Source organism: Heteronotia binoei, chromosome 12 (genome assembly GCF_032191835.1).
Source record: "Heteronotia binoei isolate CCM8104 ecotype False Entrance Well chromosome 12, APGP_CSIRO_Hbin_v1, whole genome shotgun sequence".
NCBI classification, from domain to species: domain Eukaryota; kingdom Metazoa; phylum Chordata; class Lepidosauria; order Squamata; family Gekkonidae; genus Heteronotia; species Heteronotia binoei.
In genome coordinates, this window is record NC_083234.1 from 62,990,039 (window position 1) to 63,278,396 (window position 288,358).

Consider the following 288,358-nt stretch of genomic DNA (forward strand, 5'->3'; position numbering starts at 1 on the left):
TTGTCAGTGAAAATGCTTCTGCAGCACAATGGGACTCAACCTTTCAAACAGAACCTTATCCCACAGCCACACAGACTGCTTCAAAATAAGTGGAACTGCACACAGGGCCTTTTTTAAAAAAAGAGAGAGAAAGAGAGAGAGAAAGCCCAGCAGGAACTCATTTGCATATTAGGCCACACCCCCTGATGACACCATTGTTTCACGCAAGGCTTTTTGTGAGAAAAACCCAGCAGGAACTCACTTGCATAGTAGGCCACACCCCTGACACCAAGCCAGCTGGAACTGCATTCCTGCTAAAAAAAAAGCCAAGCATGTGCCTAATTCTGGGTGCAGAAGCTTGTACTGTTTTGGAGCAGGGCTCCTTAGTGCTCAAGTGCTGACGAATATTTCTCCCATGCTTGAACCTGCGGCAAATTAGAAGCAACTGTGGGAGATCCACAATCAAATCTTCCCAAGGGAGTTTAAAAGGAAAGAGCAGCCGCACAGCCCCTGATTCAGACTGGGGTGTGGAAGAGAGAGCATTAACCCTTTCTCACTCTCATGGTGTTGGCTATTAAAATGGACACTACATTATTAGCCCTAGGGCCAGGAAAAAGAGGATGCTGGTCTCCCACCCCGCTCTACAGCTAGTAACAGAACACAGAAGTCACTTTTGATTGGCATAACTGAGGGAGAGGCTAAGCCCGTTCTCCCCCTTGCATTAGGGTCCTTATTCAAATTGTGCGCCACATGGCTGCTACTTTCTTTTTTTAAAGTCTGGTGTTTTCAGCAGGAATTCATTTGCATATTAGGGCACCCCTCCCCTTCCCCATGCCAAGCCAGCCGGAACTGTGTTCCTGTGCGTTCCTGCTCCAAAAAAAAAAAAAAAAAGCCCTGGGTGTTTCAAGGTTCTTGTTTTATTTCAAGCTGAGGTAAAACAGGGAATTGGGAAACAACGAAGGCAGCACATAGGCTTTTTCAACAGCCAAGGTCCAGGGGGCTCCTCCCCTCCTCCTCTACATCCCTTTCAAGCCCTTCCCTTCCCCCTTCCCCTCTCCACACAGCTGGAGACACACAGAAAGTCCCTGTTTCAGGCCGTACCATTACCGCAGGCACACTACGTATGACTACCGAGGCTGAAAGTAAACCTTTCTCTCCCTTCTCGCCATCTCTTGCGCCATTAGAAAAGACTCCATTTATTCCCAGCAAAGACGACATTCATTCCACAGCTTGCCAGAGAGGCTCCGAGGCTTAAAGCACCCATCTCTTGCAGTCCATTTGGAAAAACTTCCAATCTTCTTTTAAAATATGCACAAACAACGCTCGAGTCAGCCCGGGCATTGGCTCCCATCCATGGCTGGCATCAAGGCTGGGCATTTTACTGGGGGCCCAGAGACTGTCGTGGGGGCTAAGTCACTACCGATCCTTGCCACCAGCTTCCCAGCTAGTGCTCACACATGGGCTATGCTTTTCCATTCACATTTGCCAACAAAAATCTTGGGTGCCAGTTACCGGGATAGATGGCATGAACCTAGGAAAGGAGAACTACTGCACAGAAGTAACAGCTTTTGCCCTTTCTCCTAACCTCAGATGATTTGAGGCAGGTTCTGGTTTTCCAGGGTTAGAGGCAAGCACTTTGCACATGCTCAGAGGCATGCTGTTCCCTGTTTTGTACAATTTGAAGGACAAAAAGGCCCTGACCTGAATGGGCCAGGCTAGCCTGATCTCATCAGATCTCCGAAGCTAAGCAGGGTCAGTCCAGTCTAAACACTTGGATGGGAGATCACCAAGAAAGTCCAGGGTTGCTATGCAGAGGCAGGCAAGAACAAAATCACTTCTGTTCGTCTCTTGCCTTGGAAACCCTACAGGTTGTCGTAAGTCAGCTGTGACTTGAGGATGCTTTCTGTCACCGCCAGGGGCAAAAAAACTAAGAGGGCCCCATAGTGCCTGGATCAAGGGCTTGCAAAAGCCTGCAAACTGTTCTTGCTAGGGAGGATTTCAAGTTTGAAAACCACCACTGCAATTTGTTTTTCTCTTGCGCAAATCAAACCATAGCCTTTCGGATGCTTTCACACATGCTAAATAATGCACTTTCAACCTACTTTCAGTGCGCTTTGCCGCTGGATTTTACTGTGTGAAACAGTTAAACCCATTTGCAAGTGGTCACTGAAGTGGACTGAAAATGATTTGAAGGTGCGCTATTCAACCTTATTTTAACCCCACTTCATCTCCTTGTGCTCATTTCCTTGTGCTTCATAGACAACAAAATGTACGACTCACAATCACAACATGACAAACCAAACAAGAAATAGGGAGCTTTGGCATATCCTCAGTTTATGTGGGCACACATTCATTGCCCTTTTCAGCTGCCTTACCAAACCGTGGTTTGTTTCAAACAATTCTTAGCCCAAGAAGCCAGGCAAGATCTACTACACTCTACCCCTCATTATTACTGCCTAGGTGATGCTATTTGGGTGGGCAGGCAGCATATAAAAATGTTTGAATAAATAAATAAAATCTTGGGTATTAAAAGCAACCTGCTATTGCCAGTCTCCACTGCATCTCGTTTCATCTGACCACTCCCAGAGTTAATTCTGGGAATACAAGCTTCTCAACTAATTCTTCCTACCTTTCCTGCTTTTATGATGCTCAGCCTAAGGAACGTGCATGGCCTTCTTGGTCCTAGGAGGGCGTCTCACTAAGAACTTTGTACCAAGATAAATTCACAGCATCCAGAATATGGACTACTGCTTTAAGGAATAGATGAATGATGGACTTTAGAAGCATTGTAAAATTGCATCTTATGAATGTAATGAATACAAAATAAGCAAGTGAGAAGAAAAATATGTGTAGTATGATTATTTGAAGTGCATATCACACAGCAGTTTCTTATACTGCAGCAATCTGCAAACTGTGGTTTCCTGTTGTGTTTAACCTCCAGAGGGGGATGGAGATCCTCTGGAACTACAACTGATCTCCAGACAAGCCCTGGAGAAAATGGCTGCTTTGGAGAATGGGCCTTATGGCATTGTACCTTCCCCTCCCTAACCTCGGCTCTCCCCAGACTCCACCCCCAAATCTCTAGGAATTCCCCTATCCAGAAGTGGCAACCCTAGTCTCACTGGGCCCATCAGAGTTTGCAACTAAACCTGATATCTGCATCCAGATTTTCATCCACTTGGCTGAAAAGGATCCATTAACAGCCAGCCTCTTTTGTTTGCCCGTTTTCCATGCATGGAACAGCCACTCAGCTTCCCAATCGCCCAAAGGGGCTTTTAAGAAAGGGGAAGCTTGGCTGTTTATTCTTCACCATAATGCCTCTTCTACCCTTTATATAACTCTGCTTCCACTCACCCACCTCTCCACCAGTGCCTGTAACCACACACAGGCTGAGATCACACACACTAAATAATGCACTTTCTGTCTACTCTCCAACTGGATTTTCCAGTTGGAAAGTGCATTGAGAATGGATTGAAATTGCTTTATTTCGTGTGTGTGATTGCAGCCACAATCTCTCCTGTTTCACACTAAAAATGAATGCCAAGACTAAACCATACTTCCATAGCATTTTCAGTACTTCAAATGTTTCACGTATATTACTTTGCTGCAATCAGCAGCCCTGTAAGGTAGGCCAGTACCCTGAGAAAAGAGACCCCCCCATATTTAGGGGGTCCCTCCATCTATCTTACAGTATCCATGGGGAGGCATTTTTGATCAGGGAAATGAGGAATGGCACAAGGTAAGCTTACATTCTGAATAAAACTTAGTTGGTCTTAAAGGTAAAACTTGTCTACTGCTTTGTTCTGCTGCTTCAGACCAACATGGCTGCCCATTTGGATCCATCCTGCAGAATGGACAACCACAATGTTTCCAAGTCTGGGAGGGCAAGTGCAAACTCGAGCTGGTCCACCCACGTATGACAACAAACTATAGAGAAAGTCCAGAAAAGGGCAACTAGAATGATTAAAGGGCTTGAACGCTTTCCCTATGAAGAAAGGTTGAAACGCTTGGGACTCTTTAGCTTGGAGAAATGTTGACTGCGGGGTAACATGATAGAGGTTTACAAGATAATGCATGGGATGGAGAAAGTAGAGAAAGAAGTACTTTTCTCCCTTTCTCACAATACAAGAACTCGTGGGCATTCGATGAAATTGCTGAGCAGACAGGTTAAAACGGATAAAAGGAAATACTTCTTCACCCAAAGGGTGATTAACTTGTGGAATTCACTGCCACAGGAGGTGGTGGCGGCCACAAGCATAGCCACCTTCAAGAGGGGTTTAGATAAAAATATGGAGCAGAGGTCCATCAGTGGCTATTAGCCACAGTGTGTGTGTGTGTGTGTGTGTGTGTGTGTGTGTGTATATATATATATAAATATAAATTTTTTGCCACTGTCTGACACAGAGTGTTGGACTGGATGGGCCATTGGTCTGATTTAACATGGCTTCTCTTATGTTCTTATGCTCAAAAAAGGAAGTGGGGTATGCGAAAAAGAGAAGAAGGGGAGATGCAGGTTCTTGGCCCGAGCAGAACAAAACGCCAGCCTCATGGTCACTCTTCAGCTTTTCACTCAATGATGTGGGTTCTGTCTCACAAAAGCTTCCACCGCAATAAACTGGTTAGCCTTTCTGGAGCCAGAAGGCAGCCAGTTATTTCAGCTGCAACAAACTAAATGTGGGACTCCCCCCCATGAAAAATGGCATATGAGCTCATTATGAATAATGTTTAAAATAACACTCATTTAAATTTTTGGTGGTTTGTAGCAGTTCATGACACCCCTTTTCAGGGTTATCGTCACCTCTGAAAAATGTTGAGGATCCTCTGACCACCTATCATTTGTAACTTATGCAGGACACCCCCCACCCATGTCCCAGCGAGCTTGGGGGGTAGGGTTGCGATTCCCCAGGTGAGGGCAGGGGATCCCCTGGTTTGGAGGCCCTTCCCCCGCTTCAGGGTCATCAGAAAGCGGTGGGGAGGGGGGACTGTCTGCTGGGCACTCTATGGAAACCGATTTCCATAGCGTATAATGGAAAATTGATCAGCGGGTATCTGGGACTCTGGGGGGTGGGCTGTATTTTGAGGTAGAGCACTAAATTTGCAGCATAGCATCCAATACCATTCCTCAAAAGACCCTCCAAGATTTAAAAAGTTTGGACCAGAAGGTCCAATTCTATGAGTTCCCAAAGATGGTGCTCCTATCTTTCATTATTTCCAATGGAAGGAAGCCATTTAAAAGGTTGCGGTCCCTTTAAATGTGATGGCCAGAACTCCCTTTGGAGTTCAGCTGTGCTTGCCATACCCTTGCTCCTGGCTCCACCCCCAATGTCTCCTGGCTCCACCCCCAAAGTCACCAGATAGTTCTTGAATTAGACTTGGCAACCGGGGGGGGGGGAGGGATTAAGCACTTCAAAAGCCTTCATTTTCTTCTCTCTGTGTTAGTAAGACTGCAGGGTGGGGGGAAAGGAAATCACTGGTATTGCCAACACTCCAGAAAGCCTAAAGAGTATGATATGAACATCTCTGTGCAGGAAAAGTCAGGACTAATAATGCCAGACAGAGAAAAGATGCACCGTACAGGGACACTCTGTCTCTCACACACTCCCATTTCCTACCTTCCTAATCCCTTCGTGTGAATTTCAAAATGGTACCTGGGCCAGGCCTGATCCAGCAACACAACCCCTTTGCATCCTTTGCGAAGGCTTCAGCAGCATCTGCCATGATCCTCCCATTGCCATGGCAACCTCAAACTCAAATCAAACCCAGGCCAGCTTCTCCAAACTGGAGCCAGGCCTTTACAGGCTGCAAACAGAATCTCGCTGGGCATTTTAGGAGTAGCCAATCCGAGATACAGAGCTGAAAAGGCATTGGCAGAGGGAGAACAAAGGTGGGAGCGTCTGTAGCTTAGTTGCAATGAATAGGCAACTAAGGCAAAATGAATAGGCAAAGGTTTGATTGCTGACAAAAAAAAAACCCTCTATGACTTAATTGATGAGACTCCCAAGGAAAGTCTCAGAGAGAGCAGAGAGATGCTCAAATCACCTGTTACCACACAGGAAAAACTGAGGTGAGATTTTCCCTTCTCCTCTTTCCTGTTTGCTTAAATCTGATCATTTTTGTTTATTAAACTGGAAAATAGTCACCATAAGAAGCCATATTTTTCCTTCAAGTTCCTCAATAACATATCTCAAGGCTTAATAATATATAAATTTATTTACATTTAAGTAACTAGTGGCTTAATGTGTAATGGATCACTGATTAAACTAGTCTGGGTGAACTGGGCTTGACTGCCCACTCCTCCACATGCAGCCAGCTGTGTAATCTTGGGTCAGTCAAGAGCAGTTCTCTTATGAGTTCTCTTAGCCCGCTTACCTCATGGAGTGTCTGTTGTGGGCAGAGAGGAAGGGAAGGAGATTGTAAGTTGCTCTGAGACTCTGAGTGAAGGACAGGGGCTTCAGTGGGGTTTAAAGCCACCTGTCAAAGCAGCCATTTTCTCCGGGGAAACTGATCTCTGTTATCTGGAGATAGTTGTGATACTGGAAGATCTCCAAGCTCCACCGGGAGGTTGACAAATCTAGATCCAAGCAAGCAAAACATCTATGTGAGGTAAGTGAGGCTGAGAGAGCTCTCCGAGATCTGCCCTTGAGAGAAAAGTTCTGAGAGAACTGTGGCTGGCCCAAGGTTACCCAGCTGACTGCATGTGGAGAAGTGGGGACTCAAACCCAGCACTCCAGGTTAGGGTCCACCACTCTTAACCACTACACCAAACTGACTCTCTTTGGTCTTGGGGCCCTGAAGCATGAACTCAAAGGCTGTTTGACAAAATCTTTATTTATTTCGATTTATATCCCACCCTCCCTGCCAAAAGCAGACTCAGGGCAGCTCTGAGCAACTCCTCCTCATGGCAACAGGAGAAAACTCAACACTACAGAACAAATGGCCTGTGCCCCAAGACGGCCATTCTTCAGCCAACCACTCTATATGCAGGATTTTTTTTAAGGATGTCTAATCAATCAAGGGAGCATCCATATGCCTGCAGTTTGAAGCAGAACAGGCCAGATTAAACTTGGTCAGAGTTGCTCTCAAATAAACATGCAGAGAATCCATCCACAAGACGCTCTCCATGTTTTACACAACTTTCCACCTGGGAGTAATGAACCACCCAAATGAAAACAACAAGGCAAGCCTGAAAGCCAGAGACAGTAATTTGCACACTTGGGAAATCAGGCACAGCGTGGATTAAAGCTGAACGGAGCTATTGTCAGCAAAAAGCTCCTCTAAAACACAGGCCATTGTGGTGGCAGGGTTTCCAACCAAGGATGCCAGCTGGGGATTCCCCGGAATTATAGCTAATCTCTAGACTGCAAAGATCAGTTCCCGTGACAAAAAGGAATGCTTTGGAGCAGGGGTGTCGAACTCATTTGTTATGAGGGCCAGACCTGACATAAATGAGACCTTGTTGGGTCGGGCCATGTATGTGCCTATTTAAGATTAGATAGCAGAGACATACGTTTTATACAGAAAACAGACAAACACATAAAAACTTAAAACATGCTTAAAACCTTAGCACTCATTGGTCTTAAAGATGCTTTATTTGTATTTCTCCCATGAGATCCAGAGAATTGGGCAAAGGAAGCTCTGGCACTTTTCTTCCTTCCCCTGGAGACTGGGAGGAGCAGCCTCAGCCAATAGAAGGAAGAGAAGCTTGGTTCAGTAGCTCTGCTGTGCGATTGAGAGAGCCTGGGAAAACCAGCTGTGCCTCTCCCCCTTCCTCCCCAGGGGAAGAGCCTCAGCCAATGGAGAAAACAGAAGTTTTGCTCTGTAGCTCCTGTGCAATTGAGCAAGCCTTGCAAAGCAAGCTGTGATGCAGAAGGAAGCAAGAGAGAGGGAAAAGGAAGCAGATGACAGGCGGTTGCACAGGGGCCTGATAGGAGCCCTCCGGGGGCCTGATTTGGCCCCCAAACTGCATGTTTGACACCCCTGCTTTGGAGGCTGGACTCTATGGCATTGTAGCCCACTTAGGTACTCCTCAGACTAAGTCCACAAATCTCCAGGACTTCCCCAGCCTGGATCTGGCAGCACTATCCCACATCCCTTACTGATGGGCAGCGGAGACTTGGCAACCCTATCACCAACTGATCAGTAACCCCTCCTCACCCAAGCCAGGACTACTCTTGTGTGTTTAGCAGGTGAACCTGTGCACGGCACGAAGGTAATTCCTATTTCCTGCTATCAAGGCCAGTGCATCCCAGTAGGGCAGGGAGGTGGCTGCCTACGGCACTTCCTGGCCTCAAGGGCTGCCAGCGGGCGCCTCCTCCCCACCACCGCTGTGCTTGCCCTTGCTGCCCACCTCTCTGCCATCCTGCTCTGGCTCACCACCTACCTAAGCGCATGACCCACCCCGCAGACCCCGCTAAGCCTTCCCAGAAACACAGACCCAGGAAGGCTGAGCAGGGGAGGCATGGTGGTGGGTGTGCTTGGAGGCACTTAGTGCCGTGCCACCTGCTGCCGCCATGCTTGCCCTTGCTGCCGCAGGTGCGGGGGCCTCAGGTGCCAGAAACCCTGGCGCTGGCCTTGCCGCTAGTTGCTGAAGCTTAAACCCAAAGTGCTGGTACTCTTACAGCACAGTCTCCTGGAAGTGAGTACCACTGAACAGGATCCCGAGCAGATCTGCTTCGAATCGCTCTGTTACTTGGGAAACAGAACGCTGCAGCCCCCAAGAGCCTTTAAACCGGTGGGCTGCAACTCCTCCTTCATGCAAAGCAAAGGAGCCATCAATCAAGCAGTTTCACCCTCTCACCTTCCCAAAGTCACAGTGGGATTCTGGGGTGCATCTCTCATTGTTCAAGGACCCTAGAAACTCAGTCAGCAAGTGGGGAATAGATACCTCCAGTATAGCATAGTTGGAGCAGGATTGGGGAGCCCTGATTCCATCCCCACTCAGCCACAATACTTGCTGAGGGACCACAGGCTATTCACACCCAGTCAGCCTAACCTAACCCAGCCCACAGAGGGTTGTGCTGGAAGAGGGGAGCACCAAGTGCATCAAAACAAGCTCCGTGGAGATGAAATCAAACGTTGTGCACGAGTGCTAAGATACCATGCAGCACACATCTTGCATACTGCAGGGAAAGAGACGCAGTTCAGGCTCCCAAGAAAAGACTGTAGAACACACCAAGCTACCTTATATAGAATCAGGCCACCACTACAGTGAGGTCAATGTTGTCTACTCAGACTGGCAGCCACTCACCAGGGTCTCAGGTAGAGGTACTGCACACCTGATCCTTTCAACTGGAGATGCCAAGGAGTGAACCTCAGACCTTCTGCATGCTGAGAAGATGCTCTACTACTTCTGTGCCTGTGTCCCCACCACTTAAAACAATCATGGTTCCCCCCCCCCCTCAAGTAGATTACTAACCACAAGAACTGAATACAGAGACCACATTATTGCAAAGGAAACAGGTGTATTGGCAGCTGCTGAGGTGTGCATAGCAAGTGCAATAGGAAGGAGAACAGGCACTTTCAGCCTAGATTTGTAGACAAGGGCGTGTTCAAAACTCCATCCCCCTCATGAAAAAGGAACTAAACCCCATTGCAGGGTCAGAACTTTTGCAGTGACATTTTGCTTGGGGGAGCCTGTTACAAGATCATTGCACCATTTCCCCGGGTGTCACTTCCTTTTTCCGTTCTGCCGAATAGGCTCCAGCAAAACCACAGCTCTGCCTTTCGACTCTTGAGATTGCAAGGGCTTCTGACATCCGAGCATCCCCCTCCCTCTGAACCACACAGGCCACGAAGGCAGCTACGTTGGCTTCCTTGCTGGCTGGTTTTCAGAATGTTTCTCCTTTCTGGGGCCCATCCCAGCACATGCACTCTGCCTGCTTCACTCTCTCCCCCCTCCCTGGGCCACCACTGGGACACAGAGGCAAACCCCAGAAAGCTGCTTTCTGACTATTTATCACTTTACTCCAAAAAGCCAGGCTCTAGCCAAGCATTTCCGCCTTTGGCAGCTTTCCTGGCTGTGCTGTCAGAAAAAGAGGGGGCAGGCAGACCTCTCCTGCCGCTGCCCTCACGCTTCCTGTGTGCCTTCTGAAAAGCAGAGACTGGAAGCACCAAAAGCATTCAAGACGTCAACAGGATCTCTTATATGTGTTTTGCTCACTCATGCGTCCATCTACCTTTTCTGAGCTACAGCTGCTGTCAAGGTCTTTGCATTGCAAAGATCTGAAGGAAGAGAAATCACTGTTTCTGGTGAATGGCCATCATCTCCAAACAGATCCTCTCTGTCAACATACTGTTCAATCAGCCTCGGAGGAGGAGGCTCGGCTACAGGAAGTGCCAAGTGCTGCCTGGAGATCGGCTGTTACATCTGATCTCTGGGCGACTTGAGATGAGTTCAGTTGGAAAAAAATGGCTTTGTAGCAGGAACTCCTTTGCATATTAGGCCACACCCTCCTGATGTAGCCAATCCTCCAAGAGCTTACAGTAGGCCCTGGAACACGAGCCCTGTAAGCTCTTGCAGGATTGGCTACGTCAAGGGTATGTGGCCTAATAGGCAAAGGAGTTCCTGCTCCAAAAAAAAACCTCGGGAAGGTGTCAATGGCACTATTCCCCTCCCTGCCCTGATTCTGCAGAGTGTATTTCACTGCATGTACTATTTTGTCAGGCTGCAGGATTAAAGTGGTTAGGATGATTGTAAACGTGTCAAGCTGTTCAAAGTGTTCAGAATCTGGGGTGCTGGCTTTACAATGAAGCGTTTTTGACCACAGGCTAGCTTCAGGCATCATTAAGAAACATAGATCTGCCAAGCCAGGATGTCCTTGGGCTTGCATACTCACAGTGGCTAGGGTTGCCAACTACAGATTGAGAAATTCCTGGAGATTTAGCGGTGGAGCCGGGGGAGAACAGGAGGTGAGGAAGGAAAGGACCTCAGTGGGGTGTGAGGCCATGGATTCCTCCCTCCATAGCAGCCATTTATTATTATTTAAATGATGAAAAAACAAGATCGAAAAGGACATTAGGGGATGAACCTGAAACTACTCCCCCTCCAATCCCTAAGAGATCAACAAAGCGACAACTTTGCCTTTTTTTTTTTTTTTTGCCTGTGTTACACAACTGTTAAAAACAGAGAAGCCCTGCCAGAAAACCCCAGTTAGTGCCAATGAAAAGGCTGATGTCTTTATGTCCAGGGGAAACATTCCCACCCAGGGCTGTTTTGCTGCAAGAAGCAGCTGATCTCTCTGTTTACAACTTCACTGACAGGGCAACATGTGACAGAATTAATGTCAGAAATCAGACATGCATGAAAACAAAATGATGGGGGAAGCCTGTATTCAACTCTGTCTCCTAGGACTCTAGGTTTTTAAACAAGAGCCATGCATGTGGAAGGGGAGGGAGATTCGGAGCAGGAAACTCACAGGCAAGGAAAGGGTTAAGACTCCCCTCCAGCACTTCCTGCTTCAATAAGCCCCTGCAGATGTCCCATTCATATAAACTGGGAGGTGGGAACATGTGGGTCCCATGATGCATGGTTGCGATCTCCTGTGAAGTGGGTAATGTGTGGGCTTTCCATGTGCATACAGGCTCCACAAATGTTCTAGTTTGCCTATAAGGAAACTGCGGTTAGATGGGGAATCTATGCACTGTTCAGTTCCCATGAGATGACGACCAACATGCTGGTGAGCCCCTGGCTTATGGGAATGGGACATATACTTTTTATTTTTTTTTAACATTTTAAGGGGATATAGAATTTTTTAAAAAAGGAATAGAGGAAAAGAAAAATAAAATTATAAAAACACAATACAGAGGGCAGTTTTTGTGGATATTAAGGACGATTAAAATACGTGTATATATAGAAAAATATATGACATGGTAGCTTAGGAAGCAACTATAACAACCTAGTCAACTGTTCCCCAGAGAGCACTGCGATCGGGATCTCAAAATCTTTTGGTTGTCCCCGGGCCAAAGGAAGCCCGCTTGAAGACCACAAGGGACCGGGCCTTCTCTGTAATGGCTCCATTTTGGTGGAACCAGCTGCCGGAGGAGGTAAGGGCCCTGCGGGATCTTACTCAATTCCGCAGGGCCTGTAAGACAACCCTCTTCCGGCTGGCCCACAACTAACTGGCCCTGTATCCCTGTATACTGACTACTGAATATTGAATATGGAACACCGGAATGCTGAAGACGGTATACCGAATCAGTATTTGAAGTTGAATAGAGTGTAGCTTCACGACCGCTGTCTGATTTTTAACGATATGTATATTTATAACAAATGTTGGATTTTAATTATTTAATATGAAATGTTAATTTTAAAGTGTAATTTATTTTTATGTTAGTTTTACATATGTTGTAAGCCGCCCTGAGCCACTCGGTGGGAAGGGCGGGATATAAATCCCAGATAAATAAATAAACTTATTCTACTATTTTATCACAATAAATTTTCATTTGTATCTTATTCTTATCAGTTTTATCAATTATATAATAAAACATGAATAACTTCTCATTTTATTTTATAAATTTAAAACATAAGTTTGTTGTAATAAAAATAATAAAAGATAATATTCTTAATATTTTACACAAAAATGTCATATAATATTAAACCATTCATATATATATATATATATATATATATATATATATATATATATATATATATATATATATATATAACCACAAAGATTAATTATAGTAAGCATAGAAAACTTGCCAGCTGCTTTCAAATTCAAATTTTGGTCTTCGATTAATGTAGTTTGTCAATTTTGCAATAGCTGCACAATCTTGCGTTTTGTCTACCCAATTCTCAAGAATCGGGCAACCCTCAGTTTTCTACTTTGCTGCAAATACTAGTCTTGCTGCAGTCAGTGAGTATCTAAGCAGTTAATGCATTGTTCTATCTGCATTCACTGGTAGAATTCCTAGTAGCATTGTCTCTGGGGAATGGGACGTAATGTCTGTCAAGCTCTATAGTCTTTTCCTGAACCTGTTTTTTCTTCTGTAAGACAAAACAGCCATCATGCATGTGCACATAGTTCAGACCCAAGTCCAAAACCAGAGGTACAATGTGAGGCTCTGGAAGTTTGAAGACTGAAAGTCCACTTTCCCAGTTAGATGGTCAGCCAGGGGCATGTTATCACCTGTTTCTCATAAATGTGCCTGAGGAGCTAAAAGGCACCCCATGAGTGGGAATGTGTTATAATTTTGGATGTTGTACAAACATACCAAAGCAGCTTTGTATACAGCAGGAGTGGCCAAACTTGCTTAATGTAAGAGCCACATAAAATAAATGCCAGCTGTTTGAGAGATGCAAGACATGAACATCAGATGTTCAAGAGCCGCAAGACAGGCAGGAAGGCAGGAAAATAGATGGGTGGAGGGAGGAGGGAGGAAGAGGTGGAAAGAAAGCAACTTTACCTTTAAATACATTCTTCAAGCTGCCAGCTGGCTTGTCTCAGCAAAGCGATTTAAAGAGAGAAATGCCTTCTCCAAGCTGGGGGCAATGGGGCAGTGGGGGCTTCGAGAGCCACACAATATGTGTGAAAGAGCCTCATGTGGCTCCCAAGCCACAGTTTGGCCACCCTCAGTATACGGTATGTCAGTTAGTACATCCAGCCCAAGTGGTTAGTCTGTTCGGACTGCCAGCTGCTCTCCAATGCTAGTAGGAGAGGCGAGAGACTGGACTTGGGATCCTCTGCAGGAAAAGACGGTGGCTGACTGCTAAGCTCTGGAAAATTTCAAACCCCACTCAGGCCAGGAATTAACCCACTAGGACAGCTACCCCTGTAACATGGACTCAAAAGCACACCACAATTTCTTTGCTTCACATTTGCAAGGTGAGAATAATAATAATGATCTACCCTGCAGGCTTGTTATTAATGATGGAGACCATGTAAGAACATAAGAGAAGCCATGTTAGATCAGGCCAATGGCCCATCCAGTCCAACACTCTGTGTCACACAGTGGCAATTTTTTGTTTATATATATACACACACACACACACACACACTGTGGCTAATAGCCACTGATGGACCTCTGCTCCATATTTTTATCTAAACCCCACTTGAAGGTGGCTATGCTTGTGGCCGCCACCACCTCCTGTGGCAGTGAATTCCACATGTTAATCACCCTTTGGGTGAAGAAGTACTTCCTTTAATCCGTTTTAACCTGTCTGCTCAGCAATTTCATCGAACGCCCACGAGTTCTTGTATTGTGAGAAAGGGAGAAAAGGACTTCTTTCTCTACTTTCTCCATCCCATACATTATCTTGTAAACCTCTATCATGTCACCCCGCAGTCGACGTTTCTCCAAGCTTAAGAGTCCCAAGCGTTTCAACCTTTCTTCATAGGGAAAGTGTTCCAGCCCTTTAATCATTCTAGTTGCCCTTTTCTGGACTTTCTCCAGTCAGCCACCATCTTTTCCTGCAGAGGATCCCAAGTCCAGTACGTAAGCATGTTACTGGTGAACTCCAGTAACTAGCAGAGAAAGGTTATGAAGTTATGCATGAGGTGCAGGGAGAATTTCCTCTCTCCCCATTAACCTTTAAGCACCAATGAAGTCAAGGCAGGCTTCTTTACATAATAGGCAATTTAACTTATGGAAGTCACTGTCACATGATGGGAGCTGGCTCCTACGGCTTTAAAAGTAGATTAGTCAGAGTTAGGAAGGAGAGCCTAGGGTTGCCAGCCTCCCGGTAGGGGCCTGAAGATCTCCCACTTTGACAACTGATCTCCAGCTGGCAGAGATCGGGTCCCCTGGAGAAAATGGCTGCTTGGAAGGGTGGACTGTGGCATTGTACCGTGCTGAGGCTCCTCCCCTTCCCAAACCCTGCCCTCTCCTGCATCCACCCCAAAAATATCCAGGCACTTGGCAACCCTAGGAGAGACCCATTGACTGCTATTGGCCACAACAAATGTTCTGAAGCAGCAGGCAGTAACCCTCTATGGTACCAAAGCGTTTTACGACAATTCCTAGAGCATCATACTGGACACACTCTAGATGTTGCAGTAAAACTCTATGGTACATAGAGTTTTTAGCATTAGTCCTAGAGTGTCCCCGCACGACGGTGTCACTTCGGGGTGATGTCATTGCACAGGGGACAGCGTGTGCCAACGGTGCTTTCTGGAGGCAGGGAGCCCCCCAGAGGCCTGCTCCCTGCTGGTGGGTTGGGGCCCTCCCAGGTGGGGGACTCCCCGCCCCTGGCGGGAGCTTGGCAACCTTATCCCCAGATGCCAGTCACCTGGCTGACAGGGGTGTGTGTGGGAGTGCAGGGCTGCGTCCCTGACGTAATGACTCTACTCTGACACGATGTCATTGCACTGGGAACACCCCACAAATCCCTCTGCTGGGGCGTAGATTGAAGCAACCCAACTCCCACCTTATGGAATGGCCTGCCAGAGGGGGAGATGAAGGCTTCTACTCACCCAGCTTTCTGCAAACAATGAAAAATTGCACTGTACGAAACAATTCACTAAGTTACTAAGTTAAGTTATTAGGGACTGTAGACTCTGCTACTGTGTCTAACTTACTGAAACCAGGATCCTGCTATGCAATTTTTGTATCATTTAATGTGTCATGTTGAACGATGCTTTTCTTCAGCTCTTTTTATAGACTTACAGTCAGTTCTACAATCCTACTCTTGTCCTATTGTTTTGTTTACTGAACACTACATCCTATCGACTGTGTGGACACACCCTTTGTCATCCGCCTTGAGTCCAAGTGAGAAAGGTGGAATATAAATAAGGTAAATTTAAAAACTTCCTTATAAAAGTTGGGAACGTATTTAGTATTTGCTGACTTTTGTGGGGAGACCAAATGGTTTCTGTCTTTGAATCTGAATTTTGTGTAGTTCACTGCAGCACAACCGGCACTCAGTATCACCCAGCAGGTACACCCAATATCCATCCTTACCCCCAGCCCCAGCCAGGGATCAATCACCTTCAGGGAACTCAATTGCACACCCCAAACAGGATACTCCTACCAAGAAGAAGATGATGATATTGGATTTATATCCTGCCCTATACTCTGAATTTCAGAGTGGTGACAATCTCCTTTACCTTCCCGCCCCCCCAGACACCCTGTGAGGTAGGTGAGGCTGCCAGCGCTTTTACAGCAGCTGCCCTTTCAAGGACAACTATGAAAGCTATGGCTGACCTAAGGCCATTTCAGCAGGTGCAAGTGGAGGAGTGGAGAATCAAACCCGGTTCTCCCAGATAAGAGTCCGCGCACTTAACCACTGCACCAAACTGGCTCTACATGACACCAAACATGGAAAGTGAAATTTGAATTGATGGGGAGGGAAGCGCTGAGGGTTCAACAGAGCTGCCTTATTTCCTCTGCAACAGATAGCTGATGACAAAAACATTATTTACCCTGCTGATCTCTGCAAATCAAACCTCTATGCAAGGGCCAGAAGAGGACAGACGAGATTTCTCCTCCTGCTCCTTTCTGATTTAACAATGAATCTACAGTCCAAAGGTGCAGATAGGAAAATGGAATATTGGGCATATTTATCCAAGGTTATACAATTTATTAATATAACTTGTGATTGATCTATCGCTAATGTATGATGTGCTGCAGGACAGATTACGTAACTGGCTTGAGTGGTACACGTGCATTAACTATTCTTCAGCTTCAAAGTCTTCTTTGTCCATCTTTCTCATTTATAGTCAAATGTATTACTGTCAGCTCTTTCTCTCTTGGCTTTCTTTGGTCCATCTAAAACAAGAGGTGGTCAGTAGAAGCTGTTGGGCCTTACTCAATTTATCAGTGCAGTGCTTTATGGCACAATCTGTTAAAGCCCATATCACCAACACCAAACAGCTTTGCAGCAGTTTTGCGGTACTGCAAATCATCAAGAGGATGGATGCAGACAAGGGCTGCTGGGAGAAACGTTTAACTGATGAAAATCTGCTTATCTGCAAACAAATAGCTAAATTCTGTTGCCATTTGGTAAAATTCCACAATATGAAACATGATTCTGTATCTTTGGTATGACCTGTCCAAATTGTACGATTTATATGATTTTATAGACATTTGATATTTCACATGTTAAACTTATTTTAGACTTTCTGGGTTCTTATAAGATTTTTATAGATCCAGGTGGGCAGCCGTGTTGGTCTGAAGCAACAGAATGAAGCAGAAGTCCAGTCGCACCTTTAAGACCAACCAAATTTTATTCAGAATGTAAGCTTTCGTATGCATGCATACTTCTTCATACAAGGGGATGTGGGTACAGTAAAGGTTTTTATGATCAATATAATTCTTGGAAGATTTTTGGTGGTTTTAATAAGTATATATGGCCTGGGGCTTGTAAATAATGGCCTTTGACTGTAAATAAATATCCATCCATCCATCCTGATGCTGCTTGCATCATAAGGGGCATGGGAGGAGTAGGGCCCAATGGACTAGGTGAAATAAAGTGTTTTGTTGTTCAATTGAACTAGTTTCCCCCTGGATCTTCCAGATACTTGTTCTGAATAAATAAGCATAGAATTGGAGAGGCTGTGGCTCAGCAACAGAGCACCTGCTTGGCCAGCAGAAGGTCTCCAGTTCAATCCTCAGGATCTCCATTAAAAACAGGGGTGGCCAATGGTAGCTCTCCAGATGTTTTTTGCTTACAACTCCTACCAGCCCCAGTCATTGGCCATGCTGGCTGGGGCTGATGGGAGTTGTAGGCAAAAAAACATCTGAAGAGCTATCGTTGATCACCCCTGAACTAGTAGAAGGTAATGGGAAAGACCTCCCCCTCAGACCCTGGAGAGCTGCTGCCAGTCTGAGTAGACAATTTGGACTGTGATGGATGAGTGCTCTGATTCAATATAAGGCAGCTTCATGCGTTCAGTTTTCTCAGCTTGCATCTGCTGTTGCCACCACAAAATTGCCTTTAGTCACGGCTGCTCCTTGTGATCCATTGCCAACAGCTATCTTTAAGGCTTGGTTGACATTGCGATTCTGCAAAAATGTTAAATAATTAAAGTGCAAAACATTTCAAAAAATGGTATACTGTCAGGTTTGTCAGGTTAGACTCAGAAAATACTTGGGGACTTTGGGAATGGAGCCAGGAGCAAGACTGTGACAAGCACAATTGAACTCCAAAGGGAGTTCTGGTCATTATGCTTAAAGGAACCACATTCCTTTTTAAAAACGCCTTCCCTTTATTGGAAATAATGGAGGGAGGGGTACCTTCTTCTAGGGCGCATAGAATTGGACCCCCTGATCCAATATTTTTGAAGCTTGGGGGGGGGGGTTTGAGGGGAGGCACCAGATGCTATGCTGAAAATTTGGCGCCTACTTCAACCCCCGCTCCTCCACCCACAGAACCTCAGATACTCATGGATCAATTCTCCATTATACCCTACAGGGACCAATCTCCATGGGGTATAATGGAATGCCCAACAGACATTCAACCCCCATCCCTGCTTTCTGATGATCCTGAAGCAGGGATAGGGCCTCCAAACTAGGGGATCTCTGGCCCCCAGCTGGGAATTTGCAACCCTATTACAGTGTAGAATTAAGCCAGAGTGTGCAGTAATTTGAACGCAGAACCAAGAGGGGGAAGACTCCGTTTCAGATCCCTGTTCTGCCATAGTGCTCACTGAGTGACCATGGGCCAATGACACATGCCCTCTCCCCGCCCTATCCACTTCACAGGGTTACTGCAAGAGCCAGCTATGCCACCTGGAGCTCCTTAGAGCAAGAGTGGGGCAGAACCTTGAGGCACAGAAACCATCCCTTCCCTCTCCCAGGTTTCCTACAAACTGCAGAGCAATCAGAAGAAAGGGAAGAGAATCTTTTCAGGCTTCTTGCTGAGATTTTGCTGAGGGCAGAGCAGCCCATAGAGAATCTGCACTTGGATGTCTGCCACAGGGACAGTTTTGAGCAGACAGACCCCGCCCCCCCCCCAAACAGTAAAAATCCCTGATCCTGTCTAGACATGTTTGCAGCTAGTGATGCCTGAGAGTGATGAATGCTTGCATCCGTCAGACTAAGGGCAGCCCAAATAAACAATGCCAAATGGACATGCAGCTCCGGGTAGTCAATGGTAGCTCTCCAGATGTTTTTTGCCTACAACTCGCATCAGCCCCAGCCAGCATGGCCAATGACTGGGGCTGGTAGGAGTTGTAAGCAAAAAACATCTGGAGAGCTACCATTGGCCACCCCTGTTTTTAATGGAGATCCTGAGGATTGAACTGGAGACCTTCTGCTGGCCAAGCAGGTGCTCTGTTGCTGAGCCACAGCCTCTCCAATTCTATGCTTATTTATTCAGAACAAGTATCTGGAAGATCCAGGGGGAAACTAGTTCAATTGAACAACAAAACACTTTATTTCACCTAGTCCATTGGCTGGGGCTGATGGGAGTTGTAGGCAAAAAAAAACATCTGAGAGCTACCGTTGGGCACCCCTGCATGATGCTGTTTGCTATCCCCCTCCATCTCCTTTGATCTCCTCTGGAGCAGGGGTGGAATTCTGGCAGGAGCTCCTTTGCATATCAGGCCACACACCCCTGATGTAGCCAATCCTCCAAGAGCTTACAAAAAAGAGCCTTGTAAGCTCTTGGAGGATTGGCTACATCAGGGGTGTGTGGCCTGATATGCAAAGGAGCTCCTGCTAGAATTCCACTCCTGCTCTGGAGGCATCAGGCACACAGGGCAGCCCTGCCACTAGGCAACTAGGCAACTGCTTAGGGCGCTGGCCTTCTGGGGCTCCAAGCTGGGTGCCCCCCATGTGACTCAGTGACATTATCAGTGGACAGGGGGCGGGCACCAGACGTTAGCTTTGTGTAGGGTGTCAGACTTCTCTCTGAATCATAAGAGAATGCTACCCTCTATCCCAGGCATTCCCAGCATGGCGCCTGTGGGTGCCAGGGGGTCTGCTGAAACCTTTCTTGGTGCCCCCACCAAGTATTTGCATAAAGTGGGCGGGGCCAGTTGGGGATGTTGCCCAGCAGCCTTCTGATCTGCCACTGAAAATCTGATGTGACGGGCTATCCGGACCACAGAGGAACTCTCACCAGCACAGCAGAAGACCTCTCTCCGTGCAAAAATTACAAAGCAACTGGACTGGTATATGTCACCACTCTGTATCAGATTCAAAATTCAATATAAATAATATGTCCATACAAATCATGAGAAACCGTACCAAAAAAAATCACCATCCACCACAAATCACTCTTATTCCTACTGACTCTTTTTGGTGAACAATTTCCATAACAATTGATAGTCTTAGTTGAAAATCTGACTGCAGAAATTAAAACAGCATCGTTTCAATGGCAGCCACCACCACAGTGTTTGTTTCTTTCTCTCTCACCTTCCCCAATATATTTTAATGACCCCTCTTCTCCCCTGTACTTGGGTTTCCTCTCTCTGTGTGTGTAGCGGCCATTTTGTGGTGGTCATCACACCCACCACGCTGTGTCACATTTCCAAATGTGCCCACAAGCTCAGAAAGGTTGATGACTAAATTTATTAGGCACACTTTCGATGCCCACTATGTAAAACAGGAAAAATTTGTTGCATTGTGGCATCCAGCAGTAAAATACCTAACTTTGAATGATGTAATTCCAAATAATAAGTTGCATAGTGAGCTTTTATTCTTTTAATCTGATACCTTGAATGGTTGACAAACAACTGTGCTAATATGAATTCTTTCCTGCTTTTTTTTTAAAAAAAGAATGGTTGGTGACCCCTGCTGTACCTCTACTTGCATCAAGCTGGTTCACTAGGCACTGCCCTTTCTCAGGGCCTTTTTTGTAGTAGGAACTCCTTCGCATATTAGATCACACACCCCTGATGCAGCCAGTCCTCCCAAGAGCTTACAGCAGGCCCTGTAAGAAGAGCCCTTTAAACTCTTGGAGGATTGACTACATCAGGGGGTGTAGCCTAATATGCAAAGGAGTTCCTGCTACAAAGAAAGCCTCTCCCACTCTCATGAGATCCAAGCGTCAAGAGACCCAGCAACCCTACTGGAAACCAAGACTGGGGAGCTGGTGTTACAATAGCAATCCTTTTGAGGAATAATTGGCCTGAAGATGCTGATTGTCTGGCAAGAGAGTTCTGGGTAAAGTGGATACTTAAAAAAAAAAAACACCCCTCCAAATAAATAAAACAGGAAGTGGAACAGCCAAGTATTGCAACAGAGAAAGCTGGCTGGGAAAGAGGAAGGAAGTCAATAGTTCAAGAAAAGGGAGGGGGGAAGATGCAGGGGGAAGATAATATCATAATGGTCATTTAGGGAAACCCTTGAGAATAATTATAGCAAACAGAGGTGATACATAACCCCCAAAGGCTTTGTTTCAGCCCCAGAACCTAGTTCCAGAATCAGCATTGTTCTGGGTACTATTGCAAAGAGCATCTCCTAATCTAAAAAGAGAATGTGTTATTTGCATTATGTAAGGAAAGTTCAGAACTGCATGGGTAAAATCTCGGTAACTTAAGTAAGCGATAGTTCCCAAAATTCTTTTGTAAAAGGTATGGTCTTGTACAGGGCTTATTTTGTAGCAGGAACTCTTTTGCATATTAGGCCACACACCCCTGATGTAGCCAATCCTGCTGGAGTTAACAATAGGCCCTGTAAGAAGAGCACTGTAAGCTCTTGGAGGATTGGATACATCAGGGGGTGTAGCCTAATATGCAAAGGAGTTCCTGCTACAAAAAAAAGAAGCCCTGGTCTTGTACCAGACTACAGAGATTATCATGCCAGCGAGCCCAGCTGTGTCTTGCAGCTAAGAGCACAAAACAGTCACTAGCCAATCTGACTTGACAAAACAGATCAATGTTTTCCCAGTTCTGAGACTGATCAAATCTTGCGCATGAGCAAAAACACCCTACTGGAAATAGTTCACGCCCAGCAGAGAAATTACCACCCCTCCTTGTCCACCATTTTCAGCATCATTGCCAGTTTCTCTGAAGAGCACTAGGAAGAGTGACAATGATGGAAACTGACAGGCAGTAGCAGCAATTTACTGTAAATGGTGGAAGAAGCTGGCCTTGACGAGAGTGGCATTTCTTCTGCAGAGTACAGACCACAGAAGTCAAGAAGAGATGGTGACAACGATTTAAATTGCACTCTGCGGAGAGGAGAAAATGATACATGAAGGGTTTAAAATGCGCTTCAGAGAGAAACTTTGTTCAGAGGTGACATGCACACAAAAACCCGCAGAAAGGCTAAAGCGTGAGCTTTGCATGGTTATTGGTTAACAAAAACCGGGTGCAAAACACATTTCAAATTGCTTCACCGTCTTTCACGCAAGTTCATCACCTGCAAGGAGTCGTTCAGAAATGCTTTTAATAGCAAATGTGAAATCTGTCCTGGCAAACGGGGAAGGGGCCAAAGCTGAGTGGGTGAGCCCCTGTTTCCTGGGCAGGAGGCCCCGGGGTCAGTCTCCAAACAAAATATTTTAAGTAGTAGATGCTGAAAGCGACCCTGAAAAGTCACCGCCAGCCAGTGAAGACTTTAATTCATTACCATCACCCTACCACCACCCGCCAAATATACATTAACATTGACTGCCCTGTCATGCACAAATGAAACGTTAGCATGCCACACAAAGTAACTTTTTATTCAGTTATATTGATGATATTTGCATAGGATTGCCCATATTTCAGGCCCACCTTCAATGAAAACCCTTGCACTTGACGGCTAGCAGACAACTTCCTAATGTTAGGTTTGGTTCTTATTTACTGGTTGCTGATTTTTTAAAAAGGTATTGGGGAAGAAATCGACACGCCGAGAGATTTTCTGTAGAGTGGGGTAAGTAGAGAGGCAAACCACATGGAGGTGTCTTATACAAGCTCAAAAGAAGAAAATAACAAAACAGTGCAAGGGAAAAAGAATCTTTAATGATACAACCCCCCAACCATACTAAAAAAAACAAACCTAAAAGATTCCCCCAATGAAGCTGCACGCAAAACGTATAGGTCTGCAGTTGTATCATTATTAAAGATTTTCCCTTGCACCATTTTGTCATATTTTTTTTGGTTTGCTTTAGAGTGGCCCCCTTTCTTTGGACTTATACAGGATCAGACCGTTGGTTCATCAGGGTCAGGACGGACAGCAGATCTCTGGCAGATGTCTTCCATGTCACTTACAAACTGAACTGTTTAACTGGAGCTGCTGAGGGCTGTCCCTGAGCCGTCCTGCATACAAGCAGCTACTCCACCACCGAGACATCCTGCCCTTCCCTATAGCCTGACTACATAAAACAGCTTCCTATGTTGCATAGGCCATGTTGACTCTCGTTAGCGCATCGCACGCAATCTGAAAGTCACACTTCTAAAAGAGCCGTGCAGGAGATTTTTCTAGAATTCTGCACTTTTAAAAATCTTACTTTAAAAAAAAATCTTACTTTTTTCTTAAAAGTCCACCCCTCCTTGTGGCCAGTGTACCCTCTAAAATGAGTTAGTGTGTACCAGCTCAGCAGTTTTTTAGCCTCCAACTCAGATTTTTGTCTTAGCTCAGGAAAGATGGCTCTAGAGCAAACTAATTGATGCAGTAGCTCACAACTTTAATGCCAGTCGCTCACCAGGTGGAATTTTTGCTCACGAGACTCCACAGCTTAGAGGGAGTATTGCTTGTGGCATTAGCATCCCAAGTGTGGCGGTTTTAAAAATCAACTGCTAGCAAACTAGCATTTTATCCAGAAACTCTGGCCAGCATTTCTCTCCTTGCTAACCCCCCCCCCACACACACACTATTAAAAAGGGCAAGTAAGAGGAAGCAGAAACCTCTCCCCTCCTCCTGCCTTTGCAAGATGAGAAGCCAACCCAGCTCTGTTAATCTGATTATCTGTCTTCTCCCAGCCACAGCCTCTTCTCCCGACTCCTACTTCCCAGACAAATGCTTAGATACAGCTGTGCCCCCCCTCCCAAGAGGCACCAAACAGGAAAAGCGGTCACCTTGCCTGGGAAGGAATCTAGCAGGAGCCTGCAATAAATCTCAGCACCTCCCACCCAGCCCCATTTCTGTGCCCCTCTGCTCCAGATGTTTTCTTTGCTTGGCTATAAGGAAAAAAATATTTTGGGAGAATGCAAGTTTCATTGAACCAGACAAAGCCAGGAGGCTTTCAGCCCAGACAGGCATGAACTAGTACAATGATGGTCCACGACCCGCCTGAACATGTCTTTGTCCACCCAGACCATTTTGTGCAAGCAAAGTGACTCTCGTCCTCTGTCAATGCCTCCCCATCTCTGAATCTACCAGTAAGGGGTAAATTAAATAAAGGACATAGACTGGGGTGGCCAAACTGGGGCTCAGGAGCCACATGTGGCTCTTTCAAACATATCGTGTGGCTCTTGAAGCTCCTCCCACCAGGCCAGCTCACTTGGAGAAGGCATTTCTCTGTTTAAATCACTTCTCTAAGCCAAGCCAGCTGGCGGCTTAGAGAATGCATTTAAAGTTAAAGTTGCTTTCTTTCCACCTCTCCCCCTTCTATTTGCCTACCTTCTGGCTCTCAAACATCTAACATTTGATGTGGCTCTTACATTAAGTAAGTTTGGCCACCCCTGACATGGACATTGTTGCAATAGGAGGAATACATCTTTTGCTATCGGTGGGTTTCAACCAAGGAGGCTTGGGCTCACACTCCCCCTAAGGCTTCCAGCCTCCACATAGGGCCTAGATATCTCCTGGAGAGCCAGCTTGGTGTAGTGGTTAAGAGCAGTGGACTCTAATTTGGAGAACTGGGTTTAATTCCCCACTCCTCTACATGCAGCCAGCTGGGTGACCTTGGGTCAGTCACAGTTCTTACAGAGCTGTCCTCTCAAGAGCTCCCTCAGCCCCACCTACCTCACAGGGTGTCTGATGTGGGGAGAGGAAGGGAAGGAGATTGTAAGCCTCTCTGAGACTCTGACTGAAGAGTGGGGTATGAATCCGATCTCTCCTCCTCCTCTTAGAGTCGCCAACCTCCAAGTAGGTCCTAAAGATCTCTAGCTATTACAATCGATTTCCAGGTAATCGAGATCAGTACTCCTGGAGAAAATGGCTGCTTTGGAGGGTGGACTCTATGGCATTGCACTCCAGTGAGGTCCTTGTCCTCCCCAAACCTCCCTCTCCACAAGCTCCACCCCCAAACAGCCAGGTATTTCCTTACCCAGAGCTGGCAACCCTATCTGATCTCCACATGACAGAGATTTACCTTTGGAGGGTGGGTTCTGGGGCATTATACCCTGCAGAGATATCTCCAGGAATTTCCCAACCCTAAACCCAGTCATGTACACAGCTTGAGCTAATTACTCTCTCTCTCAAGGTACCTGAAGAGGTGTGTCTGCACATGAAAGGCTATATCTTGAATAAAATTTTGTTGATCTTAAAGGTGCCACTGGACTCGAATTTTGTTCAACCAAACCTCTCACTTGTAGGGTTGTTGAAGGGATAAAATCAGGGTCAACACACACTGTCCGCAGTGCCTGACTGAAGGAGGGATTTTAAGAAATGCGGAGAATGAGAACAAATGAATATGCAGGGGTGAGGGGAGTTCTGGAAGCAATTTGCACACATCCATACAAGGCATACTTCAGGCTCTCTCCCTCCACCCTGAACCAGCTTTCTTCAGGTTCAGATAGAGGAAAAGGAAAGGTCCCCTGTGCAAGCACCAGTCGTTTCTGACTCTGGGGTGACATTGCTTTTACAACGTTTTCACGGCAGACTTTTTATGGGATGGCTTGCCATTGCCTTCCCCAGTCATCTACACTTTCCCCCCAGCAAGCTGGCTACTCATTTTACTGACCTCAGAAGGATGGAAGACTGAGTCAACCTCGAGCCGGCTACCTGAAAACCCAGCTTCCACCGGGGATCGAACTTAAGTCTTGAGCAGAGCTTAGGACTGCAGTACAGCAGCTTTAACACTCTACGCCACAGGGCTCTTCTAGATAGAGAGGTGTGCATAAACCCACCAGGCCTATGCTCCCAGGTTCTGAAGAGATTCATTTGTTTCCTGTTATTGATGTCTTTCACCAGAGAGGAAAGACTTTTTTGCTATTTTAAGCATACCCCTCACCCCCCCCCAAAAAAAAGTGTTATTGGCCCTCCTTTCTGGTTCCAGCACTGCAGGTTTATGTGCTCTCATTTTATCATTTTAAATGCTCTTTTTAATGCTTTAAATGTTTTAATGTTCCCCTGTGTGCTGCCTTGGGGTCCCAGATCGGGCACAAAAATGTTTTAAATAAATAAGCGAGACAAGTCATTGGTCCATCTAGCTTCATATTATTTGCTCTGTGGCACGGTCTTTACAGAGATTAGGGTTGCCAAGTCCCCACCAGGTGGTGATGGGGGGCTTTTTTTCCACATGCGCTGTGCATGCGATGATGTCTCCTGGAAGTGATGTGTCACACCAGGCATGTCGCGCGGGGATGCTCTAGGAAATTGCAGAAAACTCTATTGTTTTGCACGGGGATAAGAACATAAGAGGAGCCATGTTGGATCAGTCCAGTGGCCCACCCAGTCCAACACTCTGTGTCACAGTGGCCAAAACCCCCAAGTGCCATCAGGAGGTCCACCAGTGGGGCTAGAAACCCTCTAGAAATTTAGAGGGAAACTCTATGGTACCTCTTTCGGGTGACATCATCACACCATGCAAGCCATGTGACAGCAGGACTCTTTAGGGAGCGGGGATCCCCCGGTGTCCTCCTCTCTGCTGGTGGGTTGGGGCCAAACCACCAAACCAAGGGATCCCTCGCCCCCAGCAGGAACTTGGCAGGCACTTAAGCGGTGCGGGGAGAGAAGGACCTTCCCCCAAATGGTCCTTTAACAGGAGATACCAGGGGCTGAACTTGGAACCTCATTCCCTGGATGCTTTGGGAATTCAGAATCTTCTGTCTTGCAGCTCTTGCCCCCTTGCTAGCATTTCTGCAGCCAATCTGTGCACTCCTCAGGATCTAGCGCTACTTGGTCCTAACAGAGCAGACAGGCATGTCACTTGGCTTGAAATACAAACACACACAATGCTGTCAAATCTGGGCTATGTCAAGAGTTCAGAGCCCTTTACCCTGACAGCCCAGGCAAGCCCAATCTGGTCAGATCTCAGAAGCTAAAGCAGGGCCGATCCTGACAAGTATTTGGATGGGAGATCACCAAAGGAATACCACGGCCGAGGCACAGAGGCAGGCAATATCGAGCCACCTCTCTGAAAAATGTCCAGTAGGGGTCGCCAGAAGTCACCATGACTTCCAGGTATCCAACCAAACACACAGGGTGCTTTCACAAAGTGACTGTTTGCAAGTGGATTTTGCTATTCTCACACAGTAAAAATCCAGTAGCGAAGCGGGTAATTTAGTGGGTGTGAATGTAGAAGAAGATGATGATATTGGATTTATATTCCACCCTCCACTCCAAAGAGTCTCAGAGCGACTCACAATCTCCTTTACCTTCCTCCCCCACAACAGACACCCTTTGAGGTGGCTGGGGCTGGAGAGCGCTCTCACAGCAGCTGCCCTTTCAAGGACAGAGTCTCAGAGCAGCCTACAATCTCCTTTACCCTCCTCCCACACAACAGACACCCTGTGAGGTGGGTGGGGCTGAGAGGGCTCTCACAGCAGCTGCCCTTTCAAGGACAACCTCTGCCAGAGCTATGGCTGACCCAAGGCCATGCTAGCAGGTGCAAGTGGAGGAGTGGGGAATCAAACCCGGTTCTCCCAGATAAGAGACTGCACTCGTAACCGCTACACCAAACTGGCTCTCAGAGACCTTTAAATAAAAGAGTTCAAAGCCCTTGAGTCACAGAAGAGAAGGCAAGGCAGGATACAAATATTGCAAGTTAAAAAAAAATATCTCAGCAACAACAACCCTATCAGGTAGGTACATTCTATCGCAGAGTGAGTCAAGGATGAGAAACAGAAGATTAACCCAATGAGATTGTGGTTGACAACCTGTGGTTCTCTTGAAGCCAGTTCGGTGTAGTGGTTAAGCGTGCAGACTCTTATCTCCAGTGAGAACCGGGTTTGATTCCCCACTCCTCCGCTTATAGCTACTGGAATGGCCTTGGGTTAGCCATAGCTATCACATGAGTTGTCCTTGAAAGAGCAGCTGCTGTAAGAGCCCTCTCAGCCTCACCCGCCTCACAGGGTGTCTGTTGTGGAGAAGATATAGGAATTGTAAGCTGCTCTGAGTCTCTGATTTAGAGAGAAGGGCGGGGTATAAATCTGCAGTCTTCTTCTTCTTGAGTCTCAAGGAGAGAGAAGCCTTTCCCAGGACTTGCTACCTGAGATTCTTTCACTGTAGCTGTCAAAAATCGAACCCAAGACCTCCTTCCTGGAAAGGATGTGCTCAACTGCTGAGGCAAGGTCTCTCTGCTTTCTGCAATGCTGATACTTGCTACTGTGATTCTCCTCCCTCCATAGACAGAGGCAGCAAACTGCTGAATACCATTGCTGAGAGGCAATGTGAAGGGAAGGCCTTGGCCTCTATGACCTGTTTGTTGGTCCTCCAAGGCAACAGGTTGGCCAGGATACCGGACTAGGCAGACCACTGGTCTGATCCAGCAGGGCTCCTTTGTGTTCCAGTTAAATGCATTTGTTTTCCCCATAAAGCCATGAGGGAAAAAAAATATAAGACGTTCTCTGTACGATGCTCACACTTTGTAAGGCTGAAAAAATGGCTCCGTCAGCAGTGATCCCAAAGAAAAGAACTGCTCAGGCCACAATTTTCATCTCCCCGAGCCATAAATCACCTCACCACAGGAAGGATTATAGGCTTCCAGCTTACGATAAATAAATAATAAATACCCCACCACAGCCTGGAGGATCGCTTAACCCCATGTCAGCATTTCTATCCCAAACATATATTTTGTGAGCATGCCTTGAGGTGGGAAGAGATTTTAAGTCACCCACAAGACCGCGTCAATCATCAGCCCAGCCATTATAGTGCTTACTCCCAACAATTCAGACAAACACATTTCAAGAGAGGAGGGAGGGAGATTTGAGGGAAAGGGATTGCATATAGGGGCAGTCAGAGAGCATAATGTGTGCAGGCAACTGAGCTATATAAAAATTTATTGACAAGGCTGCTCTGAAAATCAGTCTATGAAAGTGACCTTTATGACTGAAAGTGTGGGGAATGTGATGCCATTCCCCAATTGAGGGCGAGGGATCCCTTGGTTTTCGGGCTCCTGCCTGGGGGGAAATCCCGCCTCCCCAAATGTTAAACGCTGACATCACGTGGAAGTGACATCATCATGTTGGTGAAGCTGTTTGTTTGGGCAAAACTCTATGGTTTGAGGGTGATTTTACCATAGAGTTTCCCTCTCCCAAAGCAGAGCACCACTGTGTAATGTCACAAACAGAATGATGTAACTTCTGCATGATTTCAGCATGTTAGAGTGTTCTGCCCTCACTCCTAGAATGTCCCTCCCCCCCCCAGGGCGATATTGGACCTGGCAACTTTAGAATGTCCTTCTAGGTGCAACGGGTGAGGCAAGCCCACGTGGTGTCACAGCTGACTTATGGGGATAGGGTTGCCAATCCCCAGGTGAGGCAGGGAACAAGGTATACACCTCCACAAAAAAACAGCCTCAGAAAAATATAACAAATGATACAAGTGTTTATATATATAGCAACCAAACATATAAAGTGAAATTAATCATGAAATAGACAGACCACGTTCACACTCAAGTCCCCTTATGGGCAAATTAACGCCAAGAAGATGAGAAGAGTAGTCCAAGCCGTGGCAAAGGTAGGTTCTTCTAGGGAGTCCAACGCTCCGGGACGTCTTCACGAATTTTAAAGATGAAATAATCCATTGCAGCAGGGCACAAGAAACGCAACAGGGCCGTACTTGATCCCCCGTTTCACTAACAAGCTTCTATGAGCTTTGGAAATGTTGTTGTTAAGATCTTTGAAGCTCCGCTCTATTGCAAAATGTATGCTGGTTTGGCAAAGCTCGTAGAAGCTTGTTAGTGAAACGGGATCAAGTACGGCCCTGTTGCGTTTCTTGTGCCCTGCTGCACTGGATTATTTCATCTTTATAATTCGTGAAGACGTCCCGGAGCATTGGACTCCCTAGAAGAACCTACCTTTGCCACGACTTGGGACTGCTCTTCTCATCTTCATGGCATTAATTCGCCTATAAGGGGACTTGGGTGTGAACGCGGTCTTTGTCTATTTCATGATTAATTTCACTTTATACGTTTGGTTGCTATATTTATATACATTTGTATCATTTGTTATATTTTTTTTGAGGCAGGATTTTCGCGGAGGTGTATACCTTGTTCCCTGCTCCATTTTCCGACGAGTCTGTTGGTTGCCTAACCCCCAGGTGGGGGCAGGGGATCCCCCAGTTTGGAAATCCTCCCCCCCGCTTCAGGCTCATTAGAAAGCAGGAGGCAGGAGGGGGGAGAGAATATGTCTGCTGGGCACTCCATCATTCTCCAGTATAAAGGAGAACTGATCTGAGGGTATCTGGAGCTCGGGGGGGGCTGTTTTTTTATGTAGGGGCACCACATTTGCAGCATAGCATCTGCTGCCTCTTCTAAAAATACCCTCCGAGTTACCAAAAGATTGGACCGGGGGGTCCAGTTTTATGAGCCCCCAAAGAAGGTGCCCCTGTCCATGATTTCCAGTGGAGGGAAGGTATTTAAAAGGTGTGCAGTCCCTTTAAATGCGATGGCCAGAACTCCCTTTGGCGTTCAGCTGTGCTTTTTACAACCTTGCTCCTGGCTCCACCCCCAAGGTCCCCAGTTATTTCTTAAACTGGACCTGGCAACCAATATGGCAACTCCATAGGATTTTCAAGGCAAGAGACATTCAGAGCTGGTTTGCCATTGCCTGCCTCTGTGTCACAACCCAGGTATTCCTTGGTGGTCCCATCGAAGTACTAGGCTGGGCTGACCCTGCTTAGATTCCAAGTTCTGACAAGATCAGGTTAGCCTGGGCTATCCGGCTCAGGGCACAGGCCACTGTGCAAGATTATAATGGTTCTGTGCTATGAGATGTTATTAACTTCCAAGCCACTGTTTCCGTTTTAATTGGCTCATTTTTCAAGGTTTTTTCCCTTCAATCCCCCCCTCCCTGCACTCTAAATTTAGAACTAAAATATCAAACCGCCTCCTTTGCAAAAGTCTACAGAAAACGTAAGAGTTTCAGATCTCACACAGAACGGTACACCTCCCTATTAGTCACACTTATGGAGATAGACCCCCCCTATTAGTCACACATTCTGTCATTCTAACAATATACTTTTAAAAAAATAATAAAATTGAATGCTTGCAGCAGATTTCCAAGTGGGAGGATCATTTAACTTCTAAAACAATCTACCATAAACCAATATGATAATTAAAGCAATCAGTAGAATGCAGAGTTCAAACAGAGAAGCTAAGAAGATCTCTGTTGGAGAAAACCAACAAGGTCTAGGCTAGGGTTGCCAGTCTCCAGGTGTGGGCTGGAGATCTCCTAGAAATACAACTGATCTCCAGACTACAGAAATCAGTTCCACTGCAGGACCCGGCAGTTTTGGAGGGCAGACTCTATGGCACCACATCTCTGCTGAGGCCCCTCCCCTCCCCAACCCTGCCTCCCCAGGGTCTTCTTCCAAACCTCCAGGAATATCCCAACTTGGAGATGCCCTGGAAATACCTACAAGCAAAGCACAGAAGCCAAAGCTTTCCTTTTCCCTGCAACTCGTATTCAGATATACTGTTTTTGTCCATGGAAGCTCCATTTAACCACCGTGACTTAATGGAACTATCCTCCAATTTATCTAATCCATTCAAGTCAGCAACCACAGCAGCAGAGACTATTATAAGCTAAGCATTTTGTGTGTCTGTGTGCACGTGCGTATAACTATTGGTTCCTCAGACAAGCGTAGCATTATGTACTGCAGGGCCTGATCACTGAATTCTGTTCTCAAGGCCTGAGGTGCAGCGGCTGAGTGCTTGCGCGTTCGGCATTGTTCTGATGAATGGCCCGCCTCACAGTCTACCCTGTGGGTAGATATACACAGATGCGTTCAAGAGATACTCATGAGACATGATTTAGGACCGGGGACCCTGTAAAATTTTTGCCCTGCAGCATTTGAACAAGGTTTATAAAAAGACAGATATATAAAAGAGCTACAAAGAACAGAGCGTTCATGGGAGCAGCTGGCTGGAGAAGAAACAAAAACCCAGGCTTTTAATATCTGGGTTTGGTGATAAGTAAAAAAAAATAATCATTATTTGGTACATTTAAAAAGCTTTGTACAAGGGGCTAAACTCGCCTCTCCCTGGATTATACTTTATTTGTAATTTTTGTGAATACAAAATGTGCACTAGGATCAAACGTTAAACATTAAGCATAGCAGGCTCTTCTCCAGCTCTTAAAATTCTCAACTTATTGCATGTGAAGCAGCTTCTAAACCTGTCCCACTCCATCAAGTTGGAAAATATAAATTGCAGGGGGTCAAATTTTGGGATTCAAAAAGTATACAGAAGAGCAAACATCAAACAGGCTTTCGACTGCCACTCACTAGCTGCAAGGCAGCCAAACTCTCCCTGCCTCCAAGGCATTGGTTGTGCTGCTCTGATGTCACAGCATGTGACCTTTCATCTGCTGAGGAGAGAAAACAGAGTCAGGAAGTGTTGAAAATAAAAATCAGGACAGCCGCTAGGAGGGGAACTGTGAGATCAGTTTGAATGAAGAGCCCAAAAGGGCAAAGTTGCAGCCTACAAGGAATCAATCGTTTTAATTTGCTCATTTGTCAAGGTTTTTCTTTGGAAATTTAGAACTCCCCCCCCCCCCAACATTTAATAGGTATTATGAGCTAATTCCCCCAGTCTGTTTGCTGTAAGTGACTAAGCTGTTGTCACACCCCTGGGGGGTGTCTTAGGGTTGCTAGCCTCTAGGTGGGGCATCTCCTGTTTTAACAACTGACTTCCACCTGGCAGAGATCAGCTCCCCTGGAGAACATGGCTGCTTTGAAGGGTGGACTCTGTGGCATTGTACCATGCTGAGGCCCCTCCCCTCTCCCGGATCCACCCCTAAAGTCTCCAGGTATTTTCCAACACAGACCTGCAACCCCAGGGCATCCAGACCTTGCTCATTTCTCATTGGGTCATTTGAGAAGTTCACATAGCTTCCTGGCTAATTTTTCTGCCTCAGTGGGGTGTCCCTGGAGTAGGTTAAAAGAAAAACAGCATCTTGTCTTTGGAAGGCCCTGTTGTTTGTCTTTCATCCTCTCCACAGGGGCCAGCTACTTTGCTAATAGACAGACTAATTTGTTTCTAGATGGCTGAGACTGTGAGTGTAGTTTTTGTTCTTCTCCCATATACAGGAAAGGCCAGCCTATGAAAGATGGCAACTGAGGGACTCTATCAGGTTTTCTTGGGAAAGCAGATGGGAGAGTGCCACTACTAAGAAAGCCCTGCTTCTTATAGCCCTCTTAACCTTGGAAGAGGCCTCCTCTGTAGATTCAGAGCTGTTGACATGCATAAGCTGGACCTAGGGATAGGTACTATTGGAAAAACAAAATATTACATTTTTGCCCCACCCCTCCTGTAAAGAGATGAGGGCATGGCTCTTCTTTCCTCCGTTTTATCCTCACAACAAACCTGTGATGTAGGTTAGAAAGAGAAACAGTGGCTAGGTCAAGATCACCCAATGAGCTTCAATGCAGCATCAGAATTCAAACTCAGGTCCTCTCCAGGCATAGTTCATCTATTTCACCACACTTGCTCTCTATAGTCACTTTGGTGCTGGACCCCTGTGACTCTACTGATATACAACACTGTCTCAATTTTTCATGGTTCAAACACGCTTAGCTACAATCTCATCACACAAGAGTTCTCGAAACCCATCTGACAGCTTCAGAGTTTTGATTTTTAAAGTGAGAAGTGTGCGCACTTCGAGCATTCCTTAGTGCTCCTCAGAAAGTCAGCGAATCTGCAGAGATACCACACAGAGGGAACAGCAGTTGCCCGGTAGCGATGGAAGTCTACTCTGCCAGGGTCTTGACTTCACACAACTTCTAGGCCAAAACTCTGTTTACCAAAGACAGATCCCAAATGAGCACTGCTCAGCTTTGGTTGCCCATCTGCAAAACAAATCCCTTCCCTGGATCGTTTTACAATCTTTGCCCTCAGAACATTCTCCTGGTGCTGGGCTTGTGCTTCTTGAACACCAGGGCTTCTTTTTCTTTTTAGCAGGAATGCACAGAAACGCAGTTCCGGCTGGCTTGGCACCAGGGGGTGTGGCCTAGCATGCAAATGAGTTCCTGCTGGGCTTTTTCTGCCACAAAAGCCCTGTTGAACACCAACTTTCCCACCCCTCCCCCAACTGCTTTTGATATGAGAAGAGTTGCTGAAGTGGCTTTTGATATGATGTGGGGCTGGGGGGTGGGGCTGTGCCACTGAAAAGAAAATGTAAAAAAATTATATATTCACAGTGGGAAGATGCCGGCCCTAAAGTAGCTCTTCAGTTCCCTGCTCCTCAAAATTCTGTAACAGTTGCCACCATTACACTTGTCTTAAACTGGTGGGAAGGGAAATGGGAAGAAGAACCGGGGGTGCCCACAGCAGGGGTGGCCAGACTTGCTTAACGTAAGAGCCACAAAGAATAAATGTCAGATGCTTGAGAACCGCAAGGCAGGAAGGAAGGAAAGCAACTTTAAATGCATTCTCCAAGCTGCCAGCTGGCTTGGCGTGGCAAAGTGATTTAGAGAGACAAACAGCTTTTCCAAGCTGGCCAATATGAACATATATGAACATACGAAGCTGCCTTCTACTGAATCAGACCCTCGGTCCATCAAAGTCAGTATTGTGTACTCAGACTGGCAGCGGCTCTCCAGGGTTTCAAGCTGAGGTTTTTCACACCTACTTGCCTGGACCCTTTTTAGTTGGAGATGCCGGGGATTGAACCTGGGACCTTCTGCTTACCAAGCAGATGCTCTACCACTGAGCGGGAGCTTTGAGAGCCACACAATTTGCGTGAAGGAGCCACTTGAGGCTCCTGAGCTTCAGTCTGACCACCCCTGGCCTAGACGTACTTATGAGATCCTTTCTCTCAGCATCCATACATCATGTCTGGCTCCAAAAGAGAGCTCTGAACTGTCACAGGAGTCTACCTGAAACAGAAGCAGCCGCAGTGGGATGCCCCTCTGCCATGGCTGATAGCACCCTCCTGGTGCACTTTTTAAAATGAGATTTTGATGACCGTGTTGGTTTTTCATTGCAGCGACCAGTTTGGAGAGTCAAGAAAACAATGCGCAACAAAGGAAAAACACCCTGCCCATGTTCAGAGGCAATTCATCACCTTATCACATGCTTCAGGCTCCACACCGAATGTGAATCTCAGACCCAAAACTTGGCTAGACAATTAAACAGAACATAAGAGAAGCCATGTTGGATCAGGCCAACGGCCCATCCAGTCCAACACTCTGTGTCACACAGTGGCAAAAAATTTTATATATACACACACACTGTGGCTAATAGCCACTGATGGACCTGTGCTCCATATTTTTATCTAAACCCCTCTTGAAGGTGGCTGTACTTGTGGCCGCCACCACCTCCTGTGGCAGTGAATTCCACATGTTAATCACCCTTTGGGTGAAGAAGTACTTCCTTTTATCCGTTTTAACCTGTCTGCTCAGCAATTTCATCGAATGCCCACGAGTTCTCGTATTGTGAGAAAGGGAGAAAAGTACTTCTTTCTCTACTTTCTCCATCCCATGCATTATCTCGTAAACCTCTATCATGTCACCCCGCAGTCGACGTTTCTCCAAGCTAAAGAGCCCCAAGTGTTGTAACCTTTCTTCATAGGGAAAGTGTTCCAAACCTTTAATCATTCTAGTTGCCCTTTTCTGGACTTTCTCCAATGCTATAATATCCTTTTTGAGGTGTGGCGACCAGAACTGCACACAGTACTCCAAATGAGACCACACCATCGATTTATACAGGGGCATTATGATACTGGCTGATTTGTTTTCAATTCCCTTCCTAATAATTCCCAGCATGGCGTTGGCCTTTTTTATTGCAAACGCACACTGTCTTGACATTTTCAGTGAGTTATCTACCACGACCCCAAGATCTCTCTCTTGGTCAGTCTCTGCCAGTTCACACCCCATCAACTTGTATTTGTAGCTGGGATTCTTGGCCCCAGAAATTCTACTTCTCCAGTAAAAAAAAAGAAGTAACATTTTGTTAGATCTTCTAACTTGATGAAGAGTTCTGGGGAAGTTGGAAACTTTCACCCTGTTGCATCACTGGACCGAGATCTTGGTTTTCCAGGAAATTAAGCCCAGATTCAGATAGACAAGTCTACCGTGGCATTAAGGCTGCTTGGAAAGCAGGTGAGTTTATTTTTGCCTCTCAAAGAAGGGCAATCCGGTTAGCTCCTGGGCTTGGAGCCCTGTTCCCTTCGGTTGCTTAGCGAACTTGCAACTAACAAAACTTCGCAGCGGGCGATGCCTCTTTCCCCAGGATGTATCCACAGCAACGAAGGTTCGATTCCAGCCGGGGGAAACACACGCACCAGCCCGACAGCGGAATCTCCTAAAACTGCTACATTCTTTACATTTTTTTTAAAGGTTCCTTTCTTCAAAAGGAATGAAGGATCTGGCTCGCTGAAATCATTTGCCTTTTGAGAAATCCATCGCAAGCAGACTCAGGATTAAGAAAGCGAAAGGCGTCCGAGTTTTACCCTTGCGCACGTGGGTAGATTTAAAATCAGGGGGGACGGAAATCTTCAGAGATAGAAAAGGAGGATCAGAGAGGAACAGAATAGGATCCCCCCCCCCACCTTGCTGGATCGCCAGCCCCTCCTTCCCTCCCCTGTGGCGCCAGTCACTCCCGATCTCCCGCCAGAGTGTAAACACAGAAAAGTAGCAAAGGCAGAAAACCAAAGGAGAAGGCGACACAACAGGGTCGAGATGAACCCGATCTGCGCAAGCCTACCTGCTCATTCGGAGTAGCGTCTCGCCCCGCATCAGAGTGGCTTCTTGTCTTCCTCCAGCCTCAACTTCAACCGAGATGCAGCAAAGCAAAGCAAAACTAAAGAAAAAAAGACAAGCCCTCCTTCTCGCCCTTCTTAGTCAGTTTCCTGGAGTTGCAACTTAGGCGCTCACAAGAGTCCCCGTTGCGAAGCGAGGCAGATGGCCGGGGCTGCAGGAGGAGGAGCGAGCGGGTCATCAGCATAATGGGAGCCCCTGGGCCAATCGCAGGCCGCGGAGGAAAGGCGCCTTCCAGCCCTCGTTAGCAGAAAGCAGGACTCCTCGGAAGGCGCAGCTGCCGCCGCGGCAGGACTTTCCACGCTATTTGCATCAGCCTTGAGCAAGGGGCCAGGCAGAGTCGCTCGGAACGGTGGGGATGCCGGCCTGGCTCTGCAAAGCACGTGGGTTGCATATCATTAGAGAGCTCCAGCCCCGATCCGGCTTCATGATTACTGAGAAGTCCCATGGGGTGGCCAGACTTGCTTCACGTAAGAGCAGCACAGAATGAACATCAGATGTTTGAGAGCAGGGAGGAGAGAGGGATTGAAAGAAAGCAACTTTAACTTTAAATGCATTATTCAAGCTGCTGGCTGGTTTGGAGAAGTGATTTCAAGAGAGAAATGATTTCTCCAAGCCAGCCAATGGGGTGGTAGGGGCTTTGGAAGCCATACAATATGTTTGGTGTAGTGGTTAAGTGTGCGGATTCTTATCTGGGAGAACCGGGTTGGATTCCCCATTCCTCCTCTTGCAGCTGCTGGAATGGCCTTGGGTCAGCCATAGCTCTCGTAGGAGTTGTCCTTGAAAGGGCAGCTGCTGTGAGAGCTCTCTTAGTCCCAGGTACCCCACAAGGTGTCTTGTGGTGGTGGTGGTGGGGGGCAGTAAAGGAGATAGTGAGCCGCTCTGAGATTCAGAATATAGGGCGGGAATATAAATCCAATATCACCAATATCATGTGTAAAAGAGCCGCACATGGCTCCTGAGCCACAGTTTGGCCACCCCTGTGCTAGAGTGTTGAACTAGGATCTTGGCGATCAGGGTTTGAATCCCACTCTTTGTGCTTCCTCCAAAGCAAATCCCATGGATGTCTCTGAAACTTATTCCTAAGTAAGACGTAAAGACTTTTGAGCAAAAGAGCTTGGAAGGAAAAAAAATAGGGTCCAAGACATGGGATGTCCTCATTTAAATTTTCTGCCATGGGAACCCACATATTTTGTGCCCTTTTGCGACTGCTTGAAAAAAAAAAAAGAAACCTGGCTGCTATATTTCTCCTGTCAGGTTACTGTTGAAAATGTAGATGCAGTTCCCAGTGAAAAAATGCTGCCAAACTGAGTTACATTGCTCTTGCGTTCTTTATGAGAGAGTGAGCATTGAAGTCCGTTGAAACGCTGCTAAAGCTGCAGTACTGCAAAGCTCTCTGCTCATGACCTGAGTTCGATCCTGGCGGAAGCTGGGTTCAGGTAGCCACAAAATAACAGAGTGGCTGCACAGCGATAGACCAAAACAAAAACAATTGTGCCAAAAACAATTACAAACAGCCTCTATTTCATTAGAAAAATTTATCCACAGATGCCCTATGAACAATATATTCAACAAGGGGTAGGTTCTGTGACAACAAAGTCCATCAATTCATGTGGCAACAAAATTGCTCCTGAGTAGTTGAGGAACCAGATCCCCTCAAATATCCTTAACTTGCCTGTCAACTTCTTGGTACACCTTTCACATCAAGATGCTCATAGAGCCAGTCCTGTTCTTAAAAAATGTAACACTACAGGTTACACACAAATTGCCACACTGAACACAGACCAGAGTGTATGTGGTGTAACGTGAGCAACGTGAACTGAAAGACGTAAGCTGAATCTTAGTGTTGGTCAAAGAATCATAATATTCTGAGAGATTTAATGAGAACTGGCATGCCTTACAACAGGGGTCCCCAACCCCTGGTCCGCGGACCGGTCCCGTTCTGTGGCCTGTCTGGAACTCATCTGTGAAGCCTCGCCGCCCCCGTCTCTCCTCACACACCTCTACCACCACTCTCTTTTTGAAGGCAGAAGAAAGGGTGGTGAAGCATCGCCTTCCCTGGCTCCTTAAGGGCTGACCCCCCCCCCTCCCCGCACCGATCTTGGCTGGAAAAACTTTTGTAGCAGCGGTCAGCAACCCGCTGAAGAAGCAGCCCTGCCCTTGCCTCCTCTCCACTTCCTTCCTGGGTGTGGGAAGGAGGTGGGGTGGAGACAAGGCGGCACCGCTTCTTCTTCTGCTACAAAGGTCCCCCCCCCCCCGGCGAGATCAGCGGGGGGGGGGGGCAGTCAGCCCTTAAGGGGCTGGGGAAGGTGAGGCTTCACCGCCCTTTCTTCTGCCTTAAAACAGCAGAAATGGAGGGTGGTGGAGGAGGCGCTGGGCCGAGAGATGGAGCAGGAAGGCTGCACGGCCGCAGAGGGGGTGGCGGGGAGGCTGCACGATGCTGCAGGGGGTGGGGATGAATTTGGTGCCCCCACCCTGCCAGCCCTGGGGCTGTGTTGGGTGGGCTGGCCCTGGTACCGGTCTCCAGCACCACAAAGGTTGGGGCAGCCCCATAGCCAGTATTTGAAGAATTGGGAGGCCCTGATTTTTTTCAGGGGGCACATAGTGGCCCCAGGCTCCATGACATTCTCTCCTACCACTGCTGAGGAGGAAAGCTGCCAGCTCGCTGCCATACAGACTCCCCCCTCCCCACAGCTGTCCCAAGGTGATCCCTTTCCACTCCTCTTCCAGCAGCTCTGGTGGGGAGCCACTCAGAAGTTTAGATATGTGCCGCATGGTCTCTTGACCTTATCTGTAGCATGATTCAGCTAGGCAACCCCAGCGGGACAAGGGGCGGGTGGAAGGTGCCACCAAGTCGCAACTGACTTCTGGGGCTACAAGACCTCCAATTCAGATTTCTTTCTATCGGAGGGCGAGCCGAGGCTGCCCAAGCGCAGCTCCCACCCTCGCTCAGGTGGCCAGCAAGACCAGGCCAGAAAACCCCTGCAGGAGAACATCACCTCTCCATTGATCCCCAGCCCCAGACTGCAGCCGGGACCTCCACTTGTGTGCGCCAGCCTACCTTACCCTGCCCTGTCTGCAATGGAGCCATCCGCCCCCTACCCCCGCCGCTCCACTTGAGGGCCAGAATGGCCTCTTCTTGCAGGCGCCCTCTAGCCCAACGTCAGTCCAATGTGGAGCTTAACTTTTAGTCCTGGGCGCTGAAAGTGCCCCGTTGTTTCTGCTTGCTGAGGGGTCAGAGATTTCTTCCAGCCCCGAAGCAAGCAGAAGGAGCTTATCTTTCAGTCCTGGGCTCCAAAGGTGCCCTGTTGTTTCTGCTTACTGAGGGATCAGAGAATTCTTCCAGCCCCTAAGCAAGCAGAAATAAGGTGGAGCTTAACTTTCAATCCTGGGCTGAAAGTGCCCTGTTGTTACTGCTTGCTGAGGGATCAGAGATTTCTTCCAGCCCCTAAGCGAGCAGAAGCAACAAGAAGCTTAACTTTCAGTTCTGGGCTCAGAAAATGCCCCGTTATTTCTTCTTGCTGAGGGGTCAGAGAATTCTTCTGGCCCCTAAGCAAGCAGAAGCAACTGTGTATGATCAGGTCCCCTAAGCAAGCAGAAGCAATGGCATATGGTGACGGCAGAATGGAGAAGGATGCAGCCGAGGCACTGGAGGCTGGTTAGGGGCCCCAAGGAAGGGGGCCCTGCCTAGCAGTCAGGGGGTTGTGCCCCCATAGGCCTCCTTGTAGCTACGGGCCTGGGTTGGGGACCACTGCCTTACAATGACCACAGGAAAAATGCCCTATAGGTCCACTAGATGGCGCCAATTGATCAGGTAAATCTGTTTTTACTAACATATCTCTTAAGTTTCTGGTCCGTCAATAGCAGGGGTCTCCAACCCCCGGGCCGCGGATCAGTACCAGTCTGTGGCCTGTTAGCAACCGGGCTGTGAGCTTGAATAATTATTTCATTATATATTACAATGTAGTAATAATAATAAGAAGAAATTGGATTTATATCCTGACCTCCACTCAGAGCAGCTCACAATCTCCTTTACCTTCCTCCCCCAAAACAGACACCCTGTGAGGTGGGTGGGGATGAGAGAGCTCTCCCCAGAAGCTGCCCTTTCAAGGACAACTCTGTGAGAAGCTTTGGCTGACCCACAGCCATTCCAGCAGCTGCAAGTGGAGGACTGGGGAATCAAACCCCGTTATCCCAGGTAAGAGTCCACACACTTAACCACCACACCAAACACTTTAGAAATAAAGTGCAAAATTGTATTATCCTGAAACCATCGACCCCCACCCTCCAGTCCATGGAAAAGTTGTCTTCCACAAATCCGGTCCCTGATGCCAAAAAAGGTTGGTCTGTAGCCGGTTGGTCTATAGCCAATTACCGGAAGTGCCTCACACCCTGGAATATCAGATCCAATGGTGCCTGATTATATTCTTTACAGATAGCGCATGATAGGAGTACTGTGTAGACCATATCACATGAATATTAAATATCTCAGAATATGAAGATTCTTTATGGCAAAACTATAAAGAGTGAATGGGTTGCCCTAACTTGCCTTTCTTTGGCAAGATCCTAAAGAATACACACAGTGTTTCGTTCTTTATTTTTCTCTTCATTTGTAAAGTTTTGTAAACAATTGTCATTTGGTTGAAGAAAAAGCAACTTCTGGAAAAAATATCAAAATATAGTTTTGAATTGTTTTTAAAAGCTATTGAATTTGCTATACTCCTCTGTAGCATAACTATTTTTCTCATGGTGCATTAAGGTTCCAAGTTATATTTAGGCCAATTTACCTAATCTGCATCCAGCAGCACATAAGAAGGCCCAGGGGACTTCATTTCCAGCCTTTTTTATGAAATTCTCATTTTATGCATTTAAAGCCAGCTAAAAATAAACACCTTTGTACTCCAGGTGCTTTGAATTTTCCATGCCGACAACTGTCAGGCCTTCCCTATGCAGAAGGCAAGGGACAAGAAATGAGACAGGAAGCCATCTTTGAGGAAGGGCTGGAGCTCTGTGGTAGCCCACCTGCTTTACATCCAGAAGGTCCCAGGTTCAATCTCTGGCACCTCTCGTTAGAGGTTATCAGATAGCAAGGGTGAGAATTAGGAAAGATCCTTTTCTGACTAGAGCCTAGAATCCATGCTGAACGACAGGGACCGTTAGTATCTGGCAGCTTCAGGTGATGGGAAGATAGGGTTGCCAACTCTGAGGTGGGAAACGCCTGGAGATCAGCAGGGAAGAACTTGTCAAGGGGAGACTACTCACTGAGGTATAAATTAGGGTTGCCAAATGCCAACCTCCTGGTGATGGTTAGAGATCTCCTGGGGTTACAATTGATTTCCAGGTGGTGGAGATCAGTTCACCTGGGGAAAATGGCAGTTTTGGAAGGGAACTCTACGGTGTTATACCCCATTGAAATCCCTCCCCTTCCCCAAACCATGCCTTCCTCAGGCTCCACCCCAAAAGTCTCCAAGTATATACCAACCCAGAGCTGGCAACCCTAGGTTGAAGTCCATGCAGCCCACCCTCCAAAGCAAACATAAGAACATAAGAGAAGCCATGTTGGATCAGGCCAATGGCTCTTCATGAATATAGAAAGATCATCAAAGCCATCCAGTAATACATGGCTGATGCAGTTCTATCCAGATTAAGATTCCAATACCCAGCAATAAGAGCTGCACAAATCCTGCAATCACAGAATTCCAATCTAGGGAATGAATGGTTGTGAACATGGATGAACATATGGACATATGAAGCTGCCTTATACTGAATTGACCCTGGGTCCATCAAAGTCAGTATTGTCTACTCAGACTGGCAGCGGCTCTCCAGGGTCTCAAGCTGAGGTTTTCACACCTACTTGCCTGGACCCTTTTTAGTTGGAGATGCCGGGGATTGAACCTGGGACCTTCTGTTTACCAAGCGGATGCTCTACCACTGAGCCACCGTCCGTCTCCAATGTAAGCAGTTCCACCCAAAATCCATAACCTGATAAACACCAACAAGAGGCATGCAGGATTTGACTAAACCTAACGTAAACCTTCCCAATTCCTCTTGTAGACTGATGAAGTTTGGAGCTGTCCGTGCTTTCTCTGTGTTGGCACTCTACCCCCTTCTGAAATCGGAAAGGAAGGCTCTCACCCTTCACAAAAATGTGTCAAGAAGACTTATTCTGAAGGGCTTCTAGGTAGCTATCTAGTTGCAGAATATGGTGACTTGATTTGCAAATTAAGGACAATAATATGGATTTGAAAAAACAAGGCACTGTATTCCTTAACTAGCTACCCACAATAAGTGAACATGGCTTGCCAACCTGTGGACCCTTCTCTGGGAGAAAGCCCCAGTGAATTCAGTGTAAGGTTGTTCAACATGTGTGCATTGAGGGCTGGCATTGTGGGGTATCTCCTGAGGCCCACAGCCTGGCAGAGGGCCCCCCACCAGCCGAGAGGCATGTGGCTTACCAGGTAGGGAGATCATCCCAAAAGTCTCTGCAGGCTTTTAGAGGCCGCCCAGGCAATCTCTCATTTTGTGCCAAGAGAGATGTCTGAAAACCCCTGACCTGGATAGCCCAGGCCATCCTGCTCTTGACTGATCTCAGAAGCTAAGCAGGGTTGGCCTTGTTTAGAACTTGGCTGGGCCACAACCAAGGAAATGCTGGGTCACTACACAGAGGCAGGGAATGGCAAATCACCTGTGAACGTCTCTTGCCTTGGAAACCCTACAGGCTCACCCTGTCAGCTGTGACTTGATGGCACTTCCCACCACCACCAGTACCGAGAGGGCTTTTGGAATCCTCTGCACAACAGATAAGCCAGGATAGTATGATTATAGTGATGTTCAGGGGTGGAATTCTAGCAGGAGCTCCTTTGCATATTAGGCCACCCTTCCCTTGATGTAGATAATCCTTCTGGAGCTTACAAGGCTCCTTTTTTGTAAGCTCTTGGAGGATTGGCTACGTCAGGGTGTGTGTAGCCTAATATGCAAAGGAGCTCCTGCTGGAATTCCACCCCTGGTGATGTTGCGGATGGGAGGCAGAGGACACGAGTGAGAAGTCTGGGGCAGTTCTAATAATGAGCTGGTGATTACAGGCAAGGTTTGAACCTGGCCCGTAGTGCCCTGTGGGGCCCAGCCTCCTTGAGGATATTAAGGGCCCCCTCCCCAAGCCTTGGCTTCCTCCTCCCCCTCTGGACCCCTCACCCCCATTGCCTCAGCACGTGAAGCAGGTGGCAGCACCGGCAAGCTCTCCCCTGAAGCGCTCTGAGCAGAGTTGGGTGGGCAGCCAGCCCCACCCCTGCTCCCAGCAACCCTTCGTCCGGCCATGAAGAGCTGGGGGCTCCGTGTGCTTCTTTGTTTTCCACTGCCATGAGCCTGAATGGTAAGTTCTTGGATGAGTGGCAGGAGAGGCCCCTTGATTGCACAGGCTGCAAGGGCGGTTAAGAGTACTTTCGGGGTGCGTGGAGAGAGGAGGGTGGCTGGGACATGTCTCCCTCAGCCAGCGTGTACAAGCCGCTCCCTTCGGGGAAGGGCACAGGAAAGCAGGGAAATGGGGAGGGAGGGCAGAAATACAAATCAGCCTTCTTTTGAACTTCGGAATTGGAAGTTGATCACTGCAGGCTGAGCTTCAGGAGAGGTAGAAGGCGAATCAGAGCTTACGTGCAATTTAAATCACACATGGCCCCCTCCACCTGTGACTTCTAGCTACGGGGATGGTTTGAACCGCAGTGTCCTGATTCAAAGCACAGCTGCTTAAGCCGGGATGCTGCAGAAAGGTCCCTCAGAGGGGAGTCCCATCTGCCCCTCCCCCCGTCTCTCTAGGCTTTGAATCCCTGTTCCTACAAAAACAAACCAAAGAAAACCCACTACTTGCCTTTTGTAATATGTTTGGTTTATTGAAAAATTAAAAGCTCAAGCTCTCTCATGTATAAATACAATAACATTGCTGGCCGTTGACAAGGCATTCTCCATGGCTGGATGGATGAATGGGAAGGCAGAGGGTAAGAACCTCAGGCCAGGTGGGCCAGGCAGATTAAGTCCCCTCCCCCCCAAAAAAGGGCTCAGAGCACCAGCCTTGCAGGTGCTTCCCCCTGGTGGCTACTCGCTCCTCTAGCAGCACTTTGGAAGCAAGGGCGGGGCAATGCATGACTCCTCCCCCTCCCCCAATTCATTGGTTCTCTGTAGCGGCCACAAAGTGCTTCTGTATGGGCTAGCGGCGGGGAAGGGGACATCTAAATGGGCTGGCAGGGTTCTCGCACAGCTCCCTGGCCCAGTCACTCTAGCACAGGGACAAAAGGGCAGAGGACATTGGACCATGGTTTGCCAACCAGGCAAAGGTGATCTATGGAGGGAATTGTGATCAGAATGTCACACTCTCGTTTCTTCTCCTCTTTACTCCCCCAAACTTTCCTACCAGGCTTTTGAGTCTGAGGGTGGCGGCGGCGGCGGCGATGATGGGGTATCTTAGCAGGAACAGTGCCTCCAGCACAACCCCAACCCCAAACCTGTCTCACTGGAAATCCACGCATGGCTTGTGCTGGCGGCGTCCATTCGTGTGCTGTTGGACTTGGTGTGGGAGTCATCCAGGTGTCGTGACTGTGCGCGTGTGCTTGCGCAGTGTGTCAGAGCCCTCTCAAAACCCCATTTCTCACGCTCTCTCGGCTTCAGAGCCTCTCGCTGTCCTGTTCCTAAAGAGCGACGTTGAATTCGGTGACCAGGAAATCAACATAGTCCTTCTCCTTCGACTTAAAGGCCTCGGCGATGATGCGGGCCGCCTCGCGGTGCTCTTTCCCCCGTAGGGGCACGCTGTTCACCTCCAGGATCACGTGGCCCACCTTCAGCTTCCCGCAGTTGTGGGCGGAACCTCCTCGCTGGAGTGCGTCAGAGAAAGAGAGAAGAGATAGAAGGAGGTGACACCGGGAATCAGTTTCAGCTTGTTTGGATGAAGCAACTGCGATGGCAGTTTACCGGGCAGACTAATGCAGGGATCTCCAGTCTTTTTTGAGTATGTGGAAACCTTTGGAATTCTGACACAGTGTTGTAGGTGCAGCAGCCCTAGTGTCGGGCATACTCAGTAATCCCTTTTCCTCACCATGTGGGATGTTCCGCCTTCCCCCTTCCACCGAGCTGCTCAAAAATTGTGTTCCTGTGGGTCAACGGGCAGCATAGGGACACAGGGAGAGCCTGCAGCGGGAAGGGAATTGCCGCTCCCTCTTCTGAAGACTTAAAAGACTTTAAGTTAGGGTGTCAAACTCATGAGGGCCAGATCTGATATAAATGAGACTTTGTTGGGCTGGGCCATGTTAGGTTGGGCCAGGCCATGTGTGTACCTATTTAAGATTAGGTAGCAGAGATATAAATGTTGCAAAGGACACAAACACAATGAAATGTTTTTTGTTTTGTTTTTGTTTTTTTAAAAAAACCCTTAAAATATGCTTAAAACATTAGCATGTTGATATTAAAGGTGCTTTCTTTGTATTTCTCCCATGGGATCCAGGAAACTGGGCAAAGGAAGCTCTGGCTCTTTCCTTCCTTCCCCAGAAGGGGACCAGAAGGGGGAAGGAAGAAAGGCTTGGCTCAGTAGCTCTGTTGTGCGATTGAGAGGGACTAGGAAAACAAGCTCAGCCGTCCCCTCTTCCTCTCCAAGGGAGGAGCCTCAGCCAATGGAGAAAATAGAGGCTTTGCTCTGTAGTCCTGTACGACTGAGCAAGTCTGGCAAAGCAAGTGGTGATGCAGAAGGAAGCAAGAGAGAGGGAGAAGGAAGCAGATGTCAGCCAGTTGCTCAGGGGCCTGATAGGAGCCCTCAGGGGGCCTGATTTGGCCCCCGGGCTGTATGTTTGACACCCCTGCTTTAAGTCTTTGGAGATGTGTGGATGGATATCTGCCAATAACCTGCAAATGATCAAATTTTTACCTTCTTTTTTTCTGAAGTCTTTAAATGCAGCATCATCTGTGATTGGGAACGTGGTAAAACCCAAATGCGGAGGTATTGACTGGACCCTCTGCGTAGGAACTTGGGATGTCCAAATGCACCTTGTATTATTTCTGTTTATATTTATTTCTAAATCTGGATATTTGTTTATATATTTTAGTCATCTCCTTTTTGCTATTGGTATTGCAGATTACTTTGCATTGCCTCTGTGTGTTTTATACACAACTGATAAGGCATTTGGGTTGGATCCCGTGGGAAATCCCCACTTGCCCAACAGTCCTTGCAGAAGTGGAAATGCAAAAATTTCTCATAATCTACTTTCACTTAGTGAACTCCTTGCTACCTTTTCCACATGTGCAGGGCACAGCAGAAGGTATTTCCTCCAATCAAATTTCAAACCCCAATTAAATGAACTCACGTGAGCCATCGGTTTTACATTCCAGCACACCCGTACAAACACTGTTATTTTGTTGAACATTTATATTAAAGCGTTTTTGTGCGGCTGCAGTTGATGAGCAAGCAGAAGTGCGCTCGCACTCGGCACATTTTGTTTTCCACTCATGCACCGCTGGATCCAGCTCCTTATGGGTACAGCACATCTACAAGATTATGGAGAATGAGGATTGAGCGATGCGTGAACCTTGTTGGCAATGCTTATATTTTATAATTTATTGATACTTCCAAGCGAAGAGACAAAATGAACAGAAATGGGGATTTGAAGACTGAAAAAGGAGGGATAGGAAATTCCCCCCATGAAGCAAACGGCCAATAAATTCAGGACAGATAACAGGAGATTTTTTTTTTCCCCACTTGAGTCATTCATTTGTAATTATGGTCAGCGAATATAGAAACGGGAGTTTTTTTGCTTCGTTTGACATCCCCTCCGTGCTCTCTTCTTCCTGGCCAACGTTTTCATTGTTGTTTTTATGTCTTTGTATATAGTTCAGCTCTGCTTTTGATTGTTTTAATGATGGGCACGTGTGTGTTTGGGTTGGTTTTATAAGATTTCAAAATGTGATTTTATTATATACGTTTTAACGTGTCAGCTGCTTTGGTGACCCCCGTGAGGGGAGAAAAGCAGGATAGAAATTTTGCTTAAAGAAATGCAGCGATGACCTGGAGCACAGGCAGCTTTAAAGGGGGATTAGGCAACTTCACAGAGGAGAGGCCACCTGATGGCTACCCACCCTTGAAGACCAAAGGGAACCGCTATATTCTGAGCCAGTTTGGTGTAATGTTTAATGGACTCATATCTGGGAGAACCGGGTTTGATTCCCCACTCCTCCACTTGCAGCTGCTGGAATGGCCTTGGGTCAGCCATAGCTCTGGCAGAGGTTGTCCTTGAAAGGGCAGCTTCTGGGAGAGCTCTCTCAGCCCCACCCACCTCACAGGGTGTCTGTTGTGGGGAAAGAAGATAAAGGAGATTGTAAGCCGCTCTGAGATTCAGAGTGGAGGGTGGGGCACAAATCCAATATCTTAATCGTCATCATCTTCTAAACTTCCCACTACTAGTACCAGGCGGCAAAATCAGGGGAGCATCTCAGCCTCTATACCATATTTGTTGGCCCTCCAGGGCAACTGTGGACTAGATGGGCACTGTGGACTAGATGGACCATTGGCCTGATCCAGGGGGACACCTTCAAGTCATCCTGAAGGAGGATTTGCTTGATTTTTGGCTTCTCTCCTGAAACTGACGTTCTGGCTTTTGGGCACAAGACCCCCTTCCTGGGGGCACCAACGTGGCCTGTGGGGCTTATGTTACTATGGGTTGCTCTGCCCGTGTGATCATTCCAGAGCCCGGCTCAGATCCATTGTGCGCGCCCAACATTCCAAGCCCTCCCTCGACATCACCTTGTCTCTTTGAAATATACCCGCAATGAAAGCTGAAAAGATGCAAAACGTTCCAGTTCTGATTGGCAAATTACACTCGATAGTCTTCCGCGTGCACAGATTAGCAGCTGCGATCACCCGTGTCACCTATTAGGCAGCGATGCTCACAAGGGGGCTTCAGATGAGTGATTCTTCAGCCTCCAGGCACGACAATTCAAAACGCACATGTTTAAAAAGTGGCGAGTCGTTGTCTTTCGGCCTGCCTCTCCCTGAACCTGAGACTGCTTCAATTTGAAGCCAGGTATGCCCCCCCCCCCCCCATCGTCCTGTTATAATGAATGAACTTTGCATTTGGTTTGCCTCCATCTGCTAGAAAGGAGAAATGGCCAACTGCTGGTGGCCGATGGGCTGGATTTGGCCACAGGGTGGGTGGTTGCCAACTCTAGCTTTGTTGAGGATCCCAAGAGAGAAGCAATACTGGGACAGCCAATTAGTGATCCTGACTAAAAAATGAGAGTAGATAATACAATTTTTTTCTACTCATATTGTTTCCCTTTTATTACTTGCCAGGCTCCTTTAACCTGATAGAATTAATAATGATTCACACAATGCACGGTGTGCACAAGTCCCCACACCTTATCAGGCAGGTGTAAGTTGTGGGTTCTTGTCAATTCTCATGTGTGTGGTGTCCAATTTGGATCAGGACTCTGGTGTGCATGGAAAAAGGAGCGTCACTCTCACACCATTTTCCCAACCTGAAAAAGTCGAGGGTGGGGAGGGCGCACTTGGGGTTTTGCAAGGATATAACCCGGGTTTTCCCAAGAGACACCACCTGAGTGGTAACTGAGGAGACCCTGCAATTCACATCTGATCCCAGACCCAGTTTGTGCACTCCATGATGTGTGAATTGGTCCTACATTCCAAACTGATGTCTCAATTTTGTACCCATGGAATTAGCACTGGCCAGACCAAGAAGCCAAAGGTGGAAGCCACAGTTTGTATGGTACTCCGGAACATGATCGCTTCATCTCCCCTTTACCCCATTTCCTTAAGAAACTGTCTGTCTTCTCTGACAGCTAGAGTGGACTTGAGGTTTTGAAAGTGATCCAGAATAACGATCTTCTTCCGCCTGCAGGTCAACAGTCCAATTATTCTCCGGAAAGTGCTGCACAATTGCTGAGAGCTGCCTGCCTCCCCCCCCCCCCACTACCATTCCCCCAAGCACCATAGCAAGATGATATTTGCTAAAATATCACAAACCAATTTGGAACTCCTGGGTGTTGGGAGAGTTCTTTCCTTTTATTGCTTGCGGGGGCAATCAGCAGCTCAACTACACCGTTCAGGCAGGGAGTTCACTCATCAGTAGAGCTGATCTCCTCCTCTCTTACCTGTATGGTCACTATTCGAGGCAGGGGCTGTCGAGTGTTGGCTCCCCCCTCAATGGCGATGCCGAGGGTTGGTGCGGTCTTTGTCACCCGGATCAGATGGGATGTTGGCTCCAGGAGGCCTGGCTGTTGTCGGAGGCAGAAGAGAAAAAAAAGAGATCTCCTGCACAGTGTGATAGCATGCTACAAGGTGTCAGGGATAGAAAGAGGAGATCTGAATTGAAGTCCATTTTTGGCCATCCAGCCCACTGGGTAACATTCCCTTGGCAAATGATCATCCCACTCAACATCTATGGATGGAGGGAAGCTCTGCTATATTAAATGAGATTGCCAGCCTTATGAACGAATTTGGGATTTCAGTCCCAAACCCAAAACAAAATAACACACAGAGACCAATTTTGCACTCACCTTACGCCGCTCTCACATTCATCTTCTCAGCGTGGTTTTCCTACGGTTTCCCACTATCTGCCCTGGGGCTGCAGGAAGAATCATTGTTTTCATGCAGCAAACAAACTGCTAAAACCAGTTTCTGTTTGCTGTGCGAAAACACTGATCCTTGCTGCAGCCCCGGGGCAGATAGTGGGAAACTGGAGGAAAAACCACGCTGAGAAGACAAACGTGAGAGCGGTGTAAGGTGAGTGCGAAATTGGTCACACATTTAAAAATAAGAAACAGAACTAAGAGGATTCTGCAGATTTGTTGCAGGAGCAAACAAGAAAGACACTGAAATAGTGCATGATGGAGGACAGAAGTTAGCATTGGAGCCTCAGCTTTGGAAACTGTTATTTAGTAATTTTAAGGTTTTATCTGTTTAGAAACTGTTATTTATTAATTTTAAGGTTTTATCTGTTTTATCTGTTTTAAATGTTTAACCCTTTACATGCCTAAATATTGTTTAATTTTTATGTTGGATTCATTATTGGAAGCCGCCCTGAGCCATTCGTGGGAAGGGCGGGATATAAATTCTAAATAAATAAATAAAATAACAAGGCTGCTTCTGAGCATGTGCAGAATATATTTGCCTTTCGCCACCTCGTTCAAGGTGCTCAGAGGCACTTGTTACTTCACGCAATCCAAGCCTTGGTATCTAATGTATCTGTTGTACCCCACTGGTACTTCAGGTAGACACTACAAAGTGAGCATGCACAAAATGCATTTCTCTCATCCAGAGTAAATGTAGCAGTTGCCAGCCACTGTGAATTAAGAGGTAGGATGAAACTTTCAGATTCCAGGCAGGTGTGAATTGTCCATTGTCTTGTTTAGTCAAAGCATGGACTCATGCTGCCCTCTGGTGGCCAAATGCATCTAACATTTTTCAGCTTGCATTCCGTCTTCAACTATGGGATAGGGAGGGGAGCTTTAAATCAAGGTGTATGGAGAAAGTATGGAGAAACAGAATAGTTTCCAATTGGCAAAGGGGTCAGAAAACAACGTATTTTATCTTCTGTCTCTTCAGACTATATATAGAATGCATCAGAAGGAAAGCTGGATTAGATTTAGGTAAAGGTGGACTGCAAATTGGTGCCAGGGATATTAACAACTTGAGATATGCTGGTGACACCAATTTACTAGCAAAAAACACTGAGGAGTTGAAATGGCTCTTGATGAAGGTTAAAGCAGAAAGGGCAGAGCACGATTACAGCTGATTGTCAAGAAGACAAAAGTAATGATCACTGACGAATGATACAATTTTAAGGCTGATGATAAAGAAATTGAAATCGTTCAAGGTTTTCTATTCCTTGACTCCATCGACAACCCAAAGGGAGACTATCAGAAGGGCAGCCATGAAGGAGCTAGGAGAGATTCTTAAGAGCAGGGGAGGAATTCTAGCAGAAGCTGCTTTGCATATTAGGCCACACCCCTGATGTAGCCAATCCTCCTGGAGCTTACAAGGCTCTTTTCTGAAAGCTCTTGGAAGATTGGCTACATCAGTGGGGTGTGGCCTAATATGCAAAAGAATTCCACCCCTGCTTAAGTATAAGGGTGTTTTGCTGCTAGCAAGTGAGACTGTCCTACCTTGCGAGCAGGCTTAGGGTGGCTTACGACACATCATAAAACCATAAACAACAGGGCAATTAAACAGGATTAAAATGAAATAATGATTTGAGTTTATTGAAATAATTTCAATATCAAGTTAATTCATGCCATAGTAGTCCCTGTTGCTAGGTATGGGTGTGAAAGTTGGCCAATGAAGAAAGCTGGTGGGAGGAAAGTTGATCCCTTTGAAATGTGGGGCCGGAGGAAAGCTTTGCAGATATCCTGCATCACCAAAAAGACAAATCAGTGAGTTCTAGATCAAATCAACCCTAAACAAGCTTAAATGACTGAACTGAGGCTCTTGTACTTAGAATCATAGAATCACAGAACTGGAAGGGGCCATACAGGCTCCTTTATGGCCTGTATGAATTAATGACCTCCAAAGCAACCTACCATTAGCCGCCTTGCTCAGGTCTTGCAAACCAAGGTCCATGGCTTTCCTGATGCAGTCGACCCCCTGTTCAAGGCAGGATCAGCCTAGGGCATCCCCAACAAGTGTTCATCCAGCTGCTGCTTAAAGACTGCCGGTGAGGGGGAGGTTGCCACCACCCTAGGGAGCTGATTCCACTGTTGAACAGCTCTTACCATAAAGAAGTTTCCCCTTATCCAGCCAGCACCTTCCCACCCTTAATTTATACCCATTCTTGCAAGTCCTCTCCTCTGCTGCCAACAGGAACAGCTCCCTGCCCTCCTCTAAGTGGCAGTCCTTCGAATGCTTGAAGAGAGCAGTCATGTCCCCCCTCAACTTTGGTCACGTTACGTGAGACAAGACTTGATGGAAAAGACAATCAGGCTAGGTTGAAGTTGAAGGCAGGAGGGAAAGAGGAAGACCCAACAGGAGATGGGTCGACTCCATCAAGAAAGCCATGGACCTTGGTTTGCAAGACCTGAGCAAGTCAGCGAATGGTAGGTTGCTTTGGAGGTCATTAATTCACAGGGCTCCCATAAATGGAAGGCAATTGTATAGCACTTCGGATGCATACACAGGGCTAAGTTGGAGGGAGAAAGGGAACTCGTTCCCCAAGAAATGGGAGATGGCCTCGGAAGAAGGCCTGCCCTATTGGGTCACAAAGGACTCTGGAGCGATCTCCATTTTCCTGGCGGTGGAGATGATGGAAAGCTTGGAGCAGAAGTTGTCTGGTTCCCTTTTGCCTGCCTCACTGACTGCACAGGCAGCAGGAAGTTGTGGCAAAACCAACACACATGCAGGCAAACCACACAGAGCCAGATGAACAATTAGGCCAAGTAGGCACTGATCTATGGGCCCCCATGCCTTTAGGGGACCTGGGACAGCTTTCCTCCCTGGTTTCCACCTTGTTTGCAGCCCTCCCAGCCAGCAACTGAGCTGCTCTTTGCCCGACTTGCCTGGTGTGGCTGCTGCTGGCGTCAAAGCCATGCTGGCCTCTCTCTGCCTCTCCCCTGCAGCTTAGTCAAAGGGGCTTTTAAGAAGGGGCTTGCAGGAAGCGATGAAGGCCATGGGCAGTGGGGTAGGCGCTGGGATTCTGAGATCATTTGTGACAGGGCCCCCCAAGATTTCAACTGCCCGGGGGCCTCCACAGGGTTTAATCCAGCACTGTAATCACATGCAGCAAATCTGCACCAAATGAAGAAATAAAAACCAAGCAGGGCTGGAAGACTCTCTAATGTCTCAGCTATGCTTTGGAAAGTAGACCCAGCAATCCAGAGCTCTGAAACCCTGGTAGGAATTTAACGGAGCACTTTGACAGCATCCCTGGGAGGTTCCGTTTCTCTTCCTTCAGCCTGCCACCTCCAGCAACATCTTACCGGTTTGGGGAGTGGTTCGGCCAGCCCGTCGCTCCTCAGCACTTCCTGGGGGCTTCTGCCCTTGAGGGGACCTTGCAGCCGGCTCCTGTCTTTGGTGCTCAGCTCTGCGTCCCCGATGTCCACGCCGCTGTCTTCACTGAGGGTCTGCCCACTGTCAGAGAGCTGGGAGAGAGTGGAGACTGAGAGCAGAGGAGGACAGGAAATGGTGGTTAGCGAGGTGGGATGGGCTGCTCCCCAGCAAGCAGGCTGGGGAGATGCTAGACACAGAACAGACTCTTGTCCCCGGTTCCTTTCTCCACACAAAAGCCCCTGGCAGGCCAGGGTAGTTAGGGTTGGCAGCTTGGGGCTGGGAAATTCCTGGAAATCTGGGAGTGGAGCCTGGCAAGGACAGGGTTTGGGGATGGGAGAATCCGCTCTCCAAAGGAGCCATTTTCCACAGGACAACTGATGGAAAGCCAGGAGAGCCAGTTTGGTGCAGTGATTTTTCTTTTTTTGAAGAGCCCCATGGCACAGAGTGTTAAAGCTGCAGTACTGCAGTCCTAAGCTCTGCTCACGATCCGAGTTCGATCCCCAGTGAAGCTGGGTTTTCAGGTAGCCAGCTTGAGGTTGACTCAGCCTTCCATCCTTCCAGGATCGGTAAAATGAGTACCCAGCTTGCTGGGGGGGAAGTGTAGATGACTGGGGAAGGCAATGGCAAGGAAAGGAAAGGTCCCCTGTGCAAGCACCAGTCATTTCCGACTCTGGGGTGACGTTGCTTTCACAACATTTTCACGGCAGACCTTTTTATGGGGTGGTTTGCCATTTTCTTCCCCAGTCATCTACGCTTCCCCCCCCAGCAAGCTGGGTACTCATTTTACCGACCCTGGAAGGATGGAAGGCTGAGTCAACCTTGAGCCGGCTACCTGAACCAGCTTCCATTAGAATCAAACTCAGGTCATGAGCAGAGGGCTCCAACTGCAGTACTGCAGCTTTACCACTCTGTGCCACGGGGCTCTCTTAGGCAATGGCAAACCACCCCATAAAAAGTCTGCCATGAAAACGTTGTGAAAGCAATGTCACCTCAGAGTAAAAAATGACTGGTGCTTGCACAGGGGACCTTTCCTTTCCGTTTTTTAAGCATATGATATGTTTACTGAAATTTCCAAGTTGTACAGAACTTGTTGAATGAAGTATCAAGTAGATTAATTCCACATATAATAAAATTCTACCATGCATAAAGTACTATAGTATATATAACCTTGCAGAACATCTTATTTAGCATTTAAGATAACGTCCAGTTTGCCAGTCGATCAATCAATAAACACATTCATACATATAGATGTTTATATGTATAAATAAATATCCTATTAAGGGTAAATTAACTGATAATTGGGTTAGAGTTATTGACTCTTAAGTCAAGAATATTGCCTTACTCCATCCCAAGCCAATGGTGTAGTGGTTAAGCGCATGGACTCTTATCTGGGAGAACCACTCCTCCACATGCAGCTGTTGAAGTGATCTTGGGTCAGTTGCAAGTTCTCACAGAGCTGTTCTTGAAAGAGCAGTTCTTTCGGAGCTCTCTCAGCCCCACCTACTTATACCTGATGCCAGCATTGCCTCAGGCGACCACCAGCTGGGGCTGAAGGAGGCCTTTGGGGTGTAGGGGGCCTTTGCAGTAGGCGGTTGGGTCCAGCCACCTTTCCCACTCCTAGGTCCCCTTCCCTTGTGCAGTCCATCGGGCAAGGCTTTTGTTCATGTCAGTCCCAGGATGCCATGGTGGGGGAAAAGTTGGTTGGATCCAGCCCAGCATGCCTGGCTCCGCGTGTCTCCTCTGCCGTGTCCCCCCTCTCTCCTTCACAACATCTTCACAGGCAGACCTTTTTTCCCCTGGCCCTTGTCCATCCCTGGTCTCTAGTCTGGTCTGAAATGGCTTAGTGTTGAGGTCATAGACCAGATGGCTCCTTTTGAGGCTGCAGAAGGATTCCCTTTTCCAGACCTCTTTGTCTAAACCAGGGGTGGCCAATGGTAGCTCTCCAGATGTTTTTTGCCTACAACTCCCATCAGCCCCAGCCATCTGGAGAGCTACCCCTGATTCCCTGCAAGCAGAAAACTTGCAAGGGCTAAGTGAAACCTCTCCCTGATGTATTAATTTAGCTTTAATTTGCAGAGAGTTTTGACACAGAGGCATTAAAAATGTGACCCTCCCCACCTTCAGCTGCTGTGGTACAGCCCATTCTATCACCCCTGATAATGTGGGTAGGTAGGGCAGTAACAAGGTGAGTTTGGGTGCCCCTCTACCTCTGGCACCCTAGGCAGTTGTCTAAGTGTACCTAATGGATGGGCTGGCCCCCAGTGGGAGGGCCTTTCCTTAGGATACGGGTGTGATCTCCAGCATCCCCGGGGGAAAAGGACATCAAAGCAGCAGGGGTTGGGGTGCCCAAGGCCCCAGGGAACAACTGCCCATCCAAAAAATACAGAGCTGGATGGACTCAAGATCTGGCTTGCTGTGAAATAGCTTCCTTCATCCCAAAAGCTAGTTTTCACTTTAAGGAGAAGCTGGCTGGAAGGAGATGATTCACGACTTTTAACACGTAGATCTAGAGACACATTGGAGGCTGCAGAGCCCTGCAGGCTGCAAATTATTCATGTCTCGCCCTTGGGGAGTGTTGCTGACTAATAAGTAACATTAACGGTAATCGTTAATTCCTACACAGTCATCACATGCAATTTGCAGGTCAAAACTGGAACACCCGTTTGCATCTCTTCAACTTTTCGCAACTGATGTTTTCCACAAGAGGATGGAGGGGAGAGGGGACCCAGACTCTGGTATGGCTGCAGCCATGCTCTCTGCGCACCGTCTCCAAAAGAAGAAGACCATAGATTTATACCCCTCCCTTCTCTCTGAATCAGAGTCTCAGAGTGGCCTACAATCTCCTTTATCTTCTTCCCCTGCAACAGACAACCTTTGAGGGGGGTGGGGCTGAGAGAGCACTCCCAGAAGCTGTGTTTTCAAGGACAACCTTTGTGAAAGTTATGGTTGACCCAAGGCCATTCCAGCAGCTGCAAGTGGAGGCGTGGGGAATCAAACCTGGTTCTCCCAGATAAGAGTCTGCACACTTAACCACTACACCAAACTGGCTCTCTGTTTGCAGCTGTCATTGGGGGTGATCTAAAGGGAACCTGTATTGCTGGTCTTGGCACAATTACACCAACTGCCTGTCTACTTCCAGGAGTAACTCAATGTACTGGATTTCCTTGTGCAGTGGTTAGAATGTTGACTAGGCTGTGGGAGGCCCAGGTTTGAACCCTCACTCTGCCATGATTGCTTGCTTGGGTGACCTTGGGTCTACACTCTCAGTTTGGTCTACATCCTAGGGTTGTTGTGAAAATGGGGAAGGGGGAATGATGTTGTAAACTGGTGTAGGCCTCTTCTGGGGGAGAAAAGTGGGGTATAAATCTCTAATTATAATATCCAATAATATTAAGCTCGGGTGAATGTGGCTCCTTGGGATCTGTGGATGTTCCGTAGTTTTGCTCTCTCAGGCGTTTTGCTCCATCAATCTCCTGCTATTGACCCACTGTGACCTTCAAGTACGTGTGAGTGACACACAGTTGGATATGTATTATTTATTTCATTTCAACCCCAACTTTCTCCCAATGAGGATCCAAAGTCGCTTACTACACTCTCTTTTCCTTCATCTCCACGACAACCCTGTGAGGTAGGTTAGGCTGAAAGCATATGGCTGGCCCAAAGTTAAGAACATAAGAGAAGCCATGTTGGATCAGGCCAACGGCCCATTCAGTCCAACACTCTGTGTCACACAGTGGCAAAAAAATTTATATATACACACACACTGTGGCTAATAGCCACCAATGGACCTGTGCTCCATATTTTTATCTAAACCCCTCTTGAAGGTGGCTATACTTGTGGCCGCCACCACCTCCTGTGGCAGTGAATTCCACATGTTAATCACCCTTTGGGTGAAGAAGTACTTCCTTTTATCCATTTTAACCTGTCTGCTCAGCAATTTCATCGAATGCCCACGAGTTCTTGTATTGTGAGAAAGGGAGAAAAGTATCTCTTTCTCTACTTTCTCCATCCCATGCATTATCTTGTAAACCTCTATCATGTCACCCCTCAGTCGACGTTTCTCCAAGCTAAAGAGTCCCAAGCGTTTCAACCTTTCTTCATAGGGAAAGTGCTGCAGCCCTTTAATCATTCTAGTTGCCCTTCTCTGGACTTTCTCCAATGCTATAATATCCTTTTTGAGGTGTGGCGACCAGAACTGCACACAGTACTCCAAATGAGACCGCACCATCGATTTATACAGGGGCATTATGATACTTAAGTTATGATACTTAAGTTGGCCAGCAAACTTCCATGGCAGAGTGGGGATTCAAAGCTCGGCCACCCAGAAGCTTGTTTGAAAACTCTAGCCACACACTGACCTGGATAGCTCTGGCAAGTCGGATCTTGTCAGATCTTGGAAGCTAAGCAGGGTTGACTAGCAAATACTTGCATGGGAGTCTAGCAAGTACTTGGAAGACCAGGGCTGGAAGGCAGGGTCAGGCTTTATTCAACCACTTCCTTGAATATCCTCCAGGCGCCCAGTAGGGGTCAGTCACCAGAAGCTGCCATGACTTCCAGATGCAGACGCGCGCACACACTCACACAAATACACAAAAATAAGAAAGAAAGAAAGAGAAAGAAAGAAAGAAAGAAAGAAAGAAAGAAAGAAAGAAAGAAAGAAAGAAAGAAAGAAAGAAAGAAAGAAAGAAAGAAAGAAAGAAAGAAAGAGCTAGCAAAACACCTCTTCATTCCCCCTCCCCCCTATTCAGGTCTATTGGACCAGAAAAATATTGGTGTTCCTGAATATTCCAGAATACCAGTATAGGTATGGATAAATAATTGGGAAACTTGATTTATTAATCTACATTATATTCTATGGGGACCATCCTCATAGGGTATAATGGAAAATTTCACTCACTCACTTGATGTCTTTAAATGCCTTCTAGTTTTGTCTGAATAAAAGCCGAATATTGGCTTTTTTCTGGGTGTGGCTATTTTGGGTAGCTGAATCAGATTGTCTAATCTGTATTTGGCTGAATCAGGGCTTTTTTGTAGCAGGAACTCCTTTAGGACCCCTGATGTAGCCAGTCCTCCAGGAGCTGACAGGGCTTTTCTTACAGGACCTACTGTAAACTCCTGGAGGATTGGCTACATCTGGGGTGTGTGGCCTAATATGCTCCTTTACACATCTTTTTATTTACCTCTTTTTCTGTAGGTTTTCTAAATGGTTACATATTGTATTTTGTTGTCAGAATACATTATGAGTGTTGCAAGATGTCTTAGTGGCACTATGCTAAGAAAAAGGAACAAAATGTTTTAAATCAAGGAAGCGTTTTTCTCACTGGCTGGATCTGCACAGTGGGGCAGAGTAGCCATTGATGGTGGGATATTTGGCCCTGTCATTCGTACAATCCCGTGGGAGATTTGACTCAAGCCTCCTCATTCTTTACCCCCTGCCAAATGAGAACAATGGAAAGAGAAAAGACCAAGAACAGCCACGCTTGGGAAGAATTTGCATGAAATCTCAAAGTAAAATGAAAGATGCTTGCAGTATGCAAAGTGGACCACAAGAGGGAAGCAAAGTCACAGCAAAAGATCTGTGAAGGAAAATGATACTAATAGTCTTAAAGAGCGCAGTATTTTGGAATCCCTTCGCAGGCAGGCACAGAAATTTTACGCTCCTTTGTGGTTTGTTAATTTCTAGGCTCCTCAGTTTGTCTCCTAAAAAAGTCTAAGTAGGGCTCTGGCTTATATTTAAGGTCACCAGTTTCCTAGGTAATAGACCTTTCAGCTTTTCCTCCCCAAAATTCAGGCTGGCTGCAAATCCAGAAAATGCAAGTCTCCAGCTCCCCCTTCTCCCTGCCTCTGCCTACCAGAAGCATAAACACAGCACCATGGGATTTGTAGTCTTGAGATGTATTTTTTTATTCTTCTGTCGAGTTGCAGCTGACTTAAAGCAACCCTGTAGGGTTTTCAAGGCAAGAGGTGGTTTGCCATTGCCTGCCTTTGCATCACAACCCTGGTATTTCTTGGTAGTCTCCCATTCGAGTACTATCAAGGACTCATCCTGCTTAGCTTCTGAGATCTCATAAGATCGGGCTAGTCTGAGCTACCAGGTCAGGATGGTCTGTAGACATGTTCAAATATTGTAAGTGATTATGCAGGTTGGGTTTTTTTTAAGGCTACAGAATCAGAATATAAGAAGAGACGGTTAACCACTTGCCTCTCTAGCTGAAGCTCCTGTTTCCTACAGAGGCCAGCCAGATGCTTCTGGAAAACCCACAAATAGGACTTTAAGGCAACAGCTGTACACGGCCGCTGCCCTCTCACTTAGCAACAGGCGCTCAGAGAACCTTTGACTCCAAGCAGGGATCCGTTCTTTGGGGATGTATGAATTACTACCCTTCTTTATTTCTTTTTGGTTATGTATGTTGTTGGGAAGTTGCTCATTTTTATCTATCTCCATTGCTCCTGGATTTGTCTGTTACACCACCGATTTCAATTTGACATTAAAAGTAGCGTAAATGGACTCGGCTATTTTAAATTTCATGTGGCATGGGGAAGCAGGAAAAAGGGAAGAAAGGCAGACTTGTAGTTTTGATGCAGACCAGCGGGGATGGATTTCTAGCAGGAGCTCCTTTGCGCATATTAGGCCACACCCCCCAATATAGCCAGTCCTCCAAGAGTTTACAAGACTCTTTTCTAAAAGCTCTTGGAGGATTGGCTACATCAGGGGTGTGTGGCCTAATATGCAAAGGAGCTCCTGCTAGAATTCCACCCCTGCAGACCGGGGAGAAGCAAAACTAAAGTGGGGATTTTGGGGTGGGAACAGTAGGGCAGTGAAATTTGGTAGCACCCCTGGTTTCATTTAGTCCTCACGTATTTATCTGGTTTTCTTTTAAAACCCTTTATGCAAATGGCTTCTGCTGCATCTTGTGGCAGTGAATCCCACAAGCTAATTATGTGTTGTGTCATAGTTGTTGCTGTAAGCCCTTTTGAGATGTTACAACAGTCCATACCTACCAACTGTGTATACCAGGATCACGCGCTGTCTGCCAGACTGCCAATACGTAGAGTTTCAATGTGTGATGTGTATTTACCATACACCTACTGCCTCAGAATGTGTGAATGCAAACCCTGCAAAACCCGGGGATTAATTTGTGCACATCAGAGCTTTACATTCTTGTTAAATACAAGCATTGCCTCTGCTCACCAAACTGGTTCGCTGTGCATAGGGGGAGGATTGCTGGGAGCGTACAGGACTGGTGGGTGGGACTGTAACATCTAAAAAGGTCTATGTGAAACTATCTGGACTGTGGACTTGATCACAAGCCTCAGAGGCCACCAAAGATGCTGAAGTGACCCTTAACCAATGTTCCCTCTAAGCTGCAGAGTCTTGTGAGCAAAAAATCTACTTTGTGAGCTCCTGGCATTAAAGTGGTGAGCTCCTGCATAAATTAGTGTGCTCTGGGGTCCTCCTTCCTGAGCGGAGACAAAAACGTGTGAGTTGGAGGCTAAAAATCTGTGAGCTAGCTCACACTAACTCAACTTAGAGGGAACACTGCTCCTAACTCATCATATGGGAGTGGGTGTGGTAATAGTCAGGAGATCCGAAGATTGTCTGGCAACCAGACACTCTAGCTCTTTTTGTGGTGACCTAAGTTTATTTTTTATTTTTTGGCTGAGCGAACTGTGACTGACCCGAAGTCACCCAGCTGGCTTCGAACCTGGTTCTCCAGATGAGAGTCTGTGCTGCTCTTAACCACTACATCAAATGGGTTCTCTTACCCCTAGCGCCGCCAATGTGCTTCGCAGAGCTGACAGAAAACAAAATGAAGCTTTATTTTATTGGTCGTGCTTGCTTTATAATTCTGCTTCTTGTGGAGCAGCAGATTTGTCAGAGATGACCTTATATCTGTATCTAGCAATAGTAAGAGATAGAAGACATTTATGTATATTGGGCCAAGAAGATTGGGAAGTTAATACTGGCCTTCAAGCCTTTTTCGTAAGTTAATTATACACAGTTCAAAGAACTTTCTTGTATGTGTCCTAAATCCAGGGGTTGTTTTGTAGAAAAATAGGTGGTGGAGCTCATTAGCATATGCCGCCCCCCCTCCAAAAGCAACCTGATGCAAAAAAAAGAGAGCCCCGGGCTAGTGAAGCCTGCTTGGGCTGGCTAGAGATCCGGTCAGCCCAAGCAGGCCTCACTCACTTGGGGCTCTCCTTGGCTGCCTCCCCCACCCGCCACAGTCAAAAGGCCAGCAAGCCACCTGCTGCCCAAAATCACATAAGAAGTGGAGAAAGGCTGGTGCGGGCTTCTCCAGGGGTTAATGAGGGCTGCTGGGGGTGTGGCAAAGCTCCTGGTGGCTGGCTGGCTGCCCACTCTCCTAATCCAGGGATTGTTATGCAGGTGCACCTACTATTCAATGGACAAGGTAGGTAGGTGGGGAGGAGGAGGGGGAACCCTCAGAAAGGTTCAGGAGCTGTGCTCCTGTGAGCTCCTGCTGAAGTCAAGGCCTGCCTACATCTGTCACTCATTCTTTATTCAGCTATGAGAGGATGAAGAAGAAAATTGCCTTGTTTTCACCCCATACATGAACGGGTGTGTCAAGGGCTGTCTTGGTTTATTCTCCATTTTGGTGCTGGCTTATCCGCCATTACCCTCCTGTGATGACACCCAAGTGTTTCGAGTATCAGAGAAGATCTTACCTCTAGCTTGGGGCAAAGACCTCACTTCATTGACATCTGGCTCACCGTTGGGCCGATGGACTTCTACCATGATGAAATGCTGGGTGGTGCTGGACTCCAGGCCGCCCTTTTCATTGGGAGGAGGAGGAGCCGGGTGAGATGGTGGAGGAGGAGGAGGAGGAGAAGAAGGGGATGGTGCTTTGGGGCTTGGGAGGCTGCTGGCCAGAGTAGCCTCCGGGGAAGGAGTCTTCAATCGGGTTGGTGACTGGACCCTGGGGAAAGGCCCTATTGGTTGCTGGTTGACCAATGACAAGTGGGCATCCATGGACCTTCTGGAGACAGAGGCGTAGATGCTGCTGGGGGAAGAATCCTCTGTGGAGGAGGTGGCTATAGAGGTGATGCTGCTGGTGTCTCTCTCGGAGAGGCTTGGAGATGCTGTGGGGATCCTGGGCGCCACAAAGAACAGGCCGGATTGGGAAGATTCAGAAGAAGGCCTTGTGAGGGTGTCTTTCGCTGTGTTTCTGCTCTGGGAAGAGGAGGAGTCTGCTGTTTGAGAAGGACTGGGTGGTGGAGGCTTGAAAGCCGGAGGCTCCTCGGGGAAAGAAGAGACGTCATCCTGATAAAGCCAACAAAACAAAGGCCATTAGGATGGGCTGCCTAGCACAGAGGGAGCGCTCCTGTTTCTGAGGAATGGCCAATGTGTTGCCATCTGCATTCTGATGCTTTGCTCTAGAGACAAAGGGCCATAGCTCTGTGGTATAGCACTCCCCCCCCCCCGCCCACTGCATGCTAAAGGTTCCAGGTTCAATCCTGGCTTCTCCAATTAAAGGATCTCTGATAGGATCTCTCAGAAAAGACTGCCTGAAATCAGGGACAGCTGTTGCCAGCTCAAGATAATATTAAGCTAGATCACAGGTGGCCAAACTTGCTTAACGTAAGAGCAACACAGAATAAACCTCAGATGTTTGACAGCCAGAAGGAAGGAAGGAAGGAAGGAAGGAAGGAAGGAAGGAAGGAAGGAAGGAAGGAAGGAAGGAAGGAAGGAAGGAAGGAAGGAAGGAAGGAAGGAAGGCAAATAGATGGGAGGGGAGGGAGAGGTGGAAAGAAAGCAATTTTAACTTTATTTATTTATTATATTTATATCCCGCCCTCCCCTATCAGGCTCAGGGCAGCTAACAACAGTTAAAAATACATAATTTAAATAGCACACTGTAAAATCGTTAAAAATCATTGTTCACATACAATACATTTAGTTTCACTCCTAAAATCCAAGATGGCGTCAGTATTAGTAGTTTGTATTTAGCGCTGCTTACAGTAATGTTGTCAAATATTGTTTGGCGCTCTATACTGGGATGGGTTTAGATCATGCTGGGGTATAGTGGTCACTTCCCCGTTAGTTATTAAAAGCTAATTTAAAAGCCAAGCTGAGTTGGCTTAGTGAAATGATTTAAAGAGACAAATGCTTTCTCCAAGCTGGCCGATGGGGCGGTGGGGGCTTCAAGAGCCACACAATATGTGTGAAAAAGCCACATGTGGCTCCTGAGCTATAGTTTGACCACCCCTGAACTAGATGGCCCAGTGGCCTGACTCAGAATAAAAGCAATTAATAGGGCAGGGTTATGGGTCAGGGGGAGAGCGTATGCTTTGCATGAAGGTTTCTGTCTCCTGCTAAAGAGTTTTGTCTAACAGATGCTGGAAAAGGCCTTTCGTCTCCTGAGACCCCAGAGAATTTCTGTCAGTTTATAGGCAGTACTGAATTAGGTGGACCAGTGGTTCGGCTCCATACTAGATAGCTTCATATGTTCATGTGGGTCTGCCTTACCAAGCCAAAACTCTAATTCCTAGCAAGATTTTAAGTAGAGATTCTCTGCAGAATGAGCAAACAACTGCAGGATACTTGGAGTTATTCCTATTTCATGCAGAGATGCTTCGGAAATGCCAAATTACCTAGTCTTAGGAAACCCCCATTATTTTGTTTTCATCTTCACATTTTATACAGAGTACTGTGCACACCCAGTTCGTTTTTGTCTTTTTTCGCCATCTTTTTGCAATGCTACCAACATGCAAGTGTGCACATATAAACCACTGTAAAAAATGGAATCCTAATGTGATTGTATATGTGGTTGAATCAAGATTCTTTCGTGTGCTCTTTTTACTAATGCAAAAAAAAAAAAAGAGGAATCATGACGGCCGGTTATCAACGATCACATCACATATTTCTCAGTAGAGTTTTATTAATACAGATGTGTGCATCTGGACAGTAACAGTAATTAATAATTATTGGATGCCAGTGTGTGCAGTATAGCCAGGAGATCATAAGATCGGCAGCCAGAACTTCTAGCTCTTTTAGGGTTACGCACCACTAGGTGGCCAACTAGACTCGTGTTTAAGGCAAGAGACAAATCAGAGGTGGATTGCCCTTGCCTGATTCAGAGTCACAACCTTGGAGGTCACCCATCCAAATACTAATGAGAGCCAACCCCGCTTAGCTTCCGAGATCTGACGAGAACTCGGAGGATTTATGTGATCTGAGGAGAAACCAGAGATCTTGGAAGCGACAACAAATGCACTAAAAACTGTGGAGAATTTTACTGGTTCCAGTTAAGAGAATTCATTTTGGAAATTTCCCTAGGCAAATGTGGAATGAAAGAAGGGTTGTGTACAGAGCAAAGTTCTAGAACAAGAAAGGACAGGGCTGCTCATTCTTGATTCTGGTTCTATACCAAGCAAGCTTCTAGTCCTTCAACCTGTCGAAATGGATTTGTGCGAAGTGCTCAGACTGGTACAACACAGTGCCCCTGGCCTTCACAATGCTGAGCTACATAAACGTTCAGAAAAGGAATACCACAATCAAGATCTTTTCTCCGTGGTGCAATTAAGCTCTTCATGTCAGTACTGAAATTTGCCAGCAAAGCCTATAGCGGAATAAACGTCAGACAGCTCCTGTGCAAGCTCATCGCTAACGACGTCAATTTATGATCATTTCATGCTCACAAGTGTGCACGTTTTTCACTGGCTTCCAGATCATGAAAGGCATCCTTCTGTTGCCATCTGCAGAAATCTCAATCCTGGTCACAAGGTAGCCTTATCAGGAAGAGGAAAAGGAAGAAGAGAGCATGCCTTACCAGGGAGATATCCGGCAGAGCATTGATGCTGCTCTGGCATCCGTTTCCACTCACTTCCAAGTCCGACGTATTCTGTAGGCAGGAAACAACACCCCCCCCCCCCCAGTTATTGCTGGAGAGCAAGACACAGGGCTGATTTAGTCATGTGGGTTTGCCACCCCATTTCTCAGCACTCAGCCCTGCTCCATGGATGCTTCAGAAAGAGGTGGTTTCCTAGGGCGTTTTCGCACAGAGCTTACCCCGGAGTGACATCCCTCTTCACCGCGCAGTGTCTGCGCGGATTTCGCACCAACTGCTCCGCAGAACCAGGAAGAGCCGCGGCTTTTGTGTCGCTAATGTAAACTGGTTTTTAGCGGTTTACATTTGCGATGCAAAAGGCTCAGCACTTCGCGGCTCTTCCTGGTTCTGCGGAGCAGTTGGTGCGAAATCCGCGCAGACGCTGCGCGGTGAAGAGGGCGTCGCTCCGGGGGTAAGCTCTGTGCGAAAACGCCCCTAGTTTCCAAAGACTTTTTTGCCTGGTCATCTGTGCGCAGTCCTAATTCATCACAGGCGATCAGGCTGGATTCAGTGGCTAACTTGCAGTGAATCCTGTGAAATCACAGCCATCCTGTGAAATCGTATGTACATGCATACCTTGGGAGAAATTCATACCAGGCTGTCAGGCCCCAGCATTTTACAGTTTGTGAATCAAGGTCAGTTGCAAGAGTGGACATCGCATCAGGGAAGTTCTGGTGAACGGGCAACACTGCTGGGACTGTAAACTCCACACTGGCCCCTGGTGTCCCCTGACTGGGCCTTAGCACACGGCACCAAGGACTGGTTGAGAGCTCTCCGGCCCTAGAAAGCCTCGGTTTTCTGATTGCCTCTTTATCCTGGACAGCTTGTTCTGGTGGTGGTGATAGTTCTAAGCCCAGCTGACCTCTCCTGCTTTTCCACTGTGCCTGTCGCCAGACCCCTCCACTGAGAACTGACCATGGCAGGCTTTGAACACGCCTTTGCACCCTTAGGATCTGGACTGAGTCCATCATACCCCTGGCACCCCCCCCCCCGCCCCCCATATGCACAGAACACATAACTGTCGATCCACGTGGATTTTTCAGGAGTGATCTTTCAGGAGTGGGTTCTTCCTGAAAAATCCCTGGGTTTTTCAACAGCTGAACAACATAAATGGGTTTGATTCGTGGAGGAGAGATCTATGAATAGCTATTTGCCATGGTAGCTAAATGAAGCTTCCAGATCCAGAGGCAGTGTGTCTCTGAGTACCAGCTGCAGAGAGGCAAAAGACACAGCCCCACATGCATGAAGCTGCTTTCTGTTGAGCCAGACTACTGGTTTATCAAGGATGGTGCTGTCTACAGATATTGGATTTAGAAGATATTGGATTTATATCCTGCCCTCCACTCGGAGACTGATTTTGCACTCACCTTACTCCATCCTCACATCTGTCTTCTCTGCGTGGCATCCTCCCGATTTCCCGCTATTTGTGCCGGGGCTGCAGCAAATATCACGATTTTTGCGCTGCAAACAGAAACTGGTTTTTAGAGGTTTCCATTTGCTGCATGAAAACTGCGATGTTTGCTGCAGCCCTGGCGCAAAGAGTGGGAAATCGGGAGGATGCCGCGTGGAGAAGATGGACGTGAGGATGGAATAAGGTGAGTGCGAAATTGGTATAAACCTCAGAGCAGTCACAATCTCCTTTATCTTTTCCCCCCAGAACAGACACCCTGTGAGGTAGGTGGGACTGAGAGGGCTCTCACAGCAGCTGCCCTTTCAAGGACAACTCCTGCGAGAGCTATGACTGACTCAAGGCCATTCCAGCAGCTGCAAATGGAGGAGTGGGGAATCAAACCCTGTTCTCCCAGATAAGAGTCTGCACACTTAACCACTACACCAAACTGGGCAGAAACTCTCCAGGGTCTTTAGACCTTCCACATCAACTGCTACCTGATCTTTCTTAACTGGAGATGCCAGGGATTGTACCTGGGACTTTCTGCATTCAAAACAGGTAAGCTACCACTAAGCCATACTCCAGCTCATAGGTACAAAGGAGGGATGTCACCATCATACTCTACTTTTACAAGCTTCCCTGCTTCTACAAGCTTCCTGTAAAGTTTGTCTGAATGTTTTTGTATAGAAGCACCACCCCTTTGAATGCCACATTCTGGGGACAAACAACATTCATGTCCTGGCTTGTGAGGGCTGGATCTGACATAAATAAGATCTTGTCAGGCCGGGCTGTGTGCATCATAAAATGTAATGCCAGATAGTGGAGATATAAACTTTATAAAGGAAAACTATTTTTTTTAAAAAAATAATAATTAAAACATGCTTAAAAGATTAGCACTCTTGCAATATTTTGTTTATTTTACAGTTTCTGACAACTGACACCTCTGGCTCTGAATGATTGCATCAAAATCTGGAGAAAGTGCCTGTGCTGTAGCCATCTTGAGTCAGGTGTGCATACGTAAGTTGCAAACCTACTTTTGGTTTATCGATATCCATTACAGAAATCTCATGGTCAAAGCAAGCTTTGAGCCTAAGATCCAGGAGAAAACATGCAATGGCTGGGCATTGCAAGTTTTTGTAAATATCATCCTGGAGAACTTGTTCTGGTGGTGATAGCTCTAAGCCCAGCTGAGCTCTTCTGCTTTTTCCATTGTGCCTGTTGCCAGACCCCTCCACTGGAGAAGTGACCATGGCAGGCTTTAAACACACCTGGTCAACCAATGGTGTGCTGGTCAACCAGTGGGGGAAATAGAGGCTTTGCTCTGTAGCTCCTGTGCAATTGAGCAAGCCTGGCAAAGCAAGCTGTGATGCAGAAAGATGCAAGAGAGAAGGAAGCAGATGACAGTGAGTTGCTTGCATGCCTGATAGGAGCCCTCCAGGAGCATAATCTGTCTCTTGGGCCACATGTTTGACACCCCTGCTCTAGTGGCATCTGGCCAGCTGGGGTTGGAAAGTTTTGGTCCAGGAAGGCAATCCTGACCTGGCCCACCTGGACTGCATTCACATCTCCCCTATTTCTCTTCTCCATCACTGTCTCCCTGTCACCCAAATAGCCTGTCTCAGAGGCATACTGGCACCATGTGCTTCTCCCTCTCGTAATTATGATTATAGCCCAAATGCCATTATCAAATGTCAAAATACAGCTGCAAGTGAGTCAACAGAACCAGCAGATCCTGATAAAAAAAAAAAAAGTGCAAAATTAAATTAAGTCTCCCAGCAAGGAAGGAATTGGTGAGGTTGTCAGTCAGGAAGGTGTGGGAGAGGAAGGAGGTGGGGGGAAAGTGAGGCAGCGGAGGGAAAAGGGGAGAGAAAGAAAGCATTTGCCAGACAAGGCTGTCACCAACCTGCTGATTTAATTATCATTGGGGAATTAGCTAATGTGCCATTCTTATGCATGGGGTTGACTGGCTGAAATTTAACACTGCATCCAGATGGATTCATTAAAGACCACAATGGTGGTAGGGGGAAGAGGATAAAAGGCTTCCTTCTGCTCTTGCAAGGTGGGGTGGAGAGATGTAACTGTAAGCCCAAGAGCCAAATCTGGTTGCTATTTGGCCCACTGCCCAGCTGGCCACCTTTGAGATTCTTGGGTTTATTCCCTTTTCCTCCACATTCTCAGCCATACTTAGCTCAAGGCAGCTTACAGTAATAATAATAAAGGTTAAACACGCAATCACATTTTGATGAATCTATCTATCTATACAGCAGTATGAAAAAACTGGCAAGGCCTTATAACATACTAAACATGTTGTGGACACAACACTTCAAGAAAAGGACAGTGAAATTGGAAGCAAACAGCAGGGCAGTCGATAACGCTCGAAGAACAAACCAACCTCAGCCCCGCAGCAAGCATTACGTGGCCAATGAAATCAACCAGCCCTGTTGGTTCTGTTTGTAAAGATGGAACCAAATGGGAAACATCAAAATGAATGAAGGGAAAATGAACCCCATTTGTTTTGTTTTCCATTCATTGCCTTGCTACTTTACCCCAGCAAGCATGGGAGAGAGTCAGTTTGATGTAGTGGTTAAATGTGTGGACGCTTATCTGGGAGAACCAGATTTGATTCCCCACTCCTCCACTTGCAGCTACTGGAATGGGATTGGGTCAGCCATAACTCCTGTAGGAGTTGTCCTTGAAAGGGCAGCTGCTGTGAGAGCTCTCTCAGTCCCACCCACCTCACAAGGTGTCTGTTGTGGGGGAAAGAGATAAAGGAGATTGTAAGCTGCTCTGAGACTCTGATTCAGAGAGAAGGGTGGGGTATAAATCTGCGGTCTTCTTCTTCAGCAAGGTCCAACAATGAAGCAGAGGCATTTTCAGCTGGATGCCTTGGCTGAAACAGCAGGTAGAATTCAGAGACAAACTACTGGGAGTGAAAGGAGCCTCACTGAAAGGCTGGAGGGTGGCCATTTTCAAGAGAATTATAAGAGATGTACACTCCTGGATGGTCTGGGCTAGCCTGATATTGTGAGATCTTGGGAACTAAGCAGGGTTGGCCTTCGTTTTTGGATGAGGGATCACCAAGAAATACCAGGGCTGTGATGCAGAAGGAGGCAATGGCAGAACACCTCTGTACATCCCTTGCCTTGAAAACTCAACGAGATCACTGTAAATTGGCCGAAACTTGACTGCCCCCCCCCGTCGAATATTGCAGAAGAACTGCCACAAGTGAAAAAAACAACAACAGAAAGGCAGCTAGATTATTGCTCATTGCTGTTTTCCTTTCTAATTGGAGGTTTGTGAGCACGTAAAATGGATGGTGTTGAGACTGTCGCCCATGTTCTTCTCCAGTGTCCTCTCTATTTGGCGTCCCGCTGGGAGTTCTTATATCCCATATTGGCCCGAATTTTAGAGACTTCTGATCTTTGAAACTAAGACTTCTGATGATTTTAAGATGCTTTTTTTGCTTGATAATTCTGATTCGGAAATAACTGAATTAGTAGCGAAGCTTCTTTATAGAACTATGGTTACTCGTCCTGATAAGTAGTACTATGTAATAGGTTTTACTATGTTGCTGCTGTGTTCTTATCTTGTAATCCTGATTTTATTCTGCATGGATCTTCTGCTCTCCCAATCTGTAACCTGGCCGACCCTGTATTTTATATTTTTATATATGCCAATAAAGGCTCGTCTTGTGCGTGTGACTGGTTTGTGAGCTATTTTGCATAGTACCAGGCTAGCACTCATCAACATTCCCATTAATCTCACAGACAGGGTCACTATTGCACAACTTCAGTGAAGCTGGCTTAACTCAATGTAACACCAGCATATTTCCCCCTCTTTCTTCTTGCAAGAACTGCATTAACCAGTTGAGGAAATCATTAGTTATATTCAGGGCAATTATCTGCAAGTGTGTGGCCTTTTTTAGCTTTCGAAAACAGAACAATGCAGATGTTTGCCACATCCTTTTTGTTATGTGGGCTCAAGGGAAGACTTTAGGTGTTCCTGCCTGGCTCATTGGAACCATACGGACTGAGCTTGGGGACTTGGGAACAATGGACTGCAGGATCCAAATCTCTGCTGCCCTGGACCAATCACAAGCCCCTGCCAGTTTGAATGACCCAATTAACGTGCTTGTGTGGGAACCCAGGGATATATAAGTTTGGCCCCGTTGGTCTAGTTCTCAGTCTTGTAGTGCAGCCACCTACTATGCTGTACTTAATAAAGAGCTGGTTATCACTTATACTTCGACTCTTCAATGCATAGGAAAGGAAAGATCTACTGTGCAAGCACCAGTCATTTCCGACTCTGGGGTGACGCTGCTTTCACGTTTTCACAGCAGACTTTTTATGGGGTGGTTTGCCATTGCCTTCCCCAGTCTTTTCACTCCACCCCCCCCAGCAAGCTGGGTACTCATCTGACCGACCTCGGAAGGATGGAAGGCTGAGTCAACCTTGGGCCGGCTACCTGAATCCAGCTTTTCGCTGGGATCAAACTCAGGTCGTGAGCAGAGAGTTCAGATTAGAGCACTGCAGTACTGCTGCTTTACCACTCTGCGCCACGGGGCCGCTCTTCAATGCATAGAACCCGCTATAAAATACCTTCTTTGTGCCGCTATGTCATAACCCTGTTCGGCAGCACTTTTGGTGCACCGAGTTGAAACCGTTTGGAGCTCAGCCTGCTGCTTCCCTTTTAGGAGAAGATGGTGACATCCAATGTTCCCTCTAAGTTGAGTTAGCTTGAGCTAGCTCACAGATTTTTGGCCTCCAGCTCAAAGATTCTTGTCTTAGCTCAGGAAGGATGACCCCAGAGCACACTAATTTATGCAATAGCTCACCACTTTAATGCCAGGAGCTCACAAAGTAGATTTTTTGCTCACAAGACTCTGCAGCTTAGAGGGAACATTGGTGACATCTGCTGGCTACAATGCAATTCCTCCCCTCCTCCCCAACTTGCAAGCTTTGTAATTACATCCCCTTTTAAGGAGGGGACAAAGTCATGCAGCGCCTCCTTTGAGGCTGGCTCCATTTTTAGCAAATTGGAAACCAACGCGGGTTCCATGATCAGGCAAAGCTGCTTTCAATTAACGCACTACACAATTAACCTCCTGCTCATACGACTTGCCTGTGATCTGGAAAATCATTAGCAGGGGAAGGGAGAAGCAGGCCTGGCCATCTGCTCTGCAGTTGGCCAGGCGTGGAGATGGATAGGCCAGGGGTCATTTTTGCAGTTTACTGATCTGCTTGAAGAAACCGTACAACTAGCGAAATACCAGCTGGGGAGAAATGGGGGTTGAGAGAAGAGCCCACACAGCAAAGAAACATGCCATGGAAATCATTTCCAGTTCTCTGCAGAAACAAGATTTTGCTCAGGAATCCAGGGCTGAAAGACAGAAATCTCCCCATTGCCAATTTTGTTGAGAACCTAACTGCCCTGCTGGATCAGACCAGCCACCCATTTGCTCTTAGACACTCACACTGCTTTCCCCATTGCATCCAGTTTCTGAAGGTGGAAGTTCTATGTTTGTTATTGTGACTGGTCCTGGAATTTGCCTAATCCATTTATTAAGCTGTTGGAGTTAGCGGCCATCATCAGCTCTTTGCAGTCAGAATTGTGAGGCATTACATAGCCGGTCCAAGAAGATGGACATTGTCTTCTCTGCCTTGGACTTGCCACAGAGCACTGCCATCAAATGATCCCGCTTAATCAATCAGTTAATTAATACGAAAGGTCGGTATCCTGCACCCTCAGCTTACTGGCTCCCATGGGCAGGACAACCAGGGCTGGCCCTAGACTGTTTGACACCCTAGACAAAGCTCACTTCTGGTGCCCCCCCTGCACTAATAATGGCACTGAGTCACATGGGGGGGGTGCCCAATTTGACACCCTCAGAAGGCCAGCGCCCTAGGCAATCGCCTAGCAGCAGGGCCAGCCCTGAGGAAAACAGCAGCCTAATTTAAAAGTAACCAAAATTTGTTCAGTCTAATTAATGCTCACGTCTTCCCATAGCCTGGGCCTTCAAAGAATGGTACTTCAAAAGACAAAAGGTTTTATTTATTTAATTCAGTTTCCCCCACCATTCTCCTTAAGCAGCTTATGTAGTTCTCTCCTCTATTTTATCCCCCACAACAAACTTCTGAGGTAGATTGTGCTGAGAGTTGTTGTTGTTGTTATTATTGTTGTTGTTGTTGTTGTTATTATTCCATCACCATCAGGCATTGTGTATAGTATAGCCAGGAGATCCTGAGATTGTCCGGCAGCCAGAAGTTCAAGCTCTTTTAGCATTCTGAGCCACTAGGTGGTGAGCTAGACTTGTTTTTGAGGCAAGAGACAGTTCAGAGGCGGTTTCCCATTGTCTGCCTCTGCATCACAACACCACTGGTATTTCTTGGAAGTCACCCATTCATATACTAGGCAGGGGCAGGCTACGGTGCTGAGAGTGACCGGTCCAAGGAGAGATGGGAGGAAAAAAGTTCCAGAACAGCCATGGGAGGCCTTCACCATATAGGTGGGCTGTCAGTCCATTCCCCCATTCCACTGCCCTCCTCCCTTAGCAATGACAGTTGATGGAACTGGTATGCTTACCTCCATGAGGTCTATCAGCCACAGGAGTCGCTCCTGGGAGAAGAGGAAAGTCAGTTAGAAGCCAAGTAAACAAGGCCAGATGCAGTGATTGAGCCCGCCCCTATCAGAACGCTGCAAGACCAACAAATACGCACTGGCTTGGTGTGTTGAATTTGTGGCAAAACACGGTCCAAGTTATTTCTAGGACTGACAACTATTTTTTTACAGGCCATTACCTCTCAGCTTGTAAGAAAAGTCGATGTTAACAAGGGACCACGCTATGGTAATAGATCCAAGTAGTCAGCCGTGTTGGTCTGAAGTAGTAGAACAAAATAGGAGTCAAGGTGCACCTTTAAGACCAACTTAGTTTTATTCAGAACGTAAGCTTTCGTGTGCTCTCTAAGCACACTTCATCAGACAAGGAATCCTGTACAGTGAGCAAAGCCACACAGAGCTGGTAGTCAGTGGCTCAGAATGCAAACTGGTACAAATTTGAGATCCAATGACAGGATAGTAAAATTATCTGGTAAGTTTCCCTTGCCGGTTCCTGCAGATTTTAAAAGGAAAAAAGAGAAGCTTGGCTGTTTTGGCCCCACCCCCCAATTGGCAGCCTTGAGGATTGTAAAGCTGTGCCATCATCCTGCAACAAAGGGAATTTTCCCCCACCCCATCAATCTTAGACTGGTTTCTCCAGGGGTTTCAGTGGCTCCTGCCTCCAAGCTCTCCTTCTAAGGTCCAAACTTCATTCTACACAGAGCCAGTATGGTACAGTGCTTAGAGCAGGCGTGTCAAACATGTGGCCTGGAGAATCTATCAGGCCCCCAGAGGGCTCCTATCAGACCCCCAAGCAATTGGCTATCATCTGCTTCCTTCTCACTCTCTCCTGCTTCCTTCTGCATAACAGTTTACTTTGCCAGGCTTGCTCAATCGCACAGGAGCTACAGAGCAAAACCTCTGTTTTCTCCATTGGCTGATGCTCCTCCCTTGGGAAGGGAGGCAGATCTTGCCTTTCCAGGCTCTCTCAATCACACAGCAGAGCTACTGAGCCAAGCCTCTCGTCCTTCTATTGGATGAGGCTCCTCTCCCTCCTGGTCCCCTGGGGAAGGAAGGAAAGAGCCAGAGCTTCCTTTGCCCAGTTCCCTAGATCCCATGGGAGAGATACAAATAAAACAGCTTTAAGACCAATGAGTGCTAATGTTTTAAGGTTTTTTTTTTCAAAAACAATATTTAATTGTGTTTGTCTGTGTCCTTTATAAAGTTTATATCTCTGCTACCTAATCTTAAATAGGTATGCACACGGCCCGGCCTGACATGGCCTGGCCTGACAAGGTCTCATTTATGTAAAATCCGGCCCTCGTAACAAATGAGTTTGACACCCTGACTTAGAGCTTCAATCTAGGCCTGGGGAGATTTGCATTCAAATTGCCTTGAAGCTCGCAGAGCGGCCTCAGGTCAGTGATTATCATTTTAACCTACTGTTAAAGAGAAGGACTTTGTACTGTCGTTTTGCCTCAGCCTTCAGAGGGGGTTACAAAAGAGTCAGATAGACAGACAGGCAAATTGTGGGGCTTCCTTTCTGTTTACTCTCCTGCCTCTGTCCCTTTGATGTGTAGACTGAAGCATTCTTTGGAAGCAATTTCCTCTCTTCTGACCTTATACTTCCTCTCGCTCACACACACAAAGGAGGAGCACTGTTGCTTCCTGTCACTGAACAATGGATGCAGGGCACTTCCCCCTAAATCCATACCCATCCTAGGTAGGTAGAATAGATTCTATCTCTATCTTTCATCTATACTGTCTAGAATGGAGTTCTATATAATAAAAGACTCTTTTTAAAAAAAGTTTTGAACCTGACTGCTGGCTCTGTAAGTCTGCTAGCACACTCAGTACCAAAAAGTTGCTGCGTGGTAAGGCCTTGTGCACTCTGCTATGCAGGGGTGGAATTCAAGCAGGAGGTCCTGCTATTAGACCACACTCACCTGATGTAGCCAATCCTCCAAGAGCTTATAAGGCTCTTTTTTTTGTAAGAGCAGAGGTGGGGAACGTCAGGCCCGAGGGCCATTTACGGCCCTCAAGATCACTTGGTCTGGCCCTCGGGGATTGCTGGGCTGAGCCCCCTCCCTCTTGTGGGCATTGTGAAGGACTGCTGCTAGGGTATGTGGGTGCCTTTAAAGGTCTGCTGGGAGCAGCTGGAGGGAAGGAGGGCTGGCAGGGGTGGGAGACTGGAGCCAGCTACCACCAGTTCAATTTGGACTTTGGGGTGGAGCCAGGAGACTTTGGGGTTGGAGCCAGGAGACATTGGGGTGGAGCCAGGAACAAGGGTATGGCAAGCATAATTGAACTCCAAGGGAGTTCTGGCCATCACATTTAAAGGGACAGCACACCTTTTTAAATGCCTTCCTTCCATAGGAAATAATGAAGGATAGGGGCACCTTCTTTTGGGGCTCATAGAATTGCACCCCTGGTCCAATCGTTTTGAAACTTGGGGGGTACTTTGGGGAGAGGCACTAGATACTATACTGAAAATTTGGTGCCTCTACCTCAAAAAACAGCTCCCCCAGAGCCCCTGAAACCTCCAGATCAATTCCACATTATACCCTATGAGAATCCATTTCCACATAGGGAATAATGAAGTGCTCAGCAGACGTTTCCTTCCTGCCCCACCCCGTTTCTGGCAACTCTGAAGCGAGGGATTGGCCTCTCTACTCATGAGTTGCTGCCAACTTCTTCAAAGTAACACAGACACACCATCCCAAGAGGAAGCCTTTCAATCGGAGACTGAAGCCTCCGGAGGTGGAAAGGCACATGGTCCTCTGGCGGCGGGGCTTCCCCCCACCGGCCAGCTGACTGGGGGCGGGAAGGAGCCTGGGAAAGCGGAATAACCCCCGCTGGGACCTGGGGATTGGTAAGCCTAGGTGTGACCTAACATGCTAATATTAGGGTATGTGGTCTAATATGGCTGGACCTAGGCATTTGCCTAGGGTGGCAGACTGGGGTGTGTGTGCATGTATGTGCTGAATTAGGCTCTCCCCACATGACTTCAAATAGAAAAACAATTATTTGCATTAATTTTGCTGGTCTGAATCATTCTCCCTTAGCGGAGCACTGTTTTTTAAGTTAGTAATTTTGTATGGCCCACGAATGATGTTATAAATATCCAAATGGCCCTTGGCAGAAAAAAAGGTTCCCCACCCCTGTCTTAGAGGACTGGCTACATCAGGGGTGTGTGGCCTAATATACAAAGGAGCTCCTGCTAGAATTTTACCCCTGCTGCTACATCAATAGAGCTTCTTGGATGTAGAAAACCAGAGAGTCCAACACCTACATCCCAAGGTTGTTTTGAGAATCACATGGGGAGGACCATGGGTGTGCTGCTCTGAATGCAGTTGTCAGGCCCATCACGGTGGCCAAAGACCTTCTGCCAGCCACTCCTATTGCCCGTTGCCACTCTGAGTGAAGAGGACCTCAGCAGGGAATAATGTTGTCCCTCTGCAGATCAGTCGTCCAGACCACTTTCTCCAGAGATCAGTTGTCGTTCCAGGAAACCTCCTGGAAAAGTGGCCCTTTAAAGAGGGGGACAGAACAATGGAGCTCAGCACCTCCATCTGGAAGGTGGGGCTCAGTTCCACACACCCCTTCCCCTGCCGGGTTGGCTGTAGGAAGAGCTTTCGCATGGAGGCTCTCCCTGCAGCCAGTGTGCTGTTCTCCTTTAAGACAGAGCATAGAAGACTTTGTTTGACTTTGGTTTAAGCAGGAAAGCCCTCTGTGCTAGTGTTGCCAACCTGCAGGTGGTGACAGGAGAAAACCCTTAGGTTCCACAACAACCTGCCTCCAAAGAAGCAATAAGACAATAGTTTAAACAAATCCTTATAATATTCGACAAACTCTCAATCAAAACATCTTATAAACATACCCTGACATGCAGAACACCCATAGTGAATACAAAGGAAGGACTAAATCATAGAAAAAGTTCATAATCAGCAATCTATAATAAGCAGTTACTAGTCCTTCCACAATTGAGAGTGTGATTGAGAGTGCGTTGAATATTATAAGATTTTGTTTAAACTATTGTCTTATTGCTTCTTTGGAGGTAGGTTGTCATGGAACCTAAGGGTTTTCTCCTGCCACTCTCTGCCATGATTCTCTATTTTTTGCACAACCTCTAGATGGTGGCTGTAGATCTCCTTGGGTTACAAGTGATCTCCCAGTGTCAGAGATCAATTTCCCTGGAGGAAATGGCCACTTTGGAAGACAGACTCCCTAACAGTATCCCAAATCGATGTCCTTCCCCTCCCCAAACCCTGCCCTCCTTAGGCTCCACCCCCAGAATCTCCAGTTGTTTCCCAACCCAAAGCTGGCAACCCTACCCAGGACCCTCACAAGCCAGCACTTGGAAAGAACATGATGTTGCATGGAAGTTCCCAGAGGAAGAGAAGCCAGGCTGTGCTCCATTCAGAGGATAATCCCTGGGTGGAACAACCCTTGACACATAGAGGCCATCTGGCCTTACGGAGAGACCACAGCTTGGGCTTCTTCACCTCCAGCCACAGCCTTCGGCAAACTGTCTGATTAAAACCGGCTTTGCATTTCCGAGGCCACTAATGCGGCTCTGATGAAAAGTGTTTTATGGCCAGCAAATTAATTTAGCGGCTGCAAGGCTGCACATTCAGAGGCGATGATGATAACGTAATTAGACAGTGTGTGCAATGAGGTCTCCGAGACTTTAAGAGGTTGACCCAGGCTTGCTGGAAGGGAAGGCGGGAGGAGGACATGGAGGATGGCAAAGAAAGCAAATGGTCTGTCTCTCCATCTCCCCCTCTTTCTCCACAAAAAGGACAGCAGAAACAGTGGAGAAAAGAATCAGTGGAGGGGTGGGGAGCACGCTTGGCCATTAAGGGTGTGCATGGTGGCTCTGTGAAACAACTCAGAAATGCTTTACTGTGAGAGAAGGAAGCTCACCTACCCGAGCTGAACTGACGGTGGTGGAGGTGAAGTGACTCCCGGTAGAAGAGACGGTATCGCTGTAGGACATGATGGAGTAGGAGTCTGTGCCGGTCCCCGTCCCCGAGGGCTGCCGGGCCTTCATGAATTCAATCTCCCTCTTCAAGACCAGGTTGTCAAAGCGGTCGAGGTCCTGAGGAGATATGATGCCCCTGACCTCTGACAAGAGGGAGAACTGGGCAAGAAAGAAGGAAGGAAGGATGGAATGGCTCAATAGAAGGATAAACCGGTTTTTTATGCTCTGCTCCATTATTGTTTTGCAATTTCAATCTCTGCTGCTATCTACTTCAACGGGAACAATTTCTAAATGAATGCCTGAACTGAAACACATGCACTTTGCCCCAGCTTTTGGTTCCTTCATTTTATTTGCAGTCAGATAATGCTCCGCATTATGGACATGCATGCCAATGAAGTGCTGCCAAAGGGCCACCTCAACATATGATCACATCAAGATTCTTTTTGTGCAGGGTTAGGAAATATGTTCCTATGTGTTGGTAAAACACTGCACAAAAAGAATCTTGGCACAATCTCATGTATGATCACATCAAGACTGCGTTTGTGCGGGGTTGTATTAATGGGCCCGTGCCCATCAGAAATACTGAATGTATGCGCTATCAATTTAATTGGGGCTTTTTTTGTAGCAGGAACTCCTTTGCATATTAGGCTACACACCCCTGGTGTAGCCATCCTCTTGGAGCTTACAATAGGCCCTGTACTAAGAGCCCTGTAAGCTCTTGGAGAATTGGCTACATCAGAGTGTGTGTGGCCTAATATGCAAAGGAGTTCCTGCTGCAAAAAAAGTGCCGGATTTCATTGAGGGAACAAGAACAGGTAATTCAGATCGCCAAAAACTCAGGGATCAATATGAATGGGGAGTACGTTTGGATGCATCTCTTAACTGGAAGATCCTTGGATACTTTCTATGTTCTTGAATCTGTACCAAATGATGTAGACCATGATAAACAACAAACAAACCAATAAGTATGTAACAAATTTCCTTGCAGCATCAGTCAACATTAAATATATCATATGTTAATATATTCTATTGTTTACTACGGAATAATTTACGATATACAAAATACATGATCATTGACATCACGAGAAAGTCAAAAACAACCTAGCACAGGTAGCTGCAACAATTCTATACCACAAGAGTGTGTCTGTCAGTTTCTGGCCAACTGAAGTAACAGAAAATAATTATAATAGTAAATAATAGCAATTATAATAATAAATGATAGTAAATAATAGAATACATTAATAATGCTAAATATATTATAATAGTAAATAATAGCATATATTCAGTTATCTAATATATTTCATGTTGGCTAGTATTGCAAGTAAATCTATTACATACTTATTAGCAGGGGTGGAATTCTAGCAGAAACTCCCTTGCCACGCACCCGATCTATCCAATCCTCCAAGAGCTTACAATGCTATTTTTGTAAGCTCTTGGAGGATTGGCTACATCAGGAGTGTGTGGCCTAATATGCAAATGAACGCCTGCTAGAATTCCACCCTGTTTATTAGTTTAAGTATTGTTTATCACAGTCTATGTCATTTGGCGCATCTAGTTATCATTGTGATTCTCTGGTATGTTCTCTAATCTCTGGACCAGTGAGAAGCCCAATGGAAGATGATGGGCAGTAAGTAAAGCACTGATGAAAAGTAATGCTCCTTCACTCAGTAGGTAATCAGCTGTGGAATTCACTGCCACAGGACACTGTGATGGCCCCTAGTTCAGAGCTGTATTCAACAAATGGTTATTAGAAGTGATGATTACATGGAAACACTGGGCTGGATCCAAACATCTCCCAAGGAGCCTTCCTCCTGCCTAAGAAGCTGTCCTTCAACATCCATGGCTCTTCCTCTAGCAGAAGGGCCACTGAAGTTGGAGGAAGGCTCCACAGATTGGAGGTGGGCTTCACACTTTGTTCAGTGGAGTGGAAGGATAGGGTTGGTTCCTCCCCAACTGCACTCCGTCAGTGCTGAGAGGCAACCACCAGGGGGAGCCTTGGTTTTTGCACCCTGCTTGTAGGCCTTCCAGCAGCATCCGGTTGGCCAGTGTGTGAAACAGGATGCTGGACCAGATGGACCACTGATCTGGTCCAGCAGGGCTGCTCTTACGTTCTCTTATATAAGCTTCAATGACCGCAGGTCCTGGACCAAGGCCTAACTTCCAACTGGGTCATCCTGGGCTTCCCGTTCCTCTGCTGGGCCTCTCTGCCTTACCTTGGCATGAGTGTTGAGCAGTTCAAAGAGGGCCATGACAAGGGCGTCCACCGGGATGTTGTTCTCCTTGTACTCATCCAGGTAGTAGCCCATCGTGGCTCTTTCTGGCTCATTCAGTAGATGGCGTGCATGCTCCTCCAACATGACCCGGCTCTGGTTCACCAGGCTGCTCAGGGTTACCTGGGACCCTGCCAGACCCCTGTAGAAAGACGGCTGGAAAGAGCAAACAAAACAAATCAATACGGGAAATGTATTTATTGATTTAAATGTATCACACCTCTGCCACTGCTGTGGAAGGGTTGTGTAACGGCAAAGCAAGATAATCTCCCATTGATAGAAAGAGAGTGGACCAGTTTTCCAGGAAGGGATGTGCTTGTTACTCCCTGGTTTTTCCAAACTCCCTGAAAGCCCCTTCCTGTTTTTACTTCTTGTTGAATGCTCAAATCTGCCTGCTGTAGCAGGGAGGGGCTGGGGCTCAGTGGCAGAATATCTGCTTGGCATGCAGAAGGTCCCAGGTCCAATCCCCAGTACCTCCAGTAAAAAGGGCCAGGCAGTAGGTGATGCAGAAGACCTCAGCCTGAGACTCTGGAGAGCTGCTGCCAGTCTGAGTAGACAATACTGACCCTGATGGACTGATGGTCTGATTCAGTTATAAGGCAGCTTCATGTATGTTCTTGTCAGCCTTGTAGCTAAGTCACGGGGGAGGGGGCCACAGGAGGGGGGCCATGGGGGTGAGAGCAAGTAGCTGGAGAGGCTAGGGCCACCCCTCTCCCTTCCCCCTCCAGGGTGATTTAAATTGCACGTAAGCTCCGATTCCCCTTCTACCTTTCCTGGAACTCAGCCTGTAGTGATCAACTACCAATTCTGAAGTTCAAAAGAAGGCTGATTTGTATCTCTGCCCTCCCTCCCCATTTCTCTGCTTTCCTGTGCCCTTCCCCAACCGGGAGCGGCAGGGAAAGTGTGTGGCTTGTACACACTGACTGGGGGAGATATGTCCTGGCCACCCTCCTCCCTCCCTCCCCACCCCGAAAGGATTCTAGCTGCCCTTGCAGCCTGTGCAATCGAGGGGCCTCTCCTCCCTCCCACCCAAGAACTTAGCATTCAGGCTCATGGGGGTGGAAAACAAGGCAGCACATGGAGCTCTTCATGGCCGGATGAAGGGCTGCTAGGAGCAGGGGGTGGGGCTGGCTGCCCATCTACCCACCCAACTTTTGGAATCTGCCTGCCCACCCACCTAACTCTGCTCAGAGTGCTTCAGGGGAAAGCTTGCTGGTGCTGCTACCTGCTTCATGTGCTGAGGCAACTGGGAGGAGGGGTCCCGAGGGGAAGGGGGAACCCAAGGCTTGGGGAGAGGACCCATAAAATCCAAAAGGAGGCTGGGCCCTCTGGGCCCTATAGGGCACTATGGGCCTGGTTCTTGTATGTATGCAATAACTGATTCTAAAACAGCCTGTAAATCATTGCTTTAAAGCTTACTATCTCTCATGGATTTCTGCCTTGACATGGCGAGAGGGCTTGCGCAGTTCAATGAGGCTGTGGGCTATGCCATGCAGGGCCACCCAAGATGGACAGACCACAGATGAGAATCCAGACTAAATGTGATCCACTGGAGAAGGAAATGGGAAACCACTCCAGTATCCGTGACAAGAAAATGCCATGGAAGTAGCGACAGACTTCACATTTCTGGGATCCAAGATCACTGCAGATGGTGACTGTAGCCATGAAATTAAAAGACGTTTGCTCCTTGGGAGGACAGCTATGGCGAACCTGGCCAGTATAATAAAAAGTAGAGACATCACTCTGCCAACAAAAGTCCATATAGACAAAGTGATGGTATTCCCAGTAGTCATGTATGGCTGTGAGAGCTGGACCATAAGGAAGGCCCAGTGCAGAAGGATAGATGCTTTTGAGATGCAGTGCTGGAGAAGACTCTTGAGAGTCCCTTGGACAGCAAGAAGATCAATCAATCAGTTCTAAGGGAAATCAACCCAGACTGTTCCCTGGAAGGTCAGATGCTGAAGATGAAGCTCAAATACTTTGGCCACCAAATGAGAAGGGAGCACTCCCTGGAGAAGATCCTGATGCTGGGAAAGACAGAAGGCAAAAGAAGAAGGGGACGGCATAAGATGAGATGGCTGGACAGTGTTACTGATGTAACAAAAAAGAATTTGAGCAGACTTCGGAGGATGGTGGAAGACAGGAGGGCCTGGCGTGACTTTGTCCATGGGGTCGCAAAGAGTTGGCCTCGACTGTGCGACTGAACAACAACAACAATTTTAGATTAAAAGAATGTTTGGGGGATACTGCTATCCCAAATAGGTTATGAACACATTATTTTATTTCATTTTACTTAAACCCCCATTTTATTAATTTTATAAAATTTATACCTTGCCTTAAAAAAGAATATGGGCAGTGTCAAAAGAAATCTTGAAAAATACAAAGATTGCTGGGTACAATTTCTAGGGTTTAGAGGACAGGATTTTAATGCTCTCTGCCTGACAAGAAGCAGGATCAAAGTTTTTTTTTAAAGATGAAGCCTTAACTATGGAAAACAATAAATAATTCAAAATGTGTTGGGAAATATTACCAGAGCACTAAAAATGCACAGCGGAATAAAAGCAGCACATAGTCTTGTGAGTTTAATTAAAAAGGAAACTTTACTAAGAGATGAAAGGGAGAGTAAGACTGGAATGGTAAATAACAAAGTATAAAAAAGTCTAGCTAACGTCTCCTGATCTAAACGCCATCTTGCTAAAACCCTCATTCTCTAGAACAAAGAATACAAAAGTTTCTCCAAAACTGCCTTTGTGACCAAAAGCATGTAATGCCATTCAAACTAAAGTCCAGTAGCACTTTAAGACCAAAACAAAGTTTTATTCAAGGTATAAGTTTTCATGTTTACATGCACAATGAAATGGGAGAAAAGTATCCATTATATCTGAAGAACTGTGTGTACACACAAAAGTTTATACCTTGAATAAAAGTTTGTTGGTCTTAAAGGTGCTACAGGACTGTAACACTATTCTGCTGCTTCAGACCAACAAACCTACCCACTTGGATCTATATCTGTAAAAACTGTTTAACCAATAGAGAAACATAGATCCTCTTATTTAGAATACTAATTCCTCTTCAGGGCTTTTTTTTATAGAAAAAGCCCAGCAGGAGCTCAACTGCATATTAAGCCACCCCCCCCCCCCCCCCGCAATCACCAGTTCGGTATAACACATTTTATTTCAGGACACAAGTGGGGACACAGGCAGAGTCCAACAATTTGTCTGCAGCCTTTAGACAGAGTAGACAAACCAATCCTCCCCAGAAGTCCTGGTCCACATCTCTACAAGAACCCAGCCTCTCTTTGGCCTTCCAGTCTGATAATCCCCAAACTGCATACACAAAAAAGTCTATTAACCATCCTTGCATTTAAGTCTCTGCAAGAGCCTCTTCATTTGAGGACCAAAACACTTTCAGCCTTTTACGTCCTCTTCTCTCTGGAGATGGAGTGATTGTTTTAATGACCTTGCAAGCACTTGTAGGGCTGGAATCAGCAGAGGGCCGGCTGAGAGAGCGGTAATTGCAAAGTACCTTTCAACCAAAATCAAGCCAATTGCTCTTAAGGGGGATCAGTATGGGTGCTTCTGGGACATCGCTTGACCTTCAGGATCAGCAGCAAATCAACAATGCTTTTCAGAGGGGAGGGTCTTAGAGGACATGCTTTTCATGCAGCCAGATGCCACCTCAGTCTCTAGTTATCACCAGTTAAAAGATCTTGGCCAGCAGGTGATAGGAAAGACTCTTCTCTGCCTGAGACCCCAGAGAGACTCAGCCAGACAAGACAAGACTGTGGTCTGGCTTGACACAGCCTTCACGAGAGGACCCTTAGCTAACTGGTAGAACACCTGCTTTGCATGTGGAAGGACCCAGATAGGATCTCAGTTTAAAGGAGCTCAGGTAGAAGGGCTTGGGAAAGAACTCTCTCTCTCTCTCTCTGGCCAAGACCTTGGAGAGCAGCTGGCACTTTTAGTAGCTGTAGCAGTGCCAGAACCCAGTGGAAGAGACACTTCAATCTCCCTGGACATTCTAATGCAGAACTGAAAGTCACCGTTTTATATATATTTTATATATACACCACTTTATATATATATATATTAAAGGAAATGCAGAGTGTGAAAGCGATGAATGAGAATTCATCAAGAAATTAATCACTACCTGTTAATCAGGGCTTCTTTTGTAGAAAAAGCCCAGCAGGAACTCATTTGCATTTGAGGTCACACACCCTGATATCACCATTGCTTCACACAGGGGGGTTTGTTAGAAAAAGCCCAGCAGGAACTCATTTGCATATTAGGACACACATCCCCCCCATACCAAGCCAGCTGGTACTGCATTCCTGCTAAAAAATAAAAGCCCTGCCTTTTATCCTGGTTTAAACAGAGACTTGGATTTCCTTACTCACAACTATCTCTAATAGCTCTACAGGATCCACTTTACAGAAATTCTGATTGGCTGCTTTGAACATGTTTTACCAGATTGTAACCTTGTACCAATATCAGTTAGTTTTCCCTTACACTTTTTGACTTGCTTGGGTGTTCAAGCCTTTGACCCATTTCATCATCCATTATTTGTAACTGCTAGTTCTGTTTCAGACACAACGAAGACTTCACACAGTTTTATGACAGGACTCACAACTAACCTTTTACCTCCTCTTACTGCACCCTGAAAATTTATACTTGAAAGACTGCTGACAAAATTCACTCTCTGACTTAACATTTCTCCTCCCCTGGAATCTTCCCCTTAGAAAGGATCCCAAGTTTGAGTTCCACTTATCTGAAGATGTGAGCTGTGACTAATGGAAGTTCATGGTGAAATAAATGCTGTTAGTCTTTAAATACTGCTGGACTTTGGTTTCTATGGACAAGACTGAGCAAGATGGACCAGTGGTATGACTCTGGTATGCCAGCTTCTTAGGCTCACAGGAAGACAGAAGTTATAAAGTTGCTCCAGAACAGTGGTCCCCAACTTTTTTGGCACCATTGTGGACCGTTTTTTTGGGGTGATGATTTCCAGATGATACAATTGTGCACTTTATTTCCATTAGCTTGGTGTAGTGGACTCATCCAGGAGAACCAGGTTTGATTCCCCACTCCTCCACTTGCAGCTGCAGGAATGGCCTTGGGTCAGCCATAGCTCTCATAGGAGTTGTCCTTGAAAGGGCAGCTTCTGGGAGAGCTCTCTCAGCCCCACCTACCTCTCAGGGTGTTATTGTGGTGGAGGAAGACAAAGGAGATTGTAAGCTGCTCTGAGACTCTGAGATTTGGAGTGGAGGGCGGATATAAATCCAGTGTCATCATCTTCTTATTATTATTACATTGTAATACACTGTAATATAGAATGAAATAATTATACAACTCACGACCCGGTTACAAACAGGCCACAGACCTACTAACCGGTTCATGGCTCAGGGGTTGGGGACCCTTGCTTTAAAAGATCCTTTCCTTACTCCTCCTAGCCATGGGTCCCCAGGACCCCAACTGCAGGCTAATCCATTTCAGGTCTTCTACCAGACTAGCTAGCTAAAGGAAGTTATCATAGAATCATAGAGTTGGAAGGGACCTCCAGGGTCATCTAATACTTTAGCTGGATGCTTCCTTGGAAACAAGGGCAGATTTTGCACTCACCTTACACCGCTCTCACGTCCGCCTTCTCACTGCTGTGTCCTCCCGATTTCCCACTATTTGCATCAGGGCTGCAGGAAACATCATGGTTTTCGTGCAGCAAACGGAAACTGGTTTTCAGCGGTTTCCCTTTGCTGCCGCCCTGACACAAGTAGTGAGAAATCGGGAGGAGGCCGTGCTGAGAAGATGGCGTAAGGGTGAGTGTGAAATCTGTCAAGGTTGTTTGGAACCCCAAAATCTGGGAGAAATTCAAATGGGGGGATGTTGAAAGTCCCCATACTAACTTTGGGCAGTGGTCTGCAACAGAAACCCCAGCCGTATAAATCAGCGACAGAAACCCCAGCCGTATGACAAAACGAGCCTCAGAAAATGATGCAGCACTGTATCTATTGTTGAACTGCTTCCCCTGACAAAAATATTCAAAATGCGTTAAGAATTATTCATCAAAATGTAATTGCACCTAATTGGATTTGCTGGCGGTGGCATTTCCCCGGCTATTAGTGTGCCCCCCCTTCCCGCTTGTTCCCTGTGCATGGCCGCTCAAAGGAGGCCTGACTGCACTGATTAAAACTAATAATAACTCCAGGTTGCGGAACAAGCAATAGCTCATTAGTTGGGCCATTTTATTTGACAGATAGCTGTCATGTGTCTGCAGGCTTCTGAGACTGAAACCCCCACACTGCCCCATGATACCTTAAAGACCAACATGTCTTGCAACGGGAGCTTTCATGGACTGGAACTGGCTTCATGATGCATGAAACGGCAGCTTTAATGTGGCAAGTATGGATAGATACAAGCATACAAAGAGGGAAAAGCACATCTGTATACAGTGGGGTCCAAAGGCTTTCGAAGGCAAGGAGGGCAGAAGATAGGTCTCTACTTTGGAAGAGGGATGCTTGTGATACTCTCTGCATACAAATTTCTCCCTGGAATTTGGATCATAGAATGAAGAAGAACAGGTGGTTTTATACAGTTTGGTGCAATTTGGTATAGTGGCTAAGTGCATGGACTCTTATGTGGGATAACCAGGTTTGATTCCCTACTCCTCCACATGCAGCTGCTGAAATGGCCTTGGGTCAGTCACAATTCCCTCAGAGCTGTTCTGCTCAAGAACAGTTCTCAAAAGAGCTCTTTCATTGTAAACCACACTGAGACTCCAAGTGAAGGGCAAGGTATAAATCCAATCTCTTCTTCTTCACTACCCAAAGGAGTCTCGGAGCAGCATACAATCACCTTCCCTTCTTCTCCTCACAACAGACACCTTGCGAGGTAGGTGGAGCTAAGAGGGCTCTGAGAGAACAGCTCTAGAGAACTGTGACGGACCCAAGGTCACCCAGCTGACAGCAAGTGGAGGAAGGGGGAATCAAACCCAGTTCTCCAGATTAGAGTCTGCCACTCTTAACCACTGCACCAAGCTGGCTCTCCAGCAAATATTCCTTATTTGATTCTATGTTCAAGGGTTTTTTTGTCAACAGTTCCATTTCATCATTGCAGGTTTTGTAGATTTATTTGTATTGTGTATGCACAGGGTATGTTTTTAGACAAATGCTTAATAACCACATTTCCTCAAAAAAGTATTGGGAGCTTTGATCACAGAGAACTCTCAGAAGGACATCAGATTTTGGCCCTGGCAGGCAGCAGCAGTTCCTAGCAGAAGTCTTTCCCAAGTCTCCCCCGCAAGATCCTTTGACTGAATGTTAAACTGAGCAGTTTCTACATGCAAAATGTCTGCTCTAGCACTCTCCTCCAATCCAGGCAGAAATGTGGAGAAGGAGTTAAGCACCAGGCAAGCTGCACTGGAGTGGGGATTCCAGAGCAGAGGCACCACCATAGAAAAGGCCCTGTCTCTGGTGTCCTCTCTCTTCACTTCTAAAAGAACAAACACACAGAACATAACAAATGAGAATGAGAATATTGGGCTTCGCTTCAAGGTGCTGGTCATAACCTTTAAAGCCCTATATGGCCTGGGACCTGCCTACCTTCGAGACCACCTCTCCCCATATGTGCCCCAGAGAGCACTTTGTTTGGGGTCTCAAAACCTCCTTAAGATCCCTGGACCGAAAGAGACTCGACTGTCCATCACCAGAGCCAGAGCGTTCTCAGTAATAACCCCTGCTTGTGGAACGCCCTCCCTGAAAACATTAAGGCCCTGTGGGACCTGCCACAGTTCCACAGGGCCTGTAAAACTGAATTATTTAAACTTGCCTTTAGAGGCTGAAGGGAGGTAGCTATTACCCCACAGCACTGATAATCCCCCTGAATCATCAAAACTGAAGCAAGAACGTTCAGTAGGGTTGCCAAGTCCAATTAAAGAAAAATCTGGGGACTTTGGGGGCGGAGCCAGGAGACTTTGGGGGTAGAGCCAGGAGACATTGGGGGTGGAGCCAGGAACAAGGGTGTGACAAGCATAATTGAACTCCAAGGGAGTTCTGGCCATCACATTTAAAGGGACAGCACACCATTTTAAATGCCTTTCTTCCATAGGAAATAATTAAGGATAGGGGCACCATCTTTTGGGGCTCATAGAATTGGACCCCCTGGTCCAATCGTTTTAAAACTCGGGGGTACTTTGGGGAGAGGCACTAGATGCTATACTAAAAGTTTGGTGCCTCTACCTCAAAAAATAGCCCCCCCCCAGAGCCCCCAATACCCACGGATCAATTCCCTATTATTTCCTATGGGAATCATTCTCTATAGGGAATAATGGAGTGCCCAGTAGACATTTCCCCCCCCCCCCCCACACACTTTCTAAAGGGGGGGAGGGCCTCCATACCAGGGAATCCTCTGCCCCCTCCCTCTCTCTCACACACAAATACTTACTTGGTCTTCTTCCAGCAGAACTTTGCTCGCTGTGAAAATGAAAGCAGAAGAAAGGGAGGGGCCATTCTCCATGGAAACTGTTACTGACCCTTTCCCATTAAGCTCTTCCTATTTCCTGTGCAGCCTTAAAGGGGCACACATTTTAAAAACTGTTTGAAGGTTTCTAAACCTGCAGGAGCTCTACAACTATATGATGCCTTCATGCATGTTCTCTCCCCCCCACCCCCGCTTCCGGATTTTTGGAGAGCGGGGGAGGAGGCTGCAAATTCGGGGGTCCCCCGCCAGGGTGGGGGGGTTGGGAAGCCTAACATTCAGAGTAATTAAAAATGCACATCTTGGTTTTAATGATTGTAAATTATATTGGTTGATTTTATTGTGTAATCTGTTTTTAATGTTTTATGTGGGTTAATTTGCTGTTGTTAGCCGCCCTGAGCCCATCAGGGGAGGGCGGGATATAAATTTGATAAAATAAAATAAAAGTCTTCTCTCTGATTTATTAGCTTTTCATCTGCAGGAAGGGTATTTTTTAAGAGGGTGAACATACAAACATGCTCACAAACACTTGCAACTGGAAGTGGTATGGTCCTAAGAGTAAGGTTGCCAAATCTGGGTTGGGAGATTCCTTGAGATTATGGGATAGGGCCTGGGAATATGATGTCATTTCATGCCTTGCTTCTGTAGGAATTGGCAGAAACTCTAGTAAAAAAAAATAGAATTTCTGCCAATTCCTAGAGAGGCATGATATCACTTTCCAGTGTCCTGGAAGTGACATCATGCTGCTGCTAATGGCTACACTCCATGTCCCTGCCTCCCTGGTCTCTTATTGGTTGCCAGACTGTGGCTCAGATTCCTACTTTGGGGAGGGAAGGGAGTTCACTGGGGATGTGATACCATCAAATCAAATCCATCCTCTGAATAGGGCTACCAAGCTCCCGGGTAGGGAGCAAGCGAGGGGATCCCCACTTGACATTGTCGGTGCGATGATATCACTAGCAAGTGATGTCATCGTGCCAGCAATGTTGTGCGCCAGCTGCTCTAGGAGCCTCTGGGAAAGCTCTATGGTTTTCCTGAACACTCTAGCAATTTGGGAGGAAAACTCTATGGTACCAGCCGCTCTACCTCTGAAGCTGCAGGCCCCTCTTGGAGACTGGCAACCCTACTTGGGAGGGTTTTCTTCTTCCCCAGCACATTTGAATCTGTTCAGAGAAGGCGGCAATAAACTGCTATTTATTCCTAGAAAGGCAAACTGGGATAAGATTCTGAGGATGACTCTTCAACATGATGTCCCACCCACTCTGTTTTGTAAACAGCCAGATGTTCTTCATTCTGCCTTCCAGGACTTGAAGATGCAAACAGCATCATGAACACTGCAATTCAGAGAGCCCGGCAGTGAGCCATCAACACAACTCGCCAAAGGAAGGCTCTCCTAAATCTCTTATCAGCAAGAGCCACATGCAAAACTTAGCTGCTGATTTCCATTTAAAAGGAGAATCCTTTCCAGAGAAGAGCTGGATGATGTCTTCCCCTCCCCCGCACCGCCCCACAATTTGGAATTCCACACCATGTTTGGGTGGGAGGGGGATGCTGATCTAAAAGCCACTGAAAAAGGGGGAGGGATCATGTCTGTGGATTGCAAAACCATTCTTCCCATCTCTCTCTACGATACAGGTGGAAAAAACCCTGTTGCGATAAACTCAGCACTCCAAGGGTCAGGCTAAATAGTCAACAGATTCATGCAGTAAATCAATTTTATGGATGATACCACCACAGGGAAGGAGACAGTTTATACATTTTAAAACTCTCTGCAAACATAAATAATGGTGCATCCAGCAGAAAGCTCATTTAGACAATTCCTTCTGATGCATGTGGGAAGAATATTTAGGAGACAGCAGTTACGCAAGCACTCCCACCCCAATTGCAGCTCGAAGGGAACTTTTCAGGAAAAAAAGACCTCTCTCTTGGTCCAGTTGAGAGCATAAACTGGCCCTAAATAAGAGACAGCTTACTCTTATTTGGAGAGATGCACAAAATAAAGTTCTGTGTATGTGTGTGTGTAAAGTGCTGTGAAATCGCAACTGACTTTTGGTGTCCCTATAAGGTTTTTAAGGCAAGAGAGGTTCAGAGGTGGTTTGCCTTTGCCGGCCTCTGCGTCAAGCCCCCGGACTTCCTTGGTGGTCTCCCACTAAGCTGATTCTGCTTAGCTTCTGAGATCCGATGAGACTGGGCTAGCCTGGGCTATCCACGTCAGGGCAAGTTGCCTTATATTAATTCACTCTATCTAGCTCACCTCCAGGGCTTTTTTGGAGCAGGAACGCAGTTCTGGCTGGCTTGGCATCAGGGGTGTGTGGCCTAATATGCAAATGAGTTCCTGCTGGGCTTTTTCCACAAAAAAGCCCTGTGCAAAACAATGGTGCCATCAGGGGGTGTGGCCTAATATGCAAATGATTCCTGCTGGGCATTTTCTACCATAAAAAAAAAGCCCTGCTCACCTCTGTTTGTTACTGGGTATTTAGAGAATCAGGTTCAGAAAGATTTGATTAAACTGCTTCATCCTGCTGTTTTCACCCATGCTGGGAACTCAAAGCAGGCTCCGATGCTAAAAACACAGCAGTTCAGATTTGAAACAAAAGTATATAGCCCAAAGTATATGTCAAACGTAAAAGAAGCAGTGGGTGGCAAGAATGTCACAGGCTGCTTCTGCTGGCATGCCTCATGCAAGGCACAGGCTAAGAGCCCACGGACACGAACCTCTGCACAAGCCCAGGCTTTCAGTTACCAGCATCTCATCCCTGCTGTCTGAGATCCTTCAGCTGCAGATGCCATGGCATGAGCAGGGTAATCTTCTGCATGCCAACCAGGAGACCCGCTCTGGAGCAGCACCCCTCCCCTTATGCGAAACACACCTGCCCTGGCACACACCTGCCCAAGTGCCCACAAAAAGGCTCAGGCTCCCACAGCTGTGCAAACCGCAAAAGCCATGGGAGACAGCAGAGCCAGTGCACAAAACCCGTGCCTCCTTCAGAGCAGTGCCCGGGTCACAATCCCTACCCCAAGCCTGAGGATCTTGCCTGGAGAGCACCAGAACGGAGACCGTTGGTCCAACTAAGCAAAGCAACGCTTGAGATGTAGAGTCTATTTATTTTAGAGGAGCGTTCTGACTTTGCTGTGCTGCATGCGGATGTTTGGCACATATGTCTGCTTGAAAGTGAGTCAGATCTTTGAGATCTCTGGCTCAGGGATGTCTACGCTGATTGTCAACAGCTGTCTACAGTAGCAGGCAGAGAAAGGTCCTGCTACCGGAACTAGTGGAGACACCAAAAATAGACCCTTTTGCCATGCAAAGTAATGTGGTCTGAGCAGGGCTTTTTTTGAGCAGGAACACACAAGAATGCAGTTCTGGCTGGCTTGGTGTCAGGGGGTGTGGCCTAATATGCAAATATGTCCCTGCTGGGCTTTTTCTGCAAAAAAAGCCCTGTATGAAACAATGGTGGTGTCAGGGGTGTGTGGCCTCGTATGCAAATGAGTTCCTGCTGGGCTTTTTCTTTTAAAAAAATGCCCTGGGTCTGAGCCTCAAAGGGGGTGTACTGGTACCTTCCTTGCCTGATGGTCTAGCGGGGGGGGGGGGGGGATAAACAACATATTGGCCAAGTGCTGAATGAGATGGTGATAGATAAAGGTAAAGGTAGTCCGCTGTGCAAGCACCAGTCATTTCTGACTCTGGGGTGACGTCACATCACGACGTTTTCACAGCAGACTTTTTAATGGGGTGGTTTGCCATTGCCTTCCCCAGTCATCTACACTTTCCTCCCAGCAAGCTGGGTACTCATTTTACCGACCTCGAAAGGCTGGAAGGCTGAGTCAACCTTGAGCTGGTTACCTGAACCCAGCTTTCACTGGGATTGAACTCAGGTCATGAGCAGAACTTGGACTGCAGTACTGCAGTTTACCACTCTGTGCCACAGGGCTATGAGTTTATAAAAAATAGGCAATAAACTGGTGACATTTTCCCTTCAGCTTTCCTTCCTTCCCATGTTTGGCTCCCTTTATCCCTCTCTCTTTTGTGGATGGCTGGCAACCAGTACAAAAGAAAATGATGTTCCGGGCCGGACCGGGTGAAACCTTGTCTCTGACCCCTGCATTCCTGTCTCACTCTTGCCACTGAAGCCTGCAAAAAGAAGACGCTCCCGCTTACAAACTCAAGCACCAAGCCTTATCTTTTGTGACAAGCAGCAGAAGAGAGATCAAGGGCTATCAGCAATGATGACTAAAAGGAATCTTCACATCTACAGGCAGTGTACCTCTGAAATCTCAGGGAACGGGAGCGTAACAGGAGAAGGGAGGCTTTGGCTACTGTGCCCAAGTGAATTCTCTACTGTGAGAAAGAGGATGATGGATTAAATGGATCTTTGGGCTGACCTAGTAGAACTCTTTTTTAAACATAGAGCTTGTTTTTAAACCTTATGCCCAGAATAAAACTTTGTTGGTCTTACAGGTGCCACTAGACTCAGACTTCGATTTTTAAAAAAACTTGATAGTATTGAAAAGGTCCAGGCCAGCTCTAGCCGCCTACGAGCTGTTTGTTCTGCCTGGCACTAAGCTTGCTTTGCCTGCAAGCACAAACAAAACCGTTGCAAATCTGACAGGACAGGAGAATGCCAATGAATGACAAGCTACATGTTGTTAATTCTCTCCCAGAGGAAGCAGTTTTGCCACTGGCTGGTGTTGGAGTGGTAATTAGTTTCCCAGTTTGCCTGGAAGTAAAGTCAAAGGTCTGTCTCTGACACCTCTGGATAAAATTCCTTCCCTCCCATTGTATTTCATTTGCATCTTGCTTTTCTCCTAAATTGGATGAAAGTGGCTTATCATTGTTCTCATGTATTTCATTTTACTCTTACCATAACAACCTTATAAGGGTTTGACCAGTCTGCGGACCATATCCAAAAGTGAGTTGCCAAGCCAGGGAAAGTGGGTCACATGCATTTGCAGTCCCCCCCCCCCCGATTTGTGCAAGCTTTTTCTTTTTTTAAAAGCAGGTCTTCATATCAAGTAAATTTGAGCTTTTGGATCACAGTTCTCAAAAGTTTGGGAATCGCTAGGTTAGACTGAGAGGCTGTGACATGGCATGGCTGGGATTCGAATCCAGTTGCCCTAGGCCAGGGGTGGCTAAACTTGCTTAACGTAAGAGCCACACAGAATAAATGTCAGATGTTTGAAAGCTGCGAGACATGAACGTCAGATGTTTGTGATAAGGGAAGGAAGGAAGAATATGAAGATATTGGATTTATATCTCAGAGTGGCTCACAATCTCCTTTATCTTCCTCCCCCACCCTGTGAGGTAAACCCTGTGAGGTAGGTGGGGCTGAGAGAACTCTCACAGAAGCTGTGCTTTCAAGGACAACTGCTGCGAAGGCTATGGCTGACCCAAGGCCATTCCAGCAGCTGCAAGTGGAGGAGTGGGGAATCAAACAAGGTTCTCCCAGATAAGAGTCCACACACTTAACCACTACAGCAAACTGGCTGAGGGGGAGGGAGAGGTGGAAAGGAAGCAACTTTAACTTTAAATGCATTCTCAAAGCCACTAGCTGGCTTGGAGAAGTGATTTTAAAAAACAAACACCTTCTCCAAGCTGGCAGATGAGGCAGTGGGGGATTCAAGAGCCACACAATATGTGTAAAAAAAGCCACATGTGGCTCCCGTGCCACAGTTTTGTCAAGTCTGCTATGGGTTACGCAATATCTGTATTAAGGTTGGTTCTGAAGTGAAGGAGTCTGGGTACTTTACAGTGTACACCGGGGGCTGCTAGCTCACTCTCCTGCCCCCTCTCTAGAAATGCCTTTGTTGTGTAACCTGCTTTGAAATGCTAACCTGTGAACAAGATAGTGGCGCCTTCCCAGCCTTGTTCTTTGTGGGGAGTATGGGGTGTCAAGACTTCGGTCTGGGAACGAAAGAAGTAGCATCCTAGTGTGAAGATGTGTTGCATAGATTGCCCCCCGTAGGAATCCTTTAGATTCATACTTTAAATACTGGATTAGTGCATATGTGTTTCAGTCCTTCAATCTCTGCCATGGTCCACAGTTCTGATTACAATAAACTTGCTACTTTATCAAGAGACTCGTTATTGAATTCAGCCGACTTGACATTTTGAAGGACTCCCTATCTTGGAGTTCAACCTTTCCGGCAACTGAAAAGGCGATGTCCGAACAGTCTCCGGAGAATGGAGGATTCCCAACCAGAGTGGAGGGGGCCGAGACACCCTGGCACATCCATACTGCCAGAAGGACCGCGGCCTCCCCTCCACAGTTTCAGCTGGTGGCGACCCCACGGCAATACCAGCCAAGAACCTCCACTACGCTGATGGATCAAGCCCCGGTCCGTCGGGAGGCGATCATGACCCGCCACACCAAGCGGGTCCAACTGGCCGAGGCCGCCGCCGTCCACCCGGGCGAGGCGAGCGAAGGCGCCAGCGCCGCGGGGGCGCAGGACCTCGAGAGTGGAAGCGAAGGGGCCGAGTGCGGAGCGGAGGACGGAGGGGCGAGCCCCAAGGACCAGACCGATGAGGAGTACGAGACGTTTCGCGCGATGGTCCGCAGGGAGATCGACGGGGCGGTGAGAGACCTAAAGGACCAGATGCAGTCCCTGACCGCGCAGCTGGGCAGAGCGCTGGGGGTGACCGGGGCTCGCCAGCAACAGCCAGCCCCGGCGGGTCCGCGGGGACCCCCGGCTCGACAGGGCCCCGCCGCTCCTCCACCCGGAGCGGCCCCGCAAGCCCCAGCGGCGCCCCCCCCTGCCCCGGTCAGACAAAGAGACCTGGGGGGGGGGGCCGGGAGCTGGACGCCACGTTCGACGGGGACCCGGAGGAAGTGAACTACTTCGCGATCCAAGCAAACAGCTACATGCACTACTGGGGGGACTCATTCCCCGATGAGATGAGCCGCGTGGACTACCTCGGGTCGAAGCTACGGGGCGCAGCGAAGAAGTGGTATGTGAGCCTATGCGAAACCAACAGCCCGGTCCTCCATTTCGTAAACACTTTCGTGCAGGCCCTGCTGACCCAGTACGAGGACCCCCTGCAAGAAACCCGAGCGCTGGCGGCGCTGCGGAACATGAAGCAAGGGGCCCGATCCATCCGGGAGTACGCGGCCGACTTCCAGGCCAACGCCGCCCGGGCTCGGAACTGGAACGAGGTGATGAAGATCGAGCACTTCACCAATGGGCTGAACCCGAGCATCCTGGATAGAGCGCTCACGCAAGCCCGCCCCGATACCCTGGTGGGGTGGATTCAGCTGGCGGGGGAGGTGGAGACCAACCTGAAACGAGTGGCGATGCTGCGCCAAGCACTGGCCGCCGGCAGGGGAACGCCGAAAGCAAGCCCCGGGAAGGCTGAGCCACCTAAAGTCAAGAAGCAGGCGGTGGCTGCCCCGGGGGGGCCCCGACGTTGTTTTCGGTGTGGGGACCCCAACCATCTAGCCTCCGGCTGCCCCCAATCAGCCACCGGGGCCGCCCCACCGCAGGGAGCCACCCGCCCGGGCACCCCCGGCCCCAAGAAAACCACCGGCCGCCCTAAGGACGCGGCGAAGAGCAGCGCGCTCCTGGTGCAAGACGACCTACAAGAGGAGGAGGTGCGTCTGTCAGAGGAGCTGGCCGAGCTGGCGTGGGAAGAGGAGCCGGCGGGAAACGACGCCGACCTGCTTTGAACGGTGCCAACCAGCAGGTCGACCGAGAGGAGGCACCGCTCACGGTGAGACCCACGGGAAGGTTGTACTTTATAGTGGTCAAATTGTTGAACCCAAAGCTAAAAAGGTTCCTACAGATCCGGGCCCTCATAGACTCGGGCTGTAATAGAGAGCTGATTTCCCCCAAGGTGGTGGAGGCTCTGGGATTGAAACGCTTACAACTGCCCCACCCCATGCACTTTGAACAGATGGATGAGTCAGTAATGGGGGGGGAACCCTGCACGCAAGAGACTGAGCCGTGCCCCCTGGGGATTGAGGATCACTGGGACTCAGAGACGTTTGTGATCGCGCCCGCCTGCGGCTACCCCGTGGTCCTGGGAGTGGGGTGGTTGGAAAAGCACGAGCCCCTCATCCGCTGGAGAGCCCAGACCATCAGATTTCCCGACCCAAGTTGCAACCAGCACCTTTGGCAGGCAGCATGGGGGCCACGAGCGCCAGCCGCTCGGGAGAGGGCGTGCGTCCTGGTGGAAGAGGTGCACCATGTCCCGGACGCCTACCGCGACCTGATGGAGGTATTTAGTGAGCGGGAGGCCAACCAGCTACCCCCCCACAGGAGCACAGACTGTGCGATAGAACTAATCCCCGGGGAAAGCCTTCCCAGGGCCAAGCTCTACCAAATGGGGTGGGCTGAGAAGAAGGAGCTGCGAAAATTCCTAGACTTGAACTTGAAAAGGGGGTTCATCAGACCCGCGACGGCCCCCCACGCGGCCCCCGTGTTGTTTAGAAAGAAAAAGGACCACAGTCTTAGGCTTTGCATGGATTTTCGTGGGATTAACGCGATTTCCATGTCAAACGCCTACCCCATCCCCCTCATCAAAGATTTGCTAAGCACGGTGGCGGGGGGGAAGATTTTCACAAAGCTTGACCTGCGGGACGCGTACTTCCGAGTGCGCATCAAGGAGGGGGATGAGTGGAAAACGGCGTTCAACACCCCGATGGGGCAATTTGAATATTTAGTCATGCCGTTTGGATTGCAAGGGGCACCGGGGGTGTTCATGAATTTCATAAATGATGTATTGCGGGAATTTCTGTACAAGGGGGTGGTGGTGTACCTTGATGACATCATTATTTATTCTCAAGACGAACAATCCCATGTGAAACTAGTGAGGGAAGTGCTGGCCACCCTGCTGAAGCACCAGCTCTACGCCAAGCTGTCTAAATGCGAGTTCCACCGCACGGAACTAGACTATTTGGGCTTCCGGGTGTCTGGGGACGGGCTGGCCATGGATCCAGCCAAAGTTCAGGCAGTTCTAGAGTGGGCCCCCCCGAGGACACGTAGACAGCTCCAAAGTTTCCTCGGATTCTCCAATTTCTATAGGACATTCATTGAGGGGTTCGCCCAGATCGCTCTGCCCCTAACAGACCTCCTGAAGACGAAGGGGAAGGGGGAGGAGGCAAAGCGACCAGGGGCCAGGCTGAATTGGACACCGACTTGTCAGGCGGCTTTCGACCGACTTAAACAACTGTTCACAAGCGAGCCGGTCTTAAGCCACCCAGATGAGCGGAAGGGGTTTGTGGTCCAATGCGACGCCTCCGACGTCGCCGTAGGAGCCATTCTCATGCAGAGGGATGAGGAGGGGAAGCTGAGACCCTGCGCTTACATTTCGCGAAAGTTCTCGGAGGAGCAGAGGAACTGGTCAGTGTGGGACAAAGAGGCTTTCGCTGTCATGTTTGCACTGAAAACTTGGAGGTCCTGGTTGGAGGGAGCCAGGGTGCCCTTTGAGATATGGACGGACCACAAAAATCTAGAGGCACTAACAGGGAAAAGAAAATTGAGTGAAAAGCAAATCAGGTGGGCGGGCTTCTTCTCCAGATTCGACTTCACCCTGAAACACATCCCGGGGACCCGCAATTTCCTAGCAGACGCCCTGTCCAGGCTCCCACAGCATGAGAGCCAGAGAGAGGAAGTGGTAGATTCCCTGATCCCCCCCACACAAGTGGCGGCTATGGTCACTACCCGCTCGCAGAGGAAAAAGGAATTGAGCGGGCTAAGCAAAGAACGAATCACCCTAGAGGCCGAACGGGAGGGAGGTGGGCGGCCGGAGGGGTTGCAGAAAAGAAAAGACGCTCTTTGGTACAAGGGGGAGAAACTGTACATCCCGGAAATATTAAGGAAAGAAATTCTCCAACTATGTCACTGCTCCAAATTAGCTGGGCACTTCGGCTATGTAAAAACCTTGCACTTGGTGCACCGGCAGTTCTGGTGGCCGTCCCTAAAGAAGGATGTGTCGGACTTTGTAGCTGGTTGCCCGGTGTGTGTGATGGCAAAAAGGAGGGGGGGGGAACCCCCGGGACTCCTACAGCCTCTGGAAACAGCAAAACGGCCATGGGCCATGGTGTCCATGGACTTCATAGTCGAGCTACCCCCCTCCCGGGGGAAAACAGTCATACTGGTGGTGGTGGACACGTTTTCAAAACAAGCCCACTTCATCCCCTGCAGCCAATTACCCACGGCCAAGAAACTAGCGACTTTATTTTTCGACCACGTGGCCAAACATCACTCCATCCCTGACAAGGTCATAAGTGACAGGGGGCCTCAGTTCGTTGCCACCTTCTGGCGGGAGTTTTGTAAATTATTAGGGATGGAACAGGGGCTAAGTTCTGCCTATCACCCCCAGACGGATGGACAGACTGAGAGAGTGAACGGGGTGCTAGAGCAGTACCTACGGTGCTTTGTGAGCCTACGCCAGTCGGACTGGGTGGACCTCCTCCCCTTCGCTGAATACGCTTACAACAACAGCGCTCACAGTTCCACAAAAGCATCTCCCTTTGCAACAGTGTTCGGGTATGAGGGAAAGCCGATTCCCATGCTGCCAGGGGGGGAGGGATTGACGGGCTCAAGTTTCGAGCAATGGTGGCAAGGTCCCAGCCAATGTTGGCCAGCCATTCAAGAAAACCTGAAGCTGGCCAAGGAGGCGTATAAGAAACAGTACGATAAAAGCCATGTGCCGGTCTGGGACTTGAAGGTGGGGGACTCCGTGTACCTGTCGACAAAAAACCTGCCTCTGGCACAACCGTCTAGGAAATTGGCTTTTAAGTTCTTAGGGCCATTCAAAATCAAGCGGGTAATCAACCCGGTGACAGTAGAGTTAGACCTCCCCCCTGCTCTTGGTAAAGTCCACCCTGTTTTTCATTGCAGCCTACTGCGCAGATCTCCGGGGCCGTCCAAATGGCATTCACAAGATTCACCAACCCTCCCCTCGAAGGGGGAGTGTCGGAGCCTCTCGGGGCCCGAGTTCCGGAGCCATAAATGTGACTCGCCCTCCTTGCAAGGCCGCCCGGCAGGAGGGGGATCCTAGGGGGGGCAGTATGTCAAGTCTGCTATGGGTTACTCAATATCTGTATTAAGGTTGGTTCTGAAGTGAAGGAGTCTGGGTACTTTACAGTGTACACCGGGGGCTGCTAGCTCACTCTCCTGCCCCCTCTCTAGAAATGCCTTTGTTGTGTAACCTGCTTTGAAATGCTAACCTGTGAACAAGATAGTGGCGCCTTCCCAGCCTTGTTCTCTGTGGGGAGTATGGGGTGTCAAGACTTCGGTCTGGGAACGAAAGAAGTAGCATCCTAGTGTGAAGATGTGTTGCATAGATTGCCCCCCGTAGGAATCCTTTAGATTCATACTTTAAATACTGGATTAGTGCATATGTGTTTCAGTCCTTCAATCTCTGCCATGGTCCACAGTTCTGATTACAATAAACTTGCTACTTTATCAAGAGACTCGTTATTGAATTCAGCCGACTTGACAAGTTTGGCCACCTCTGCCCTAGGCCCTAGCTAGCCCAATACTCATACCGCTACTTCATGACAGTGTTGGGAAAGAACAAGGTCTGAGACCAGTGGGACCCTAAGACCAACAAAGTTTAATTCTGGGTATAAGCTTTCGTGTGGATGCACGTGTCTTCAGATACACTGAAATGGATTTCGCCAACCATCACATATAAGTAGAGATGGGGGTGGGGGTCAGTTGCCAGTCAGGGCTAATTAGAAAATACTCTTCTCTGCTTGAGCTGCTCCTAGTCAGTTAGGGGAGGGATGGTGGCTCAGTGGTAGAGCATCTGCTTGGTAAGCAGAAGGTCCCAGGTTCAATCCTCATATCTCCAACTAAAAAGGTCCAGGCAAATAGGCATGAAAAACCTTAGCTTGACACCCTGGAGAGCCTCTGCCAGTCTGAGTAGACAATACTGAGTTTGATGGACCGAGGGTCTGATTCAGTATAAGGCAGCTTCATATGTTCATATGAACTCAGTGCTGAGCCAGACGGACAGTGGCGTCACTGGGGTGGGTTGCACCCTGGGGCCAAGTGCGTGGGTTGCACCCTGGGGCCAAGTCGGTTGCACCCTGGGGCCAAGTGTGCCGGACTCGGAGGGAAGAGCAGCAGTCCTCGTGCGCTGCCCAGAGGTGCTAAATCCCTCGCGTTCGAACAAAGGAAGCCTCCGCCTGGAGAAGCCGAAAGATTTGGGGACGGTAACCGTCCCGAAACTTGAGGAGAGGCGCTGCTCGTCCTGCAAACTACTACTTCCATCAGTCCGTCCCTCCCAAGGCGCTGGCGGCGGCGCGGGCTTGTGCAAGACCAGTTGCTAGCCGAGAGCGGCGGCTGGGGGAGCTCAGCGCACCTGGCGAGAACCAGCGAGAAAGAAGCCCGCTTCGGGTCCTCGTCGCCTGCCCCCTCCTCCCCCGCCGCCAGCAGCAGCGCCTGCGGTGCGGAGTCTTCAGCACTGGCGCTCATGCGCACTGCCGGCAATGCTCCTGCGCTACCCCTCACCCGCTCCTCCTCTTGCTGCTGCGAGTGCGGCCGATGCCGCCTGTTTTCCTCCTGCGTGAGGGACTCCCTCGCTCTCTGCCTGCCTGCCCCCTTCCCTTCCCTCCTGCGCCCCGCGCGTCTAAAGCCTCCTTTCCCTCGCTGGTTGGCTCGCAACGTCCTCCCTTCCCTGGTTTGCCTGCTCGCCCTCTGATGCCTGCCTGCGGAGAGCTGCGCTTTCCTCTTCCCTCCCGGCCTTCTCTCGCTTCGCCACTGCCTTGAAAGAGCCTTCCCGCGTCTCCCGCCAATAAAGACTGTGATTGCTTGCCGCCTGCTGCCTTCAAAGAGCCCTAGGGGGCCAATGAGAATGCTCTAGGGGGGGCCAATGGCCCCCTTGGCCCTGCCCTAGTGACGCCTCTGCAGACGGACCAGTGGATTGACTCGGTGTAAGTCAAATTCATATTGCCTCTACAAAAGGAGCTGTGGCTCCGAGGCTGAGCATTCAGTTTGCATATGGGAAGTCCCACGTTCCATCACCAGAATGTCCAGTTAATCTCAGGCAGCAGAGACTGAGAAAGACCTAATTTTGCCTGAGATCTTAGAAAGCCTCCGCCAGCTGAGAACAGCAATGGTCTTCTTGTTCTTGTACCCAAAAGGTTCTTACCTTTGTGTTCACCTCTGCTATGTGGTCTCCAACAGCCCTAAAAAGAAAAGAAAAGAAGCATCATTAGAACCATTCAGAAGACAGGAATTCAAGGAAGATTATCTTGGCTGTTCAGTCTCAAAAGCACTGAACTTTAGAAGAGATTCACTCGGCGTCATCATTCAGGAAGTCTATTCTGTTCACTTGAAATTTTAATAACTCGTTTTAATGGTTTCTTTTTACTACTGATGATACTATGATTTCTTCAAATAACTGAATTTGAGTCCAGTAATGCTTCAGAGATGCATAAGGTCTTTGGACGATAAGCTTTTGAAAGCCAAAGCTCCCTTAAGGTGGTACTGGATTCAAATCTAGCTGTTCCACTGCAGACCAACACAGCTACATCCAGGGCTTTTTCCCCCTGGGGGAATGCACTGGAAAGGAGTTCTGGAACCTCTTTGTGGGGAAAAAAATCTCAAAAAATGACTTAAAGTTCGTAAGGGTCACCAGGGGAGTATGACAGTCTGTGAGCCAACAAAGTCAACTTGACTCAACTTCGGAGGCTGCAACTGATGCAAAACACAGCAGCCAGGCTGTTAATGGAGCTACCTGTACAGGAGCATATGAACAAACATATGAACATATGAAGCTGCCTTATACTGAATCAGACCCTTGGTCCATCAAAGTCAGTATTGTCTACTCAGACTGGCAGCGGCTCTCCAGGGTCTCAAGCTGAGGTTTTTCACACCTATTTGCCTGGACCCTTTTTTGGAGATGCCAGGGATTGAACCTGGGACCTTCTGCTTCCCAAGCAGATGCTCTACCACTGAGCCACCGTCCCTCCCCACCTGTGCTGAAAGTGTCACATCGGTTGCCTGTGGCATTCCGGATTTGCTTCAAGGTGCTGGTTATAACCTTTAAAGCCCTATATGGCCTGGGACCTGTCTACCTTCATGACCGCCTTTCCCCACATGTACCCCACAGAGCACTGCGTTCAGGGTCTCAAAATCTCCTTAAGATCCCTGGACTGAAAGAAGCTTGATTATCCACCACCAGAGTAAGAGCGTTCTCGGTAACAGCCCCCACTTTCAGGGAATGCCCTGCAGGACCTACCACAGTTTTGCAGGGCCTGTAAGACCGAATTATTCAAACTCACCTTCAACGGTTAGGGGGAGGTGGCTATTATCTTACAGCATCAACAATCTCACTGAATTAATATAATGGAAACCAGAAACTTGCCATCTTGGACTTTTAATGAATGGATTGGTGATCGTTGGTATGTATGGAAATGTTTTATTATATATTTTATTAATACTCTGTTTGCTAATTATTAATGTTTTTAACTGTTGTTAGACGCCCTGAGCCCGTCAGGAGAGGGCGGGATATAAATCTGATAGATAAATAAATAAAGTTTGTTAAAACACAGTTGCTTCAAGGTCATCATTCAGTGTTAGGCAGCAAAAGCAAGACTAAAAAAAGAACTATGTTGGTGACATGTCTAAAGTTTGGAAACTTTTTAAAAGTAGATGCACATCTGTAGCGCATGAAAATAATATTGTTTCAAAGAATCCTGTGTGTTTCTCCTTCATTTCCCTCTTGAGAGTTCTGGCACATCTTTTTCCAGAAAAAAAGCCCTGGCTACATTGCTAGATGGTTTTATGAATGAGTTTTTATAAGCTGTCAGCTGCTTTTAGGATTTTAATAAGGTCGAGGATACCTTTTTTTAGATAAAGGTAATAAACCTTTGATTCTGAAATGCAAGCATTGAAGTTGGGGGCAAATGATGACACTGATGTCCCAATGTTGGAAGATTTTGACCCCCCCCCCCCAAACAATTATTTGTATCTCAGTTTATGCACTGGTATGGAGGTAAAGTGGTAGGGTTAGTTTGTAGATCGTAAATGTCAGCTTGTTTAGTCAGTCAGTCAGTCCCTGTATTGGCATAAACAGTTTGTTTAATGTACAGGGGTGTGAAAGCCCAGTGTGAAACAATGGTGGCACCATGGGGTGTGGTCTAATATGCAAATGAGTCCCTGCTGGGCTTTTTCTACAAAAAAGCGCTGCTGCTGACTAAATTAAGCAAGAAACTGGGCAGTCCATGAATGGATTGCTCAAGTGTATTTTGTTGTGGAAAAGCAATCAGGACAAACTCCCATTTGGGCAGTGTGTGTGGTGAGTATGTGTAGGGGAGCTCAGTCCTTCTCTCTCACATACATATGCAGGGTTTTACCAATACATACATGATCTTCCATAATGGAGAGTAAATAAATTAAAGGAACTAACAGATATTGCAAGCTACAATATTTTGAGAAATTCTCCTTGATCAACCAGAACCGAGGAGCTATGGAACTCAGGGCACATTGAACTTTTGGACTATATGAAGGAACAGAATGGGGTAAATCTACTCACCCCTGTCCCATGGACATCAAGATTTAAGAAGAACAAGGGGATCTAGAACTTCTCTGTAATAATATCTAATAATAAAAAGTGTGTGGCTTATGTCATTCAGTGAAATAGCACAACCCACTGATGGGGGAGAGGTCTCCACATACTCGGGGAAGTATCTGGGAGAACAGGAAAAAACGTCAATTAACCAAAGCCAAAAATTAAATGGCTTGATTGACTGAGAATGCTCCAGGAGGTGTGGGAATGTGAGAGCAGCAGAGAGTCCATGGAGTGAGGGAATAAGGAGATGAAAAAAAAAAAGTTCATTTAAGCTCCCGAGAGTTTGTAGTATCCTGAAGGCTGAGATTTTGGAGGGAGGGGGATTTCCAAATTGTTTCCCATTCTTGGGATCCTTCATACCCATCAGGGTCGGATACTGAGGCCCTAAACCATGTCAAGTTTTAAAAGCCCTGTAGTATTACTAACACAAATGGTAATTCAGTAATTTTCGGAACAAAAGTTGAATCCAATAGCACCTTAAAGACAATTTCCCCAGGGAATAAGCTTTCACGAGTCAAAGTTCACTCCATCAGACATATATCTGATGAAGTATCTCCCAAATGTAAATACTTCTGATCAGGTCTTTTTTGGTAGGAAACGCCCAGCAGGAACTCATTTGCATATTAGGCCACACACCCCTGATGCCAAGCCAGCCAGAACTGCATTCCTGTGTATACCTGTTCAAAAAAAAAAAAAAAAAGCCCTGTTGCTGATGCTCCATGTATCAACAACAGATGAACACAGCTATCCACCAGAAACTAGTAATTGCTAGAGGTCCCCTCTAATCCTCTATACTGCAGCTTACCTAGCTGGTACATAAATCAAGCACTGATCCCAATCCACCAAGTCTATGCTTGCTGAACTTGGGTGGCAGGGATAAAAGTCCTATTAGCCTATCTCTGAAGGTATACAAACCCAGCTGGGTTGACAATGGTCTCTCCTATCTGAGAACTGGCGATCCACTTGGTCTCATCCACCGTTGTCCGAGCATGAGGCAGCCTCCCAACATCTTTGACTGTCATGATGAGGTGACGCGAGGACTTGAGGATCTTCACCGCTTCATCATGGGGGATACTCAGGAAGCTTCTGCCGTTCACCTCCAAGATCTGATCCCCGACCTACAGATGATGGAAGAAGAGATGACTCTGAAGGAGAAGGCATAACTCTTTGGTACTTTGGCTCTGGTTTGATAGCATCTTCTGGACCAAAATAGGAAGGTTAACCTGACCATGACACAAGGCAATACTCTATGAGGCCTCGCCATTATTCTTAGGCTTTGCATCAATTGATTGCAATGATAAAACTCCTTATTGTCCCATTCTTGTATCATGGAGCCTACATATCCTATTTGGTTTTCATTTATAACATTATAGTCAGGCTTTTTTTGAGTAGGAATGCACAGGAACACAGTTCCGGCTGGCTTGGTGTCAGGTGGTGTGGTCTAGTATGCAAATGAGTTTCTACTGGGCTTTTTCTATAAAAAGCCCTGTGTGAACCAATGCTGACACCAAGGGGGTGTGGCCTAATATGCAAACAAGTTATTGCCAGGCTTTTTCTACTAAAAAAGCCCTGATTATAATATGTCTTGTGTAAATCGCCTTGAGCCACAATGGTTGACATCAACAAATTGGGCTGTCTAGGAAGTCATTTGAATGATCCTCAATGCTTCCACATGTTCTGTGCTCTGCTGATGAGCTGTGATATTTCTTAGCACTTTTGAGATAGATTACATGGCAGCCTCCAGGTAGGGCCTGGGGATATCCTGGCATTACAGCCAATCTCTAAACTACAGACATTAGTTCCCCTGGAGGAAATGGATGATTTGGAGGGTGGACTCTGTGGCCTCGTACCCCACTGAGGTCCCTGTTGTCCCCAGGCAACATCCCCAAATCTCCAGGATTTTTCCAACCTTGAGATGGCAACCCTATTTCCCCATCCCTTACTGGGGTCTCGGGGGGAGAGGGAACCTGCCAACCCTAGTCATTCTCATTTTGCAGATGGGGAACTGAGGCATACTGGATGGGAGAACCCCATCAACTAAAGCTTTTTGAAACCGTCCCTGCGGAACGCTTTTAATGTTCTATGGGAGTTTGCAAGCATTCAATGGGCTGCTTGCAAAATGGACACAGATGCACGGACAACTGTTCCCTTCCCTGCCTGATCATTGCTTGAAGTTCAGCTCTACGGCTGGCAGTAAACAAGGAGATTTGGGAGAACGTCTGCTTTGAATGTAGCCAGCCCTTACACAGCCTCTGTCTCCATGGCACACACTGCCTGGAGCAAAGCAAGATCTTCTGCAAGGGTTAATGGTGTTCCTGCTGGTTTTGAATGTTCATCTGTAATTCACCCCAGATTAAAACAGCCTTTGCTGCTGAAGCCTCAGTGCTTTAAGAACAGCCAGATGGCAGCTGCCTGGAAGTAATGAAACCTTCTCTGGTCCAAGATGTCTCATGCGGCAGCATAAGTGACCAGTTCATCTGGAAAAAAAATTAACTCTGTTGGACTCTGTTACTCTCTTATGTGATCCTCAATGCTTCCACATGTTCTGTGCTCTGCTTTTTTTGGTAGAAAATGCCCAGCAGGAACTCGTTTGCATATTAGGCCATGCCCCTGACATCACCATTGTTTCACACAGGGCTTTTTTGTAGAGAAAGCCTAGCAGGAACTCATTTGCATATTAGGCCACACACCCCTAACACCAGCCAGCCAGAACTATGTTCCCGATCAAAAAAAAGGCCCTGCTTATGAGAGAACTGTTATGTTGGAACTCTGTCTGGGGCAGTGATGCTCTGTATTCTTGGTGCTTGGGGGGCACAGTGGGAGGGCTTCTAGCCCCACTGATGGACCTCCTGAGGGCACCTGGGTTTTTTGGCCACTGTGTGACACAGAGTGTTGGACTGGATGGGCCATTGACCTGATCCAACATGGCTTCTGTTATGTTCTTATGAGAGCATGGCCCTCAGAAACATCTCTGTCAAGTGACTGGGCAGCCTGATTCACAGAACAGATTGGGCTAGAGTTGTTTGGAACACCTCTCCCTTCATCCCAGATGGAGGAGACAAGGATTCCAAGCCACAGTGAGTTCACACAGCCAGATTTGACAGGTGAGCTCCACGCCATCTGACATTTCACAGACAAAAACAGAGATATAGTTGTAATATCTCTATCCTCAAACTAACAGGCACTTTATAAGTACTACCAAGGGATAAAAAGAATTCACTGGAGGCAGGGGAGGAGCTTCCCACCACCTGGCAATGCAATTTGGCTCCAGGTTCACCCTACCGATTCAGCCAAGAACAGGAATTCTTCTCTCTGCTTTGTTTTTTATCTAAAGAACTTCGGAGCTGACAGAATTGTGAAGGGAAATCGGTTAACCCCCACTCCCCAGTGGTTGTCTTTGAACTCAAGATCACCCTGGCTTCCCACAGCTGCTTTTCAGCTACAGAGGAAGATCTCTATCTCATGGGTTTAAAAAGCAGCTTGGGATGGATAATTATTTTTTAAAGAAATGAGAATGGTCAAAGGGTGAAGCAGTCGCTCCAGTTGGGGCCTGGAGATCTCTGACTTCTACTGCTGGTCTGCAGCTGGTAGAGATCAGCTCCCCCGGAGAAAATAGCTGCTTTGAAGGGTGGACACTATGACACTGCATGCTGCTGAGACCCCTCCCCTCCCCAAATTCCGCCCTCTCCCGGATCCACCCCCAAAGTCTCCAGGTATTTCCCAACACAAAGCTGGCAATCCTACTCCAGGATATTCTTATTGACAGTGTCCTGTTGCTGCAATTACAGAGGAGCTGAGCAAGAGGTAACTAGGACCAAAGAGCAAGAAGACCTAGAAGTTGCTCCCAATTGGGGGCTCCTAGGTGGGGTTTGGGGAGGGGACTTTGGGAGTGAATTCAGAAGAGAGTAGAGTTTGGGAAGGGGAGGGGCTTCAGCATGGTACAATGCCATAGAATCCACCTTTCAAAGCAGTCATTTTCTCCAGGGGAGCCAATCTCTGCCAGCTGGAGATCAGTTGTAAAAGCAGGAGATCTCCAGGCCCTATCTGGAGGCTGGTAACCCTATCCTATATGGCTCCTTGACTTTGCCTTTCTATTCCTGTGGTAGCCAGAAGGTGGCACTGTCCTAGGACTCCCTATTTTGAGGCAACTGGTGACCCCTATCTTTGCGGGTAAAACTCTGGAAGCCAAACACTACGGAAAGAAATAGACCAAATAGTGTTAATTCTCGTCCTGCAGTCACATCCTTGTTCCCTACCCCCCCCCCCCTTGGTACATAATTTAGATTGGAGGGGGGCAGGGAGAGAAGCAGAGCAGATAGCTAAGCAGACCGGTTCCTGCCAACTGCTTTCCGTGTATCCCTTTCCTTCCTTCCCCTGTTAACGTCAGTACAATTCCCAGTGCCCTTTAAATAATCTTTTTTCCTGCCGTCCCTATGCAACGGAAGGAGCAAAAAGACCTTCTGCCGTTTCTCAGAGAGCTTCCTCTGCTCCAGCCAACGTGTAATGGCTCATACCTCTCAGCTGCTCCAGCTGCTCTTTCCCTCCCTCATTTGGGCCAGGCATCATCTGCCCAGATGAGGCCCATCCTGTGCCGCGATGCCATGCAGAGGGGGGAATCCAAGCATTAACCCAGGTTAGTTCGACAGAGCAAGAGGAGGCGAACGGGAGAGTTTACAGGGTTTCTAATGACGTCTGTTATTGAGAAACGTCGAGCAGCAGAGAACGGGTGAGGGCACAGTCAGACTACCTATTCCATAAATTTATATCATGATACTCAAGACAGCAGCAGCAAAAAGAAATAAAACCCATTTTTTTTAAAGCACCAGTATATTTAAGACCACCAACCCCTGAAAAACCTTGTGCACAAACACCAGAACACACAACTAAAACAACTATAACCAACCAGAAAAAAGGAAAAACTGGTAACATTCCTAGTCCTGTACAAACAAGTCTTTTTCTACCTGGCTTTAAATGCAGTTTGGAGGTGCCAGTTTCTGCTGGGAAACTGAGCAGAAAGGAAGATCACATCTCCACCCACCCCAGTGCTGTAGCTATGATCCAAATTAGAGGTCTCCCATTGGCTGCTTTTTTGTGGGGGTGGGGGGAGGAAAATGTTGGGAGACCCAGTCCTGGGTCTACAGCATCACGTTGAGCCTTGGGTATAGCTGGCTTTAAAAAAAACACACCAAAAAGAAATGAGAAAACGTGCAACCACAATATATCTTACTAAAGGCTTGCATTTTCAGCTGAGTGGTCTGTTACTTGAAATAGCACTGTTGTTCAGGATGAGATGCTGGGGTGGTTGTTGGGAGGTTCTACTGTACTCAGGACTTTTTTTTTGTAGCAGAAACGCCTTTGCATATTAGGCCACACACCCCAGATGTAGCCAATCCTCCTGGAGCTTCCGGTAGGCCCTGTCCTAAGAGCCCTGGAAGCTCTTGGAGGATTGGCTGCATCAGGGGTGTGTGGCCTAATATGCACAGAAGCTCCTGCTACAAAAAGAGCCCTGACTGTACTGTAGAGGAGAATGAGCTGTGATCAGGAAGGTCTCCAGCTAGAAACTCACTAGGTGGCTTCTAGCAGGTCACCCCAAGAGATGCCAACTCTGGGTTGGGACATATCTGGAGATTTTGGGATGGAGCTTGGGGAGGGCAGGATTTGGGAAGGGGAGGGATTGCAAGAGGGTATAATATCATTGAATCCACCCTCCAAAGCAGACATTCTGCCCCCCCCAGGGGAACTGCTTTTGGTTGTCTGGAAATCAATTGTAATAGTAGGCAATCTTCAGGTATCACATGGAGGTTGGCAACCCTAGACCCCAGCCTTCCATCTGCAACATGAGCAACAATAATACTCTCCTACCTTACAGAGCTGTTAAGGATTAGAACAAGAAAAGTGCATTGTACACTAGGTGAAGAGCATACCATCTAGTTATAACTGACTCATGGCAACCCAGCCCATGGGATGTCCAGGCAAGAGCAGAGGTGGTTTGCCATTGCCTTCACACTGCAATCCCCATCTTCCTTGGTGGTCTCCTATCCAAGTAATGACCATGGCCAACCCTCCTTCACTCCTAAACCTTGAAAAGCCCAGGCTAAACTGGGCTGTTCAGGCTGCCGCTGTGTATTGGAAAGGGATATAGTCCAGGGGCAGCCAAATTTGCTTAATATAAGAGCCACATGGAATAAATGTCAGATGTTTGAGAGTCTCAAGACATAGATGGGGGCAAGAAGGGAGAGGTGGAAAGAAAGCAAAATTAACTAAATGCATTCTCCAAGTCATTGGTTGGCTTGGCTTGGAGAAGAGATTTGAAGAGAGAAATGCCTTCTCCAAGCCAGCTGATGGGGTGGTGGGGCCTTCAAGAGTCACACAATATGTCTCCCAAGCCACAGTCCAGCTATGCAATTCTAAGTATTGTCATTTTAAAAATTATTGGTTTCCCTTCTGTGATGTTTTTGTGCTGGGAATGTTTATATTTTGCTTTATTTAGACATTTTATACTTGATTGTGTTGCTTTTTATTGCCTTTTCAACAATCATTTTGAGAACATGATATACAGAAGCTCCAAATAAATCATTATGCAATGCCCTGCAGACTGATTGAAAGGAACTCCACCGACATCCTATCCCTTATCCTTCCCATCAACCCATCAAAATACCTCATCCAAAGACCCTGTGGGGCCCCTGACACTCTGAACAGACAGTACTGATCTTAACAGGTAAGTGGTCTGATTCAGCATAAGCATCTTCAGAAGTCCATGTGTTTTTTCATCCTTCTATAATGGTGGGACTCGAGATCAACTAATACATTTGATGGGCAGCTGGTTCAGGACAAACAAAAGACACTTCTTCATGCACAACACACAGTTAACGTAGAGAACGCCATGCTTAAAGGGTTGCTGAAATATCTGGATTAGACAAGTTTATGGAGGAAACCATCAATGGCTACTAGCCATGAGACCTAAACAGAACCTTCACGTTCAAAGGCAGTGCCCCAGGAGGTATAGCAACAGCAGCAGAAGGCTCTTCATCCTTGGATGCTGGACTTCCTGGAGTTGGGTTGACAACCTCCAGGTGGTGGCTGGAGATCTCCCAGTGACAGAAATCAGTTCACCTGGAGATAATGGCCACTGAAGTCCCTCTCCTCCCCAAATCCTGCCCTTCTCAGTCCCCACCCCCCAAATTTCCAGGTAATTCCCAGTGTAGAGCCGGCTACCCTACCCTGGAGACATCTGGTTAGCCACAGTGGGAAACATGATACTGGATTAAAGGGGCCTTTGGTCTGACCCAGCAGGACTCTGTAGGATTGCCAATTCTGATTTGGGAGGGATATTCCTGGTGATTTGGAGCTGGGGCCTGGGAAGGGGTGTGAAACTGTAGAGTCCACCCTCCAAAACTGCCATTCCCTCCAGCAGGCCTTACTTGGAGATTGGTAACTATCTTCATCTGATATTCTTTAAATTCCTTCCCATTTCCCTTCTTGCTTTCTTCTAGTCTCCCTTTCTCCCCTTTCCCGTTCTTATTCCAGCCTGGAATAAGGGTTTGAAGCTTGGGTCTAAATCACATGGGGCTGAACCCTGGCCCAGACTAGTCTTTGCCAGCAGACTGACTTCTTCCTGCTCTGCCCAGGCAGCCCGACTCCTGACTCAGCATTATTGTAATATCTGGGCCCCATCCTGCTGGGACTTTCAGCCCATCTGTGGCGACATATTCAGATGCCACTCCCTTTTTTTAGAAAATAGAGTGAGATTGGAATTATCTGGTGGATGCTAATTTCTCTATCTCTTTGGTCTGATTCAGTCCTCAGCATGCATTATCGGTTGTCAATAACAATCTGGGGTTCAGACTGTGCTTCAAAGCATTTAAAGTGCTCTGGGTCTCGTTTTGTTTTCCTGCCCGGAACGTTTTCAGTAATTCGGGAGCAGCTTGCAAAAACGAAGTCCCAGCTCAAGAGGACAGCTCTGGCTGAGCTGAAGAATAAACTTTCCATAGCAGTGCTTCTAAAAGATGTGGTCTTGCGACCCCCTTCTAAGCATCCCCTTCCAACCCAACACCAGATATTTCATCAGGAAGCATACATAGATTCTGTGCAACTGTCTGCGTATAGCCTGGTGTTGCATACAGAGATTCCACACAGAGAAATGCAACACTGTCCCTGGGAAAGGGGACCCGAGCTGAAACTCTGATTGCTGCTTTAAATCAGACCTTGCAAAATAGTCTTAAGAAGGAAACAATCACTTCCAAAATACGCCATCTGCAATCACATCCTTTAATCCAAAAATCCGGACTATATTCAAGGTAATTTAAATAAACTAGAGAAGTTTCATAGGTCTACTGTCTGCAAGTCAGGTGATTATCAACAATTTACAACAAACCACACCCCAGAGAATGTTGACCCGATACGCTAGTCGCCAGTGTTAAAAGAAGAGAGTTTTCCCAAGCAGCCAATGAGGCCATTGGAGGGAAGGTGGCATGCTGTAGCCTGATCTTGTCCGATCTTGGAAGCTAAACAGGGTCCAGGGTTGCCAAGTCCCCTCATCACTCTGGCAGGGGGATTTGTGGGGGGTGTTCTGGAATGTCCCCGAAATGACATCACCCAGGAGTGATGTTATTATGTTGGGGACATTGTGTGGTGATGCTCTGGGTTTTGGGCAAAACTCTATGGTCCACTGGCTTCAAACTGTGTAATTTTACCCTCAAACCAGAGCATCACCGTGCAACATCCCTAATGTGACGATGTCACTTCTGGGGGATGTCATAGTGTTCAGGATGTTGTGCAGCAATATCGCTGTTTGGGGGGGTGGGGTTTCCCCGGTGGTGGTGGGGAGCAGCCCTAAAAACTGTGGGAATCCCACTGGGACTAGGGGAGTGGCAACCCTAGCAGGGTCAGTCCTTGGAATAGAGACCGCCGAGGAAGACTCTGCAGAGGAAGGCAATGGCAAACCACTTATGCAAAGTGTTTCTCACTAAGTTGAAAGTCCATAGGCCAGCTGTGAGTCGCCATACGCCAGCTGTGAACTGATGTTAGGGTTGCCAATTCCAATTCCAAAAATATCTGGGGACTTTGGGGGTGGAGCCAGGAGACTTTGGTGGTGGAGCAAGGAGATATTAGGGGTGGAGCCAAGTTCAAGGCTGTGACAAGCATAATTGAACTCCAAAGGGAGTTCTGGCCATCACATTTAAGGGGACGGCACACCTTTTCAATTCCTTCCTTCCATAGGAAATCATGAAGGATAGGGGCACCTTCTTTTGGGGCTCATAGAATTGGACCCCCTGGTCCAATGATTTTGAAACTTGGAGGATATTTTGGGGAGAGGCACTAGATGCTATACTGAAAATTTGGTGCCTCTACCCCAAAAAACAGCCCCCCAGAGCCCCAGATACCCATGGATCAATTCTCCATAATTTTCTATGGGAATAAATCTCCATAGGGAATAACAGAGTTCCCAGCAGACATTTCCCTCCCCTCCCCCTGCTTTCTGACAACCCTGAAGCGGGGGGAGGGCCTCCAAACCGGGGGATCCCCTGCCCCCACCTGGGGATTGGCAGCCCTAACTGATGGCAGTTTACACACAGATGAGACCCTCAACCTAAACGAAGACAGAGCTTTTTATTCATTTATAGATATTTTTAATAAATAGAAACCTGTGCCTGGGCTGGACCAGTTGAGAACAGAGTCTTACATGCCGGGAGACATATCAAAAAAGAAAAAAAAAATCTATAACAGAAAAGACTAGCATGCCAGGGAGAAAACTCGAAACCCCTTGTTCTTGACACACTGGTTTTCTTTGTGCAAGGATCTGCTTCCTGCAGCCTGGAATGATGCAGCCTAGACACACACAGTTTAACCACCTCCTCAGGTCTTTGTGAGAACCAAGCCCGCCGGGAAACCAGGCTGCATTGCCACCTAGAACACTTAATTTGCCCACTCAAGAAGTTTCCCCATCTTCAGAATGCGTGACATTTCATAAACACTGTAACACCCACAGACCTATGAATACAACTAGTACCTTGGGGCAGCAATAAAATGAAAAAAAAAATTCCTGTTAGTTATAATAAGGAAGTAATTGATTCCCTCCCCCTCCCTTTCATTATTTGAAATCCTGACTGGAAATGTGTCAGCTGTATCTAGTAAGGAAAGCTGGCTATGGTCCAGATTAGGCCTTTGTCAAGGTGCTTTGGCCTTTAGTTTATGACCTCACATGGCCTCTTCCTAAGTAACTGACCTCTTGCAGGGTCATGTTTCCTCATGGAGACAGAAACACCAGCCTTTTATGGTGCCTGCGATTCACCTCTACCATGGAATTGGTGAGGTCTCAACTTCCAGGGCTGCCAAGTTCCCGGGTGGGGTTTCTCCCACTTTGGGGATTCCCAACTCAATGGCCTGCAGTGGGCTGGTGGGGGGGGATCCCCTCCCGACATTGCTGGTTCGATGACATCACTCATAAGTGACATCATTGCACCGGCAATCTCACATGCTGCCTGCTCTAAGGAGCTTCCAGGAAAACCCTATGGTTTTCCCAGATGCTCTAGCAATTTGGGAGGAAAACTCTATGGTACTAGAGGTTGTGGGAGACCTGGCAACCTTATCTTCAGGGTGGCTTTTGGAGGCCATGGACCATGAATCTGTGAAACTCTGTGGTTCTGGGGATTTCCTGAGCTTCTTGATCTACCTTCCTGGAGCTCATCTGGGTCCTCTTCCGTGGAGTCTGAGCTTGGCTCAGTTGGGGTCATGATACATAACCAGTTTCGCAAGCCATCTGCTAGCCCATTAACTAGCTAATAGGTGTCCAACACAGCCATCTTCTCCATTAAGACACTAAACACTTGCAGAACCGTCCCCCCTCCCCCCCCCAAAAAAAGAGAGTTCACTTCGGGGCATCTGAATGAATGTGTTCTGGGCAAGGAAGGGATGTGGAAATCTCTCCCACCAGATTTAAAATGCTATGTTTTTTTTTGCCCTGAGGTGAATACAACAACCAGAAAAGAGTTTAACATGCTTTACATTTAGTGAGGACTGAGGTCAGGGGAAGAGGCAGCTAAATACTGACATTCTGAAATCGTGTCGGTATATTTCCTTGCACTGGAAGCTAAGTGCCTTGGAACAGCTTCTCTAGGCTGAGGAAGATTTTGAAACAGAGAAGCTGCTTAAGATTAAGCCAAGAAACTGGGGGCTTGGATGGTCAGGGGACATTTCGATACATCCTCAAGTTCAGCTTGCCTCTCAGCCTGGCCACAGCTCTTCTTTCAAGGGTATTATGACAAATCCACTCACAACAGCAGGCTCTCATCGCAGAAGTGTCTGCATTTCTCTCACGCTCTCTGAGTTGGCTTGCCCTCATCTCCCATGGAGCTCCTAAACACGCAAATGGCTTTTTAATTGCATGCCCTGTCACACTGCCCTCCTCGCACGTGGCACATGGAAGCCTCATCTCTGACTCGTGCTTAGAAACTTTCCAGATCCCTGCTTATGGCCAGCCTTTTTGTGCACCTCATGTTTCGCTCATGGGCTTCTGGGGACTAAAGACATGATTCGAGCATGAGCTCAAACATCTCGTTCCTGATGTATTGACCCCGATTGCCCTGCTGCCGTTTTGCATTCACCTTGTGCAAATCAAGCCAGTGCAAGTTCTTTATTGTCACACTTCTGCACACCATCCCCACCCCCAGCCTGTGAACAGTACATAAGGTTTCCAACCTTCAGGTGTGGCCTGGAGATCTCCTGCTATCACAAGTGATCTCCAGACAACAGAGATCAGTTCCCCTGGAGAAAATGGCTGCTTTGGAGGCTGAACGCTATGGCACTGGATGCTGCTGAGTTCCTGCCCTCCCCAGGCTCCAGCCCCCAAATCTCCAGGTATTTCCTTACCCAGACCCTGATAGGGTTGCCAAGTCAAATTCAAGAAATATCTGGGGATTTGGGGGTGGAGCCAGGAGACATTGGGGGTGGAGCCAGAAGCAAGGTTGTGACAAGCATCACTGAACTCCAAAGAGAGTTCTGGTCATCACACTGAAAGGGACTGCACATCTTTTAAATGCCTTCCCTCCACTGGAAATAATGAAGGATAGGGGCACCTTCTTTTCGGGCTCATAGAATTGGAACCCCTGGACCAATCTTTTTGAAACTTGGAGAGTATTTTGGGGAGAGGCACTGGATGCTATGCTAAAAGTTTGGTGCCTCTAGCTCAAAAAAACAGCACCCCAGAGCCCCAGATACCTGCAGATCAATTCTCCATTATACCATAAGCCTAAGGGAATCAGTCTCCATAGGGAATAATGGAGTGCCCAGCAGACATTTCCCTCCCCTCTCATTTTCTGATGACTCTGATGTGGGGGGAGGGCCTCCAGACTAGGGGATCCCCTGCCCCCACCTGGGAATTGGCAGCCCTCGACCCTGACAATACACCTGTTTCAACACCATTTGTGCATCATCAGCATTTTGTCATAAGCAGGGCTTTTTTGCAGAAAAAGCCCAGCAGGGACTCATTTGCATATTAGGCCACACCCCTGATGCCAAGCTAGTCAACTGCTTTCCTGTGTGTTCCTGCTCAAAAAAAGCCCTTACCTCGGGTGTCAGATGCTCTGCATATACAGCTTGGCTATTTCAGCATGGAATTAGGGATGTACATACAGTTCAAAACAAAACTCCAGAAGAACAAGAGAATGGGAACCCCCCCCCCCCAAAAAAAATATGCCCCTCCCCATCCCATGAGTGTCATTCCAAGAACATTTGCTCAGTTTACAATGGGAGAGGTAAGATATTGCTCTGTAAAGAAAAGCGGATAAAGCACGCAGGGTTGGCATGCATATCTCAAAATCAACAGCCCAGGGCCTCATCTTGAATGAGAGCCCCATCTTATCTTCACAACTCCAAAAGAACAAAGTAGATCAGAAGAAGAGATCAGGAAGGCAGGAATAAAATAATTAACAGCATGTGGTATGAACGAGAGTGTTTGCAGGGGCTGGGGGCGGTTACAGAAAAGATGAATGAGGAGTAACAATAGATTAGTTCTTCCAAATAATGAATAAAGAAGAAATGGCTGAGGTCAGGAATTTCTCAACATCTCTCTTTTGCAAAAGATATAATCAATGAAAGCAAACTAAAGAATTATAAAGAGGCAAAAAAAAATACTTGATACATAAGACTGTAAGAAGAGATCTGTTGGATCTGACCAGTGGTCCATCCTGCATCCTGTCTCTGACAGTGGCTGACGAGTCTGGAGTGCAGTAACGGCACAGAGGCCAAGGCCTTCCCCAAAGGTTGCCTCCTGGCACTGTTATTTTGAGCTATACTGCCTCTGAATGGGGAGGTTTTCCTTAATCATTGTGACTAGCAGCTACTGATGGACTTATCCTCCATGAAATTGTCAGTGAAAGTTTTGTCAACCACAAGTTTGGGGCCTGACAACCATCAACAGGAGGATCTCTGATGCTTTAAGGTCTACACTGGAAACAAAGACAAGAAGAATTTCACAAGCATCTCTATGTCAATCTCTCCCCCCTGTTCACTCAATAAGCAGTCCATTGGTTTCAAATGGTTCTGTTTATTAAAGCATCAGGAAAGGCATAGCGATTCAGTTTTAGGTCTGAATCGAGACTGAGATCTTTGACTCAGATGGTATAATTATACTAGCAAAGCAAAAGTGTGCAAGAGCATGCCCCCCCCCCCAATTAGTTCCCACAGTTCAGAGTAAGTTGTTCTCATGGCCTTGGCCAGGCACTCTACTTTGATAATGTGAGGTGTAAGCAGCGATTTTTCCAAGGTACCATTCTTATTTACAGCATTCTTGCAGAAAGCAGCCCTTAGCATAGACTAAATAACAGGTGGTATGCACAATCAACATATAGAAATGGAAAGAAAGGAATGTGGGTGGGTGGGGGCGTGGATACAATATCGTTCAGAAGAACTGACTCCATAGTGGTAAGGGTACTTGACATTCTACTGTCCCACCCTGGCACTGATTAGATGGGAATAGAGCAAATCAGAAGGAAATATAGCAAACTTCAGAAAGACTACTGTTTTCAGATGCCCAAAAGACAAGGACCTGATACAACTTAGTAGTCCAAATGCCTAATAAAGATTTCAGTCTCCAGTAGAAGTCCTTGCAACTCAGAAATCCAGAAAAACTGCCCAACGACAGCTAAGGGCCAGTTCAAAGAATGTGTCTGTTAAGTCTGACAAATCACCATGTCATACTGAGAAGATGCAGGGTTGGCTTGTGCGAATGTGTTCTGTGAGCGGTGCAGTCTTCCTCCAGTGCAAGGAGTCTTGCTGTAGCAGAAAAGACATGCTACGCTGGAGGAGGTCTCTGTTTTTGCAGCCAACATGGAATCATAAGATCCAACCCATTGGTTTTCATTCTATTCTTCTGTCCAGAACACCACAATGCAGGAGTCTGGAGGACCAAGAAGAAGATGATGAAGAACATCTCTGCCTACTTTGTACCTTTCATTTACTTCTTCTGTGGTGGAGGGGGAGCTCAGCTAGAAGGTGCAGCACTTGGACATCAGCACTTGGTACCCCAAAGGCAAGTTGCTTTGAAGAGAAGATTCAACTCTCTATATCTCAAAAGTTCTCTAGAACCAGCAACAGAAGAATACTCAGGAAGTATCTTCTTCAAGGCTTAGCCACTCTTCAATGGGTCCCATCAGGATTGGAGGAATATTGTCTACCTTTGCCCTGATGTTAATATTGTGGTCCACTTGGAGAGCCATTATGGTTGAAAAACGGTATGCAAATACTGAAGAGAAACAAAATCAGCTCTGGCATGTGGACCACAGGATCAAACACAGGGAGACTATTATATCTCCAGGTGGACCTTCCAGCTGCTGAGATGTTTGGTCTTCTTCAGAACTGGAATATTATTCAGTTTAATAATAATATTGTCTGGCCAATTCAATGTTACTGATTTATTTGCATTTATTACAAACATCTTACTCTGATGGAGGCTCATAGCAGGACAGATAAAATGCCATTCAGATTAAAAACAAAAAAATGTTACCCTGACACACAAAAATAACTCCATCCAAATAAACAGTGCTGTTCAGACATATAGAGACATCCTCCTTGCATCTCTGAGCTAGGAGACCATCCAGAGGCAGCACTATCAGATTTCATTTCCTTTGGATAAGAGAGAGCATCAGAGACTTACAGCAACGTTGCAATATTTGCTTCAATGATAAATGAAGCTGTCTCATACCTTGTCAGGTCACTGGTCCATGTAACTCAACATGGTTTGCTCTGACAAGCAGCAGCTCTCCAGGATCTCACTCAGAGAAGAATAGTTTTCAGCATCTTTCATTCCAGATGCCAGGGACTGAACCTGGAACCTTGAGCATACAAAGCAAGTGCTCCATCTCTAAGACACAGGCCCTGAACTAGGAGAAGAAGAAGACTGCAGATTTATACTCCGCCCTTCTCTCTGAATCAGAGACAAGTGGCTTACAATCTCCTATATCTTCTTCCCTCCACAACAGACACCCTGTGAGGTAGGTGGGGCTAAGAGGGCTCTCACAGCAGCTGCCCTTTCAAGGACAACTCCTGTGATAGCTGTGGCTGACCCAAGGCCATGCTAGCAGGTGCAAGTGGAGGAGTGGGGAATCAAACCCGGTTCTCCCAGATAAGAGTCTGCACACTTAACCACTACACCAAACTGGCTCTATATGGAAGGAGGTATAGGAGGTATATGGAAGCAGAGCAAAGAAGCATTCTTCCAAGGTAAAAGATGCCTTCTCCCTGGGTATGAATGCAAGGTCCATTCCCACATGCTCTGGGAGCTCTTTGGAGGTAGGCCTTGATGAGGGAACTGTAGCTGATGTTTTGACATCACTTCTAGGTGAAGATTTGGACATGACTTCAGTGCTCCTCCCCAGTGGTATGCTAGGAACAGGGATGAGCATCCAGGAGAGGTTCCCTGTGACTTTGATGTCTCTAGCTTGCACAAGATCCATTCTATACACTTTTGAATCATCTGAACATGCACCAGTCAAAATGTCATTTTGGCAGGCTCAGTTTCAGGAGATCCAGGAGTGTATAGAATGAAAACTGTGCAAGGTAAAGACACCAAACTTATAGTGATTCTCTGACAAACTCTCCTCTACCTGCTCTCCAAGTTTCATGAGGATTGGATTATAGGAACTGAGATATGCCTCTCCAAAGAAGGTGCCCCCAGAAAGTACTTTCCCGGGGCCTCTTCTTTGGGGCCATAACTTGGACCCCGTAAATCCAATCTCCACTGCTCCCCCAATCTCATCTCAGACTCTCTCTTTTGGGGCACCTTCCCTTGCTTAATATGGCCATCTAACCTTTCTTGCTGAGAGTTCTCTTCCTTCCCAGTTTGGGCTTTTTATTATACTTTTATATCCTTCATACCTCCCCTCCTCGCCCACCTGGCTCCACCCCTCAGATTCAGGTGCTTCCTGATTAATGGAGTCAGGGTTGATGAGAGGGAGCACCAAGTGGTCCCAACCTTCCTCGCCCTGCTTGGCACTGGGTGGACTGGAGGCCAGCTTTGCCTCCCTTAGCAGCTGCTTCCAACTCTCTGCAGATCCTCTCTCCTGCGTTGGATCCTTGGGGAGTCTTGCGTTATTGTTGCTCCCATTGCTGCCAGGCTACCCCATGGCCAGAAAACCTCCATCTGATTAAATACCAGAGATTAATGCTGTCTTCAGATATGCTTCCTTGGGGCTGTCTGTTTCCAGAGTGGCCCCTAAGTCCAGGTCTGGTTTATCAAACTCCAGACACAGGGGCAATTAGATATGATGGTTAAATGGAACCTCCGTGTCCAGAGGCATACTGGCCTGTATCCTACCTCTCTGTTCCGCAATATTTGAGACCTCCCTCCACCCCAAAGAGACTGGAGCCCAACTTAAGAGCCTCTTCCACTGTCAGGAGGGTCATTCAAGTTGGAGGAAAGTTGGAGAGCCGGTTTGGCGTGGAGAGCCGGTTTGGCGTGGAGAGCCGGTTTGGTGTAGTGGTCAAGTGTGCGGACTCTTATCTGGGAGAACCGGGTTTGATTCCCCACTCCTCCACTTGCACCTGCTAGCATGGCCTTGGGTCAGCCATAGCTCTGGCAGAGGTTGTCCTTTAAAGGGCAGCTGCTGTGAGAGCCCTCTCCAGCCCCACCCACCTCACAGGGAGTCTGTTGTGGGGGAGGAAGGTAAAGGAGATTGTGAGTCGCTCTGAGACTCTTTGGAGTGAAGGGCGGGATATAAATCCAATATCTTCTTCTTCTTCCATAGGCTAGAGGAAGGCTTCAGATTTTGCTGAGCATATGGGTCAGTATGCCTCTGATTCCCAGGTAATGGAGAGCAACACATTCATGCCTTGGTTAGGGCTTCTTAGAAGTTGTGGGAAACCGGGTGCTGGATGCCATACACCTGCTCTGGTCTTATTGCTTTCTAAATCTTTTCCCCCCCTTCCAGATCCTGTGTAGATGCAGCAGTGGTGATATGCCAGCAGAGTCTGGAACTGGAAACAACAACACTGGCCTAGTCCTATTGATTCTCTGCCCTGATAGCTGGACATTCACCCTGTTCCTCACACGGAACTGCCCCCATGTTTAAGCCACTGGAGAAAGCCTCACGTGTGTAGGAGCTCCATATGCATATTGGGGGTCTGCATCCGTGTGTCTCAAGTACCAGAGAGAGGACAGACTGCGGTCCCCCCTAGTCACTGGCAGGGAACAAGAAGAAGATGAGACAGTTTTTATACTCTGCTTTTCTCTTTCTTAAGGAGTCTCAAAGCAGCTTAGAATCCCCTTTCCCTTTCATTCCCCACAACAGCTCTGAGAGAGCTGTGACTTGCCCAAGGTCACCCAGCAGGCTTCATGTGGAGGAGTGGGGAATCAAACCCAGTTCTCCAGATTACAGCTTATTGCTCTTAACCACTACACCAGCCTGGATCCCTCACCACAGGGAGGATACGGCTACCAAGATCGAGGCTGGGAAAGTCCTGGAGATTTGGGGATGGAGCCTGAGGAGGACAGGGACCTCAGTGGGGTATGATGCCACAAAGTCCACCCTTCATTTTCTCCAGGGGACCTGATCTCTGTAGTCTGGAGATGAGCTGTAATTCCAGGGGATCCCCAGGTCCCTCCCTAAGACACACACAGCAGCAAACTTTGCAACAGTGCTTCTGCTCCATAATGGCGCCATTTCCAATCTCCTAATGAATAGGATCTCCCCAAAGAAAACTCTACAACAAGCCACACAGACACGCACTGCGCACTGGCCCGTTGTTGCAAACCTTGCCAGGCACTGACGGAACACGCAGCAGGCCAAAGGAGCCTTGAATTAAATGGCATAATGATCAAACCTCTCCAGGGCCTCTTTAAAACAGCAGGCAATCCATTTCGGAACGCTTTGCCGCTTCTAAAATAAGACGTGGCCGGCTGACTCGGAGGCACTAAAAAAGACACCAGGGGATGAGGGGGTGGGGGAACCACCCCCAATCCAACCCAATAGTTTTATTGCAAATATGAATCTTTAATTGTTTTGGTGTTTGGAGGACTATATTTTCATGGGCTTCTCTGCGTGCATTTAATTTTTTTTTTTAAAGCAAAACAACAGACAGTTATGCAATGTTAATGAGCCATCGTAAATTGTTTGAGGCTGTCCTCTCGGAACAAGGAGTCGAGGGGCGAGGAAAGAGCAGAGGGTGGCTTGGAAGTGACAGGAGACTTGGCACCCTCATTAGATTTATTCCCCCTTGGTGCCAGAAGCACACAAGACAAGCCCTCCTGCTCTGGCATGACATTAACCAGTGTGTGCTGTCACCAAATGCCTTGTGCTGATTAATAATGCACCGCCGAGCCAGGGCGTGTGGCACTGCCTTGGTTTCTAATGATCCGCTCAGCCCTTGCAATGGGGACAGAGATCCACTTTCAGGCTGGTGGAGAAGGGCGTCTCTTTGCCACTCTCTTTATCACCCTTTCCCGTAGCTTAAGGACAAGCACCCTTTCTGGCATTTGGGGTTCGAGTAGAATTACCAGGTCTTCTGTTGGCAGCCCTGGTCCCCTGCCCCTGCTCAGTAGGGAGACAGTGGGAAAAAGGTGTGTGGGGGGGAACTATGCATCACCTTGATATGTGATGTCACCAGGGCTTCTTTTGTAGCAGGAACTCCTTTGCATATTAGGCCACACACCCCTGATGTAGCCAGTCCTCCAAGAGCTTACAGGGCTCTTAGTACAGGCCTACTGTACGCTCTAGGACAGGGGTGTCAAACATGCAGCCTGGGGGCCGAATCAGGCCCCTAAAGGGCTCCTATCAGGCCTCCGAGCAACTGGCTGTCATCTGCTTCCTTCTCCCTCTCTCTTGCTTCTTTCTGCATAACAGCTTGCTTTGCCAGGCTTGCTCAATTGCACAGGAGCTACAGAGCAAAACTTCTATTTTCTCCATTGGCTGAGGCTCCTCCCTTGGAGAGGGATAGCTTGCTTTGCCAGGCTCTCTCAATTGCACAGCAGAGCTACTGAGCCAAGCCTCTCTTCCTTCTATTGGTTGAGGCTTCTCCTCCCCCTATCCCCTGGGGAAGGAAGGAAAGAGCCAGAGCTTCCTTTGCCCACTTCTCTGGTTCCCATGGGAGAAATACAAAGAAAGCATCTTTAAGACCAATGAATGCTAATGTTTTAAGCATGTTTTACGTTTATTTTAAATATATATATATTTGTGTTTGTGTTCTCTGCTCCCTAATCTTAAATAGGTACACACATGGCCCGGCCTGACATGGCCCGGCCCAACCCAACATGGCCCGGCCCAACAAAGTCTCATTTATGTCATATCTGGCCCTCATAACAAATGAGTTTGACATCCCTGCTCTAGGAGGATTGGCTACATCAGGGGTGTGACCCAATTTGCAAAGGAGTTCCTTCTACCAAAAAAGCCCTGGATGTCACTTCCAGTATGAAACAGGAAGCGATGGCATCATGTCAGGGTGATGGTCTAGGATTAGTGCCAGTGGAATCCTAGAGCATTGGCCCAATGTGATGATGTCACATCTGTTTTTTGTTCTCGAAATGATGCCTAGTGTTGCAATGTTGTGGTCCCCCAAAACCTTTTGTAGATTGCTGGTGCTGGGGTGGCAACCCTAGGTTCAAGTGATGGCTTTGCGCTTGGGAAATCTGGGTTCAAATCCCAGAGGTCTTCCAGTGAGACTCTGCTTTGAATGCTGCCATGCTGATGCAAAGGGGCCTTTTTGACAGTGGTATCAAGAACATGGAACATCCTCCCTGCTTTTTAGCTTTTTTGTAAAAAAATGGATTCATTTCACAAAGCTCTGGGCTTGGCTTCCTAGCAATGTTTTCCTTGAGCTAAGTTTTCTCTGAGAGAGAGCACAGTGTACAGGCAACAGTCAGAGCATAAGAACATAAGAGAAGCCATGTTGGATCAGGCCAATGGCCCATCCAGTCCAACACCCTCCCCCCCCCCCCCAAAAAGAAAAACACAGGCACCATCAGAGTCCTCTCAGCCCCACCCACCTCACAGGGTGTCTGTTGTGGGGGAGGAAGATAAAGGAGATTGTGAGCCACTCTGAGACTCTGAGTGGAGGGCGGGATATAAATCCAATATCATCATCATCATCATCATCATCATCATCATCTTCTTCTTCTTCTTCTTCTTCTTCTTCTTCTTCTTCTTCTTCTTCTTCTTCTTCTTCTTCTTCTTCTTCTTCTTCTTCTTCTTCTTCGCTATAAACTGAAAAGAGGGCTAAAGCAACCAGAGCAGCAACAAGAGTAGACTCCCCCTCCTTTCATTTGCGGTCGAGTTTGTCTTACCAACTATTACATAAGTGATTTTGCTTCCCCCCCCCCCAATAAACATAACTTTATTGAAAGTAAAAGAGCATTACATTTCCAAATACTGAGTATGATTCAGAAGTACATTCAAATTATGGATTGCGTTAATGAGAAATGAATAAATGATTTTACTTGATGCATCTGTTCATTTATATTCTGCCTGACTTGCTGTGAATATAATATCCCCCCCCCCCGAAATAAAAAAATAAAAGGTTCTCAAAAGTGTGTAAACAACTGGAAAAAAACAACTTGGCATGGAACAATATTAAAGGTTTCCAGCAGATGTCTTGGTAGGCAAAGTGTCATTTACATGGCACAGAAAGAGTCCCCTCCCTCAAAAATCCCCTCAGGGTGTCAGGCAGGAATCAAGCTCTCACAGGGATCAGATTGGGGGAGGGATCTGTTTCCTCATTAACCCCTCCTTTCTGAAATGGATATGAACGGGCAGGGGAACGCGGAGATAATGGTATGTATGGCAGCCGGCCGGAAGCCTCAAATCGCTTCCTCATAGAAGGCGTCGTTCTGAGTCCGCCTGCGGATATTATTTTTGTCTTCTTTCGTGCTCTGAATGCTCTGCTAGCTGCATCAAACTCTCTGGCCTTTACAGAAGCAGGAATCTATGTGAACCGGGAAGGGGAGGGAAAAAGCAATTTTCTTCCAAGCGTCTGAAGAAGCATTGAGGTTGAGCTGACTCTGATTAAGAACTAAACAGAAAATAGTTTGCCGGGTAAGGAGGAGACGTTACACTGCCCTCCCCCCCCCGTGCTCTTTCAGCTGGGAAGCTATTTTTGGTTTACGAGGAACTGAATACAGGGGAGGGTGGTACAGGGTACAAATAGGTTTGCTCTCGGAACAATGGTTAGACGTGACCCGGCAGGTACACTTGAAGGCAGCCTGCCAGATACATCAGATTTCTGTGAAGAAAGAAAAAGAAAGCAGTGTCGTGTGGTTATTAGAACGTTTTTCAAGGATTTGAGAGACCTGGGTTCAGATTCCCACTTGAACACAAAATCCTCGTGTGTGGTGAGGAACAGCCTGAGGAGTTGGTATCATATGTGTGATTAGAATTTTATGTCTCCCAGATGCTGATCAGCTCATTCTGTTTGCAGCCACAGCAAGCAGGGAAAAGCAGCTGTGAAACTTAAATAAGTAACATGATTTTTATAATGGAGACAAATAATAGAGGCTCCATGGAACAGTTTGAAGACCTGGTGGCTGAAGGGGAGGGGGAAGCTGAAACCGCTTTTCCCAGCATCCTCTGGTTGTAAATGAAAAAGTACCGGTGCGCATTGAGGAGGCACAACATTGCAATTGCAGGTGTGATACTAAGTCCTAGTGTTGTTCCCAGTCGGGCCTGGCGGCTTCACAGCTCTGCTTACATATGTTGCCAGATGGCTGTAAAGGATACAGAAGCAACTAGGCCCCAAAAGAACAAGCTGCAAATAGATGTTCTTCTAATTTGTTTGTACAGCCTTAATTTTTCCACCCAAATCTTCCACAATAAGTCTGTAAATAGTTCCTAGACAAACACAGATGCGCCTTGTGTTTTTATTGTTCTCTGCTCAAGCTACACAATAATTGTGTAATAATTGCTATTGTGTTCTGGGACCAGCAGTAGGCCAACCTACTGCTATAGTGGGAGATCTCTTGACAACCCTGGTTGTTGCCCACCAGTGCCTGGAGTGCCAGCAGAAGGAAATAGGGGGGATGCATTGTACTAGCATACTGATGTAATTTCTGGCAAAACCCAGAAGTGATGCCATGAGAGGCTGTAGGGTAGGGCTGTCAGGTTCTACCTTCTTCCTAGTGTGGAGTGGGATCTTTGGGCCTTCCTGGGAGCTTCTGCCATGCCCACACAGTGCACACAGAACAATGACATCATCCGAGAAGTGATGTCATCCCACTGCTGACATTCTAGTCTTTGGGCAAAACTCTATGGTTTGAGACCAATTTACCATAGAATTTTGCCCCCAAACTAGAGTATCTCTGCATGACGTTGGTGGCATGATGATGGAACTTCTAGGTGATGTCGTGCCATGTTTTGAGGCATCTGTGGGTGGGGAGAAGCCCACAAAAGCAGGGAACCCCTGCCCGGACTGGCAGTCTGACAACCCTACTCTAGGATCTGCTCTATAGTTATGAGTCCCCACCTCCTTCCCGCTCCCTAACCAGCAGGCACAATTTGAGACAATTTGATGACATGCCACAGCTTCAAAACCTGCATGTATCAACCTGCATCACAATACTGCAACACTGCTGAAAAGCTGCTGTAAAGCACTCTGGTCTCCACTTACTAGGGGACTGTCCTGTTTTCTGGCCTTGTTTCTGGTAAATTATCCTCTTGGATTTTCCCCAATGTTGTGGCTTATTCTTTTAAAAACTGTGAGATGCTTGAAGTCCCTTTATTCTGGATTCAGTTCCTTTTGCAGTCTTGAACATGAGTAGGTGGATGCATCTTGTCTCCTAATGCACGCATAGCAGGGTTGCCAGCAGCCCAGGCCTGAAGCCATAGGGGGGACTTCCAGGCAGGGTCCCCTGACTCCCAGGGGGCTCTCTGGGGTGCAGCCTGCTTTCTTTTTCTTTTTGTCATGGCTGAGCTGGTGAAGCATCTTCAGCGGCAGCCAGAGCCAGGAGAGCTGTGTAGGTCACAGTGCACTGCAGCAGCAAAAGCAGCAAGCAGGAAGGAGGGAGCGGAGGAAGCTGTGTGAAATGGGCTGGGGAGAGGGGATGGATAGAGCTGCTGGCTACCAAGTGCTGGGATGGGGGAGAAGGACGTGGAAGGAAACTCCCCTGCTTGCATGCAAAGTGCAGTCCCCTCTCGACTCCAAAGTTTTAGGGTTGACTGCCTCGACTTGGCCACATTTAGAGCCTCTAGATTTTGCCCCAACTGCAGGGAAGGCCTCAGCAGGGTACAATGCCATGGAGTCCCCCTTTCCAAGCAGCCATTTTCCCCAGGGGTAATACAATAGCACAGGTACCGGTGTATGAAGCACAATATATCCTTCAAAACCTCACCGGTTGAATTATCACTCTCACACAAAAAGTGTGTAAACAAACATTTAGTGCACAGTTTATAATAAGTCCATACAGCAAAGTAATAGAACGAACACCCACACGATGCTACCCCATACTGTTTTCTAAAGTCATGTTGCAGAGGCACTGCCTTCAGCCTAGGCTTCCCAAATCCCCCGCCTGGGTGGGGGATCCCCGATTTGGAGCCTCCTCCCTCGCCAAAAATCCAGAAAGTGTGTGGGGGGAGTGGGAATGGCGGCCGTTCCCAGCAGCTTCTCCTCGCCCCTTCCCTTCCCACCGATCCCCGATGCTTCTCCTCATCCCTTCCCTTCCCACCCCAGATCGCAGCAGCTTCTCCTTGCCCTTCCCTTCCCACCCAGCCCTGATCGCAGCAGCCGTTCTTCCGTTTTCCCAGGCTGGCGGGGGGTGGGGGGGGGAAAGCCCTGCCCCGCCCGCAAAGGACCATGTGCCTTTGCACCTCTGAAGGCTTGATTGAAAGGCTTCAGTTTGGGATGGTGTGTCTGTGTTGCTGTGAAGAAGCTGGCAACAACTTGTGAGTAGAGAGGCCAATCCCCTGCATCAGATTCGCCAGAAACGGGGGGGGGGGGGGGAGGGGAGGAGAGGGAAATGTCTTCATTATTCCCTATGTGGAGATCGATTCTCATAGGGTATAATGGGGAATTGATCTGGAGGTTTCGGGGGCTCTGGAGGAGCTGTTTTTTTAGGTAGAGGCACCAAATTTTCAATATAGTATCTACTGCCTCTCCCCAAAGTACCCCCCAAGTTTCAAATCGATTGGACCAGGGGGTCCAATTCTATGAGCCCCAAAAGAAGGTGCCCCTATCCATTATTTCCTATGGAAGGAAGACATTTAAAAAGGTGTGCTGTCCCTTTAAATGTGATGGCCAGAACTCTCTTGGAGTTCAATTATGCTTGTCACACCCTTGTTCCTGGCTCTGCCCCCAATGTCTCCTGGCTCCACCCCCAAAGTCTCTTGGCTCCACCCCCAAAGTCCCCAGATATTTCTTGAATTGGACATGGCAACCCTACTTCAGCCGTTTCTTGCAGTTCAGAATCTGGGTGGAGACAAGGGCATCGTTCTGCACAACTTTTCACAAAGAATTCAAAAGACCCTATTTTCTGGATTTCCTACGGTTCCGTTGGTTTCAGCCTTCGTCAGTCTTCTCTCAGTGCTGTTTTAACAGGAGCCACAGTACAAAGAATTCAATCACGGATCAACGCGTACATGCTCAAGTCTCTGCTGCCACTTCTGCAAAATGGAGAGTTGGTAGCAGAGACTTGAGCATGTACGCGTTGATCCGTGATTGAATTCTTTGTACTGTGGCTCCAGTTAAAACAGCATTGAGAGAAGACTGACGAAGGGTGAAACCAACGGAACCATAGGAAATCCAGGAAATACGGTCTTTTGAACTCTTTATGAAAAGTTATGCAGAACGATGCCCTTGTCTCCACCCAGATTCTGAACTGCAAGAAGCGGCTGAAGGCAGTGCCTCTGAGACGTGACTTAGAAAACAGTCTGGGGGAGCATCGTGTGGGTATTTGTTCTATTATTTTCCCCAGGGGAGCTGATCTCTGCCAACTGGAAATTAGTTGTAAAAACAGGAGATCTCCAGGCCCTACCTGGAGGCTGGAAACCCTAGTCTATCCCCCAAAGCCTCCATTTTCTTCAGGGGAACTGACCTCTGTAATCTGGAGATGAGCTGTAATTCCAAGGAACCCTCTGGTCCTATTTGGAGGCCGGCATCCCTAACCAGTAAGCAGATGTGTGTGCGTTCAAGTACTAAGGTGCTCATGTGCGGTACACAGCATACCATACCACAGAGGTGGTCAAACTTGCTCAGCATAAGAGCCACATAAAATAAACATCATATGTTTGAGAAACATAAGACATGAACATTAGATGTATGGAGATCCAGGCCCTACCTGGCTTGTTAGCCTTTTGTAGGACCTGCAAAATGGAGCTGTTTCACCAGGCTTTTGGATAAGGCAGCGGGTGTCCATTTGTTAGATCGGTTGGCCTCCCCTGCTGTATCATCATATTGTACCATCATCAGTGCTGAAAAAATGATGCTATTAATATAGCGTTGTTATTTCATCATTATTTGGACTGTTTGTTACTGACCAGTGGGTTATGTAACATCATAATATATGGTATGTAAAATGCTGATTAGATTCTGAGCTCAATGCTATAACTGATTTTATTGTGATTTTAGCTGTTCTTGATTGTTTGTTTTATTATTGCATATTTGATGTACTCCGCCCTGAGCCCCCATGGAGGAATGGGTGGAATATAAATACACTAATATAAATAAACTAAACTAATAATGTTTGACAGCTGCGAGACAAGAAGGAAGGAAGGAAGGAAGGAAAATAGATGAGAGAGGGGGTGGAAAGAAAGCAACTTTAAATGCATTCTCTAAGCTGCTGGCTGGCTTGGCTTGGAGAAGTGATTCAAAGAGAGAAATGCCTTCTCCAAGCTGGCTGATGGGACGGTGGGAACTTCAAGAGCCACACAATATGTGAGAAAAAGCCATATGTGGCTTCCGAGGCCACATGTGGCTCTCACAGTTTGACCACCCCTGCCATAGTGTTTACTGCAATTACTTTAATAGTCTCATTAGGAAATTCTAACTTTATTTGTCGAAAACTTACAGTTACTCCATTATAGCTGTACTTTGTATTACATATTTCATATTTTGTTTGCTCAAGAAGACTGTATTTAGCATTTTGGTTGTGCATGTATTTTGGAATTATTGTAGAAGGATATTCATTTACTATAGAAAATTATCCTTTAAAAATTTCCCTACACCTAGTGGGATTGGGTAACAATGTACAGTAGAATTCTAGGTCCCTCCCCCAGCTTAACATTAAATAACTGAGACATCATTCTCTTTAGTTTTAAAGCAGTGGAAGACGAGGTCACTAAAGGCTAAAAAAATAATTTGTTCAGCCAAATGATTAATAGCCTTCAGCCTTCTGTAATCTGGGGAGGTCGAGGGCAGCGGTTTCTCCTATAAGAATGGCAATTTTGCATGTGTCTCTGTTTTCATTTGTGAAATGTCGGGGAATATGGCTTTTATCTGTCATGAGTAAACAGATGAGTGACTGTTTCCAAGCCAGCCTCATTTTTATTATTCATTTTTAAGCATTACAGGGAAAAAATAAAAATCACAATCCTTTATGAACGCTGTGGGGGGGTTAAATTTAAAATGACAGAATAGAGTTTGTCTATTGAATCCTGCCCTTCCTGTGAAGAGCTCAGCACAATGTACGCGGTTGTGCCCCTCTCTCATTTTAGTGCCACAGTGACCCTGTGAGGAAGGTTCAGCTGAGAGTAACCAGATCCAGGTTAGGGTTGCCAGGTCCCTCTGCCACTGTACCATAGAGTTTTGCTGCAAATCCTAGAGCATCCCCAGGGCAACATGCTGGTGTGATGACATCACTTCTGGGAGATGTCATTGCACACGGCATGTCGTGCGACAACGGGACCCTTTGGGGGCAGGGATCCTGGTAGGAGCATGGCAGCCCTAATCCAGGTCTTACAATGAAAGCATTTGCAGCCAGTTGGAAGTGAGTTTACTATGTTTTCCGGGAGAAAAGAAGTTCAGTTTTCACTGTGTAGATGTGTTTGACTACGACTGATGAAGTTTTTCACAAAACAAGAAGTCACCGAGATCTCATTTGGATTATGAGTTCATTTTCTACAGTCTTACAGAGTCTTTATACAGAGCATCATTTCATTGAAGAATGGTCACGTAGTTCATTGTACTGCAAAGACTTCATCCATCAAGGATTGTTGTATTGTACTTGATTCTGCATAGGTGCATGCGGGGCACCTTTTGTGTCTATAATTCATGTTATGCGTGAATATATTGTAAAGAGAGAAGAAGAAGAGATTGGATTTATACCACACCCTTCACTTGGGGTCTCAGAGAGGTTTACAATCTCCTTCCCTTCCTCTCCCCACAACAGACACCCTGTGAGGGAGGTGAGGCTGAGAGTGTTCTGAGAGAACTGCTCTTGAGAAAACAGCTGTGAGAGAACTGTGACTGATCCAAGGTTAGCCAGCTAGCTGCATGTGGAGATGTGGGGAATCAAACCAGGTTTCCCCAGATAAGAGTTAGATGTTATTAGTGGGGAGTGCAGAATCTCTGTGTCAGGTGTATCTTTATACACTACAGGTGAACTTCTCACACAGCATTTTTGCTCTTTTTCTGTAACTTTGAGTGCTGTGAGCCTTTATCTTATATTGTAGAGTAGAGATTTAAACCTGGGTTCCCCCAGCTCTAGCTCAACAGCAGCCATTAATCACACCAGCTCATATTAGTTTAAAACAGAAATCTATCCATGATAATCCCAGAATGCTTTCTAAATTAATTGCGGTCTTCTATGTATTTTTAATAGTTGTTTTATTTACATTGGAAGCCACCTTGGATCCCACAATTTAGAGCGTTTTAAATAAATAACTAATAAACAAATGATTGGCTAATTCTATATTTAAAAGCCTATTTTTCATTGAACCAATCAGAGACGGGTGACATTTCAGCCTTTCCCCAACCAGCTGTTACATACATTGTAGCTGCTAAAAGAAAATCCATAACTAGCTCTATGCCAGCATGATTAACTCGTTCTTCCATGCAGCATAAAAGAATGATCTTAGGATCTGATGCTAATTAGCAGCACTTCATTAGCTTACTCCAAAGAGCCGCATCTCAGAATATTTCAGTGTGAGGGGAGGACCAAAACACGAAACTAAAATGGCATGTGAACTGGAAGGACATCTCTGCCATATGTCCAAAATGCGAAACGGCGCATGCTATTTGAAACACCAAGACCAACGTAACAGAACAAAGCAGGACACAAAGGACAAAGTCAGCCTACAAAATGATTCATATGGCTGTTGCTGCATGATATTCATGTGCAACACATTGCCTTGTGGATCTGCAACTGCCACTTGCTTTATCTCCACAGGACTGCAAAATGTACCTGTTGGTTTTTTTAGCAGGAACGCACAGGAACACAGTTCTGGCTGGCTTGGCACCAGGGGGAGTGGCTTAATATGCAAATGAGTTCCTGCTGGGCTTTCCCTACACCCCCCCCCTGCCCGTCAGCAATTTGCAGAGCTGGTTTGTGCAATACCAGGTGTGGAGAAATGTGCATGGTGATGTTCAGTCCTCGTGGCCAGGGCCGGATCGGGGGGGGGGGGGGCAGAGGGGGGTGCTTGCCCTGGGCGCTGACAGAGGGGGGTTTTTGCCGAATTGGGTATGGAGTCCATTGTATTCTATGGGACCATAAGATAGAATGGACCATAAGGGGGTGTCATTTTTTTAAATTTGCCCCCCCCCCCCAAAAAAAAAACATGTAGATCTGGTCCTGCTCATGGCTAATTGTTGCACATGAATATGAAAAGCAATCTTCCCCTATATATAGGGCTGCCGGCTCCTGATTGAGAAATACCTGGAGATTTCGGGGATGTAGCCTGAGGAGGGCAGGGTTTGGGGAAAGTAAGAACTTCAGTGGGGTATAATGCCATGGAGTTCACCTTCCAAAGCAGTCATTTTCTCTAGGTGAACTGATCACTGTCACCTAGAGATCAGCTGTAATCCCAGGACATCGCCAGCCACCTCCTGGAGGTTAGCAACCCTACCTATATACAGGTGTAGCCAGTTTTTTCCCCCCTTTACTCACCTTCAAGCCGGTGCTTTCTGCTTCGGAGCCTTTGTCCACGCCTGTGATGTAAATTCCAAGGGCATATTCAGCTCCTCCACGGATCATGAGACCCAGAGACCGCCCTTCGTTCAGCACCAAGTTCACCTGTGCCAAGAAAGAGTGATTAATTTGGGAGCACGTTAGACCTATGCAGAGGTTTAAAAAAAAGAGAAAAAACCAAACCAAAACAAGGAACATGACTTGAAAGGTCCTATTTAAAGGTTAGCTGCTTGACCAGTCAAATTGGTAAAATATTTATCAACTACTTTTGAATTCACAGTTTATTAAGGTCTCATTGTTCTTGGTTTTTTACTTCAGAACTACAAAATAAAGATCTTTTAATCATCAACAGGTTACAGAACAACATTCAAGACCAGTGGCACTTTAAAGACCAACAAACTTTTATTTAAGGTATGAGTTTTCAAGTTTCAAGTTTATTTAAATTTATATCCCGCCCTTCCCACCGAAGTGGCTCAGGGCGGCTCACAGCACATAAAAATCTAACATAATTTTTGAATTTAAAACATCTTACACAGTTAAAACAGTAAAATAATAAAACATATAATGGCGGTCTATCAAAACTACACTCAGCTTCCAATGCAAGTTAATTATAAGCCAGCCGGAAGAGGGCTGTCTTACAGGCCCTGTGGAACTGGCCAAGGTCCCACAGGGCCCTCAACTCTTCCGGCAGTTGGTTCCACCAGAAAGGAGCCGTTACAGAGAAGGCCCTGTCCCTGGTGGATTGCAGGCGGGCCTCCTTTGGCCTGGGGATAACAAGCAGATTTTGAGATCCCGGTCTCAGTACTCTCTGGGGAACATGTGGGGAGAAACGGTCCCTAAGGAAGGCAGGTCCTAGGCCATATAGGGCTTTAAAGGTAATAACCAGCACCTTGTACCGAACTCGGTATATTATTGGCAACCAGTGCAGAGTCCGGAGCCCTGGCTGAATGTGCTCCCATCTTGGGAGCCCCAATAACAACCGGGCCGTGGCATTCTGCACTAACTGCAACTTCCGGGTTCGGCACAAGGGCAGCCCCATGTAGAGGGCATTACAGTAGTCCAACCTTGAGGTGACCATTGCATGGATCACCATTGCTAGGTCGTCATGCTCCAGGAAAGGAGCCAACTGCCTCACCCACCTAAGATGAAAAAATGCGGACTTAGCAGTGGCTGCTATCTGAGCCTCCATCGTTAAGGAAGGCTCCAATAGTACCCCCAAACTCTTTTCACACTTCCTCAGATACATTGAAATGGAAGTTAACAGTCCATATGTGCAGGGGTCATTTTGTAGACAAATAGGTGGTGGAGCTCATCCAGGGATTGTTATGCAGCTGCACATACTACTCAATGGACAAGGAGATGGAACTCTCAGAAGGAGAAGGAGGAACTCTCAGAAAGGTTCAGGAGCTGTGCTCCTGTGAGCTCCCACTGAATATGAGGCCTGCATATGTGTGTGTGTGTGTATGATACAATCAGTCAGTCAGTCAGTCAGTCAGTCAGTCAGTCAGTCAGTCAATCAGTCAGTCAGTCAGTCAGTCAGTCAGTCAGTCAGTCTGTCTGTCTGTCTGTCTGTCTGTCTGTCTGTCTGTCTGTCTGTCTGTCTGTCTATCTATCTATCTATCTATCTATCTATCTATCTATCTATCTATCTATCTATCTATCTATCTATCTATCAATCATCATCATCATCATCATCTAGGTGTATAAGTATATACATCTCTCTCTATATAAGTATATGCATATGTATGTACATGTGTGTATATGTGTGTGTTTGTATCTATCTATGTAATACATGTATGTATATATTTATAAGGTTTGATTCAGTAATTTCCTAAACAGCTAACTTATAATGTGAATTCTTTTTTAAAATATGTGCTTTACTTCTTCCTTCAAGGAGCTCAGGGCAATATGTGCATGATTCTGCCCCCTCCTGAACTTTATTCTCACAGCAACCCTGGGAGGTAGATCAGGCTGAGAGAGCGACTGGCCCAGAGTCACCCCCTAAGCTCCACAGCCAAGGAGGGATTTGAATATGTGTCTCCCGGGTCCTCATCCAACATGCTTCTCTCTCATTACAACATATTAGAAAAATGTTAGGCAAATTTTCTGGAAATGTGAATGATTCATAGAACACTTCCACTCTTTGCGTTTGATTCCAGAACACCAAGGTCAACCTTCAGTTTCAACAAGAAAAAAGGAAAATAAAATAAAATAAAGCAAAGTAGCAACTATTTTAAAAGAACAACAAAACCAGACTTTGTTTTTCATAATAGTTCCTTCTTTGCGTTGTTTCTATTTTAATTTCATTTTTTACATCCAATTTTTAAAGGCTGGTGCGCCAAATAGGCAGAATGCCGTTTTTCCTGGTTGGAGATGAAGTTATATCAAGCAGTCACTAAGAGAAGTTGGGTGATGCTGCTAGGTTTTAGAGTTGTCAACCTCCAGGTGGTGCCAAAAGAAGTAACCTCCATGAGTTAATAACTAGGAAAACATAGTAACAATATTATTTACAATGCATTTCATATATTAAATATTCCAAGTCAATAACAATTTCATTCACAATTCAAAATATTCCAAGTTCATAAATCGCAATAAATTCCAACTTCTTAAAGTGCAAATATACTCCTTTTCAAATTTTATTCTGAGTAAATCAGCCAAATAATGTCTAAAATGCCGTCTTCCTTTCTTACGCCCACATATTGATAAGCAGATCTTTCTTGGTCGATAAATTAACTGAAGGGAGTTGTTCCTCAAAACACTTCCTTACTTCAAGTTGTACTCCCGTGTCTCTTTGGCGGTAGGCTCCTGCCCCCCAACTTCTCACATTGATGTTTTGGTTTTCTGGTTGTATCAAAGGTGCTGGGTGTGTCTGTTGGTTGTTAGCGGGCAACTTAATGAGCTCTGCGGTTAGCTGTTTCATTAGAGTGCCTAAAGAGACAGTCCACCGTTCTTGCAATTAATGTTAGTAGACTACTCTCCATAGTTGCTCCAGCTGCCTCTAAAGGGAATGCTGAGTCAGAGTGCCCCTCCCTTGGTTCTAAGGTGGTTTCATCAGTCAGAATAAAGAAAGTGCTAGTATATTTCTGGTCTCCAGTCACTTTTATGTCAATTTCACATCTAGCTTCATAATCATTGACATGGACAGAAATTCAAGCCCACTGAAATCTCCAGGTTTTTCCCAACCTGGAGCTGGCAATCTTTCTAGGTTTGCTCTGAAATGAGGAGTAAGGGGGAAGGAAGACCAACACAGGACCAAAAACTGGCAAATAAGAACAACTCAAACAAATTTAAAAGTGCTCCAAAACCACAAGCAGCATGCCTAACAGAAGACAACAGCAACAGAACCATTAATGCAGCACTGAAATGCAGCACTGAACACCAAAGGTCTGTTCAGCCCAAATCTAGGGTGACCAGCTCTGGGTTGGAAAATACCTGGAGCTGTTGGGGGTGGAGCCTGGGGAGGCTGGGGTTTGGGAAGAGGAGGGACCTCAGCAAGGTGCAATGCCACAGAGTCCATCCTCCAAAGCAACCATTTTCTCCAGGGGAATGGATCTCTATAGTCTGGTGATCAATTGTAAAAGTGGGAGAGCTCAAGCCCACCAGGAGGTTTGCAGCCCTACCAAATTTGCTTTAGATGAGTGCTGTCTGACCAGATGCCTAAAAGCCAAGAAGGCTGGGCCTTGCTCAGGAGACAGTTATGTGATCTTAGTGCCATCATTTAAAAAATGCCCTATCCTATGTACCCCCCTGCAGGCTGCTTTTTGTAGCAGGAATTCCTTTGCAAATTAGGCCACAATCCTCCAAGAGTTTACAGGGCTCTTCTTACAGGGCCTACTGTAAGCTCTTGGATGATTGGCTACCTCAGGTTGTGTGGCCTAATATGCAAAGGAGTTCCTGCTACAAAAAAGCCCTGCCCCCCTGAGATATCATTATTACTAGGGGAAAATAGAGCAGGGCCTTGGTTGATGGACTAAGTGTATCGACAGATTTGTATGGCGTAAAGTGGTTTTTCCATGGAGAAGTAGCATTGTTGAATGAAATTCTCTTAATTCCTCTTTACCCATTTTCTCTGTGAAAACTAACAATCCTTTCTTTTCCCCCTTTTTAAAAAGGAATCTGGAGTCTGTCTAGTAGATTCTATTTTGATCAAAGAGAAATTTGAAGAGAGGAGATGTAGAAAGGCAGGTTCTGCATAATTTCAGAATTTCACTCTGTAGATGCCCAGGGGCAGGCAACGTCTTCCCAAACCTTCCTGTCTTCCTGCTAGACCATCACCCTGTGGCATGGAAAAGAAAACTACTGCATGAGTCAAAGTTACAAAAGAGTGCATTGGTTTTTCCTTACAGACAAATCAAAGAATAAGTTCTCCTTTAAAAGAGAAACAAAAGAATAAGAAGAATTGATGGCTATATCTTTAAAAAGTGAATTTTGGAAAAAAGGAATCCACCTGCTAGTAACAATGCCATGGAGAAAACAACTGAAGTGTGGCTCTTTCATGGAGAAGGTGTGTGCTTTGTTTAATCCCTGGTGCCTTCAGTTAACAGATCGGAATAGACAACCCTGAGCTAGATGGACCAGTGATTTTACTCAGTATAAAGTAACCTGACATATCGTGAAAGGGTTTTGGAGGAGCCCATGTGTTACATCCAGAAGGTCCCCGGTGTAGTGGTTAAGTGTGCAGACCCTCATCTGGGAGAACTGGGTTTGATTCCCCACTCCTCCACTTACAGCTGCTGGAATGGCCTTGGATGAGCCATAGCTATTGCAGGAGTTGTCCTTGAAAGGGCAGCTGCTGTGAGAGCGCTCTCAGCTCCCTCACCTCACAGGGTGTCTGTTGTGGGGGGGGGGGAGAAGATATAAGAGATTGTAAGCCGCTCTGCGTCTCTAATTCAGAGAAACAGGCGGGTATAAATCTTTTTTCTCTGGCATGTCCAGTTAAAGGTTCTTAAATAGTAGGGAAAGAAATTTCTCTGCCAGACGACTAATACTGGTCCAAATGAATCGCACATGCTTTGAACACAGAAGGTCACTGGTTCAGTCTGTAGCATCCCCAGCAGCTACTGCTGAGAAAGGTCCTTCTCTCCTGGAGAACTGCTGTCAGCCAGAACAGACAACTTTGATTACATAAGGCAGCTTCTAAAACTTGATGAATAATGACCCTTCTTGTACAAATGAATATGCAATCCTTCTTTATTTGCACAAATAGCCCGGGACAGCAAATTCATTTGTACAAGAAGATTCATTGCTCATCAGGTTTTAGAATGATAAACTCTGTGATGCAACTAGGGCATCCAAGGTCTTTCTTTTTAAAATGCAGTCTTGTGTACTTATAAGAAGTTCTTGCCAGAAATGACTAGGTAGTTTGAAGAATTATTGGTTTTAACTTGGAGTTTATGGTGATTCCTAGAGCTAGCCTGTGTCACTTTTGGTAGGAACTTCCACTAAGTACACAAGGCTATATTTAAAAAAAAAAAATCTTCTGCAACACTGCACTTCCCACCCTTCTGCCAGTTACCAGCCACTGCAACAGACATACTCAGGGCTTTTTTTTAAGTAGGAACTCCTTTGCATATTAGGCCACACACCCCTGATGTAGCCAATCCTCCTGGAGCTAACAATAGGCCCTGTACTAAGGGTCCTGTAAGCTCTTGGAGGATTGGCTACATCAGGGGTGTATAGCTTAATATGCGAAGGATTTCCTGCTACCAAAAAAGCCCTGGATATACTGCATGCTCATCAGTACATACTCCTTTATTAATTGGCTTAATTGTCTCGCACAGAAAGCTAGTTAGCTTTAAGAGTTGCAAAGAAACTCCTGGTGTATCAACACTCCCTCAATGTAGTCCACCTTAGGAACTAGTCTATATTCTTATTCTAACACCTGCAACCTCAAAGAGAATACCTCGTTTGATGTAAACTGCAAGCTGACCCCGTCTCCCCGTGCCTTCTGGCAGTCAGGGACTCACTATTGAAGCCGAAGCCCTACATGGATGACCCTAAGAGACCTTTGCAAACAAAGTGACGAGAGATGACAGCATTAAAGGAATCTGAAATAGCAAAGCAAGCAAGGTGGCAAGCAAGGATGGCAGGCAATCAAAACGCTGGACATCTCGGCATCTCAAGGCCTCGCTAGGGAAAAATGTTACTGTTCTAAGAAGGAAGGGAAGACAGTCAGAGCTGAAGGAGAGAAAGATGAATTATACAGGGAGCTGTCTCTTCTCCCATATAAATGAATGTCCAGCATATCAGAGAAGGCAAATTTCAAAGTCGATATGAGAACTCCATGGAGATCAGACAGCACAAAAACCACTGTTTCCTGTAGAGAGGAATACAATTAGGGATAAGCAAATTTTCACCAGTCCATTCATTTTCTGTTCCTGAATTTTATTCTGCGCTGTTTTTCATTCCTTCTCAATTTGGATAATTTCTAAACTTAATTCCAATCTCTGACTCCATGCTATCTGCCACAACTTTTTGGGAGATCGATTCTTTCTTTTCTTTACAAGAGCAAACATCAGCTTCCCTAAAACCTTGCAAAAAAAGCAATATTGGCATAACCAGACGTACTACTGTCCCAAGATTCTTTTGCATGTGTGTTGTTTTTTTCCTATATATGCATTTACTCCAGTGCACTGGTGAAGCACTGTAAAGGAAACAATCTCCCTACAACTGTACATTCAGCCACACTGGAATTGTTTTCATAAGAACATAAGAAAAGCCATGTTGGATCAGGCCAATGGCCCATTCAGTCCAACACTCTATGTCACACAGTGGCCAAAAAACCCAAGTGCCATCAAGAGGTCCACCAGTGGGGCTAGAAGCCCTTCCACTGTGCCCTCCCCAAGCACAAGAATACAGAGCATCACTGCCTCAGACAGAGAGTTCCAACAATAAGCTGTGGCTAATAGCCACTGATGGACCTCTGCTTCATATGCTTATTCAATCCCCTCTTGAAGCTGTCTATGCTTGTAGCCGCCACCACCTCCTGTGGCAGTGAATTCCACATGTTAATCACCCTTTGGGTGAAGAAGTACTTCCTTTTATCAGTTCTAACTGGACTGCTCAGCAATTTCATTGAATGCTCATGAGTTCTTGTATTGTGAGAAAGGGAGAAAAGGACTTCTTTCTCTACCTTCTCTATCCTATGCATAATCTTGTAATTCTTGAAGTGTGTTGTCCATGTGCATCTACACAGGACTTTTTTTGTAAGAAAAGCCCAGCAGGAACTTGTTTGTATATTAGGCCATACCCCCCCTGTCATCACCATTGTTTCACACAGGGCTTTTTTTTGTAGAAAAAGCCCAGCTGGAACACATTTGCATATTAGGTCACACCTCCTGGCACCAAGCCAGCCGGAACTGCATTCCTATGCTAAAAAAAGCCCTGCATCTACATATTAATAACACGGAGGTAGAAAATGCTGCCATGGCTTTATGGTACAGCATCTGCTTGGCACTCAGAACATCACAGATTCTCTTCCCAGCATCTCTGTTAAAGGATCAGGTAACAGGTGATGTGAAAGACCTCTGCCTGAGACCCTGGAGAGCCACTGCCAGTCTGATTAAACAATATTGACCTTGATGGAGCAAAGGTTCGATTCAAGATAAGGTAGCTTCATGTATGTTCATGTAACTGAAGAGGCTGAAAGCTGTCAGAACTCGCGCTCGCATAGTGCTTCAAATAAAATTCAGAAATAAAGGCTGAAAACTCAGAAACAAAGAATGGAGACTGGGTGTTTAGAATTCCGAAGTTACAGGAGAAATCTGGACAGAGAGTATTCTGAAAAGATCTGTATTTAAAATTGAGCCTCATGAATAAAACAGTCATCTTGCACATGCAAAGGACATATAAGAAAGTGTGCACTAGTCCCACACCCTCTGCTCACTACAAGGTGGGCACAAAAATGCCTTGTGTACAAGGCATGTGTCCACAGGCTTCCTCTCTGTAAATGAGGAACACTGGAAAAACAATGTTCCCAATGATGGGCACTATGTATATCGATTGCCAGTGAATGCTGATATAGACAGGAACAGTGAGCTTGATTTGGGGGAAAGCTAGTGCTCCCTCTCTATGGACATTACCCTGTGACGTGTACAGAGCCAATGAGGTGTGTGGGGTTGTTGCCTGCACCTCCTAAGCTGGTACACACATGCTGCGATGAACCCAAGTTCGCTGTGGCATAACCTGCTGGAGGGCCTCTAGAATTTCCCTGAATGATTCTGAATTTCTCATTTCTGCTGTTTAGATCTCATATCCCCCCCCCCCCCACAGACACACACTTTCAATTTTGTTCCATCGAACCTGTGATCCACACCATTTTTTTTTGTTTGTTTCCACGCACTGGATGTTTTCTGCAAAATATACCCATTCCAGTGTTGCTGGTACAGCAACAAGCCAGCAATATTCATGTGTTATAAATAATGGACACTATGAGTTGAATCAGGGAATGGTTTAACTCCATAGAGGTTAGCCATGGCATTCACTTTGCAAGACCTGAGCAAGGCTGTTAATGGTAAGACTTTTGGGAGGTCATTCATTCATAGGGTCACCATTACATTTGAAGCGACTTGATGGCATGTGGGTTGGATCCAACCAACTTTTCCACTGGTGATAAAGGGAGGAAAAGATCACACAGGGTCACAGGAAGGTGTCTTATACCGAATCAGACAATTGGTCCATCAAAGTCAGCATTGCCTACTCAGACAGGCAGCAGCTCTCTGGGGTCTCAAGTTGAGGTCTTTCACACAAGGCTTTTTTTGTAGCAGGAACTCCTTTGCATATTAAGCCACACACCCCTGTTGTAACCAATTCTCCAAGAGCTTACAATAGGCCCTGTAATAAGACTGGGAAAGGTAATGCCAAATCACCCCATAAAAAGTCTGCTGTGAAAATGTCATGATGTGACGTCACCCCAGAGCTGGAAATGACTGGTGCTTGCACAGGGGACTACATTTACCTTTAAGCTCTTGGAGGATTGGCTACATCAGGGTTGTGTGGCTTAATATGCAAAGGAGTTCCTGCTACAAAAAAAGCCCCACTTTCACATAATCTATTACCTGGCCCGCATAACTGGAGAAGCTGGGAATTGAACCTGGGACCTTCTGCATGCCAAGCAGATGCTCTACCATTAAGCCACAGCCCTCCCCTAAGTCCCCTTTGATGATCACCAGAAAGGATGTACTGGGGATTATGAGACCTGTGCATGCAATGGGAGCAGGAGGAAAAAAGGTGGGACTGGATAAAAAGGCTGGATGGATCCAACTTTATTATAAATATAAACATCATATGTATTGCACATTTAAAAAGTTCCAACATGCACAAGCAATACAAATTTATCTCCAAAGCCATCAGTGAGAAGTGGAGGACAGAAGCCGTTAACAACAAAATGCAAATGAATCTTAAAAGAAAGGAAATAAGGAATATTCACTGATCCCTACTGTTTGGTGAGAGGAGGGGGCGGGCAAGGGAATATTTGCTCTCTGTTCACTCTTTCAGGCTGTTCATACAACTTCTGTCATGCATGCTCCCTCCTCTTTATATTAAGTCCCAAACATTTATTTTGACGGAATCCGGGCTCTGAGAACAAGCGAGTAAATTTTCGCTTATCTCAAGAGAGTAATTAAAGCAACAAATCCCTCTCTTTACAGCATGAACCTGGGGATACCTAAAATTCCAAACGCTCCGCCAAACACACAGGGACTGTAATTCCCCCGCCAGAATGCTGAATGCTTTAATTGCATTTGCCAGCCAAGTAATACCAAAAGCTCTTGCGAGGAAACCCAAAGATGCTCGGATTTCCATTAAAATTCCACCTAAGTACAGTTCCGTCTGACAGACGAGGCAGAAAAACATCCCACTTAAATACTACGGTGTATGACTTATTGACAAACTGTGGCTGCAGACAGCCGCCAAGACACTCTGAGGAATCCGATAACTACACAAGTGAATTTGTTTCTGCTTAGGCTGGGGACCAATTATCTGGGCAAAAAGAGATGGGAGAATTATGAAAGGCATTCCGGGAGGCTTGCAATTATAGAGATGGAGAAGATATTTTATTAGGAGGCTGGATACAAAAGGACATTAATCCCAAATTAATTAGGGAGTTTAGAGACAAGTAGACTGCGAAGCATCGTGGAACGTCCCAGTGCCTTTCCAGAGAGGTTGTTCTAGGAGTGCCTTTTAATGCCATATCTAGGGTTTTATTTTTCATTCAGCCCTGATCTGGCTAGCCCCATTTAATCAGATCTCATAAACTGAGCAGGGTGGATGGGAGACCACCAAGGAAGGCCAGGTTTGCTACACAGAGGCAGGCAATGGGAAACCACTTCTGCTGGTCTCTTGCTTTAAGAACCTAAATAAAAAAAGGTAGTCCCCTGTGCAAGCACCAGTCATTTCAGACACTGGGGTGACGTTGCTTTCACGTTTTCACAGCAGACTTTTTTATGAGGTGGTTTGCCATTGCCTTCCCCAGTCATCTACACTCCCCCACCCCAGCAAGCTGGGTACTCATTTTACCGACCTCAGAAGGGTGGAAGGCAGAGTCAGCCTTCAGCCAGCTACTCAAACCCAGCTTCCGCCGGGATCGAACTCAGGTCGTGAGCAGAGCTTAGGACTGCAGTACTGCAGCTTTACCACTCTGCGCCACGGGGCTCTTCCAAAACCTACACAGGCCACCATAAATTGGCTGTGACATGATGGCAATAGATAAAGGAGAGAACGGATGTCAGTATTCCCTTATTGTTCTAGAATGCTGCTCTGTGCAGTCTTTCGTTTCTCCCTTGTTCCATTTTGACTAAGCTAAGACCATTTCTAAAATTAATTCCAGCATTGGTGCACATGCAGTCTCTTGCTCTTTCAGTTCAACTGTATCTTTCTCTGGTGCAATGCTAAGCAGAGGTGTTGCCTTCTAAGCCCCTTGGCCTCTGTGAACTTTATGGCTCTGAGGTATCAGCTGCTATAGGGTTGCCAGCCTCCACGTAGGGCCTGGAGATCTCCCCCATTTACAGCTGCTCTCCAGCTGGCAGAGATCCACTCCCCTGGAGAAAATGGCTGCTTTGGAGGGTGGACTCTATGGCACTGGACCATGCTGAGGCCCCTCCCCTCGCCAAACCCCGCCTTCTCCTAGATCCACCCCCAAAGTCTTCAGGTATTTTCCAACAAACACCTAGCAACCCTAGTTGACAGGGCCAATCAGAAAGGAAGGACCAGGAAGGCAATTTGGCCCCGGGCTCTGATTTCTTGGCATTTTGATAAGATTCACAATTTGTTTTTCTGTGCATGCTTATTGGACTGCCATGTGCCAAACATATCCATTTAAATAAAGAAAACGCAAATTATGTCTCACTGTATTTGAGGAGGGCTTTGTTTTGTTTTCATGTGTTGCGATTTTTTGTTTTTATTATGAGCTATGAGAACTGGAAGTGGCTTGGGTCTCTCTGGACCTTGAAGAGCATCTGAATGCTGAGAAAGACCTTCCTCTGCCCACAGAAAGTGGCTGCCAGTTACCGTAGACAGAACAGGATGCATCAAAGTTCTGACTTCATATAAGGCATGTGTTCATAGTGTAATGAATGAATGATGATATTGGATTTATATCCCACCCTCCACTCCAAATCTCAGAATCTCAGAGTTGCTCACAATCTCCTTTATCTTCTTCCCCCACAACAGACACCCTGTGAGGTGGGTGGGGCTGAGAGAGCTCTTGCAGCAGCTGCCCTTTCAAGGACAACCTCTGTGAGAGCTATGGCTGACCCAAGGCCATTCCAGCAGTTGCAAGTGGAGGAGTGGGGAATCAAACCCACTTCTCCCAGATAAGAGTCTGCACACTTAACCACTACACAAAACTGGCTGCCAATTCCACCAAATGGGGCTGCCAGTTCCAGGTTGGGAAATTCCTGGAGATTTGGGGAGGGGAGGGACTTCAGCAGGCTGTAATGCCATATTCATTATCCAAAGCCACACTTTCTCTTAGGGAAGTGATCTTTGTATCTGGAGGTCAGTTATAATTCTGGGAGGTCTCCAGGCCCTTCCTGGAAGCTGGCACCCTTAATTAATGAGAATGATATAAAAGGCTAATTCACAGGCTGGGGCAATGGCTCAGCAATTGAGCATTTGCTTTTCATTCCCAGATATCTCAAGCACAGCATCTCTGGCAGCGCGAGTCAAGAAAGACCTTCTTTTGCCTAAGAGCTTCGATAGCTCCTGTCAGAGCAAACTGAGATCGATAGGCCAGTGGCCTGAATTCAGTCTAACTTAGCTTCGGAACAGGAGAAGCCATGGTAGAGCACATGTTTTGCATGCAGAAGGTCACAGGCAGTTAAAGGATCTTCAGTTGCAGGCCTTGGAAAAGATCTTTCTCTGACTTCAGTCATAATGAGGTCTTGCCAGTTAGAAAAGGCAATGCCAAGCTAAATGGACCAAGGGTTTGACTCAGTGATGTGGCAACTTCGGTAATGTGGCTTGTCTGAGAGCATTAAAGCAAGCACAGGATAGACTGTTCAGGATCACATGAATCTCAGGACCAAGATGCTCACATCCCAGCTCTCGGGCAGCTGCCTAGAGGTGAAGAAGTTGGCCACAGAGAGGAGAACATAAAATCATAAGAACATGAGAAGCCATGTTGAATCAGGCCATCCAGTCCAACACTCTGTCACACAGTGGCCAAACCCGCCCCCGCCCCCCAAGTGGCCAAAGAACTCAATTATTGGAGGCCCACCAATGGGGCCAGAACACTAGAAGCACTCCCACTGCTGCCCCCCAAGTATCAAGAATAAGGATCATCACATGCTCCACACAGAGACTTCCAAAAATGAGCTGTGGCTAATAGCCACTGATGGACCTCTGCTCCTTATGTTTATCCAATCCCCTCCTGAAGCCGTCTATGCTTGTAGCTGCCACCACTTCATGTGGCAGTGAATTCCATATGTTAATCGCCCTTTGGGTGAAGAAGTACTTCCTTTTATTTGTTCTAACCCGAGTGCTCAGCAATTTCATTGACTGCCTACGAGTTAAACCATTACCATGTCAGCCATGAGGAAAAAGAACAAGATGGTCATATTGGGGGTGGGGGGTGGAGATGGTTTTGCTCCCCTTATGCCACAGCCCCTTTGCCCTTCTCCAGATACCTGGACCATCTCTCTCTGATGCCTGAGCTGCTCTGCCTCATGCTGAGGTCAGAGTGGGAGGCAGAGAGGAAAGCCCTTCCCCTCACTGTTTGAGATATGCTTTGAGCAATTGGTTATCTTGGCATTTAGCTGAATAAAGCAGAACAAAGTGCAAACTTTTGTCTTTGTCTCTTGCTCACTGGGCTGGCCCGCTGTCGACCCACATCCAGTCCAGGGATCCGGGATATATTTTAAAATATGTCACAATAGATAATGTTCAAACAGGGGTGGGGGGAGACAACCAAACATGCTCAGAGGTGCTCTGGTAACAAAAAGTTGCAGTTAAATACTTACTTATACTCAGGGGTTGTTTTGTAGAAAAATAGGTGGTGGAGCTCATCCAGGGATTGTTATGCAGCTGAACCTACTATTCAATGGGCAAGGTGGGAAGGAGGTGGGAGAACCCTCAGAAAGGTTCAGGAGCTGCGCTCCTGTGAGCTCCTACTGAATCCGAGGCCTGGTTATACTCTGCTTTTTTTGTAGAGGAATTCCTTTGCATATTAGGCCACACCCCTTGCAGTAGCCAATCCTCCAAGAGCTTACAGGGCTCTTAGTACAGGGCCTACTGTGAGCTCCAGGAGGATTGGCTAAATCAGGGATGTGTGGCCTAATCGCCAAAGGAGTTCCTGCAACAAAAAAAGCCCTGGCTATACTACATTATGGAATGTATGTGCCTGATGGGGGAGTGCACAGGTTGACGGTAATTAGGAAACAGAGTCCCACCAGAGTATTTGTTTATATTTTGGTATAAATGGCTCTCCACTTTCTGCTGTCATTCTGAAGGTTCATTTATACCGAAGATTAATGGTGTGCAGTTTTTATAAGCCATTTATATGTATGCATTTATTCAATACAACCACTTATTTGTAAACTATATTATATTTACCAATTTATTTACCAATTTATTGATATGTAGTTTTTTTTAAAAAAACCAAAACAAATTTTAACACGAAACATTCAGGGCAAGGAAAGGTGTGTGTGTGTGTGGGGGGGGGAGGCTACAAAAATAAAGATCTGAGGATCTGATTCTCACAAACAAAATCTGAATGGGGATTCTCATGTTGGAACAGCTGCGATGAGAAACTGAACATCATCTCTGGTTCTCTCTCTCCTCTGCCTCGCAAGTAGATGAGCATCTTCATTGCCAGCGAATTGCCTGGTTCACGAAGGTGACCTACAAATCAGAGAATGGCAGCCATGAATGGCCCAGGATGGAGGCACCTGGGGGCCTGGTTTCCAGCATCCCAGGCTGCTGCATTCTTTGATCTTTTCCCCCCAGTTCTCTTTCCTCATTCATCAATCGTTTGGTGAAGAATGGGGCAGAAATGGAGGTTTTAAAAAAGGGATTCCTTAGAAGAACTTAAAAGCAAAGCAACAGCAAGCGTTCGGCCCAAACGGAGACTATGAACAGAATTTCATTTAAGGGATGGCCAGGAGTCATTTTGTAGAAAAAGAAGTGCTGGAGCTCATTAGCACAACTCATTGGCATATGCCACAAACCCCTGACATCACCGGAAGACGTACTAAAGTATGTCAGTTCAGCATCTACCTTTAAATGTTTCTTGAATTATAATTCTCATAATAAAACCTTACTCCCATCATACTTTTTAAATGACTTTCTCCTATGTGGCCACAGTGGCATGGTGATGATTTCCATCTGTCTGCTTTATATGTTTTTTTCCCCAATTTTTTTGTGGAGGGAAATATAAGAAAGTTTGGCATTAAGCAAAATTCTCACAGGGAGTTTGAACAATGGAGCCCAGAAGCAATTTTTTTTTGGGGGGGGGGGGTAAGAAAGAAAGAGCACAATAAAATTTAGAAGTTCTGGAGCTTCACACCTGTGAGCTCCTGCTCAAAATGAAGCCTAGAGCTGACGTGTTAACTGGGGGAGGAAGAAAAAGAAACAAACTTGTGCATATGAATCTTGTGTTAAAGCAGGAAGCGAACCAGACAGTTGACTTGAAACATTGTGGGTATGAAGTGCTGTCAAGATAAAGCTGACTTATGGTGGCCCCGAGCAAGGGACTTTCAAGGCAAGTGAGAAGCAGAGCTGGTTCACCATTGCCTTCCTCTGCAGACATTTCCTTGGTGGTCTCCCTTCCAAGTACTGACTCTGCTTTGCTTCTGAGATCTGATGAGATCAGGCTATAGCATGCCACCTCTTCTCCCGACCTGAAGTATTAAAGAAGTTGATCTCAGTCCTCTACATGTCACAATAAAGTAATAGAGAAAAGAGGGAAGAGCTTGTCTTCCAGTGGCTAAATGGAGACTTATGTATTCATTCACCAAACTAAATGCTGCCTTATGGTCAGATAAGTCTTCATGGGGAGGAACCATGTGGCATAGCAATTAAGAGAATGAGCTGTGACCTCGGAGGTCTCTAATTAAATCTGGCGGTGCTGCAAACCCATGAGATAATGGCCCCAGCAGCAAACACTAATACTGGCCTACTTTGCAAGGGTCTTGCAGTGACGGCAACTTAGTAACGCATCAGAAGTAATTTGAAAAACGAAAGCTCCATACCAAGTCAAGGAAATGTGTTTAAAATGGGACTGGGGAATCTATTTTGTCATGAAAACAGCGGATGCAGGGAGGGAATTTAAACCCTGCTCCTCTTTGCACCTTTCTTCATTGGGCTCTGCTTCTTCCAGCATTTTTCTTATTCCTCGACTCATTTCTGGTAGGGAGAACAGCAATGGAGAACAGAGAGATGTAGCACCCAGGTAGACAGGGCAGGGGAAGGGAGCAGCTCTCTGTGCTCTGTTTTCAGTAAAAATACCCAACACTGGTCCCACTTACTTTAGACATGAAGGGGGTAAACACATTAATAAATACATGAGGATTCCTCCTGTCACATTTAATTTGGCCCTTAGAGTGACATGGATTTAGGCAGAGACCTGCCCCCCCCACGCCTTCAGAAGGCGGGGGGATAATATGTCCTAATTACATTTTTATAATCCTTTTATTTCTATTAGCTACACAATGATAAGTGTCCTCTAATTCCATGTAATGCTGTTGAATGTAAAGCCCTTGTCTGGCAAGTGACCTCCTTGGTAAATTTATTTATTTATTTATTTATTTATTCTATAACTTATATCCCGCCCTTCCCATAAAATGGCTCAGGGCAGCTCACAGCAAATGATAAACAATAAAACAAAGTGCAGAATTATTACATTTAAAAAGTCAAAGCATTTAAAAATCTAAAAAACCTTAAAATCTTAACATTAAACTATACAGTATATTTCACTGAAATCTGATAAGCTACCTTTATCTAGTCAGGCATAGGCTAACCGGAAGAGGGTTGTCTTACAGGCCCTGCGGAACTGAGTAAGATCCCGCAGGGCCCTCACCTCTTCCGGCAGCTGGTTCCACCATGTGGGGGCCACTGTAGAGAAAACGGGTCATGTATTTGAAGAGATGCCAGCCTCCATGTGCATCCTGGGAAATTACAGGTCATCTCCAGACAGGGATGGGCACGAATCAGGACAATGTGATTTGGGTTTGTGGTTTATAGCATGCCTGGTTCGTGAACCACGAACCATCATGAATGTTTAGGGGCCAAATGAACCACTTTGGTTTGTGAGGTTAATGACACAGTAGAACAGCCCTCTGATGTGCTAGAGAAACCAAAATCATGGGGCATCTCCAGCTGACTCTGCTCTACATATCCTCCAAGATTGGTAAGGATTGGATTTATGGGGTCTGAGTTATAGTCCCCAAAATAAGGTGCCCCAGGAAAGTGTATTTCCCCAGAGTCAACTGGAAATGCCTTGCCAGTTTGGTATCTCTGACTTTACAGGATCTATTTTTATTTTTATTTATTTTATTTTAGATTTATAGTCCGCCCTTCCCCATAATGGGCTCAGGGCACATTACAAGCATGATAAAACTGTAAAACAGTAAAATCCAACAATAAAACCATAAAATAATCAATGAACAATCAAAATATGCAGCATGGATGATACAGCGCGTTTTATAAATTAAGATATAAATATCATAGGTGTCATAGCTGTAGGCCTGATATCTAGCAGTTCGAATAGTTGGTCAGCACGGGGAGGTAAGGTAAGGTGAGGAAAGGAAAGGATGCCCTTAAACACGTATGAACCTTCATACGTCATTTTGACAGGCGCAGGTTCAGGAGGTTCAGGAGTGTATAGAATGGATGCTGTGCAAGCCAGATTCATCAAAGTCACAGGGGACCTCCCCTGGATGCTCCTCTGCGTGTTCTCCAAGTTCTTACCCCCCTTTGCTTTGAAGTCTGGTAAATATTTAGATTGAGCAGAGACAGTCTGTCTGGCAAAGATTCTGTTCAGAAACAGGTACGAACCTCCATGAGCAGCTTGAAAGTTCGTAGAAAGTTCATGTTGGTTGACCTGGCACAAGTTTCACTTTGTGAACCACAAACTGGCCAAAATTCCATGCCCATCCCTACTACAGTTGTCATTTTTCCTGGAGAAAATTGATACTTTAGAGGGTGGACTCTATGGCATTGTACCCCACTGAGGTCCCTGTCCCCCCTAGAATCCATCCCCAAATCTCCAGGAGCTTCCCAACTTATCTGGCAACCTCGCCCTGTCCCATCCCTTTCTGGTGGCTAAGAGTCGACAAAGAGGTCTGAACACCCCCGTCAGACATTCTGACCTTGAATTGTACCACTAAGATATTCAGCTTTGAGTGTGCATATGCATATGGATTAACCAACTAACACTGTTGAGAAATTTATTGAAAGAACGTGCAATGCAAAAGTGTCCTAGTTTTTCAAATGATGATCATGGTATGTATTTTCCTCCACTCAACCACATGCTTGAAAATGATTGCAAGCAGTTTCGCATATAATAAAAAAGGTAAAAAGGTAGGGTGTGTGTGTGTGGGGGGGGGGCCTGTTTTAAAGACTGGTTCACAATAACAAGTGATGCTTATTTTCCAGTAATGTGGTGATGTTCCTGGTATATGACTTCATGGAGAATGTTTAATCTGGACAGCCAGTTTGTCTCCATTGGACAGTCAGCTTGTCTCCACTGGACAGCCAGCTTGTCTTAAGCAGGTCTTTCCTTGCCTGCTTAGTTCTTTTTACTGGAGACAGCGGGGAATGAGTTGCTTTACATCTTTACATTAGACAAACAAAGCTAATTTATAACCAAGTCTGACCATTGGTCAGTCTAGCTAAGTATTAGGATTTCCAGACCTCTCGATATAGTGGTAGCGGAGGCCTCCTGGTAATTATGTTTGGTACCTGCCAGTGGCTTTGGTAGGAGGATTAGGGGAGCAGGGAGAGGAAAGGCCTGGAATCCCAGTGACTCCTCAGTGTGCCCATGTTACTTCCAGATTAAACCAGAAGTGACATGGGGCACTCTAGTATTCTGCAAGACCTCTATGGTAAAACCATAAAGCTATTGCAGAATGCTACCCCTAGAGACATGCTGATGTCACTTTTGGGCATAGTGCATCACTGGTGACATCACTCCATCATTGGCGACATCACTGCATCACTGGCAAGGCCCCCTACCCAGTAATGTAGAAATGTCTGTAAATTTTTAGTCAATTTTCATTGCATTGTTTATAGTATGTGTTATATTGCTTTTAGTGCATTGTTTCTCTGTGTTGTAATCCAGTTTCAATTGCACTGTAATCCATTTTTTTTTAAATCTAGTTTCAATTTCACGGTTCAGTTGCATAATCTGTCATGAGTCCCAGTGAAGAATGTGGACTAAGTAATGTGGATTAAATAAAATAATTAGGGCTGTCAACCTCCAAGCAGTGGTTGGAGATCTCATGGGATTTCAATTGATTTTCAGGCAACAGAGATTAGTTTACTTGGAGAAAATGGCTGCTTTGGAGGGTGGATTCTATGGGATTATACCCCAATGGAAACCCCTCCATTCCTCAAACCCTGCCCTCCCCAGGCTCCACCCCCACACTCTCCTGGTATTTTCCAACCCAGACCTTACACGCTTAAAAATCATAAATGTGCATGGTTTTATTGTGTTTCTTTTAATTCCCTGCATGGATGGAAACACTATTTTCATCCAGCTTTTTTACTTTGGTAATTTTCTCATTTGTTTCTCTCATGCCGTTGTTCACACCAGTGATCCTCAAAGAGGTGCCATTTTAATGGCCATTTGCCTGTCGGATTTCATCACTGTGGATGGAACAAGGAAAACCAGCAGTTCTATCCCAAATGAGGGAAAACCGCATAAAGAAACCTGAAACTTTCAAATTGAACCGGAGTGGCCATAAAACTCAGCAGCAGCCCTAGATGGTGTTCTGACATTTTAAGAAGGGATTGGATAAACATCTGGAGTAGAGGTCCATCTGTGCCTATTAGCCACAAGGTGTAGATGGAACTCTCTGTCTGGGGCACTGATGCTCTGCATTCTTGGTGCCTGGGGGAGCAACAGTGGGAGGGCTTCTAGAGTTCTGACCCTGGTGGTGAACCTCCTAATGGCACCTGATTTTTGGCTACTATGTGATACAGAGTGCTGGGCTGGATGGCCCACTGGCCTGATCCAGCATGGCTTCTCTTATTCTTGTTATGTTCTTATCATAGAAAGCCTCCCATTGGCTTGGCACCAATGCTCACTATAAGTTGTGGAGTCTTGTGAGAAAAAATTCTACTTTGTGAGCTACTGGCATTAAAATTATGAACTACTGAATAAATTAGTTTGCTCTGGGGCCATTCGTCTTGAGCTAAGACAAAAATGCATGAGCTGGAGGCTAAAAAACGGTGAGGGAGCTCATACTAACTCAGCTTAGAGGGATCACTGCTTGGTACTCAGTCAAATTAACTCCCACTATCTTGGGGACTTGCTTGCCTCTGAAAATGTCCTCTTTCCTATCTCTCTTCTCCATTTTATTGTTTCAAACTGATGGGTCTTGCCTTTTAAGTGAAACTGATTCTTCACTGTTCTATTTTCTGTTTCTAAATCTTCCACAGAGTGCCATGCACATGTCTGCATAGCTTTCATTTCATTTGCCTATCAGGAACATCAACAGTGAGTAAATATAACCATGGACCCAAAGAGCAGGGAGTACCTCCCAGCACCAGAGCCAGTTTGGTGTAGTGGTTAAGTGTGTGGACTCTTTTCTGGGAGAATTAGGTTTGATTCCCCACTCCTCCACTTGCAGTTGCTGGAATGGCCTTGGGTCAGCCATAGCTTTTGCAGAGCTGTCCTTGAAAGGGCAGCTTCTGTGAGAACTCACTCAGCCCCACCCACCTCACAGGATGTCTGTTGTGGTGGAAGAAGATAAAAGAGATTGTAAGCCACTCAGAGACTGATTCAGAAAGAAGGGATTGGACAAACATCTGGAGCAGAGGTCCATCTATGCCTATTAGCCACAAGGTAGAGATGGGACTCTCCATCTGGGGCAGTGATGCCCTGCATTCTTGGTGCCTGGGGGAGCAACAGTGTGAGGGCTTCTAGAGTTCTGGCCTTACTGGTGGACCTCCTGAGGGCACCTGGCAACTGTGTGACACAGAGTGTTTTCTTTACTTAAGGGGAAGGGAGTCTTTGAGTCCCACCATGTACGATTCCGGCAGTTCAGTAAATATACAACTCTTCGTTCCCTTTTTGCTCCTTTTGTCTGACATTCCCTTGCCCCTCAGCTGGAACTCAGACTCCTGTTTTCTCTTTCAAAAAACTCATTCCTGAAGCCATTGTTCACTCCAGATGCTTTGCTCTGATTAAAAACCAAAGGAAGAAAATAAAAAGGAAGGGGGGGGAGAGATCCCACTACATATGCAAAAACTGATTAGACATCAGAAGTGCTCCCCAGGGTTCTGCCATCCTCAGCTGGCCAAATTGAGTCAGCCAGGAGCACGTCACACGGCCATTAGGGAACGGAGCTGAATGGGCTTGTTAGGAAGAAAAAGGCACAGGATAATTCCAGGACAAACCAGGACAAGGTGCAGAGGGGGACTTGGAGACCAACAGGCAGAACTTGTGCAATAATTCCATCCAGTGTGTTTTTATCTTGCCCATCCTCCAAGGATCCCTGGGCAGCATGCATTGTTCTTTTTTCCTCATTTCTATCCTCATGGCAGCCCTCTGAAGTCAATTAGGCTGAGCGAGCATGACTGGCCCATCGTCTCCCAGCATGCTTTTGTGACAAAGTGGGGATTTGAACGCAGGCCTTGCAGAGCCTAGTACAGCACTCTCAGGGCTTCACATTCAAACCAAGGCAAGTTTGTTGGATTTGTGCTCTGAAGGGCAATAAGAAAATCCATCTGTCATAACAACCTAACATTTTATGCACCCACAGACACCAGAGCTTGTACTAAGCTTTTCTATCCCCACCACAAGGACATACAAACACTATTTTGCAAATGCATATGCTGGAAGAGGAAGGAAGGAAGGAAGAAAGGAAGGAAGGAAGGAAGGAAGGAAGGAAGGAAGGAAGGAAGGAAGGAAGGAAGGAAGGAAGGAAGGAAGGAAGGAAGGAAGGAAGGAAGGAAGGAAATCCACAGAAAGAAAGGAAAGAGGAATGGAACAGAATTGATGGGGAACAGGAAGAAACAGCTTTATTTCTTGTTAAGTCCCACACATCCAAGGACACAAAAACATTGTTCCCACTGCACAGTTTCCTCCTACCCAAAAAGTGTCCAACTGAATTCCTGAATAAAGTCCCTCCTTTTTGTTGAACCTCCAGGTGGGGCCTGGAGATTTCCAGGAATTACAGTTGATCTCCAGACTACAGAGATCAGTTCCTAGGGTTGCCAGAAAGCAGGTCTCAGTGGGGGTTCACCTGCTTTGGGGGACTTTGGCTTGCCACTGGCTAGCTGGCTGCTGGGGGAAACCCCACCCCCAAAAGTGACATTGTCATGCAATGTTCTTAATGTGATGACATCATTTCCAGGTGGCATCATCACTTCAGGGACATTGCATGGTGACACTCTGGTTTTTAGGCAAACTCTATGAGTTTGAAGCCAACCCCCTCTCCACAGAGTTTTGCCTCAGAACCAGAGCATTGCCAATGATGTCACTGATGTGATGATATCACTTCAAGGTGATGTCATCACATCCCCTGGAATGCCCTCCAAATCCCTCCTCCCCCGTGATGAAGAGGGGACTTGGCAATCCTAAGAATTCCCCTGAAGAAAATGGCAGCTTTGGAGAGTATTCTATGGCATCTCATCCATGCAAACCCTACCTTCCCTAGGCACTGCCACCAAACTCCAGAAATGTCCTAAGTCAGAGTTTGCGTGCCTGTGCTCCATAACTCGCCACTAACACTTGGGTTGGTGACAACAGTGAACATAAGAGAAGCCATGTTGGATCAGGCCAATGGCCCATCCAGTCTAACATTCTGTCACATAGTGGCAAAAAACAAAGCAAAACGCATCAGTGAGCTCCCTCTATGTCAAACAGCTTGAACATAAGAACATAAGAGAAGCCATGTTGGATCTGGCCAATGGCCCATCCAGTCCAACACTCTGTGTCACACAGTGGCAAAAAAAAAAAAAAGAGGTTCACAAGTGGGGCTAGAAGTCCTTCCCCTTTGCCACCCCCCCAAGCACCAAGAATACAGAGCATCACTGCCCCAGGCAATTCCAATAATACGCTGTGGCTAATAGCCACTGATGGATCTCTGTTCCATATTTTTATCCAAACCCCTCTTGAAGCTGGCTATGCTTGTAGCCGCCACCACGTCCTGTGGCAGTGAATTCCACAAGTTAACCCCCCTTTGGGTAAAGAAGTACTTTCTTTTATCCGTTCTAACCCTACTGCTCAGCAATTTCATTGAATACCCACGAGTTCTTGTATTGTGAGAAAGGGAGAAAAGTACTTCTTTCTCTACTTTCTCCATCCCATGCATAATCTTGTAAACCTCTATCATGTCACCCTGCAGTCGACGTTTCTCCAAGCTAAAGAGCCCCAAGCGTTTTAACCTTTCTTCATAGGGAAAGTGTTCCAGCCCTTTAATCATTCTAGTTGCCCTTCTCTGGACTTTTTCCAATGCTATAATATCCTTTTTGAGGTGCGATGACCAGAATTGTACACAGTATTCCAAATGAGACCGCACCATCGATTTATACAGGGGCATTATGATACTGGCTTATTTGTTATCAATTCCCTTCCTAATAATTCCCAGCATGGTGTTTGCCTTGACTAGGAAAACTCTTGCTTTCTTCAAGAAGTTTGCTTTGCTCTGAATGCTGATGACACACAATGCCTTTTAAAACAAAACAAAATAAAAACCTTTATTTCATATTTAATTAAACCCATAGGCCAAAGATTGCTAAAGTGTGCAGGTAGTACAAAATCTCCTGACTCCATCTGTTGTAAGGCTGCTTGCTTCCAGGTGGGGCCTGGAGATCTCCCAGAATTACACATGACCTCCAATTTACTCTGGTCATTTCCTCAGGAGAATATGGCTGCTTTAGAGGATGGATTCTAAGGCATTATACTCCTCTGAGGTCCTTCCTCATCTGAACCTCTCCCTCTCCAGGGTCCTCCTTCAAATCTCCAGGAATTTTTCAGCCTGGAGTTGGCAACTCTATCCTGTCCTGTGTGCGCCTCACCCCCTGTGCCCATGTTTATTCCCCTCTCGCAACCCATGACTGCTTCAAGCATGGGAAAGAGTAAAACACAAATCCCTTTGTTCCATCACACTCATAGCCTGGCTAGCTGTTTGCTGGAATACTGGATGCAACTTATATGACATCGCTCTATGTACTTATCACACTTTTTATCCCACACTTTGTTTATTTACTTCATTTATACTCTGCCCTCCATTCTCTGCCAATCAAAGAAGAAGAAGACTGCAGATTTATGCCCCGCCCTTCTCTCTGAATCAGAGACTCAGAGTGGTTTATAATCTCCTATATCTTCTCCCTGCACAACACGCACCCTGTGAGGTAGGTGGGGCTGAGAGGGCTCTCACAGCAGCTGCCCTTTCAAGGACATCTCCTGCGATAGCTATGGCTAACCCAAGGCCATTCCAACAGCTGTAAATGGAGGAGTGGAGAATGAAACCTGTTTTTCCTAGATAAGAGTCCGCACACTTAACCACTATACTAAACTGGCTCTCTAAGGCGGTTTACATCTTCCTCTTCTTCTGCATTTTATCCTAACAATAACCCTCTGAGGTAGGCTAAATTGAGAGAGTATGACTGGCTCCAGGTCACCCACTCAGCATCCCTGGCAGTCTGGGGATTTGAACCTGGGTCTCCTGGCCTGATGCTCTAACTGTTGCACCCCACTGGCTGTCTTCAAGGAGCCGGCATTTGTAGATTTCCCCTTCTTCCTTTTATCTTTGCAACGATCCTGGGAGAGAGTGAATGGCCTCAGATTACACCCAGGAAGCTATACAGATAAGCAGGGACTTGTCTCACCCCTACATAGAGCAGCAGCACGTCATCCATGACCTTTTGACTTGTTAAAGACGGTTCTCTGCACAACCTGACTTTTAAGGGAGAGATGCAACAGAAGTGCTGCTTTCAGATTTTTCTAACGATTCATGCATGTCAGACACCTTCCAAAAACAGCATTCTCTGGGAGGTCCCCATCCCTTCACCTAACGCATTAATTTTCCATATGCAGGGAATTTGTTTTTAATTTCTCACTCTTGAGAACGCTGCATCAGATATAAATGTCAAGGTTGAAGTCCAGCAGTGCCTTGGTGGCAAACTAGATTGCCAGGATATAAGTTTTGGAGAGTCAAAGTTCCCTTTGTCAGAAGGGATGAAGGAAGAAAAAGAAGAGTTGGATTTATACCAGGGCTGCAGCCAGGTTTTTAAAAGTCAAGGGGCTTTTTAAAAAGTCAGAGGGCACCCTTTCTCATCCACTGCAGGGCTTGCCACTTCTCAGAAGCTTTCTGGGGTAGGGGCAAAAGCCGGAGGCTCTGCAATTGGTCAACTCGAGGCAGCCAACCCTAAAACTTTGAAGTCAAGAAGGGACTGCACCTTGTGTGCAAGCAGGGGGGTTTCCTTCCACCTTCCTCTCCCCCATTCCGGCACTTTTCAGCCAGCAGCTCCATCCGCCCTCCCCTGGACCATTTCACATGGCTTCCTCTGCCTCCCTCCTCTCCACCTGCTGCTTTTGCTGCTGCAGTGCACTGTGGCCTGCTCAGATCTTCCAGCTGCCACTGCTTCACTGCCTCAGCCATGCAAAAAGAGGGGGGGGGGAGCAGTTGCACCTTGGAGGGGCCCCTGTGAGTTGGGAGGCCCTGCCTGGAAGTCAGGGAGCAGTGCCTCCACAGGCCCCTCTGTGGCTACAGGCCTGATTTATGCTCTGCCTTTCATTGGGAGTCTCAGAGCAGCTTACAATCGCCTTCCCTTCCTCTCCCCACAACAGACACCCTGTAAGGGAGGTGGGGCTGAGAGACCTCGGAGAGTACCGTGACTGGCCCAAGGTCACCCAGCCGGCTGCATGGGGGGAGGAGGAGGGCATTGAACCCGTTTCTCCAGATTAGAGTCCACTGCTCTTAACCATTCCACCAAGGAGATCTTTGGCTCTCAAAGGCTCATACCCTGGAAATCCTGTTGGTCTTGCTCTTCCCCTGCAGACCATCACGACTAGCCACTTGAGACACACAAACGTGTTGCTCATCTTTGAGTTGCCTCTGCTCTGTTTCCAGAATGACTCAGGCAAACAGGACCATTTCCCTGGCAGAATCCGAAAGCCCTGTTGCTTCTTCAGCCGTACAATTCGAAGGCAACGGAAGAAAATATTACTGACATTTATAAAGCCTTACCTCAGGATTTACCAAGCCAATAAAAGCAAACAAATCAATGAGAAGTAGCTCCCGACTGTAATGTTATGAAGAGGAGGGAAGCATCTCGAATTGACGGAGATTTGAAAGGGGAGGATGAAATGATCTAAGTCCCAATCGAATCCCATTCATCCTTAAGGCAGGATTGATATTCCGGGTGCCAAAAACTGAGAAAAGAAAATGCTGTGCGGCTCCGCGTGGCAAAAACACCTGCTTTATGTGCAGAAGGTCCCTGGTTCAATCCCGGGTGCTTCCAGTTCAAGGAACTCGGACAGTCAGGTAGTAGGGAAGACCTTTCTTTGCCTGAGACCTTGGAGAGCAGCTGCCGGTCAGAGTGGACAATACTAAATTATACAGACTGAGACCAATGTTCCCTCTAAGCTGTGGAGTCTTGTGAGTAAAAAATCTACTTTGTGAGCTACTGGCATTAAAGTTGTGAGCTACTGCATACATTAGTTTGCTCTGGGGCCATTTTTCCTGAGCTGGGACAAAAATGTGTGAGCTGGAGGCTAAAAAATTGTGAGCTAGCTCACACTAACTCAGCTTAGAGGGAACGCTGACTGAGATCCATCTCAACGCTTTGCATATAGAAAACCCTCGGCTCACAGTGCAATCCTAAACAGAACTACACACTCTGCCAATCTGTTCAGGATTGCACTCCTAACCCGTGTTCCCTCTAAGCTGAGTTAGTGTGAACTAGCTCACAGTATGTTAGCCTCCGGTTCACACATTTTTGTCTTAGCTCAGGGAAAACGGCCCCAGAGCAAATTAATTCATGCAGTAGCTCACAGCTTCAATGTCAGTAACTCAGGAAGTAGAATCTTTGCTCACAAGACTCCACAGCTTAGAAGGAGAACATAACAGAAGCCATGTTGGGTCCCATCCAGTCCAATGTCCCATCCAGTCCAACATTCTGTGTCACACAGTGGCCAAAACCCCCAACTGCCATCAGGAGGTCCACCAGTGGGGCCAGGACACTAGAAGCCCTCCCACTGTGCCCCCTAAGCACCGAGAATACAGAGCATCACTGCCCCAGACAGAGACTTCCAAGGATAAGCTGTGGCTAATAGCCACTGATGGACCTCTACTCCATATGCTTATCCAATCCCCTCTTGAAGCTGCCTATGCTTGTAGGCAGTATTGCTCCTAACCCCCAACATCTCCAGTGAAAGGCTCTCCAGCCACAGATGTTGGGGAAGACCCTGTCCAAAACCCTGCCTTGTGAAATGTCTGGAGATTTAGGGATATTGCCTGGAGGATGCGCTTTGGGGATGAACTGCATAGCTAATTTGACTCCTCCAGACTTCAGTTAAAAGTTCTGCCTGCTCTAATCCCCTCTGCATCCAAAAGAGAGCTCCTCCTGGCTGCAAGGAGTTTTTTAAATCATGTCTGTTTCTCCATCTACTGACCAGGTCAGGCTGGGTCAACAAAGAACCTTTTCCTGAAACCTTCAGAAGTTTGTTCCCTGCTTGAAGGGGGTGGGAAGGAGCCTGATCATCCCGTTGCCTATACCAGGGGTGGCCAAACTGTGGCTCAGGAGCTACATGTGGCTCTTTCACACATGATGGCTGAAGCCAGATGGCTGGTTTGGGGCGGCTTGCGGCTGCCCCAAGGAAAGCTGGTCAGAAGGAGAGCACCCCAGAGCTTCCGGATGGCGCTGGAAGAAGGGGTGGGCCTTGGGTGGCCGAGGAGCGTCTGGAACACTCACGTGTCCTGCTCGCAGCTCCCTGGGTGCTCGTAAGGAGCCCTACAGCCTTCTAGATGGCTGGGCGCTGCCTCGGAGCCACCCCAGCAAAAGGGGACCGCTTTCCAAGTGGTGCCTTTTTGAGGCGGCTGGAGCATCCTTGAGGACGGGGTAAGTGCGGGACAGGGGCTGGCAGCAGGTGTTGCCGTCTGGATGGGTTTTTTTGGGTCATCTTCAGAGGCATCTCTGAGTTGACCCAAAGTGCCAGTATGTAATCAGCCACTGTGTGGCTCTTTGAGCCCCCACTGCCCCATCGGCTGGCTTGGAGAAGGCCTTTGTCTCTTTTAATCATTTCTCCAAGCCAAACCAGCCAGTTTTCTTGCCACCTCTCTCCATCTTCCTTCCTGCTCTCCAACATCTGACATTCATGTTTTGTGGCTCTCAAACATCTGACATTTACTCTATGTGGCTCTTACCTTAAGCAAATTTGGCCACCCCTGGTCTATACTGATTAGCATTTGTATGAAGGTGGGCTGTCAGTCTGGAAAATCTGACTTCCCCCCACAGCTTCCAAAGAAAAAATGCATTTCTTCACAGCACTACAGGGCTCTTTTGCAGCTTCTCACATTCGACTCACTTTAATGAAACATGGATGAAGTTACACATCAAAAGGAGCGGGGGGAGACCCCTAGCCATCTTTCTAGGAAATCTGCTCTACAGAGAACAAGGATCGTATTGGCAACAAAGGAATACAAAGGAATACAAGCTACGTTCTTCAGCAATACTTTGATGCTTTTAATATTTCAAGAGCTGGAAGAGCTGAAAGCAAAAGAAAAGGGTCTTTTTCTCAACAAGATCAGACAGAGACATCTTGCAGGCATCGCTGAGGCTTCAGAGTACTCTAAGAATCCCCGCCATGCCCCCTGCATCGTTGCCCAGTTCTTTTGAGGATTTTCAGCAGGAGGAGAGCTGCTGTTGGTAGGCGGGGCGGGGTGGGGGTGGGGATTGGTCAAGGATGCAGCCCACAGCCCCAGGGAAACCATGCATATTTAATGCAAGGGATTTCAAATGGGCCTCAGACCGTCCTTCTGCATATAGATTGCAAATGGTTCGTCCTTGTGGTTTTGACACCCCAAATCCATTTTTTCCCCCTGTTTGGCATTTCCCTTCTGCATTCATGATTCATTAGTTCTGTGTCCTTTTCCTGCCTCCTGGCAGAAACATGCGTTTTGCAACGTTATTTACGTGTTGTTAATTCTGCATTGTAGATTAAAAGGACGCGCTTTGTTTGTATAAATGCTGTTTACGCCGTGCATTGACAAATTCCTTTGACGTAGAAATGAATCCGCAAGGCCCACAGTGAAAAGTGGGGAATGGACATGACTATAAGACACAAAATGGGTATCATTTGCTAATCCTTACACAGCAATGACACCCAAACTGGCATATTTACAGATCATTTTGTCATTTCCACGAGCATGCAAGGTAGCTGTGAAGCAGAACTATTTGGGAAGCCAACCAGCACTGCCTCTCTCCATCCAATTCCACCAACTGTTAACATGCTGGGGTGATGACAGACCACAAGTGAACCCCAGGTGTGCTGAATGACCAGCCACATATGTTAAAAGCAGTGACAAGTGACCAGACCAAGGCAGGACAGCGAGTCTTATTTCTTTCTGCCCTCTGACTCGTGACACAAGGGCAGACAACAGCAAACTACTTCTGAAATGTCTCTTGCCTAAAAAAAAGGCTAGCTCACCACCTAGTCATGCATAACGCTAAAAGAGCTAGAACTTCTGGCTGCCGGACAATCTTAGGATCCCCTGGCTATTCTACACACAATGCCATTCAGTCAATAAATAATTTGTTGTAGAGGCAGCCTTCCTCTCAGCCAAGAGGAGATGAAACAGTGTGAGATAGTGTTGTGAAATGGTTAGCGTGTCAGACTACGCCTGGGGAGACCTAGGTTCACATCCCCAAGCAGTCATGAAGCTCACTGGGTGACCCTGGGTCAGGCATATGCTCAGCCTCATCTACCCCACAGCAATGCTGTGAAGATGAAATGAAAGAGAAGAGCCACCCTAAGTTCTCCTGATGGAAAAGTGAGGGGAAAATGCAATAGAAAGCCAGCTCTCAGAGGCCTGGAGAAACAACCTCAAGGTCCACCTTAAACCTAAAGCAAGGGGTGAGATCTCAAATGGCACCGTAGCCCCTGAATTCCCCCCTCCGAGCTAACCCTCAGCGTAGTTTACATAAAAAAAATCCACACACAACCAATAAAAGCATCAAATAAACTTGGTCATGCAACAGCGGCAGCAACAGCAACAACAACAACAACAACAACAAATCCAGCATTGGGAGTGGGGGGAGGAATCAACAACCCTCACGTGGTTTGGTTATAGCCAGAGCTTTTTTTTTTTTTTTGTAGCAGGAACTCCTTTGCATATTGGGCTACACTCCCCTAATGCAGTCAATCCTCCAAGAGCTTACAGGGCTCTTCTTACAGGGCCTATTGTAAGCTCTTGGAGGATTGGCTGAATCAGGGGGGTGTAGCCTAATATGCAAAGGAATTCTTGCTACCAAAAAAAAAAAGCCCTGGTTCTAGCAAATAAAGACTACCAATGATATCTTTATAGGCATGCAGATGGTAACTTGAGCATGCAGGCAGGTCCGTTTAGGTGGGCTTAGCAGATTCAATACAGGGCATGCCAGCCTCCAGGGGGACCTGAAAATCCCCCAGAATTACAGCTTATCTTCAGACCACAGAGATCAGTTCTCCTGGAGAAAATGGATGCTTTGGATGGTGGACTCGATGGCATTGCATGCCCCACTGAGGTTCCTGTCCTCTCTAGGCTCCATCCCCAAATCTCCAGGAGTTTCCCAAGCAGCATCTAGCAACCCTTCCTCCCAGGAGTGGAATTCTAGCAGGAGCTCCTTTGCATATTAGGCCACACCTTCCTGCTGTAGCCAATCCTCCCAAGAGCTTACAAGGCTCTTTTTGTAAGCTCTTGGAGGATTGGCTACATCAGGGAGGTGTGGCCTAATATGCAAAGGATCTCCTGCTAGAATTCCACCCCTGCTTCCTCCTATCCCCTTCCAGTGGTGGGGGTGGGTGAGAACCTGGCAACCTCAGGTAGCTTATACTACAAACCAACAATTTCTTGTAGACAGCACAACAGAGCCATATTTCCTGCCCACCCGCTGCACTCACCTTCTTCTCATCGCCTTCTTGCAGCAGTTGGAGGTGGCTCCTCTTATCGGCATCCTTGCGTAGGGTACTGCTCTGGTGCTGGGGCAGGCCTACAGGCGGGGAAACACTCCGGCCCTGGGGATCCACCCACGTGTAGATGTGATTGGTGACGTAACCGCCAGGGATGCGTCCGACCGAGTGAACTGAAAGATTCAGCTTCTTGGACCCTTTCAGTGCCTAGGAAAGAGGGAGAAGGAAGCTTACATCAAAGAGAAGTTTACATTCACAAGACATTTGCCAATTTGCAGGAAGGTCAATGGTCATAAAATCCATTGCTCAGTCACAAAGCACCTGCTTTGCCTGCAGAAAATCCCACCTTCAGTCTCCAGTTACCAAAACTCAGGAAACAGGTGTTGGGAACTGTCTGTCTCTGCTGGAGGACTGGGAGAAGAGCTGCCAAAGTAGATAAAAGTGAACTATGAAGACTGCTGGTCTGCAGTTTCATGTAGCCTCTGGTAGAACATTTGTTTTCCATGCAGAAGGTCCCAGATGGGAATCTCTCATTACTGGGCCTCATCTAGCAGGTGGTGGCAAAGAAGAAGAAGATATTGGATTTATATCCCGCCCTCCACTCCGAATCTCAGAGCGGCTCACAATCTCCTTTATCTTCCTCCCCCCACAACAGACACCCTGTGAGGTAGGTGGGGCTGTGGGCTTTTACAGCAGCTGCCCTTTCAAGGACAACTCCTGCGATAGCTATGGCTGACCCAAGGCCAGTCAAGCAGGTGCAAGTGGAGGAGTGGGGAATCAAACCCGGTTCCCCCAGATAAGAATCTGCACACTTAACCACTACACCAAACTGGCTTTTCCTCTACCCGAGGGTCAATTCAAATGTGGCAAAGTTCACATGGTGAACACCACAATGACTTTGGGTCAGATACACACCTGGAGGTTTGCACTGGGAGCTCAATTCCCAGGTGCACATGGGACCAATTTGGATTGGGGCTCTGGTGCATGAAAAGGTCATTTAGGCTCCCTCCCAGATATTTCCTCAACCTGAAATGGCCATGCAGAGCTGGTATCTGCCTTGTTGGGAAAACTTACATGTAATTAACATTATGTGTGTCTCCCAAGCTGGCAAATAAGAGTTTCCCCCTGGCCATTTCAGGTCAGAAGAACAACTTTGGGAGGGAAGTCCTTTCTACTCAGTGCCATAGGAAAGGAAAGGTCCCCTGTGCAAGCACCAGTCGTTTCCGACTCTGGGATGACGTTGCTTTCACAACGTTTTCACAGCAGACTTATTACAGGGTGGTTTGCCATTGCCTTCCCCAGTCTTTTACACTTTCCCTTCAGCAAGCTGGGTACTCATTTTACCGACCTCGGAAGGATGGAAGGAAGGCTGAGTCAACCTTGGGCTGGTTACCTGAATCCAGCTTCCGCCGGAATCAAACTCAGGTCATGAGCAGAGAGCTCAGACCACAGTACTGCAGTACTGCTGCTTTACCACTCTGCGCCATGGGGTCTTATTAGGTGCCATAGACCCCATGGGTATTGTCACATTTCCCAGATGCCTGGTACAATAATGCTGAAGCGGTGACAATTTTGAACTTCTCAGCCCTGCTCCTCCACCATGAAAATTCCTTTCTGTTTCATCCCTCACACAAACAGAACCTCATAGAACCATAGAGTTAGAAAGAACCTCCAGGCTCATCTAGTCCAGCCCCCTGTATAACATAGGAAATTCACAAATGCCTCCCCCCGTCAGCCCCCATTGACACCTGCTCCACTCTCAGAAGATGGAAAAAAATCCCATACCTTGTGGATTTCATAATGTGTGAATCGACCCTGAGAACCTACAGATCCGCCATTGGTCAGAGTAGACAATTATGAAACTGATGAAATAAGGCACCTTTAAATGTTACCAGGATCACATACAGGTCGGTGGTGGAGCACATATTTTATAAGAAGAAGGTCCCACATTCTCTCTCTCTCTCTACCCGCCTTCTATTAGCTATGACACTGAGCTATGTGGACCATTGATCTATGTTCATAAATGTCAGCTATAAACTGTACTCCCTTTGTATATTGCCCTTCCTCTAAGAAGCAGAGAATGATATTACCCAGTGGAACCTTCCACTGAAGTGCAGATTGGACTCTCTGATCTGCGTTGCTTCCAAGACTAAACTTGTAGGAAACTCCTTCAGGCCAGTTGCTTAGATCAAACTGATTAAAGAATCTCATTTTTTTTTCATTGCGCAACTTATTAAAGCTGCAAGGAAAGGTATTTAAAAAAACATAGCAGTTAATCAGGAAAGTCAGTAGCTGTGTGCTACTTCCTTTCTTCCCATAGCAACGTCCTGCCCCCACTTTTTTTTTGAGCAAAGAATTTGAAGATCAAACCAAGGCAAAATATTTTTTAAAAAATACAGATTCCAGCCAACGAGTCTCTTACAAACTCTTGTGATGATGAAATGGAAACGGAGATTTTTGTCAAATTGAATTGGCAGGGATGATAAATGGGTCGCATCCATCCCTACCATTAAATTTACACCCTTCTAACTGCATTGAACTTAAGGGGCTTAGACTCTGCTGAAACTCGGCTTAGGATAGCGCCACTTCCCAGCTAGCTGTAATTACCTCTTTCATGATTATGGCAAACATGCTTGTTCCTGCAAGTCGTAGCTAGTATTTGTGCTGATATCAAAGTTAATGAGCCAGAAAACATACATCTTAATTAAAGCTTTCTCTATATTTCTCAAAGGGAGCCCTGTGGTGCAGAGTGGTAAGCTGCAGTACTGCAGTCCAAACCCTGCTCACGACCTGAGTTCAATCCCTGCAGAAGCTGGGTTCAGATAGCTGGCTCAAGGTTGACTCAGCTTTTCATCCTTCCGAGGCTGGTAAAATGTGTACCCAGCTTGCTGGGGGTCTAGATGACTGGGGAAGGCAATGGCAAACCACCCTGTAAAAAGTCAGCCAAGGAAACATCGTGATGCGATGTCACCTCATGGGTCAGTAATAACTTGGTGCTTGCACAGGGGACCACCTTTACCTTTTTATGTTTTCCAAACCTTCTTGCTATTCACAAATGCTGCACTTTCTATGGAGCTGATAACTGATGCCTGTTATGCGTCATCTAAAACAAAGGCTCAGGAAAACAGAACTCTCTCCCCCCATACGAGGAACCAGAAGCAAGCCTTCCCTCTTCCTGTAGAAAAAGAACTCTCCCTCGAGCTCCAGTGCCTGGATGTCCTTGTGTTTTCCCAATCCAATGACAGCATTTTCATTTTCTCATGAAAGAAAATTAACATCAGGAGAAATATCCTGGGAATCTCTCCTGACAGCTTCTTGCATCAACTCTTCTTGTGCACATGGTAAGCTGCCTGTCCTACGCCAGGACGCTGACCTCTCTACATCAGAGGGAGGATCTGAAGACTTAGATTTAGGAACCAGCCCCCAAAGTGGTTGTGGATGTACCTGCCTCCAGCTTGCCAGCCTCCAGGTGGGACCTGGGGATCCCTTGGAAATGCAGCTCATTTTAAGACTACAGAGATCAGATCCCCTGGAGAAAATGGATGCTTGGCAGGGTGGACTCTATGGCATTGTACCCCACTGAGGTCCCTGTCCTCCCCAGGTTCCATCCCCAAATCCCCAGGAGTTTTCCAACTTGGATCTGGCAACCCTACTGGGATGTGAGGAGAGAAGCAGCAGCTCTGAGATTCCTAGAAGCCCCTGAAAAATAGCTTTGCCCTCTGCTTCAGAACCTAAGCAGGCAGTCCCTGAAACCCACCAACATTTTCATGCTGAGTCTTGAGACAATGAGATGCAGTCCAGTGGGATACAAACAAAGACGACCAGAATAAGCGACAGCCCAGGAACCCTTGAAGAAGAAGAAGAGGAAGATATAGGATTTATATCCCACCCTATACTCTGAATCTCAGCCTCAGAGCAGTCACAATCTCCTTTACCTCCCACAACAGACACAGCAGCTGCCCTTTCAAGGACAACTCCTTCTAGAGCTATGGCTGACCCAAGACCATTCCAGCAGCTGCAAGTGGAGGAGTGGGGAATCAAACCTGGTTCTCCCAGATATGAGTCCGTGCACTTAACCACTAAGGCCATGCAGTTACATGGCAAGTCCTCAAACTATCGGTGCCGTAACACTGCAACAGGAGGAAAAGGCTCTAAATTATGGATTCCATCAATACAGTCTTCTTCATTTTTTATTTACTTCATTTACATCCCACTTTTCTCTCCAATGAGGAGCCAAAGTGGCTTATAACCTTCCCCCCTGCTCCATTTTAGCCTCCTAACAATAACCCTGTGTGATAGGTTAGGCTGAGAGTGTGTGACTGGCTCAAGGTCACCCAGCAAGATTCAGTGGCATGGGAGGGATTTGAACCTGGGTCTCCCCAATCCTAGATTGACACTCTGCACAGCACTGGCTGTCTTTGGCAAAGAGGTAGAACACGAAGCACACATTTCCCTATGGGACTATTTGTGTTCCCATTCGGCTCTCAATTAGAACTGGTTCAACCACCCTGATATCATTCAGCCAACCCAGGAGCTATCCGTGGTCCTGACAGCTGCAGACCCCTCCCCCCCCCCCCACCAAATAGCATAGGCTTCAGACAGAATGAGTTACTGCCAACTTTCTCCTTTTATTTCATTTTAAGTATTAAAAACTAGCGTAAACGGTTTCCAACCTGATTAATTTTTATTGTTTCAATTTCTACCTTTAAAAAAAACAGCACTGCTGCAAGCTGCTCTACATGCACGGTTTTTCATAGCAGAAAAGTGGGATATAAATCTGCTGAGATAAAACAAAATTCTCATAGGAAATTTGTTCCACAGCTCATTTATTTCATGTACTCTCACTTCTTCTTCTTCAATCATTTCATTTGAGGGAGGGGGTAACTTGCTAGAAATAGTCTCTACGCTTGCAAAACAAAATAAAAATTTCTTCTGCCCCAGCTTCTGCAAGTAAATTCTTGCTTACTTCAAACGGCAGCAATAAATAGAAAAGTTAATCGGTAAAGACAGCCATTTAATCAAAATCCTCTATCGGTCTTCAAGATCGTGGGGGGTGGGGAGGCTGGGCTCAATAACGTCCTGTGCCAGGTGGAAGGAACACAGACTTTGATTCAAACATGAGACTCTGCCAAAAAGGAACAATCAGGCAATAACTTTTAAATTGTCTAATCCCTTTAGAGCCACTGCAGTGTAGTGGTTACAGGGGCAGACTGAGAGCTCAGAGATCCAAGGTTCGAATTTCTATTCTGCCATGGAAGCTTGCTGGGTGAACTAGGGCTAGTCACACACTCAGCCTAAGTGACCTCCCAGGATTGTTGTGAAGAGAAAACAGAGAAGAGGAGAATGATGCAAGACACTTTGGGTCCTCATTGGGGGACAGGAGGGATATAAGTGAAGTAAATTAAATTAAATTAAAATGGAAAGGGCCAGGTTTATTGCCGCAGTGTCGTGGATACCCCATTTGAAACCTGAACGGCTGCTTAAACACACACTGCTTTAATTGGAAGGTTGAAAAAACAAGGGCTACAGAATTGCAAGTTTAGAATAAAACTCTGCAGAGTGCTAATCAGGATAAGGAAGAGGAGGAGGTTGGACATATAGCCCACCCTTCACTTGAAGTCTCAGAGCAGCTTACAATCCCCTTCCTCTCATCAGACACCCTGCAAGGGAAGAAGAAGAAGAAGAGTAGGAGTAGTAAGAGGAGGAAAACAAGGAGGAAGAGGAGGAGACTGGATTTATATCCCACCCTTCACTATCTGAAGGAGCCTCAGAGCAGCTTGCAATCTCGTCTCCTTCCTGCTCCCCACAACAGAAACACTGTGAGCAACGTTCCCTCTAAGCTGCAGTCTTGTGAGCAAAAATCTTACATTGTGAGCTACTGGTATTAAAATTGTGAGCTACTACATAAATTAGTGTGCTCTGGGGTCATCCTTCCTGAGCTAAGACAAAAATGTGTGAGCTGGAGGCTAAAAATCTGTGAGCTAGCTCAGGCTAACTCAGCTTAGAGGGAATACTGCCTGTGAGGTAGGTGGGGCTGAGAGAGCTCTCCGAGATCTGCCCTTGAGAGAAAAGTTCTGAGAGAACTGTGGCTGGCCCAAGGTTACCCAGCTGACTGCATGTGGAGAAGTGGGGACTCAAACCCAGTACTCCAGGTTAGAGTCCACCACTCTTAACCATTACACCAAACTGGCTCTCTTTGGTCTTGGGACTCTGAAGCATGAACTCAAAGGCTGTTTGGCAAAATCTTTTTTCTTTATAGACTCTGAGGAGCAACTTCTCCCCATGGCAACAAGAGAAAACTCAACACTACAGAACAAAAGGCCTGTCCCACAAGATGGCCATTCTTCAGCCAACCACTCTTCTCACTGCTCCCCAGGTTACACGTTCTGCAATTCCTCATTCTGCAGGAAAATCCTCACCCTCTGGGGAAGCAAAACACCTCAGCTCTTTCTTCCCTCTCTTAAAGGTAGTCCCCTGTGCAAGCACCAGTTGTTTCTGACTCTGGGGTGACGTCGCATCACAACATCTTCACGGCAGTCTTTTTATGGAGTGGTTGCCATTGCCTTCCCTAGTCATCTACACTTTCGCCCCAGCAAGCTGGGTACTCATTTTACCGACCTCGGAAGGATGGAAGGCTGAGTCAACTTGGAGCCGACTACCTGAACCCAGCTTCTGCCGGGATTGAACTCAGGTCGTGAACAGAGAGTTTGAACTGCAACACTGCAGCTTTACCATTCTGTGCCACAGGGCTGCTCTCTTACAGTCTACTCTACCCTTTTTCTGTTCTCTTTCCAGGGATCTCTTCTTACACCCTGCACAGAAATCGCCTCCCTCTAGAGGGCAGTGTTTCTAGACCAGGACCTACTCTGCAGGGAAAGCAGGTCATAGACATTCTAATAATACATATGTTTAAGAGGATTACATTTGAATCAACCAAAATGTTACGAATGAGCACACAAGTTCTTGAGTTCTCCAGAACTCATCATCATGCTGGTGTTCTGTGTAACAACAGTGAAGGGGGGGGGGGAGGAGGGAAGAGGAAGAGACAAAGATGTTTCAGGGTATGACAGGAAGTCTCTTGTTGGTGGTTTGCAGCAGTCTTAAAATAGAGTCCAGGAAGTGCTGCAGACTTCACCGGATTAGGTAATTCACCTTTAATCCACTGCTGTCTCACAAACACACCATGCTACCATTAAACCATCTCTCACGCCTGTTTCTTTATTAAAATATCTATTCCTTTCCTACCAACCAAGGCAGTTTACAAAAATAAAAAAAAGCCTGACCTGCAGGTAACAGACAATTAAAAGCAAACAAATAAAAGACAAAGGGGGGAAATCCACACAACTTGAACTCTGAAGAACACCCTTTTTATGAAGTAGGAGTCCAGTCGCACCTTTAAGACCAACCAAGATTTATTCAGAATGTAAGCTTTCATATGCATGCACACTTCATCAGACAATGGAATGGGGGTACTGTGAGCAGACGTACATATACAAAGTTAGAATATAACTTTGTGCCACTTTGCATTCTTAACCACTGCCCACCAGCTATATATAGCTCTGCTCACTGTGCCCCATTCCATTGTCTGATGAAGTATGTGTGCACACGAAAGCTTACATTCTGAATAAAACTTGGTTGGTCTTAAAGGTGCGACTGGACTCCTATTTTGTTTTGTTGCTTCAGATCACCACAGCTGCCCACCTGGATCTACCCCCTTTATGAAATCAAATAAAAATGCCCACTTCCAAAGAGTAGGCTTATAGAAGGTAGACAATTTAGGGACCCTCTCATACCTCCTAGGGGAGAGCATGCCATAATCCTGGGGCTATCGCCCCTCCCCCCATCAAAAAACCCAACAACAGCAGGTGTGTGCCAGGAGCAAACAGACAGCTCAAAGGGAGGGTTCTGCCAGGGGGATCAGAGGTGGCAAACAGACTTAGCAAATAAGCAAAAAGTTAGGACATAAAAACAGCATGCCAGATGGGGCTGACAGTATTTATATAGGGATATTTATGATGCATGCATATAGATCTCAGCCACACATTCAGTGAGTCCCTTGTGCCTGATGGCCATCAGCCAACTTGTTAATGCAAGGCTTGATTTCCAATTTTATGTGTGCCACATTTTCAAGGAAGCTGCGGAGAAACTGAGAATCTTGGATTTTATCTCATTATAGGGGGAAGGGCATAGGGCAGCTCTCCTCTGCTGGCTGTCAGAAGGCATATCAAGTGGGGAGAAGGGGCTGCTTAAAATTCCAAATGCCCCTATCTGCTCCCCCCAAGCCCTGACCTAGATAGCCCAGGTTAGCATGATCTTGTCAGGCCTTTGAAGCTAAGCAGGGCTGGCTTGGTTGGTGCTTGGGTCGGAGAACACCCAGGAAGCCTAGGGCTGCTATGGGGAGGCAGGAAATGACAAACCACACCTGAATCTCTCTTGCCTTGAAATGCCTACAGGGTCACCATACGTCGGCAGCCACTTGGCGCCATTTTCCACCAAGTACTACTTGCTCCCCCCTCCTAAAGAAGAAGACTGCAGATATATACCCTGTCCTTCTCTCTGAATCAGAGATTCAGAGCCGCTTGCAATCTCCTATATCTTCTCCCCACACAACAGACACCCTGTGAGGTGGGTGGGGCTGAGAGGGCTCTCACAGCAGCTGCCCTTTCAAGGACAACTCCTGCGAGAGCTACGGCTAACCCAAGGCCATTCCAGTGGCTGTAACTGGAGCAGTGGGGAATCAAACCCAGTTGTCCCAGATAAGAGTCCGCACACTTCACCACTACACCAAACTGGCCTCTTATGAATTGCTGGATTCTATGGGGGTCTGTGCAAAATAGATTTCATAATACATCAAGAATGACTTGGACAGAGAAGTCAAAAGCAGGGGGAATGTTCTCCCTTCGATAACCAGATTAGTTTGTTACTTGGTTATCGTGCTTCATTTTATCGGTGGGGGTGGGAAATAGTCATAAAGACTTGAAGCTTGCCTGTTTCTTAACACCCCCACCCTCAAAGTTCTGCACCCAGAAATCCCACATTCTGCATAGTCATGGCTGTACACAACTAAGGCTTGGAGGGAAGGAAGGAAGGAAGACAGAGAGATCCAAATCTCCCATTTCTATTTCATTAGGAGAAGAGTTCTTATCCATCCCACCCGTTTCAGGAAGGCATTGTTGACACAATAAATGCAGTGTTCCATTCAATGAAGTGTTCCATTACTCAGGAGCTGCAACACAGCAACCATCAGTGAATGAAGAGGCCTTTTCTGTCAAAGAAAGATGCTTGTAAGGACATAATTAAGCACGTCTGTGCACGGGGCCTCGAAGGGCCATACAGCCATATGAGTGAGATTGTATCTTTTCAGCTAGCAGATTTTATGGGGTTATTTCACATCCACACGCATATTTTTTTTTTTTTTAAATCTCTCCTCAGGAAAGACGTCATAAGGCCTCATCAACTTTTGGGTGGCACAGCAACAGATCTGTACTATCACAAAAACAAACTCTACCAAGCCTAACGATTGAGGCAGAGCGGAGCCAAGCTCTATCCCAGACAGAAGTTCACCAGCGCTGGCAGAGAAACTCTGAGCCTGGATTGGCTCTTGAGAAAGGGGGAAGGCATCCATATATAAGGGATTGGAAGCAGGGCAGGCCCTGGACTGTCTGGCACCCTAGGCAAGGCTAACATCTGGTCCCCCCCCCGCACTGATAACGTCACCAAGTCATATGGGGGCGCCCAGTTTGGCACCCCCAGAAATCGGTACCCTAGGCAATCACCTAGATTGCCTAGTGGCAAGGCTGGCCCTGACTGGAAGCAACGGAGAAGAAAGTCATGGATGGAGTTGGTTTTATAAGCAAATGAAATGCAAGATTCCATTCTTACAAAAGGACTCTAGAGTTTGTTCAAAAAGGAGATGCTTCTTCACTTAGTGGAACTCATGGTCACCGGGTTAGTATTGGCTGCTAACATGGACAGCTGTATTAAAAGGGGATTAAAGATGGCCATGGAAGCTAGGTTCCAATAATGGTCATTAGCCACGATGGACCCACTGAGAAAGGAAACCTCTGAATGCAATAACAGAGGGAGGTCTTCCTTGCCCTATTTCAGAGCTTTCAGGATACGTTGTAGAGTGAGGAAACTGGATATGGTCCATTGGTCTGAACCAGAAGGGCTGCTCTTATTATTATTATTATTTTTTTTTGGGGGGGGGGGGAAGTGTTACAAAAGGAAAAGGAAGAACACCGAGAGAAGGCTGTGCAGACTCCAGGCCAACATTTTACAGGTGAAATTGTAACATCTCTATTCCCATACACAGGTGTATTAACAGACATTAAATATCAATTAATGTACTTATATTGTCTTGCCACATGGCTCATTATCTGTTGTGATCTGCCCTGAGTTTGCTTACGGGGAATATAAACACAAACAAATGATCAGCAAAGGCCAGCTCCAACTTTGCAGCATGTGGCTAGAAACTGCAGTCCTGAGGGCAGATGGGGGGGGCACCAAAGAGAGAAAAAAATAAAGGGAGCAACAACAAAACCATAAAGAATTGAAGTCAAAACAGGCTACAGCGTTACTGATTGCAGCAGCAGATGGGGCATTGGTGCAGTATAAGGCAGGCTCCGACACACCAGGTGACCCGTCTGTTGGTTGATGAACCCCTTCTCCAACCTCCCTGCTGGGGGGACCTGGAGTAGCAAGGCATCCCCTGGTAAATCAGTGGCTGTGGATTTTGCTCTGCCTCTTGTACACTGTCTACATTTATTCTGCAAAGTTTATCTTCCACTGGTTTAAAACCCACTTGGGGGCTAAAAGATCTGTTAGGAACACCTGATAGTCCAGAGACATGTTTGCAACATTTCAAAATTTACCCTGGCAGTTACAGAGTACAGAGCAACACAGGCTATGTATTGCCATAGTGTTCATGAGCAGGCATTTATACACACCTGCACTAGAGTCAAGATGCATTCCCAATGAAGTCAAGATGCCTTCCCAATGAAGGGGGCTCCTACTGAATGACAACTCAAGATATTAGCACAAATATACTTGAATATAGTATCAGAGAAGGCAACAACAGAGACAAAACAGGGACAGTGTCTGTCCCTGGCAAATATGGATGATTTCTAAGCTATATAAAAGTCCTATCTAAATTCCTGCACCGAGGTAATCCTAATTATACACATTTATATACATAAATCATGCATCTATGCATTCAAATTGTCCATGCTCTGACCATTGAGCATCCCTGCCACCCTCAAGCATTCTGTCAGATTTAGCAGCTTCCACACACTTGTAAGTTAATTTTGACACACACAAAAAAAACAGGTTGCTTACCTGTAACTGATGATCTTCGAGTGGTCATCTGTGCAGTCACACACATGGGTCTTGCCGCAGGCAACGGATCCGTACCTCGGAGCTCCAATAGCTCGCCTATAGTGTCTTTTGGCGCGCTTTCCTCCCACCCTGGGGAGCAGGCAGCGACTGCGCATGCCTGGAGCGGGGGGAGAGCACCCATTCCACTCAGTTTCTTCCAGCCGCCGTTGGCACTGACACTATACCAAGTTAAGCAACGATTACAAGAGGCCAGCAGCGGGGAAGGCTGGGTGGGCGTGTGTGACTGCACAGATGACCACTCGAAGATCATCAGTTACAGGTAAGCAACCTGTTTATCTTCTTCGTGGTCTCTGTGCAGTCCCACACATGGGTGACTAGCCAGCTAAATGTCCTGGAGGAGGGTGCTGGTAAAAGAAAAAAGTTAGTCACGTAACCCAATCACATCATATTCTGCAACATAGAGATGGAAGTGGATGCACTCACCCCTGACTTCAGTGGAAGATGGATCTGAGGACCGCTTGACCGAAGGAGGTGTCACGTCTCGCACAAACGTCTAAGGCATAATGGGAGACGAACGTGGATGGTGAGGACCAGGATGCAGCCGCACAAATGTCCTCTAGGGAGACGCCTTGCAGGAAAGCCGAAGACGTCGAGACCGCTCTAGTAGAGTGGGCCTTAAGACCTTCGGGCAGAGGCTGTTTAGCCAGTTCGTAACACAACCTGATGGCACTAACTACCCATTTAGATAGTCTTTGGGTAGATATTTTGTGTCCTCTGTGAGGATTTCCGTAGGCCACAAACAGATTAGGGTCCTTACGGAAAGGTTGTGTACGATCAAGGTAGAAAGATAAAGCCCTTCTAATGTCCAGAGAATGCAGGGCTCGTTGTCCCTGGTCGGATGGGTTGGAGAAAAACGTTGGTAGAGAAGTTGAAGTCGATAAGTGGAACTGGGAGACAACCTTCGGAAGGAACGCAGGGTCCAGTCGCAGAACAACTTTGTCCTTGTGGAAAATAGTGTAGGGAGGATCGTGGCGGAAGGCGCATAAGTCACTTGCCCGTTTACCTGAGGTAAGGGCTACCAGCAATGCAGTCTTCCAGGAAAGAAGGTTAAGGTCTATGGTAGCCATAGGTTCAAAGGGAACTTTCATCAAGCAGGAAAGGACTAGCGATAAACTCCAAGTCGGGACGAAGGGCTTAACGGGTGGATTGAGGTGCAACATGCCCTTAAGAAAGGACTTAGACAAGGGATGGGAGAACACAGTTTTGCCATCAACCGGGTTATGGAACGCAGAAACTGCAGAAAGGTGAACCTTTAAAGAGGAATAACAGAGTCCTGATTTCTGTAGAGAAAGAAGATAATCAAGGATCAGGTTAAGGGGTGCTGACTCTGGCTGCAGGTGATTAGACGTCGCGAAAGAGCAGAAGCGCTTCCATATGCGTTGGTACGAAAGTCTAGTGGAAGGCTTCCTTGCGTTGAGGATGATGTTTGCTACCTCTGTGGAGAGGCAGGCGGATGTATTCTCCAGGCTGCCAAGGCCAGAACCCGAGGGTTGTGATGCAGAACCTGACCACTGGCCTGTGATAAAAGATCGCCCGCCGGAGGAAGGCGGCGGTACGTGTGGCGGGACATTTGTAGAAGCCTCGTGAACCACGGTTGCCGAGGCCACCATGGAGCAATAAGGATGCAGTCCGTGCCATCTCGTGCTATCTTTACCAACACCCGTGTCAGAAGGGGGGTTGGTGGGAAGAAGTAGTGAAGAGGACCTGTCCAGCTGTGAAGGAAGGCGTCGTTGCCCCTCCTGGAATAAAAACGAGGACATTTGGCATTCTCCCTGGAAGCAAAGACGTCCACCTTGGGCGTTCCGAAGCATCGGAAGATACGACGAAGGTAGGTCGGATTGATGGACCATTCGTGGTCGTCTATGCGAACCCTGCTGAGGGAGTCGGCCAGAATATTCTCCACACCCGGGAGGTGAATGGCAGTCATGTAGATGTTGTGCTTGACACACCATTCCCAGAGCAGTACGGCTATACGGCACAGGCGGAGGGATCTGGTGCCTCCCTGCTTGTTTATGTAGTAAACTGTTGCCATATTGTTCGTGGAGATCTGAACGTGTCGGTCCCTTATCAGAGGGAGGAACGATTGGAGGGCCCTGTGTACAGCAATCAGTTCTAGGCAGTTTATGTGCATGGCCCTCTCGGGGGGAGTCCAAAGCCCCCTGACGGTCTTGTCCTCTAAGTGGGCTCCCCATCCCCACTTGGAGGCGTCTGTTGTCACGACAGCCATCGGAGGAGTCGGTAGAAACGGCATGCCTGCGAGCAGATTGTCGGGTATAGTCCACCATGTGAGAGATAGAAGTGCTCTCTGTGGGACAGTGAGTAAAACGCTCTGTGGTTGCGCCTGAGGATGTTAGGCTCGTACAAACCAGAGCTGTAGTTGTCGCATCCGTAGCCTGGCAAAGTAAAGGACAGACGTTGTGGCGGCCATGAGGCCCAGCAGGCGTTGGATTGTGAATGCAGACTGACGAGGCTGTTGTTGAACTGACTTGGCTAAGGCAATGATAGTTAGTGCCCGATCCTCGGGGAGGAAGGCACGATGGAGAGAAGTGCGCAGAAGGGCCCCTATGAACTTGAGGTCCTGGGTAGGTGTGAGGTGAGATTTTGAAGCATTCACACGAAGGCCCAGGGATTTCAGAAGGGTGAGAGCTGTGTTGAGGTTGCTCTGCAGTTAATGTTGAGTCGGAGCTATGAAAAGCCAGTCGTCGATATATGGGAAGACTGGGATGTTCCGAATGCGAAGAGCAGCTGCCACCACTGCCATGCACTTGGTGAAAACGCGGGGTGCAGTGGAGAGGCTGAATGGCAGGGACACATATTGGAAGTGGTCCTGGCCCATGGCGAATCGCAGATACCTCCGATGTTGAGGTCGAATGGTCACATGGAAGTAAGCGTCCTGAAGATCTAGAGAAGCCATCCAGGAATTTCTGGGAATAAGGGGCAAGATGGACTGCAGGGAGATCATTCTGAACTTCCTGTATTCGATGTGCCGGTTGAGGTTTCGCAGATCTAGAATGGGACGCTTGCCTCCATCCCTCTTGGGGACCAGAAAGTATCTCGAATAGAAGCCTGTCCCTCGATGTTGAGGAGGGACGGATTCTATGGCATTTTTCTGGAGCAAGTCCAGAATTTCCTGATGGAGGAGTGTAGGCGGGGGGGTAGCAATGAAGTAGTGGTGGCGAGTTGGAGAAATGAACTCGATTGCGTAACCTAGGTGCACGATGGTCAGCACCCAGGAGTCGGTTGTGATCGAGTTCCAAGTGGGAAGGAACGGAAGGAGACGTGTGCTGTAAGCCGGTGGGGTTTGGAGAGCAAGTGGGTTTTTGAAAGAGTCAAAGAGACTGCTTAGTCTGGAGGGAGGCCTTCTTGGTTTGTTGGGGCTTAGGTCTCTGTTGGAAATGAGGTTTTTGTTGTGGACCCTTTCGCCTCCAGTAGTCACTTTGTTTTGGTGACCGTTGTCGTTTTGGAAATGATGGTCTCCAAGTTTTCGATCGATTGAACTGCTGGGAGTTTGGTTGGGAAACTCCCAGGCGTTTGGCGCGTTTGCGGCCATCGTCAACAGAGGTTAGCACTTCGTCCGTGGACGCATGGAAGAGGCCTAGGCCGTCGAAGGGGAGGTCCTCTATCTTCTGCTTGATGTCGGGCTGCAAGTTAGTAGAACGCAGCCAGGCATGACGGCGCAAGGCGACGGAGGAGGCGAAGACCCTCAAAGAGCAGGAAACAGCATGTCGCACGGTGTTTATCTGCTGTTTGGAGACTCTGGACAATTCTGACACCAAATTGGAGGCCGTTCTCTGAGAGGTTTCAGGGAGAGAAGGGATCAAGGGTGTGAATTGATTGGCTAGATTGAAGACATAGGCAGAAAAATAAGCCAAGTAATTGTTGAGTTTAGAATTGGTAGAGGCCAGAGTAAATAACTTCCGTGCCAAAGTATCCAGTTTTCTCCCTTCGCGATCTGGTGGTGTAGGGTGTCGTGAGGGCTTGGCCTTAGTGGCAGAATGAACTATAATAGAGTTGGGCGCTGGGTGAGTCGCCAAGAATTTAGCATCCGGGGCATGAACCCTGTAGAGCAAGTCAAATCGTTTGGAGGTAGCTGGGACAGAGGCCGGCTTGTCCCACGCCTCTCGCAACCCTTCAAGATGTACAGGTAGCATCGGGAGAAGCGACCCTGGTGGGAAGTCAGCTTGTACTAAGTCATGTACAATGTCTGAAACTTTAGGAGAGTCAGACGGCAAGGCAATTTGGAGAGCGTCAGCCATCGTGGTGATGAGATTTAGATATGCTTTGGAAGCATCTGATGGTGAAAGGCGCAGCTGTGGTGCAGACTCCGAGGCAACAGAGGCAGGGTGGTCCTCCGAATCCGATGAAAGGGAGGATTCCCGATCAGACTGGGAGTCGTCAACATTGGAAGAGTGGTGCGGTGCGATCGATTCCGAGGCCGAAACCCGAAGCTTAGGAGCGTGAGTGTCCTGGGCTGGTCGAGTCGGAGAAATCCGGATGGGAACCGTCGGGGCTCCGGGGGGGATGGTACCGGGTTTATTTAGGTCCCGAGGGCGATCAGGAACTGGAGACGGAGCCGACTGCCAAGGGAGGTGATCGGATTCTCGAAGCTCGGAGAAGTCTCGGAGTCGATCGACGTCACAGGGTCGAGAAGAGTCTCGGATTGAAGGAAGTCTCGGAGCCGACCGTATGCTCAGGTTCGGTGAGAATCATATGCTCGGGTTCGAGGAGAGTCGTCATAGCGGATCCGAGGGGTAACGACATCACGACCCAGGTCTAGATATCTGGAGCGGTGAGTACCCTCATAGGAAGGAGAACGAGATAGGCGATGACGAGACCTAACCCTTGGTGAAGGCGATCGTGACTGAGAAGAGTAGTCGTAGCGCGGACGAGATGAATAGTCGAGGTGCGGGCGCGCATACGGGTCATACCGGTCATAGTAGGCGGAGGAGCCGGAATCGCGGTGTCTACGCGGGGAGCGAGAGCGAAACCGAGGAGGCATAGGCGTCGGGGAACGTGATCGAATCCGACGTGGTATGGGCTGGGTCGCTATAGGCGAGCTATTGGAGCTCCGAGGTACGGATCCGTTGCCTGCGGCAAGACCCATGTGTGGGACTGCACAGAGACCACGAAGAAGATCTATAAGTTATATCTTTACCCTTGGTAAAGAGAGACAGGAGGTTGAGTCCTGCTGTTGTCATATAGAATGAAGGCAAATAAACAGCCAGAAAATCAGGTGAGATGCTGGCAGATCCATGACTGGCTCTGCTTAGTGTTGTTGTTTTTAAAAAAGTATTTTGCACTCAGTTATCCATGTCAGTACACGGATAATGAAATACAGCAAACTGTAAAAAATGCACAGTCAAGGCAATCATATACTGATGCCACAATTTTAGGAATGGCATTGTTGCCCTTTATCCCTCCCTATCAGGAAATGTTTTCCTGGTCAAGCAGTTTTGTTGCTTTGTTAGACATCTAGACCAGTGGCTTCCAACCTCTTTGGCACCAGGGACCGGTTTAATGGAACACAATTTCCCCACAAACTGGTGAGGGAGGCGGCACTGGGGTTTTTGCCGCCACAGGCTGCCCCCCTGCTCACACCCCGACCCTGCCCCCCCATGGGGTTTTTTAAATTGGGGGGGGGGGAGACTGAAGCTGTTTCTGCCACCTCCCTGCTAGGTGGTCAGGCGGCAGAAGGTCAATTTGCCTCCCTCTCCCATTTAAAGACCCCCTCCAGAGGCTGCACTGCCTCTTTCATTTGCCCGGGTCCCAGATGGGTGGGAGTGGTGTGGCACTTCTGCCTTGCTCCATGGTCTGGTTGCTAGAAGGCCACGGACCGGGACCGGTCCACAGCCTGGTGGTTGAGGACCCCTGATCTAGATGATGCAATCTTAGCATTGGTAGAACTTGAAAACTTTGAAGCAGCTCAGACCAATAATAATATGATTCAACAAGCATTATTCTAACGAAATTGGCATATTCTTCTTCACAGTGTTCTCCATAGTCTTTTGAGAAAAAAAGTTGTGATACTTTGGTTTCCAGTTGTTACTTACCTTATGAATAATAATATTTTACCAAAAAATCCTGTATATCACAATTTGATATATTTTTAATGTGGATTGTATGTAAAGTCATTTATTCAATAAAATTTCTTTTTATGGGAAAAAAGTTTGTTTCATGCTATAGTCTCAGGTTAATAATAACCTAACCCCCCCCCCCCAAAAAAAAACAAAAAAAACAAAAAACCCCCAAGCATTCTGCTCAGTGGGCTCAGAAGTCCTTCTTTCTTTCTTTCTTTCTTTCTTTCTTTCTTTCTTTCTTTCTTTCTTTCTTTCTTTCTTTCTTTCTTTCTTTCTTTCTTTCTTTCTTTCTTTCTTTCTTTCGCAGTTATGGCAAAACATTGGTTATAAGCACCGTAAGAATGGATGCTTGGCTTCTGTTTGTAGGAAACAGAAATAGACCGTGGCCATAGTGCTGATAAAGAAATATACTTATTCTCATTCCATTGATTAGTGATTCTGTAACAATTCGTTCAAAGGTAAGTATGAATAATTTTCAGTGCAATTGATTCCAATGCAACGTGGTGCAATAATCCAGTTCAATAAAGTGCTTATGCAATGCCTCTCTTATCTTCAATGAATGGTGCCACATATGGAATCTTGAATTGGAAGTCTCAAACTGCACAGGAGGTGGTTTCAGATTCAATTGCACTGAAAATGATTTATACTTGCCTTTGAATGAATTGTTGCGGTATTACTGATCAATGAAATGAGAATGAGTATATTCCTTTATTAGTAATTTGGCCATCATCTACTTCTGTTTCCTGCCGGTCTTCCTGCGGCTTCTGTCTGTGCCTAAAGAAACACTGCAGGAAGGAAGTGTTCCCCATAGGGCTGCCAAGTCTAACTCAGATAACATCTGCGGACTTTGGGGGTGCAGCTGGGAGACTTTGGGGGTGAAGCCAGGAGATTTCCCCTAAAATAAGTAAATAAAAACACAGCAGTACAGTTCCCCTGAATACAGTCTTCATTTCCTCATCCAAGCAGCTACAAATCATATCTCTCTCTCTCACACACACACACACACATGCAAAAATAAAACAGTTTGCAATCCTACATTTGTGTGGTCTCACTGGGGTAATTCACTCATGAGTTGCTGAACTTCCAATAACACAGGGAAACCAAAATGTCAAGTTTACCCTTTACTATGCAAATGACCTCTGAAAGAGCTTGTACAACAAACAGAGGGTCTGGCCTGCTTTCACAGCTACTGGGCGCAGCCACGTAGTTCTGCCTGCTCACCCCGCCCCCATTCAGTCTTAAAGACACAGACACACCATCCAAAAAGGAAGCCTTTGCAAGCTTTCTCCCAGTGTTCTGAAGGGGAAAGGCACATGGTAGCTGTGGGGGCGGAGCTTTCCCCCACTGACCAACTGACTGGGGATGTGAAGGAGCCTGGGAAAGCGGGAGAACCCCTGCTGGGACCTGGGGAATGGCAAGCCTAGTCCCCCATCAGCTCCCAAAGTCAAATAGCTCTCAAGTCATGAACTCGCCTCTGCTACCGAGGGCTTAGTCATGGCCTGCGACAGACCTGCTGCCCATCAAATTCACAATGGCCAGCATTTTTAAAAGATAAACTGCAACCATGAGGCACCCCAGTTCAGATCACTTAACTCTGTTCCCCTGAACAGTATTACCAATCAGAACCAACACACATTCATGCACATATGCATGCACACACACACACATTGGACTGCTGTTAAGCTAAGGAAGGGATGAAAGGCTGCCATCTTCTCCTTGATCGTGTTTTTTCTTTCTCCAGTGGGGAGTGAATGGGAGGGGCTGCGGCTCAATGGTGGGGCATCTGCTTTGCTTTGCATGCAGAGAGTTCCAGCTTCAGCCTCCTGCATTGCCAGCTGAAGAGATCAGAGATCAGATGACCAGGGCAGCTGCTGTGAGAGCCCACTCAGCCCCACCCACCTCACAGGGTGTGCCTGTTGTGGGGGGAGAAGATATAGGAGATTGTAAGCCGCTCTGAGTCTTTGATTCAGAGAGAAGGACGGGGTATAAATCTGCAGTCTTCTTCCTCTGCAGTCTTCTTACAAGCCAAAGCGAGACCCTGGAGTGCTGCAGCAAGTCAGCACAGGCAAGAGTGACCTCAGTGGACAAGTGGTCTTGCTCAGTATAAAGTAACTTCATGGGTGGGGCTCAATCAGCAAGACTGTACAGGGGAGGAGGAGAAAGATTAAACCCAGTCTGAACTACAGCTGCATGCAGTAGCTGTTTGCCATCAACAATAACTGAGGTGACCTTCCTTTCGTATAATACCTATGATATGCTGTGAATTTAAAGGTAAATTCACCTGGGCAAGGTAAATTTAAAGGTAAATTCACCTGGGCAAGGTAAATTTAAAGGTAAATTCACCTGGGCAAGCACCAGTCGTTTCTGACTCTGGGGTGACGTCGCATCATGACGTTTTCACGACAGACTTTTTACGGGATGGTTTGCCATTGCCTTCCCCAGTCATCTACACTTTCCCCCCCAGCAAGCTGGGTACTCATTTTACTGACCGTGGAAGGATGGAAGGCTGAGTCAACCTGGAGCCAGCTACTTGAACCCAGCTTCCAACGGGATTGAACTCAGATCATGAGCAGAGAGCTCGGGCTGCAGTACTGCAGCTTTACCACTCTGTGCCACGGGGCTGTGAATTTAGGGGGAAGTATTTGTGAGTTTCCTGCATTGTGCAGGGGGTTGGACTAGATGACCTTGGAAGTCCCTTCCAGCTCTATGATTCTATGCTACACCCCCCCTCTCTCTCAGTGGTAGAACACCTTTGTCCATCACAGATCCAAGCTCCCCTCCCCCCACCCAGAATCTTCTGTTAAGGATCTTAGGCATCAGGTGCTGGGAAAGGCCTTTTTCTTCCAGAGAGTCCCCGCCAATCAAAGCAGACAACACTATTAGCTAGATGGACCAGTGATCTGACTCAGTATAAGACAGTTTCATATGACAGTCTCTGGTTCTAGAAGTGAAAGTAGTATCCATGAAGCTAGATTCCCTTGCAGACTGTCATCTTCCTCCATCTGTCTCCTGCCCCCCATTTCTCCGCACTTCATTTCCTCTTCATTAGATGCTGATGCGGTACCCAGGAGGAAGACAGTTCAGAGTGACAAGGAGGTAAGAAACAAGTCTGGCGACAAGTCTGCAGGCCATTTTCTTAGCCAGCGAGCAGCATCCTCCACAGCCTTAGAGGGGAAGAGCTGAAGAAGAAGGTCAGAGAAATAGCTTCAGTCTGCAGGTTCCAGATTTTTCGCTGCCAGGGGAAGATCTCCTAGGAGGACTATAGCCCTGTTCATAAGACAAAGTGAATACATGTACAATCTATATACAGGGTGCACTTTATTCTTCCTTATATATTGCTGGGCGACTAGGTTGACTCAGCCTTCCATCCTTCCGAGGTTGGTAAAATGAGTACCCAGCTTGCAGGGGGGAAAGTGTAGATGACTGGGGAAGGCAATGGCAAACCACCCCATTAAAAGTCTGCTCTGAAAACGTTGTGATGCGACGTCACCCCAGAGTCGGAAACAACTGGCACTTGCACACAGGGACATTTTGTTCTCTTTATGTATTTTTGATGAACTGTATCTTTAAATGACATTTCCTTCAAAGAATCTAGTGTGTGCTACTTGGATACATTGCATTTTTTGCCAAATATTTACCGGGTATCTTCTGTGTTTACCCACCTGGGGATTGGCAACCCTAACAATTGCACAGCTGAATGTGGGGTGGAAAATCCCACTTTTATCCAGGTAATGGTCCACAGCTTCATTTGAAAAGTGAATGTTTGCTGGCTTTCTTACAAACAGATGTGCACTTCTCTACAGGATGTAGACCTCTTATTGTAATTGTAAACAGGACTTTTGAATTGAAACTCTCCTTTCTGAGGTAACCTACTGGCAATTACCCCTTCTGCAATCCAGGCTCATCTTCTTACTCCCCTTCCCCCCCCCACCCCCACTTAACAGCTAACAGCAAAAGAGGCGGCTGAATGGAGGTAATGAAGCAACTTAATGCTCACCACAAGGGCTTTATCCCCAGGGGCCTTTTTCATTCTTAAGATTAAACGATACAAATGTTGGAACTTCAGTGATTGGGTTTGCAGTGTGTTTTTCTTTTCATAGATAGCAGCTATGCAAGACCCTGGTTTGGATTGGGGCCACAGCACCCGGGGAAGAGGGGAGGTAATTCTTTCCTTCAGTGATTTCCTCAGCCTCAAATGGCCACCATGAGCCAACCAGCCTTGTTCACATGACAGTGAATGCCTGTGCATCTTGCGTGCATGTGCATGCATCTGTAAGAAAGAGCCTAGGAACGTTCACTTTGCAAATGTAATTGGGGAGTGGGGCCGATAGCAGGATACCTGTGGGGTTTAAAAACATACATTATGCTGTATGCCTTTTAGAAACACAGAGCCGGAAGGTACTTCAAGGGTCATCAAGCTCAACCCCCTGCACAAACACATTGAAATCCAGAATTACTCTCCCCCCCACCGCCCCCCACTACTCTAGTGACTCCTGCTCTATGTCCAGAGGAAGGCAAAAAACTTCCAGGATCCCTGGGTCAAAATGGCTTGGAGGAAAATTCCTTCCTTACCCCAAAGCGGTGATCAGCATTACTCTGGACATGTAAAAAGGGGCTATGAGAATTAAGCACTAATGCAACCCTTCTTGTCCTCCCCCTCATGATCTGTCTAAGTTCACACAGTCAGCATTGCTGTCAGAGGACCATCTAGCCTCTGCTTAAAAACCTCCAAAGGAGAGCCCATCACCTCTTGAAGAAGGCTGTTCCATTGAGGAAGCCCTCAAACTGTCTGGAAGTTCTTCCTAATGTTTCGTTAACAGGTATTTTAATTTCAATTCACTGGTTCTGGTCTGTCCTTCTAAAAAAGCTAAAGGAAGTCCCCTGTGCAAGCACCAGTTGTTTCCAACTCTGGGGTGATGTCGCATCATGATGTTTTCACAGCAGATTTTTATGGGGTGGTTTGCCATTGCCTTCCCCTGTCATCTACACTTTACCTCCAGCAAGCTGGGTACTCATTCTACTGACCTCGGAAGGATGGAAGGCTGAGTCAACCTTGAGCTGGCTACCTGAACCCAGCTTCTGCCGGGATCAAACTCAGGTCGTGAGCAGAGCTTGGACTGCAATACTCCAGTTTACCACATGGCACCATGAGGCCCCTGTGGTCTGTCCTAGGGTAACGGAAAACAACTTCACTCCATTGTCTATATGACAGTCCTTGGCATACTTGAAGATGGCTTTTGTATCACCACTCAGTCATCTCCTCTCCAGACTAAAGAAACCCAGCTCCAACTTTTCCTCATAGTTGAACATAATATGAAAATTACTCATGTACTCATAAAGAAAGATCAAGCATACAAGGTACACAGCCATGCTGGGTATCTGTTCAAAGATCTTGCAGGATCTTGTATGCATTGGAGCGGGCGAGTCCAGCAATGGTCAATACTCCAAGAGTTAGTTCAATGCAAACATTTTGTTTGATGGACTATTTGATCCCTTCATTTGCAATCAGAAGCAGCAGAGCCCCCAAAGGTTTACGCAACATGATTTTGCTGAAGGCATAGATCATCCCTAAGTGCAGACTGTTGCCAGGCTGGAGGCAGCAAAGACGCCGCTGGGATGCAAAATGAGGTTTAGCTGATTGGAAGGGAAATCCCCACTTGCTTTTCCCCCGAAAGCACTTTGGGATGAAGAGTGAGATCTTAATGCAGGTTCTTTCTGAGGTCTAGGATGGAAAGTGCAAATGGACCATGGATGAGTGGACGAGATACGTTTTGAGAACTTCCATCAAGTGAGGCTAAATTCTTAGATTATGGCTACTAAGGCTGGGAAAGTTTTTATTGCACTCCATAAATGCATTTCAGGAAACGCTCCACGGCCTCAATAACTAGAAGCTTACTTCCTTCCAAAAACGACAGCTGCTTTTCTTGGGCTTTTATCCCCGAGTCTGGCACATTTAGACTTTTGAGAAAACATAAGAGCGACTGCAGTTCTCCATCAATCAATCCAGGGCAGAATCTCAGAATGAAGAGCAGCATGTATCTTCATGTCCAGCCCATCCATCTTCTACGAGTTGGTAGAGTAGAACTATCAGCTGTATTCTCACAGCAATCTGATTGAGTTTGGGCATCCCAGCTTTGCGAATGATGGCAAACCTGGCTCCTGCATCTTCCCTCCCCTTTTCTCACATGGAGCCCATTGAAGAAATGGGGGCCGAAGACTTGATCTGCTGCACAACTCAACTAGAGTTTGTTTCCACCTCCTGCCCTACCCAAAGCAAGGATGCTGAGCCAGGGTTCAATTAGTTAGGGGGCATGGGTCATCAGTAGCGTATCTATTTCAGCGCCAGAGGGTCCTAGCTAGGTTCAATTCCCAGCCATACCAGTTACCCACTTCATATCAGTGAAGTGAAAGACCTCTGCCTGGGACTCTGGAGACCAACAGCCAGTCTGAGTTAAAAAGACTGACCTTGATAGATCAATTGACTCAGTGTTGTTTGTTTATTACAGTCTTTATTGATCAGACATAAAGGACAATAGAAAAAAATTTGACTCTAAGAACTTTTAAAATATGATTCCTGTAATTTAAGAATTAATGAACAGAATTTAGCAACTAGGCATATAATCTTAGAATTTTTAATCAAAACCAGAAAATCCTTGTTTTGTTGGTATTTATGAAACTAGGGATCATATCAACTAATGGGGTAATAATTTCATAAAATGGGCAGCTAAAGAACACGTACTCTACAGGCTCTTCCAAGGGATGTGAGCATAAACTTTCTGAGTAGGGTTTTTTATCATACCCAGCAAGAACTCCTTTGCATATTAGGCCACACACCCTTGATGTAGCCAATCCTCCAAGAGCTTACAGGGCTCTTCTTGCAGGGCCTACTGTAAGCTCTTGGAGGATTGGCTATATCAGGGGTGTGTGGCCTAATATGCAAAGGAGTTCCTACTACAAAAAAAGCCCTGATCATACCTACCTTCAATAACTGCATATGGGAGAGCAATACACCTAGCCAGAGCAAATGCCCTCAGTGGTCTTGTACAGAGAAGACCCCTCTGAGCATTGACTGACCATGAAGGGATGGAGACCAGTCAAGCGAGGATAGCCCTGGCACTACCCTCCTCCCCTTGGTGCAGAAGTGTGGAAGAAATGCCCACAGGGATGCCCTCTCTTTGTGATCAGCAACATTTAGAAAGCAGCATCACAGGGAGAAGGGTTATGCACATGTGCATTTTCTCCATACTTCCACACTGTGCAGAAGTATCAGTGCTTGTGGAGGGCAGGGTCAGAGCACTCATGCCTATTTTACCTTCTCACACAGTCAGTCAATGTGCAGATGGGTCATCCGTCAGGGCTAGTAAAAGGCAGCTTCTTATGCTTAAATAATCTGGGCTTCAGATCCTGGTTAGTGGATGAAAAACTCCTGTTAAGGTATGTCACCATCTTCACCCTTCACAAATTCAAGGCAGCTGAGGATGCCCCCTAGGCAGGCATTAACCACATCTGCTGAGCTTCAGCAAGCGGGGGGTACATCGGGTGCCTTTCATCTGGGACCAATGAAACGAATGCACAGTTTCTTCAGTCAGTCGTCACACTCACCTCCTTCCTCTCCTCTTCCCTCCATTCCCCGAACCTTGAGTTACTTTTAGCTTTATGACCAAGGGCACAGATGCAATTCTTGCTCTTTTGCAAGATCAAAGCTTTCAATGATGTAAACTGCTTGGGAGGCAATTTATGACAAACAGGGGAGAGGGTGTGGCTCAGTGATTGAGTATCTGCTTGGCATGCAGAAGGTCCCAAGTTCAATGCCCATCATCTCCAACTGGAGAAAACCACAATCAATCAGTAGTAGAGGATGCAAAAGCTCTGCCTGAGACTCTGGAGAGGTGCTGCCAGTCTGAGTAGACAATACTGACTTTGATGGGCCCAGGGTATGATTCAGTAGAAGGCAGCTTCATGTGTTCATGTAAATTAGTAAAAAAAAAAAACCAATACGCAAACTCTTGCCATTCAGTCCTACTTTGGGATGAACATGTATGATAGTTTCCATTTCCATTCAAGTATATATGTTGTTGTCAGTTTGAGTTTAGCTTATTTTGGGGGCTCTTTGATGGGTAACTTTGATGGATAACATTGAATGCAAAAAGAACGTTTTTTAAAAAGCTTTACTTTTAAAGGGGGGTGGGAACTAGCATGAAGAAAGAGATGTGAATGCAAAGATCCATAGACTTGTTCATTTTGAGGAAGACAGAAAATCAAAACAGGGAGGTTTGAACTGAACTAAAACAGTTGCCTTCTGCTGAATCAGACCCCTAGTCTGGGGCCATTGGCCTGATCCAACATGGCTTCTCTTATGTTCTTACTATGGAACAGAGGTCCATCAGTGGCAATTAGCCAAAAGGTATAGATAGAATATTCTGTCTAGGGCAGTGATGCTCTATATTCTTGATGTTTGGAGGGCAACAGTGGGAGGGCTTCTGGAGTTCCGGCCCTGCTGGTAGACCTCCAGATGGCACCTGGATTCTAGTCACTGCATGGTACAGACTGTTGAACTGGATTGGCCATTATTCTAATCCAACAAGGCTTCTCTGATGTTCTTAAGGTCAGCATTGTCTATTTCGACCGGCAGCAGCTCTCCAGGCTCTCTAGTACAGGCGTTCACAACATGACCTCTTCCCTGGTCCTTTTAACTGGAGACGTCCAAGGATTGAACCTAGGACCTTCTGAATGCCAAAACAGATGCTCTACCACTGAGCCATGGCTCCACTGCAGTTGTGCCTCCACTCAGGAGTCCTTGAAAGCTGCAACCCCTTGCTTTAGGGTGGGCATTTTTGCCAGTCAGATTTAATCACCAGGGGGTGTTATTAGGAGTAATGAGAGCTAAAGACTGGAGCCAGAAAGATCTCATAAGGCTATTGACTGCTTCCAAATGCAATCCTTTAATTATCTGCAAAGTCTACCATGATTTAAGTAAATTGCTTTAAAAAAAAAAAAAGCTTGGAAGCAGGAAATAAGTGAGGACGTGCTTTTAAAATAGCATATTTCCCCTGAACTCTCCCAACTCAGCTGAGTCATAAATAGAAATAGACTGACAGCGAACAGCTTGGAGCTCTATTAAATGGATTTGCAATATAGCATTTTATTTGCTGGGATCAATGTCTGTGACATTTGCCATCCTTCATGCAAATTCATTTATGTCAATAACTGCTCCTGGCAGCTGGCGACAAGTGATACAGGGAGGATCCAACCCAAAAACCACATCTGGGCATTTCTTACAGCCAGGACAGATTCCCATTTGGTCCTTTCCTGGGACCCATAAGAAAATGACAGGTTACATGTGATAACGGGAAAGCATTCCAAGTTTACATTCCTGTTGTATCTATCCGGAACAATTGCCATTATGATTTCATGCCTCCATTTGTGTGATTTGAACCCACAGTTCTTTATTGTTGTGCCACATCTTTGCACCAAAAATTCCCTTTGAAAAATGTGCCTTTTAAAAATGTTACTTGTATGACTAAAGCTTCATTATGCATACATACCATGCATGCCATTTACATAATTGCAGAGAGAAATGTTTCCATGCCATAAAAATTAAAACTACCAGCACAAAACGGTGGATAACTGAAACCACTGACCCCCCCCCTTTATATATGGCTTTTTTTTTTTGCAGAAAAAGTCCAGAACTCATTTGTATATTAGGCCACACACCCCTATGTCACCATTGTTTCACACACAGCTCTTTTGTACAAAAAGCCCAGCAGGAATTCATTTGCATATTAGGCCACACACCCCTGACACCAAGCCAGCCTGAACTGCATTCGCTAAAAAAAACGCTGTGTGTGTGTGTATGAAATAAAATTATGTACACTGGGGTGAAATGGGTACAGTGTATCAGTATGAAAATAGATGAATTTATTCACCTAAAACATTTCTATACTGTGTTCTCATCCAAACAGGGTCCCCAAGGCAGGGAACATCAAATGTATTATCACAAATTATTTGTAAGAGGTAAACAAAACCATGAAACAAGAATGATTTCTGGATGAAAACTGGTGGGGGGTGGGGATGTAGTTGCCCCCAGTCTGGGCAAATTAAAAATACTTGCAGATCCCTAGAAAAGGATGACTGTTGACATTTCAAGTTGAACATCATACAGATGATCAAGTACATCTCTCGCATGTACATAACCCTTGTCCCCTGCCATTTTATCCTCCCAACAACCCTGCGAGGAAGATTAGGCTGAAAGAGAGTGGCTGGTTCAAGGCTCACCAGCAAACTGCATGGCTGAATGGCAATTTGAACCTAGCTCTCCCCAGTCCTAAGCCGATGCTCTAACTGCTACAACACGCTGGCTCACACCTAGTACAGCATTCTCGGTTCATTTCAGCCAAGGGTCATCCGTAGCCATGTTTACTGAAATGCTTTCAACTGGGGATGCGGGGATTGAGCCTGGGATCTTCCGCACGCAAAGCATGCTGTCTACCACTGAGCTATAACTCAGTTTGGGTCCCTTTCTTATTTCACAATGAGTCAAATGCAGGAGCTGTCATGAAAAAAAATCTTTCTAGCTGATTCCCATCGTCCAATCAGCTGCTACCTATCAGAGTCAAAATCAAGGATGCTTTACTTCTGAAAAATCCCCTTTCAGTTTTGTTTTTCCCTCATGCAAATCACAATGGCGATCTTTATTTTGTGCCCGTTTCTGTTTATCTGCCCTTATTTCTTTCTTGTAAAAGAGACACTATTTTTTCAGCATCCTTTGCTCATGTATAATCTGACACTCTTGTGCATATTTATAAAAAACAAAAGATGTACATACAGATCCCCAGGACATTTTTTTTTTTTTAGCAGGATCACACAGGAACGCAGTTCCAGCTGGCTTGGTGTCAAGGGGTGTGGCCTAATATGCAAATGATCCCTGCTGGGCTTTTTCTACAAAAGAAGCCCTGAAGATACCACATAAATTGTACAGAGAATCCATACAGCATGCATACACAGTACACACAAATCTACAAAATGGAGAGCAAGAAGCGGAGAACTGAATCCACAGATAAAATATAAAATTATATAAAAACAAACAAAACAAAGAAAGTTTGCTTAGCCTTAGTCACAGCTCCTCAGTTCCCTCCTCTTCTGTCAATAGCATCCACTAGCTGAAAATGCTTTATTAGGTCACAGTACTAAATTAAAAGGTAAAATGTTACTGCTCAGCCTAGCCTGCTGTTTACACTAAGCCTCTGAGAAAGCCAGCATCTAGCATTTCTTCTAGGGCTGCCAATCCCCAGGTGGGGGCAGGGGGTCCCCCAGTTTGGAAGCCCTCCCCCCGCTTCAGGGTCACCAGAAAGTGAGGGGAGGGAAATGTCTGCTGGGCATTCCATTATTCCCTATGGAGACTGATTCCCATAGGGTATAATAGATAATTGATCTGTGGGTATCTGGAGCTTTGGGGGGTTCTGCTTTTTGAGGTAGAGGCACTAAATTTTATGCATAGCATCCAGTGCCTCTCCTTAAAATACCCTCCAAGTTTCAAAAGGATTGGACCAGGGGTTCCAATTCTATGAGTCCCAAAAGAAGGTGCCCCTCTCCTTCATTATTTCCTATGGAAGGAAGGCATTTACAAGGTGTGCGATCCCTTTAATGTGATGACCAGAACTCCCTTTGGAGTTCAATTATGCTTGTCACAACCTTGCTCCTGGCTCCACCCACAAAGTCTCCTGGCTCCACCCCCAAAGTCCCCAGATATTTCTAGCATTGGACTTGGCAACCCCATTTTCATCACAAACATGCCTAATTATCTGAAATTTGGAAAAAATCATTTAATGCAGCTTTAGTATGTGACGTTATTTTGAAGTCCCTTTTGAGTCTCTGTCTAGTTTGGTGTAGTGGTTAAGTGTGCGTACTCTTATCTGGGAGAACCGGGTTTGATTCCCCACTCCTCCACTTGCACCTGCTGAGATGGCCTTGGGTCAGCCATAGCTCTGGCAGAGGTTGTCCTTGAAAGGGCAGCTGCTGTGGGAGCCCTCTCCAGCCCCACCCACCTCACAGGGTGTCTGTTGTGGGGGAGGAAGGTAAAGGAGATTGTGAGCCGCTCTGAGACTCTTCGGAGTGGAGGGCGGGATATAAATCCAATATCTTCTTCTTCTCTCAAGCCAAGTCAAGTTAGCCTTTATTGGCATAAAATATATAGTTATATATCTCAGAGCAAATTGATTAAAAGAGATAAAATGGAACAATTATGTACATATATATCAGAACAAGCATAAACATAAACTGTTTCTTATTCTGATGTATATGTACGTAAGGGTCCCTTTCTCTCAACGATGGTGATAGCATTGATCCAACGTTGTTTTCCCTTTCAATTTATTGTGTGTTACTTTGTTTCCCCTTTCAATTTATTGTGTGTCATGGTCCCCAACCTTGTTGAGCCCATGGGCAACGTGCAGATTTTGACAATAGGTAGTGGGCGCCACTGCCAAAGGGTTGCTACCAAAATGGTAGCTATGAAGGCTGGGATTAATCACAAAATATTGGGAGGCCCCAGGCCAAGTGTCCTCCAAAGATGGAGGTAACCATTTCTGAATGGGTGCTTGTTAGGGTTGCCAGCCTCCAGGTGAGGCCTGGCGACCTCCCACTGTTGTGAATGAGGACCTAAGAGAAGACTAATATGGATATTCCTGCCTGGCTCATTGAAGCCATAAGAACAGAGCTTGGGGACTTGGGAACAATGGGCAGAAGGATCCAAATCCCTACTGCCCTGCTCCAATCATGGGCCCCCTGTTGGTTTGAATGACCCAATAACGTGCTTGTGCGGGAACCCGGACTTGTATAAAGTTGGCCCCGTTGGCCCAGTTCTCCAGTCTTAGAGTGCAGCCCTATCCTATGCTGTATCTAATAATGAGCTACGATCACTACCACCTCGCCTCTTCATTGCATTGAACATTGAACCCACTATGTTATACCCATTTTTACAACTGATCTCCAGTTGGCAGAGATCAGCTCCCCTGGAGAAAATGGCTGCTTTGAAGGGTGGACTCTGTGACATTGTACCCTGCTGAGTTCCCTCCCCTCTCCTGGATCCACCCCAAAGTCTCCAGGTATTTTTGAACGCGGACCTGGCAACCCTAGTGCTTGTCACAGACACAAAGGTGAGGCCTCCTGGGCTGTTATGAAGCACTCCCCTCTCCAATGAAGTCATAGGAGGTTTTTTGGGAAAAGATACTCTGGAGTAAGAAGTGAGTTTGAGGAAACACTTTAGGGGGCTCCACGTTGTGGATCATTGCTGTATACTGTTTAAAAATGGCCAGCTCCCTTAGTAGCTTTGGAGTCTTCAATGCTTTTGTCTCTCAAGCTACCCTCCCCCCCCCCCCATTTTTCTCTTTCCTTAGCCGGACTGCAGTTGCCATAAATCAATGTCCATTAATCACTGGTTGTTTTCTGGCCAGCTTGACAAACCCCCGTGCATTTGTGCAGAGCCAACCCACTCACTTATCTGAGCTCCTAATGAAATGAGCAATCTAGTCCAATTCATTTGGTGGGTAGCGATGCCACTGAGGTTCACAGTCAGATACAAGTGGGCTTAACGGCAGCCTGGCTTCCTGCTCCCTCTCACCCCAAACTCCCTTTGACTGAACCACAATGCATGCTGGAGCATCACAGAATTATGGGACTCAGATGCAACTACTTGCATAATGCTTGACAATTTCCTCCCCCCCCGCACCCGCAACATTACCAACAAAGCCGCCTCCCATGGAGGAAAAGCTTTCTGTTTTGTTCAGTCATCAGCTCTTTTAAAAATAAACCATCGGATGCATGCCCGGGGCTTTTTTGTAGAAAAAGACCAGCAGGAACTTGTTTGCATATTAGGTCACACCCAAATTTCTATATTAGGCCACCTTGAGCTCACTTGTGGGAAAGGAGGAATTAAAGACATCATATAGAGCACCATGCAGAGTACCGATGGTCACCATTGAACTTTCAGAACCGCTATACTGCACTGTATTAATACAGCACCATGAAATGTTTTAAATAATTCAGATATGTTATTATGTTTTATATGTTTTATTGGTTTTTAATGGAAGTAATGTGATGTTGTGAGCCGCCCTGAGTCCGCTTGCAGAGAGGGCGGGATATAAGAACATAAGAGAAGCCATGTTTGATCAGGCCAATGGCCCATCCAGTCCAACACTCTGTGTCACACAGTAGCAAAAAATTTTATATATACACACACACTGTGGCTAATAGCCACTGATGGACCTGTGCTCCATATTTTTATCTAAACCCCTCTTGAAGGTGGCTATACTTGTGGCCGCCGCCACCTCCTGTGGCAGTGAATTCCACATGTTAATCACCCTTTGGGTGAAGAAGTACTTCCTTTTATCCGTTTTAACCTGTCTGCTCAGCAATTTCATCGAATGCCCACGAGTTCTTGTATTGTGAGAAAGGGAGAAAAGTACTTCTTTCTCTACTTTCTTCATTCCATGCATTATCTTGTAAACCTCTATCATGTCACCCCGCAGTCGATGTTTCTCCAACCTAAAGAGTCCCAAGTGTTTCAACCTTTCTTCATAGGGAAAGTGCTCCAGCCCTTTAATCATTCTAGTTGCCCTTCTCTGGACTTTCTCCAATGCTATAATATCCTTTTTGAGGTGTGGCGACCAGAACTGCACACAGTACTCCAAATGAGACCGCACCATCGATTTATACAGGGGCATGATGATACTGGCTGATTTGTTTTCAATCCCCTTCCTAATAATTCCCAGCATGGCATTGGCCTTTTTTATTGCAAACGCACACTGTCTTGACATTTTCAGTGAGTTATCTACCACAACACCAAGATCTCTCTCTTGGTCAGTTTCTGCCAGTTCACACCCCATCAACTTGTATTTGTAGCTGGGATTCTTGGCCCCAATGCGGTTAAGACCACACCGCTGAATAACTGCACTTACTGGATTGTTTTAATGTTATTAAGTTAATGTTACTGTTTTATATTGTTAAATGTAAAAGTTTTAACCATTATATGTTTTTATGAAATGTTGTTAACCGCCCTGAGCCTGCCGAGGTGGGGAGGGCGGGATAGAAATAAAATTTATTATTATTATTATTATATTACTTTGCACTTGGCCACATTGAACTGCATCTGCCACGTTGACGCCCACTCACCCAGCCTCAACAGATCCCTTTGGAGTTCCTCACAATCCTCTCTGGTTCTCACCACCCTGAACAATTTAGTGTCATCCGCAAACCTGGCCACTTCACTGCTCACTCCCAACTCTAAATCATTTATGAACAAGTTAAAGAGCATGGGACCCAGTACCGAGCCCTGCGGCACCCCACTGCTTACCGTCCTCCACTGCGAAGACTGCCCATTTATACGCACTCTCTGCTTCCTATTACTCAGCCAGTTTTTGATCCAAAAGAGGACCTGTCCATTTACTCCATGACTCTCAAGCTTTCTAAGGAGCCTTTGATGAGGAACTTTATCAAAAGCTTTCTGGAAGTCAAGGTAAATAACATCTATCGGGTCTCCTTTGTCCACATGTTTGTTCACCCCCTCAAAGAAATGTAACAGGTTAGTGAGGCAAGATCTTCCCTTGCAGAACCCATGCTGAGTCTTCCTCAATAACCCGTGTTCATCAATGTGCCTACTCATTCTGTCCTTGATAATGGTTTCTACCAACTTTCCTGGTATTGAAGTCAGACTGACTGGCCTGTAATTTCCCGGATCTCCTCTGGAACCCTTTTTAAAGATGGGGGTGACATTTGCTCCCTTCCAGTCCTCAGGAACGGAGGCAGATTTCAATGAAAGATTACATATTTTTGTCAGAAGATCCACAAGTTCAACTTTGAGTTCTTTCAGAACTCTCGGATGTATGCCATCCGGACCCGGTGACTTATTAGTTTTTAATTTGTCTATCAGTTGTAGGACCTCCTCTTTTATCACCTCAATCTGACTCAGGTCTTTTAACACCCCTTCCAAAATTAGTGGTTCTGGGGCGGGCAAAAAGTTTTCGTCTTCCACAGTGAAGACGGAGGCAAAAAATTCATTTAGCTTCTCAGCCATTTCCCTATCCTCCTTCAGTAATCCTTTTACCCCATGGTCATCCAAGGGCCCCACTGCCTCCCTGGCTGGTTTCCTACTTCTAATATATTTGAAGAAATTTTTATTGTTGGTCTTTATGTTTTTTGCAATATGCTCCTCATAGTCCCTTTTTGCCTGCCTGATCACAGTCTTGCATTTGATTTGCCACAGCCTGTGTTCCCTTTTACTAATCTCACTTGGACTGGTTTTCCACCGCTTAAAGCTCTTCAAATACTTCAGCTCTAGAGAAAAAGGCCCAGCAACGACTATACTATTTAAGACTCTTAAGATCACAACAACTGTCAGGGAGTCTGCTGGTTGCCTTTTATCGTAGTTCCATTGAGAGCATTCTATCTTATTGCCTCTGCATGTGGTTTGGGAGCTGCACAGAAGCAGAGAGAAGGGTGCTCCAAAGAGTGATGGTAAGAGCACAGAAGATTTGTGGATGCTCTCTCCCCTCATTGGTGGATCTGTATAATATGGGATGTAAAAGGAAGATACAAATGATCTTAAAGGACCCTTCACATGCGGGCCACTTGCTATTTGAGATCTTACCGTCGGGCAGACGATACAGAGTGTTGAAGGCTAAGACAAATAGATTTAAGGGCAGCTTCTATCCAAGTGCCGTGGTTAGGCTAAATGCAGGGCTATGAATGGTTATTTGTTTTAGATGTAGGCTAATGTAAGGTCATGAATGGTTGTTTTAGATGTATTTAAATTGTTTATGTATATGTTTTTTCTTTAGTGTTGATGTGTTGGTATGTTTGTGGAAGAGCACCTCATTTCGTTGCTCTCATTTTCCTTTTTTGAGAACAATAACAATAAATTTATCTATCTATCTAAAAGAGTCCTTCTTACCTTTTACAGCTTCCATTACTTTGTTTGTTAACCACGCAGGCCTTTTCTTATGCCTGTTTGTGCCTTTCCTAACTTGTGGTATGTATTTTATCTGAGCTTCTAGGATTATAGTTTTAAATAGCGTCCAAGCTTCCCCAAGGGTTTTGACCATATGTACCTTTCCTTTCAGTTTCCTCTTCACATGCCTCCTCGTCTCAGTGTATTTACCCCTTTTAAAGTTAAACGTGGTTGTGGCGGTCTTTTTGGACAACTCCCTATTTATACAAACGGTGAAATCAATAACATTATGGTCACTGCTCCCAAGCGGCGCAATCACTTTTACATCTCTCACCAAGTCTTGGGCATTACTTAGGACCAAATCCAGGATCGCCCCACCCCTGGTAGATTCTGAGACCATCTGCTCCATAGCACAGTCATTGAGAGCATCAAGAAAATCAATCTCTTTCTCTCGACCAGAACACATATTGACCCAATCAATCTGCGGGTAGTTAAAATCACCTATTACGACACAGTTTTTACGTTTAGCCGCTATCTTTAAGCCTTCCATCATATTATAATTGTCCTCTCTCTTTTGATTTGGTGGGTGATAACAAACTCCCATAGTTAAATTTCCTTTTGGGCCTCTATTTCAACCCAAAACATTTCTAAAAGGGAATCTAATTCTCTGACCTCAGTCTTACTGGACCATATATCCTCTCTGACATACAAAGCCACCCCACCTCCAACCCTTCCCTCCCTATCCTTCCGATATAGCTTATATCCAGGAATAACCGTGTCCCACTGATTCTCCTCATTCCACCAAGTTTCTGAAATTCCCACAATGTCTATGTTTTCTCCCAACACTAAACATTCCAATTCACCAATTTTACTTTGAACACTTCTAGCATTTGCATACAAACATCTATAATTTCCCAGGCAAGCTAGGCCCGCCACCTTCCTCCTGCCGCCTCGAAACTCTGGCAGACAGCCCATACTGTTTGTCACCTTCACAGTGGACAACTCTGGTCCGTTACCCGGTAGAAAAATAGCAGCTAACCCTTCGTCTCTTTGAGACGAGTCCTCCCGAACCAGAGACATTTCATCTCCTGTCGGCTTAACATAATAAACAAACAAACAAATAAATAAAGTCTGAACAAATAAAAATTAAAATTAAAAAAAACAGTCATTCTGAGAAAAAACACCCCTGTTCTCATGCCAAAGAGGACTGTCTGATCCTCTAGTGCTGACCACTCAGCTCTGGCCATTCATTTCCTCTGCTCATTCATGCCCAAGAAGGTGTTTCTTCTTCACCCCTGTTCTCATGCCCAAGAAGGTGTTTCTTCTTCAGGCTAAAGATCAACCAGATGACACAGCTGCCGTGTCTGATGCAGCAGTCTAGGTACTGCACCATGCAGGGCCAGCTCGCCCACTAGGCAAATTAGTCATTTGCCTAAATCGCCGGGAGCACGTGCGCTGAATCGGGCTCCCCCCATCCCAGTACCCCAGACAAATGCCTAACTTGATGCCCCCCCCCGGCGTGCTGAGAGGAGCGACGCCAGCCTCCCCTTACCTGCTTCAATGCACGTGTCTCCATAAAGTGTTCTCTTATGAGAATGCAGGACGCAACGAAGTTTTGCTCACCCCTCCCTTCCGTGAGGAAGGGAGAAGCCTCCTCACATCCTGCGCTCTCTTAAGAGAATGCTTTATGGAGATGCCTGCATTGAAGCGGGTAAGGGGAGGCTGGCGTCGCTCCTCTCAGCATGCGGGGGGGGGGGGGGAGGAGGATAGGTGGCCTGCCTGCCCGCCCTCCGGCACGCTTACAGGAGTGCGCCAGCCTCTCCTTACCCGGGCTACTTCGACCCGGGCATTTCTATAAAGCATTCTCTTAAGAGAGAGAGCGGCGCAACGAAAGGAACAGCGTGGTGCAACGAGGCTTCACTCGGGAGCAAAGCCTCATCACGTTGTGCATTCTCTTAAGAGAACACATCATGGAAATACCTGGGTCAAAGCGGCCTGGGTAAGGGGAGGCTGGCATGCTCCTGTGAGTGCGCGTGGGGGAGCAGGGACCGAAGCATGGCATCATGTTGCAGCACCACAAATAACACAACAAGGGAGGGAGGGGCATGGTGTGGGCGGGCAGATGGGAAGGCTGGCGAGGCTTGGCACCACAGGATGCCACCATGGAGGGGGCACCATAGGTCCACTTTGCCTGGGCGTGGGGCACCCTAGGGCCAGCCCCGGCACCATGCCTTCATGCTCAGGCATTTAGAGACATGCACCCTACAGCACAGATGTGTTCCCTCCTCCCTTAGCAACCTGGCTGGTAGTAGATGCGGGGAGGGGGCCATGATTGCTGGCAGCTCACATCATTGTAAAGGGCAAAAACAAGGGCATCAAAAATCAGTCTGGGTCAATGGCTTGCCAGGGACAGAGAGCAAAGAATAGGGATCGTATCAATGACACAGAAACAGCTGGAATGTATGAGTCGCTCCCCTTCTCTCCCTGCCCACTGGCTGCACCTCCCTATCTTACAAACTATTGAAAGTACGCAAGGGGGGAATCAGATGATCAGCCGCCAGGTTTTCACCATGATCCCCAAAGGAAACATCTCGGCATCCAGCTGCTCAAACAGCAGCTCCTGTACAGCCCTGGGCTGCTTTAACTCTATGAGGAACCAGAAGAGGGGAAGAGAAGAGGTTGAACAAGCCCCACGCCAGGCCCTTTGGGCCCAATTAAATGAAGAACGAGCAACTCTCCCCTCCGCAGCAGCGGCAAAGGCAATCCTTTCCCTGCTCGGTTCGAGAACACAGGTGGCTTGTTGGCTAAATGTTTCAATAAAGGGAATGGAATGAGGTGTGGAGAAGAGGGAGCGGCTGGTCTCCTGGAACTCAAGCCCTGTCGAAGAGTCAGTTACCCTTTACAGATCCAAGGGTCCAAGAATGGTGTGTGATTTATGCTTAGGGTGCTGTGAAGCCAGCTGGGGGGAGTTCATCTAGAATTGGGCAGCGCTGCTGAGGAAGAGAGATTAACCCCCTTGCCCCCATCCTATTTCCTTTGGGTGCTTTCACATATGCTGAATAATGTAGCTTCAATCCTCTTCAGCGACCGTTTGCAAGTGGATTTGGCCCTTTCACACAGTAAAATTCAGTTGCAAAGTGGTTTGAAAGGGGATTGAAAGTGCATGATTGAATATGTGTGAAACCCCCTATACGCACTCATCCCATCTGCTCTAAGTCCAGTAGGGAAAGAAGATGGAATTGAGAGCGGCAGTGTTCCCTCTAAGCTAGCGCACAGTTTTTTAGCCTCTGGCTCACACATTTTTGTCTTAGATCAGAAAAATGGCCCCAGATCAAACTAATTCATGCAGGAGCTCACAGCTTTAATGCCAGTAGCTCACAAAGTAGAATTTTTGCTCACAAGACTCCACAGCTTAGAGGGAACACTGGATAGGAGTGCCTTCTTTTCCTCTTGTTTAGATTCAAAACAGCTGGGGAGGGACCTTTTCAGTTAGGGAGATGGGAGGAGGGAGGCAGAATGATTTTTATTTCTTTATTTATGCTATTTATAGCCCACTTTTCTCACAGGGTCTCAGGGTGGATTACACAGAGCGAGTCAGTACAATTGACAAAAATGGGAAATTCAGTAATCAACACAGAAGGGTTTTAGAAGTCTGGAACAACCAGAAAAAACTGAAGCACAGCATAAGTATTCACACAGCTCATTAAGTGGTACAGAAATTACATAAAGAGACTTCTGCTTACAATAAGAACATAAGAGAAGCCATGTTGGATCAGGCCAATGGCCCATCCTGTCCAACACTCCGTGTCACACATTGGCCAAAAAACCCAAGTGCCATCAGGAGGTCCACCAGTGGGTCTAGAAGCCCTTCCACTGTGCCCCCCCAGCACCAAGAATACAGAGCATCACTGCCCCAGACAGAGAGTTCTAACAATAAGCTGTGACTAATAGCCACTGATGGACCTCTGCTCCATATGCTTATCCAATCCCTATACGTAGCAGTATAGGCCACGATCCCTGATCAGTCATCCAAGTAAGTTTGTAAAACCGTTTTGTACAGTGCAACCCTATTACTCAGGCAGAAAAGTCATCTTGAAGAGATCAGTTTTGCATAGTTTGTAGCAGGGCTTTTTTTTTTGTAGAAGGAACTCCTTTGGATATTAGGCCCTGATGTAGCCAGTCCTCCAAGAGCTTACAGTAGACCCTGTACTAAAATCCCTGTAAGCTCTTAGAGGATTGGCTACATCAGGGATGTGTGACCTAATATGCAAAGGAGTTCCTGCTGAAAAAAAAAAGCCCTGGTTTGTAGAAAGGCGGGGATTAAACACCCCCTTCCCCAGGTCAATGCCCCTAATAGGGCTGGGCACGAACCAGGAAAATGGAGGTTCGTGGTGGTTTGCAAGAAACCATGAACCCCCATGAACTTTTCTGTTTCTTAAACTGGTTCATGGTTCATGAGTTGAGGGGAGCTTCAATGGGGGTGGTGGTGGTGGCATTTTTAACTGCCTTCCCTTCATTCGCTGAGGCATGCCATTGTGGCTGTGTGACTCAGCGAGTGAAGGGAAGGCATTTTAAAGAGACCTGCAAACTACCACAAAATAAAAATATGATGGTTTGTGAGTGGATTGCAAGCAACACGATTGCCTGAATCGCTGTTTGCGAAACAATGAGCTGGCCCAGTTCATCACAAACTTTGGTTTGTTAAATTGATTCATGCCCATCCCTATTCTGATCCCACTCCATGGCAGTTTTTTGGGGTTAAATGACTCCTCTGGAGTTCTAGTCAGACAAGTCCAGAATTTGTACTTTGGCCAACAAATTCATGGCTCAATTTGATGTGGTATGAGAAATCCAATCAGAACTTTATGATGAATCTTATAATTTGTTAGCTGCCTTGGTGGCCCATGTGAGGGCAGAAAAGTGGGATACAAATTTAATAAAAGAAAAGGAAAGCTTTCAACATCCTGAATGTTGTTTAACAGCAGATAAGTTTGCTATTTATTCTAAACAGGGTTGCCAACCTCCAGGTGGTGACTGGAGTTACCCTGTAATTACGACAGTTCTCCAGGCTACAGAGATCAGTTCACCTGGAGAAAATGGCCACTTTGGAAGGTAGACTCCATGGCATTATACCCCACTGAATTCCCTCCCCTCCCCAAACCTCCTTAGGCTCTATCCCCAAAATCCCCAGGTATTTCCCAACCCAGAGCTGGCAAGCCAATATTTGGGTCAGGGTCACAGTTCTGGGTTGGCTGGTGATTAACCTTTCTCCCTCAGCACCATTTTCCACATAGAGGACAGCTCCCTTGAGCTGGAAGGAGAGGCAGCTGCAACCCTGTATGAGTTAGTCCCCTGGATTCTCCCTACATGTGATTGAGAAAAATGCCAGAAGAGTGAGTCATGCAGAAACACAGAGATAGGTTCCTCTGTATGCAGGTAATTCAGACTCAAAAGATAAATCTTTGGGGGCACCTGAGTGAATTGTTTCTCTAGTTCTCATTTTTTAAAAAGTGTGACTGAGCTGTCAGAAGTTTGGAGAGCATGCCCCGACCTCACAGTCCATAACTCAACATCAAACAGGCCCGGTAAAGTGGGTTGTCAACAAAAGCGGCATCGCAATAAAAGGACTATAATTTTTCCAAGTGTTGTTGGGTACAAGGAAGGAGGTAATGAGAATGCTTCAATCCCCACACAGGAGATGAACAAATAACACATTAAACCATGAATTATTTCTGCACGATGGAGCTCTATTATCTCCCAAAACATACTCGGGGGGTGGGGGGATAATACATTATTTCATCCGATTATGCTGCTAAGTGTAAGTCAAGTTTCCTTCATTTGTTCCTTTGGTTCTGTTTATCCGACAGTCTTCAGCTTTATAATTGACTGTCAAAACTAGAAAGGAAGAAAACACAAGCACGGCCAGGGGAAGATAGATGGGGAGAAATGGAGAAGGTGGAAGGGAGTCAGTGGGACGTAACACTTGGAATGTCTGACGGGAGAGAACCGGATTCTAATCTCTGCCCAGCCCTGAAACTCACAAGGTGACCTTGGGACAGTCACTCTCTCTCCATCTAGCCCACCCCACAAGATAGCTCCAAGTGTAAAATGGTAGGGAGAGATCTACATATGCTACTGTGGGCTCTTGGCTGAAGGGTGGAATAAAAACAGGTAAGGAGGAGAATTGGGTGGGGAGGGGGCATGGTGCAGGTGTAGCCCAATCTTATCAGATCTCAGACACTAAAAGAGGTCAGTCCTTGGAAGGGAAGGAAGAAAGAAGGCAATGGCAAACCACCTACTCTTCTCACTTGCCCTGACAGGCCCTTTCTGTGGTCACCATAAGTTGGCCATGACTTGATGGAAGGGAGACCACCAAGGAAGGCTTTGCAGAAGAAGGCAATGGCAAACCACCTCTGCTTCTCACTTGCCCTGGCATGCCCTTTCTAGGGTCACCATGTTGGCTGTGATTTGATGGCACTTTACATACACCAGGCCTCGGATTCAGTGGGAGCTCACAGGAGCACAGCTCCTGAACCTTTCTGAGAGTTCCACCTCCTCCTTCTCACCTTGTCCATTGAATAGTAGATGCAGATGCATAACAATCCCTGGATGAGCTCCACCACCTTTTTTTCTACAAAACGACCCCTCACACACACACATGGAGGAGAATCTATGCTGGCAGGGAAAGGAAGGAGGGAGAAGGTGGAATCTGTTCATCATCAGCCTACTGTGGTTCATACCCTTCATCAGCACACAGACGAGTCAGAAACGAGCAGATGCTCTTCTTAATCCATGACTTTTGGTTCCCTACTGGCTTTGTAGATTTGGTTCTACTGTGTACACAAATTATGCAGTTTTTACATGCAATGTATATTGTATTCAAATGCAAGGCAGATATCATTTGCTACACTATTTGTTTATGCATGACAATGATGTGTCTCCTACCGCTCCTCCGAGCAAAGTCAGAAGCCTTCTGCCAGCCCCAGGAGCCTCTAATGAAGGAAGCTGAAAGAAGGCACATGGACATGCAGCGGCGTCACTGGGGCGGGGCCAAGGGGCCATCGGCCCTCCCCCAGAGCATTCTCATTGCCCCCCCTCTCTGCCTTGCGCAAGCGTCGACGGCCGCCTCTAGTTGCTGCCCGCCCGGAGCCCACGCCTGGAACAGTGAGTCACCCATGGAGTCGGAGGAGAGGGGGATGGCGCTGGGACGTGGCTGAGTCAAGGCCTGACGCATGGTGGTTGGCTGGCGGGCGGCTCCTCCCGGGTGCTGGCGGGCCTGTGAAGGGAAGGGGGCTTCGTGGCGTCTACCGACCGGGGCACATCCGCCTGCTCTGCCCCAGGCGCGGGCTCCGGGCGGGCAGCAACTAGAGGCGGCCGTCGACGCTTGCGCAAGGCGGAGAGGGCGCAGCTCCCTCCAAAACACGGGCGGGGAGGGAGAGGGGCTTCCTGCCTTCCCACGCTTTTGCGCAGCCAGCAGGGCGCACTTGGCCCCAGGGTGCAACCCACCCTAGTGACGCCTCTGTGGACATGCCTCCTGGAAGATATCAGATTGGATATTAGATGTTGATCTTTTCAAACAGGGCACGTCATGGGCACGATAAGCACTGCCAGCAGTGTGAACTGTGTGAGCAGTGAGGGCTACAATGGATTTAATGTTCACCTCCTCAGTCAAAAGCCTGGCAGAACTGTAATAGGTCCTGCTGGGCCCTGATTTTAAGTGGGAGCAGGGGTAAAATTCTAGCAGGAGCTCCTTTGCATATTAGGCCACACCCACCTGATGTAGCCAATCCTCCAAGAGCTTACAAAAAAGAGCTTTGTAAACTCTTGGAGGATTGGCTACATCAGAGGTGTGTGGCCTAATATGCAAAGGAGCTCCTGCTAGAATTCCACCCCTGAGTGGGAGCATGTTCCACCAAGCCACAGCCAGGGCAAAGAAGGCCCTGGCCCTTGTCAAGGCTAGTCAGACATCCATTGGCCCAGGGACTACCAGAAGGTGTTAGTCAGCTACGTGTAAAACTCTTTTGGGGATATATGGAGAGAGTCAGACCCATAGGTATGTTGGTCCCTGGCTGCATAGGGCTTTAAAGGTCATTACCATAATCTTGAGCTGGATCCAGTACTCAACTGGCAGCCAGTGCAACTGGCACAACACCAGGTGACTGTATCCCTTCACAGACATTGCCGTCAGCAGGCATGCTGCCACATTTTGCACTAGCTGCAAAATTATTCAGACCATTGGTCCTTATGGTCCATCACTGTCAGTATTGTCTTCTAAGACTGACAGTGGCTCTCCAGGGTCTCAGGTGGAGGTCTTTCCCATCACCTACCACCTGATCCTTTTAGCTGGATTAGCTTATGCATGCCAAGCTGATGCTCTACCACCAAGCCACAACCCTTCCCTTCAAACTTTGGTCAGTGGAGCCGCTAGAGACATTTCATGCATTTATGTATCATGTACGCATAATGCAAAGAAACCAAAAAAAAAAAAAAAAAAAAAATGATGCATGGCTGTTCAGTTTGCAAAAGGGAAAAGCAAAGTCAGGATCTGGATTTGTGGGGATGAAACAGCCAGGATAAGAAACCTAACATCATTCCTAATAAAAATAGGGATGTGCTTCATATGAACCAGCTGCTGGCCCAAGGCTGCCCAGACATTCTGTGACATCACAGCACCTGAGCCAATGGCAGCCACACAACCCTTCTATCTGCACAGCATCGCTATGAGGTCTAGGCAGATCAACCACTCACAGGATTCTTAAAGGAGGGTCTCTAGTGAATGGTACTGGATGGTGCCACCAGGTCACAGCTGACTTATGGCGACCCTATAGGGTTTCCAAGCAGGAGACAGTCAGAGGTGGTTTGCTATTGCCTGCTTCTGTGTTGCTATTCTGGACTTCCTCGGCAGTCTCCCATCCTGTCCCTGCTTAACTTCTGAGATCTTATGAGATCAGGCTATCTTGGGCCACCCAGGTCAGAGCCCATTCACATGGCACATTCATGCACTATAACTTCAGTGCCTTTCTCCATCTTACTTCAACACTGTTGCATTTCATGGTTTTCAAAATCTGATGAAATCATGTTCCATGTCTGAGCTTCCTAGATTGACACCCCATTTCTCTGATCTAGACTCTTCACCAGGGGCATGAGTCTGGCTCCTGCACCTCCCTATGCTTCTTCCCACCCACTTGCACCCTACCTCTACCGCTTCAGTTTCCCCCCTTCCCTACTCATGCAACTCAAACTGGAGAGCCAGTTTGGTGTAGTGGTTAAGTGTGCGGACTCTTATCTGGGAGAACCGGGTTTGATTCCCCACTCCTCCACTCGCACCTGCTGGAATGGCCTTGGGTCAGCCATAGCTCTGGCAGAGGTTGTCCTTGAAAGGGCAGCTGCTGGGAGAGCCCTCTCCAGCCCTACCCACCTCACAGGGTGTCTGTTGTGGGGGAGGAAGGTAAAGGAGATTGTGAGCCGCTCTGAGACTCTTTGGAGTGGAAGGCGGGATATAAATCCAATATCTTCATCATCCTCTTCTTCTTCATTGCACTCCACCCCTTCTTCGCGACACCTTTTCCCCCAAGCCACTTTATCTGCAGCCTGAGGCAACCAAGCTCAAAGCAGAAAGGGGTCTATATACCCTCCCTTTCCTACATGCTGAGTCTCCAGAAGTAAGGGATTTGTAAATCCAAACACACACCTCTCTCTTATATTACTCTGTTTTCAGCTTGAGGTCACTGAGCCTATAGTCATAAAGGCCTTGTCAGTTCTCTCTCTCTGGGTGCTTTCACACACTCTAAATAATGTACCTTCAATCCTGTTTCAATGCACCTTGCAGTGAGATTTTACTGTGTGAACTGGCAAAATCCACTTGCAAACAGTTGCCAAAGTGGATTGAAACTGTATTATTTAGCCTTTGTAAAATCTCTCTCTCTCTCTCTCACACACACACACACTTACCACTCACTTCCCTCTGGCCCCTCCACACGTTTCTTTCTAGTCCTCTTGAGAGAAAGGCAAGTTAGAATTACATACATAAATACAAACACTTTGTCTCCAGTGTGTGGCAGTGAGGGATTTATGAATTCACTCTTCCCTTTCGGTGGGGTGTCATGGTCTGTACTGTCTCTTGATTATTTATGGACCCAACAACCACCCCCAAACACTTGTGCCATTCCTTTTTAAAAACCAGCATTGCAGCTTGGACTAGGCTTGACTATTAGGAATTAAAAAAAAATACAAATCATCCTTGCAGATGATTTACTTTAAAAAAAAATAAAACCCACAGGACAATGATGGTTATTAGCTCCAACAGGCCATCTTTGTCATCTGTCTCAATAGATTAATTGAGCAACAGCGTGGAGCAAACGGAGAGGATGGGTTGCCTTTTGAAAATCGCAGGCAGGTGGCATTATTGTAGGCCCGTCAATTGGTGCGTCTCTTTTGTGGCATGTCTGCAGAGCGGCAGCATACTCCCCCCTCCCCCCCCCCTGCAATCTCCAGGGCCAGGGCTGAGGCTCTTTAAACTCTTTCTAACTTGCAGATGACGACTGCTGATTTTTAAAAAGGTCATTCTGTCCAGCCGGCAAGCAGAGGGAACATTAAAATAATTACTAGGAGATTTGATTTGGGGAAAGGGGAGAACCCCCCCCCCCCCAAGAAGATGCCTACTTGGCGTAATCAGCGTGCAAGAGAAATGTTCCAAAAGAATGTTTTGGAAGGAGTACACCTTGCAAGAGGGAGAGAGAGAAAACAAAAAGCCGGCAAAGGATTGCACCCTCCAGCAAGCTGGGCCTGAAACTGCCTGCCAACAAAGCTTCTTAGAGGTGAAGAAAGGGGGTATTAAATGGAGAGGCAGCTGCTGCACAGGGGTCCTGCTGGGTTTTGAGAGCTTGTATTGTCTCAGCCTCCAAATCTGTTTCTCTGTAATCCCTCCCTGGGTTCTGGAACAGGGCAGCATCTGCTGCTGGACAAGACGGTACCACCCGGGACTGTATTCAAGTCCGTTCAACTCATACGATTCCAGCAGAGAAAACACCATCAACAGACAGAGCAATTTTGGATTTAAGGCGTTTGGCAACAGAATCCATCCCAGCTGGCTAAGACTATTGTTTTAGTGCAGATTTTTAACAGTTCTCAGTCTCAGGGCCTATAGAAAGAACCCCCAGTCATAGTTGGCATTCCTTAACCACAGCTAAGTGGTGTGCCCGAATGTCAAAGACATGATTAAGAGGTGGCTGCTAATCAGGAAATGAAACCATGGCTTGAACTGAATTTGAAGCCCACGGCTTGAGTTAGCCATGGCTCTATTCGCATCACACAAGCCATGGTTAAGCAGCCTCTCTGCCTGTCCAGTTTCTCTCTTGCAATGGACAAGCAAGCCTTTCTAATCTCTCCTGATCAGGGCTTTTTTTTTAAAATCAGGAACTCCTTTGCATATTTGGCCACACACCCCTGATGTAGCCAATCCTCCAAGAGCTTACAGGGCTGTTCTTACTGGGCCTACTGTATGCTCTTGGAGGACTGGCTTACATCAGGGTGTGAAGCCTAATGTGCAAAGGAGTTCCTGCTATAAAAAAAACTCTGCTCCTGATAAATACCCTTCAGAGGCAGCTCAGCAAATCATGGGCTTCTCTGCACGTTTGGGATTAACTGGGTTAAAGCAACAAACCAGGGTTAGTGCTAACCATGGCTAAACAGTCCCCACCCCGCAAAACCCATTGTTTTCGCAAGGTGACCAATAAGCTCTCTGAACTCTCCTTATAAACACCCTGTGGGGTCAGGACTCAATTTAATAAATCTAACCAAGATTTCACCACACATAGAGGATCCTATCTTGGGTTAAGGTGATATGCCATGGTTTGATGCTACATGTATTCCTCGCTCCAAAATGATACTTAAGTTTAAGGAAGTTAAGGGACAGCTGCATCCTCGGCAGTGAAAGAGTGTGACAGAGTGCTAGAGGCTTACTGTGATTTTGCAATAATATTTTCAAACATGCAAGCTGAGCATTGAGAAGAAAGCTGGTACCTATCTCTCTTTCTCTTTCTCTCTCTCTCTCACACACACTGCAGACAGTGCTATCTATTTATTTCCCCTATGCCCCATCTTTCTTCCCAGGGGAACTCAAAACCGTTTACATTGCTTTCTCTCTATTTTATTTTCACAACAATCCTGTGAGGCGGGCTAGGCTGAGAGTATGTGACTGTGACTGGCCCACCGTCACTCAGCAGGCCTGTGAGTAGATTGGCCTGAGAGAGCACGAGTTCACTGATGAACTTTGTGAGTGAAGATTAGAACCTGAGATTCCCCAGTCGCACTCTATTGCTCTAACCACTCCACTTCACAGTCTGAAATAAAGGAGAAGGACTTCTAACTATTCTGCAGCCACCCAAGAAAGGGCCAGAGACATACTGTATTCCTAACCTATAATTTAGGGGCCATCTTATCCTATTGCCAAGCAGTGTTCCCTCTAAGGTGAGTTAGCATGAGCTAGCTCACAGATTTTTAGCCTCCAGCTCATACAATTTTGTCTTACCGCAGGAAGGATGACTCAGAGCACAATAATTTATGCAGGAGCTCACAACTTTAATGCCAGTAGCTCACAAAGTAGAACTTTTGCTCACAAGACTCTGCAGCTTAGAGAGAACACTGAGATTCCTCTCTAAAAGATAATGTATCTTTATACAAGCTTTGCCATGAAAGGGGAAAAAAAAATGACAGTATTATGTTCTGCAGCCAGAGAAAGAGACAGAGCGATCAGCCAAGAAAATAAAATAAAAGAGCCACACATATTTCAGAGAGGAGGGAGGGGGTGGAAACCCTGAAGTGAGCCAAACTCCTGGATGCTAAATGGAGACATCACAATCAGCGCCGCTGCCTTTGCTGTTAGAAAGCTAAGCAACCAGTAAAGATTTTTACAAGACTCCAGGAATAGAGACTTCAAGGTATTTAATCCACCCACATGTCGGAAAGAATGACTGGTATAGCCTTGGTTTTTTAATAGCCTGAGCTGTGGGATGTGCTCATCATATCCGACAGGTATGCCGCCCTGTTAAATCGATGTGGGGAATATACCACTGGAAGCATGGACTATTACGCTGTGCACTGCTCAGCAGAGCAGACAGTGTTACTCCGGCTCCCACGTCTGGGCGCCGATCGCTTTCATGACTTTTGATTACTGCTGATTTAACTATCAAGCATTTTGGAGACTCAGAAACACAATGGATTGCTCCCACAGCTATGAGATAAAACTGTGCCAGTGTGCCAAAGATCCACAACCTGGACGATAATGCCTCTTCTGCACAGAGAAAGGAAACTGCCATATTTCAAGTCTATCTAGTTCAGAACAGGGCTTTTTTTGTAGCAGGAACTCCTTTGCTTATCAGGCTACACCGCCCCCCCCCCCCCGATGTAGCCAATCCCCCAAGAGCTTACAGGGCTCTTCTTACAGGGCCTACTGTAAGCCCTGGAGGATTGCATCCTCCTGATGTAGCTTAATATGCAAAGGAGTTCCTGCTACAAAAAAAAAAGCCCTGGTTGAGAATCACCTCCTTAAACTGGCACTGACTCTCTGGGGTGTCAGGCAGAGAAAGGTCTCCCCCCCCCCTGCAATATCTTTTACCTAAGATTGACCTCTTCTAGTATGAAAATAAGTGTATAAGTATATAATAGATGTATATAATTGTTCTATTTTTTACTTTTGTGTTTCCCTGTATGCTTAAAATAAAGGTTGGAAACTTAAAAAAAAAAGATTCTTTGATTGCAGGGACTGACCACCAAGGCTGTCCCTGCCACTAGGCAAACTAGTCAATTGCCTAGGGCACCTGCCTTCTGAGGGTGCCAAATTGGGCACCCCTCCATGTGGCTCTGCTGTCTTGCAGAGGTAATGGGAGGGAGCGGCACTGCTTCTGATCTAAGGGCAGCTGGGTAGCTGCACTTCCTTCCTTCCCATCCACCTCCACTGTGGCAAGCAGAAGATAAGCCCCATCCACTGGAAAGAGAACGTACAGCAGCAAACTGCTTGCTTCTTTTTTACTCTCTCAGAAAGCAGAAGAGGAGAAGAGAAAAGATTGGATTGATGCGCTGCTTTTCACTCACAGTCTCAGAGCGGCTTACAAACTCCTTCCCTTCCTCTCCCCACAACAGACACCCTGTGAAGGAGGTGGGGTTGAGAGAGCTCTGAGGAAACTGCTCTTGATAGGACAGCTCAGAGAGAACTGTGACTGACCCAAGTTCACCCTGCAGATGCATGCAGAGGAGCAGGGAATCAAACCCAGTTCTCCCAGATTAGATTCTGCATTCCTTACTACGACACCAAACTGGTTCTAAAGGTGGCTTTAAAGTCAAGGTGGAGGGAGGAGGGCATTCTGGCTGAGGACATTCTAGCCAGAGTCCGAGGGCTGAAATTGCATCACCTCTACCCTGGCAAGAGAAGACCAGCCTCCCCCCTCGGCCACTGTAAAGGCCTGTTAACAGCTACCATTGCCACTCTGTTCCAGAATAATCAAAGCAATCGCTACACTTTTCTTCCTTTCCCCTGTATGTTTTGCCTTTTAATCCTCAAGCCCAAGGGGAAAGCTTGCTTCCTATTTTCATTTATGAACAGCACCTGCCAGCAGAACTGTGTATTGAATATTAATTGCTGAGAATCACACAGAGCCACTATTACAACGATCTGAAATATTCATACCCCACAGACTCAATAAAAGAAGTTTCCTGAAGCAAAATTTTGTCTATGAAACTGGATCAAACGTACAATTAATAAGTACAAATGTTGCCCTGTTCCTTTCCTTTTGCTGCCATTTTGTTTCCTCTTTCTGATGCAGCTCTGGCACCATTAGGGATGGGCATGAACTGGGAAAATGTGGTTTGGTTCATGGTTCGTGGTGTGCCTGGTCTGTGAACCACAAACCGTCATTAACCTTCAAAAGTAAAGGTAGTCCCCTGCGCAAGCACCAGTTTTTTTCCAATTCTGGGGTGACTTCATGTGACGTTTTCACGGCAGACTTTTTATGGGGTGGTTTGCCATTGCCTTCCCCAGTTATCTACACTTTACCCCCAGCAAGCTGGGTGCTCATTTGACCAATCTCGGGAGGATGGAAGGCTGAGTCGACCTTGAGCCAGCTACCTGAACCGGCTTTTGTCAGGATCGAACTCAGGTTGTGAGCAGAGCTTGGACTGCAGTACTGCAGCTTTACCAATCTGTGCCATGGGGCTCGTTTAGCCACCAAACAAACTGGTTCAGTTTGTGAGGTTCATTATGTGGTAGAATAATCCCCATGGTGTCCTAGAGACACAAAACTCACAGGGGATCTCCAGCTGACTCTCCTCTACCTGCCCTCCAAGTTTAGAGAGGATTAGATTTATGGGGTCCAAGTTACAGCCTCCCAAAGAAGGTGCCCCCAGGAAAAGGTGCTTTCTGGGAAAATGATAGGCACAGGTTCAGGAGTGTATAGAATCGATTCAGTGCAAGTAAGAGACATCAAAGTCACAGGGGACTTCCCTAGGATGCTCTTCTTCATGACTGCCAAGTTAAGCCCCCCTGTTGCTTTGGAGTTTGGTAAGCATATAGATTGAGTGGAGACAGTCTGTCGGGACATATATCCATTTGCAAACCGCCACAAACTGCTTGAAAGTTTGTGGAGAGATTGTGCTGGTTGATCTGCCATGAACTTGAGTTTGCAAACCATTAATCAGCCAAAATTCATCACGAACTTTAGTTTGTGAGCTGGTTCATGCCCATCCCTTTCTAAAATTATTGGATACTTATATATGGGATCCCAGCCAATCAGGGGCCATGCAGTGAACATTATGATGTCATAACATTATATAGCCAATTGGACTTGGTCACATTGGTGAGGGCAATTGGGAGCAGTGGCAGGATTCCCTGCATCAAGAGGGGCACACGCTTTCGCATAGGGTTGGGAAATACCTGGAGATTTCAGGGGTGGAACTTGAGGAGGGTGGGGCTTGGGGAGAGGAGGAACCTCAATGGGGTATGACGACATACAGTCCACCTTTCATAGCAGCCATTTTCTCCAGATGAACTGATCTCTGTCCCAGGGCTTTTTTTTATAGCAGGAACTCCTTTGCATATTAGGCCACACACCCTTGATATAGCCAATCCTCTTGGAGCTTACAGTAGGCCCTGTAAGAACAGCCTTGTAAGCTCTCAGAGGATTGGCTACATCAGGGGTGTATGGCCTAATATGCAAAGGAGTTGCTCTGCCCCCTGGAAATCAGTTGTAATCCCAGGAGATCTCCAGCCACCACCTGGAGGTTGACGGCCCTACTTTTTCAATCAGAAAAGAGGTGGGGTGATTTTTGACTCTGCTCCCTGAAGTCTGTGGAAATCATCCTCTCCTTTTTAACTGAGCCCATGTTCTAAGAAGAAGAAGACCGCAGATTTATACCCCGCCCTTCTCTCTGAATCAGAGTGGCTTACAATCTCCTATATCTTCCTCTCCTACAATAGACACCCTGTAAGGTGGTTGGGGCTGAAAGGGCTCTCACAGCAGCTGCCCTTTCAAGGACAACTCCTGCCAGAGCTATGGCTAACCCAAGGCCATGCCAGCAGCTGCAAGTGGAGGAAACGGGAATCAAACCCAATTCTCCCAGATAAGAGTCCGCACACTTAACCACTACACCAAACTGGCTCTCTCACACCAAACTAAGCAATTGCTCTCCTTTTTAAAACATCCATCAACTCTAAGATCAAGGCAAAAGAAATGGGAAAGATTGATCTCTCAGTGCTCTAGAATCCTTTCCATGTCCAAGCCCTGTGGAATAAAAGTAGCAGCTGGAGAAAACCCACTCTTTGATGGTGCAAATTCATAGATTGTTTGGCAAGGTGCCTTTAGATTTTAGAAAGCAACTCCAGAAGACAGTTCAGCTAATTCCAGAGGGGCGTCACGTCACACAAGCAGAGAGGAGAGAGGTGATTGCCTGTTCTCTGGAGGAAAATGAACTATGAATGAAGAAGCGGGCAGAGGGATTAGAACAGCCTGACAAGCTGAAACTAGAAAAAAAGCATAGCCTTTATGAGTAAGTACAGACAAGTCTTGTGTATTCCCCAGACACACCATACAAGACCAGGATTCTGTACCAAGCAAAGAACAAATCAGTCCTGAGATACATTTCTTTCAAAAAGTAGATGTTATGATGCAACAAGAGGGTTGACAGCGCGTCTGCTATGCTCTGATGAAATTTCAAAAGCCACATGGGAAGGAAAGTAAGTATGATTGTGAACTTCCCTACAATTTTGACTAAGAATTCCCATTTCGATTGTGCTCTCCTATAACAACTCAAATCCCTATTCATTTTTGCTTCATTTTCTCTTTATGTGTATAAAAATGCACATATTTTCCAGTGCTATTTGTGCAGTCATGGGGAATTAGGTACATATTTTAACATTAATTGTGCACCAATAAATCAGCACTGCACATTCTAGCAGAATTTCTGAAATCCATTGCAGAATGGCACAAGCCCAATTTGCTACCATCTCCCATAAGCACAGGTGCATGTTTGGCTACTGATAGAGCAATGTAAAACAAACAAATATCCTTCCTTCCTTCCTTCCTTCCTTCCTTCCTTCCTTCCTTCCTTCCTTCCTTCCTTCCTTCCTTCCTTCCTTCCTTCTATTTGATTCTTTGTGCGGTGTTTTACAGTGCAATCCATGTGCTTATGCACATTAGTAAAACAGGAAACAAGAAATAGTGCTACATATAACTATGCATAGAACAATATCAAAGCTGCTTTTCCCATTATCTGATCCAACATACTGGGCTGTATATATGGCTTTTTTGTAGCAGGAACTCATTTGCATATTAGGCCACACACCTCTAAAGTAGTCAGTCCTCCTAGAGCTTACAGTAGGCCCTGTACTAAGAATCCTGTGGATGGATGGATGGATGGATGGATGGATGGATGGATGGATAGATAGATAGATAGATAGATAGATAGATAGATAGATAGATAGATAGACAGACAGACAGACAGACAGACAGACAGATGATAGATAGATAGACAGACAGACAGACAGATAGATACAGACAGATGATAGATAGATAGATAGATAGATAGATAGATAGATAGATAGATAGATAGATAGATAGATAGATAGATAGATAGATAGACAGACAGACAGACAGACAGACAGACAGATAGACGACAGACAGACAGACAGAGACAGACAGATGATAGATGATGATGATAGATAGACAGACAGACAGACAGACAGACAGACAGACAGATATTTTTCAGAGGCATTCCTGAATAGCAATTTTCAAAACTGAGATACAAAGAGTTTCACATCTTTCAGAAGCCAAGCAAGAACTCTGAAATATTGCCAAATTTCATTTCAGCTGCAAAACCTTAAGACCGACAAGCTTTTTATAGACGAAAAAAAAAGTTCAAGACTCAGAAAAGACTGAGGGAGCCTGAATATCAAAACCATTCATATACAAACTTCCCAGAGATCAATCCAGTTCATTCAGGTCCTTCAAGATACAAAAAGGCTAGAGAGAGAGAGAAATAACCATCTGAATCCCCATCTTCATTTTCACCATAATCAGTTTCAATATCACAGAAGAAACAGGTCTGCCTGTTATTTTTTAAAAAGCCATTTATATGTAACGCCAAATTTAATGCAACAGTAAGGCAAGATTTTGTATCTTGGGAAATGAATTTTTAAAAAAGAGAGTTCTTTTTCAAATACAGATGAAAGCCTCCCATGGAAGTGTACATCTGCCCTCCAAATGTATGGGTTGGGGCAGGAAGAGTTAGCAGCTGAACCTATCAGCCATTTGAACCAAGCTACTAACTGCTCCTTGATGCTATTGGCTGGGATGACAGCTCTACTTGCCCCACCCTTCAACTGGGCCAGGGGTGGCCAAACTGTGGCTCTTTCACACATATTGAGTGGCTCCTGAAGCCCCCGCTGCCCTATGGGCTGGCTTGGAGAAGGCCTTTCTCTCTTTAAATCACTTCTCCAGCCAAGCCAGCTGGCAGCTCAAGGAATGCATTTAGAGTTAAAGTTGCTTTCTTTCCACCTCTCTCTCCCTCCCCCATCTATTTGCCTTCCTCCCTTCATCCCTTGTCTCACAGCTCTCAAACATCTGATGTTCATGTCTTGCAGCTCTCAGACATCTGACATTAATGTCTTGCGGCTCTCAGACATCCGACATTTATTCTATGAGGCTCTTATGTTAAGCAAGTTTGGCCACCCTTGAGCTAGGGTATCAGTCAAGTGATTGGTTCAACTGCAGGGTGTGGAGGAGGAGGAAGGAGAAAGAGAAGGAGGAGGAGGAGAAGAAGATGATGATATTGGATTTATATCTCACCCTCCACTCCAAATCTCAGAGTCTCAGAACAGCTCACAATCTCTTTTACCTTCCTCCCCCACAACAGACACTCTGTGAGGTGGGTGGGGCTGAGAGAGCTCTCCCAGAAGCTGCCCTTTCAAGGACAACCTCTGCCAGAGTTCTGGCTCACCCAAGGCCATTCCAACAGCTGCAAGTGGAGGAGTGGGGAGTGTGAGCCGCTCTGAGACTCTTTGGAGTGGAGGGCGGAATATAAATCCAATATCTTCTTCTTCTTATGCCAGATCAGACCAATGGTCTACCTAACCCACATAACTATAGGCCAGGGGAGGCCAAATGTGCTTACCTTAAGAGCCATACAGAATAAACATCAGATGTTTGAGAGCCACAAGACATGAGCATAAGATATTTGAGAGCTGCAGGCAGGAAGCGAGGAAGGAAGGAAGGAAGGAAGGAAGGAAGGAAGGAAGGAAGGAAGGAAGGAAGGAAGGAAGGAAGGAAGGAAGGAAGGCAAATAGATGGGGGAAGGAGAGGTGGAAAGAAAGCAACTTTGAGAATGCATTGGAGAATGGCTTGGAGAATGCATTTAAAGAGGCAAATGCCTTCTTCAAGCCAGCTGACGGGGTGGTGGAGGCTTTGAGAGCCACACAATATGTGTGAAAGAGTCACATGTGGCTTCTGAGCCACAGTTTGGCGACCTCTGCTATAGGCTATCCCAGCGGACAAATTCACAGAGGAGGGTTCCTATCAGTGGCAACTAGCCATGATGGCTACTAGCCATGATGGATGTCTACTCCTTCGAGTATCAGAGCTAACAGGCCATTTTGTATCTGTTGCTGGGAAGCATGAATGGAAGGATGCTGGTGCAGTCACCCTTTTGTGAGCTTCCTAGATTCAGCTGGTTGGCCACCGCATGAACAGCTTGCTGCACTTGATGAGCCTTTGGTCAGACCCAGCATGGCTCTTCTTAGGCTTTATGTATTTATGCATGGATGTCTTTAATCTGTATCCTGATTTTGTCTCCAATGGGAACCCAAAGTGGCTTACATCATTCTCCTCTCCTCCAATTTATCTTCACAACAACTCTGTAAGGTTGGTTGTTTATATCTTTACTTCAATCCTGATACCACTTTTCTTGGGTTAAGTGCTCAAAGTGGTTAGGCAGACAGGGACAGGGACTGGCCCAAGGACACCCAGCGAGCTTCCATAGCACAAGTGGGGATTTGAAACCGGGTCTCCCGGATACTAGTCCGACACTCTTAACCACTACACTATACCGGCTATCTGTGTCCCCCAGTCCCAGCTCTGCTGCCCGAGACCTCAAACTGGAAATACCAGGGACTGGCTCATACATTCTGTGTGCAAAGCAGATGCTCCACCACTGAACCCAGAGCATAACTCCACAGCCCTCAATCTTCTGCCTCCAGTAACAGGCTGAGTGAATAGATGCATCCCCATGAACTGAAGATAAGGATTCTGCCCAATCTCTGCCATTTAAAAGAAATCAGATGCCTTTATTATCCAGCCCAGCGTGATATTTCAACTTTACATTCTCCTTTCTTCCCCAAGTAGCTGCATAACATGCGCGTGCACACACACACACACAATATAAAGTGTATTCATTTCCCCCTTTCATTTTGAACTCCTCACAAAAAAGCTATCATGGTTTCATACAAAAATCACATTGAAAGGAACAGGTCCGCCCCCCCCCCCTGACCATTAAAGTGCATCATGTAAATCTGCCTTGATTTAGCCAGCCACCGAAGCTCTGAAAGATGCCACTTTAGCCACGTACATCTGATGACATTGTCTGAGAATTTCCAGCAGGGGGCCCGAAAGGATGCGACCGACCCCTCTGCTCCATCACTGCATCATTGTCAATTCCCAAAGAACTGATCAAGGGACAGGAGAGTTTAAAAATAGCACCTCAATGGCTGTGATGCCACAGCAAGAATACTTATTTCTTTTTCTCCCTGCAATGAGGAACCAAAGTGGCCAAAGCACAAGCCCTTAGCATAAGCCCTGCCGAACTGCACAGTTAAGCATCTTGTTCCCCACAGCGGCCAACCAGATGAATGCCCACAAACAGGGGCACAAGGGCTACAGTCTCCCCTCTCTTATTCTTCCATCCAGGGCTGTAGCCAGGATTTTAAAAGGCAGGGGGGCACCCTTTCTCATCTCTCTGCAAAGTTTACTACTTCTCAGAAGCTTTCTGGGGTAGTGGCAAAAGCTGGAGTCTCTGAAAGCGGCCAAGTCGAGGCAGCCAACCCTAAAACTTTGGAGTCAAGAAGCGACTGCGCCTTGCATGCAAGCAGGGTTTTTTTCTTCCATCTCCCTCTCCCCCAGCCCGTTCCACAAGGCTTCCTCTGCTCGCACTCCTCCACCTCCCTCGTCTCTGCCTGCTGTTTTTGCTGCTTCAGTATACTGTGCCCTGCTCAGCTCTCCCTGCTCCAGATGTTGCTCATGTCAAAAATGTATATATGGCTGCACCATGGAGGCCACCAGCCTGGAAGTCAGAGGGGCCATTCCCCCACAGGCTCCCTGTGGCTATGGGCCTCCTTCAGCAGGAAGAAGATGAGGAATTGCAGATTTATACCCCGCCCTTCTCTCTGAATCAGCATCTCAGAGCGGTCACAATCTCCTTTACCTCCCCCACCCACAACAGACACCCTGTGAAGTGGGTGGGGCTGAGAGGGCTCAAGGACAACTCCTGTGATAGCTATGGCTAACCCAAGGCCATTCCAGCAGCTGCAAGTGGAGGAGTGGAGAATCAAACCCGGTTTTCCCAGATAAGAGTCTGTGCACTTAACCACTGCACCGAACTGGCTACACCAAACTAGTATCCAGGGGTACCCTGCCTCTAATTATGGAGGTTCCATTTAGCCACCATAGCTGACAGCCACTATTCAACCAGCCACTGTTCAATCTCACACTCAGGGAAGTATACAAGATTCAACTTTTCCATACACCAAACATATCTCAAAAAGGAGGCTAGAACCCACCCCCTGATATGCTACTTTTCTATGTGTAGGGATTTATAATTTGTTTTGAGGAATGGCTCAGCATATGAACCCCCACCTATAGTTTTGTTAAGTGCAGCCCACACACATTGTTGGCCAAATGAGACATGCTGGGGAGACTGAAAGATTCATTCCTAAATCATGTTGCTGAGCCCAAAATCACTCTTCTTGCCCAGGGAAAACTGTACTGGAGACATCTGCTTTTGGCTCTTCCATCCTCTCTCGCTTGACCACTGAATGATATCAACGGGAAGCCCCAGAGAGAGAAAGGTTTGCATGGCAGCAGCTGGCAACGGTGGCATTCTTGCTCAACCTTCTTCCAGGCACCACAGCAGATTCATGGCTGCAGTAGTATCTATCAGATGCCATACAAATCACCTCTCCTTGGGGGATGTTCAGGAAATCGAGATTGAGCAAAAAAGTGGGGACTTTTAATATAGGAAGGCCAGTTTGCACAGTGGGGGTGGCGCTGTAAATCCAGCTGCAAACTCACTGGGTAGTTCAATACTCCTCCCTTTTCCGATCTGCAATATGGAAATAGTAATACTTAGCATTTACACAGCTCTTTCGAAGCACTTTGCTCATAGTATTTTGTTGGAAGAGGCCTGTCTCAAGACTCAGCCTGGGCGGGAGGGGGGTGTTGCAAACAAGTCAGTGAGACAGACAGACAAACTCTGGATTTCTCTTCCCGTTTACTCTCTTGTCACTGCCCCTTTGATGTAAATTGATAGAATACAAAGAAACAACTTCCTTTGATTCTGCCCTCTCACACTCTCTCTTCTCTTGAACACACAACAAAGGAGAAAGATCCTCTCTTCTTTGATCCAATGGATGCAGGGTTCCCCTCTTGGTCTGTGTCCATCCAAGGTAGTTTAGATTAGTCTTGAAACTGAACAGTGGCTCTGTTTAACTTTGTAATTCTGCCAGCACACTGAGAGCAAAGGGCTTCTACTGCATGTGGCCAAGGTGCACTCTGCTAAACTGAGATGGGATACTGGACTAACTAACCCATTACTTCCAAAGTATCTTGCTGTCTTTCTTACAACACTGAAAAGATAAGCCAATATTATCATCTTCATATGTCGGACAGGGATAATGGCTTGGCAGTGAGTTCCTGACAAAGGCAAGATTCATACCAGGAACCTTTAATATCATATCACATTCTCTTAACCACTATGCTAGACCAGCTTCCATAATCAGGGCTTTTTTTGGTAGAAAAAGCCCCACAGCAACTCACCTGCATGTTAGGCCACACCCCCTGACATCACCATTGTTTTGCACAGGGCTTTTTTGTAGAAAAAGCCCAGCAGGAACTCATTTGCACATTATGCAACATCCCCTGAAGCCCCGTGGCACAGAGTGTTAAAGCTGCAGTACTGCAGTCCTAAGCTCTGCTCATGACCTGAGTTCGATCCCCTGAGAAGCTGGGTTTTCAGGTATCTGGCTTGAGGCTGACTCAGCCTTTCATCCTTCTGAGGTTGGTAAAATGAGTACCCAGCTTTCTGGGGGTAAAGTGTAGATGACTGGGGAGGGCAATGGCAAAGTCTGCCATGAAAACGTCTGCCATGAAAACGTTGTGAAAGCAATGTCACCCAGAGTTGGAAACGACTGGTGCTTGCACAGGGGACCTTTCCTTTTCTGAAGCCAAGCAAGACAGAACTGCGTTCCTCTGCGTTCCTGCTCAAAAAAAAGCCCTGTTCATAACAGAGAGGCATATTCGTGTAACCCAGAATGCTGGACCGGGATTTTAGACACCTGCTAAAAAAAAAGCCCTGTTCATAACAGAGAGGCATATTCGTGTAACCCAGAATGCTGGACTGGGATTTTAGACACCCTTCGTGCCTTGAAGCTTGCTTGGGGTAGTCAAAGCCTGCCCATCTAACCTACCTGACAGGGTTGTTGGGAAACAGAGGAGGAGAACAATATACATCTCCCCAAGTTTCATGGAAAAAGAGCAGGATCTAAAAAGGACTGCATAAATAAATACCAGTCTACCTTACAGGGCTGTTGTTCTGTGGTTTACACAGAAGAATTAACATGCACTCCTTAGAATTCTTGGAAAGGACTACATGCATGTAATAGGATGATCATGATTGCTCTGGATTGAGATGCAGGAAGGATGATTAAGAGCTGGCTCTGAAAGTGGGCTTCCACGGTGTGGGCACGCTGCTAGAGATTTTATAGAATAGACTTCATCGTGTTATTTTGTTTAATTGATGGTTGTATTTTTAGGATATTTACAGCAGTCACAGCATCGTAGCCAAGGGACTGGGCTTGGAATCCTCCCCAATTCAAACCTCAGCCACCGATTGTCTTTAGGAAGAGTGGCTTCCTCTCCCAGCCTCCTTGTAAGATAAGGATGATATTAATTTCCTCTGGGGAGCTCCAGGTGGCATAAATCAGGGACATCAGAGGTGTCCCCAGCCAAGAAATGAACAGACCCAGACAGGGTTTGTTTCAACCAGATAACTCCATCACATGCCTTCAGACCACACCACCCGCAAACATCCTTTACGGTGCATTGCAAGAATCACACAACGTACAAAGTGCTTTGCAAGAACGATATAAATGTCAAGCATCATGAATGATCAGTGTTTGCCGGTGAATAATACTGGTTTGGAAAATGATCTGGGACGGTCCCTGGTTCAAATCTCACTTCCACCACAAACTCTCTAAGTGGCCTTAGGCATTTTCTCAGCCCCCCCCCCTCCCCGGTTCTAACAGGCTGTTACTTACAGGGTCATCGTAAAGACTATAAACAAGGTCATGTCTGTGAAGAGCTCGGAGCGCTCTAGCAAAGCACTTCATAAAACTCCAAGCACAATCCTTGGGTTTAGCGTATCGCTAAACGCCGCTTGCAAGCCCTTTTGAGAGCAAGCAGGACGTAACACCGCAAAACAACTCATAGCCATAAAAAATGAATATTAATGAAGTGACATTTTATGCTGCACCATTAAGATTTTATGCCTTTATGCTAAACTTGTCCCAAGGGTGAGTAAGGAATCTAAAATAAACATTAGCATTATCGGGTGCCAGAACTGTACAAAATGCTACATTGGGAACTAAGCTCACTCATGGTGTCCATTCGGGATTATCCCCTACTGAGTGTGGACATGACTGCAGCTTCAGAACTTGACTTCTTCCATTTCCTCTCAATCTCTCTGCGCTGATGTTGAGGAAGAGATGATTCTCGAAAGGACCACATGTTGGAAGACACAGCCATTCATTTGCAGAACCACCCCCACCCAATTTGTATACCAAAGAGCCCTGGTTACAACAAACACACAAAGCTGCTTTTATACTGAATCAGACCTTCTGGTCTCTCGGGATCAGAACTGTCTACTCAGACTGGCAGTAGCTCTCAAGGGCCACGGGCAGAGGTCTTTCGCATCACCTGCTACCTGATGCCTTTAATGGGAGACACTGGGGATTGAACTTGAGACCTTCTGCTAACTAGGAAGGTGCTCTGCCACTGAGTAGTTCAATCCCTTGCCAACTCTATAGCAATCAGCATTAGACCAAGAACCAGGAGACTGAGGGTTGGATTCCCCACTCTGCTATGGAAGCTTGATGGGTAACCCTGGGCCGGTCACACTCTTGAAGCCCAGTGTATCTCACAGGAGTGTTGTTGTGAGGATAAAAAAGGAGAAAGGTCATTATAAGCTGCTTTCGGTTCCCGTTGGGAAGGGGGGGAAAAGTAAAGGTGCAAGCACCAGTCGTTTTTGACTCTGGGGTGATGTTGCTTTCACAACGTTTGCACGGCAGACTTTTTACGGGGTGGTTTGCCATTGCCTTCCCCAGTCTACACTTTTCCCCCAGCAAGCTGGGTACTCATTTTACTGACCTCGGAAGGATGGAAGGCTGAGTCAACCTGAGCCAGCTACCTGAACTGGCTACCTGAACCAGCTTCCGCTGGGATCAAACTCAGGTCGTGAGCGAAGGGCTCCAACTGCAGTACTGCAGCTTTACCGTTCTGTGCCACGGGGCTCTTTGGGAAGAAAAACGGTATAATTTTAAAATATATCCAGGGCTTTTTTTTTTTTTGTAGAAAAGGCCCATCAGGAACTCATTCGGCTGCCTAGTGCCTTTCCTCTGCCAGAGACCTTTTTTGAGCCAAAGCCCTGGCCAAGCCAGCCGGAACTGCGTTCCTGTGCGTTCCTGCTCAAAAAAAGAGCCCTGAATATATCAATAAGCACTGTTAAAGAACCTGGGGGAGTGGGGCTTTGAAAGAAGGCAACAGAGAGCCTGCTGCCAGTGATACAAGACAGCACAGGGCAAGATGGACCTATGAATCAGGCTGCCTGAGAATCTAAGCTCGAACCCACTAGCTAAGCCACCGTTCAGGGGTAGAACATCTGCTCTGCATACAGAAAGTTCCAGAGAGGAATCTCCAGTTAAAGGAGGCAACAAGCATTGGGAAAGACTCTGCTGCCCCGAACCCTGAAGAGCTCTCACTATAGCTCATACTGAGTAAAATGAACCACCAATATCTGCATGGAGAGCCAAGGAATTTACAGTGTAGACATTAAACAGGACCAGCTCAGAGGTAACTCTGATCAGCATCATAGAATTCACTCCCTGTCCCAAGACATTTGCTCACCTGTCTCCTTCTCTTTATACTCTCTAAGGGCAAGAAAAGAGCAGCTTTTCTACCAAGCATTTGATATCAGATAGCCCTGGTCTAACTCACTGGACGCTGCATATGTTTTATGCAGCTGTTCTAATTTTATGACGGTTTCCTGGGAGATTTTAATGGCTGGTTGATCTGGTTTTATTGACACTGTGTGGTTCTGAACCGCTTTGAAAGACTTTGTTCAATGGCAGCATCACAGTACTGTGAAATAAACTCAAAATACCTCAGCAAAAGCTTGCTAGGAGCATGCTTTGCATTTTGGAGATGCAAACCTTGGAAGGAAACTATCTTGATATTAGCCGCTCTGTTTCACCAACAGAAGGGCTGCTTCCATAGGTCAGCATCTCCAGCCAGATCCTGAGCTCATCTAAGGGTTCTGCTGCTTCCCTTGGAAGGAAGAACTCGGTTCTATTCAGGAGGTACCAAGCGACAGACAAGATTTCTGTATATAATTCATGTAACTCCAATATATTCCCCCTTTGTGTTGGATTTAAATTTTGGCAAGCCTCTTGGAAATTCGGAATTAAAAGATGGACATTAATAGGATATATTGATAGCTAGTGTAGCATTCAGAGATGTGCAGTGGAATCCCATGCATGTTTACTTGGAAGTAAGTGCTATTATGTTCAATAGGGCTCACTTACCAGGAAGTGGAAGTAGGATTGCACTGCAAATAATGTTCTGGAAATTCCTTGGCTTGAATCTCAGCTGGGCTACCAGCTTTCTACATGGCAAACCATTCTCTTACTCTGTGTACAGTACAGTAATAAAAACCGTGACTTCCCTTGCAGGGCTATTGTAATAATTCTATGATGCTTTACATGAAGTGCTTTGAAACGTATAAATGCTAATTGACCTTTATTGTTTGTTTATACGGTTTGGTGCATTTTAAAGTATAAGGTAACAGGACCCTAGCCCAAAGAATTTAAAATTAAAAAAAGTCACAAGGGGGGGAGGAATCAAGACAATGGTCAGACAAAGGCCAAAACTGTCCTTCCTCAACTCCCCATTCATCCACAAAGTTCACTGCAAGGTGTTGGGTGAGTCACCTTGTTGCATGGCCACCTCACAGGACTCTTTCAATGAAGAAGAAGAAGAAGAAGAAGAAGAAGAAGAAGAAGAAGAAGAAGAAGAAGAAGAAGAAGAAGAAGAAGAAGAAGAAGAAGAAGAAGATGATATTGGATTTATATCCCGCCCTCCACTCTGAAGAGTCTCAGAGTGGCTCACAATCTCCTTTACCTTCCTCCCCCACAACAGTCACCCTGTGAGGTGGGTGGGGCTGGAGAGGACTCTCATAGCAGCTGCCCTTTCAAGGACAACCTCTGCCGGGGCTATGGCTGACCCAAGGCCATGCTAGCAGGTGCAAGTGGAGGAGTGGGGAATCAAACCCGGTTCTCCCAGATAAGAGTCCGCACACTTAACCACTACACCAAACCAGCTCTCCTGGACAAAACTGGAAAACCAGATGCATCACCCCGACATCCTGAGAGGAATGACTGGATACATGAACAGAAGGAAAACGTGTGTTAATTGTAACTGCAGATTCCAAAGCTTATTTTAAATGTGATTGGTATCCATGGTAGCCCTGGATTTGCCCAGATGGCTCACATTCCACCTTACCTTGACCGCTTCGGCATGGGTCACTTTGTCCAGCGGCTTGTCGTTGACTTTTAAGATCTGGTCGCCCACCCGGAGGCCCTCCTTCTCGGCCAGGGACCCGGGCTCCACCAGGGAGACGTAGATGCCCACGCCGTGCTCGGAGCCGCCTCGGATACTAAACCCCAAGCCCTCCTGGGCTTTATTCCTCTTGAGGGTCACCTGCCTGACCTCCCCGCGCAGCTCCTCCAAGCCGGGAGCCGCCAGGGGAGCTGTCCCGTCCAGGATGGTGCTGAAATCCGGCGACGGCTTCCGAGCGACCGCCGGGGGAGGCCAGAACTGGGCAGCCGGCGCCGGAGAGACGGCCGGGGAAGGGGCGGCCGCCCCGACGGAGGCCAGGGCCCTGGGAGAGGCGGCGCCGTCGAGGCCCCCGTTGGCGTGAGCGGGCAAGAAGTCGGCCTTGAGGTAGAGCCCCTCGGAGGTGTACTGGTCGAAGAGGAGTTGGTCGGAGCGGGGGATGACCAGGCGGAGCATGGGCAGGAGCTGCCTTTTCTCGGGGCCGTCGAGGAGGACCTTGAGGGTCTGCACCAGGTCGAAGACGTTGCGCCGGCAGTGGTAGACGTTCAGGCAGTGGATGAACTGCTCCCGCTCGCCTTCGCTCAGCAGCAGGTTGAGCGCCCCGTGCAGCTTCCGCACGTTGGACGACAGCAGCCGGATCCCTGCCCCGGCGGCCGCGGGGCCCACCGCCGGCTGCCCACCGACCGCCGACGCCCCCGTGGCCGAGCCCAAGGAGGCGGTGGAGGAGGAAGCGCGCGAATCCACAGACACGCGGTCCAGATCCGCGCTCATCGCCCCCCTCCCCACGGGACCAGCGAAGAAGAGGAGTCAGGGGGGCATCGGGGAGGAAGGCGAGGCGGGGGGGGGGCTCCCGCTTTCAGTTGGGGGTCCCCCGGGGCCTCAGCCTCGCCGGCTTCCCAGGCCAGCCGAAGGGCGCGGAAGCCATCGGGAAACGAACCGGGGGAAAAGAGAGGGTGCCTGGCTACCCCTTTCCTTCCTCCCCAAGCCGTCTAGGCACGGAGACCCGCCCGGAGGGAGGGAGGGTTAGCTCCTTACTCTTCGGCGGCGGCGGCGACTTTCCAGGCAAGGCGAGATGCGGACCGCAGCAGCTCAAGTGACGCCGGCCGGCCCCGTCTCCTTTCGCCCGCCTGGAGCGCAGAGGGCAGAGCAGGGCGGGGGCAGTTAGGAGCGCCCAGCCAGCGCGGCGGATGGCACGGCGCCTCGGAGCGGTTCTCTTCTTCTCGCCTGCCTCCTGGGGAAGTCCGGGCTTCTCCTGGGCGCCGCCTCTTCGCAAGGCGCTGCCCGACAGCCCCCAGCTCTCAGAAGTCCGGCTGCCGACGAGCTTGACGAGCCCCAGGCATCCTGATCCAACGCATTGCAATGCACAAGCAGGGAAACCGCGCCCCCTCCGCCGGCGCTGGGCTGGGGGCGTGCAAGGGATGGCACGCGCCGCCTGGGCTGCCCGCGTCGGTCGCTCTCCCTGTGCCAGGAGGCGAAGGACGGACTTTTGCAAAACTGTTGAGCTGCCTGCCGGGACCAGCCTCTTGGCAGCAGCTGCTCAGGAAGTGACGCGCCTCCCCCGTTGCCGGGAGACGGCTTGATACAGTCCGGCTCTCCAGAGGTGAAGGGGCTCGGCAAGTCCCGGGCCGGGTTGCAAGAGAGAGAGAGAGAGAGAGAGAGAGAGAGAGAGAGAGAGAGAGAGATCCCCCTAAGCTGAGTTAGCGTGAGCTAGCTCGGTTTTTTAGCCTCCAGCGCGCACCTTTTTGTCTTAGCTCAGGAAGGATGGCCCCAGAGCACACTAAGTTATCCAGCAGCTACAGCTTTCCTGCCAGCAGCTCACAAAGTAGAATTTTTGCTCACAAGCCTCTGCAGCTTAGAGGGAACGTTGGAGAGAGCCCGAAGTTGCAGCTCCACTTCAGGTGGGTCGGCCTGCCCCTCAGCCTTTCCAAGAGGCATGACAGGTGGGAATCCAAGAGGGAAAGCTTCCCCCTTACGATTTGCAAAAAACAAACAAACAAACAAACAAACAAACAAACACCTCCACCGATTGCATTTCTGATCGCTTAGCAGTTGCGAAGGGCCATAGTCGGTTGCAAGGACGTGGGTGTTGAGGACGATGGCCATCTTTTTGTGGGTCCTCCAGGCCCTTAAAAGACACACAGCAGGCAGAAGTTCAAGAGGAGAAGCTTGATTATCTGCAAAAATCTGCACGAGTTGAATTTCTGCCTTGATATTTGCCAGAAACCCTGAGTTGATTGTAAAGGAAGGCCAATGACTAGATTGGCAGAGTCTGATGGGGTGTTCCCCTTCAGTGTCCCTCTCTAACTGCCCAGAAAGCTCTAGAGCTAAGATGTGACAAGGTAGGAGTTCAATAGGTGAACCCTCTCAGAGCTTCAAAAAACCCCCCTTTGGTTTCCTGCCTTTGCCAGGTGGCTGTTGAAGTCACAAAAAAAGACTGCGGTGTTTTCCTCCTCCTTCCCAAGCTGCAGTGAAAAGCTCGGCCCCTGTGCCTATCAGAAGTGCCACGTTCCTCCTGCGCTTAGTGTGAAAAGCGAGGAGTGCTGGGGAATCAAACCTGACCTCTGTCCAGAAAACCTTTCATCCTAATGAATTATTTTCAGCTTGCACTTGGCTCTGGAACCTGTGACATCTTGACAAGAGCGAGAAACCTCTGTGCATGCACACACACATCTGGAGCTTCAGAGGAGTTTTGACATTTGCCCTTGGAACTTGGAGTGCCGTGTGCGAGGATCTCCAAGTTTAGCTTTGCAGCAACTCATCGAAGTAGATAAGAACTTGCTTGTGATTATCCAATCACATTCTATGCCTAAGTGAGGCTGAATCCAGGCCTCCCTGAGCCAAGCTCACCATTCTAGTCACCACATGTCAAATGGGCTATCATCCAAATAAAGGCATTGGATAAGAGCCCTGAGGTACAGAGTGGTAAAGCTGTGGTACGGCAGTCCGAGCTCTCTGTTCATGACCTGAGTTTGATCCCGGCAGAAGCTGGGTTCAGGTAGCCGCTCGAGGTTAACTCAGCCTTCCATCCTTCCAAGGTTGGTAAAATGAGTAACTGGCTTGCTGGGGGGGAAAGTGTAGATGACTGGGGAAGGCAATGGCAAACCACGCTGTAAAAAGTCTGCTGTGAAAACGTTGTGATGCAATGTCACCCCAGAGTTGGAAACGACTGGTGCTTGCACAGGGGACTGCCTTTATCTTTACCTTTAAACACATTCCTGCTAGATTAGGCCAAAGAGCCAACAGGTTCGGGAAAAGTTTTGAACAGCAGCCGGAGAGTTTATCAGGAGCCCACAAACAGGTAATAGCCCTCCCTTGTTATGCATCCTCAATATGTGATAATCTGTGGTTGCTTCGGCGGGGGAGGGTGGGATATAAATAAAATTTTATTATTATTATTATATTATTACTTCCTCCAGATATCCTTTTAAGGAGGATATAGACAAGCTGGATTGAGTCCAGAGGAGGGCAATGAAGATGGTGAGGGGTCTGGAGACCAAGTCCTATGAGGAAAGGTTGAAGGAGCTGGGCATGTTTAGCCTGGAGAGGAGGTGGCTGAGAGGTGATATGATCACCATCTTCAAGTACTTGAAGGGCTGTCATATATTATAGAGGATGGTGTGGAATTGTTTTCTGTGGTCTCACAAGGTAGGATCAGAACCAATGGGTTGAAATGAAATCAAAAGAGTTTCCGGCTCAACATTAGGAAGAACTTCCTGACCGTTAGAGTGGTTCCTCAGTGGAACTGGCTTCCTCAGGAGGTGGTGGGCTCTCCTTCCTTGGAGGTTTTTAAACAGGCTAGATGGCCATCTGACAGCATGAAGATCCTGTGAATTTAGGGGGAGGTATTTGTGAGTTCCTGCATTGTGCAGGGGGTTGGACTAGATGACCCTGGAGGTCCCTTCCAACTCTATGATTCTATGATATGGAGGCTCCATAGTAAAGGGTTCTCCAGTGTGATTTTTCAGGTGAGAAAAGGTCTCTGTACATACTATCCTCTTTAAAGCCATCAAGGCCAAGTCTAGTCCAGTGTTTACAACTGGGGTTTCAGCGGGAGGGGAAGAGAACAAACTTTGGTGAAATCCACACATTCCCATTTTAGAGCCTCACCAATTTGGTCTTCTCTAGAAATAGGGTACCAACTACCTGGAGAGAAAAAAATATGCTGCCCCTTTTAATAGATACTTAATGCGATGTTATTTGTTTTGTTGTTCAGTCGCATGGTCGATTCCGACTCTTTGTGACCCCATGGACAAAGTCACACTAGGCCCTTCTGTCTTCTACCATCCTTCGAAGTCTGTTCAAATTCGTGTTAGTTTCATCAGTAACGCTGTCCAGCCATCTCATCTTTTGCTGTCCCCTTCTTCTTTTGCCTTCTGTCTTTCCCAGCATCAGGGTCTTCTCCAGGGAGTGCTCCCTTCTCATTTGGTGGCCAAAGTATTTGAGCTTCAGCTTCAGCATCTGAACTTCCAGGGAACAGTCAGGGTTGATTTCACTTAGGACTGACTGATTTGATCTTCTTGCAGTCCAAGGGACTCTCAAGATTCTTCTCCAGCACCACAGCTCAAAAGCATCTATTCTTATGCGCTCAGCCTTCCTTATGGTCCAACTCTCACAGCCATACATTATTATGTATGTTATTTACCAGGTGATATTATCTACCTCCATACCATTAAAAGATTCAGCAGCCCATTCTTGCACATTAAACCTCAATTGAAGGGAGAGGATGTTTTCCTCCAGTCTTGTTGGCAGCTCTCTCTGGAAAGCTGCTGCAAAACCTTAAAGAGTCAGAAGAGGCCAAGCACCCTGTAATTCAAGTCCTGGCCCAGGCACTGGAAAAGAGATTCAGGGGGCTAAAGTCCTGGAGCCCTTTGGCTGCAACAGAGACCACGATCTCGTGAGCGGTCTAATCGATCCCCATCAGCGATACAAAATGGGTTTCCGATGCACACACTGCGGCGCTGAGAAATTGCTGTCGTTAAAGCGGGGATTAATTGTATGCAAAGGAGCTAATCTTCTTGAAGTGTGCTTTATGTTCCTTAGCTGGGCTTCCTAATTATAACAAAGAGGTGTTCCATATTTACAGAGGGAACGCTTTCCATCTCCAGAAGTGTTTTAGAAAACGTTGGCCAATTAGCTTGGAGAACACGCTGCCAAGGAGTGCGTGGGTCACGGGAGTAAGTGTGTTGTAAGTGCTCATAAAAGCCGGTCGGAGCTGAAATTTCAATCAGTTGGGCTAGGAAAGGTTAAGTGCCTTTGCCAGAAGCTCTGTGTGACATCAGCAGCAGAGAGGGAAAGGGGAAAAAAAACCCACCACACACCCCAAATTCTCTCAACCTGTCATTATGCTAAATTGCTCCTATTAATTTGTAACAATGATTTAGGCGCGCTCAAGTATTTGACTCGTGCAACAAAAAAATCTATAGAGAAGTCATTACTGCTCGCAGAAAAAACACCCTCTGGCCTGCTCCTCTGCTGTAATAGAGGTCTGATGTGCAGAGATTAGCAGGTGATGCTTCGCTTGGCAAGGAGGTAAACATCATCACCTGGAAATGTCTCTGCAAGGAGATGCCACGAAAGGCCCAGCTACAGATGCCAGCTTGGCTGCTCTAGGGCAAAACTGCAGCTGGACAGATTGGCGGAGCGAGAGTGGAATCCTTAATCCGGTATGGTGTCGTGGTTAAGAATGCCGGACTAGTATCTGAGAGACCCAGGTTTGAATCCCTGTTCATGCCATGGAAGCTGGCTGGGTGACGTCAGGCCCAGTCACGTTTTCTCAGCCTAACCTACCTCATAGGGTTGTTGTGAGGAAAAAATAGAGGTGAGGAAAATAATGTAAGCTGCTTTGGGTCCCCAACAGGGAACAAGGCAGGGATATAAAGGAATTAAATAAAAATAGATGTATTCTTGAGCTTTGCGAACCTTTTACCTTCTCTTACCACAGGACCTCAAGAGAATGCCTAGAACAGGGGGGTTAAATGTGTGGCCCAAGGGCCATATCAGGCCCCCAGAGGGCTCTTATCAGGCCCATGAGCAACTTACTGTTGTCTGCTTCCTACTCCCTCTCTTGCTCCCTTCTGCATCACAGCTTGCTTTGCCAGGCTTGCTCAATTGCACAGGAGCTACAGAGCAAAGCCTCTATTTCCTCCACCGGCGGACCAGCACAAGAAGCAACTTATGTACAAAAGCTCACAATGCCCAGCCATTTCATGTTTTCCGCTGGGTCTTAGGTTCAAAGCATTGACCGTGAGATCTGTAATAAATGTCAAAAGTAGGTTTGCAACTTACAGATACGCATCTAAACAGCATACTCAAGATTGCTACAACACAGACATTGTTTACAGGTTTTGATGCAATAATTCAGAGCAAGAGGAATCAGTTATCAGAGACGTTAAATAAACAAAATATTGCAAAAAAACCCACACTTTTAAGCATTTTTTATTTTAAGTTTTGTTTAAAAAATCTTTGTGTTTGTCTGCATCCTTTAAAAAAGTTTATATCTCCACTACCTAGCATTACATTTTATGACACACATAGCCTGGCCCAACAAGGTTTCATATATGTCAGATTCGGCCCTCATAACAAATGAGTTTGACACCCCTGGCCTAGAATGATTCCAGCTCCTATATTCCTTTGCATCTTTCTCTTCTCACTGGAGGTGTGAAGGGCAGATGCATTGTGGTGCTGCCAGAAGGAAATAAATCAGGCTGGTAGCCAGAAATTTTGCAGTGTACTCCAAGATGGGGGAAGGGGGAGAATCAGTAAATACAGGTTGCCCAGGGGGCCAAACTATGTGTGTTGTCAGAAATGTGCAGCTGGAACACCAGACCTGTTATTGGATCTTAGAAAGCATCCGGAATGGGGCTTAGGGTTGCCAGCCTCCAGGTGGTAGCTGGAAGTCTCCTGGAATTAGAACTGTTTTCCAGGCAACAGTGATCAGTTCCTCTGGAGGAAGTGGCAGTTTTCATGATATTGGATTTATATCCTGCCCTCCACTCTGAATCTCAGAGTCTCAGAGCAGCTCACAATCTCCTTTACCCCCCCCCCCACAACAGACACCCTGTGAGGTGGGTGGGACTGAGAGGGCTCTCGCAGCAGCTGCCCTTTCAAGGACAGCTCTGCCAGAGCTATGGCTGACCCAAGGCCATTCCAGCAGGTGCAACTGGAGGAGTGAGGAATAAGACCTGGTTCTCCCAGATAAGAGTTCGCACACTTAACTACTACACCAAACTGGCTCTCCATTTTTGAAGTGTAGATTGTATGGAATCGTATCCCCACTGAGCTTCCTCCACCATCTATAAATTCTGCCGTTCCTACACTCCGCCCCCCAAATCTGCAGAAATGTCCCAAGTTGGAGCTCGGGAAAGAGATACGCATAAGGGCAGCAACGTGGGAGAAGAACTGAAGATAAATCTTCCCTCTCTGCTGTTTCCTCAATTGCAAATCTTGTTGCTGGTTTAAATCATCCCCGCCCTCCCTGAGCTTTGAATACTGTGCTTTGAATATTAAAGACAATAGTATGTCTAATAGGCTTGAAGCTGCATAGCAAACTAATGATTTTATATCGTTTAAAAACAAGGGTTTAGTGGTTGGTGACCAGTGGTTGGGGTGGGAGGGAGCACACATGATGAGGAAGAGTTGTCGCCTTTATACCCTGCTTCTTAGAAGTATCTGGCTGTCCCCTGTTGGAAACAGGATGCTGGTCTTGAGAGCTCTTCAGTCTGACCACACTCTCCGGCCACTCATTGACTAGAAAACTGGAACGCGAGACCAGGTGGTGGGGGTTTGATTTACTCACTGGGAAGAAATTCTGCTTGGACATTTCTGCTTATCTTTTCACAAATGTAAGAGATAGTGACAAACCATGCAATCCTACACAGAGTTACTCCAGTAAAAAAACCCCAAATCCTGACCATTCAGAGGAGGGCTCTGGGGATCACGAAGCCCATAGCTACAGTGGGACCCAAGGGAGGCCAGGCCCATCCTTTCAACCTCCCCCCCTTCCAACTGTATGGCCCCCTCCATTGGAGGGCCCCCCCAATCTGGGATCACGAGGCCCATAGCTACAGTGGGGCCCAAGGGAGGCCAGGCCCATCCTTTCAACCCCCCCCCTTCCAACTGTATGGCCCCCTCCATTGGAGAGCCCCCAATCTGTCCCCTTTGCTCACTGCCACTCTGAAGAAGTTGTAACATTGCTGCCAGTCTCTCTGCCATGAAAGGGGCACATAAGAAAGGTGTAGGGGGAGCGGAGCTGCTGTAACTGCTCAGGTGAAGGGGGGTTAGTTGGTAGAACTCAAGGCAGCTTACAGTGCCAAGAGCATGTGGCTGTCCCTCCCAAACAACAAATCCTGCAGAGGGCCCCACCAAACATGAAATCCTGGCTACGGTCCTGGGGATCACTCCATAAGGGGTCAGCCCCCCTGTGGCTATGGCATTGCGGTAGGCAGCAATTCACCTGGGCAAATTGGGAAAGAAAGAGCCACTCCCCTCTGCTGTTGCTGCTGTAGGCGATATTGAAGCAAACCATACATTACTGGCAGCAACAGTGAACAATAGCCTGTCTTTGTGAACATTCAACAAACATCCCCATGTGTATTTGGAGGGGGGGGGGCATTTCTCAAATTATCCTTGTCCAAACCTGTCCCCAGATTTTGGCATTTCAAATTACCTGTTCTAAAGTCAAACCAATGCATTAGGAATTCCTCCCCCCCCCCGCCAATTCGGTTTTATTTTTCAATTTCTAGAATTTTTACAGAGTACCGTACACATGCGGTTTATGACTTCCTCCAGACATGGATTCCTCCAGACATGCATTCAGTCCCTTCCATTCAATTGCATCTCTACTCAGACATGTGCACTAAAGATGCATATCTCAGCATGGTCAAAACACTATAATAAGGGAATCTTGATCTTGTATGTACAATTGTTGCTAGAGTCTTTCTGTGTGGCATTTTACCAATATGTAGGACACATTTGCACATCAGAAACACATCACATGTAAAAAACCTTGATCTTATATCAGATGGCAGCAAGACTGCTTTCTCAGAGAGTTTTATCAATGCCCATGGGTGCATTGGAAGCACAGAGGTAGGGGGAAAGGAATGGGAGGAACTGAATATCGACAGGAAAAGCAGGAGGGTTGGCACATAGCACACTGAACAATCAAGAAATGGAATCAACAGAACTGCTTATTTATTTCTTTATTAAACTAAGCTTTTATACCACCCTGACCGCAAGCAGGCTCACTCAGGGTGGTGTAGAACAAAGCTCTATAAAATACATATAAAATCTAAAGTACAGTTCTAAAAAATACGTAAAACCCACATGGTGCCGCAATACAATTTAATCCCCCCAATTTTACATTGCTTTAGCTCCAACTTTTGCTTGAGGCACCCATTCTATGCTGCTCTCTGTCCTAATATTAGGAGACTCAGTTTGGTGTAGTGGTTAAGTGCATAGACTTATCTGAGAGAACCGGGCTTGATTCCCCACTCCTCCACACACACCTGCTGATGTGATCTTTCAAGTTTACTCAAGGCTGTTCTGCTCAAGAGCAGTTCTGGGAGAGCTATCTCAGCCCCACCTACCCCACAGGGTGTCTGTTGTGGGGAGGGGAAGGGAAAGGAGATTTGAACGCCATTCTGAAACTCCTTTGGCTAGTGAAGAGCAGGGTATAAATCCAATCTCTTCTTCCTCTTCTTCTTCTCACCAAAAATTAGCACCATTTCTCTTTCTAGGGATTCTCTTTCTAGCAAAGCAGCTTGCAGGGGTGACTTTCACTGGCAAAATGGCTGGCTTAGGTAAATTTGATGGTTAGTTGCATATTTATCTATTTATTTTTCCTTTCCCCTCTTCTTCAGCCAAAGCAGTTTATGGTGACACACATGCACAATGTTAATATCCTGTGATGCAAATATCTACTTCAGTATTATAAGGCAGGTGCTCGGAGGTGGAGCTTTCAAAAACCTCATGACCCAAGTTTGATGGTAGCTGGGTCAGGCTGCTACCTCTTCTCCTGATGATGATGAGGAGATCCAGGCATAGCAGAAGGATGCTTGGTTCCTGCCTCTTCTCTCTGTTTTTGGGGATAGCTAGGCTTGCCTGATCTCATCAGATCTCAGAAACTAAGCAAGGTCAGGCCTGGCTAGTATTTTGATGGGAGACCACCAAGGGAGTGCATGGTTGCTACGCTGAGGCAGGCAATGGCAAACCACCTCTAACCTCTCTTGCCCTAAACACCCTATGGGGCTAAGTCAGCTATGGGCAGGGATTTGGGGCAGGGAGCGCTGCCTCTTCCTCTACTGCTGTTGAACATACGAAGCTGCCTCATATTGAATCAGACCCCTTGGTCCATCAAAGTCAGTATTGTCTACTCAGACTGGCAGTGGCTCTCCAGGGTCTCAAGCTGAGGTTCTTCACGTCTATTTGCTTGGACGCTTTTTAGTTGGCGATGCTGGCAATTGAACCCGGGACCTTCTGCTTCCCAAGCAGATGCTCTACCACTGAGCCACCATCCCTCCCTGTTCCAATGGAATTCATAGCTCCCTAGGCTAGCATTTCTTTAAACTAGCCCAGGCTAGCCCAGGCTAACCTGATCTTGTCCGATATTAGAAGCTAAGTAGAATCAGCCCTGATGAGTAAGTGGATGGGAGGCCACCAAGGAAGCCAAGGTTGCTAGGCAGAGGAAGGCAATGGCAAAACACCTCTTCTTCTTCCTCTTCCTCCTCCTTCTTCTTTTTCATCACTTGCCTTAAAAACCTTGTGGAGGTTGTCAACTGATTTCCAGTCTCATCAACCTAAACCAGCTCAACTTCACCTGTACTTGTGTGCAAGAATGGTCTGGGAGCCCTCCAATCTCATCTGCATGCCAGAATTCTCCACTGAGCTGATAAATCTGCCAAGTCTGCTTTCCTTCTCATTTAGATTGATTGGGGGGCGGGGGGCGGAGTTAAGCCCACTTTGCATCAATTGGTTCTGTTTCATCTCATCCTAGAACACTTGTGTTTACATCACTTTTTCATGTTGCAAAGTCATTTGCATGGCAGAATCTTATCCCCCTCCCCCCTCCTCTGCATTCGAGTAGGAGTGCTTTTAATCCAGAAGGGTGGAAAAGGATTACACTCAATTTATCAGATGTTTCTGGTGCAGCAACAGAATTCATTTTTATTCGGGGCTGGGATGAAAGAGTTCTAACGGCCTCCGTTGCAAGGAGCTTTATTGTTTCAAAGCTTTTGTCGGATCTCTTTGTGCCTTGTTTAAAAACAAAAGCGCCACGCACAGATTGCTAATTAGAATTTGGGTGCTAATGCCGGGTTATGAATAAACAGACGGGGATTGTTATTATTCTTATTATTATTTGGCTGCATTGGAGAAAAGGGGGAAATGGCACGCTCTGATGTGAGATAAACTGAGAGCCAAACAAACAGAAAACACCAGGTGAGCTGCTTTTTAAGTCCCCTACTCTTTCATGTACCTACGAGAACAACTGCTGGTCAGATGCAGGAAGAGTTGAACTAGACTCCTTCTGGAAACTGGCCCTGATCCATACTCCTTGAGCAAGGAATCAACCCCTGCAGTTGTGCCTGGAGCAACCGCTGGATGTGAAGAGACTGTGCCTTGCCTCAGGCTGCAAGAACAGAGGAGCCTCGTAGGATCAGGGCAAAGCTCTCTCATGTTCGGGATCCTAATTCTCATCACAGCCGTCCAAATGTTCCCAGCCCATCACCCAAACCACACTTGGGTCTCCTTCTTGAAGAACATTCAGGTCCTTTCTTGCAGCTTGGGAAGAATCTGATGTATGCGGTCCGCTTCTGAAGAGTTCAGATTTCTTCCTTTCTGAAAGAAATAAGGTTTTCTTTGAATTGTCAAGGCAACTCACATGTGTGCCTGCTTCTTAATTAGCGAGATGGTCACCCTTTGGGTTTCAGGACTCTCGTCTTCTTTCTGCTCCGTGACCGCGGGCTGCGTTTCCAGGTGCCGAAGACGGGAGAAAAAGGTTTAGTAAAGTGAAGTTCAAAAGAACAGTTTATAATAAGAGAGGGAGAAAGCAATCCCCAGCAGAAGCTTGCTAGCGAGGCTCTTGCCACTGACCCTTGCGAGCCGGAGATCCTAATGAGATCCTAACACCATTCAAGTTACAACACATGCATGGGAAATCAAAGGAAGCAGAACTTCTTCTTTCAGTTTGAAAAGAAAAACAAAGATCTAAGCTTGAAGGCACAAGACGGTTTCCTCAAAGGAGAGCAACAACTGGAGGCTGGTTTTCAAAACTGCTTCAAAAGGGCTGTCAAGCTTTTATTTTTATTTAAAAGGCAAGGGCAATTGGCCAATGGGTGAAGACAGAGGAGGATGGGGGCAGGCAGAGCCCGGGTGGGTTGACTGGATCACAGAGTGATAACCAGGCCTCAGATTCAGCAGGAGCTCACAGAAGCGCAGCTCATGAACCTTTCTGAGTTTTCCCCCTCTTCCTCCCCACCGACCTTGTCCATTGAATAGTAGGTGCAGCTGCATAACAATCCATGGATTAGAAGAGCTGGCAGCCAGCCAGGCACCAGAAGCCAGTCACACCCCCAGCAGCCCTCACTCACGCCTGGAGAAGCTCACACCACCCTTTCTCCACCTCTTACGTGATTTTGGGTGGCAGGTGGCTTGCTGGCCTTTTGACTGGCCAGGAGAGCCCCAGGCAAGCAAGGCCTGTTTGGACTGGCTGGATTTCTAACCAGTCCAAGCAGGCTTGCTCGCCTGGGGCTCTCCTTCCTTACATCAGGTTGCTTTGGGCTGGGGGCGGTGGCATATGCTAATGAGTTATGCTAATGAGCTCCTTCACCTATTTTTCTACAAAACGACCTCTGGTGATACCTGATGGTTGATAGTGGGTTGGGGGGGTGGGGTGGGTGGGCTCCCTCTGGGTATCCTACCCCCCCAGGGAAAGTGTATGCGCAATACATAGCCTCTCCTCTCCCGGTGTAGTGAATGCCGCATGGTCACTGTCTGGCTATGCCTGGCAGATGGTCACTGCAATGGCCTCTCCTGCATTACTGCATCCGTAGCAACACCTTCTCGCTGGTCCCCCCCGTTTTTCACAGAGTTTGCTACGTCATGGTGCGACCGAATTGTCCGGCGGTATAACCGGATGGGCAGGCTGGGCCCACCAACCTTGCCAGCCTAAGAGAAGGAAAACTCTAACATCAAACCCGGGCAGATAGAGCTCGTTAATGTAACACCTACCACCTGGAGGACTCGCTGCCAGCGTCCCGGCTTACTGGGCCATGGCAGATGACCCCCAGGTGAAAAGGTGGAGCCAGTACCGCGCACACTGGGCTTCACCTAAAAAACTCCTCTGCGCAGGCCTGAAGGGCATATCCACATACACAACCCACAACGCATCAAGTCCTGCAGCGATGGGCAAGGGGCGAAACGGCAGGTGGAAGGTGCCACTGGAAGCCGCAGTCCCGATTCTGCATGTAGGCGGTTCAGGGTATTGGTCGCCTGATGCTAACACGGAGACGAAAGCATTTTTCGGCAGCACCCTGAACGACCAAGCAGCCTTATCTAGGGACAGCACTGCTTGCTCCACACGGAGAGGGGCCTAGAAAAGGTGGCCTAAACAAAGCTCGTCTCCTCCACCCCAGTTGGCTAGCCGCGGTCAACGGGCATCCTTACTTGCGGTCAAAAAATAACAACAAAGAAAAGGCATGCACCTGCCTCACAAAGTGTGCAAAGACTAAAGCTTGCATGTTGGAACATCAGAACCATGCTTGACACAGTAGACAGTGGTCGCCCTGAACGACGCTCTGCTCTAGTTGCCCACGAACTTCTCAGGTTGAATATCGACATAGCAGCTCTCAGTGAGGTCCGTTTCCCTGAGGAAGGTAGTCTTCAAGAACACGGTGCTGGCTATACCCTCTACTGGTCAGGTAAGTCAAAGGCTGAGAGCCGCCTTTCTGGCGTTGGCTTCATGGTCAGGAACTCCATTGCCTCCAAACTCGAAAACCTGCCAACAGGTCACTCAGATAGCATCATGTCCATGCGCCTCCCACTTCAAAACAAGCAGCATGCAACACTCTTCAGTGTGTATGCCCCAACCCTTCAAGCAGATCCTGCAGAAAAGAACAAGTTCTATGCTGATCTACACAACCTCGTACGGAAGACCCCTACAGAGGACAAGGTGATCATCCTTGGCGACTTCAATGCCAGAGTAGGTAAAGACTCGGAAGCCTGGAAAGGAGTACTTGGCAAACACGGCATTGGCAACTGCAATGAAAACGGGCGCCTCCTGCTAGAATTCTGCATGGAGCACCAGCTCACCATCACCAACACTATCTTCCAGCAGAAGAACAGTCTGAAGACAACCTGGATGCACCCACGGTCCAAGCACTGGCACCTTATCGACTACATTCTGGTGCGCCAGAGAGACCTTCGAGATGTCTTACACACCCGAGTAATGCCCAGTGCAGAATGTCATACGGATCATCGTCTTGTACGCTGCAATCTCCGTCTTCACTTTAAACCCACACCCAGGAGAGGAGGTATCCCTCGGAGGAAGTTTCAGGTTGGCAGTCTCCAGTCAGCCGAAGTTAAAGCTGCCTTCCAGGCAAAACTCCAGTCAAGAATTGAGGACCCCAGTTGCCCCACAGACCCTTCTCCAGAAGCACTCTGGGAACACCTAAAAACTACCGTCCTGCAGATCTCTGAAGAAGTCCTCGGGTTCTCCACAAGGAAGAACAAGGACTGGTTTGATGAGAACAATCAAGAGATCCAAGATTTACTGGCGAAAAAGAGATCTGCCTACCAAGCACATCTTGCTCAGCCCTCCTGTCCTGGGAAAAAAGCAACCTTTCGCACTGTATGTAGCAACCTCCAGTGCAAGCTTCGAGACATTCAGAACGAGTGGTGGACCAAGCTTGCAGAGAGAACCCAGCTGTGTGCAGACACTGGTGATTTAAGAGGGTTCTACGAAGCCCTGAAGGCAGTATATGGTCCATCATATCAGACTCAGAGTCCCTTGCGTAGTGCAGACGGCCAAGTGCTCCTCACAGACAAGGCATCCATATTGAACCGGTGGTCGGAGTATTTTCAGGTTCTCTTCAGTGCCAACCGCGTAGTTCAAGATTCAGCAATTCACCTCACCCCACTTCAACCAGTGAAAACAGAGTTGGATGAGATCCCCACTCTAGGAGCGACTGTTAAAGCCATCAAGCAACTGAAAAGTGGCAAGGCAGCAGGAGTTGATGGAATTCCACCAGAGATCTGGAAGCATGGGGGCACAGTACTACATAGCTCACTTCACAAAGTACTTGTCACCTGCTGGGAACAAGGCAAATTACCACAGGACTTTCGCGATGCAATCATCATCATCCTATACAAGAACAAAGGGGAAAAGTCAGACTGCTCCAACTACCGGGGGATAACCCTGCTCTCCATCGCAGGCAAAATCCTTGCCAGAATACTCCTGAACAGACTGGTGCCCGCCATTGCAGAAGAACTCCTCCCAGAGAGCCAGTGCAGCTTCAGAGCTAACAGGAGCACCACCGACATGGTATTTGTTCTCAGGCAGCTCCAAGAGAAATGCAGGGAACAGAACAAGGCTCTGTATGTGACTTTTGTCGACCTTACCAAAGCTTTTGATACTGTTAGCAGGAAAGGCCTGTGGCAAATCTTGGAACGTTTAGGATGTCCCCCAAGGTTCCTCAGCATGATCATCCAGCTACACGAAGACCAGCGAGGCCAAGTCAGACACTGCAACGACCTCTCGGAGACCTTCCCAATAGGCACAGGTGTAAAGCAAGGCTGCGTTCTCGCGCCAACTCTCTTTACGATCTTCTTTAGCATGATGCTTCAAAGAGCCGCAGTAGATCTAGATGATGACGATGGTGTCTACATCCGCTATCGCACCGATGGCAGCCTGTTCAACCTGAGGCGACTAAAGGCCCACTCCAAGACAATGGAAAAACTCATCCGAGAGCTACTGTTTGCTGATGATGCTGCACTCGTCTCCCACTCGGTATCAGCTCTGCAGCATATGACGTCCTGCTTTGCAGAGGCTGCCAAGCTATTCGGCCTAGAAGTTAGTCTGAAGAAGACAGAAGTTCTCCACCAGCCTGCACCCCAGGAAGATTATCACCCTCCCTGCATCACTGTGGGTGAATCAGTTCTGAAGACAGTCCAGCAGTTCAGCTACCTGGGGTGCATCATCTCCTCAGATGCTAAGATCGACAAGGAGATTGACAACAGGCTGGCAAAGGCAAACCGTGCCTTTGGCCGACTGCACAAAAGAGTGTGGAGCAACAAGCATCTGAAAAAAGGCACAAAGATCAATGTTTACAAAGCGGTTGTGATGACAACCCTCATCTACGGCTCCGAATCGTGGGTTTTATACCGTCATCACCTGCGACTCCTTGAGCGCTTTCATCAGCGCTGCCTTCGCACCATCCTCAACATCCACTGGAGTGACTTTGTGACCAACACTGAAGTTCTCAAGCGGGCGGAGGTTACCAGCATCGAGGCACTGCTGTTGAAGACGCAGCTGCGCTGGGCAGGGCATATTTCTAGGATGGAAAACCACCGCCTTCCCAAGATTGCCCTGTATGGCGAACTCTCCACCGGCCATCGAAATAGAGGGGCACCAAAGAAGAGGTACAAGGACTCCTTGAAGAAATCCCTTGGCACCTGTCGCATCAACCATCACCAGTGGTCTGATCTAGCCTCAGATCGCAAAGCATGGAGGCACACCATCCACCAGGCTGTTTCTTCTTTTGAGAACGCACGCATAGCTGGTCTTGAGGACAAAAGGAGATTGAGGAAGAATCGCACTGCTACAGCACCAACCCTAAATCAGACTTTTCCCTGCAGCCACTGTGGCTGGACCTGCCTGTCCCGCATTGGTCTTGTCAGCCACCAGCGAGCCTGCAGCAGACGTGGACTATTGCACCCTTCCTAAATCTTCGTTCGCGAAGCCAAGCCGAGAGAGAGATAGTGGGTTAGAGACTGGTTGTTTTGGGAGAGGGTTGCCAGTCTCCAGGTGGTGGCTGGAGATCTCCTGGAATTACAACTAATGTCCAGATGACAGAGCTGAGTTCCCCTGGAGCAAATCGCTGATTTGGAGGTGGATGGACTCTCTGCTGTTATACCCCACTAAGGTCCCTCCCCAAACCCCACAGTTCCTAGGTTCCATCCCCCAAATATCCTGGTATTTCTCAAGTGGGAGTTGGCAATCCTATTTGGGAGGGTCAAGGATTGCACTGTTGGGTTTCTGTTTATTCTGGTTTGGGGCAGCCATTCAGAACCACTGTCTGGTAGCTTTTCATTAATCCGTAGGGGAACCTGGCAGATCAAATGGTGGGGATGAAGGGAAATTATTCCCCACCAGGTTCTAAAATATCTGTTTTGTTCAACTAAATACTGAACCAGGAAAAATAAGACACGATGGCTTTGTGAGATAATTGTCATACCTTAATGCAGTGCCTAATTATTATATGGAAGCTCTCTAGAGTGTTATCATCACTATGCAAACATTAATAATACTAATAACAATGAATAGCATTGTTGTTGATAATAAGCAAACATATGATCTGCGATCTGCTGAGTATTTTCCAAGGCCCTTGTCTGGTCAGTGGGATTTTTATTTATTCTGTGATCAATGTGACGATGGCGAGAGAGCTTGGTTGCACGGAGCAAATACCTGCTCATTAAAAATGGAGCTGATGAAATCAGAGTGTTCATTTGCTGTTCCTGCCATCTGTTGGTGTTCTTCCACTGGAAGGATGACGAGCTACTTGGACCATTCCAGCAGGCAGCAGAAAAACAGCGCATCAGCAAAAGCTGGCTTGAGCCATCTGGATCTTTGACTGGATCTTCTACTTGGCCCAGTGACAAGAATGCACTGGAGGGAGGCTGAGGGGAATGAGTCACAGTTTGCTCCAAAGAACATTGGGGCAAAGAGCTCCAAGTGACACTGGCCTGCTGGGAGCTGGGAGACAAGGCCAGCAGCCCATCCTACTAGGTACACCTTGCCCCCCACTCCAAATGGAAAGAGGCCTAGACCAGGGGTGTCAAACTCATTTGTTATGAGGGCCAGATCTGATGTAAATGAGACCTTGCTGGGTCAGGCCATGTGTAACATAAAATGTAATGCCAGGTAGCAGAAATATAAACTTTATAAAGGACACAGACAAACACAATGAAAGATTTTGTATCTCTCCCATGTGATCAAGGGAACTGGGCAAAGGAAGTTCTGGCTTGTTCCCTCCCTCGCCAGGGGATGAGGAGAGGGCAGAGCCTCAGTCAACAGAAGGAAAAGGCATTTGGCTCAGTAGCTCTGATGTGCAATTGAGAGAGCCTGGCAAAGCAAGCTCTCCCACCTCTCCAAGGGAGGAATCTCACCCAATGGAGAAAATAGCTTTGTTCAGAAGCTTCTGTGCAATTGAGCAAGCCTAGCAAAGCAAGCTGTGGCACAGAAGGAAGCAAGAGTGAGGGAGAAAGAAGCAGACTTGCTTGAGGGCCTGATAGGAACCCTCTGGAGGCCTGATCCAGCCCCCAGGCCACATGTTTGACACCCATGGCCTAGACTTCCCTGCCCTAGGCTTGCAAATCCTTTTGGGGTTGGAACCTGAGAGGGTTGCAACAATGTTGATGCTGTGATGTCACTCCTTGGTTAAAAACCATAAGGATTGGTGAAATTCCTAGAATATCTCAGGGTGTGGGACCATGGTGTTATCTCCCCCACCCCTCGCGTTTTCCTCCCGCTGCTTAATTGATCAAGTTTGGGCAAGGGAGAGCATGGGATAGAGTTTGCCTGCCACAAGTAGGCACATGATAAAGCTAGGCTGTGATCACACGCAAAAAATAATGCACTTTTAATCCCCTTTCAATGCACTTTCCAACTGGATTTTGCTGAGTGCACTGGCAAAAGCCCGTTGGAAAGTGCATTGAAAGGGAATCAAAAGTGCATTATTTAGTATGTGTGATCACAGCACTAGAGAGGCTGTAGTTCTTTCAAAGGTATTTTTGCAATCATAACGGTGGTTCCCACAAGGGGACAGGCTTATGCGCATTCCCGGTGGCTGCTGTGGCTGATGATACCTTACAAAATTGGCAATTCAATCTTGTTATATAGATGGAATATTAAACCAGTATGTGTAAAATCTTGTCTGAAGTCTCATCATTCCTTTGGGTGAGAAAAAGTAGGTCTATATCCTTTTCCATTATAGAGATATGCTAAAGGGCTAGAGTTACTTTTAGTTTTAAATGAAAGCTGAGAATTCAGAGAACTTGTTACATGTATTGTTAAAATACTATGTTGACATAGCAATATCTAATTGCTTTTTTAAAACAACAACCAAAAAAGCCACGTGGTGGTTTGTGTTTGGGTGGGGGGGATATGAACATATGAAGCTGCCTTATACTGAATCAGACCCTCGGTCCATCAAAGTCAGTATTGTCTACTCAGACTGGCAGCGGCTCTCCAGGGTTTCAAGCTAAGGTTTTTCACACCTATTTGCCTGGACCCTTTTTTGGAGATGCCAGGGATTGAGCCTGGGACCTTCTGCTTCCCAAGCAGATGCTCTACCACTGAGCCACCGTCCCTCCCCTATGGATAGCCACAGAGGGGATAGTGTCAGGGTAAAAGGTTGCCACGTGGGCAGGAAATGTGAACTTTCCCACCTATGAAGCATCAATCCAGACGTTACTGCAATATTCACAGCAGAATTTCACAGCAAAGCAGGTTTGAAAGACTGGAGAAAAGCAGGGAATATCCTGACAGGTTCACTACTGGTACCATGATAGGGTTGCTAGGCTGTGCCCAGAAAGCAGCAGGAGGTTCAGGGGTGGAGACATGGGGGGGGGGGGGGGCTGATGTAATCTGCACCACTACTCACTTCCGGGGAAAACTCAGGAAGAACATAAAGTAGCTTTAGGAATTGCCAGAAACTCTATAGTTTTGCCATAAAGTTTCTGGCAATTCCTAGAGCTAACCCGTTTCTTTCAGCTTCTCTTTGGATGCGAGAGTCCAGAGGCACCTTGAAGACCAACAACATTTGATTCAAGGGATGCACTTTCGTGTGCAAGTACACTTCCTCAGATCAGGGCTGTAGCCCGGATTTCATATTTGGTGGGGCCCACAGCAGGATTTGTTGTTTGGTGGGGAGGGGCAGGAGGCCACTCCATTTGGTGACCCTGGGCTCTCAGCACTGTAAGCGGTCTTGAGTTCCACAAGCTAAGCCCCCTTTACCTGGACAGTCATAGCAGCTCTGCTCCCGCCACCCCTTTCTTATGTGCCCCTCTCTTAGAGAGACAGAGACCTCTTGACTCTCTCTCCCCCTTTGCTCTGCAAGGTGTATCAGGGAAGGGGAGAGAAAAAGCGAAAAGACCAGCAGCAAGGCTACTACTTGTTCAGAGTGGCAGTGAGCAAAGGGGACAGATTGGGGCCTTCCAATGGAGGGGCCGTACAGTTGGATGTGGGGGTTGAAAGGATGGGCCTGGTCCCACCTGGGCCCCACTGTAGCTATGGGCCTGCCTCAAATACAGTGAAACAAAACTTTGTTGGTTTTAAAGGTGCCACTCGACTCAAACTTTGTTCTGCTGCTTCAGACCAACATGGCTGCCCGCCTGAACCCCTCTGGAAGTGACCCAGGGTTGCCAGGTCCTTAGCTCTTGCCACTGGGCGGTGGGAGGGAGCTTTATGGGAGTGGGGAGTGGGTGTGGTGACATCACCATGTGTGACATCCCCAATGTGATGACATCACATGGAAGTGATGGCAACACACTGGGGATGCTGCATGGTGATGATCTGGTATTTTAGGCTAAACTCTGTGGTTTTGCCCAAAATATCAGAGCATTGCCGCACGATGTTCCTGGCTTGATGATTTCACTTTCATGTGATGCCATCACATTGGGGATGTCATGCTGGATCAGGTGTGGCCAACTTGCTTAACATAAAAGCCGCAAGACATGCACGTCAGATGTTTGAGAGCCGGAAGGAAGGAAAGCAAATAGATGGGGAGGGAGAGGAGTGAGGGAGTGGTGGAAAGAAAGCAACTTTCAATGCACCTTGGAGAAGCGATTTAAATAGACAAGCTGGCTGACAGGGGTGGTAGGAGCTTCAAGAGCCACACAATATGTGCGAAAGAGCCACATGTGGCTCCCGAGTCGCAGTTTGGCCTCCCCTGTACTGGATCATGGCTGTTGGGGGTGAGCCTCCCCTCACTGGTGGCTGGCCAGCTGGTTGACAGCAGGCAAAAGTCTACAAGATTGGAGGATCTCCCACTAAGTGATTTAGTAAGGACTTGTTTCCTGCTGCTCCTGAGTGGAGACAGTCAACTAGAACTCCTGGTGGGAGGCCATATTGGGAGGTTTGGTAGCCCTACAGGGGGGGCAGGGGGAAAAACCCCAGCTTCTCAACAGCATTGTTGAGAATAGCTTATGCAGAAATGGACAAGGACTGGTAATGTTCTCTTTTAAAAGAATGAAACCTAGGATCTTCAGGAACCTGGAGTCTATGCAAAATGTCATAATCTAAGCTGCCTCCCCCATTCTCCTGCAGATTAGCAGCAGATACACACTCCGTATATCACAGAAATGGCTGCTTCCAGACAGAGGGATTTGCTCTGCCCTGGCTTTCAAAGTGCACAAAGTAGTCCTCCTTCCACCACCTCTCACCATTTCCCTTCCTTTGCTCCAGTGTTTCCCACAAATATTGGAACTTAAGCAGTTTAGCCCATGTACGGACGGGAAGATTCAGATTTCTGCAGGGCTTTTTTGGTAGTAGGAACTCCTTTGCATATTAGGCTACACCCCTTTGATGTAGCCAATCCTCCAAGAGCTTACAGTAGGTCCTGTAAGAAGAGCCCTGTGAGCTCCAAGAGGATTGGCTACATCAGGGGGGTGTAGCTTAATATGCAAAGGAGTTCCTACTACCAAAAAAAGCCCTGGCTTTCTGAATCCCCCCATTGACATCTTGCATCATTTTCTCTCCCCAACTTTTTGTGCCTGCATTCACCCTCTCCGCGGGTGGAGAGTCTTTTTCGTGACTCTAGTAGCATGGGTACCTACTACTGTTTTTTTTTTCTTTTACAACAAACTGGCCCCAAAACCTTCCAGTGGTTCCACAGGGTATGTGTGACGGACAAGCAGAAAATTGGCCTGTCTGGATGCTCCATTGCCACTGAGTGAATGCTTCTGCATTTGTTGTGGCAATGAGTCCATGGTGGGGGAATGCCCTCATGTGGAAGTGGCCAATAGGTGAAGAGTTCTGCTTATTTATAAACCCACTCTTCTCCATTTAATTTGGCTTTATGCTTAACGGGAACCGAGTGCAAAGTGCAACCGTGCTTGCTTTGGTTTCTTCCAGCTGCTCCTCCCCAAGGGCACGGGAAGCCAGAATTCTTCTGGATCTGGCCACAGCATTGTCTCTCCCCCCCCCCCCCCCGTTTATGCTCTCTCCTGATGAGCATTTTAGCAAATGAAACAGCTTGGCCCATTGCGGGAAACAGCTGCACTAAAATGAATGGAAAGACAATCCGGCACTTAGAAGGGTAATGTCCCTGTATTAAGCATTGGTTACACATCCGTGCTTATCTATTCAGTGCTCCCCCCTCCCTCCACTCTGCCAAATCCCAATTGTATTAACTGATTACCAAAAGAACGTATTCTACATTCAAGCTGTATATTCCATTGTCTTCTGTGACTGATTGGTTTTTTAAAAAAGGTATTAATAGCCAAAAGCTTCGCTCAATGAGATCATCTCCTGGCTGGACAGCTAACGTTTAGTGCATGATCCAGTGCCAGCTCCTGGGCCTGGGGAACCTGCCAGATGCCCCTCTTTCTCCCTGCCAGTCCTCTCCTGCTTGCTGTCTGAGCCCACCAGTCACCACTTCCCAGAGGTGGAGAATGTGCAAGAAAGCAAGCAGTCTGCTTGCTATTGTCCCTTCTCCTTGTTCACATGACCACTCCCAAAGGCATGGAGGAATAGCAGAGCCACGGCCATCTGGCAACAAGCAGAGGGCCCCCAGCAAATGATTCTGGGGGTTTTGATCCCAGATGCTAGCAACAACAACAAAGCTAGCTCTGGACTAGGACAGTAGCAATGGCCCCTGCCTATTATGGAAAGAAGTGATAGTCAGAATGCATGAAGTGGCCTTGTACCAAGTTAGTCCAGTGGTCCATCTACTTCCGTGTCGTCTGCTCTTGTTAGCTAAGTTTATATCCTGGAAATCTTGTTAGTCTTTAGGGTGCTAGTGGACTTAAACCTTGCTGTTGTTAGGAGTCGCTATCCAGGCTTTTAGGCAGAGAAAGGTCTTTCCCACATAGGGTGGCCAACTGAAGACTGGGAAATTCCTGGAGATTTGGGGGTAGAGACTGGGAAGGATCCTCAGTGGGATAGGATGCCTCTCTCCAAAGTAGGCATTCCCTCCAGGGAAATTTATTTATGTATTCCAGAGATTAGCTGTAATTCCAAGAGATCTTCTTGCCCACTTGGAGGTTGGCAACCCAGGTCCAACAACTGCTGCCTACAGTCAACTGGAGATGTCAGGGACTGAACTTGGGGCTTTCTATATGCAACTCAGATGCTCTATCACTTCCTAATGGTTCTACCTATAACAAGCTGCTTTATGCCAAGTCAAACAATTGTTTCACCTAACTTTGGCTGTGGCTCTCTTGAGTCTCGGGTTGCCAGGCTCAACTCAGGAAATATCTGGGGACTTTAGAGGAGGAGCCAGGAGATTTTCCCATTCCATAGACAGACAGACAGACAGACAGACAGAGACAGATAGACAGATAGACAGATAGACAGACAGACAGACAGACAGACAGACAGACAGACAGACAGACAGACAGACAGACAGACAGACAGATAGATAGATAGATAGATAGATAGATAGATAGATAGATAGATAGATAGATAGATAGATAGATAGATAGCAGTGCAGTTCCCCTGAATACAGTCTTCATTTCCTCATCCTCTTTTTTTGCCTGCCCTGGGCCCTGGTAGCTGCACTACCGCTAAATGAAAGTGAAATTTGTCATGCCCCCACAAGTCCCCTTGTGAGGCTTTGGAAGCATTTCCAAGCACGGCTTTTTAAAGGGACACACATATACACTAAAAAAGCAGCCAAAATAAACGCAGTTTGCAAGCTCAAACTTTTGTATGATCTCATTGGGGTAATTTACTCACTGGAGCTGCTGAATGCAACAATTTGTATTTCAACCAGCTTCTTCAAGAACAGGTACACAAATGGAGAACAGCCTAGGAGGTGAGGTTTTCCTCCCTCCCATAAATCAGGTTCCAGTTTCTTTACTATCCATTTTACTAACAATTTCTGAAGCAAATCCAAAACAAACAGAGTGGTTTCTTTGCCTTTCACACACTGGCTCTGCCGGCTGCTCTGCTCAGCTGAGATTTAAAGGCACATACACACTTGGAAACACAAACGGCTTCAAGTGTCTCCTAACCCCTCTGAGATTTAAAGGCACATGGAGGTTGTTGGGGCTGGGCTTCTCCCTGGTGGTCAGCTGGTTGGCAGCAGGAAGGACCCTGCAAAATGGGGGATCTCCCGCCTGGACCTGGGGACTGGCAAGCCTACTTGAGTCTCTGGCAGAGCACTTGTTACTTGACATTCTTCAGCTGGAGGTGCCATGGAGGCTGAGTCAAGAGAATCCATTCTGAACATGCCCTCAATAATAAATTACCCGACTTTAGAGGCCCAGAAAATCAGTTTCACCTTCTCATGGATACAGAAGCGTATATGCCACATAGAACAGTATAATTTACTAAAGCATTTGAAAATTTTAGAATGGGGCTGTTGGTGGGAATTGCAGTCCCTCATGTTACAGATCAATGGTCCCAGTAATCAATACTGTAATGCAGTTTAGGTTTTTTTTGGATGTGAACTTTTGCTCCTCAGGGGAATTGCTGTGACCTTTGGTAGAGGCGATAAATTGTTTCATCGAGGGACTGATTATATTTCATCACAGTCCATTTGCTTGAACATAAGCCCTACTGATGTGAGATAAAAGAGACACACACTTCCCACTTTGCCAACCAGGAAGAAATTTCAGGGGTATTGCTACTGGGTTTCATTTCTTTATTTAGGTACTTCTATTCTGCTTTCCTCTTGACTCTTAAAACAGTTTATGACCCTACCCCCCCCCCCCCAAAAAAACCCCAGGAAAAACAGAATTTAGGCAAATAAAGAAAATAATAACAAAAACCACAGTGGTTTTAGATAACTAGGCTGAATTGTTACTTACAAACACAACAGGAATTATGGCTGCCAACCTCCAAGAGGGGCTAGGAGTTCTCTTGGAATTCCAACTGATCTCCAGCGGGCAGAGATCAGCTCCCCTAGAGAAAATGGCTGCTTGGAAGGGTGGACTCTGTGGCATTGTACCATGCTGAGGCTCCTCCCCTCCCCAAACCCCACCCTCTCCAAGATCCACCTGCAAAGTCTCCAGGTATTTTCCAACACAGGCCTGGAAACCCTGAGCAGACAGGTTAAAACGGATAAAAGGAAGTACTTCTTCACCCAAAGGGTGATTAACATGTGGAATTCACTGCCACAGGAGGTGGTGGCGTCCACAAGCATAGCCACCTTCAAGAAGGGGTTAGATAAAAATATGGAGCAGAGGTCCATCAGTGGCTATTAGCCACAGTGTGTGTGTGTGTGTGTGTGTGTGTGTATATATATATTTGGCCGCTGTGTGACACAGAATGTTGGACTGGATGGGCCATTGGCCTGATCTAACATGGCTTCTCTTATGTTCTTATGTTCTAACCCAAACTGATCTCCAGTTTCTCTGAAGAAAATGGCTGCCTTGGAGGGTGGACTCTGTGGCATTATACCCTGCTGCATTTCCTGCCTTCCCCAAACTCTGTTTTCCCCAGGCTCCACCTACAAATATCCAAGAATTTCCCAACCAGGAGTGTGGAACTCAAGGAAGAACATAAACTCAGCCCAGATCTCATACATCTGGCCCTAAAACAGTACAGACAGGGCTTTTTTTTAAGCAGCAATGCACAGGAACGCAGTTCCGACTGGCTTGGCATCAGGGGGTGTGGCCTAATGTGCTAATCAGTTCTTCCTGGGCTTTTTCTACAAAAAAAGCTCTGAGTACAGCCTTCATCCTCAGCAAGCCAAGTTCCCTGTGCATGAGACAGAGCACTGGAGTCTTATGGCAGCTTTGTAAGATTTGCTTTACATACAAATATACAAGTTGAGCATAATTTGAGGCAAAGGGACTTCTACAAACCAGTAATTCTGTCTCAGACTTCTAAGGAACCATTTTGACAGCCAGTTCTAGAGCTGTTGCTCCTTGCCACTGGTAAGCCCTAATCAAATCCTGAGAGGCAGTCTAGCCTGAAATGTAGGGTTGCCAGGTCTGTGTTGGAAAATACTTGGGTACTTTGGGGGTGGATTCAGAAGAGACAGGGATTTGGGGAGGGGAGGGACCTCAGCATGGTACAATGCCATAGAGACCACTCTTCAAAGCAGCCATTTTCTCCAAGGGAGCTGACCTCTGCCAGTTGGAAGTTGTAAAAGAGGGAGATCTCCAGGCCCCACCTGGAAGCTGTGAAATCCAAGCAAAGAATCATGGCAGAAAAAGGCAGGGGAATCCAAAGCACAACGCTACCGCAAAAACCAGCCTCAATAAGAACAAACCAATATAAAAAAAAAATACAAGGAATGTATTTTGAACGTTCCTTGTATTTTGTATAGAGACGGATTGAATTCGCTTTTCCAAATAGTGGTTATATAATACATATATAATATACATTTATTGTTTGATATGTATTTTTTGTATTGGTTTGTTCTTATTGAGGCTGGTTTTCATGGTAGCTTTGTGCTTTGGATTCCCCTGTCCACCTGGAAGCTGGAAACCCTACTGAAATGCTGGGGATTGGACCACCAGATGTGCAAAAGCAGCTGTGGGTATGTGGGAAATGAAATGGGCTATGGGAGACAGGTGAGTAGTTCTCCCCCAAGGATTATTTCCTTGATCAAAATTGGGCAGTTTTAAGCCCCAGGAGGGAAAACAAGACAGGAACTCATATTGTATGTTCTTTTTTCCCCCCTTTCCAGGACTTTAAACATTTGGCTAGCATCTGTATCTTGTGACCTTTCATGAAAGCAGTAAAATCAGGCTGCCCACAGACAGGACTGGGTTTGCTGCCTGCTCAGGGAGTTTACCCAATTATGCACAAAAACCTACAACTGTGTAAATTGACCAACCTTCCCATCCCTTGAGGAACCCAGAGTGGAGAGAACTGAGCATACTCCAGGATGTTGACAGCAAGGGAAAGTAAGTTAAGGGGGTTGCCTACTCTGGGTTGGGAAATAGCTGGAGTGGGGGGGGGGGGTTGGAGCCCAGGGAGGGTGGGCTTTGGGGAGGGAAAGGACCTCTACAGGCTATAATGCCCCAAAGCAGCCATTTTCTGCACAGAAATCGATCTTGGTCTGGACACCAATTAGCATGGATCTCCTGGTGTCACCTGGAGGTTGGCAACCATAGATAGATAAATTTGCTGGCTCATATATAGAATCCTGGAGGGGAGATCTGAGTGTAGGAAATAGAATCATAGCGTTGGAAGGGGCCATACAGGTCATCTAGTCCAACCCCCTGCTCAATGCAGAGTCAGCCTAGAGCATCCCTGAGGAGTGTTCGTCCAGCTGCTGCTTGAAGACTGCCAGTGAGGGGGAGTTCACCACCTCCCTATCCAAATCCTTTACCTTTACCCTCTCCAGTGACTCCTGTGGGCTCCCCCTTGAACATCAAATGAAAGTGCCAACAAAATGGGTTTACCACAGATATGCCTGTGATTGTGTATACTGGGGGGAACTCTCCAAGTATGAAGGAAAATATAGCCGATCAAATCCAAAGCCACCACCACCCCCAAACTCAAATAAGCCTGGTCAGGACAGAGCATATTCTAAAAGGCTGAGGGCCACTGAGTGTTAGTTAAAGGAAAAACAACACAGAGGGAGATGGGAAAGTGGATCTGTTTGAGAGCCTACAAACTTATTCTCCCGGAAGGAGGTGATACAGATTAGGGGAAAATTTCCTAAATATTACTTTCCCCTTCCTATGATGCCTCATAGGCCCCTAACTTGTAGCATTTTGACAAGAAGCTACCCAAATTAGCAGTGAGGCGGGATTTATTTTTGTACATCTTTTGTACCCTCAGTAACCCAAACAACCCGTAGTCTTCCGAAACTCATACATATGACCAAATTAGGTTTCCAGGCTATACAGATAAAACTCCAAGCTTCTCCTTTAGACAGAAGGCTTAAAATATAGGTAGAAAGGCAAAGCAATTAGATAACATTAGTACAATTTCAGAATACAGTTAGAAAGCATTAATTCCATGAAAAGTCTAAGTCCCTATTCCAGGAACTACACCCTGTTAGTCTACATTTTCTCGGTTAGAGTCTAAGTCCCAAGTCCCATTTTTTTTTTTTTTTTGGCATGACCAGCACAGAGACAGGCTCCTGTCTCTAGTGCAGATCAGCGACTTCTGCTCAAAATTTCAGGGTTTATAAAGAGAAACTGGTATCACTATCTTTATCTTATTTGATAATAAGCGTCATCTACGTTCCAGAACCACCAGCTGCATCAACAGCTAGTCTCTCATATCTGCCAGCGGGCCAGTTATCTTTATCTGCTTCTTCTCATACCTCTTAACATCGACAATTATGCTGCCGAATCAATCTATATAAGACTAAGATTGCCCTCAGATAACTTTTGCCTTTAACCTGCTTTTCTAGTAGCTCTCTCAGCTTGTGCTTGATAGTGCTGGATAGCTTGGACCCCTCCAGCTCACATATTTTTGTCTTAGCTCAGGAAGAATGACCCCAAAGCACATGAATTGATGCAGCAGCTCACAACATTGATGCTGGTAGCTCACAAAATAGAATTTTTGCTCACAAGACTGCAGCTTAGAGCGAACACTGTCTATGACTTCTCCTTTGTGAGAATCCAGTTTGGTGTAGTGCTTAAGAGCGGTGGACTCTAATCTGGAGAACGAGGTTTGATTCCCCGACTTCTCCACACAAAGCCAGCTGGGTGATCATGGGTCAGTCGCAGTTCTCTCAGAGTTCTCTCAGCCCCACCTCCCTCATGGGGTGTCTGTTGTGGGGAGAGGAAGGGAAGGTGATTGTAAGCCACTCTGAGACTCCTTCAGATAGTGAAGGGTGGGGTATAAAGCCAGTTCTTCTTCTCCTCCTAGATAGCTCATTACTTATATTCTTTTATGTTCATGTTCAGTCATCTTGGTGTTTGTCAGTCAGATATCTGAGGAGTTCTCCAGTCCTCTCCTCCCTCTCACTCCCCTCTTCATTGACGAAAGCTCCTGGAAGAACTCATCAAACTGTTTTAATTGCTGATAAATGTGTGAACAGTTCTCAACAAACCAGCCTAGCTTGCAGTTAAATAGTGCACAATTATGTTTGCACGAGTTAATTGCCATTCTCCTTTTCACCCTTATCTGGTAACACTTTACTCTCCTCAAATTTCTAATTTTTCACACCCATACACACCGAGCTTGCAAAATGCAGGTCTGAGACCTCATTCCTGACAAAGAATTGCTCATTCAAGAAACATCCCCAGTTACCAAGATGCATTCATGTTCTTCTGTCAAGTCCCTTATCACTCATGTGCAGTGACCAAGTCCGCCATGCGTGTTTGGAATATGCTTAGAATTAAACTATTAAAACAATGACCTGCTTATCCTCGGCTACCAGGCACCTGCTCAAACAAAAACTTTTAACGCTTCCCAAGGGAAAAAATTTGCAGAGGTCTGAATGTACAGACTGTAGAATGTGTTCTGTTGCAGGAGAGAAAGGCACTTTGTCCTTCTTCTTGGGGTCATGTCTGTTGCAAGCAGTGTTCCTCCTAAGCTGAGTTAATGTGAACTAGCTCACACGTTTATTTAGCTTCCAGCTCACACATTTTTTTGTCTTAGCTCAGGAAGGGTGGCCCAGAGCAAACTAATTTATGCAGGAGCACAAAACTATAATGCCACGAGCTCATGAAGTAGGATTTTTGCTCACAAGCAGGGCTTTTTTTGGTAGCAGGAACTCCTTTGCATATTAGGCCACTCACCCCTGATGTAGCCAATCCTCCGGGAGCTTACAGTAGGCCCTGTAAGAAGAGCCCTGTAAGGTCTTGCAGGATTGGCTACATCAGGGGTGCGTGGCCTAATATGCAAAGGAGTTCCTGCTACAAAAAAAAGCCCTGCTCACAAGACTCCAAAACTTAGGGGGAATATTGGTTGCAAAACAGTCAATATTCTTCCAACCACAATTTGGAGGTGCAGGTGAAATAGGGTTGCCAACTTCAGCATGGGAAATTCTTGGAGATTTTGTTTGGAGCCTGGAGAGGGAACTAAGCAGGGTACAATGCCATAGAGTCTATGACCCAAAAGAGCCATTTTCTCCAGAGGCGCTGATCTCTGCCACCTGGAGATCAGGTGTAACTCCAGGGTCGTTTTCGCACTCACCTTCTGCCGGCGCGACCCCCCTCTTCACTGCGCAGGAGCTGCGCGGATTTCGCACTAAACGCTGCGGAGCAGTCAGAAAAGCCGGAAGCTCCCGTCGCAAAAGCCGCGCAAACGCCAAACTGCTTTTGGGCGGTTTCAGTTTGAGCGGCTTTTGCGCCGGGAGCTTCCGGCTTTTCTGGCTGCTCCGCAGCGTTTAGTGCGAAATCCACGCAGATCCTGCGCGGTGAAGAGGGGGGTCGCGCCGGCGGAAGGTGAGTGCGAAAACGACCCAGGAGTTCTCCTGGAACCCTCAGGTGAAATGCATTTCTCTCTCCCAGCTAGCTCTCCCTGGCAATGCTGTGCTGTGTGTAACCCCAATGCAACAGCCACCTGTTGGTTAGAACCTATGACATAATGGATTACAAGGGATGTGATGCCCTCTCATGCTGCTGATGCAATCTCAATTGTTATTTGAAAGGAGACTCATTCTCCTGACATTTTTACAAAGCACACCCAAGAGCAGGCATTTTCCCTAAATCAGCCGTATTTGCATTTACATCCTGATTTTCTCCTCAATGTGGTCCTAAAGTGACTTAGAACCTCATTCACACGTCTTCTGTTTTCTCACAACAACCACCCTGTGAGGTAGGTGAGACTGAGAGAATGTGGCTGATGCAGGGTCACTTAGCGAGCTTCCATGGTAGACAGGGGATCTGAATCCAGGTCTCCCAGGATCCTAGACCAATACTCTATCCACACTGGCTCCAGTTAATCCCATAACTGCCTTGAGGACCTTTGGATGGAAAGACATTCTAAAAATATGCTAGACAAATAAATAGAGGTGCATAGTTAGTCCTTTTAAAAGCTAGCTCACTCACTCTCTTTTCTTTGCAATCTTTTTTTAGAAGGAGGGGGCAAAAGCCAAGGTGATTCTGAAACAACGCTGCCCTCCTCCTTCCATTACATGTGAGCTGTTCTTGCTCTGCCCTCTGCCAGTCTGCAGTCTTCCCCCGCCAGATGTTTGTGGGGAAATGTAATCCCTGCCTTTGTATAACCCTTTAACATTCACCATCTTTCCTTCATACGGCTGAGTGAAAGGCCCCTGGAGATATTTGCAGTGGAAGCTTGAGGTTAGTGTGTGCATGATATGAGCCCAGTGTTCAGGCCCAGATTTGATTGACACCTGTAAATTAAGGGTTAGGGTCAGGCAATGTCCTTCCTGGTATGTGTCAAAATCAGTGATGTGGCAGATTCCGAAGGAAACAGCACAGGAGAATGGGTGAATGCGTAGCACTTTAAATAGGGATGTCAAGCTCCAGGTGGAACCTGGGGGTCCCCTAGAATTACAGCTCATCTCCAGTCTACAGAGATCAGTTCCCCTGGATAAAATGGATGCTTTGGGGGGTGGACTCTATGGGCACTTTCACACACACTAACTAATGTATTTTAAATCCACTTTGCAACTGAATTTTGCTGTGTTAAATGGCAAAATCCACTTGCAAACAGCCACTGAAGTGCATTGAAATTGCATTGAAAATGCATTGAATTTGCTGAGGAATCAGGTTAGAATGGATAAAAGGAAGTACTTCTTCACCCAAAGGGTGATTAACACATGGAATTCATTGCCACAGGAGGTGGCGACGGCTGCAGGCATAGATAGCTTCAAGAGGGAATTGGATAAACATATGGAGCAGAGGTCCATCAGGGTATAGATGGAATTCTCCGTCTGGGGCAGTGATGCTCAATGTTTCCTCTAAGCTGCAGAGTCTTGTGAGCAAAAATTCTACTTTGTAAACTACTGGCATTAAAGTTGTGAGCTCCTGAATAAATTAGTGTGCTTTGGGGTCATCCTTCCTGAGCTAAAACAAAAATGGGTGAGCTGGAGGCTAAAAATCTGTGAGCTAGCTCACGCTAACTCAGCTTAGAGGGAATGATGGTGATGCTCTGAATTCTTGGTGCTTGGGGGTACAGCAGTGGGAGGGCTTCTAGTGTCCTTGTCCCACTGATGGACCACCTGATGGTACCTATTTTTTTGCCACTGTGTGACACAGGGTGTTGGACTGGATGGGCCATTGGCCTGATCCAACATGGCTTCTCTTATGTTCTTATGTTCATTACGTAGCTTGTGTGAAAGTACAATATAGCATTATCCTTCTCTTTCCAAGGTTTTACCTCCAAATTTCCAGGAGTTTCCCAACCTGCATCTGGCAACCTCATCCCCCAATGGTGGCCAGGGGAAACCTGGCAGCCCTAAGTCCATATTCAGTCTCTCCTTCCGTTAGAGTTGTTTGCAGCAAATGGTAATTGAGTGTCTATTCTTACCTTAATCCAAGTGCCTGGTATTCACCCCCCACCTCGTTGTCACCCCATCACCTTTCCACCCAAAGAAGCCAATCTTTCATGGCCTTGTTGGGCTTTACATCAAATGGCAACATTAGAATAGTTTCTTCTCAAGTCGACCAAGCTGGACCAGAGAATTTCACTCAGTTGAGCAGCCTGCTGCCTCTCCTAATGGCCGCATGTACTGAGGACATTAAGGGGCCTGGTTGGTTTTAAACCTGCCTCTTGGCCAAATCCTGGCTTAGCCGACTGGCTCACAATCTGCTGTTTGTAGCTAGGATGCCTGGGATGTGTTGCCTTCTCTTGGAGGCAGAATTGTCAGTGTTTTGGAAATGCAAAAGAAAGGCTGCCGGCTCCAGTTCTGTTCACTTAAAACATTGCTTCGTGCCCTCCCCGTCTCTAAGGAGGTTCAAGGCAACCATTAAAGGGTTGCTTTAGGGCTGCAGATTTATGGTACGTTTCAAACAATCTCACAGATTTATAGGTTGGGGTGGTATTTCTAGGATGCAGCAGCAAATACCCAGGCTGTGTTATCCCATAGCACTCGCTCAAGCTCCCAGAAAAGCCTAGACCGCCCTCAGCACACCACCATTCCACATCTGTTTCCTTTCAAAATCCTCACAATAACCACAAAATGGCTGCCATGGCTTACTTTCAGTTCCAGAGTGAAGTTACTTGTGCCATAGTGGAAGCTGCTGCCAAAGCAACTTTTAAAAAACTCTACACAGCCAGTAAGGTCTCCAGTGGCCTTGCAAAATGAAACCTAGGGTTGCCAAGTCCCCTTGTCACGCCAGCAGGGGAATGTGGGGAGTATTCCAGGATGTCCCTGATGTTGTGATGTCACTTGAAGTAATGTCATCATGTCAGGGATATTGTGCGGTGACACTCTGTTTGGGGGGCGAAACACCGGCTTCAGACCATAGAGTTTTGCTCTCAAACCAGAGCATCACAGCACAATGTCCTCGATGTGATGGGGTCACTTCCGGGTGACATCATTGTGTTCAGGACGCTGCACAGTGACATTACTGTTTGGGGGCAGGGAGAAGCCCCCTAAAACCAGAGAAACCTCCAGCAGAACTTGGGGTCTAGCGACCCTACTGAAATCCCACCTAGCCAAGCCCACTATTGTAAAAACACTTGGTGGGCACCAGGAAAAGCACAATCTGCCCAGATCTAGTTCTTCTGTGACCACAAAAAGATCAATTTAGAATTCATGTGCTCTAAAACGAGCCGTTAACTTTCCGAATTGCCACAGCTGACTCTTTTAACCATCAGCTATGAAGCCATTTTATGGCTTCTTCCCCTCCCACAGCCTTTGGGCACAAGATGGAGTGAAAAGCGAGGAAGAAAGAAAATGTATTCTTTATGCTAATGGAGGGTGCCTGATGGGCATGACAATTAATACTTCTGCTTTGCATATCATGCAAATTCAATTCACTTGCATTTAGGAGAGAGACTGGAATAATGTACGTGGGCTGGAATGAATGGCAACAAGTAATAGAATGTTGTGTTAGTGTACAGATGCTCCCTAAATTTTTGCTACCTGAATAAAGGCTATAAAACAATAAAGAACTGAAGGCAATACATCCCTCTTAACTTCAGAAAGAGACCTTAGTTTTTTTCTCAGTTGGGTCTCAGAACAATTATCATCCTTGAAGCTGTAAGATAGTCCATTTAATCGTGGCTAAGCAGAGTCAATTGTGGTTAGTACTTGGATGGGAGACTTCCTTGAAATGCCCAGTTGAGAGGACAGGGGCAGGCTCTATTCAGCCACCTCTCTGAATATCCCCCAAATCCCCAGTAGGGGTCCGCCTCCAGAGGCTGACATGACTTCCAGGTGCAAACACACACACAAAAATACAAAATAAAAAAATAAGTAAAACTCACCCCACCTTGGTCACCGATTGCAAGCAGAATCTGCCAGCACCTGAAAAAAAAGTTTCTTTTTAATCAAGGGCTCCAAATTGGATCACAAATATCTTTTTGTATCTTTGTCCATGCAAGAGCAACAACCTACTGACTGTGTGATGTTCTGTACATGTCATGCGCCATGTTCTTCTCCAGATGGGATGCCAGTCTGCTAAAGCAGCCTGCAAACTCAAAATAATTGCATTTTAAAGGAAGATGCACCCAACGCCCCTCTCCTTGAATATATAGGACCAGGGGTCATTTTGTAGAAAAACAGGTGGTGGAGCTCATCCAGGGATTGTTATGCAGCTGCACCTACTATTCAATGGACAAGGTGGGAAGGAGGAGCGGGAACCCTCAGAAAGGTTCAGGAGCTGTGCTCCAGTGAGCTGCTGCTGAATCCAAAGCCTGTATAGGACTAACATTGCCTTCCTAAGTGCAGTTGCTCCCTTCTACGTTCATTCAAATCTACAGGCTTAGAAAGGTGTGATTCTGTTTAGGACCACGCTGTCAGCCAGCAATCCAGAGAATTCTGAGCAGGTACCAACAACAGCTATCAGTTGCTCATCTATTGTGACACTTAATGATACACACTGTTGAATGTGCAAACTGAAAAGTAACTCCCACTCAAAATGTGTCTCATTTGAAGTTGTGAATATATCAAATGTCTGAGAGAATGGCAAGGCAGGGAATCAACTTGAGGCAAAAGGCAGGAATTCTGAGGAGGGGGGGATTCAATTTTTGAGCATATGTAAGGATTGCAGCCTTGGTCTGCAACATGGTAGCTGAACTGTGTAAAAGCAGGGCTTTTTTGTAGCAGGAACTCCTTTGTATATTAGGCCACACCCCTTGATGTAGCCAATCCTCCTAAAGCTTACACTAGGCCCAGTAATAAGAGCCCTGTAAGCTCTTGGAGGATTGGCTACATCAGAGGCAGGACCAGCCCATGGCGCCCTTTCCGCAGCACCACCCTGCGATGCCAAGCCACGCTGGCCCTCCCCTCTGCCCTCCCTTGCCATACCCCTCCCTCCCTTGTTGTGTTATTTGTGCCACTGCAATGCGGCACCACACTCCAGTCCCTGCCCCCCCCCACGTGCTCACAGGAGTGCGCCAGCCTCCCTTTACTTGGGCTGCTTTGACCCAGGTATTTCTGTAACACGTTCTCTTAGGAGAATACGCAACGCTTGAGAGCGAAGTCTCATCGTGCCACGCTCCCTCTTAAGAGAACGCTTTACAGAAATGCCCATGTCAAAGTGGCCTGGGTAAGGGGAGGCCGGCACACTCCTGTGAACATGCTGGGGGGTGGGGAGGCAGGCAGGTCACCTTCCGCCCCCTTCTGGCACACTGAGAGGAGTGAGTACACCCCAGAAGGGAGGGGTGAGTGAAGCCTCATCGTGTCCTGCAGTCTCATAAGGGAATGCTTTATGGAGACGCCTGCATCAAAGTGGGTAAGGGGAGGCTGGCGTCGCTCCACTCAGTGCGCCAGGGTATGTGTGGCAAATTAGGCGTTTGTCTGGGGTACTGGGAGGGGGGAGCCCAATTCAGCACCTCCCTTTCTGACGCCCTAGGCAAATGCCTAATTTGCCTAGTGGGCGAGCCAGGCCTGATCAGAGGTGTGTGGCTCGACATGCAAAGGAGTGATCAGAGGTATGCGGCTCAATATACCAAAAAAGCCCTTTGCAAAAGTATTCCTGAGCTCACCCTGACCTGGATAGTGCAGCCTGGCTTGATCTTGTCAACTAAGCAGGGTCGGCCTGTGGTAGTACTTGGATGGGAGACCACCAAGGAAATCCAGGGTTGCTATGCAGAGGCAGGCAATGGCACAGCGCCTCTGTTAATCTCTTGCCTTGGAAATCTCACAGGGGTCATCATAGGCTGGCTGCGACTTGATGATATTTTCCACCATCACCATTCCTGAGTCCCTGTTAGGGTTGTCAGGTCAGACTGAAGAAATATCTGGGGGCTTTGGGGGTAGAGCTAGGAGACTTTGGAGGTGGAGCCAGGAGCATGGGTGTGACAAGCATGATTGAACTGTATAATGAAGTGCCCAGCAGACATTCCATGCCCCACTGCTTTCTGAAAACCCTGAAGTGGGGGGAGAGTTCCTAAACCAGGGGAATTCCCTGCCCTCCAACTGGAGATTGGCAACCCTAGTTGTGTCACATTCCTTTAGGAATTACTGACAAAGACCACATCGAGCACACGGGCCCCAAACAAGGCCTTTGTAGCGCTCCTAAGCAGAATCACACCCTTCCGAGTCCACTGAAGTCAGTGGGCTTAGGAATGAGTAACTCTACGGAGGACTAGATCCAGTTGGGCAACTGGGTTGATCTGAAGCAGTAGAACAAAGCAGCTCAGCATAGCGATTCAGAAGCACGAGGTAGGGCTTGATAGCAGAAGAAACCACTTTTCATTAAGAAAGGCTCAGCCATGCCCAGCTAATGGGACACAAGCGGGATTGTGTGAATAGGACTGCTTGCCATTCCATCCTATTTGTCTGATGAAGTGTGCTTCTAGTACACAAAACGAAAGCTTACATTCTGAATAAAACTTTGTTGATCTTAAAGGTGCAACTTGACTCCTGTATTTCTAGTAAGCCCTGGCAAAGGAGGAGGTCCAGAGGCTATTGCAGGTCATTGGAAAGGCCAGACAGGTCTGTTATGGAAATGGACTGCAGGGAGACTGCAGCCAGTTATGGCAATTCACTTCCCCGCAAGAGCTTCTGTCATACACAGGGCTTTTTTTTTGTAGAAAAAGCCCAGCAGGAACTCATTTGCAAATTAGGCCACACTCCTTGCATCACCATTGTTTCTCACAAGGCTTTTTTGTAGAAAAGACCCAGCAGGAACTCATTTGCATATTAGGCCAAACCCCCAGATACCAAGCCAACAGGAACTGTGTTCCTGTGCATTCCTGCTCAAAAAAAAAGCCCTGCTCATACATAATCTGTGGATGCCAGGGGCATCTTTTTAGGTTGGTGAGAGGATCTGGAGTTCCCAAGCAGGTTCTGCTTCTCCTCTTACTATCTCATTTAATTTTTTTAAATCATAGAAATACAAGCCTATAGATATAGAACTGGGGGGAAAATACACATAAAAATTGCCATGAGAAACCTCTAATGCCTGATTTCAGAATCGCTAAAAAGCCATTACCAGCTTGAGTGCAGACAATGGAATGTATGTATATACATATCCCTAGTGGGGAATGAAATGGAAGAAAGCAAGGAAGATAAGCCAGCAGTTAAATCAGTTTTCTTGGTAATGATGTCATCAGAGAATTGGAAGACAATTGCTGGGATTGGTTTATTTATTTATTTAAGAACTCTCCCCGCTCCGGTCCTAGCTTAATAAGAGTTACACTTTTCTAAGTCTAATAAGAAGAACTGAAGGAGCGAAGAATCAAACCCGGTTCTCTGGATTAGCGTCTGCCACTCTTAACCACTACACGAAAATGGCTGTTTTTGTGTTTAATCCTCAATAGATTTAGAAGGGTGTCACTCCATTTAGGATTGGAAGACAGCATTTAGGCTTGCCAGCTTCATGTTGGGATATACTCAGAGATTTGAGGAAGGTGCTGTTTGGGGAAGGGAGGATTTCAACGGGGTACAGTGCCCTACAGTTCCGAAGCCACAATTTTCTCCAGGTGACGAGATCTCTGTCACCAGGAGATCAGTTCTAATCCCAGAAGATCTCCAGAAAAAACCTGGAGGCTGGTACCGTAATTGCACTGTTAATCTCACCTCCTGCAGGGAGCTCAGGGGGACATTTTATCCTCACAACAACAACCCTTTGCAGTAGGTTAAGCTGAGAGACAGAGTGACTGGCCAGCCAGCAAACTCCATGGCATTTGAACTAACTCTTAACCACTATCTCACAACACAGAACCTTTCTGTGTATAACAATAACAAGCCCCTTTTTTGACTCTGCACACAGTGGATGTCTGCCTCACCTCCTTCCTTCACTTCCCGAAGTCCTCTTGTTCAACTGCTGCTCCTCAGGTCTGCCAAGGTGCTGGATTCTTCTCAGTCACTCTTCCGTCAAAAGAGATTCCATTCTAACAAAGTGAAAGCACAATAGCAAGACTGTAATTGGCAGCCTGAAAGACATTGCTCCGCAATAACAATATAATTACAACAATAATACCAGGGATACTAAATTTAATCCCCTCTTACTAATTAACTTTTTACATGCAGCATTTTCCAATTACCTTATACAAGGTGAGAAGAGCACAGAATACCTTATCCAGTTCCTCTGCAAACAGGCTCTCCCTCTGTTGCTAGCTGCCATACATTCCTTCCACTCCTACCAGGCTAAACCAACTAGTTCTTGGGGACCAGAGATACATCCTCGTGCAGGAAGGAGATGACAGTGATTCTTTTGTCTTTGTTTAATCCTCATCAGTGCTGGGCACAACTAAAAGGAATATGGAGAAACTGAACTCTGCTGTCTGTGGAAGCCTTTTCAGAAAAAATGGGGGATTGTTACAAAGACCCTGCAATGTCATTGGGGGTCTCTTTCTTGGATCATGGGCCTCAGCAGTTGCCCAACTATGCCAGCCTTTGACACCAGCCCTGGCACTGCTTCATGGAGATCAGAACGGGGCTGGAGAGTACGAGAAGTATCATTATTGGTCAGTTACCAAATTACTGAATATCTCAAGTCATAATGGCTTTATTAAAGGAGATCGGTAAAGAAGTTGTAACATATATAAGTACTGTTGTGTCTTATCATTTTTTGGCTGAAGTAGTGCTTTGTGGCAGAATTTTCTTGTGAGTGCTCTAAATTCTTGCACCTTTATGGCAGTCTGCAGAACTGTGATAGGGCTGCCAACCTCTAGGTGGGGTCTGGAGATCTCCAGGGATTACAAATGATCCCCAGGTGATAGAGATCAGTTCATCTGGAGAAAACAACTGTCTTGGAAGGTGGACTCTATGGCATTATGCCCTGTTGAAGTCCCTCCCCTAACCCCGCCCTCTTCAAACTCCACCCTCTTCAAACTCCACCATCTCCAAGTATTTCCCAACATGGAGCTGGCAATCCTACACAGTGAGGCAGTGAGATACATAACCTGGTCTGAAGGAACAGAACAAAGTTAGAGTCTACTGTGCCACCTTTAAGACCAACTAAGTTTTATTCAAGGTATGAGATTTTGTATCTGTGGAAATTGTCACACAAAAGCTTGTGCCTTGAATAAAACCTTGTTGGTCTTAAAGGTGTCCCTGGTCTCAGACTTTATGCATGTTCTGCTTTAAGGCTGTAGCTGTGGTTACAATCCTCAAGGAACCAAAAGAGAAAGAGGTCCAAAAGACAAAGCTGGAAAAATGTCTGGTTATTGCTTTGGCACATTCTGTGGTTTGCCCTAGACTTTCCAGAAGGGGCCTGGAGATCTCCCAGAATTACCCATGATCTCCAGGCTACAGGGATCAGTTCCCTTGGAGAAAAGGGTCACTTTGGAAGGGTGGACTTTATGGCATTGCACATCACTGAGGTCTCTCCCTTCCATAAACCCCACCCTCCCCAGGCTCTACTGAGAGCCAGTTTGGTGTAGTGGTTAAGTGTGCAGACTCTTCTCTGGAAGAACCGGGTTTGATTCCCCACTCCTCCACTTGCACCTGCTGGAATGGCCTTGGGTCAGCCATAGCTCTGGCAGAGGTTGTCCTTGAAAGGGCAGCTGCTGTTAGAGCCCTCTCCAGCCCCACCCACTTCACAGGGTGTCTGTTGTGGAAGAGGAAGATAAAGGAGATTGGGAGCCACTCTGAGATTTGGAGTGGAGGGTGGAATATAAATCCAATGTTGTCGTCATCTTCTACCCCCAGATCTCCAGAAATTTCCCAACATGGGACTGGCAGCTGGATTGTGAATAAATATTTTCTAGTCAAGCACATAATTGTCTGGGCTTTTCTGACAGCATAACACATATTGGGTTTTTAATCACTCGTGACAGCTTTGTAAAAAATTGATCCGGGACAAAGATAATTATATCTTTTAGAATCTGATTCTCCACATTATTCTGTAAAATCAGTATATAATTCTCTTTTTAACTATTGTGGTTTTAATTTTTAAAATTTAATTATTTCAAAAAATTCTGCAACAGATACAGTTCTCCAAGAGAAAACATACACGTTACACTAGCAATACACATGCACTAGCTGCTTTGAGTCTAAGGGAATAAAACAGATCTAAGTCAAAGGAAATAAAAGGGATCAATTCAGAACTTGCTGGCGATCCCTGGCCCAAAAGACATCTGGCTGCCTCCTGCCTGGTGGAACTCTCTGCCTGGAGGCATCCATGCTCTCTGGGACCTAGTCAGGCTTTTTTTTTTTTGGTAGAGAAAGCTCATCAAGAATTCATTTGCTTATGAGACCACACCCCCTGATGTCACCATTGTTTCACATAGGGCTTTTTTGGTAGAAAAAAAGCCCAGAAGGAACTCATTTGCATATTAGGCCACACTCCCTAACACCAAGCCAGATGGAACTGTGTTCCTGTGTGTTCCTGCTCAAAAAAAGCTTTGGACCAAGTATTTATTTATTTATTTATTTGATATATACCCCGCCCTCTCCGCCGAAGCAGGCTCAGTTCTGCAGGGCTTATAGGACAGAGATGTTCTGTTGGGCCTATGGTTGAAGACAGCTATGGTTCTCTCTATCGCATCCAGACCATGCCCAACCCCTTGGAGGAAGAAATCTGAAATCTGATGCTGAACATCATCTGAAGAGATTTTTTTTAGTGGTTTTATTCTGATTAACAATTGATTGTTGTAATATTTTTAACTAAGTATTGTATGTTTTAATCCTTGACATACACTGCCCTGAGCCCTCTTGGGGAGGGTGAATGTAAATAAATAATAAATATTTTAAAGAAACAAAACTGAATATTGTTAGGGAACAGGTTGACATTAAACAAAACCATCTCTCTGGGAAATACAGTTCCCAACTTTCAGGTGGGCCTAGAGATCTCCTGGTATAACAACTGATCTCCAGACTGAAGAGATCAGTTCCTTAGGAGGAAATAAAACTTCAGAGGGTAGATTTGATGGCTGAGCTCTCTCTCCTCACCAAAATCTCCCCAGGCATTGCCTCCAAATCTCCAGGAATTCCCAAAGCCAGAGATGGCAACCTTAGATGTAATGCCCTTATGCCAATGGCACCTCCATCTCCCAACCCCCCAGGCCCTCTCCCCACAGTTTTTGCAGGCAGGAACTGGCTGTTTCACTGCACTCAGAAAGACCATCTGCAGTGATTTTCTGTTCACTGTGTGTTAACTGTATCAGCCTTTGTAGCACTGTTCTGTATGGTGGAAGGTCCAAGTTAAAGGGGAAAAAATGTATTTTAAATTAATGTGTTTTGCAAGTTTTGTTCATGATCTAGCCCCACAGAACACACACAGGCAGAGGTTATAAAGGCATGTATGTATGCATAGGCACGTGTGTGTGTGTGTACACGAGTCGTGAGTACATAGGGTTGCCAATCCCCAGGTGGGGGCAGGGGATCCCTCGGTTTGGAGGCCCTCCCCCCACTTCAGGGTCGTCAGAAAGCGGGAGGGGGGGAGGGGAGGGAAATGTCTGCTGGGAACTCTGTTATTCCCTGTGGAGATTTATTCCCATAGAAAATCATGGAGAATTGATCCACGGGTATCTGGGGCTCAGGGGGGGGGCTGTTTTTTGAGGTAGAGGCATCAAATTTTCAGTGCAGCATCTAGTACCCCTCCCCAAAATATCCTCCAAGTTTCAAAACGATTGGACCAGGGGGTTCAATTCTATGAGCCCCAAAAGAAGGTGCCCCTATCCTTCATTATTTCCTATGGAAGGAAGGCATTGAAAAGGTGTGCCGTCCCTTTAAATGTGATGGCCAGAACTCCCTTTGGAGTTCAATGATGCTTGTCACAGACTTGATCTTGGCTCCACCCCTAATGTCTCCTGGCTCCACCCCCAAAGTCTCCTGGCCCCACCCCCAAAGTCCCCAGATATTTCTTAAATTGGACTTGGCAACCCTATGAGTACAAGAGAAAGGAGGAACCATGTCATAGGGAAGAGGTCCCAGGGGCCATCTTGCCCAGAGATCTCCAAAAACTGGAGCCAGCCTTGATCTTTGTTTCCTATCTTCTGGCAAAGGGGAACCTAGAAGCATTGGATATACTCAATATAATTTCATTTTGTTTTGGCAGTTTCACCCACCGTATATAACCAATCCTTCTGCTTTCAGTATATTCTTCAGTGCAGAGACTGTGTAACTGGCCTGTCCTCCTTCCAACATGCCTGTACTTTGGGCAAGACCTTCTTCCAGCCCCCCTTTATGGAGACCTCTTTTGCATTTAGTGTATACAGCTGGCTAGTAGCTAGGTCCATAAAACCCTCTATTAGAGTCATAAAACCTCTCAATGGATATAAAGAGACATCTGCCTGCCGGCCAGCTTTTACTGCTATTGCAATGGCACAAAACAGATGGAGGCACCGAATGTACGGACAAGTTGAGAAGGAGCAGACACGGTCCCTGGAATGGGGGAAAAAGTCTCATTGCTCTTAGGTGGCCTTAAGAACGGTATGTAGCATTTCTATTCTGATTATAGAGCCATCCAGTTACTTCAGACACATTCTCTTAGCAATACTTGTAAAAGCCCTATCTAGGTAAGTCAACTTGCCAACGTTGCAAGATGGAGAGACAGCGAATCAGCTTGTGGTAGGGTTGCCATCCTCCAGGTGGACCTGGGGATCCCCTGGAATTACAGCTCATCTCCAGACTACATAGAGCAGTTCCTTTGGAGAAAATGGCTCATTTGGAGGGAGAGGGTCTATGGCATTGTACCTCACTGAGGTCCCTGTCCTTCCCCGGCACCATCCCCAAATCTCCAGGAATTTCCCAACCTTGAGCTGGCAATCCTACAACCCCATTCTGGTGGCCAGGGAGGACCTGGCAACCCTAGCCTGGGATCACCTAAATGGGGGTCTTTCATATTCATAGTTCATGCCCTTAGCCACTATTAGGACTGCCAAATCGAGACTAAAATTCCTGAAGATTTTGGGGTAGAGCCTGGAGCGGCCTGTATTTGGGAAAGGGAGGGAGCTCGGTGGGGTACAAAACTGTAATTCTGGAAGACCTCTAGTCCTGTCTGGACGATGCCACAGTAGTACAGTACACAAGGTCATGCTCATCAGACCCTAAGAAGAGCCTGACTGGATCAGACCAAGCACTCATCTACCCAATTTTCCTATTCCCAACAGCGGCCAGCTAGATAATTCTGGGAAGCCCACTAGCTGCAGGGCATGAAGAAAACAGCCCTAACCTGGTTTCCCCAGCAACTGGAAACTGCATCTGAATATGAAGGTTCTGTTTAGCAATCATGGCTAATATCAGCTGTTAGAGCACTCATCCATACCTTTGTCCCATCCTGTTTTAACGTTATCTAAGCCAACAGCCATCCTTGTAACATGTTCTGGCAATGAATTCTCACACATTAAGTCTTCATTGAAAATGAAGAAGACTGCAGATTTGCACCCCACCCTTCTCTCTGAATCAGAGACTCAGAGTGGTTTACAATCTCCTATATCTTCTCCCCCCATAACAGAAACCCTGTGGGATGGGTGGGGCTGAGAGGGCTATCACAGCAGCTCCCCTTTCAAGGACAACTCCTATGAGAGCTATGGCTGACCCAAGGCCATTCCAGCAGCTGCAGGTGGAGGAGTGGAGAATCAAACCCAGTTCTCCCAGATAAGAGTCTGCACACTTAATCACTACACCATACTGGTGCACTGCTTATTATTGATTTCTGTGTTCAGACTCACTTAAATCTACTTGTAAGTTTTCCATTTCCCCATTAGCTCACTTTGGAGCGCATTTTATAGAGTTAAAAGTAATTACTGTTGTGCAACACCTACCTTAGGGAAGTTAACAGTGAGTACATAGAAATGAAACTAAACTTGTCACTTGAGCTTAGCAAGGAAATTATGAAGAAGATATTGGATTTATATCTTGCCCTTCACTCTGAATCTCAGAGCAGCCTACGATCTCCTTTACCTTCTTCCCCCACAACAGACACCCTGCGAGGTAGGTGGGGCTGAGAGAACTCTCCCAGAAGCTGCCTTTTTAAGGACTGTTCTACAAGAGCTATGGCTGACCTAAGGCCATTTCAGCAGCTGCAAGTGGAGGAGGAATCAAACCCAGTTCTCCCTGATAAGAGTCTGCACACTTAACCACTACACCAACTGGCTCTCTGTTGCTTACTGGAAAATTACTGGCTTTTCTTTTGCTTATTGGAGAATTACTGATATCCTCCCCACTTTTTTATTTCTTTGGAGCCCCGTAAGATGTAGTGGTCTTCTCAAGTAAATAAGGTGCAACATGATTCATAATAAACTAAGGTGAACCCAAGAAAAGATGTCCCCTGTAGTCATTCATAGTAACTTGCCTAGATCCAGTCTATAATAAATGCTGTAAATAAAAACCTGGCCTGGAGCCACTCAAGATTCTTGCACTTCAGAACTATGATTTATTTATTTATTTTATTTACCTTCGATTTGTATCCCACCCATTCCAAAACGGACTCAGGGCGGCTAACAGTCGTAATAAAACCAACAATCTCAATTACAGGTAAAAACCGATAAAACATAACCAATTTACAATTTAAAACAAAATATTGGTGCTATACAGACAGGCCCAGCTCGCCCACTAGGCAAACTAGGCAGTCGCCTAGGGTGCCGGGAGGTGGGGGGGCACAGAATTGGGTTCCCTCCCCCTCCTGGTGCCCATGGCAAACACCTAGTTTGCCTTCTTTCTCTCCCCCCCTCCCTCTGCGGCGCTGCAAGCCAGCGCTGCGCTCCTCCTCCGCCCCCCCCAATCCGAGCTGAGGCTGGCACAGCTTCTAATCCTTTGAAGGGCCCACAAAAGAAGACTTCGCTCCCCCTCCCGTTCGGTGCTGGGAAGGAGGGGGAGCAAACTCTCCTCCCACGGGCCCTTCAAAGGATTAAAAGCTGCACCAGCCGCATTGAAGCTGGTAAGGAGCAGCCTTGGCTCAGCTGGGGGGAATGGCGGCGGTGGAGCGTGGTGCTGGCTTGCAGCACTGTAAAGGAGAGGAGGGCGGGGGGGGGTAAGGATCAGCCTGGGGTGGGTGGGTGACAGAGTGGCACTGCAAAGCAGCGCCATGAAGGGAAGGAGGGAGGCAGGGGGTAAGGATCAGCCACGATGTGGGGAGGGGGACAGAGCGCGGCACTGCCTTGCAGTGCCATGAACAGAAGGAGGGTGGCTGTGGCAGGGGGGCACCAGCCAGGGTGTCTGCTTGGGGTGCCACGCACCCATGGGCTGGTGCCGTATACAGAATCTTAAAACATAGGCAGATCAGATGATATTAGATCTTCTATTTATCTGTTGATGGTCCTTCTGGTGGAATAGCCCAGCAGCATAGAAGTGGCAGACTTCTCCCACTAGTTACTACAGACCTGTTTAAAAAGTTTGGTTTTACAAGCCCTGCGAAATTGGGAGAAATCTCTCAGAGCTCTTATGGCCTCGGGGAGAGCATTCCACAGCATTGGTGCTGCCACTGAGAAGGCCCTGGCCCGTGTAGAGCCTAGTCTGGCCTCCCTTGGTCCGGGGATGGACAACAGATTTTGAGTTCCCGAATGCAGTGCTCTCTGGGGAACATATGGGGAAAGGTGGTCCCATAGATAGACAGGCCCTCTGCCATATAGGGCTGTAAAGGTCAATACCAGCACTTTGAAATGGACTTGGTCCACAATAGGCAGCCCGTGCAGCTCTTTCAACACTGGTTGAATGTGCTCCCAACGAGGGAGCCCCATTAACAACCGTGCCGCGGTGTTCTGCATTTGCTGCAGTCTCCGAGTCAGAGTCAAGGGCAGTCCCATGTAGTGGGTACTACAGTAGTCTATTCTCAAGGTGAATGTAGCATGGATCACCATTGCTAAGTCGCAGGGCTCCAGAAAAGGGGCCAACTGCCATACCTGCCACAGATGGAAAAAGGCGGACTTGCCAGTGGTTGCCACCTGGGCCTCCATAGACAAGGAGGGATCCAGGAGCACTCCCAGGCTCTTGACCTTCAGGGCCAGAATTAGTGGTGCCCCATCAAAATCCGGCAAGGGGATCTCCTTTCCTGAGCCACCGTGACTCAGATAGAGAAACTCTGTCTTTGTCGGATTCAACTTCAGTCAACTCAGCCTAAGTCAAGATGTCACAGCTTGTAATGCCAGGTCCAAGTTGTCTGGGGCATAGTTGGATCGGCCAGCCATCAATAGATAGAGCTGGGTGTCATCCGCATATTGATGGCACCCCAGCCCATACCTCCTGACAATCTGGGCAAGAGGGCACATGTAGATGTTAAATAACATCGGGGACAGAACTGCCCCTTGCGGCACACCACATGTGAGTGGGTGCCTCTGGGATTATTCTTCCCCTTGAATATTATTCTTCCCCTTTGTCCCCGACCTTGAAGGGAAGAGGTCAATCATTGCAATGCGGACCCCAGAATCCCCATGTTGGTGAGGCGGCAAGACAGTAGCTGGTGGTCAACCATATCAAATGCAGCTGACAGATCTAGTAGCAACAGCACCGCTGAGCCGTCTCAATCCAGATGTCTCGGGTCATCTTTGAGAGCAACCAAAACCATCTCCATCCCATGACCTGGATGAAAACAGGACTGGAACGGGTTCAGTGCAGAAGTGTCATCCAGGAACCCTTGCAACTGAGTTGCCACATGGCATGGACTTCTAAACACTATCATCCCCTTACATGGAAATGAGGCAGTCCTACCTAGTAAGAAAATCTGGCTACTACCTTTCCGATCAGAAGTGAAAGGGAGAAAGGGACTGCTACAATTCTCGTCGCTAAAGACATTACAATCCAAATGGTCACATGCTATGATTACCAAATATCCATGGGGAAAATGTCCTGTCCATTTAATAGTTTAGTGTGTGGAAATGTGAGTGGGTGCCTCTGGGATTATTCTCTAGGAGGCAAAGGTTCATTCCTTGGGCCGCAAGTGGTCAAAGGAAGCTTTTCATGGCATGGAGGTAAATAACATCACCTGGTAAATAACATCCTGTTAAACCTTTATTAAAGAAGCAGGGCATCTTTTCTCCAGGTCAGTTGGCAGCTCGATTACATACACCTCTTGGTACGCCATCCTTTGGTTCTCTGTTACCTTCATTCACTTTTTAGAGGGCTGAACCAGGGCAAACATCCAAATATGTTAGAAATGGAGCCACTGGCCTCACATGCAAGAATTGAGGATGAAGGACTCCAGTATTATACATAACTTTGCCCCTTACTTGGAAGTAAGTACCATTAAATCCAAAGAGTTCTTTTATTTGAGCAAAGAAGTACAAGATCAGACTGCCTGAGATGTTGGGGGAAAGACGGTGTTGTTAAAAGGTCGGGTGAGAAGGACTCCAAAGGATGCCAAATAGGTCAATGAAGTGCTGCTAATCTCAGTTGTTTTCTTAGTATTTGAAGCAAGATGCAGCTGGTTCCATTGATTAAATGAAGAAGTACTGTCCAGGCATTTAATCAATTGCATGTCTGGTGTTCTTTCTCCCCTCTGTTTGAAATTAATTTTGTGCTTGCAAAGTCACAGTTCTAGGAGGCAAAGGTTCATTCCTTGGGCCGCAAGTGGTCAAAGGATGCCCCCCCCCCCTTTAAGTACCCCTGTATGCCAAGGAAGCCAGACTCAGATAAACCCCAGGCTGCACTCTATAGACTTTAATGGATGCTCTGAAAATGTTCTGTCAGTTTTGTTGCTATGAAAATATGCTGTCAATTTTCTATCTAAACCTACTGGAGGGAGAGAATAATACCAAGTTGGTGTAGTGGTTAAGAGCAGGGGACTGTAATCTGGAGAACCGGGTTTGATTCCCCACTCCTCCACATGCAGTCATCTGGGTGACCTTGGGTCAGTCACAGTTATCTCAGCATCCTCTCAGTCCCACCTACTTCACAGGCAATCATAAGCCGCTCCAAGACTCCTTTGGGTAGTGAAAAGTGGGGAATAAAGCCAACTCTTCTTCCTCTTCATTATGCATCCCTTACTCTGTCCAGGGGCAAGAAGTTCAGGGACAGTGCCATTTACAGGGTGTGGTTTCCTTTAGATGAGAGGCAGTACTGATTAGAGGCAATTTGGACACAGTGACCTCATTTACAAAAATACACAAAGAATTTAGGAATAGGAAAAGAAACACTCCTACAAGAAAGTGTATCTATCATTCTACTCAGGGCGTGTTTTTTGTTGTTGTTGTTTTTTGTAGCTGGAACTTAGGCCACACACCCTTGATGTAGCCAATCTTCCTGGAGCTTACAGTAGGCCCTGTACGAAGAGCCCTGTAAGCTCTTGGAGGATTGGCTACATCAGGGGTGTGTGGCCTAATATTCAAAGGAGTTCCTTCCCCCCCCACATTCTACTTCAGATGCCCAGAAATAATTTTTATTTCATTTCATTTACTTTGTTTATAGCTTGTCTTTCTCACTGAGGCTCAAGAAGGATCACAAAATGAAACAGTTCAATCAGAAAGCATAAGACACCCAATACATGCTAAAGTACCAGGATTACAGAATTAGAAAACAATGCAGGCAAAAAACTAAAGCATGACATAGCATAATGCAGAACGTAGGTAGTGAGGGCATTCAAAAGAAAAGAGAATCTGAGCAGGATGCTGACTGTACTTTAGTGACAACTTTGGAGAAATACATACACAGTGAGGGTTTGCTGACACACACACACACACGGAGAAAAAAAAGCAGAAGAAAACAAGCAGATGTTGCGACAAAGGCATTGCTTTTGTCCCAACGACATCTGCTTGTTCTCTCTCTTGGTCAGCAAACCCTCAGGTACAGTTTAGGGAGCAAAGCTGGGGGTGTGGGCTTGTGGAGGGAGGAGGGAATCAGCAGAAATTGCTACTTGCTCTTCAGTCAACAGCAATGCCATTCTAGAGGACCTGTGTGGTTGGACACATGTCACTGGAATATTTGGCTGGGCAAAGTATGAATAGCTTCCCCATGTGACGGAATCCTTGATATTGACAGATTGACACAATTTCAATGTGCTTCTTCTGGGAGCCGTTTTTTTTGGCATCCTTTGGCTCCCACTGTTCGTGGCCCCTTTTGTCCACAGTTTGGTTTCTACTGATCAGCTTGTGTGTCCATGTTTATGTCCTTCCGGGGTGCCATAATCTCAGATGAAGCTTTCTGACAGCCTCCATGAATCACTTGGTTGCTACAGCTGGCTGAGTGAAACAGCATTATGGGTAAATGAGAACAAGAGCAGAGAAGTAAAATGACAGAGAGAAAACACAACTGCCAGGGTAGTGATCAGAGCTTTTTTTGTAGCAGGAACTCCTTTGCATATTAGGCTACACCCCCTTGATGTAGCCAATCCTCCCAGAGTTTACAGTAGGCCCTATAATAAGAGTCCTGTAAGCTCTTAGAGGATTGGTTACATCAGGGAGGTGTGGCTTACAAAAAAGGAGTTCCTGCTACAAAAAAAAAAAGCTCTGGCAGTAATCAAACTAGCATGGAGGGGTATCTGCCACTGGAAGAGCTTTCAGTAGAAAAGAGGAGGAAGGGGGTGGGGGAGCCAGCAACCACCTCTTGAGCCTTCTTCTGTCTCTACCTCATACTGCTTCTTAACTTATTCATTTTAAGCAGCTTACTAAAATACAGAAAAAGCTAGACCCCATTTGAATGGCTGTAAAAATCTAGCACAGATGCAGAAAATTCTGCGACTCAAAGAATGATAAGGTTGCTGTTATCTTCTAATAAAAGAGGTAATGCTTCCATATGATCTATATTTTAGGCGCAAAGGAAGAATTAAAAGATTTCTAGGCTCAGGAAAATGATTGCATTCAAAGGGCATGAGTAAGGGTATCTACACCGCCTGCACCTTGGTCATGCACTCTATCAGAGTATGGTAGCTTAAGATACCTCCCTTGCAGGACTCTAAATGGAAGGGCATTAAGGCATGCCAACATAAATGCATAAATGCATGCCTATAGCGAGGAACACTCAAATATGAGCCATAATCATGGAGCTCTCCAGATGGAAGAATACCAACAAATTTAGTAGAACAAACACATCATGCTGTATTGATTGTACTGTTACGATCACATTTAAATAGACTTCTTATTTATTCTTATGACTTCCTGTCCGGTAACTGAATAAAGGGCATCCAAGGAAAGATTGAGGAACCGTAGTTGTTGCTTGAGAAGCTTATCCCGGTGGGAAACATAAAAGTCCTTTCTGACTAAGCTGAGCTAGTCTTCTTGGGAGGGCAAAGTATATAATTTTAACTTTGTGGGGGAAGGCCTTCAACCAAGCCTGAGCTTCAAGAGCTGGTTGATCTGATTCAGCTTGGAGGGCTACCCCCAGCTACACAGTTCAGAATTCTGGAGACGGAATGCAGGAATTTAAGAAGAACTGAATCGAAGGACTCCTCTATTTTGTCAAGCCAGATACCAGTGCCATATAAACTTTGCATGGCCATCTTAGTGGTAAACAGTTGGACGGCAGCTGGGATATACTGAGCCCCAGATGAATAAAAGAAATGACAGGTAATATTCTATGCCTTTGTAGCCAGTCTTTTAACATGAGCAGCTTGCACTGGCCAAGTTAATCTCTGGTCAAACCAGACCCCTAAGTATTTAAACAGGGGACCTCCTTGATATCATTACCATAAATTTTCCACTTGAAGTGTATATGAGTCCTCCCCAAAAACCAACAATCTTGGAATTTTGATAGTTAACTATCAGGCATTCAGAAAATAAGAAACAAAAGTCTCTACCAGAGAGGACAGTCCTGATGTTGATAAGAGAACTGCATCATCAGCAAAATGTAGGATAGAAACTTCATATGTTAGCAATAGAGGGGCCAAAATGTACCCCTGACACACTCCCTGCTGTAGGGGAATTATGTTGCAAAGTTATCTGTCTAACCCATAGTGGACTTGTGCGATGGGATTAGAATACAGAATCACAATCAAAGCCAACAATCTCTTGTCGATAGATGCTAGTTGTAGCTTGTGCCACAACTGGGCACAGGATATGGTATCAAAAGCCACCTTCAAATCTATGGGAGGGGAGGAATCTGCAACTGCTTCTTGAGCCATCTAGATGGCTAGCAGCAGGCTCATCCTGGCCACCCCCTTCATGGGATGGAGACAGCAAGAGAAATGTCCATTTTGTCCAGCAAGTGGACTGGCCATTCCTACAGAGGTGAAATGCACAAAGCTTCCGATCTACTGACTCACCCCTGCTAATGCCTCCTGATGCAGCTCTAATTCCTTCCATTTTCATTCATTAGCCCAAACATCAGAGACAAGACACGCACACCATGTCATCATTTAAATCCCACTGCATCTCCCCAGTGGCTCCAATTACATTTTCAAATATTTATTCATCTTTCTGCCTGGCAGGGTGTCTCAGGAGGGGGAAACCATCAGAGGGGAGAAGGCAGGAGATAGGCACAGGAGCAGTTCCCCCCTTCTTCAATCCTTCCAGCCATCACAGAGCTTGAACAGCAAGTTTAATCAAGCATTTCCAGACTGTCACAGTACAGGGAAGTGGGGGGGGGGACACCACATATACCCCAAGAAAGCACACACACACAAGTTCCTCACTTCCAGAGTTGGTAGGAATGAGATGATTTCCCCTAATTAAATTCCTTCTTTCTTTGTAGGTTTGCTTGGCCCCTACATTTTGTTCTTCCTGAGTTCCAATTTAACATAGAAAATTTCTAAAATTATTTTGGGAACTGAAGCCTATGCAGCTTTCAGTCTCTTTGCATTTTTTCATCTTTTTGGTTACCAATAAGCTTGCATACATGGATAAAACATTGCAAAGCAAATGGTCCAAAAACCAAAGCGCTTGTCTGTGTCTTGATTGTATCGAAACCCCTTTCCGTGCAGCGTTTTACAGAAATATTGGTATCGGACCACACACAAAAAGAATCTCAGCCCAACCATATTAAAATCATTTCTCCCTCACACTTTTAAAAATCCATATGTCCATATGCATCATCTATTTTTATTCTTGTGCACATATTCTGTGGGGAGGAAATGCAGCGCAGTATTGCTAGATCTCAGAAACTGAGCAGTTTAGTACTTGGATGGAAGACTTCTAAGGAAGATTCAGTGAAGGAAGGCAGTGGCAAACCACCTCTGCTTCTCACTTGCCTTAAAAGCCCTTTGCTGGGGTTGCCTTAAATTTGTTGCAATTTGATGTCATACATGTATGTACGTATATGCAATGATACTAGAGAAAATGTGTATGAAAGTACATGAAGGAAATGAAACTATTGCTAAGTGCAGCGAGGAGAGGAAACCATGACCGTTTTCTCAGACAGCTTACCTCGCAGTCACAATCCTGTTCCCTCCGCAGCGTCTGTCGGATTTCCCACCATCTGCGCCGGAGTTACAGGAAGTGCTTCAGCTTTTGTGCAGCAAACGTAAACTGGGTTTTAGCGGTTTACGTTTGCTACGCAGAAGCCACGGCACTTCCTGTAACTTCGGCACAGATGGTGGGAAATCCGACCGGACGCTGCGGAGGGAACAGGATTGTGCCTCCGAGGTAAGCTGTGTGTGAAAATGGTACATGTTTGCTGCTTTGTCCTTGAAAGTAAGGTGGGAGGCAAACATGCTAGCTTGGTAGAGGGAAAAACTGCTGGCCTCCTCTAGGACCAATTTCCCACTCACCTTATGCCGCTCTCACGTTCGTCTTCTCAGCAGGGCGTCCTTCCGATTTCATGCTATCTGTCCCAGGGCTGCAGCAAGTGTCAGCATTTTTATGCAGCAAACAGAAACCGCTAAAAACCAGTTTCTGTTTGCTGTGTGAAAATGCCAATGCTTGCTGCAGCCCCAGGACAGATAATGTGAAATCGGAAGGAAGCCCCGTTGAGAAGACGAATGTGAGAGCGGCATAAGGTGAGTGGGAAATTGGTCTAGGTTATCCTGTTGGAGCTCACATGAAGTTACCTCTCCCATTGCACATTCCTAAGAAACCTGTGAGATAAGTTAGACTTGAGACAGTGTGTCTGGCCCCAGGTTAACTAAGGAAGGGATCTGAACCCACATCTCTCCAACCAGAATCCAGCTGCTACATTGGACAGATTTTATGCTCTCGGATGTATTTCAGCTCCATCACAAGGAACAGATAGTGGTTAGTACTGCAGTTTTCAGGGATAGTATTGCCAATCCCCCGTTGGACAAACCGGAAACTGCAATGCACTGATTAGCAAACACTAGAAATAAACCACTGCTTTTTTAATGTTGCAAACAAATGCTTAAGCAATTTCTTTCATAACGATGCAATTATATTATTATCACCACGACCAAAATTCATTAAATGTCCATAGGAAAATAAAAAAGTTATTTCACACCACTCTTGTAAGGTAGTACTTTCAAAATCAGAATGTTATTTCACATCACTCTTGTAAGGTAGTACTTTACAGTCCACTGTCTCAGTTCTCCTTTGCTTGAAAGATGTAGACAGGACCACGCTTGTATATGATGCCTCCTATGGGTAGCAGACCATAGTCTGACTGGTGCGGCGGCTACACAGGTCCTAGGTTCAGTTCTGTGTTTCGTTCACCTTCCACTGGCCGCTATTTTTTGGCTTTGGAACCCGTGCTAAAGGCAATTGCTCACACATTTACAATACAGTGTTACTTTGCAGCTTGCACGAATGGTTGGGGGCAGGGGATCCCCTGGTTTGGAGGCCTTCCCCCTGATTCAGGGCTATCAGAAAGCAGGGGGGGGGGGGTTGAATGTCTGCTGGGTGCTCCATTATACCCTATGGAGTATAGGGCATAATGGATAATCAATCCGTGGGTATCTGAGGCTCTGGGGGAGGCTGTTTTTGAGACAGAGGCACCAAATTTTCAGCATAGCATCTGTTGCCTCTCCTAAACCCCCCTCCCCCAAGTTGCAAAAAGATTGGACCAGAGGATCCAATTCTATGAGCTCCAGAAGAAGGTGCCCCTGTCCTTCATTATTTCCAAAAGGAGAGAAGGCATTTAAAAGGAGTGTGGTCTCTTTAAATGTGATGGCCAGAACTCCCTTTGGAGTTCAATCGTGCTTGTCAAAAACCTTGCTCCTGTTTCCACCCCCAAAGTCTCCTGACTCCACTCCCAAAGTCCCCAGATATTTCCTGAGTCAGATCTGGCAACCCTATCAGGATCAGATGACCCAAATCAACAGTTAGGTTCCACCTAGCAATATATCCCTCCTCCCCGCCCCGCCCTGGTTTCTCAGCCTGAGTAAATTGTTCTTTGGGTGCAGTCTGATCAGCTGTCAAGCTGCCTTGACTAACTCCCTGGCTAATCAGGGATCAGAACTTGCTTGTTGTTAGGCATGAAAGAAGGATGAACGAAGGCTGGAGATTTGTATCAGAATTAGCCGAGTCTTTATCCTCTCCAGGGTTTTGAATTCGAGAGGCATTCTTGCTTTGATTTCTGCTGCATGAAAGGAAGGGGGAGCTTTATCTCATTCACTGGATTATGAATGCACATGCCTGCATAATGCATACATGTGCATGCAGAGGCAAGAAAGCATGTATGGACACAGGCTTCCACGGAGCTGCCTGGGCTCTGCAGTTCCTGCCACTGCTGTGCTTGCAAGAAAGAAAGCCGCCATCAGCAGCGGAGAATATTTTTGGCTGGTCTCTTTGAACTCTGCCTGTGTCTGTCTTGCTTTTCTCCATAAGTCACATCATTTCTGACAGTTTTGCATCCTCCTGTGGTCCCACATCGTAGCTTGCACTGCTCCCTGCTGACTGCAGAGTGGTAAGTGACACAGCCTGGAGATTCCAAAAGATATTTTGATTTCATCTACAGCTAATGTTTGGGTAGGGGTGAAGGATTCCCCTGGCTCTCTGTTCTTCTATTAGTTCACAAGTTCTACCTGAAATATATTGCACTCTTCATTTCTGGTTTAATGTGAACTTTTAAAGCCAATTGTAGAACTGGCGCATGCACAATTCTGCCACAGCTTTCAGTTTAGTAGTCTACACACATACACATGCACATTGACGAAACACTGTCAAAAGACGTATTTTTATGGTATTTTTGCTTTTTGTGTGTGTGTTTGTGTGCCTGGAAATCATGGCAACCTCTGATGACTCCTGATGGGGCATGGAGGATGTTCAGAGAGGTGGCTTGATAACCTGCCTTCACCTCCCAACTCTGGATTATGAGAGCCAGTTTGGTGTAGTGGTTAAGTGTGCGGACTCTTATCTGGGAGAACCGGGTTTGATTCCCCACTCCTCCACTTGCACCTGCTGGAATGGCCTTGGGTCAGCCATAGCTCTGGCAGAGGTTGTCCTTGAAAGGGCAGCTGCTGTTAGAGCCCTCTCCAGCCCCACCCACTTCACAGGGTGTCTGTTGTGGAGGAGGAAAGTAGAGGAGATTGTGAGCCGCTCTGAGACTCTTCAGAGTGGAGGACGGGATATAAATCCAATATCTTCTTCTTCTTCTCTGGTATCCTTGGAGGTCTTCCATCCAAGTACTTGTCAGGGTTGGCTTTGCTTAGCTTCCAAGATCTGATGAGAATGGGTTTGTGTGGGCTATCTAGGTCAGGGCTGTCAAAAGAAATCTTGATCTGACTGTATGAACGACTGCAGCTAGATACTTCGGTGCAAACTTTAAATAATGAGCACAGGGACTTCTGCACAATAGTAAAACCCTGCACAAAAATGTCAGCAGTACACCTCTGCACATAAGACACATCATCAAGATTGCTTGTTTACAGTGTTTTTTCAATGTGCACCATATAGGTCTATAATGCAGAAGGCAAACGGAAGACCTGAAGGAATTATTAAGAGAACTGAAAGGTATGGCAAACTGTACATGTCTAGCGCTCTGCATAAAATTTAGAATCTTTTAAAAAGCCAAAACAGTGGAGTGTTCCTAATATTACTTTAGGAATAAGAAGTCCAAAATGGGGAGAAATGTTCAGATGGAGAGAATTTCAGAAACACTTCCTTTTCAAGACTCCTATAACCCCTTCTTGGGTTTTTTTTTGCCTTAATGTTTGTTTTCCTCTTCTAGTGTTGGCTGAGCAGAAGCCAAGATTCAGAGTCCTCTCATACTCCCTCTAGTGCTTGCAAACTGCAAAGACAGGTTTTTAATTAAATTTTATTGCCCCCATCTCCAGTGGGCTTGTTTTAATTACTTTTCCTACAGAAGCTGTTGATTTTTAAATGGTGTATATTGAAAAATATCAACAAAGTCCCATTAGTCTTGAACGCTGACATGGTCTTTTGAGAGTAAAGATTTTGCAAAACCCAAAACACCTCCCCACCCTCAACCATCTGTGGTCTATATATAGAGGCACAAACCAATGATTTCCGGATTTTACTCCACGCTGACCTTGCAATTCCCCCCCAAATCATGATTGGGCTCAGTGCACACTAAGCACTGTTAGAAAAATCTGAACAAGTGCATTGCTAGAGGTATAAATACACCTCAGAAAATATTAAATTCCAGAGTATGCTTTCTCCAGAGAGGCTGAAATGCTAGCACGCATTGCCTGAAGTCATTTCCAGCATCCAAATAAATTGGCCTGTACTTTCAAAAATAACACAAGAAGGCATTATTTTCTGAAACAGCTTTAGCAATCATTTCTGCTTCTTGAATGGACACAGGGGGCAAGAGGTGGGAATGGGAAAGAGAAATCTCTCCCCCCCCCCCCAAAAAAAAGACCTACCCTGAATTCTAACAGATTGAAATGCTAATGCGTACCACCACCTTTTCCTTTGTGTGGAGGTAGCATAGGCCTTTTTAGGTTCATCAGCTGCACAAAAACACCCGCCCCTTCCTTCATCTTTGCCTCCTGGTATTTATTACTATATTTTTGCTCCGTTTCTCAGCCAAAATTGGCTTCCAAAGCAGGTCACATTTAGAAAAAAAACCTCATAGACATGACAAAGCAGAGAATAGTGGAAAGTCATGAAAGGAGATGTATTAAATGTTACAGAAGGCAAGGGGGAAGAGACGTTCAGTGGCTCTGTTTGGCAGCAGTGTGTACCAGAAATAACATCGTATTTAGAGAATCATCCAATAATTCTCCCCATCTGAATTTCTTCCTGGATTTTTGGATTTCTGAATTACTTGCTTTTGTTTCTGAAGAAGCAGAACTGGTGTGTTAACAACCTATGCGACGTCATGGTTCGAGTATCAGACTGGGACCCAAAAGAGCTGGGTTCAAATCGCCCCTCTGCCATGACGCCACTTTAAGTCAGCCGATCTCTCTCTGCCTTCCTCATCGACTTCACAGGACTGTGGTGAGGATAAAATTAGGAAGTGTCTGCTTCCAGGAAGAAGGGTGGCATAAAAATGTACTAGCAGGGCCGCCCTGTCCATTAGGCAGCCCTAGGCTGCTCCCTGCTGACTGCCTAGGACGCATCCCGGGAAGGGGCCAATTGAGATCGTCCCACCCACCCTCACCACCTCAGCAAGGGAAATAGGCAAATGTGATGGCACAGCTCCTGCAACTCAGGGTGCGCATGCTGCCTGGCCACCGTCACTCAGCCTGGCTGCTGTTGCTTCCGGAAACACCGCACCACCGCCGTGGCACTTGTCCTCCCCCTCGAGGGGGATGGGGCCTCGCCTCAGGCTCCAGACACCCTGAAGCCAGCCCTGGGTACTAGATAATTGTTTCCAGATTTTGTGCCACAGGCCATTTGCTTCATATTTATTTATTTATTTTATTTATTTTATTCGATTTATATCCCGCCCTACCCCACCGAGGCGGGCTCAGGGCGGCTTACAACAGTAAAAGCTAACAGAAATCGGTTTAAATATGATTAAAATTATACAATAAAATACATAAAAACCTAAAAATACATAAAACTCACATCGATATACACTATGCTACATTTTCCTTAAATCAGTCCTTCAATTTCCAATATTCAGTAATCTGATGTTTGAGATTTAATATTCGGCATTCTGATCACAATTAATTATATGCCAACTGGAAGAGGGTTGTTTTACAGGCCCTGCGGAACTGCTCTAGGTTCCGCAGGGCCCTCACCTCCTCCAGGAGCTGATTCCACCAACCGGGAGCTGCAATCGAGAAGGCCCTGTCCCTGGTCGCTTTCAGACGGGCCTCCTTTGGCCCAGGGATTACAAGGAGGTTCTGAGACCCCGACCTCAGCACTCTCTGGGGAACATGTGGGGAGAGACGGTCCCTAAGGTAGGCAGGTCCCAGACCATAAAGGGCTTTAAAGGTCATAACCAGCACCTTGTACCGAACACGGTATGTTATCGGCAGCCAGTGCAGTTCCCGAAGCCCCGGCTGAATGTGCTCCCGTCTAGGGAGCCCTAACAACAGCCGGGCAGCGGCATTCTGCACTAGCTGCAACTTCCGGGTTCGGCACAGGGGCAGCCCCATGTAGAGGGCATTGCAGTAGTCTAGCCTCGAGGTGACCGTTGCATGGATCACTGTTGCCAGGTCGCCGTCCTCCAGGAAAGGGGCCAGCTGCCTTGCCCGCCTAAGATGAAAGAATGTGGACTTGGCAGTGGCTGCTATCTGGGCCTCCATTAGTAACATGTACATGGACATTGACAAAATGCTGCAGAAAGGCTTTTTATGATGTGAGTGCATCTGAAGTTTTCTCAAGATGATGTGTTTTGCAAGGTGTAAAAATATTGTGTAAAAATAGATAAAATGGGAACACTAATAAATTGTCTGTCTGTCTACCTACCTATTTACCTACCTATTTACCTACCTACCTATCTACCTATCATCTTTTGAAGACAAGTTACAGTTGACTTATGGCAACCTCTTGGGGTTTGCAAGGCAAGAGATGTTCAGAGGTAGTTTGCCATTGCCTGCCTTTGTGGAGCAGCTCTGGACTTCCCTGCTGGTCTTCCATCCAAGTACAACCAAAGGCTAACCCTGCTTAACTTCCGCGATCTGTGGGGCTAACCTGGGATATCCAGATCAGAGTGGAGAATAAACAGGTGGGGTGAAGACACTCACTATGAATATGTGCAAGAATGGAAAGGAATGAAAAATGGCCTATTTTTACATTCCCAGATTGCTGTTGCTCAACTGGCATTGGTCCAGTCTGGGAGCAGCGGTGGGAGATGGACTGGAGATGGGCTCCGGCAGAATGCAAATAGAGCCTTTTAAGTCTCTTCGAAGGCCTTCGGAACAGGGCATTAACACAAAGGCAGACTGTGTGTTCTCTGCCTGCCGCTTCATTAGCCCCGGGCTTGGCGAGCCGAAAGATCAGTGCGGCTGGAGATTTGCTGCAAGAGATCATTTGCTGGGGAAGTCTTCCTATTTGCTCTTTGGGAAGAAGAAAATACAAT

The 288,358-nt window shown here is 46.9% G+C and overlaps 1 protein-coding gene across 2 annotated transcripts; it reads right to left on the bottom strand.

Moving 5' to 3' along the window:
• Positions 1–45,349: 45,349 nt before the first annotated feature.
• Positions 45,350–229,112, bottom strand: WHRN (whirlin). 2 transcript variants are annotated; one of them, XM_060251357.1, is made up of 13 exons: positions 228,288–229,112; positions 165,280–165,495; positions 134,490–134,615; positions 105,893–106,095; positions 102,554–102,590; positions 80,930–81,142; positions 78,663–78,875; positions 73,721–73,753; positions 65,692–65,763; positions 62,588–63,182; positions 53,830–54,008; positions 50,011–50,133; positions 45,350–45,731 (listed from the first exon to the last, which is right to left on the bottom strand). In XM_060251357.1, the coding sequence occupies exons 1-13, from the start codon at positions 229,110–229,112 to the stop codon at positions 45,549–45,551; spliced, it is 3,018 nt and encodes a 1,005-aa protein (XP_060107340.1). In that variant the 3' UTR covers positions 45,350–45,548. The 2 variants fall into 2 exon arrangements, with proteins under 2 accessions (XP_060107340.1, XP_060107341.1); XM_060251358.1 differs by lacking the exon at positions 73,721–73,753.
• Positions 229,113–288,358: the final 59,246 nt, after the last annotated feature.

Bases quoted from the DNA above. Each gene is read 5' to 3' on its own strand.
- WHRN (XM_060251357.1), bottom strand. From the start codon at position 229,112: ATGAGCGCGGATCTGGACCGCGTGTCTGTGGATTCGCGCGCTTCCTCC. The intron at 106,096-134,489 runs GTGAGTAAAGGG...CATCATCTGTAG, and splicing joins CAGAAAGCACCGGCTTGAAG to GTCGGGGATCAGATCTTGGA. The intron at 73,754-78,662 runs GTAGGTGAGCTT...CTCTTCTCCCAG, and splicing joins CCACCGTCAGTTCAGCTCGG to GAGCGACTCCTGTGGCTGAT.